The sequence below is a fragment of the Pinus tabuliformis genome, chromosome 9, assembly GCF_031772625.1.
Source record: "Pinus tabuliformis cultivar Carrire ecotype Pingquan chromosome 9, CPIR1, whole genome shotgun sequence".
Lineage (NCBI taxonomy): Eukaryota > Viridiplantae > Streptophyta > Pinopsida > Pinales > Pinaceae > Pinus > Pinus tabuliformis.
This window is the reverse complement of record NC_142307.1, coordinates 405,869,642-406,157,999: the sequence shown is the minus strand read 5'-3', so window position 1 is coordinate 406,157,999 and position 288,358 is coordinate 405,869,642. Positions and strand designations below refer to the sequence as shown.

The following is a 288,358-nucleotide window of genomic DNA, read 5'->3' as shown; positions in this document are numbered from 1 at the left end:
TTATAAAAATATAATATAAAAATTAAAATATAATATTTATTTTATTTTATTTTATTTTGAAAGTAATAATTTTATTATTTTATAATAATAATAAAATTAAAATAAAATATTTAATAATAAAAATTAAAAAAATATATTAAATTTGCTTTGAAATTTTTTATCATATATATGAATAGTGCTTATTTTTGGATTTCAATTTCCATCACCAATATATAACCAGTCTAGATTCATTTTAACTCTGGATCTATCAAATTTTAGAGGATCAAATCTTTTTGAGATGCAAACATCTTTTAGAGTGAAAAAATATTTGATCCCTATAATATATATATAGTTGGCATTGAAACATTTTGTTGAATTAAGGCTTCTGTGATCCATATTAGATTTAAGAGAGATTTATTAGGTTTAAGAGAGATTTTTCGGTGTAAATCACAAAATATTTCATTTGTCAATGCGTTTCGAACCAACAAGTGTGGCTCATCGTCAAGCCAAGTTGAATGAGCAGATCACGCTTAGCATGTTAAATAGATAGAGCAAAAACCCCAATGGCTATGACCAGGTAACGACAATAATGACAACGGCTAGATTTAACAGGATAAGGGGAATAACCAATATTTAAATAAAAATAACTAGGGTAGTTGAATTCTTAAAAGTAAATGGGCCCTTTTTAACCACTTACAAATAATTCTCAAAATTAATCATAACCTAAAATAATTTACATAATTAGTTAGTTAACAAAGTTGATATATCTAAAAACATAGAGTAACTAATAGTTAATTATAAAAATCATTAAATATGAAAACCCATAAATATCTAGATATATAAGTCAAAGGGACTACTCCATCTATTAATAAATATTAAAATAATTATAAACTAAATCAATTTTAATAATAGTTAAAAAAGAAGTTAACCAAATAAAGAGTAATAGGGTAATTTCAAATTATGATATAATATATATATATATATATATATATATATATAAACTAAATTAATTTAAATAAATAGTAAGATATTCAAGTTATTAAATCTAAATATTTAGAGTAGTTAATTATAAAAGTTATACATATTAGGATAATACATAAATAATAAGTTATACTATTAATTACATTTATAATCTTAAAAATAAATAAATTAAAAACAAATTAAAATTAATTCCGAGGTTTAGTTAAATAAAAATTGGAGTAGTTTAGGGTTAAAAAAAAATTTAAAAAAATAATAAAAATAAAAATAAATAAAATAAATAAACAAATTAATTAAAAAGTAAATAAATTAAAAATAAAATAAATAAATAAAATTTTAAACTCAAAATAAAAGGTTAAAATGATCAAGGAATAATTACAAGCTAAAATCTTTATGTTAATAGAATAAAAAGGGGCTTCCACAATACCTCAGATTATATGAACCTCAAGGAACAAAGGCTTAAAAAAAAAATCCTAGAAGATCACAGGAAAAAACAAACCAAAGGGAAGGGAAGGCAGGAAAACCACAACTAGGAGGAGAGGGTTGGGGTCTAGCAACTACTGATCTTCCAACCATCCTCTCTATTAAGATTGTTTGGTTTTTTTTTATCTCAAGCGCTTCCCTAAATTTACGGTGATGGAAATGGAACACACTAGCAATCACACTAGCTTCCTTGATGCAGACATGATGATTGGTTTTCTCCACATGCTCTGCTAAAGCAGAAGACTTGGCCCTTCTATGCTTCCTTGATGCAGACATGATGATTGGTTTTCTCCACATGCTCTGCTAAAGCAGAAGACTTGGCCCTTCTATGCTTGAGGTCAGCTGCGTGCTCACTAATCCTTTGATTGATGGAACGACCTGTCTCACCAATATAGGGAGTCCCACATGAACAAGGAATAATATAAACCCCTTTCATGTCCTTGGGGTCTATAGGATCCTTCACAGATCTGAGGGATTTACAAATGGTGTTGAGAGGTCTAAAGGACGAGGGGACATTATGCTTCTTAAGAATTCTTTATAATTCATGTTCTCCACATTAAAATGTTAAAATATGCCCCCCATATTTTTTATGTATGCATACATTTAATTATTTTTATTATTAATATTTTGTAAAATATTACATATCAAATTCATATTAAGCATCGAAATAATTAAAAATAACCCTCATACATTGAATTAGAGAGCCATTATTAATGGAATAATAATTCTCTCAACCATATATGTTTCATGTTAAAAAAAATCTTCAACATGTGTATTGAAATATTTTATTTATAACCTACGTTAAACTTTTATTTGTTATTGATATTTTTTAAATCTTATATATCAACTCCATATTAGAAATAAAATAAATTACATTAAAAAAATATAAGGAAAATTTTAATTTATTTTATTTTTTATGTAAGGTAGATATAAAATTATGTTATTTAATATAGACATTGAAATATTTTTTGTTATTAATATAGCTTTATTTAAAAAAAACTTAATATAGAATGTAATTACACATCACGTAGTACCATAATACTATTTCTTGTTATCTCTATTTTAAGTTCATTTTTTTTACTCATCTCCATATTAAGTAGTGAAAAAATTACATTTCTTCCTCATACTAAAAGGTAAATTATTACTTTTACTTCAAGTTACTTTATATCTCTATATAAAATTAAATACAATGTGAAATATTTTAATTATAGTGGACATTAATTTCTTTTGTTATTACTATTTTTAATTTATTAATTTAAAATATCATTTTACTATATTTTAAATGTAACTATTATTAATTATATAAAAATATAAATATCTTTCTCACAATGAGTTGCCCAACACCTCAATAATAAATTACAGTTAAAAAAACAAAACACACACATATATATATATATGAAACACCACCATTCTTTTAACATGGTTGAATTCATTATCCAATTTCTTTAGAAAATTTAAACCGAGACACTTCAACTATTAAACCATAGTTTAACAAACTACGGTCAAAGACTTCACAATAGTAAGAGCTTCCTCTCTATGATTTCAATCTATGGCACCAAAGATACTCATATTATTCCTATCGCCAGTCTGCAAACACCCCTGTTCTGTTTGATTATATTAATTAAGTAAGCTGTCCCTTCGTCTTCACGTAGTCCACAGCATCATCGAAGATTTCATCGATCCCAAATTTAAAAGAGAAACCGCTATCCACCAATTTCTTCGACGAAAGGTTTGCTTTTTGGATCGGTGGCACATCCTCGAACCTGGATGTATACACACAAAGTATTCATTATATAAAATATTTAAACAATATCAGTATAATTATATAAAATAATTTAAATTGGATTTAAATTTTTATTTAAAATAAATTTATATTAATTTAAGCTAAAAAAATTAAATTAACTAAATTCATATTAAATCCATATTTAAAAAAATTATCAAAAAAATCCAAATCCAAAATCCAACGGGAAAAGGGTGAATCACTTGAGACTGATACTCACTGCGTGGGGACATTATATTGCGGATAACGTGTGGACAAGTACTGCGCGAGCTGTGGAATAGGGGTGTTAACGGAACAGCAGATGTAACGGCCCACCGCAGAGGGGTTGTCCATTAAGAAAATCTGGGCACTGCAGACGTCGTCTACATGGACCAACGAAGCGAAGCCGTAGACCATTTGAATAACCTTGAAAGCCTCCATGTCTCGGGGAGTGCGGGTGAGGAGGGAAAGGACCACCTCGACCGTCTGTGGAACGTTGGGGTTAATGGCAGACCCAGCCACCAGCACAGGGTTGATCGTCACAACATCCAACCCCTGCTCCTCTCCATATTGCAGTGCTGCTCGCTCTGCAAGCGTCTTCGAAACTGGATATGCCTGCATCATTAAACACACCATCTTTACATTTTCCGGAAAAAGAAATCCCTAATTAAGATGAATCTATACTAATAATTATATATTTAATTAAGATGAATCTATACTAATAATTATATATATTTACCCATGCGAGAGGCTTCTTATCGCGGAGAAAATCCACGTCTGTCCAGCAGGTTTCGTCAATGCACTGATTCTGCTCCTCTGACTCGTTTATGGAAGCCGTGCACGCAGAAGATGTGACCACAACGCGCTTCACAGTTTTGGCCTTTGAGCAAGCCCTCAGAACATTCAGCGTTCCGTTGATTGCTGGCTTCATCACGTCACGCTGCGGATCGAAGCAGCAGTGTTATGTTTCTAAATATTAAGACCCTTAATACCGTTTAGGGAGAAATTGAAGAGACGACTTGTTAGTTACCTCGGGATCGTTGGGGTTGAAGTTGACGGGACTGGCCACATGGAAAACGCCATCACAACGGTCTATGGCAGCATCGAAACTGCCTTCTTCCAGTAGATCCGCACTGAAGATTTTGAGCCTCTCCCTAGCGCCCGGAATGTCCAGGAGATGCCGTACCTTCGCTACGCTCCCTGCGTCGTCACCGTACAATATTCTTATTCTTGTTTATAATATTTATTTATTCTAGTGGTGCGAAGATCTGTGAGACCAAGACCAAATTTCGTCACTTAATTATTGGATCACATTTATAAAAAGAAACTTACAACATCAATTTCGCCAAGAAAGACAAGGAGCCAGACAATTAAAAACTAAGAAAAGAAACCGATAGACTAATTTGATCTCAGTAGACTTTACCCACTATCATCATCATCATCATTTTGTTGGTGCTAAAATTGAACCAAAACAAAACTAAATTTAGCCACTTAGACCATATTTATAATGTTATATAATATATTATTTTCAATATTTATTTATTTTTATAACAGTAAAAGACTACACCATAAGACAATGTAATATACTATTTTCTTCTTAAATAAAAAGAGAAAAATGGAATTACACCATAAGACTATGTAATATATTATTTTCTTTTGAAATAAAAAGAGAAGAATGGAATTACCTGGGTCACGCACAGTAGCGTGGACAGTGTGACCCCGTTGGAGTAAGAGCTTGACCAGCGAGGAGGCCACGAACCCTGTTGCTCCGGTCACACAAAAGGTGGTTTCGCATGTGGGAGATGCAGAGGCCATTTTTATTTCCCCTCATACCTTACCAGGATACAAGCCATAACATCCTCCATTTATTGTGGATTGTCTTCCTACTTTCAGTCTCTCGTATAGATAGAATGACAAAGACACAACAACAAAGGTCACCTCCGGCCAATAATGCAAAGGATAAGATTCCTTCTCTGCTAAAGGATAAGATATGTCCTTATCTCGCAAATTCCCAGAATACAAAGGATAAGATATTTCCTTACTTTGCAAGGATGTGAGGGAATTCAAATTTAATCAGAACTACTACTTTCTTTAGCAGTACAAGCATATATGGGATAACATACCTTTTTGGCCAGGAATGTAAGTATATAAGGCACATTCCATAGGTAAATGTATCACATTTTAAATTCTAAGCATCATGTATCCAGTAAATCAATTACTGGTTCATTATTTTTATTTCTATTGTTTACATTTTACTATCAGAAAATGTAAATGTATCACATTTTACCATCAGACTGATATAGGAATAAGATAGGCCAAATTTTAAGCATCATGTATCCAGTAAATCAATTATTGGTTCATTATTTTTATTGTTTACATTTTACCATCTGAAGGATGTAGGAATAAGATAGGTCAAATTCTAAGCATCATGTATCCGGTAAATCAATTATTGGTTCATTATTTTTATTTTTATTGTTTACCATTTACCATCAGAGGGATATAGGAATAAGATATGTCAAATTTTAAGCATCAGGTATCCAGTAAATCAATTATTAGTTCATCATTTTTATTTTTATTGTTTTATTGGTTAGATGAGGAAAAAGAATATTTAAGAGTAAAAGGAAGTAAGTTAATATTATTGACTTGTTATATTTTTATTTTTTAAATGAGAATAAAATGATATTCAATTTACATAATGAATGAAAAGACAATAAGTTTATAATTGATTTAGTACATTGTACTTAACATTTTTGGTAAAATATTACCTTTTTTATGAATAAATTTTTCACAATAAATTTTTATATACATTTATCACAAAACAAATTATTTTAAATTTTATAAATTTATAGGCTTTAAAAAAATGAAATTCAAAACAATAACCAAAATTATTTTTTAAAACTAGTATAGATTTATCTTGAGTTTGAATCTACTAAGGGCCGAGAGGGATCAAATTTGCAAACATTTTATTATGATTCATGCCCTTCCATTACAATGTCAATACATGATTTCTTATATTCAAAAGTAGAAACCATATATTTATAAGATTATCTCTCTATAATTAATTTTTTTAAATGTTATATGTTGAAGGAATTACAAATTTTTCCTATATCTTGAATTACAAAGCACATAATAATGGAATAAGAATTCTCTCTTTTACTCAATATATATAAGCATTTTTTTAACTTAAATTACTTTATTTTTCTCTTATTTTAAAATATTACATATCAACTAAACATATAATTAGTTACACATCGTGTAATATAAATAATATTATTTTTACATGTCATTTGTCAACTCCATATTAGGAGTAGTGAAGGGATAATATATTTCCAGTATACTAAATAATATTTTTTTTAAACTTCAAATTATTTTAAGTCTCTATATAAAATTAATTTAAAATTAAACTAGAGGATTTTATTTATGGCCAACATTCACTTTTTTGTTATTGTATTTTTTAATTTATTAGTGTAATTTTTTTTTTAAATGTAACTTTATATGACAACATATCCCTCTTATTGAAATATAGAACAACTATGGGAATAAAAGTTTAAATAATAAAATTTTAAATTAATTATTTAAAAAAAATACATTAAAAACAAAGTTTATTTTTAGACCTCATTAATTATAATTTATAATTATATATTTCTTACTCATGATTAAATAGTAATTATAGGTGAAAATGAAATTTAAAAGAAAAAATAATTTATATTTTTAATAAAGTATTATTGTAATTATTAAGTGAAAATGAAATTTAAAAGATAGTTACATCATCATAATCATGATGAACATCCAGTAAGAATTGTTATGATTTATGGGATGTGAACAAGGTAAACTTTGTTATGATTTAATTGAAATTCTTTAATATTGGAAGTTTACATCATCATCATTATCATGATGAATGTCGAGTAAGAATTGTCATTATTTATGGGATGTAAATAAGATAAAAATTGTTAAGATCTAATTGGAATTCTTTAACATTGGAAGTTTTAGTGGAAATTCTTTATCATTAAGAAGAAGAAGTAAAAAAAAAACTAATTTAAACTTTGAATACTTTTTAAAGTTCAAATCTTGAATTTCACAAATATGCTCCCACAACAGACTTTCCAAGAAACGAATTTATTTATGGACGGTTGTCCATGAACTCTTATATAGTGTTGTCATGTTGCAGTATCTTTATGGTAATTATCCATGTAGCCTATTCTAATGGATGATATTTCCATTTGACTAAATATTGTAATAATATTTTCCACTTATCTTTTAAACCATCCTCCTATCCAAAATGTCCTAAATATCCCATTGAATTGTCTAAGCTTGCCCAATATTAGGTGATCTGCCCAATATTAGGTGTATCTGAATACTTCCATACTTTATTTCTCTGGTAAGGATACAAATATGCAATAATGAAAATTAGAGAAATTACACTATCGAGTGGAAATTCAATCTCATATGCATTTAAAATAAAATCCTCCTAAATTTAAAAGTTTCAATTTTCTTTAATTTCGTATTGTTATTTTTCCCTTGGGGAAATAATTTTTTTAGTAGATTAATAACACCAAGTCACTAATTCCAAAACTCATCCATTCTTTTTTAATTCCCTCTCCTTTTCTTGTTGGAAATACTAAGAGGAGCGGTGAATCAATATTTCATTATTTTTAACTAATTCTATATTTTAAAACATTTGATGCACAAATATCATGAAACATAGATATTTACATAAGAAACACTTACACAATTCTTATTTGTAAATATTTTGTAAACTTCCTTGTACAAATTAAAGACCAAGTTACAAATCTCACAGGCACCAAACTACACGAGATTTCATTCCCCTAGCTAAGCACCAACTGAGCAAATGTAAGCACCAACCTATAGGAGATACCAATCTCCCCCAACTGAGCACAAAAACAACAAACTATAAGCACCAACCTGTATATTCGACTTTTTCCTTGGATATGTCATCAATAAATTCTAACTCTCAGTAAATTCTTCAAAGAGTCTTCATCTAACCATGAAACCATCAGGTTTGCGCCTTCAAGCTTGATCAAAACCACTTGTCCAATACACATTAACTTTCTACACTTTAACTAGGTTTCTTGACCTGGATACTTAGATTTGATCTCCTACAGGTTAGTTCTCTGTATTTTATCATAAAGAGATCTTCCTATCTAGCAATTAAACTTCTTCAACTCTTGTTGTTCACTATCAATAGTCGCTTCTTACGCTTATTATATGTTCAAAGAGAAGGATTTCTCACCTGGAATATTGTTTTACTATCTTAAAACTATGCTTCCTATGACCTATCAACCTTTTCACTAAACACTTACCTTATGCAACTCACAAGTCTATCACAAACAATTTACGTGATATTCTGATTCTTACTACACCTCTATCCATAGTAAGGATCAACCCTATCTTCGCCTTAAAATCACAACTACTTCATCTAACATCTTAAAACTACCTTATACAACGACACTTAGAATCTAAAGTTCCTTGTAATAGTTCTCCAATAAAGCTTGTTCACCTCAAAAATTAGACTAGAACTTTGTTTATTACAAGATTACAACTTTGACCACAAACTAGACTTAAACACGAGCTTTAATAAACCAAAAAACCATCCTTCAAACTAGACCTGAATTCAACCTTCAAAACTATAGGACTCAACCTTCAAACACCGTAATTTGGCCCCTAGAATGGAACGAAAACTCAGCTTCAATAAGACCCATTTTTTGTAACTCACCTTCTAGCCAACACCAAAAACCTTACCAAAGAGTGCCAAAAACCCTTCCCACATAAAACCTCTCCAAAAAGACTCCACTTCACTTGGTTCATGAGGTATGATCCTCATAACCACTCATTTGATTTCTTAGATAAACCCAAATTAACTTGAATAGGTGGGTCTTAGGTTCCTCCACATAACGCCTATATATAGTGCATTTGACCCCCAAAAGCAAGACTGACTTGACCACTAGTTGGGTCAACTTGTGGATTGGTTGGGTTGACTCGAAAGATTGTATAATGAATATTCAAAAAAACATTTCTCCTCAAGCATGAGGAGTTAGAGGGAGTACCATATACCATTGGAAAGGTACCAAAATAATATTTCCAACCATATATATTTTTGTCCCAAATGAGATAAATAATTGCAACTAGAATGCATTCAAAGGTAGGGTATCTAAATGGGGCATCAAAAATACAAAATCAATATTTCCATAAGGCATGCCATATATCATTGGAAAGGTCCCGAAATATTTTATTTGACTATATAAATTTATTTTTAATTTGGAGACCCTATGACATCAATAAAAACCATTTTCAACAATCTCCACCTTTTTTATGGAAATACTTCGATATTTTCTTCTTCCAAGAACTGCTCCCCCTATATACATTCTCTTCATACTTCTTGTCAAGTTCTCCCCATATCTGCATTCTATCTCCCTTTGACATCAATAGAAAAGGTTTCTCCCTTTGACTGCATTTTTCGACAATTCCTTATAGATGTTCCTCTTTTCCTGCCAGTGACGACCATCGCCCCTATGTTTGTGCTCCAATCTTGATCTTCATATTTAGGATTTTCAATTAATGTTGAATATGGATGCATTTCTCCATAGCTCATAACATCATATGCATATATACCATGTCCAATATATTTATGCTCCATATAGTCAAGCATTATATGTATCTTCAAAGTGTCTTCAAGATTGGACAGATCTAACTCCACAAAGGCCAAGTGATTAGAATTAGATCATTATATTGATTTTCATCCATCTTGATGCATTTGGAGTGGAAAAAGTGGAGGAATTAGCTCATGGGACTGTTTTTACCAGCGGGACCTAGCTTGTCCAAACGAGGTCTGAAACTTTCCATGATCATTTTGAGGCATCAAACGGAATTTTTTGGGGGTAAAAATTTGTTTCTTTAGCGCCACACCTTTTCATGATATTCTACACACAAATATGTTTCCAATGGCGCAAGAATCGCATCAATCAGAGTTTGTATGCAAAAGTTATGCCACTCAGAAGTTGACCTCCATGTTTTCACACCTATAGTTTGGGATGATGTTGCATCATCCCCCATTATTTATGGAAAAGGGGCTAGCCACACGTTTGTGATGTAAAAGACACTGGAAGAGTTTATATTGTAACTCTAGTTAAGAGTTGATGTAGTCAAAATTAACCACCAGTAGGCTATCGGGTTGTGTTATAACTAGGCCACTAAGAGGAAGAGGCATTCCATTCTTTCGAGAGTATGTTGTTCCATAACTGAGCAAAGATAGCCAACACAAAGAGGTAGAGAACACAAAGAGGATCTATGCACTATAGCAGCACACAGACCACAGGCATTACTTCTTTTTACCGGCAATGATATTTCCAGATAGAGAAAGAGAGTGACACAACCTCACCTTCTAATTGGGTCTTCTCCCGAAAGGGTTTCCTAGATAGAATATCTTGTGTCTTGTGTCTTTTGTGTGTGTGTGCGCTTATTTTTTGGTTCTCTATTTTTCTGCATAATGTTAATTCGCATGAATGCACTAATTATAATTAAATCCACAGATCTTAAAGTTTAATAAACTGTAATAGTGAAGAATTTTCAGATTTTTAATATATTATTATTAGATCTGTTGTGGCGAACTGTCTAGTGGAATATCCACGACAATTTATGGATCACCAAGCCAGGTGTCTCCATGGAGGCTTGCTGAAAAATAGGTTGCTTGATCATGGATAGTTGTATTTTATCTAAATATTCTTCCTCATTGATGAAGCCCTCCTTCTGGGTCTTCAAAGCCTCATTCTCATGGACTTCACGTTCACCATGATCTGTAACCACTAAAATTTCACTCTCAAAAGGAAATTCTTGAGGCACACTACAATAATGTTTTCCTTATAACTCATCCTCATTTCCATTTGGTTGAACCAATTCTTCAAAATCATGAATCAAAGGTTTTTCTTCATACAAATCCTCATACTTTTCGTGTTTATTCTACCCAAGCAAAACTCCAACTAGGCAATCTCAAAGGATGTAAACGATGGAAATGATTTCCAAATGCAGTGAGTACTTGAAAATTTCTAACATCAAGAGAAAGATTAGGGGAGTTAGTATCCATGAGCTAATTCACAAATAGTCGAAAATAAGGTCTAAGATGGAATGCACTTTTTGTTCTTTTGTATTCCATTAAATGAAACACATGGTTACTACAAGAACCTTGTTTAAAATTTGACTTTACTCATTCCTAGACCCATTGCAAAATACTTAACCAACAAAACCACAAGTTTCGAATACATATTAATTAATGTCAAGGAAAGGCCTTGTGTCATTTGTTGGGATGGGAGTGGAAGAGAAACCAACATTGAGATTTCTTAGGCTAAATAGTGTTGGATAGATAGTTCTATCAAGACATGGAAGAAATGGTCAGAAATATCATCTCCCTTTAACATCCCAAATTATTGTAACTATGATATGCAAACAACAGATGTCTTAACTCACTCTAAGAGGATCATAAATATGAGTCCATGTGATAGCCCTTTCGGGTGAATTCCCCCTCTTACAAACATTGTAAATATTTCATGTATTTTGATTATAAGTTAAAAGGCACAAGAATTGGGACACAGATTCCAAAGTTTGACAAAGGAATTTTCTTGGGATTTGAAGGAAGCTTGACTTGTTTCATGATAGCCATTGAAGCCTAAAATGTGTGACTTAAATGGATTGGTTGTACAAATTAATCGAGCAAGAAAGAAGGATAGAAGAACCATGTTTGTCTTGGATAATTCTACAAGACAGAAAGGAGGGGTGCATTGACAGTTGGGGGATAGTTGAAGTCAACCAATAGGAGAGGGGTAGGGAGCTGACATAACAACATCCCCACCACCACTCAAAATTGAGAACCACCATGATCAAGAGGAGAACTCAAGGAAAACAATAATGTCTACCCATGCAACTGAAACGGTTGCAACATGATAGGAAGGATCCTCTCCTCTCTCCGCAGTGGAAGTGAAAGGAAAAGGTATAAATATCTTGGGATTCTCTCCTAGCCAAAGGCCTATGACAAAATCTTACACTCAGATGAAGTCTTCATCCAATGATGCTTAGGTTTCTAAAGGAGATCCCTTTCAACATGATACAAGATCCTACGGTTGCCTCATCATTGAAGAACAAGCATAAGAAGTGACTAATGTCAATGTTGAAGTAGGTGAAGGCGGTCTGAGTAAAGCTTCACAAGTACCATCTAGCACCATAGGAAAGCAAGCTGCTTGACCAGGTCTTCCTTTAGGATTTTCTGCTTCTGTCTTTTCTCTCAGATTTCCATGTTGCACAAACTTTGATGGAAACACCAATAAGCATCCTTTTTGTAGGGTTGAGGCTAATTTTTGTTAGGCCCCATATTTTTGCTTGGTCCATGTCTTCTAATTAGAGTTTTGACTCTATTGATGGTACATCTGGTTTCCCTTTCATGGGCAAATGGACCCTCCTTAGTTCTTCACAGTTTGGTCTTTGTACCTCTCAAACTCCCCCTCGTCTGATAACTAGTCTTCTCAGCTACTCCAAGAATGTAAAATATTTATGGTAATATAATATTTCTTACTTGCTTACAAAAAAAATGACATTGTTTACCAAGGCGACAAATTTTCCTAGATGACAAAAATTCGCTGGAATCTGGAAAAAAAAAATTCTCAAAAAATCTTGCAGTAGGAGTGTTTGAATCATGTTTTTGATGGTGGAAATGGATTCAACACCATCAAAAACCCCTTGGGCACCCAAAATCTTGAAGCTTGATAGTTGTAACTTGGATTTATAGAAAATTTTGCTAGATTTTATCAAAACTCTGTTAGAATTTCCATGGATTTCCAGGAAAATTTGAAGCCTCGTTAGACTACGACAATTTTTTTATATGAATTTATTTATATATAAACAACTAAAGTGTAATATTTCAATAAAATATAAAAACTAAATATATAAAAGAAACATATGTAAATAAAAAATTATTTTTTTTCTTTAACTTTTGTTGTCATTGATTATTTTTCAATATGTGTGTGTGTTAATTTTTTATTTATACTAGACACTTAATATAACTTTATATATTTATAAACATTTATAATAAAAGTGTAATGTGTGTGTGTGTGTTAGCTAATGTGGGTCCTGAGATGAGTGGATGCCTAACTTGTGGCTTGAGTAATCATGATCCAGGGGCATATAAGTCGTCAAAATCACTCGGGGATCGCACCTGGCTTGGGCCACACCAACCCTTAGCATGACTGAATTTTTACCCATGAAGTTTCAAACCAATGACCTTTTCACCTAGTACCTTAACAAAACACCCTGTCACCGTCTATTCTACACCCCGTAAGCAATAAAGTGTAATATTTAAATAAAATATAAAGATTAAATATACATGAGAAATATATGTATATCAAAAAAATATTTTAATATTTAAATTTGGTTGTGATTTATTGTTTTTGAATACACAAAATATTTTAATATTTAAATTTGGTTGTGATTTATTGTTTTTGAATACACACATGTGTGCACGAATATTTTATTTATATCATACATACTTAAATTATATAAATTTATATATTTATAAAGAGTTATAATAGAAGTATAACATTTCAACAATATATACAAGTTAAATATATAAAATAAACAAATGCATACTAAAAAATATTTTAATCTTTAAATTTTGGGCATTGTTTAAACATGCTATGTTTTTTACTTTTTGGCTCGAAATCGACTAAATCTTATTTTTTTTTTGTTTAAAATGAGATTTTGACTGCATATATGGATTCAACACCCTAAAAACCCCTTGGGCACTATGATTGTGGAGAGTTTTCAACTCAAAATTGTGATTCCAAAATATTCTTATGGGATTTTAACCAAAATAACCCAAAAAACCTTTCAAAACGTAGCACAGGTAGACTACGACTAAATTTTGTTGTCATTGCTCCGAGAGGTAAAATTACATAAAAATGAAATAAAAAATAATAATTATAATTATTAATTAAACCGGCCTAGATCCATCTTAACTTTGAATCTACTAAGCGGTGAGAGAGATCAGATCTGAGGTAAAAAACTCTTTTAGAGTGAAAAGAGATTTTATCCCTCTCAGTGCTTTATAGATCCAGAGTTAAGATGGATCTAAGTTCGTTTATTATTTTTAAGGATATACAACACACACACTATGCACACACATATATAAATATACATATATAAAGTTACAACAATTTTTAGCATTATTTCGTCCTCTTCAACCCAATATGGAAGAGATGTAATGGCATATCATGTCATGTCATGTTATGTTGTGTTATGTAAACATTTTACCCTCTCAGTGCTTTGTAGATCCAAAGTTAAGATGGATCTAAGCTCGTTTATTATTTTTAAGGACACATACACACACACTATGCACACACATATATAAATATACATATATAAAGTTACAACAATTTTTAGCATTATTTTGTCCTCTCCAACCCAATATGGAAGAGATGTAATGGCATATCATGTCATGTCATGTTATGTTGTGTTATGTAAACATTTTGAATTAGTAAAATAAATAATAGAACAAATTTAATAATTTATTGTTGGCAACTTTTGGACTCCTGGTTTTGACAACCCATGGATTTTCTATGATGAAGCCTATATAAAGGCTCGAGGAAATCCATTATGGAATGCAAGAGTACTAGCTTAGATCCATATTAAGTCTAGACTTGATCTCTCTCAACACTTAGTAGATATGGATTTAAGATGGATCTAGGTTGGTATATAATATTGAATTTTATTTTCAAAATTTTAACTATCAAATTTTAAAGTTGTTGAACTCGAATACGAATACGAACAATGTGAGTTAGCTAAAAAACATTCACATTTATCTTTTGTATTGAGGAAGAAAGGAGATAAATATTACAAAATATGATTATATTTAATATAAATATAATTTTTTTGAAACGAAATTTCATAGATATTTAATAAAATTTATTTTTAGTAAAAGGTAAACTAAAAACCTCAGATGGGGTGGCACGTGCATGCAAAGTGGGGGTGGGTTGCCACCACCCCACTTGGCGATCATGCAAGAGGCAATGTCAACACACCCCCAATTGAAGTAAATATTGGCCTGTGTGTCCATTAAGCTTACCCTCTGGTTGCAAACGATGAGGCGATGTCTTGGACTGAGTAGAAAACTCAAGGAAGTGAAGAATGTGACTCCCATGGAAATTTAGCTTAATTGTCCGAGGCTTGATGGGAGGTCGCAAGTGCAGGTCTCCATATGGGAAGAAACTTGAAGGATGGGGATTATTATATTCGGTGCATTAGCTTTCAAATTCTCAAGTTAATTGGGGTGAATTATAGAGGCCTTAGTAAGAATTCAGGGCTTGGATAGCTACATAGGTTATTTCTATTTCTTCTCCAACTTTTGGTGTGGTATTTCTCCCCAATTATATGGTATGTTTGTTGTTACTCATTTCAAGCCCTAAGTTCTACCTTCATAGGTGTTGTTTCTATTTTGATTTTAGTTCTAGTGGTGTTCTTTTTCTTTGGATAACAAGCTAATGTTGTATTGGCTCTCTGGTGGTTGATCATCGACCTGAGCCATGGTTTTAGGAATCTATCTGAAAGAGAAATACTTCTAGCTCCCCCTCATACTATGTGCATTGCCTTCTTAACGTGTTTTTCGACTCTTCCCTGCCCGAGACTCCTCTCCTGGTTCTTGGGTGGATTTTTTGATTGAAAGGTGGTTTGTTGAAGCCTTGACAATGGATGTTATTACATAGTCCTTATCTTGGTGCCCACATGACTCTGCTAGGCCCTTGGAGATTTCTTCCTTTGCAAGTTGTGTGGGGGTATCATGCTAACAATTTGGTGCATCGGCGGAGCAAAGAGGCTTAGTGGGTGATCGAGTTTGGTGTTGGTTCGTGTTTCTCTCTCTATTATTATCATGCAGGACTAGTTTCAGTGTTGCATTGTCATAGTGGCTCTGCATTATATAATTCTTATGTTGGTGCACACATGATATGGTGGATTTTTTTATTGAAAGGTGGTTTGTTGAAGCCTTGACAATGGATGTTATTACATAGTCCTTATCTTGGTGCCCACATGACTCTGCTAGGCCCTTGGAGATTTCTTCCTTTGCAAGTTGTGTGGGGGTATCAGGCTAACAATTTGGTGCATCGGCGGAGCAAAGAGGCTTAGTGGGTGATCGAGTTTGGTGTTGGTTCGTGTTTCTCTCTCTATTATTATCATGCAGGACTAGTTTCAGTGTTGCATTGTCATAGTGGCTCTGCATTATATAATTCTTATGTTGGTGCACACATGATATAATTCTGGCATGCACAACTTTTGCGACGGTAAATAGTTCCAATTCGACGTCCATGACCCGAACAGCCACGCAAGCAGATTCAGAAAATATGCAATCGGGATAAAGGGTTCGCCACGTATAAACACTTATATGATATACACATAGAATTTGCAAACATAAGGCTGCGTAGTTTAATGGTTATATTTGATAGAGATGCCAGTTGTGCAAAACCCAGATATAAAACTTGGCTTCCCTAAACAGAAATTGATCTTGCATTCTCAATGCATATGGCGAAGCTTTGTTTAGATGCAATACTGTTACTGTTACACATACACACAAAAGGTGAGCCGGCTATACAATGCGTAGTGTCCTTACTGCAGAAGCCATAACAATCGCTTGTATCTGCAGTGATGCAACTATATTCAGGTCTCTTTTATAAGAAACGGCAGGGTGGTGAATCCGACACATGGATCGCTTGGACATCTGTGTCACGTAGCCTGCCGTTCCACGTGAGAGTTCTACGTCTCATATTGTACCAGTGGAAGCAGCCACGGCCTTCTGCGAGATGCACAGATCAGTGAAGCCAAGGGGTTAAATGAGGGGCCTGTGACATTCGAAACCCAGACGAAAAAAATGAGAACGTCAAACTAGGTTAACTAAAGGGCCTGTGGCATTGAAAACCCAGACGAAAAAGGAAAGAACGTCAAACTATGTAGTAATAAAGTACGTACCAATGAGTCTGGATTAATTTTTAACTATTATACTTTTTAAGAAATTTTGGGTGGAATATGGATAATTTTTTTCTGTAAATCTGGATTTCTGTAGGCTAAATGTATTTAACGAATTTAAATTTATTAAATACTGGATCGTAAAGAATTAACCATTCAAATTTATAATTTCACCAAATCTTTGTTCTATTTAATTTTAAACAAATCTTTGTTCTATTTAATTTTAAAGATAGATTATAATTCATAATTATAATTAGATAGCTCCGGAATTCCTTAAAATATTGTAAAATCTAAAATGAAATCATCCCATTTATTGGGTGATCGTTTTGGAAAATAGTAATCTAACCCGGCCACAATTTTAAATGAAAAATAAGAGAAATTCCCACAAGATTTGGACCATAATCCAACAGAAATTTTGACCATAATCCAACAGAAATTTTGAGAAGTTTGTGTTATAACTATTCAGCTTCAAGATTTTATTTGTCAAAAAATTTCTTTGATAATACTGAATCCATTTTTACTTTAAAAAAAAAATATTAACTACTTTTATAATTAATTTTTTTAAGAAAATTTACCAAATTAAAAAAAAAATAGACCAAATAAAAAACAAAAAAACAAATTATTGTGAACTTCATATACAACACCAGCCCATTGGAGCCACCACTTACACGTTTGGAAGTTGCAAAGGTGCACCGCTCGTTGAGAATCATCCCTTTTAAAGCTAAGGACGGTGCTCCGCTCTCGAGGATTCTCGGCTTTTTAAAGCTGGGACGGTATGAATGTTTATTCTTAAAATGACATTTTGAAATTGACTTTAAAGTTTCCTTAAATATAATTTTGATTAATAATTATTTTTCAAATTAAAAGAGAGTAAACTCATCTTTGTTTATAATTTTGATTAATAATTATTTTTCAAATTAAAAGAGAGTAAACTCATCTTTGTTTATTTGAAGTTATATCTCTATTATTTTAAAATATCCAAATACTTAGATACATCTATTATATAGCCATTATTTTTACTAAGTTTATTATTTACTGAGAAAAAAAAGTATATCCAAAATAAAACTAAACAAGGTGTTGTAAGTAAAATAAGTTTATCAATTATTAAACATCGAATAAAAATATTATTGTGATACATAACAAAGTATCAAGAATCTGATAAAGTCATTGGAGCTGCATCTTGGGCGTTGGACCCTAAAAGGACATAGAAGTTTTAGATAATGTGCTCCTCGACCTCCTTTTAATTTTGTGCTCAATATCAGAAAAGATCATTGAAATTTGATAGCTAGAAGGAGGAGACTAACCTTATATTTATAGTGATTTTGTCTAGACATGAAGGGACACATCTATTTGAAGTGAGGCCAACTTGTGTGCCAAAGTGTAGGTTGAGCCAATAGCTAGAAGGAGGAGACTAACCTTATATTTATAGTGATTTTGTCTAGACATGAAGGGACACGTCTATTTGAAGTGAGGCCAACTTGTGTGCCAAAGTGTAGGTTGGCTCACTGTTAGGTGTAATTTTCTTAATCTTAAAAATTCAATATCTCACAAACTACTAGGAGTTTCGAGACAAATAAGGGCTCATTAGAAAGGAAAAAATATACTCTACAAGACAGTATAGGACCCATGTTGATAGGCTGCCTCCATCGTGCCAAAATTTGTTTTTATTTGTAACTATCCTTGAATTTTTTATGTGCAGAAGGTGATTAGGACAACAAGGCTTTTCTATTGTTTGAGACAACATGGATTCATCATTATTTGGCTCAACAATATCATTATGAGTGACATCATGAATGTATCCAATAATTTCATCATGAGTGTATCCAGCATGAGTGTATCATCCTCTATCCAACTATCCAACAATGTGATCATATACTTGTGCGGTGATAAGTCATAGTGTATCATAAATTTCCCATTACGAGAGCTCCAAGGCAGTCTTCCAATCATGTCATCAAGACCATCATCAATTTCCATCATCAAGTGTGGTCATTCATCAAGTGTAGTCCTTCATATGTCATCAAGGGCTTCTAGATCATCAATCAAGGCATATGATTGACACTTGGCACTTTGCACTTCTTAAGATTTCTTCATTAGTGGTTTGACATATTAATTGATGTCATTCTTATCAAACAAGAGTTATGGCATCATCATCTGGAACCAAGTATCTATTGTCTTCAACCTTATCATCTCATTCTAAGGTTTCATAATATTCATTAGGCATCTCGAGAATATTTTCCATCTCGGCCAATGCCATATTGTCATTAATGACAACCTTGACTAACACACTTTTGTGCATTTTATCATCCTTTTAAAGCCAACACAGTTTCTACTGCATTTATGGAAACAAATCAAAAGCTTCATGGAAACCCAAAGATTATAGTAAGTGACAGAGATCCCAATTTCACTGGAAATTTTTCGAAAAAATTATTTTCTTGTCTTGATACTCAAATAGCTCATAGCTCATCTTATCATCCTCAATCTAATAGGCAAACTGAGATAGTGAACAAATGTTTGGAATGATAGCTTCGTTGTTTTGTATCTGATAAACAAACATAATGGGTCAAGTGGTTACCTCTAGCTGAATGGTGGTATAACACTTCCTTCCATACTGCAACAAAATTAACCCCATTTGCGGGACTTTATGGATATCATCCACCATCCATCGCATCAACTTTAAGAGAAAATTCTAAGGTTCAAGCAGTGGAAGATCACATCGAGCATCAGCAACAAGTTCTCCAACTCTTAAAGGATAACCTCACTCTGGCGCATAATCGAATGTAACAACAGAAAGATCAACATCACAATAAAAGATGTTTTGATTTAGATGACTGGGTATGTTTACAACTACAACCATACAAACAAATGTCTCTCAAGCAAGCTCAGAAGGATAATAAATTATCACCCAAGTACTACAATCCTTACAAGGTGTTGCAAATATTAGTACTATAGCATACGAATTGGAGTTGCATGCATCTTCTCGAGTACACCCATTTTTCCATGTTTCATGCTTAAATAAAGTTATCGGTGACGAGCTTCTAGTTCAAATAGTGTTGCCAGAACTTGACGAAGAAGGAAAATCATATTTGACCCTAAAGCAGTCACAGAAACAAGAACCTGACAACTATGGAATCGATCAATTTCAGAGTATCTAATTAAGTGGAATAACTTACTTGCTGAAGATTCCACATGGGAGGATGAGAATTTTATACAGAAGCATCCATAACTACTCAGAAGGAGAGGGGCATGTTAGGTCCCTATAATATACTAGTGTAGCCCCCTTATTGTTATTGTTGTTCCCCTGTAGCCCCCATATTGTTATTATTGTGCCCCATAGAAGCCCATTATTGTTATTGTTGTGCCCATGTAACCCCCATATTGTTATTATATTGGTGTGGTATTTCTCCCCAATTATATGGTATGTTTGTTGTTACTCATTTCAAGCCCTAAGTTCTACCTTCATAGGTGTTGTTTCTATTTTGATTTTAGTTCTAGTGGTGTTCTTTTTCTTTGGATAACAAGCTAATGATGTATTGGCTCTCTGGTGGTTGATCATCTACCTGAGCCATGGTTTTAGGAATCTATCTGAAAGAGAAATACTTCTAGCTCCCCCTCATACTATGTGCATTGCCTTCTTAACGTGTTTTTCGACTCTTCCCTGCCCGACACTCCTCTCCTGGTTCTTGGGTGGATTTTTTGATTGAAAGGTGGTTTGTTGAAGCCTTGACAATGGATGTTATTACATAGTCCTTATCTTGGTGCCCACATGACTCTGCTAGGCCCTTGGAGATTTCTTCCTTTGCAAGTTGTGTGGGGGTATCAGGCTAACAATTTGGTGCATCGGCGGAGCAAAGAGGCTTGGTGGGTGATCGAGTTTGGTGTTGGTTCGTGTTTCTCTCTCTATTATTATCATGCAGGACTAGTTTCAGTGTTGCATTGTCATAGTGGCTCTGCATTATATAATTCTTATGTTGGTGCACACATGATATGACTGGGCCCTTATAGTTTTCCTCCTTTGCCAATTGTGTGGGTTTATGAGGTAAATTCACATGTCCCTCTATTTGAATTTGGTTTTTGGGTACCTAAGTGGTTCCTCTACTATAATGTTGGTAATTTAAAGCCTCAATGGTGCAAAGAGACTTGGTGGGTTAATCCGTCTGGCGCCGATTCAAGTATCTCTTTCAGATTCTGTTTTGAGGGGTTGGTTTTATGTTTTCCTTTTCATAGTGTCTTTTCACATACTTTATTTTCAAGGGAGATATTTAGGTAATGGTTTGATAAGTGGCCTGGATTAATTTGGTGGAAGACAATGTGGCTACAGGTACTGTGTAATTGGGTTACTAGACTAGTTTTTATTGCATTGTTATCATCCTTCCTGGGCCCTCCAATTTGTCTCTAATCACTAGGTGGGAAATATTACCCTTGGTTTCTTGGTAGCTTGCTTCCTCATGCTGCGTCAATGAGCTTGGGGCTGAAGAGGGGTTGCTTCTTATCGTGAGCGAGTCTACCGTGGGTGAACTCACATGCATCATAGGATTCAAGGCTCTACTTCTCGTTTTCAAGAATTCACCCCTGCCCATGTTTAGGATGAGTCACCGGTATGGAGGAGGAAGCCTCTTCTCATCATTCCTCCCTATTAGACACAAAATTCTTAGCTGAGTGGGCTGACTGAGTCCTGGACATCATCCACAGGAGAGGAAGGTACAATTAGTATATGCATGCAATTAATATATATTGACCAATGCAATTTTTGATGGGTAGGACCATCTTGGATTGCCATGAATCTCATTTATATACCCTCCATTCCCTCAAGCACATGCAAAAACATCTCAATGCTCTAGATAGAAGAATGGAGTGGATTGAGCGCCACCTTAGCATACCCCTCGCAATAAGGCTGACTTCAGTAGACTTGATAGCTCACATTATGGTAATAGGATCTGATTCAAACCCCTCAACATGATGCCTAATGGTTTTGATGTGTGAATGAATAGTTGTACTTACTTTTGTAATTGTCCAATCATGACCAAATATTAGAAGTAGTTTACTTGTTTTTCTAACTTTCAAGTTTAAATGAGCTCTCACTTCATTGAGGAGAGTCCATTTAATTTTTTATAATGTTTTATAATGTGCTCCTTGGCCTCCTTTTAATTCTGTGCTCAATATCAGAAAAGATCATTGAAATTTGATAGCTAGAAGGAGGAGACTAACCTTATATTTATAGTGATTTTGTCTAGACATGAAGGGACATGTCTATTTGAAGTGAGGCCAACTTGTGTGCCAAAGTGTAGGTTGGCTCACTGTTAGGTGTAATTTTCTTAATCTTAAAAATTCAATATCTCACAAACTACTAGGAGTTTCGAGACAAATAAGGGCTCATTAGAAAGGAAAAAATATACTCTACAAGACGGTATAGGACCCATGTTGATAGGCTACCTCCATCATGCCAAAATTTGTTTTTATTTGTAACTATCCTTGAATTTTTTATGTGCAGAAGGTGATTAGGACAACAAGGCTTTTCTATTGTTTGAGACAACATGGATTCATCATTATTTGGCTCAACAATATCATTATGAGTGACATCATGAATGTATCCAATAATTTCATCATGAGTGTATCCAGCATGAGTGTATCATCCTCTATCCAACTATCCAACAATGTCATCATATACTTGTGCGGTGATAAGTCATAGTGTATCATAAATTTCCCATTACGAGAGCTCCAAGGCAGTCTTCCAATCATGTCATCAAGACCATCATCAATTTCCATCATCAAGTGTGGTCATTCATCAAGTGTAGTCCTTCATATGTCATCAAGGGCTTCTAGATCATCAATCAAGGCATATGATTGACACTTGGCACTTTGCACTTCTTAAGATTTCTTCATTAGTGGTTTGACATATTAATTGATGTCATTCTTATCAAACAAGAGTTATGGCATCATCATCTGGAACCAAGTATCTATTGTCTTCAACCTTGTCACCTCATTCTAAGGTTTCATAATATTCATTAGGCATCTCGAGAATATTTTCCATCTCGGCCAATGCCATATTGTCATTAATGACAACCTTGACTAACACACTTTTGTGCATTTTATCATCCTTTTAAAGCCAACACAGTTTCTACTGCATTTATGGAAACAAATCAAAAGCTTCATGGAAACCCAAAGATTATAGTAAGTGACAGAGATCCCATTTTCACTGGAAATTTTTCGAAAAAATTATTTTCTTGTCTTGATAGTCAAATAGCTCATAGCTCATCTTATCATCCTCAATCTAATAGGCAAACTGAGATAGTGAACAAATGTTTGGAATGATAGCTTCGTTGTTTTGTATCTGATAAACAAACATAATGGGTCAAGTGGTTACCTCTAGCTGAATGGTGGTATAACACTTCCTTCCATACTGCAACAAAATTAACCCCATTTGTGGGACTTTATGGATATCATCCACCATCCATCGCATCAACTTTAAGAGAAAATTCTAAGGTTCAAGCAGTGGAAGATCACATCGAGCATCAGCAACAAGTTCTCCAACTCTTAAAGGATAACCTCACTCTGGTGCACAATCGAATGTAACAACAGGAAGATCAACATCACAATAAAATATGTTTTGATTTAGATGACTGGGTATGTTTACAACTACAACCATACAAACAAATGTCTCTCAAGCAAGCTCAGAAGGATAATAAATTATCACCCAAGTACTACAATCCTTACAAGGTGTTGCAAATATTAGTACTATAGCATACGAATTGGAGTTGCATGCATCTTCTCGAGTACACCCATTTTTCCATGTTTCATGCTTAAATAAAGTTATCGGTGACGAGCTTCTAGTTCAAATAGTGTTGCCAGAACTTGACGAAGAAGGAAAAATCATATTTGACCCTAAAGCAGTCACAGAAACAAGAACCTGACAACTATGGAATCGATCAATTTCAAAGTATCTAATTAAGTGGAATAACTTACTTGCTGAAGATTCCACATGGGAGGATGAGAATTTTATACAGAAGCATCCATAACTACTCAGAAGGATAGGGGCATGTTAGGTCCCTATAATATACTAGTGTAGCCCCCTTATTGTTATTGTTGTTCCCCTGTAGCCCCCATATTGTTATTATTGTGCCCCATAGAAGCCCATTATTGTTATTGTTGTGCCCATGTAGCCCCCATATTGTTATTGTTGTGCCTCATAGAAGCCCACCATTATTATTGTTGTACCCTTACATTATTATTGTTATGTAGGCTTTGATTATATTATGACCCCTTAGACTCCTATATATACAAAGGAAGTCTTGTCATTTGTATCATCCAATAATTATTCATTTATGTAATGTAAAGGAGGTTTCCCCCTCGAAGATGATAATTTTTAATATGTTGATCTATCTTTTCTTCTATTTTGTGAGCTGGTTGCATCACAGATTATGCCATTATGTGTTGATAATTTTTTTTAAATCAATCACTATATATGCAATTTCAAGTACTCTCATAACTCCTCACATAATTCTTTAAAGGGTGTTAGCTTAATGGAAGAGCACTTGCCTTATAAGCAAGAGGTTCGTGGTATGATTCCACTATGCCCTAACATGAAATAATCAATGATATTGTAGTTTATTTTTAATTAAATACCTTTACATTGATATATTTCAATGGTGATAGATTTTTTGGATTCATTGTTCTATAATATTTAGAGAGACAAAAGACATATTGTCTTTATAAAGACAATATGTCCTTAATCCACTATTGTCTCTTGAAAGACAGAAATGAAATTCTCTCCTAAGAGATAATAACACTTGTGTTATATATTGTCTTTATAGAGACAATTTTTTAAGACAATAGTTTGAGACACTCATTTAAAGACAATATTTAAGACAATACACAAGTTTTTTTTGTCTCAATTTAAAACAATTTTCCAAAAATTGTCTCAAATATTGCCTTAAAACCCCCCTCTGTGTTGTAGTGCACCCAGCATTTTGTCTATCTTATGTAAACCCTCAATCTACCCCTTGTAATTCTCCCATGTTAAAGTAGTTGATATGGAGTCCTAGTTGAAACTCCACCCATAACTTCCTCAAGAAGTATAGAGGTACCTCCCTATTATTATAAGGATGCTTTTCGAATACCATAGACCACAAATCCATTCAATTGTCTAGAAATGGTTGGTAGGTGCACCAATCCATACAAATGCATTCTTTGTTGATTGGTAAAGATTGTTCATTTCTTGGGTCAACAAACAAAGACAATAAATCTTGTTTATTAATGTTGAGGTTTCTAATTTGGTCTTTATTTACACTGGCTCTATAGTTTTCATACATTTTAACCCTATAATAAGAAATATTAGTTAACTATCCTTAGAAATTGGAGATGGATGATAAAGATGTGTTCATACATTTTAACCCTATAATAAGAAATATTAGTTAACTAGTTTTAGAAATTGTAGATGGATGATAAAGTTGAGCTTAATGACCTTGCAAGAGACACTCATGGTAACTCTTTGATCTTTTGGAGATCATATATCATTGACCTCAATGTAGCTAAGGATACATCAATTTCATTATTTGAATTTATTAGTTCTTGGTTTGGATTTGGTAGTTTTAATTTTTTGTTTTGTGATGATGGGTTTGAGTTCTGATTAGATTAAGTACTAACCAATTTCCCACAATTCAATAAAATAATTGTGTTTAGGGTATTATTTTAGTTGTTTTTTTTTTTAATTTTAAACCAAATTAAAAATAAAAATAAAAATGGTTTGAATGATTAATTGGTCTCCAAAAATGAAGTATTGTGTCGATTTGTGGTCAAAGTTGTTCATGAAGCAACATTTTTTCTTAATGTCTCCTGAAAATACGTAGGGCGATCCCAATATAGGGAAAAATTAGGTTGCACGTACATATTAAGTCTTTTAGACTAGAAACATAACTTTTTATTCAATTATTATTTATGGTTATTTCCAAATTTAAATATAATAATAATCAATGAAGAATAATCTAATTATTTCATTGTTGTTTATGGCTCCTCTAAATTTGGTAAGTAGAAAAATATAATATAAAAAATAAAATATAATTTTTATTTTATTTTATTTTGAAAGTAATAATTTTATTATTTTATAATAATAATAATATTAAAATAAAATATTTAATAATAAAAATTTAAAAAATATATTAATTTTGTATTGAAATTTTTATCTCATATATATGAATAGTATTCATTTTCGGATTTCAATTTCTATCACCAATACATAATTAGTCTAAATTCATCTTAAGTGTGGATCTATCAAGCTTCTAGAGGATCAAATCTCTTTAAGATGTAAACATCTTTTAAAGTGAAAAAATATTTGTGTAACATCAAAACTTTACAAAGAACCGAAATATACATAGTAAAAAAAATTTCTTTATGCTTCGAACTATCCCTAATTTGTTCATTAATAATTTTGCATACACACAATATTTCATATGTTTAATGGCTTGTAATCCCAAGGGATATGCCATCTACCTGTTGTTAGGCCGATAGGCCTTCCTTTGAAACAGACTTTCTTCGTCCTTTTCATTCCCAAGTTGACACGTGGCGTGAAATTTGGGTCCAGCGAAACGCGATTTGCAGAGGAAGGTCGGGCATTATAAAATACTCATCGTCGGTCTTGACCTCGAGATGTGGTGTGCGTCCATAGGGAATTGTCTACGCAGGCACGAAATGCACTGGATGTGTGGAAAACTGCTGAGTCCAGCCGAGGTAGAAGTCGCTAATGATGCACACAGGGCGTGGCTTCTGCTGTTGGATCCACTGCTTGATTGGCTCTGCTAATAATCGAAACGAGTAGACGAGAAGAGGGACGGATTTCCGGGGAATATCTTCTTGTAGTTCGTTTTGATCTGATGGGAGGGGGATGTACAGAGGCCGAATGTCCAGGGACTCTGTTTTTGCTCACTGTAAGAAATGTTGCAGGGGAGGGGAATGAGAACGCGTTGTGAGAATCGTGACAGAGATTCCATGGAATGCCAGTCGATAGGAAAATTCGATCGCTGGAAATTTACACACAACACCGAAATGTGGATTCACTGGATTACAGACATTCCTTTCTTCTATATGTAAATCGAATTTCGTCGTCCTTTTCATTCACAAATTGACTGTAATAGATTTTCAGGTAAGCTTCCATCCAAGATTGCCAAGGTAGGGCTTTTATCTGTTTTCAATGCTAGCACTAATAAATTTTCAGGAAGTATAACAGATGCGCTTTATGGGTTACATAATCTTGATGTATTGGGTTTGCAAGTAAATTTACTTTCTGGTAACATTTCGTCGAGTGTTGGGTCTCTAAAACAGCTTACAAAGCTTAACTTGAAAGGAAATGATATTTCTGGTGAAATAACTATGCAAATGGGTGATCTCCAAAACCTCAAATACCTTGATCTATCCAGCAATCAACTCAAGGGGAAAGTCCCTGCATCTTTAGCCAACCTTACGTTTAGTTTCCTAAATCTATCAAACAATCAACTGTCTGGAACAGTCCCCAATAGCTCCCCCATCCACCCTGTTTGATCGAGCAGTTTATAATGTCCAAACTGACTAGATGGAATTTTCGAGCTTGTTGTGTGCCGGCCCATATGAAACCTGTGATTATTGTATTAAGCTTGTGCAGAACTCCTTGAGGTAAATTGACAATGTGCATCCAGTATATAGGGATGCTATGCAGAACATATTTTACCAGAATAATACGCCCCCAGGGATATCCACCAGTGACACCACATACAGAGTCGTTTTCTGATTTTTCCAACTAGTCCCAGTCTTTGATTTTGTATCCGTTAGGCTTTAGAAAAAAGCCCAAGGAGGTGAAGCCCTCGTCCATTTGTGAGGATTTAACCCCAAAGATGTTAGCAATCTCCATTATCTCTGTGGCTTCAGGATCACTCGAGATAAATAAAGACTTTGACCAGTTCACAAGAAGGCCTGATGCGGTTCCAAAATCTGTAATTATATTGAAGATCACCCGCCATTCTGAAGGATATGATTGGCCTATTGTGAAGAGAGCTTCTGCAAACATTAAATGTGAAAGGGATACCCTGTTTCCATTTCTGCAGCCAGTGATTTGTCCACGATCTCGAGCATTTGTTAATTTTTTGGACAGACCATCAATTGTGATGAGAAATAGAAGAGGAGACAAAGCGCAGCCTTGTCTAAGTCCTCTTGATATTTGGAAGAATTCAGTGCTAGAGAGGCCGTCTTAATGTAAGCTTTAATCCAATTTATCAATAAAGATCCCATGCCAATTTTGTACAGAATCATCCACAATAGTTCCCAGTCAACGCAGTCAAAAGCCCTGGAGAGGTCAATTTTCATGAGGCAGGCGTCAAGGTTGCAGGTTTTGATAGAGTGTATACTTTCATGTGCGGATGCAACAGCGTCATGGATCTGCTGATTCTCAAGGAAGCTTACCTAGCATTGTCACTAAATCTGTGGGGTTGAAACCAACAGTTTCAAATGCATTTAGTACAAAGCCAACGGAGAATGTTGGACTTGGAATACTTACTATGTCATCCCTTCATCCAGTTGGTACTAGGTAATCAAGATTCCCTTACTGATATTACAATATTCAGTTGTAAATATTGCCTTTGCATCTAAATTCATTGTTTTTTGGGAAGATGTTTGATATTGACAGCTTACCAGTGCATCTGCAGCATGAGTAACCAATATGAGAACATCAGCAGAAGAGACGATTCCTCTGCATCTGTTCTCCAACAAAGCTTTTATTTCATCTATCAGATCAAATCCTTCTCTGCATGTTATCTTCGGTGCTATTGATTAGAACAGATTAACTTCATGAACACATGTCTATCACCTGGCATTACAAACTTATCTTCTGTCAGGTGGCGCGGCAGCACTGTTCCTGCAGATTCTTACAGTCTAGATCCACTGCTTCAAATTGGGGCGCCTCAATAACATTACAAGTATTTTATAATTTTAATGTAAATTTTGAAATTTTTTATTACTGAGAAAGACGAGGATGGAGAGAAGCCTAACTCTAAAGTCTACACTTCAACCTCCTCTTCCTGGAAGACAAATTCTAAGAGTATCAGCGTCATTATAAGAACACTCAATATTATGAAAACAGTCCGTCCATACTATGAAAACAATATATGGTGGCTCATCTCTCGTTACCCATAACTATAATATAAAATTAGCACTACAGAAGTAAAAAGATTAACATGGATCATCTTCACCATGGATGAATGAATGAAAAATAAAGTGAATTAACAAAAAGAGATTGTGCTCAACCAGACAAGTAGCATTGGCAAAACGACATAGATGATAATGAACATCACAATATTGTGGGATTCACTGCAATTTATTTCATATGACAATACACATTTCCCTCATGAAAGATATGACAATGGATATCACAATTTTCTGGGATTAATTGCAAGTCATTTCATATGATACAGATTTCTCTACTGGGATTCATTGCAGTTCATTTCAAGTGGTGATGGATATCACAATATTTTGGGATTCAGGGGGCTTTTTTTCATTGTATAGGAACAACATTTCTCTTTCCTTGCCGATGGCTAAGTACTGCAAGGGATTGATTGATTACTTTATGAATTGATGCCCTTCTTTTACAGAGACATAATTGGGATCTATTTCGTTGTAATGAAATATTCTGATGCTCATTTATTTTGGATTTGGTTTTCACATTGTTGTTGTTTTGGGGAGAGTTTTCCCTTATCACATCTTCGCCTTGAACTTGGGGTGAGTCTTTGGGATTTCTACATCTGGGTGGAAACAATATCCCTCTACAATTGGTTTTTTCTACCGAGTTGAACAGTTGTATTTGTAATTTACAAGAAGTTTCATGGTGTTGTTTATGGTTATTTTAATTTTGACTTAAAAATACACGCATATATTTCTTTCCATTTTCTTATGCAAAAAGGCAAATACAACATGTTGGAAAAAAATTATGTGCAAATGTTATTCCAGTGATAATAGCATACAGTTGGGCTCCAAAGAAAATTGTATTCTAGGAGCTTCAATTTCATTTCTTGGAAGTTGGAATCATATTTTGAAAATTTAAATCCAGGAGCTTCAACTTCATATATTGGAACCATATTTTTAGTTGAAGAGCAAATAAGATACAGAAATATGAGAGTAACCCACTAACGTTGAAATGGCCCTTACAGAGTTCATGTTCCATTCCCCAAGGATAGAGTTCCGAACACATTACAAGGATCTATCACACTGAACAATAATAAATATCATAAAGGTAACCTTAACATGACTTGATCAAGAAGGATGTTCAGAGATCACTATCATTATAATTTTATATGGAAGGAAACCATTAATAATTTAAAATTGAAAACTTTAATATTTGGAAATACAGAAGCCCTTACTTTCAACTCCCAGGAGTTTTTTTTAGAAAATTATAAATAGTGATGGATAAGAGAAATTTGTAAAGGACAAATGAATCTTGAAAATACAAATTTGCAACTCCTTGGGATACCTGGTTAACTATGTGGACGAGCCGAAGACAAAAAGAACCATTTGTGTCATGATTTCATACAATATCTTTCAACTTGGATAAAAAAACCAAAATATGGCTTCTATTGTTTACTGGCTTCCCAGTTCCCTTCCTTTTTTTTTGTAACTAGTATAACGTTGCTAGATTGCAATTGTTTTTCAATGTTAATTTTTGGTGTTTTAGTCTGGAAATGCATTTATATAACAACTTTGGGCTTGAAATGTCAAACTATACAATGAAAATGGTGGATATTTGCAAATAGACAGTATCTACCATGAGAACAATTTGTGACAGCACATCTCTCATTATCCATAACCAAACCGTATGAAAACAGTCTGTCTATACTATCAAAACAGCGCATGGTGGCCCATCTTTCATTGTCCATAACTATTAAATTAGAAGTAGGACCGAAGTAAAAAGATTGACATTCTCTCAAAATCAACCATCATAAAACACTAGGAGTATAATGAAAAGATCATCATCAACATGGGTGAATAAATAAAATTTAAATTAAATAGTACTTCGTTTTCACATGGAGAGATTGTGCTGAACAATTAGTGTTGGCAAAATGAAATACATAGTAATGGACACTACAGTATTGTAGGATGCAATTCATTTTATACCACATATGACTCGTATGCTCTCCCAATACATTACTGCTTCTCCAGTTTGGGGCAGCCAGAGCCTTCAACTTTCTCCAACTGCCTCAAGTGTTTAGCACATTCCATTTTAAAGGTTATCCCTTCAACCATCTCCAGTTTGTAGCAGCCAGAGCCTTCAAATTTCTCCAACTGCCTCAAGTGTTCAGCACATTCCATCTTAAAGGTTATCCCTTCAACCACCTGAAGGGTTCAACACAATCCAACCTAGCGCATCCCTGGATCACTATAAGAAATCATGTCTCAAAGATTTAGCAGCAATAGTAGAGATTTTCATCCATATGTCCCTCTTTGTATTTTCCTACGACTCCAAACATCCAAACAGTGAGTAGGGTTTCCACCCACTTGCCCCTATTTTCTATCCTTCTCTTTATGCAACTCCATGGTCAATTTGTAAAAAATTGCATTGAATTCCATTGCACATAGACGTGCCCCATATCAAATTAAATTCCATCTTCAAAAAATATGTGGATGCATATGCAAAGTGGCACATTAAATTCCATTATACTGTATCAAGTTAGATACCATTATCAAAAAATTTGAATCATCTGCAAAGTGGAGTACAACTACTGTGCATAGATCTTGAATTGTGTTAATAAAACAACTCTTTTTCTTCAAAATATTTTACCATTTCATCCAAACCAGTTAGATATTTGTCCACATCCAAATTCCATTATGGATAGATTCGTTCTATATCAAATTAAATTTCATTTTCAAAAATATGGAATCATGAAAATTATGAAATTTCATTATACATAGACTTGCCATATATTAAATTAAATTTCATTGTGAAAGCATTTGGAAGCATCTTCAAACTGGAGGAGAAGTCATGTGTTTGAAGATTCATAAAGTTATTCAAATTGAAGATTCGTCAAGTTCCCAAATTAGAGAACAAATCCATTTCTTGGAGGTTTGTCAAGTATTCAAAACAACAGTCATTAAACTCTTTATGGATTTCAGATACCAATTTCATGTTTGAACAATAATTCATTTCAAGGAACACAGATGACAAAATTCTTCTGGCAATGGGTATACATTGATCTGCACGCACCTCTGACCGATCATTTCGCTGGCATCTCGCATTCAAGATCAAATCTTTTTCGACCCAATGAAGCCTCATCATTTTCATTCATATGCGACACGGATCGATGACAATCCAATCAACCATCCTTATGGATTAGAGCATACCTCCGATTTGTGTCTGTCCAACGAAGATCAAAAGGCTTGAAACATGGCGCTGATAATTCAATCTCCAACTTGAGCACACATTATGATGCAAGTAAAAGAAAATGGCGAGCTGGAGCAGAGGCGCGGCTTCGATAGAACCATTTTCAACTGTTTCACTAGTTAAGTTCTCTAGTCACCCTGTTTTTTATCCATTTATTTTCATATGCAATATCACCTTGTTTTTTTGCATTTCATTTCCTTTTAGCATAAATGCAATGCAAAAGAGAACATACTTCTAGGTAGGCTAATTTGTTTGCATTTTTATTTGCAGGGTTTATTTTGAATTTTGAAATATTTTGGAATAGAAATGATTGAGGTAAAAAACTAATATTTTTTATTTTGGAATGGGGATTGCCAAGAGTTTCGCTGCCACATCTCAGTTCTAACAGCTTTGAAGGAAGCATTTCTAAAGATATCGGCAATGCTAGAAACTTATCTAACCTACAAATTGACTGTAATAGATTTTCAGGCAAGCTTCCATCTGAGATTGCCAAGGTAGGGCTTTTATCTGTTTTCAATGCTAGCAATAATAAATTTTCAGGAAGTATACCAGATGCGCTTTATGGGTTACATAATCTTGATGTATTGGGTTTGCAAGTAAATTTACTTTCTGGTAACATTTCGTCGAGTATTGGGTCTCTGAAACAGCTTACAGAGCTTAACTTGAAAGGAAATGATATTTCTGGTGAAATACCTATGCAAATGGGTGATCTCCAAAACCTCAGATACCTTGATCTATCTAGCAATCAACTCAAGGGGAAAGTCCCTGCATCTTTAGCCAACCTTACATTTATTTTCCTAAATCTATCAAACAATCAACTGTCTAGAACAGTCCCCAGTAGCTTGAGTAAATTCAGAGAGGCATTTATAGGCAATCCCAAACTTTGTGGAGAAGATTTTCAAGATATCAAACCCTGTGTCAAGATATCAAAAATGATTCTACATCAACAAGCAATTCAACATCATTCACTCAAGGCAATTTCAAAGGAAGTAGAATATAAATTAAGGATCCATCTCTGCCTCCTGCAACACCAACGTGAAAGGCAAAAGTAAGTTTGTTTGTTTGGGTAGAAAGGAAAATGGCGAGCTGTACTGCAGGCCAGGTTATCAAATGCAAAGGTAACTACTTCAGTTCAGTGCAAGGAGTCATGGCCACATTCTTTTTATTTCATGTATATCATTTCATGGAAAAATTGATTTTCAGGGCTAAGCTGGATTTATGCAAAGTGTATGTGTGAAATTTATGCTTCTTGAAATCTGATATATTTTGATTTGTACTTTTGTCGCAGCTGCTGTTGCATGGGGTGCAAGGGAGCCTCTTAAGATTGAAGAAGTGGAAGTGGCTCCTCCACAGGCAATGGAAGCGAGAATCAAAGTGCATTATACTGCCTTGTGTCATACAAACCTTTATTTCTGGGAAGCAAAGGTATGCTATGAATAATTATCATTAAACATCAAGTTTCTGGGAAGCAAACATATGCTATGAATAATTATCATTAAACATCAAGAAAATTTGAAGGAAGGATATTAATTACACATCTCCAACTGCACTGTACTGTATAACACATACAAATATTGCTTTTAACAGTGAAATGGAATGACTGATACTGATACTGCTTTGGTTGCAGGGCCAAACTCCTCTCTTTCCCCGCATTTTGGGACATGAAGCAGTTGGGTATGCACTCTGCTCTTTCCCATGAGTTCTATGTATTCAAAAAAATTAGTTAGTCATATTAGTAGGCGTGTGGGATTTCAAAAAAGTTAATTAGTCATACTAGCAGGCATTCAGGATTTCAAAGAAATTAATTAGTCATACTAGCAGGCATGTAGGATTTCAAAGAAATTAATTAGTCATACTAGCAGGCATCATGTAGAATTTCAAAAGGGAAAAGGGACAGTAATTTTCTTGTGATTCATTGGTCACTAACTATAGGTCTGTTGCTTGACACAGAGTTGTTGAGAGTGTTGGAGAAGGGGTGACTGACCTCAAGGAGGGTGACAGTGTGCTTCCCTTATTTACTGGAGAATGTGGAGAATGCAGACACTGCAAGTCAGACAAAAGCAACATGTGTGATCTTCTAAGAATTCACTGGAGAATGTGGAGAATGCAGACACTGCAAGTCAGGCGAAAGCAACATGTGTGATCTTCTAAGAATTAACACTGACAGGGGGGTTATGATAAATGACGGGAAGTCGAGGTTTTCAATCAATGGGAAACCCATTTACCACTTCCTTGGCACATCCACTTTCAGCCAGTATACAGTTGTGCATGTCGGTTGTGTTGCCCAAATTAATCCAGAGGCTCCTCTTAACAAAGTCTGTATTCTCAGTTGTGGGGTTTCAACAGGTAAATCATTTTCTGGACTTTTTGAGGGTAATTTGTTGATGATTGTGAAAAAGAGATCATTAAAAGGATATAATTGACATTGTATACTGTTTTATCCAATTCATAAAGTTATGGTTTCCTGCACTGTTAATAATAAAATCATCCATGATCGTTCCCTTGATTGAAATTCTTATTCACAATTTATTTTGTTGTGGGATCAGTTATAGATCACAAAATTAATTGTATTTTATTAAACATCACATATGAATACAATAAGTATTGGTTTAAGAATATTATAATTTGACTTTCTAATCGCACTATACAATTACGGGGCCTACCTTTTTTCCATCTGGTTATGGTTACCTTCTGGATTTCTATTTCTATGTTTACCTATAAAATAAATAAAAAATAATGTCTTTTAATTCGAAATACACGCAATGGTAAATGTTGACATAATCCAAGTAAATAATGTTGATATTGCGGAATGGTTAATGTTTATATAATCTATTTAAATAATGCTTTTTCAACACTCATGGTTTAAGTAAATAATGTTTTTTCTTATTTGAAATTAACCATTGTTGATCTGACCTTCACTTGAGGGGTTATCATTATTAATTAAGGTGGTTTTATATATGGTATAAGTGGACAACAATTTTAGAAATAATTAATGAGTTTACAAGTTGAAGATAGAAATAGATGGTGGTTTTTTTAAAACATTAAATTACAATGCGGAAAAGCATATTACAATTACTTAATGTTTTAGTCATAGTGTCAACCAGCAATGTAAGTGGTTTGTTTTAATATTTGCAAATCACAAATTTCTCCGCTTTTCATTTATCATGTAAAACAGTGTACTTTATTTTTTATTTAAAAAAATAAAGTGTGTTGCCAATAAGCTATTGAGCTTTTAGTATGAACACGTTTTAAACTTAATATATTGATATGAATGGTTTGGTTTTGGTTTTGTTGTTTTAGTATGAAATCTGCTGGTACGGGATGCTCATGGTAGTTATTGCCTTGGTCACTGCGAGCTTTGTATATGCTTGACTATCTGTAGAGGTTTCTTGCTTTTAATAATCCTATCGACCTCTCTTTGTACCTTTTGGGACAATTGCTAGTACTTATCATTGAATGTAATTAAAGGTTACCACCACGGCAGATCTACGTGCACATGGATTTACACAGGGTCATGCTGTGTTGGCCATGTCTGTGCAGCCACGCGGTTCTTGTACATGTCGAGGGCCTGGACCGAGTTGTGCGCTCGCCATCCGTTGTGATCTCCACCTTCGTTCTAGAGTCCTCGATCCAACGACTGGGATGGGTTTGCGAATTACCCTAACCACTTGTTGGCACCAGCGTTGGCTATCGTCATTGTTTTAGGCTTACTCTGGCTTCGCGCTGCTCTGCAAGGTTTTCGGTTGTGGCTTTTGGCGAAGCTCTGCTAATGGCGCTCTGCTAGGATTAAGGGCAGGGGGGTTTGTCCGTCATACCCAGCAAGGTAACTCTTTCTATACTATCTCGAAAGTCTTGTTTCCTCAAGGTTCACTGCTTGGGAATAATTGATTATAAATAGGAAAGAAATGAGGGTTTGGTTTTTGCCGATGTACAGAGATCACTGGAACGATTCCAAGGATGGACGAAGTGGACAGACCCCCATCTCATCTACCTTTGGTAAGTTGTTAACATCCGATGAATATTTGATTGGTTTCCCTTGTTTCATACCCATTCTAAGGTTTACGCTCCTCCTGGATTGGCCTTCTGGTTGCTAACACAGAGCTCTCATTTCCTTTGCAGGTGGGCGACTTTATCGAAAGCGTGCTTCTATCTCAGGTAAACCTATTTCTATATCTTTTGTTATCTAGGTTATTAGAGATGATCCGCCGGTTTTAACCCTACAGGCCAGCCTAATCTTACCTGTTGTTGGCTTGCAGGTATGCAATACTCTAGCAGTTGCTTTTAAGTAACCAAACTCTTACATTGTGACCTCGGCATTTCAAGTTGGAGCTAGACTCTATCATAAGACTTAAAAAATTCAGTTTTCTTTTTATTCGTGAATGAAGGAGTTGCATGTCTTGTCATGGTCTCTCATGACAATCTGCGTTTTTGGTTGAATGTACTGGTCCGTTTCCGATGCACTATAACTATAAAGAACTTTTAACGGACTTTTGTGTGGTTAATCACGTTAGGGTTCTGTATGTAAAAATGAATTTAAACCCTAAGGGCGTACTAGTTTGAGGTTTATCTCAGTACTCGTTATTGTATTTCCATTCACCGAACCGAATTAATTATATTTATATGAAGTTAGTCTGGTCGCCTGATCTTGCGCATAATTTCTTCTAAATGTGAATAATTGGGTTATACTGTAGCAGTACTACAATGGGGTTTCGTATCTTACTGCTGAATTTTGATCTTTTGATATACATATGTTTAGAACATTCTTGAAATTCATATATGTTACAAAAAATCTTCAACATGTATATTGAAATATTTTATTTATAACCTATGTTAAACTTTTATTTGTTATTGATATTTTTTTAAACTTTATATATCAACTCCATATTAGAAATAAAATTAATTAAGCATTAAGAAAATATAAGGAAATTTTTAATTTTAATTACTTTATTTTTTAATAAAGTATATATAAAATTATGTTATTTAATATGGACATTGAAATATATTTTTGTTATTAATATATCTTTATTTTAAATATCACTGAGGGTAGGATGAATTACACATCATATAATATCATAATACTATTTCTTATTATCTCCATGTTAAGTTGTCAAGAAATTACGTTTCTTCTTCATAGTAAAAAATAAATTATTATTTTTACTCATCTCCATATTAAGTAGTGAAAAAATTACATTTCTTTTTCCTATTAAAAAATATTTTTTTTTACTTCAAATTACTTTGTATCTCTGTATAAAATTAAAATATTTTAATTATAACCGAAATTAATTTTTTTATTATTACTATTTTTAATTTATTACTTTAAATTATTATTTCACTATATTTTAAATGTAAAATGGCCCCTATCGTTCTCACAATAAGTTATCTAGCACCTCTCTTCACAATCATTATTCACTCTCGGCTTTTAATGAGCGTCACCAAATTCCAAATTCTTACGGTGAGTAACTAATCGTTTTCAAATTTAATATAAATTACTTAAGCGCAATTCAATATTAAATTACAGTTAAAAAAACTAAACGCACATATATATATGAAACACCACCATTTTTTAACATGGTTAAATTCATTATCCAATTTCTTTAGAAAATTTAAACCGAGACACTTCAACTATTAAACCATAGTTTAACAAACTACGGTCAAAGACTTCACAATAGTAAGAGCTTCCTCTCTGTGATTTCAATCTATGGCACCAAAGATACTCATAATTACGCCGTAAGGCGTTCCCTCTGAAATCAATTGCCCTCTTGTCTTACCTGTCTTGCTATCATCCATCCGATCTGATGTTAGACGATTAAACTATTTGAGACCGTCGATCAAAAATAGAGTTATAACTAAAAAAATAACAGTTGCAGCGAACCCTCGAAACTTAATATATGTCGCTGGCTATTCCAAGGGTTAGCGAAGCGGAGGGGCTGGGGGTTGAACCGTAGTTGCCCTCTGTTTCGCTCCTCCCTTCAACAGTGCGACCTAGGTTCTCTTATTTTGCTGAGCCACCGGAGTAGTTTTTGCACGGTGTTTTAGAGCAAGGAACATGAAATAAATGAGAATGAACAGGAATCCTGGTATCGATCAAGTTCCCTTTGTTTCGCTCCTCCCTTCAACAGTGCAACCTAGGTTCTCTTATTTTGCTGAGCCACCGGAGTAGTTTTTGCGCGGTGTTTTAGAGCAATGAACATGAAATAAATGAGAATGAACAGGAATCCTTGTATCGGTCAATGGATGAGTGGGAGGAAAGTTCTGATAATTTCTATGTTGATTCTGATTTTAGTTACACTGTGGGGAGCACAGTAAAAAACTGGGACCTCAAGAGACAAAAATGGTTGCAGGCCCGTCCTCATATAAAGAACTATACAGAAGGAGGGAGGCCTAGTATCTTGGTATTGACAGGCTCACAACCTTATCCCTGCAAGAACCCAATTGGGGATCATCTGCTTCTGAGGTGATTCAAGAAAAAGCAGGATTACTGCAGAATCCATGGCTTGGACATGTTTTACAACACAATCCTCCTTAATCAGAAAATGTTCACTTTCTGGGCCAAAATTCCTTTGATTAGGGCAGCCATGGTGGCTCACCCTGAAGCTGAGTGGATATGGTGGATGGACTCAGATGCTGTGAGCACAGACATGGAATTTGTGCACCCATTGGACAAGTACAAGGACTACAATTTAATAGTCCATGGATGGGAGAAAAATGTTTATAAGAAGAGGAGCTAGTTGGGAATCAATGCAGGGGTTTTTCTTAAGCGAAACTGTGAATGGTCCATGGATTTCATGGAGAGGTGGGCTGTGATGGGCCCTCAGAGTCCTCTGTATGAGTCCTTTGCTAAGATTTTAACTAATGTGCTGCCTGACAGAGCTCTAACTGAATCTGATGGCTACTCTGCACTTACTTATCTTATGATCAAAGAGAAAAAGAAATGGACCAGCATGATTTATATTGAGACTAGCTATTTTTTTCAGTATTATTGGTTGGACATTGTTGGGAATTTTGAGAATGTAAGTAAGATATATGATGCCATGCATGCCAAACATCCAGAGCGGAGGCGCAGATATGCTGAGAAAAGTGCCAGACTGTAATATGTATGCAGAGAAGCGAGAGCATTATTTGAAGGAAATTTGGGCTGGGCTTTTAGAGAGGAGGCCATTTCTGACTCACTTCACTGGGTGTCAGCCCTACAGTGGGAACCATAACCCCATATGCAAGGCAGAATATTGTTGGAATGGTAAGGGTTTGCAGTTGATAAGGTGCTCAGCATTTATGGATTTCGGAGGCCTTAACATCAATCTGTAGCTGTTAGTCTGATTCAATTCGATTAATAGACCTATAGTCCAATTCATTTCGATTCATAAAATTCCTCTCTGTAGTAGTAAACTATGGCATCTATTCATTTTAGATTAGATTTTAGCTACTTTTTAGCATAAATAACTCCATAAAGATGCTAGAGAGAGGGAATCCTGGTATCGGTCAAGTTCCCTCTGTTTCGCTCCTCCCTTCAACAGTGCGACCTAGGTTCTCTTATTTTGCTGAGCCACCGGAGTAGTTTTTGCGCGGTGTTTCAGAGCAATGAACATGAAATAAATGAGAATGAACAGGAATCCTTGTATCGGTCAATGGATGAGTGAGAGGAAAGTTCTGATAATTTCTATGTTGATTCTGACTTTAGTTACACTGTGGGGAGCACAGTAAAAAACTGGGACCTCAAGAGACAAAAATGGTTGTAGGCCCGTCCTCATATAAAGAACTATACAGAAGGAGGGAGGCCTCGTATCTTGGTATTGACAGGCTCACAGCCTTATCCCTGCAAGAACCCAATTGGGGATCATCTGCTTCTGAGGTGATTCAAGAAAAAGCAGGATTACTGCAGAATCCATGGCTTGGACATGTTTTACAACACAATCCTCCTTAATCAGAAAATGTTCACTTTCTGGGCCAAAATTCCTTTGATTAGGGCAGCCATGGTGGCTCACCCTGAAGCTGAGTGGATATGGTGGATGGACTCAGATGCTGTGAGCACAGACATGGAATTTGAGCACCCATTGGACAAGTACAAGGACTACAATTTAATAGTCCATGGATGGGAGAAAAATGTTTATAAGAAGAGGAGCTAGTTGGGAATCAATGCAGGGGTTTTTCTTAAGCGAAACTGTGAATGGTCCATGGATTTCATGGAGAGGTGGGTTGTGATGGGCCCTCAGAGTCCTCTATATGAGTCCTTTGCTAAGATTTTAACTAATGTGCTGCCTGACAGAGCTCTAACTGAATCTGATGGCTACTCTGCACTTATTTATCTTATGATCAAAGAGAAAAAGAAATGGACCAGCATGATTTATATTGAGACTGGCTATTTTTTTCAGTATTATTGGTTGGACATCGTTGGGAATTTTGAGAATGTAAGTAAGATATATGATGCCATGCATGCCAAACATCCAGAGCGGAGGCGCAGATATGCTGAGAAAAGTGCTAGACTGTAATATGTATGCAGAGAAGCGAGAGCATTATTTGAAGGAAATTTGGGCTGGGCTTTTAGAGAGGAGGCCATTTCTGACTCACTTCATTGGGTGTCAGCCCTACAGTGGGAACCATAACCCCATATGCAAGGCAGAATATTGTTGGAATGGTAAGGGTTTGCAGTTGATAAGGTGCTCAGCATTTATGGATTTCGGAGGCCTTAACATCAATCTGTAGCTGTTAGTCCGATTCAATTCGATTAATAGACCTATAGTCCAATTCATTTCGATTCATAAAATTCCTCTCTGTAGTAGTAAACTATGGCATCTATTCATTTTAGATTAGATTTTAGCTACTTTTTAGCATAAATAACTCCATAAAGATACTAGAGAGAGGCCCATTTTATTATGGATAGAATGAGTATTTAATCGCCCTGCAAAACCAAATCCTCATTAATCAGAAAATGTTCACGTTCTGGGCCAAAATTCCTTTGATTAGGGCAGCCATGGTGGCTCACCCTGAAGTTGAGTGGATATGGTGGATGGACTCCGATGCTGTGATCACAGACATGGAATTTGAGCACCCATTGGACAAGTACAAGGACTACAATTTAATAGTCCATGGATGGGAGCAAAATGTTTATAAGAAAAGGAGCTGGTTGGATATCAATGCAAGGGTTTTTCTTATGCGAAACTGTGAATGGTCCATGGATTTCATGGAGAGGTGGGCTGTGATGGTTCCTCATTGTCCTCTGTATGAGTCCTTTGCTAAGATTTTAACTGATGTGCTGCCTGACAGGGCTTTAACTAAATCTGATGACAGGTCTGCACTTATTTATCTTATGATCAAAGAGAAAAAGAAATGGACCAGCGTTTATCTTATGATCAAAGAGAAGAAGAAATGGACCAGCGTTTATCTTATGATCAAAGAGAAGAAGAAATGGACCAGCATTTATCTTATGATCAAAGAGAAGAAGAAATGGACCAGCATGATTTATATTGAGAATGACTATTTTTTTCAGTTTTATTGGTTGGACATTGTTGGGAATTTCGAGAATGTAAGATATATGATGCCATGGATGCCAAACATCTAGAGCTCAGGCGTAGATATGCTGAGAAAAGTGCCAGACTGTATGCAGAGAAGCGAGTGCGTTATTTGAAGGAAATGTGGGCTGGGCTTTTAGAGAGGAGGCCATTTGTGACTCACTTCACTGGGTGTCAGCCCTACAGTGGGAACCATAACCCCATATACAAGGCAGAAGATTGTTGGAATGGTATGGAGAGATCTCTAGATTTTGCAGTTGATAAGGTGCTCAGGATTTATGGATTTCGGAGGCCTCAACATCAATCTGTAGCTGTTAGTCCGATTCAATTCGATTAATAGATTTATAGTCCAATTCATTTCGATTCATAAAATTCCTCTCTGTAGTAGTAAACTATGGCATCTATTCATTTTAGATTAGATTTTAGCTACTTTTTAGCATAAATAACTCCATAAAGTTACTAGAGAGAGGCCCATTTTATTATGGATAGAATGAGTATTTAATCGCCCTGCAAAACCAAATCCTCATTAATCAGAAAATGTTCATGTTCTGGGCCAAAATTCCTTTGATTAGGGCAGCCATGGTGGCTCACCCTGAAGCTGAGTGGATATGGTGGATGGACTCCAATGCTGTGATCACAGACATGGAATTTGACCACCCATTGGACAAGTACAAGGACTACAATTTAATAGTCCATGGATGGGAACAAAATGTTTATAAGAAAAGGAGCTGGTTGGATATCAATGCGGGGGTTTTTCTTATGCGAAACTGTGAATGGTCCATGGATTTCATGGAGAGGTGGGTTGTGATGGGGCCTCAGAGTCCTCTGTATGAGTCCTTTGCTAAGATTTTAACTGATGTGCTGCCTGACAGAGCTCTAACTAAATCTGATGACAGGTCTGCACTTATTTATCTTATGATCAAAGAGAAGAAGAAATGGACCAGCATTTATCTTATGATCAAAGAGAAGAAGAAATGGACCAGCATGATTTATATTGATAATGACTATTTTTTTTAGTTTTATTGGTTGGACATTGTTGGGAATTTTGAGAATGTAAGATATATGATGCCATGGATGCCAAACATCTAGAGCTGAGGTGTAGATATGCTGAGAAAAATGCCAGACAGTATGCAGAGAAGTGAGTCCGTTATTTGAAGGAAATTTGGGCTGGGCTTTTAGAGAGGAGGCCATGAGTCCTTTACTAAGATTTTAACTGATGTGCTGCCTGACGGAGCTCTAACTAAATCTGATGACTAGTCTGCACTTATTTATCTTATGATCAAAGAGAAGAAGAAATGACCAGCATTTATCTTATGATCAAAGAGAAGAAGAAATGACCAGCATTTATCTTATGATCAAAGAGAAGAAGAAATGGACCAACATGATTTATATTGAGAATGACTATTTTTTTCAGTTTTATTGGTTGGACATTGTTGGGATTTTTGAGAATGTAAGATATATGATGCCATGGATGCCAAACATACAGAGCTGAGGCGCAAATATGCTGAGAAAAGTGCCAGACTGTATGCAGAGAAGCAAGAGCATTATTTGAAGGAAATTTGGGCTGGGCTTTTAGAGAGGAGGCCATTTGTGACTCACTTCACTGGGTGTCAACCCTGCAGTGGGAACCATAACCCCATATACAAGGCATAAGATTGTTGGAATGGTGTGGAGAGATCTCTGGATTTTGCAGATGATCAGGTGGTCAGGATTTATGTATTTCGGAGGCCTCGGCATCAATCTGTAGCTGTTAGTCCAATTCAATTCGATTAATAGATTTATAGTCCAATCCATTTCGATTCATAAAATTTCTCTCTGTAGTAGTAAATGATGGCATCTATTCATTTTAGATTAGATTTTAGCTACTATTTAGCATAAATAACTCCATAAAGATACTAGAGAGAGGCCCAGTTTATCATGGATAGAATGAGTATTTAATCGCCCTGTAAAACCAAATCCTCCTTAATCAGAAAATGTTCACGTTCTGGGCCAAAATTCCTTTGATTAGGGAAGCCATGGTGGCTCACCCTGAAGCTGAGTGGATATGGCGGATGGACTCAGATGTTGTGATCATGGACATGGAATTTGAGCACCCATTGGACAAGTACAAGGATTACAATTTAATAGTCCATGGATGGGAGCAAAATGTTTATAAGAAAAGGAGTTAGTTGGGAATCAATGCAGGGGTTTTTCTTGTGCGAAACTGTGAATGGTCCATGGATTTCATGGAGAGGTGGGCTGTGATGGGGACTCAGAGTCCTCTGTATGAGTCATTTGCTAAGATTTTAACTGAGGCCCATTTTGTTATGGATAGAATGAGTATTTAATCACCCTGTAAAACCAAATTCATTATTCAGTGCAATTTATTTTCTCATATATTTCATAATACTCAGACCGTCGTTCTGTAACCAATAGTAGTTGCAGATGCTGAGGGATAAACAAAGCGTGGATTATCGGGCATGTATTCTAGCTGAAAAAATTAATAGAAGTAGGAAGTCCAATTGGCCAATTTGGTTTGCCAACCATAAAGCTTCCAAAATCACATGTATTACTTTGTTTAGGTTCCAAATACCTTTCCAGGAAAATTAATAAACATTGAGCGAGTCATTAAATTTAGGTGATTTGTAGAAGCACAAATGAAGCTACTATCAAATGGCTTAAACGAAGCAATGAGAAGGCTACAAAGGCCTCTCTAAACTATTATCAATAGTTATGGAGTTTTGAAGATTTTGTTGCTGTCTACAGAAGCTCAAAGTCATAGTTATGTGAGAGATCAAATCAAGAGGAAAGTGGTGGAACTCGAACCAAATGCAACCCCAAAAAGATCAAGTCTTTAAAGAAGCAACAACCCAAAAATAATTCCATGAAACCTCCATCCAAAGGGTTAAAAGAGACCAGCAAACTCAGAAGGTTATACAATGGCATCTCTACTAGCAGAGAAACATCAGATCATGGCATTAGTTCCAGTAAAGGCTCAAGCACACTTTCTGGCAGAGGATCTCACAGATCAGACTCATTCAGAGAAGACCCGAAGATCATCAAGGGAGATGAAAGATACCAATATAGCTTTCTCGTAAACTTTTACACTGCCTTCTCTTTACATGGTCCCTAAAAGGACCTTCCGTTTGAGAATAACGGTCCTGAAACTGAGATTTGTGGGCATTTGGTTGAATTGCAAAAACTTGCCCTGTTTTTCATTGATGGTAGATATTTTGTAGTCCTTCAATGATTACGGAAGGGCCTTTTTGTTTCCTAAAATTTGCTTCTCATATGGATGACTTTGATAATCGTTTTACCTTTGGTTAATCAGGTAGCCTTCACTAGACACTGCGACAGTTGAATCACAAGTAACTCTCCAGGATGCATTTTAGATTAGATTTTAGCTACTTTTTAGCATAAAGAACTCCATAAAGATACTAGAGAGAGGCCCATTTTATTATGGATAGAATGAGTATTTAATCGCCCTGTAAAACCAAATCCTCGTTAATCAGAAAATGTTCACGTTCTGGGCCAAAATTCCTTTGATTAGGGCAGCCATGGTGGCTCACCCTGAAGCTGAGTGGATATGGTGGATGGACTCCGATGTTGTGATCACAGACATGGAATTTGAGCACCCATTGGACAAGTACAAGGACTACAATTTAATAGTCCATGGATGGGAGCAAAATGTTTATAAGAAAAGGAGCTGGTTGGATATCAATGCAGGGGTTTTTCTTATGCGAAACTGTGAATGGTCCATGGATTTCATGGAGAGGTGGGCTGTGATGGGGCCTCAGAGTCCTCTGTATGAGTCCTTTGCTAAGATTTTAACTGATGTGTTGCCTGACAGAGCTCTAACTAAATCTGATGACAGGTCTGCACTTATTTATCTTATGATCAAAGAGAAGAAGAAATGGACCAGCATGATTTATATTGAGAATGACTATTTTTTCCAGTTTTATTGGTTGGACATTGTTGGGAATTTGGAGAATGTAAGATATATGATGCCATGGATGCCAAACATCTAGAGCTGAGGCGTAGATACGCTGAGAAAAGTGCCAGACTGTATGCAGAGAAGCGAGTGCGTTATTTGAAGGAAATTTGGGCTGGGCTTTTAGAGAGGAGGCCATTTGTGACTCACTTCACTAGGTGTCAGCCCTATAGTGGGAACCATAACCCCATATACAAGGCAGAAGATTGTTGGAATGGTATGGAGAGGTCTCTAGATTTTGCAGTTGATAAGGTGCTCAGGATTTATGGATTTCGGAGGCCTCAACATCAATTTGTAGCTGTTAGTCCGATTCAATTCGATTAATAGATTTATAGTCCAATTCATTTCGATTCATAAAATTCCTCTCTGTAGTAGTAAACTATGGCATCTATTCATTTTAGATTAGATTTTAGCTACTTTTTAGCATGCTGTGATCACAGACATGGAATTTGAGCACCCATTGGACAAGTACAAGGACTACAATTTAATAGTCCATGGATGGGAGCAAAATGTTTATAAGAAAAGGAGTTGGTTGGATATCAATGCAGGGGTTTTTATTATGCGAAACTGTGAATGGTCCATGGATTTCATGGAGAGGTGGGCTGTGATGGGACCTCAGAGTCCTCTGTATGAGTCCTTTGCTAAGATTTTAACTAATGTGCTACCTGACAGAGCTCTAAATAAATCTGATGACTAGTTTGCACGTATTTATCTTATGATCAAAGAGAAGAAGAGATGACCAGCATTTATCTTATGATCAAAGAGAAGAAGAAATAGACTAGCATGATTTATATTGAGAATGACTATTTTTTTCAGTTTTATTGGTTGGACATTGTTGGGAATTTTGAGAATGTAAGATATATGATGCCATGGATGCCAAACATGCAGAGCTGAGGCGTAGATATGCTGAGAAAAGTGCCAGACTGTATGCAAAGAAGCAAGAGAATTATTTGAAGGAAATTTGGGCTGGGCTTTTAGAGAGGAGGCCATTTGTGACTCACTTCACTGGGTGTCAACCCTGCAGTGGGAACCATAACCCCATATACAAGGCATAAGATTGTTGGAATGGTATGGAGAGATCTCTGGATTTTGCAGATGATCAGGTGGTCAGGATTTACGGATTTCGGAGGCCTCAGCATCAATCTGTAGCTGTTAGTCCAATTCAATTCGATTAATAGATTTATAGTCCAATTCATTTCGATTCATAAAATTTCTCTCTGTAGTAGTAAATGATGGAATCTGTTCATTTTAGATTAGATTTTAGCTACTATTTAGCATAAATAACTCCATAAAGATACTAGAGAGAGGCCCAGTTTATCATGGATAGAATGAGTATTTAATCGCCCTGTAAACCCAAATCCTCCTTAATCAGAAAATGTTCACGTTCTGGGCCAAAATTCCTTTGATTAGGGCAGCCATGGTGGCTCACCCTGAAGCTGAGTGGATATGGCGGATGGACTCAGATGTTGTGATCATGGACATGGAATTTGAGCACCCATTGGACAAGTACAAGGACTACAATTTAATAGTCCATGGATGGGAGCAAAATGTTTATAAGAAAAGGAGTTAGTTGGGAATCAATGCAGGGGTTTTTCTTATGCGAAACTGTGAATGGTCCATGGATTTCATGGAGAGGTGGGCTGTGATGAGGACTCAGAGTCCTCTGTATGAGTCATTTGCTAAGATTTTAACTGAGGCCCATTTTATTATGGATAGAATGAGTATTTAATCGCCCTGTAAAACCAAATTCATTATTCAGTGCAATTTATTTTCTCATATATTTCATAATACTCAGACCATCGTTCTATAACCAACAGTAGTTGCAGATGCTGAGGGATAAACAAAGCGTGGATTATCGGGCATGTATTCTAGCTGAAAAAATTAGTAGAAGTAGGAAGTCCAATTGGCCAATTTGGTTTGCCAACCATAAAGCTTCCAAAATCACATATATTACTTTGTTTAGGTTCCAAATGCCTTTCCAGGAAAATTAATAAACATTGAGCGAGTCATTAAATTTAGGTGATTTGCAGAAGCACAAATGAAGCTACTATCAAATGGCTTAAACGAAGCAATGAGAAGGCTACAAAGGCCTCTCTAAACTATTATTAATAGTTATGGAGTTTTGAAGATTTTGTTGCTGTCTACAGAAGCTCAAAGTCATATTTATGTGAGAGATCAAATCAAGAGGAAAGTGGTGGAACTCGAACCAAATGCAACCCCAGAAAGATCAAGTCTTTAAAGAAGCAGCAACCCAAAAATAATTCCATGAAACCTCCATCCAAAGGGTTAAAAGAGACCAGCAAACTCAGAAGGTTATACAATGGCATCTCTACTAGCAGAGAAACATTAGATCATGGCATTAGTTCCAGTAAAGGCTCAAGCACACTTTCTGGCAGAGGATCTCACAGATCAGACTCATTCATAGAAGACCCGAAGATCATCAAGGGAGATGAAAGATACCAATATAGCTTTCTCGTAAACTTTTAAACTGCCTTCTCTTTACATGGTCCCTAAACGGACCTTCCGTTTGAGAATAACGGTCCTAAAACTGAGATTTGTGGGCATTTGGTTGAATTGCAAAAACTTGCCCTGTCTTTCATTGATGGTAGATATTTTGTAGTCCTTCAATGATTACGGAAGGGCCTTTTTGTTTCCTAAAATTTGCTTCTCATATGGATGACTTTGATATTCGTCTTACCTTTGGTTAATCAGGTAGCCTTCACTGGACACTGCGATAGTTGAATCACAAGTAACTCGCCAGGATGCAGAGGAGGGCACCCAGCGAAAAATTGGTCTAAGGCAACATCTGAAAGAATACAGGTACTAGTTATCCATAAATTCAGATGAAGAGCATGCTCTGGTCCTCAATGCTTGTTATCAACTTTTGTCTAATTTCTATTTGTCGATATGTGGGAAACATGACTTCTGAGATAACAACCAAAACAGAGCAAGGGCCCAAGTGTTCTAGAGTCTCACAAAGCTCCAAACACCACGGTATATCTTGATCGACACCTTTATCTGGATTCTGCAGTATAGAGATACATATCATGGGTATATATTATTGTAATCCAGACAAAGAAGTAATGTTTGAATGTGATACAATAAGATGTCCCATAGTCAGAAGTTGGACGTTGGCGCAGTGTGCCCACTATAGATATGATATATGTTTAGTAAGGTGCCTCAGGCAGGGTTTAATTATCTGGATTAATGATCCACTTCCTGTACACGAAAAATAGGTCTTGAAGAATATGATGTGGCATCAAGTTGTAATTATCTTGCTTCCAAAGGTGATTTTGTTATGTACTACATATGAATGGGATGAATTTTATAGCTTGCATTGTTCAGCATGATTTTCAATTTGATAAATCATGATGTGTAATTTAAATATTGAGATAAATGAATGGCAAAGGGGAACACATTCTATAACGTATTTCAGACTACAAGATAGGATTAAAGATGCTTCTGGCTTGCAATCTATTTTGCTTGGTTTCAATTGATTGAAAAAGTTGTCACAGAGGAGAACATGTAGAGAGGGCCTAATGATGACCATATCGAGTTCAAAACTCCCCATCATCTCCCAGGTCTTGAAATAAGTGCACCTTAAAATGTTTACTCAATACAATTCAAAATGCTCATGCTCCATGAGAGTGTCGATTATATACACAGAAGAAAACAAAAGAAAGATCCATAAGGGTCACAACGGACATCGCTGAATATTTGAGTATCCTCCCATTAACAAGGATAGGTCATATGCCCTCTTATCTACCAATATCTGTGTTTTCTGAAGACTATATACACAGAATAAAACAAAAGAAAGATTCATAAGGGTCACAACGGACATGGCTGTATATTTGAGTATCCTACCATTAACAAGGATAGGTCATATGCCCTCTTATCTACCAATATCTGTATTTGCTGAAGACAATATACACAGAGGAAAACAAAAGAAAGATCCATAAGGGTCACAACGGACATGGCTGTATATTTGAGTATCCTCCCATTAACAAGGATAGGTCATATGCCCTCTTATCTACCAATATTTGTATTTGGTAGAAGACTAGATTTCATGCAAACCAACTAAGTTCTGATGATTATCTCAAATCAAGAAGTTAGATTTTTATGAATTGAAATCCAAGTGTATTAGTAAGATACAAAACGGTTGTCATAAGCCTTGGAAATTGCTTTGGCACAAACTTGTGTAAAATCCTAACAAATATGCAAATGTCATTGGAAATACTTACGGCGTTTCCTTTGCATCGTCTGGTGCAAATGCTAGTTATTCCTATGGCCAATTTGCAAACACCCCATTCTGTTTGATTATATTAATTAAGTAAGCTGTACCTTCGTCTTCACGTAGTCCACAGAATCATCGAAGATTTCATCGATCCCAAAGTCCACAGAATCATCGAAGATTTCATCGATCCCAAATTTAAAAGAGAAACCGCTATCCACCAATTTCTTCGACGAAAGGTTTGCTTTTTGGATGGGTGGCACATCCTCGAACCTGGATGTATACACACAAATATTCATTAAATATAAGGATACTAGTATGAAAAACTTGTTCGTTATAATGGAATCAGGTGAATCACTTGAGACTGATACTTGAGAAAATCCAAATCCAAAATCCAAAGGGAAAAGGGTGAATCACTTGAGACTGATACTTGAGACTGGTACTCACTGCGTGGGGACATTATATTGCGGATAACGTGTGGACAAGTACTGCGCGAGCTGTGGAATAGGGGAGTTAACGGAACAGCAGATGTAACGGCCCACTGCAGAGGGGTTGTCCATCAAGAAAATCTGGGCACTGCAGACGTCGTCCACATGGACCAAGGAAGCGAAGCCCCAGACCATCTGAATAACTTTGAAAGCCTCCATGTCTCGGGGAGTGCGGGTGAGGAGGGAAAGGGCCACCTCGACCGTCTGTGGAACGTTGGGGTTAATGGCAGACCCAGCCACCAGCACAGGGTTGATCGTCACCACATCCAACCCCTGCTCCTCTCCATATTGCAGTGCTGCTCGCTCTGCAAGCGTCTTCGAAACCGGATATGCCTGCATCATTAAACACACAATCTTTCCGGAATAATATAATCCCTAATTAAGATGAATCTATACTAATAATTATATATTTACCCATGCAAGAGGCTTCTTAGGGCGGAGAAAATCCACGTCTGTCCAGCAAGTTTCGTCAATGCACTGATTCTGCTCCTCTGACTCGTTTATGGAAGCCGTGCACGCAGACGATGTGAGCACATCGCGGATATTTACCCATGCAAGAGGCTTCTTAGGGCGGAGAAAATCCACGTCTGTCCAGCAAGTTTCGTCAATGCACTGATTCTGCTCCTCTGACTCGTTTATGGAAGCCGTGCACGCAGACGATGTGAGCACATCGCGCTTTACAGTTTTGGCCTTTGAGCAAGCCCTCAGAACATTCAGCGTTCCGTTGATTGCTGGCTTCATCACGTCACGCTGCGGATCGAAGCAGCAGTGTTATGTTTCTAAATATTATGACCCTTAATACCGTTTGGGAGAAATATTTGAAGGGACGACTTGTTAGTTACCTCGGGATCGTTGGGGTTGAAGTTGACGGGACTGGCCACATGGAAAACGCCATCACAACGGTCTATGGCAGCATCGAAACTGCCTTCTTCCACCAGATCCGCACTGAAGATTTTGAGCCTCTCCCCAGCGCCCGGAATGTCCAGGAGATGCCGCACCTTCGCTACGTTCCCTGCGTCGTCACCGTACAATATTCTTATTCTTTTTTATTGAAGAATCTTCTGCGAAAATTACATAGGAAAACTTATGTCGAGTTTTGGCTATTGTACAATATTCTTATTTTTTTTATTGAAGAATTTTCGGCAAAAATTATATAGAAAAACTTATGTGGATTCATTTGGTCGTCAGCACAAGTTGAATGAGCAGATCACATTTAGCACAAATAATTCTTATTCTTGTTTATAATATTTATTTATTCTAGTGGTGCGAAAATTGGACCAGAAGATCTGTAATACCAACACCAAATTTGGCCACTTAATTATTGGACCACATTTATAAAACTGTATAATATTTATTTATTCTATTGGTACTAAGATTAGACCAAAAAAAATAAGATCAAAACTAAATTTAACCACTTAAACCACATTTATAATGTCATATAATATATTATTTTCAATATTTATTTATTTATTTTATTTTTGTAACAGTAAAAGACTACACCATAAGACTATAATATACTATTTTCTTTTTAAATAAAAAGAGAAGAATGGAATTACCTGGGTCACGCACAGTAGCGTGGACAGTGTGACCCCGTTGGAGTAAGAGCTTGACCAGCGAGGAGGCCACGAACCCTGTTGCTCCGGTCACACAAAAGGTGGTTTTGCATGTGGGAGTTGCAGAGGCCATTTTTCTTTCCCCTAATACCTTACCATGATACAAGCCCTAACATCCTCCATTTATTGTGGATTGTCTTCTTACTTTCAGTTTCTCGTATATGTAGAATGACAGAGACACAGCAAGGTTAGTCACCTCCGGCCAATAATGCAAAGGCTAAGGTTCTTTTTCTGCTCAACATCTTGGGCCAATAATGCAAAGGCTAAAATTCCTTTTCTGTTCAAGGATAAAATATTTCCTTATAAAATTGTTTTTAAAAAGATTTTTTGGAAACTTTTTCGATGGATTTTTCTGTTTAGGCTAAAGACAACACCTTTTCTATCTCACAGAATACAAAGGATAAAATATTTCCTTACCCTGCAAGGATGTGAGGGAAATCCAAATTCGGACGAGATTCCTTTTCTGCTCAAGGATAAGATATGACTTTATCTCGCAAATTGCCAGAATACAAAGGATAAGATCTTTCCTTACCCTGCAAGGATGTGAGGGAAATTCAAATTTAATCAGAACTCTACTTTCTTCAGCAGTACAAGGATATATGGGATAACATACCTTTTTGGCCAGGAATGTAAGCATATAATGCACATTCCATATGTAAATGTATCACATTTCACCATCAGATGGATATAGGAATAAGATAGGTCAAATTCTAAGCATCATGTATCCAGTAAATCCATTATTAGTTTATTATTTTTATTTTTATTGTTTTATTTGTTAGATGAGGAAAAAAATACTCCATAATAAAAAGGAAATAAGTTAATATTATTGACTCACTATATTTTTATCTTTTATTTTTTTATTTTTTAAATGAGAATAAAATTATATTTAATTGATATAATGAATGAAAAGACAATAAGTTAAAACTTGATTTAGTACATTGTGTTTAACATTTTTAGTAAAATATTATTTTTTCTGTGAATAAAGTTTTCACAATAAATCTTCATATACATTTATCACAAAAAAATTTAAAAATAACAAAACAAACTATTTTAAATTTTATAAATTTATAAGCTTTAAAAAAAATGAAATTCAAAACAATAACCAAATTTATCTTTTAAAATCAGTATAGATTCATCTTGAGTTTGAATCTTCCAAGGACGGAGAGGGATCAAATCTCTTAAAATGGTTAAAACTTGAGAAAAGGTTTGCAAATTTGATCATCTCTGCTCTTGGTAGATCAAGAGTTAAGATGGATTTATGTCATTTTTGAGAAACCCACATGTTTTAACTATAAGAAATTTTCATTCTAACTTGTTTTATTTAATATATACATAGTTGACATTCAAATGTTTTATTATGATTCACACCCTTCGATTACAATGTCAATACATGATTTCTTATATTCAAAAGTAGAAAACATATATTTATAGGATTATCTCTCTATAATTAATTTTTTAATTAATTTTTTTAAATGTTATATGTTGAAGGAATTACAAATTTTTCCTATGTCTTGAATTACAAAGCACATAATAATGGATTAAGAATTCTCTCTTTTACCCAATATATATAAGCATTTTTTTAACTTAAATTATTTTATTTTTCTCTTATTTTAAAATATTACATATCAACTAAACATATAGCTAGTTACACATCATGTAATATAAATAATATTATGTTTACATGTCATTTGTCAACTCCATATTAGGAGTAATGAAGAGATAATATATTTATAGTATATTAAATAGTAATTTTTCTTTAACTTCAAATTAATTTAAGTCTCTATATAAAATTAATTTAAAATTAAACTAGAGGATTTTATTTAGGCCAACATTTATTTTTTTGTTATTGTATTTTTTATTTGTTAGTGTAAAATATATATTTTTTTTTAATGTAACTTTATATGACAACATATCCCTCTTATCCCTCTTATTGAAATATAGAACTGCTATGGGGCAATAAAATTTTAAATTAATTATTTAAAAATATATATTAAAAAACAAAGTTTATTTTTACACCTCGTTAATTATAATTTATAATTATATATTTCTGCACCTTTTTTAATGAACAGGGCATTAAAATCTGCTTCTTGTTTTAGCTTTTTCTTTCCTCTAATGTTTATGCAATTTTTACTCATCAATTCAAAAGTAAAGGCCTACTTCTTCTTTTAGCTCTTTCTTTCTTCTAATTTTTATGTAATTTTTACATATCAATTGAAAAACAAATACCTAGTTCTTGTTTTAGCTCTTCCTTTATTTTAAGTTTTATGTAACTTTTTACTTATCAATTGAAAAATAAAGACCTACTTCTTGTTTTATCTCTTCTTATCAATTGTTTTAGCTCTTCCTTTCTTTAATCAATTGCAATCACTTAACCTAGCTTGGGGAACCTTCAACCACCCCTCCCAAATTGCCCCTGAACATTGAAATTTTATTTGGAAGAAGGCATTCATTTTCTCCCTCATATCATTTTTTTCATTGTGACAGTCCACCAACACCCGTGCCAGCATATGTTTGACAATCCATCTCATCTACTGCTACCTCATAGACACTCTTAACTCTTGTGTCTCTAGTCTCAATGAGGAAGAGGCAGAAAGGGCCTTATTGGACCTCTTATTAGCCCACAATATGTTTAGCTTCTTCATTGTATTTACACTCCTCTAGTCATCTTGCAGCTTCATAATGGAAGAGCTTAAACACAGTCTCATGATGTGCATTCAGGGAGGCATAATTCAGCCTTTCTTTGCATCAACTTTCCCCCCTAGCATTCCCTTTGCCTTTACATGAAGGCACATATTTTCCTTGTGGAGTATTGTTAAGCTTCTCACCCCCATTCTTCCTCTTGATCCTTTTTCATTGCTACATCCCCTTCACAACAAGTTCCATCTCCCTCTCCTACCAACATGAAACTGATAAGCTAAATTTAACCAATCTAACTATATCTGAGATAAACAACCCATCCAACTGAGTAGATTGAGTTGAAACTCTTTTAGAAACTAAATCCCTCCCTCCATAATGATATGGCCCTCTCTAATAACATCATCTTGTTGTCTTTGGGATCTATCATTCCCTGGATCACCATACATTTTCCCAATCCTTCACTTGCATCTTTGATAATGTCATCATTCAGATCACTTATACTTTTTGTATTGCTACTTGTGTTATGATTTCCTTTAATGTTAATATCTACCCAATGGGTACGAGTACCCAAAGTCAAGTGCTTAATTATCTCTAGTGTTAACATACTTAATTTTCAGTTTGACATGTTTTGTTTCAAATTCTAGTGTTGTTGGTTTACTGGTTGACTATTAGCATTCACCAAGTGGTTATTGATGATCATAGTTTATTTTCGAGTGAATTTTTGACTTTGCCTTAAAAACCAAGCCCCAAGAATCTACAACTATCATGGATCATTTCATAGCTCAAGTTTTTCTACAAAATAATACATTGTTTTCATTCATCAAGAAAAGTTATATGAGAAAGAACCAAGTGGTTATGATTTTCAACATGTTCACATACATTTCCTATCTGTCGTTTTCTTATCGAAATATGGGAAACTTAGTTTTTTGGGACTATCAAATTAAAGTTATGCTCCGGTGGTGTTCATCTGGCATTTTGGTATCCTTCTAAATTCGTGTTTGGTATGTGCAAAACAAGCATTGGTGCGGCTTTTAGCGGTGCAATTTTGACATATATGCAAATTATATATTGATTTAAGACATGCAATGTTAGATATCTAAATGATACATTTTCTTAACAAAAATTCATAAATTTGAAATTTGTAACAAGTAGACATTTACTAATTAATTATTATATTTATTATTACAAAATTGAAGATGTTGCTAGCGAAAATTATTTATCGTTTATATTGCACAGGCTCCCTGAAACATTCTGTAATTAAAATATATTAAATGAATGTTCTATAAAATGATTATAGGAAACATGTTTCATAATTTTGTTTGGAACAAAGGTTGCATTCTTTTAGCTTTTGTTGAAAATCATAGAAAATAAGCGTCTTCATTGTGTCACCTTATTGCGTGCTTGGTTACAAAAGAAGACTAGTGAAACAATTTTTCATATTGAGCGCCACTTATTTTGAATGCACACTGGTGTTTGTTAATTGCATATTCGATCCGTTGGAAAGAGATTTTGTTTCCTCACATTTTCCTTGCCTATAATTACTTGATTGGGGTGTTTACAAGCTTTTGAGATTTGAATTTCTTAAAATTATAATATTTTAATTATAATCTAATTTTCATCATATTGTTTTGTTTCTCAAAGATGATCGACCAACATTGAGTCATAAATAATTGTTTAGAAAACCATTGAGAAAAGAAACACATGCATGGAGACTCATTGTAGATCTCCGACTTTTAGGTTTGTTTTGACTAGGGATTGTGATTTGTTTAATGCACATTAGGGAAAATAGCACATATGCATTGGACACTCATCCTAGGCTTCCATATTTTAGGGTATCCCCATGATGTTGGTTGTTGTTTTCATTGTACATGTCATGTATTTGGAGGTAACATGGTTCACATCCTATATAGTGTAACACAAAAACTTTGAATATGTACTAAAATTTTGAAGGCTCATAATTACTCTCACTTGATGGTGGATATTGTTAACCTATAGTGTGCCTGAAAACCATCCAATGACTAATATAAAGTCCCAAAAATTCTCTTTTGCCGACATATTTATTCCTACAACTGAAATAAGTGTAGTTAGTACCATGAGCTCTGCATGGTCGTTGGTTCCTCTTCCTAGGCCTTCCTTGAATCTCATCTTCATTATTATCTGTAGTTGTATCCATCCACCTATCCATTTTTTATTTTTTATTTTTTATTTTATTTATTTTATTTTATTTATTTTATTTTTTATTTTTTTTTCCAGGTTGATCTAACGCTTGCTTTAAGTCTGTGATATACTCCTAAGATGTGCTTTTCTTCTCTTTGCATATTTCCCTCATTTCTATATAACCAGATTGACAATAGAACATGAATATTGAAATGGCTAAAACCTTCTCCAAAATTCCTACAAACTAACAAGTTAATGGTTCATCTAGGGATGCCCCTTTAAAATGGTATTTCAAGTTTGAGGTGAAATTTTTTTATATGAAATATGCAATCTAGCTTGTGTAGACTCAATGCTGATTTCTTTTGTTAATTGGATTTCAAAAATAATCATTTTAGGTCTTTTCCTTGCTTTACCAAGTTGCAGAAAATCTCTTTGCTTATTTATTTTCCATATTTAACCAATGGTGTGGCCAAAGAGGAACTAGACAAAGAGATCACTTTTCTTTGTATGACAAGATTAATTTTTTTGTATATTATTGTGTATTATTAGTTTGTTGTGCATGTCTTGCTACATGGGTGTGACATTGAGCTAACTCCATTGAGTTATTTTTTATTTTGTTAAAAATAGGGCTGCGTGATCATATATTTTACAAAGATTATGTTAGGTCCCTATAATACTAGTGTAGCCCTCTTATTGTTATCGTTGTGCCCATGTAGCCCCCATATTGTTATTTTGGTGCCCCATAAAAGCCCACTATTGTTATTGTTGTGCCCTTACATTATTATTGTTATGTAGGCTATGATTATATTGTGACCCCTTAGACTCCTATATATACAAAGGAGGTATTTTCATTTGTATCATCCAAGAATTATTCATTTATGTAATGTAAAGGAGATTTCCCCCTCGAATATGATAATTTTGAAGTCATTGAACTATCTTTTCTTCTATTTTGTGACCTTGTTCCATAACAGATTATGCCATTACATGTTGAGGAAATGTGCCAAGCACTAGTCTTAGCTATGCCAGACTTCCCAAAAACTTTTATTGTTGAATGTGATGCCTCAATGAATGGAATTGGTATTGTTTTAATGCAAGAAAGAATACCCATTGCTTTTGAAAGTCGTCCAATCAAAGGAAAGTATTTACACAAACCTATTTATGAGAAGGAAATGTTAGAAATACTACATGCACTAAAGAAATGGCTACCTTACCTAATGGGAAGACACTTCAAGGTAAAAACAAATAATGATTGTCTTAAATAATTTTTGGAACAAATATTATCTTCAGAAGAGCAGCAAAAATGGGTGACAAAGATGTTGGGTTATGACTTTGAAATCATCTACAAAAAAGGGAAGCAAAATGTTGTTGTAGATGCACTCTCAAGAAAGGATGAGGATGTGGAAGCATTGCTTTATGCCATTTCTATTATCCAACCTGAGTGGATAACTGAAGCAAGGGATGAATGGAAGAATGATGTAGAGGTGTGGTTACTCTTTCAAAAGTTGTAGCAAGATCCCAGTACATCTGATACATTTAGCTGGAAAAATGATTCATTATGTTACAAAGATCGCTTATATATTTGTAAGAATTCCCAACTCAAACAAAATATTCTTTTGGAATTGCACACCTCTCCCTTAGGAGGGCACTCAGGATTTTTAAATACTTACCATAGGTTCAAGAAGGAATTTTTTTCGAATGGCCTTAAATCTGATATTCAGAAGTTTGTGGAAGAATGTTTGGTTTTCCAACAAAATAAACTTGAGGCTATTAAGACCCCAATTTTGTTACAAACTTTAGTCATTCCAATTCAGCGTTGGGAGGAGGTCGCAATGGATTTTATCACAGGTTTACCCAAATCTGAAGGAAAGAGTGTCACCATGGTGGTAGTTGATAGACTTACCAAGAATGCACACTTTGTTGGAAATATTGAGAGGGGTGTGAATCAGTATTTCTTTTCAATTGCTATTTTTACGAGTCATATCACTTATAATCAAAACAAAACAAAAAAGAATAAATACTTTTATTAATCTCAATAAATCAAGTACAATATTTGTGTAGAGATCCAACCCTAGATGAAGACACCAATCTTCAATCTCCAGGCTCCAACATGTATTTTTCCAAGCACCGACTTGGACTTCTCAAGGCTCCAACCTTGTCACTTTGAGGCACCAACCTCTAGGAATGAACCCTATCTATGGCACAGGGACCAACCTGGTCTTTTGAGGACTCCTATCCTCTAAGGCTCCCACTCTATCTTCCAAGGCACCAACCTTGTCTCTTTGAGGATCTAACCTCTATGGCTCCAACCCTATCTTCCAAGGCACCAACCTTGTCTCTTTGAGGTTCCAACCTCTTGGGCTCCAACCCTTAGGTTTACTTCATCAAGATATGTTTGGTTATACTTCATGGCTCCTAATGTCTTCTTCAACGAGTCTTGTCAATATTTAGCTATGCCTTCACTTAGTATCCACGTCACATCATCAATGACTACCTTGTTCTTCACATGAAGGTGTCACCACTGCTCTTCATGTCACCCAAACAAAATTCTCCAAGGTTATTCCATGAGGTCTTCAATCATGCATCAAGGTCTTCACTAATGCCTCCAAGTCAGCTTCTAAAAATGTCTTCAAACATAGTTGCCTTAATAATGATTTAACACTACTACTACACAAGTTATTTAATGAGGTTTCTTCTAAGTCTTCAATGAATTGTTCAACTAAATCTTCTTCAACAAGTCTTCAATGCTTAAGGTGTCTTTAATAGGCTGCCCCAAGATATTCTCCAAGGTTTTGAAATTCTCTTCAAATGTCACTCCAAGATATTCTCAATAGACTTGCACATCACTCTTACAATGTTCTTCAACAAGACTTGAAGGGTACTTCAATTCTGCTTCAATGTCTGATTCAAAATCAAGCCTCAAATTATGCTTCAAGTGGCATTCAATGATGGGCCAGGCAATAATCTAGGAATACAAATAAATGCTTCACAGGTTGGTCCAGAAATATGGCTAATGAAGATCTTCTAGAACAGGCACAAAAGGCTACTTCAAATCCGCTATAACAATATTTAAAGTTCTACCCAACACTACTTCAAATTCCACTTAAAGATTACTTCAGAAATCTACAAGGAAGCCCTCAATAGTAGACTTCTCTGGATTGAATAGGTCTTGTTTAAATATTAGTCTTCAAAAGGAATTAAACTCCTTTCCATAATGGTTGCAACAACTCTAAACCTTCAATGCTAGGCCCAAGGTCCACCACCATAGGACTGCAATTCAACTAGTCAAAAATCCAAGATTCTTGTTCAACCTTGAGTGATAACCCAACCCAAATAACCACAGATATGAAACTGTAATTCTTCCATAGGACTAAAATCCAAGCTTTCATGCAGGCTATCATAAATCCAAAGTCTGCTGCAATGTAGTCTCTCCACGAATCCAAAATACCATAAAGGTATTCCTCCTCGGCCTCCTTAAAAAATTTGCCCAAACAATGTTTTATAATGTGCTCCTCGGCCTCCTTTTAATTCTGTGCTCAATATCATAAAAGATCATCGAACTTTGATAGCTAGAATGAGGAGACTAACCTTATATTTATAGTGATTTTGTCTAGACATGAAGGGACGCGTCTATTTGAAGTGAGGCCAACTTGTGTGCCAAAGTGTAGGTTGGCTCATTGTTAGGTGTAATTTTCTTAATCTTAAAAATTCAATATCTCACAAACTACTGGGAGTTTTGAGACAAATAAGGGCTCATTAGAAAGGAAAAAATATACTCCACAAGATGGTATAGGACCCATGTTGATAGGCTGCCTCCATCATGCCAAAATTTATTTTTATTTGTAATTGTCCTTGAATTTTTTATGTGCAGAAGGTGATTAGGACAACAAGGCATTTCTATTGTTTGGGACAACATGGATTCGTCATTATTTGGCTCAACAATATCATTATGAGTGACATCATGAGTGTATCCAATAATTTCATCATGAGTGTATCATCCTCTATCCAACTATCCAACAATGTCATCATATACTTGTGTAGTTATAAGTCATAGCGTATCATAAATTTCCCATTACGAGAGCTCCAAGGTAGTCTTCCAATCATGTCATCAAGACCATCATCAATTTCCATCATCAAGTGTAGTCCTTCATATGTCATCAAGGGCTTCTAGATCATCAAGCAAGGCATATGATTGACACTTGGCACTTCTTAAGACTTCTTCATTAGTGGCTTGACATATTAATTGATGTCATTATTATCAAACAAGAGTTATGGCATCATCTTCTGGAACCAAGTATCTATTGTCTTCAACCTTATCATCTCATTCTAAGGTTTCATAATATTCATTAAGCATCTCTAGAATATTTTCCATCTCGGCCAATGCCATATTGCCATCAATGACAACCTTGACTAACACACTTTTGTGCATTATATCATCCTTTTAAAGCCAGCACAATTTCTACTGCATTTATGGAAACAAATCAAAAGCTTCATGGAAACCCAAAGATTATAGTAAGTGACATTGATCCCATTTTCACTGGAAATTTTTGGACAAAATTATTTTCTTTCCTTGGTACTCAAATAGCTCATAGCTCATCTTATCATCCTCAATATTATGAGCAAACTGAGATAGTGACCAAATGTTTGGAATGATAGCTTTGTTGTTTTGTATGTGATAAACAAACACAATGGGTCAAGTGGTTACCTCTAGCTGAATGGTGGTATAACACTTCCTTCCATACTGCAACAAAAAGACCCTATTTATGGGACTTTATGGATATCATCCACCATCCATCACATCATCTTTAAGAGAAAATTCTAAGGTTCAAGCAGTGGAAGATCACATTGAGCATCAACAACAAGTTCTCTAGCTCTTAAAAGATAACCTCACTCTAGCACATAATCGAATGTAACAATAGAAAGATCAACATCGCAGTGAAAGATGTTTTGATGTAGATGACTGGGTATTTTTACGACTACAACCATACAAACAAATGTCTCTCAAGCAAGCTAAGAAGGATAATAAATTATCACCCAAGTACTACTGTCCTTATAAGGTGTTGCAAAATATTGGTACTATAGCATACAAATTGGAGTTGCATGCATCTTCCCGAGTACACCATTTTTCCATGTTTCATGCTTAAATAAAGTTATCAGTGACAAGCTTCTAGTTCAAACAGTGTTGCTAGAACTTGACGAAGAAGGAAAAATCATATTTGAGCCTAAAGCAGTCATAGAAACAAGAACCTGACAACTATGGAATTGATCAATTTCATAGTATCTAATTAAGTGGAAGAACTTACTCGCTGAAGATTCCACATGGGAGGATGAGAATTTTATACAGAAGCATCCATAACTACTCAAAAGGAGAGGGGCATGTTAGGTCCCTATAATACTAGTGTAGCCCCATTATTATTATTGTTGTTCCCATGTAGACCCCATATTGTTATTGTTGTGCCCCATAGAAGCCCATTATTGTTATTGTTGTGCCCATGTAGCCCCCATATTGTTATTGTTGTGCCCCATAGAAGCCCACTATTATTATTGTTGTGCCCTTACATTATTATTGTTATATAGGCTTTGATTATATTGTGACCCCTTAGACTCCTATATATACAAAGGAAGTCTTGTCATTTGTATCATCCAAGAATTATTCATTTATGTAATGTAAAGGAGGTTTCCCCCTCGAAGATGATAATTTTCAAGACATTGATCTATCTTTTCTTCTATTTTGTGAGCTGGTTGCATAACAGATTATGCCATTATGTGTTGAGATTTTTTTTTTTTAATCAATCACTATATATGCAATTTCAAGGACTCTCATAACTCCTCACATAATTCTTTAAAGGGTGTTGGCTTAATGGAAGAGCACTTGCCTTATAAACAAGAGGTTCGTGATCTGATTCCACTGTGCCCTAACATGAAATAATCAATGATATTGTAGTTTATTTTTAATTAAATACTTTTACATTGATTTATTTCAATGGTGATATATATTTTTTGGATTCATTGTTCTATAATATTTAGAGAGACAAAAGACATATTGTCTTTATAAAGACAATATGTCCTTAATCCACTATTGTCTCTGGAGAGACAAAAATGAAATTCTCTCGTAAGAGACAATAACACTTGTGTTATATATTGTCTTTATAGAGACAATTTTTTAAGACAATAATTTGAGACACTCACTTAAAGACAATATTTAAGACAATACACAAGTTTTTTTTGTCTCAATTTAAAACAATTTTCCAAAAAATTGTCTCAAATATTGCCTTAAAACCCCCCTCTGTGTTGTAGTGCACCCAACATTTTGTCTATCTTATGTAAACCCTCAATCCACCCCTTATAATTCTCCCCTGTTAAAGTAGTTGATATGGAGTCCTAGTTGAAACTCCACCCATAACTTCCTCAAGAAGTACAGAGGTATCTCCCTATTATTATAAGGAGGCTTTTCAAATACCATAGACCACCAATCCATTCAATTGTCTAGAAATGGTTGGTAGGTGCACCAATCCATACAAATGCATTCTTTGTTGATTGGTAAAGGTTGTTCATTTCCTAGGTCAACAAACAAAGACAATAAATCTTGTTTATTAATGTTGAGGTTTCTAATTTGGTCTTTATTTAGAGTGCCTCTATAGTTTTCATACATTTTAACCCTATAATAAGAAATATTAGTTAACTATCCTTAGAAATTGGAGATGAATGATAAAGTTGTGTTCATAAATTTTAACCCTATAATGAGAAATATTAGTTAACTAGCTTTAGAAATTGGAGATGGATGATAAAGTTGAGCTTAATGACCTTGCAAGAGACACTCATGATAACTCTTTGATCTTATGGAGATCATATATCATTGACCTCAATGTAACTAAAGATACATCAATTTCATCATTTGAATTTATTAATTCTTGGTTTGGATTTGGTAGTTCTAATTTTTTGTTTTGTGAGAATGGGTTTGAGTTCTGATTAGATTAAGTATTAACCAATTTTCCACAACTCAATAAAATAAAGTATTATTTTAGTTGTTGTTGTTTTTTTTTTTTAAACCAAATTAAAAATAAAAATTGTTTGAAGTATTGTGTTGATTTGTGGTCAAAGTTGTTCATGAAGCAACATTTTTTCTTAATGTCTCCGGAAAATACGTAGCGGGATCCCAATATAGGACAAAATTAGGTTGCAGGTACATATTAAAAGTCTAAAAGACTCATGCAGAATTATGGTTATTATTTAGAGAAACATAACTTTTTATTCCATTATTATTTATGATTATTTCCAAATTTAAATATAATAATAATCCATGAAGAATAATCTAATTATTTCATTGTTGTTTAGGGCTCTTCTAAATTTAGAAAAATATAATATAAAGATTAAAATATAATATTTATTTTATTTTATTTTATTTTATGTTGAAAGTAATAATTTTATTATTTTATAATAATAATAAAAAAATTAAAATTAAATATTTAATAATAAAAATTTAAAAAATATATTAATTTTTTATTGAAATTCTTTTATTATGAATAGTGTTTATTTTCGGATTTCAATTTCTATCACTATTATATAACTAGTGTAGATTCATTTTAATTGTGGATTTATCAAGCTTCCATAGGATCAAATCTCTTTGAGATGCAAACATCTTTTAGAGTGAAAAAATATTTGATCCCTATAATATATATGTAGTTGACATTGAAACATTTTATTTATAATTCATGTTCTCCACATTAAAATGTTAAAATATGCCCCCCATATTTTTTATGTATGCATACATTTAATTATTTTTATTATTAATATTTTGTGAAATATTACATATCAAATTCATATTAAGCATTGAAATAATTAAAAATAACCCTCATACATTGAATTAGAGAGCCATTATTAATGGAATAATAATTCTCTCAACCATATATGTTTCATGTTAAAAAAAATCTTCAACATGCGTATTGAAATATTTTATTTGTTATTGATATTTTTTAAATCTTATATATCAACTCTATATTAGAAATAAAATAAATTACATTAAAAAATATAAGGAAATTTTTAATTTTAATTATTTTATTTTTTATGTAATGTAGATATGAAATTATGTTATTTAATATAGACATTGAAATATTTTTTTGTTATTAATATAGCTTTATTTAAAAAAAACTTAATATAAAATGTAATTACACATCACGTAATACCATAATACTATTTCTTGTTATCTCTATTTTAAGTTCATTTTTTTACTCATCTCCATATTAAATAGTGAAAAAATCACATTTCTTTCTCATACTAAAAGATAAATTATTACTTTTACTTCAAGTTACTTTATATCTCTATATAAAATTAAATACAATGTGAAATATTTTAATTATAATACACTGTTATTACTATTTTTAATTTATTAATTTAAATTATTATTTTACTATATTTTAAATATAACCATTATTAATTATATGAAAATATCAATATCTTTCTCACAATGAGTTGCCCAACACCTCAAGTTAAAAAAACAAAACACATATATATATATGAAACACCACCATTCTTTTAACATGGTTGAATTCATTATCCAATTTCATTAGAAAATTTAAACCGAGACACTTCAACTATTAAACCATAGTTTAACAAACTACGGTCAAAGACTTCACAATAGTAAGAGCTTCCTCTCTATGATTTCAATCTATGGCACCAAAGATACTCATATTATTCCTATCGCCAGTCTGCAAACACCCCTGTTCTGTTTGATTATATTAATTAAGTAAGCTGTCCCTTCGTCTTCACGTAGTCCACAGCATCATCGAAGATTTCATCGATCCCAAATTTAAAAGAGAAACCGCTATCCACCAATTTCTTCGACGAAAGGTTTGCTTTTTGGATCGGTGGCACATCCTCGAACCTGGATGTATACACACAAAGTATTCATTATATAAAATATTTAAACAATATCAGTATAATTATATAAAATAATTTAAATTGGATTTAAATTTTTATTTAAAATAAATTTATATTAATTTAAGCTAAAAAAATTAAATTAACTAAATTCATATTAAATCCATATTTAAAAAAATTATCAAAAAAATCCAAATCCAAAATCCAACGGGAAAAGGGTGAATCACTTGAGACTGATACTCACTGCGTGGGGACATTATATTGCGGATAACGTGTGGACAAGTACTGCGCGAGCTGTGGAATAGGGGTGTTAACGGAACAGCAGATGTAACGGCCCACCGCAGAGGGGTTGTCCATTAAGAAAATCTGGGCACTGCAGACGTCGTCTACATGGACCAACGAAGCGAAGCCGTAGACCATTTGAATAACCTTGAAAGCCTCCATGTCTCGGGGAGTGCGGGTGAGGAGGGAAAGGACCACCTCGACCGTCTGTGGAACGTTGGGGTTAATGGCAGACCCAGCCACCAGCACAGGGTTGATCGTCACAACATCCAACCCCTGCTCCTCTCCATATTGCAGTGCTGCTCGCTCTGCAAGCGTCTTCGAAACTGGATATGCCTGCATCATTAAACACACCATCTTTACATTTTCCGGAAAAAGAAATCCCTAATTAAGATGAATCTATACTAATAATTATATATTTAATTAAGATGAATCTATACTAATAATTATATATATTTACCCATGCGAGAGGCTTCTTATCGCGGAGAAAATCCACGTCTGTCCAGCAGGTTTCGTCAATGCACTGATTCTGCTCCTCTGACTCGTTTATGGAAGCCGTGCACGCAGAAGATGTGACCACAACGCGCTTCACAGTTTTGGCCTTTGAGCAAGCCCTCAGAACATTCAGCGTTCCGTTGATTGCTGGCTTCATCACGTCACGCTGCGGATCGAAGCAGCAGTGTTATGTTTCTAAATATTAAGACCCTTAATACCGTTTAGGGAGAAATTGAAGAGACGACTTGTTAGTTACCTCGGGATCGTTGGGGTTGAAGTTGACGGGACTGGCCACATGGAAAACGCCATCACAACGGTCTATGGCAGCATCGAAACTGCCTTCTTCCAGTAGATCCGCACTGAAGATTTTGAGCCTCTCCCTAGCGCCCGGAATGTCCAGGAGATGCCGTACCTTCGCTACGCTCCCTGCGTCGTCACCGTACAATATTCTTATTCTTGTTTATAATATTTATTTATTCTAGTGGTGCGAAGATCTGTGAGACCAAGACCAAATTTCGTCACTTAATTATTGGATCACATTTATAAAAAGAAACTTACAACATCAATTTCGCCAAGAAAGACAAGGAGCCAGACAATTAAAAACTAAGAAAAGAAACCGATAGACTAATTTGATCTCAGTAGACTTTACCCACTATCATCATCATCATCATTTTGTTGGTGCTAAAATTGAACCAAAACAAAACTAAATTTAGCCACTTAGACCATATTTATAATGTTATATAATATATTATTTTCAATATTTATTTATTTTTATAACAGTAAAAGACTACACCATAAGACAATGTAATATACTATTTTCTTCTTAAATAAAAAGAGAAAAATGGAATTACACCATAAGACTATGTAATATATTATTTTCTTTTGAAATAAAAAGAGAAGAATGGAATTACCTGGGTCACGCACAGTAGCGTGGACAGTGTGACCCCGTTGGAGTAAGAGCTTGACCAGCGAGGAGGCCACGAACCCTGTTGCTCCGGTCACACAAAAGGTGGTTTTGCATGTGGGAGATGCAGAGGCCATTTTTCTTTCCCCTCATACCTTACCAGGATACAAGCCATAACATCCTCCATTTATTGTGGATTGTCTTCCTACTTTCAGTCTCTCGTATAGGTAGAATGACAAAGACACAACAACAAAGGTCACCTCCGGCCAATAATGCAAAGGATAAGATTCCTTCTCTGCTAAAGGATAAGATATGTCCTTATCTCGCAAATTCCCAGAATACAAAGGATAAGATATTTCCTTACTTTGCAAGGATGTGAGGGAATTCAAATTTAATCAGAACTACTACTTTCTTTACTGGTTCATCATGTATCCAGTAAATCAATTACTGGTTCATTATTTTTATTTCTATTGTTTACATTTTACTATCAGAAAATGTAAATGTATCACATTTTACCATCAGACTGATATAGGAATAAGATATGTCAAATTTTAAGCATCATGTATCCAGTAAATCAATTATTGGTTCATTATTTTTATTGTTTACATTTTACTATCTGAAGGATGTAGGAATAAGATAGGTCAAATTCTAAGCATCATGTATCCGGTAAATCAATTATTGGTTCATTATTTTTATTTTTATTGTTTACCATTTACCATCAGAGGGATATAGGAATAAGATATGTCAAATTTTAAGCATCACGTATCCAGTAAATCAATTATTAGTTCATCATTTTTATTTTTATTGTTTTATTGGTTAGATGAGGAAAAAGAATATTTAAGAGTAAAAGGAAGTAAGTTAATATTATTGATTTGTTATATTTTTATTTTTTATTTTTTATTTTTTAAATGAGAATAAAATGATATTCAATTTACATAATGAATGAAAAGACAATAAGTTTATAATTGATTTAGTACATTGTACTTAACATTTTTGGTAAAATATTACCTTTTTTATGAATAAATTTTTCACAATAAATTTTTATATACATTTATCACAAAACAAATTATTTTAAATTTTATAAATTTATAGGCTTTAAAAAAATGAAATTCAAAACAATAACCAAAATTATTTTTTAAAACTAGTATAGATTTATCTTGAGTTTGAATCTACTAAGGGCCGAGAGGGATCAAATCTCTTAAAATGGTTAAAACTTGAGAAAATGTTTGCAAATTTGATCATCTCGGCTCTTGGTAGATCGAGACTTAAGATGGGTCTATGTCGTTTTTGAGAAACCCACATGTTTTAACTATAAGAAAATTTCATTCTGACTTGTTTTATTTAATATATACATAGTTGACATTGAAATGTTTTATTATGATTCATGCCCTTCCATTACAATGTCAATACATGATTTCTTATATTCAAAAGTAGAAACCATATATTTATAAGATTATCTCTCTATAATTAATTTTTTAAAATGTTATACGTTGAAGGAATTACAAATTTTTCCTATATCTTGAATTACAAAGCACATAATAATGGAATAAGAATTCTCTCTTTTACTCAATATATATAAGCATTTTTTTAACTTAAATTACTTTATTTTTCTCTTATTTTAAAATATTACATATCAACTAAACATATAATTAGTTACACATCGTGTAATATAAATAATATTATTTTTACATGTCATTTGTCAACTCCATATTAGGAGTAGTGAAGGGATAATATATTTCCAGTATACTAAATAATATTTTTTTTAAACTTCAAATTATTTTAAGTCTCTATATAAAATTAATTTAAAATTAAACTAGAGGATTTTATTTATGGCCAACATTCACTTTTTTGTTATTGTATTTTTTAATTTATTAGTGTAATTTTTTTTTAAATGTAACTTTATATGACAACATATCCCTCTTATTGAAATATAGAACAACTATGGGAATAAAAGTTTAAATAATAAAATTTTAAATTAATTATTTAAAAAAAATACATTAAAAACAAAGTTTATTTTTAGACCTCATTAATTATAATTTATAATTATATATTTCTTACTCATGATTAAATAGTAATTATAGGTGAAAATGAAATTTAAAAGAAAAAATAATTTATATTTTTAATAAAGTATTATTGTAATTATTAAGTGAAAATGAAATTTAAAAGATAGTTACATCATCATAATCATGATGAACATCCAGTAAGAATTGTTATGATTTATGGGATGTGAACAAGGTAAACTTTGTTATGATTTAATTGAAATTCTTTAATATTGGAAGTTTACATCATCATCATTATCATGATGAATGTCGAGTAAGAATTGTCATTATTTATGGGATGTAAATAAGATAAAAATTGTTAAGATCTAATTGGAATTCTTTAACATTGGAAGTTTTAGTGGAAATTCTTTATCATTAAGAAGAAGAAGTAAAAAAAAAAACTAATTTAAACTTTGAATACTTTTTAAAGTTCAAATTCTGAATTTCACAAATATGCTCCCACAACAGACTTTCCAAGAAACGAATTTATTTATGGACGGTTGTCCATGAACTCTTATATAGTGTTGTCATGTTGCAGTATCTTTATGGTAATTATCCATGTAGCCTATTCTAATGGATGATATTTCCATTTGACTAAATATTGTAATAATATTTTCCACTTATCTTTTAAACCATCCTCCTATCCAAAATGTCCTAAATATCCCATTGAATTGTCTAAGCTTGCCCAATATTAGGTGATCTGCCCAATATTAGGTGTATCTGAATACTTCCATACTTTATTTCTCTGGTAAGGATACAAATATGCAATAATGAAAATTAGAGAAATTACACTATCGAGTGGAAATTCAATCTCATATGCATTTAAAATAAAATCCTCCTAAATTTAAAAGTTTCAATTTTCTTTAATTTCGTATTGTTATTTTTCCCTTGGGGAAATAATTTTTTTAGTAGATTAATAACACCAAGTCACTAATTCCAAAACTCATCCATTCTTTTTTAATTCCCTCTCCTTTTCTTGTTGGAAATACTAAGAGGAGCAGTGAATCAATATTTCATTATTTTTAACTAATTCTATATTTTAAAACATTTGATGCACAAATATCATGAAACATAGATATTTACATAAGAAACACTTACACAATTCTTATTTGTAAATATTTTGTAAACTTCCTTGTACAAATTAAAGACCAAGTTACAAATCTCACAGGCACCAAACTACACGAGATTTCATTCCCCTAGCTAAGCACCAACTGAGCAAATGTAAGCACCAACCTATAGGAGATACCAATCTCCCCCAACTGAGCACAAAAACAACAAACTATAAGCACCAACCTGTATATTCGACTTTTTCCTTGGATATGTCATCAATAAATTCTAACTCTCAGTAAATTCTTCAAAGAGTCTTCATCTAACCATGAAACCATCAGGTTTGCGCCTTCAAGCTTGATCAAAACCACTTGTCCAATACACATTAACTTTCTACACTTTAACTAGGTTTCTTGACCTGGATACTTAGATTTGATCTCCTACAGGTTAGTTCTCTGTATTTTATCATAAAGAGATCTTCCTATCTAGCAATTAAACTTCTTCAACTCTTGTTGTTCACTATCAATAGTCGCTTCTTACGCTTATTATATGTTCAAAGAGAAGGATTTCTCACCTGGAATATTGTTTTACTATCTTAAAACTATGCTTCCTATGACCTATCAACCTTTTCACTAAACACTTACCTTATGCAACTCACAAGTCTATCACAAACAATTTACGTGATATTCTGATTCTTACTACACCTCTATCCATAGTAAGGATCAACCCTATCTTCGCCTTAAAATCACAACTACTTCATCTAACATCTTAAAACTACCTTATACAACGACACTTAGAATCTAAAGTTCCTTGTAATAGTTCTCCAATAAAGCTTGTTCACCTCAAAAATTAGACTAGAACTTTGTTTATTACAAGATTACAACTTTGACCACAAACTAGACTTAAACACGAGCTTTAATAAACCAAAAAACCATCCTTCAAACTAGACCTGAATTCAACCTTCAAAACTATAGGACTCAACCTTCAAACACCGTAATTTGGCCCCTAGAATGGAACGAAAACTCAGCTTCAATAAGACCCATTTTTTGTAACTCACCTTCTAGCCAACACCAAAAACCTTACCAAAGAGTGCCAAAAACCCTTCCCACATAAAACCTCTCCAAAAAGACTCCACTTCACTTGGTTCATGAGGTATGATCCTCATAACCACTCATTTGATTTCTTAGATAAACCCAAATTAACTTGAATAGGTGGGTCTTAGGTTCCTCCACATAACGCCTATATATAGTGCATTTGACCCCCAAAAGCAAGACTGACTTGACCACTAGTTGGGTCAACTTGTGGATTGGTTGGGTTGACTCGAAAGATTGTATAATGAATATTCAAAAAAACATTTCTCCTCAAGCATGAGGAGTTAGAGGGAGTACCATATACCATTGGAAAGGTACCAAAATAATATTTCCAACCATATATATTTTTGTCCCAAATGAGATAAATAATTGCAACTAGAATGCATTCAAAGGTAGGGTATCTAAATGGGGCATCAAAAATACAAAATCAATATTTCCATAAGGCATGCCATATATCATTGGAAAGGTCCCGAAATATTTTATTTGACTATATAAATTTATTTTTAATTTGGAGACCCTATGACATCAATAAAAACCATTTTCAACAATCTCCACCTTTTTTATGGAAATACTTCGATATTTTCTTCTTCCAAGAACTGCTCCCCCTATATACATTCTCTTCATACTTCTTGTCAAGTTCTCCCCATATCTGCATTCTATCTCCCTTTGACATCAATAGAAAAGGTTTCTCCCTTTGACTGCATTTTTTGACAATTCCTTATAGATGTTCCTCTTTTCCTGCCAGTGACGACCATCGCCCCTATGTTTGTGCTCCAATCTTGATCTTCATATTTAGGATTTTCAATTAATGTTGAATATGGATGCATTTCTCCATAGCTCATAACATCATATGCATATATACCATGTCCAATATATTTATGCTCCATATAGTCAAGCATTATATGTATCTTCAAAGTGTCTTCAAGATTGGACAGATCTAACTCCACAAAGGCCAAGTGATTAGAATTAGATCATTATATTGATTTTCATCCATCTTGATGCATTTGGAGTGGAAAAAGTGGAGGAATTAGCTCATGGGACTGTTTTTACCAGCGGGACCTAGCTTGTCCAAACGAGGTCTGAAACTTTCCATGATCATTTTGAGGCATCAAACGGAATTTTTTGGGGGTAAAAATTTGTTTCTTTAGCGCCACACCTTTTCATGATATTCTACACACAAATATGTTTCCAATGGCGCAAGAATCGCATCAATCAGAGTTTGTATGCAAAAGTTATGCCACTCAGAAGTTGACCTCCATGTTTTCACACCTATAGTTTGGGATGATGTTGCATCATCCCCCATTATTTATGGAAAAGGGGCTAGCCACACGTTTGTGATGTAAAAGACACTGGAAGAGTTTATATTGTAACTCTAGTTAAGAGTTGATGTAGTCAAAATTAACCACCAGTAGGCTATCGGGTTGTGTTATAACTAGGCCACTAAGAGGAAGAGGCATTCCATTCTTTCGAGAGTATGTTGTTCCATAACTGAGCAAAGATAGCCAACACAAAGAGGTAGAGAACACAAAGAGGATCTATGCACTATAGCAGCACACAGACCACAGGCATTACTTCTTTTTACCGGCAATGATATTTCCAGATAGAGAAAGAGAGTGACACAACCTCACCTTCTAATTGGGTCTTCTCCCGAAAGGGTTTCCTAGATAGAATATCTTGTGTCTTGTGTCTTTTGTGTGTGTGTGCGCTTATTTTTTGGTTCTCTATTTTTCTGCATAATGTTAATTCGCATGAATGCACTAATTATAATTAAATCCACAGATCTTAAAGTTTAATAAACTGTAATAGTGAAGAATTTTCAGATTTTTAATATATTATTATTAGATCTGTTGTGGCGAACTGTCTAGTGGAATATCCACGACAATTTATGGATCACCAAGCCAGGTGTCTCCATGGAGGCTTGCTGAAAAATAGGTTGCTTGATCATGGATAGTTGTATTTTATCTAAATATTCTTCCTCATTGATGAAGCCCTCCTTCTGGGTCTTCAAAGCCTCATTCTCATGGACTTCACGTTCACCATGATCTGTAACCACTAAAATTTCACTCTCAAAAGGAAATTCTTGAGGCACACTACAATAATGTTTTCCTTATAACTCATCCTCATTTCCATTTGGTTGAACCAATTCTTCAAAATCATGAATCAAAGGTTTTTCTTCATACAAATCCTCATACTTTTCGTGTTTATTCTACCCAAGCAAAACTCCAACTAGGCAATCTCAAAGGATGTAAACGATGGAAATGATTTCCAAATGCAGTGAGTACTTGAAAATTTCTAACATCAAGAGAAAGATTAGGGGAGTTAGTATCCATGAGCTAATTCACAAATAGTCGAAAATAAGGTCTAAGATGGAATGCACTTTTTGTTCTTTTGTATTCCATTAAATGAAACACATGGTTACTACAAGAACCTTGTTTAAAATTTGACTTTACTCATTCCTAGACCCATTGCAAAATACTTAACCAACAAAACCACAAGTTTCGAATACATATTAATTAATGTCAAGGAAAGGCCTTGTGTCATTTGTTGGGATGGGAGTGGAAGAGAAACCAACATTGAGATTTCTTAGGCTAAATAGTGTTGGATAGATAGTTCTATCAAGACATGGAAGAAATGGTCAGAAATATCATCTCCCTTTAACATCCCAAATTATTGTAACTATGATATGCAAACAACAGATGTCTTAACTCACTCTAAGAGGATCATAAATATGATTCCATGTGATAGCCCTTTCGGGTGAATTCCCCCTCTTACAAACATTGTAAATATTTCATGTATTTTGATTATAAGTTAAAAGGCACAAGAATTGGGACACAGATTCCAAAGTTTGACAAAGGAATTTTTTTGGGATTTGAAGGAAGCTTGACTTGTTTCATGATAGCCATTGAAGCCTAAAATGTGTGACTTAAATGGATTGGTTGTACAAATTAATCGAGCAAGAAAGAAGGATAGAAGAACCATGTTTGTCTTGGATAATTCTACAAGACAGAAAGGAGGGGTGCATTGACAGTTGGGGGATAGTTGAAGTCAACCAATAGGAGAGGGGTAGGGAGCTGACATAACAACATCCCCACCACCACTCAAAATTGAGAACCACCATGATCAAGAGGAGAACTCAAGGGAAACAATAATGTCTACCCATGCAACTGAAACGGTTGCAACATGATAGGAAGGATCCTCTCCTCTCTTCGCAGTGGAAGTGAAAGGAAAAGGTATAAATATCTTGGGATTCTCTCCTAGCCAAAGGCCTATGACAAAATCTTACACTCAGATGAAGTCTTCATCCAATGATGCTTAGGTTTCTAAAGGAGATCCCTTTCAACATGATACAAGATCCTACGGTTGCCTCATCATTGAAGAACAAGCATAAGAAGTGACTAATGTCAATTTTGAAGTAGGTGAAGGCGGTCTGAGTAAAGCTTCACAAGTACCATCTAGCACCATAGGAAAGCAAGCTGCTTGACCAGGTCTTCCTTTAGGATTTTCTGCTTCTGTCTTTTCTCTCAGATTTCCATGTTGCACAAACTTTGATGGAAACACCAATAAGCATCCTTTTTGTAGGGTTGAGGCTAATTTTTGTTAGGCCCCATATTTTTGCTTGGTCCATGTCTTCTAATTAGAGTTTTGACTCTATTGATGGTACATCTGGTTTCCCTTTCATGGGCAAATGGACCCTCCTTAGTTCTTCACAGTTTGGTCTTTGTACCTCTCAAACTCCCCCTCGTCTGATAACTAGTCTTCTCAGCTACTCCAAGAATGTAAAATATTTATGGTAATATAATATTTCTTACTTGCTTACAAAAAAAATGACATTGTTTACCAAGGCGACAAATTTTCCTAGATGACAAAAATTCGCTGGAATCTGGAAACAAAAATTTCTCAAAAAATCTTGCAGTAGGAGTGTTTGAATCATGTTTTTGATGGTGGAAATGGATTCAACACCATCAAAAACCCCTTGGGCACCCAAAATCTTGAAGCTTGATAGTTGTAACTTGGATTTATAGAAAATTTTGCTAGATTTTATCAAAACTCTGTTAGAATTTCCATGAATTTCCAGGAAAATTTGAAGCCTCGTTAGACTACGACAATTTTTTTATATGAATTTATTTATATATAAACAACTAAAGTGTAATATTTCAATAAAATATAAAAACTAAATATATAAAAGAAACATATGTAAATAAAAAATTATTTTTTTTCTTTAACTTTTGTTGTCATTGATTATTTTTCAATATGTGTGTGTGTTAATTTTTTATTTATACTAGACACTTAATATAACTTTATATATTTATAAACATTTATAATAAAAGTGTAATGTGTGTGTGTGTTAGCTAATGTGGTTCCTGAGATGAGTGGCATGCCTAACTTATGGCTTGAGTAATCATGATCGAGGGGCATATAAGTCGTCAAAATCACTCGGGGATCGCACCTGGCTTGGGCCACACCAACCCTTAGCATGACTGAATTTTTACCCATGAAGTTTCAAACCAATGACCTTTTCACCTAGTACCTTAACAAAACACCCTGTCACCGTCTATTCTACACCCCGTAAGCAATAGAAGTGTAATATTTAAATAAAATATAAAGATTAAATATACATGAGAAATATATGTATATCAAAAAAATATTTTAATATTTAAATTTGGTTGTGATTTATTGTTTTTGAATACACACATGTGTGCACGAATATTTTATTTATATCATACATACTTAAATTATATAAATTTATATATTTATAAAGAGTTATAATAGAAGTATAACATTTCAACAATATATACAAGTTAAATATATAAAATAAACAAATGCATACTAAAAAATATTTTAATCTTTAAATTTTGGGCATTGTTTAAACATGCTATGTTTTTTACTTTTTGGCTCGAAATCGACTAAATCTTATTTTTTTTGTTTATAATGAGATTTTGACTGCATATATGGATTCAACACCCTAAAAACCCCTTGGGCACTATGATTGTGGAGAGTTTTCAACTCAAAATTGTGATTCCAAAATATTCTTATGGGATTTTATCCAAAATAACCCAAAAAACCTTTCAAAACCTAGCACAGGTAGACTACGACTAAATTTTGTTATCATTGCTTCGAGAGGTAAAATTACATAAAAATGAAATAAAAAATAATAATTATAATTATTAATTAAACCGGCCTAGATCCATCTTAACTTTGAATCTACTAAGCGGTGAGAGAGATCAGATCTGAGGTAAAAAACTCTTTTAGAGTGAAAAGAGATTTTATCCCTCTCAGTGCTTTATAGATCCAGAGTTAAGATGGATCTAAGTTCGTTTATTATTTTTAAGGATATACAACACACACACTATGCACACACATATATAAATATACATATATAAAGTTACAACAATTTTTAGCATTATTTCGTCCTCTTCAACCCAATATGGAAGAGATGTAATGGCATATCATGTCATGTCATGTTATGTTGTGTTATGTAAACATTTTACCCTCTCAGTGCTTTGTAGATCCAAGGTTAAGATGGATCTAAGCTCGTTTATTATTTTTAAGGACACACACACACACACTATGCACACACATATATAAATATACATATATAAAGTTACAACAATTTTTAGCATTATTTCGTCCTCTCCAACCCAATATGGAAGAGATGTAATGGCATATCATGTCATGTCATGTTATGTTGTGTTATGTAAACATTTTGAATTAGTAAAATAAATAATAGAACAAATTTAATAATTTATTGTTGGCAACTTTTGGACTCCTGGTTTTGACAACCCATGGATTTTCTATGATGAAGCCTATATAAAGGCTCGAGGAAATCCATTATGGAATGCAAGAGTACTAGCTTAGATCCATATTAAGTCTAGACTTGATCTCTCTCAACACTTAGTAGATATGGATTTAAGATGGATCTAGGTTGGTATATAATATTGAATTTTATTTTCAAAATTTTAACTATCAAATTTTAAAGTTGTTGAACTCGAATACGAATACGAACAATGTGAGTTAGCTAAAAAACATTCACATTTATCTTTTGTATTGAGGAAGAAAGGAGATAAATATTACAAAATATGATTATATTTAATATAAATATAATTTTTTTGAAACGAAATTTCATAGATATTTAATAAAATTTATTTTTAGTAAAAGGTAAACTAAAAACCTCAGATGGGGTGGCACGTGCATGCAAAGTGGGGGTGGGTTGCCACCACCCCACTTGGCGATCATGCAAGAGGCAATGTCAACACACCCCCAATTGAAGTAAATATTGGCCTGTGTGTCCATTAAGCTTACCCTCTGGTTGCAAACGATGAGGCGATGTCTTGGACTGAGTAGAAAACTCAAGGAAGTGAAGAATGTGACTCCCATGGAAATTTAGCTTAATTGTCCGAGGCTTGATGGGAGGTCGCAAGTGCAGGTCTCCATATGGGAAGAAACTTGAAGGATGGGGATTATTATATTCGGTGCATTAGCTTTCAAATTCTCAAGTTAATTGGGGTGAATTATAGAGGCCTTAGTAAGAATTCAGGGCTTGGATAGCTACATAGGTTATTTCTATTTCTTCTCCAACTTTTGGTGTGGTATTTCTCCCCAATTATATGGTATGTTTGTTGTTACTCATTTCAAGCCCTAAGTTCTACCTTCATAGGTGTTGTTTCTATTTTGATTTTAGTTCTAGTGGTGTTCTTTTTCTTTGGATAACAAGCTAATGTTGTATTGGCTCTCTGGTGGTTGATCATCGACCTGAGCCATGGTTTTAGGAATCTATCTGAAAGAGAAATACTTCTAGCTCCCCCTCATACTATGTGCATTGCCTTCTTAACGTGTTTTTCGACTCTTCCCTGCCCGAGACTCCTCTCCTGGTTCTTGGGTGGATTTTTTGATTGAAAGGTGGTTTGTTGAAGCCTTGACAATGGATGTTATTACATAGTCCTTATCTTGGTGCCCACATGACTCTGCTAGGCCCTTGGAGATTTCTTCCTTTGCAAGTTGTGTGGGGGTATCATGCTAACAATTTGGTGCATCGGCGGAGCAAAGAGGCTTAGTGGGTGATCGAGTTTGGTGTTGGTTCGTGTTTCTCTCTCTATTATTATCATGCAGGACTAGTTTCAGTGTTGCATTGTCATAGTGGCTCTGCATTATATAATTCTTATGTTGGTGCACACATGATATAATTCTGGCATGCACAACTTTTGCGACGGTAAATAGTTCCAATTCGACGTCCATGACCCGAACAGCCACGCAAGCAGATTCAGAAAATATGCAATCGGGATAAAGGGTTCGCCACGTATAAACACTTATATGATATACACATAGAATTTGCAAACATAAGGCTGCGTAGTTTAATTGTTATATTTGATAGAGATGCCAGTTGTGCAAAACCCAGATATAAAACTTGGCTTCCCTAAACAGAAATTGATCTTGCATTCTCAATGCATATGGCGAAGCTTTGTTTAGATGCAATACTGTTACTGTTACACATACACACAAATGGTGAGCCGGCTATACAATGCGTAGTGTCCTTACTGCAGAAGCCATAACAATCGCTTGTATCTGCAGTAATGCAACTATATTCACGTCTCTTTTATAAGAAACGGCAGGGTGGTGAATCCGACACATGGATCGCTTGGACATCTGTGTCACGTAGCCTGCCGTTCCACGTGAGAGTTCGACGTCTCATATTGTACCAGTGGAAAGCAGCCACGGCCTTCTGCGAGAAGCACAGATCAGTGAAGCCAAGGGGTTAAATGAGGGGCCTGTGACATTGGAAACCCAGACGGAAAAAATGAGAACGTCAAACTAGGTTAACTAAAGGGCCTGTGGCATTGAAAACCCGGACGAAAAAGGAAAGAACGTCAAACTATGTAGTAATAAAGTACGTACCAATGAGTCTGGATTAATTTTTAACTATTATACTTTTTAAGAAATTTTGGGTGGAATATGGATAATTTTTTCTGTAAATCTGGATTTCTGTAGGCTAAATGTATTTAACGAATTTAAATTTATTAAATACTGGATCGTAAAGAATTAACCATTCAAATTTATAATTTCAACAAATCTTTGTTCTATTTAATTTTAAACAAATCTGTGTTCTATTTAATTTTAAAGATAGATTATAATTCATAATTATAATTAGATAGCTCCGGAATTCCTTAAAATTTCTTTGATAATACTGAATCCATTTTTACTTTAAAAAAAAAATATTAACCACTTTTATAATTAATTTTTTTTTAAGAAAATTTACCAAATTAAAAAAAAATAGACCAAATAAAAAACAAAAAAAACAAATTATTGTGAACTTCATATACAACACCAGCCCATTGGAGCCACCACTTACACGTTTGGAAGTTGCAAAGGTGCACCGCTCGTTGAGAATCATCCCTTCTAAAGCTAAGGACGGTGCTCCGCTCTCGAGGATTCTCGGCTTTTTAAAGCTGGGACGGTATGAATGTTTATTCTTAAAATGACATTTTGAAATTGACTTTAAAGTTTCCTTAAATATAATTTTGATTAATAATTATTTTTCAAATTAAAAGAGAGTAAACTCATCTTTGTTTATAATTTTGATTAATAATTATTTTTCAAATTAAAAGAGAGTAAACTCATCTTTGTTTATTTGAAGTTATATCTCTATTATTTTAAAATATCCAAATACTTAGATACATCTATTATATAGCCATTATTTTTACTAAGTTTATTATTTAGTAAGAAAAAAAAGTATATCCAAAATAAAACTAAACAGGGTGTTGTAAGTAAATAAGTTTATCAATTATTAAACATCGAATAAAAATATTATTGTGATACATAACAAAGTATCAAGAATCTGATAAAGTCATTGGAGCTGCATCTTGGGCGTTGGACCCTAAAAGGACATAGAAGTTTTAGATAATGTGCTCCTCGGCCTCCTTTTAATTTTGTGCTCAATATCAGAAAAGATCATTGAAATTTGATAGCTAGAAGGAGGAGACTAACCTTATATTTATAGTGATTTTGTCTAGACATGAAGGGACACGTCTATTTGAAGTGAGGCCAACTTGTGTGCCAAAGTGTAGGTTGAGCCAATAGCTAGAAGGAGGAGACTAACCTTATATTTATAGTGATTTTGTCTAGACATGAAGGGACACGTCTATTTGAAGTGAGGCCAACTTGTGTGCCAAAGTGTAGGTTGGCTCACTGTTAGGTGTAATTTTCTTAATCTTAAAAATTCAATATCTCACAAACTACTAGGAGTTTCGAGACAAATAAGGGCTCATTAGAAAGGAAAAAATATACTCTACAAGACGGTATAGGACCCATGTTGATAGGCTGCCTCCATCTTGCCAAAATTTGTTTTTATTTGTAACTATCCTTGAATTTTTTATGTGCAGAAGGTGATTAGGACAACAAGGCTTTTCTATTGTTTGAGACAACATGGATTCATCATTATTTGGCTCAACAATATCATTATGAGTGACATCATGAATGTATCCAATAATTTCATCATGAGTGTATCCAGCATGAGTGTATCATCCTCTATCCAACTATCCAACAATGTCATCATATACTTGTGCGGTGATAAGTCATAGTGTATCATAAATTTCCCATTACGAGAGCTCCAAGGCAGTCTTCCAATCATGTCATCAAGACCATCATCAATTTCCATCATCAAGTGTGGTCATTCATCAAGTGTAGTCCTTCATATGTCATCAAGGGCTTCTAGATCATCAATCAAGGCATATGATTGACACTTGGCACTTTGCACTTCTTAAGATTTCTTCATTAGTGGTTTGACATATTAATTGATGTCATTCTTATCAAACAAGAGTTATGGCATCATCATCTGGAACCAAGTATCTATTGTCTTCAACCTTATCATCTCATTCTAAGGTTTCATAATATTCATTAGGCATCTCGAGAATATTTTCCATCTCGGCCAATGCCATATTGTCATTAATGACAACCTTGACTAACACACTTTTGTGCATTTTATCATCCTTTTAAAGCCAACACAGTTTCTACTGCATTTATGGAAACAAATCAAAAGCCTCATGGAAACCCAAACATTATAGTAAGTGACAGAGATCCCAATTTCACTGGAAATTTTTCGAAAAAATTATTTTCTTGTCTTGATACTCAAATAGCTCATAGCTCATCTTATCATCCTCAATCTAATAGGCAAACTGAGATAGTGAACAAATGTTTGGAATGATAGCTTCGTTGTTTTGTATCTGATAAACAAACATAATGGGTCAAGTGGTTACCTCTAGCTGAATGGTGGTATAACACTTCCTTCCATACTGCAACAAAATTAACCCCATTTGCGGGACTTTATGGATATCATCCACCATCCATCGCATCAACTTTAAGAGAAAATTCTAAGGTTCAAGCAGTGGAAGATCACATCGAGCATCAGCAACAAGTTCTCCAACTCTTAAAGGATAACCTCACTCTGGCGCATAATCGAATGTAACAACAGGAAGATCAACATCACAATAAAAGATGTTTTGATTTAGATGACTGGGTATGTTTACAACTACAACCATACAAACAAATGTCTCTCAAGCAAGCTCAGAAGGATAATAAATTATCACCCAAGTACTACAATCCTTACAAGGTGTTGCAAATATTAGTATTATAGCATACGAATTGGAGTTGCATGCATCTTCTCGAGTACACCCATTTTTCCATGTTTCATGCTTAAATAAAGTTATCGGTGACGAGCTTCTAGTTCAAATAGTGTTGCCAGAACTTGACGAAGAAGGAAAAATCATATTTGACCCTAAAGCAGTCACAGAAACAAGAACCTGACAACTATGGAATCGATCAATTTCAGAGTATCTAATTAAGTGGAATAACTTACTTGCTGAAGATTCCACATGGGAGGATGAGAATTTTATACAGAAGCATCCATAACTACTCAGAAGGAGAGGGGCATGTTAGGTCCCTATAATATACTAGTGTAGCCCCCTTATTGTTATTGTTGTTCCCCTGTAGCCCCCATATTGTTATTATTGTGCCCCATAGAAGCCCATTATTGTTATTGTTGTGCCCATGTAACCCCCATATTGTTATTATATTGGTGTGGTATTTCTCCCCAATTATATGGTATGTTTGTTGTTACTCATTTCAAGCCCTAAGTTCTACCTTCATAGGTGTTGTTTCTATTTTGATTTTAGTTCTAGTGGTGTTCTTTTTCTTTGGATAACAAGCTAATGATGTATTGGCTCTCTGGTGGTTGATCATCTACCTGAGCCATGGTTTTAGGAATCTATCTGAAAGAGAAATACTTCTAGCTCCCCCTCATACTATGTGCATTGCCTTCTTAACGTGTTTTTTGACTCTTCCCTGCCCGAGACTCCTCTCCTGGTTCTTGGGTGGATTTTTTGATTGAAAGGTGGTTTGTTGAAGCCTTGACAATGGATGTTATTACATAGTCCTTATCTTGGTGCCCACATGACTCTGCTAGGCCCTTGGAGATTTCTTCCTTTGCAAGTTGTGTGGGGTATCATGCTAACAATTTGGTGCATCGGCGGAGCAAAGAGGCTTAGTGGGTGATCGAGTTTGGTGTTGGTTCGTGTTTCTCTCTCTATTATTATCATGCAGGACTAGTTTCAGTGTTGCATTGTCATAGTGGCTCTGCATTATATAATTCTTATGTTGGTGCACACATGATATGACTGGGCCCTTATAGTTTTCCTCCTTTGCCAATTGTGTGGGTTTATGAGGTAAATTCACATGTCCCTCTATTTGAATTTGGTTTTTGGGTACCTAAGTGGTTCCTCTACTATAATGTTGGTAATTTAAAGCCTCAATGGTGCAAAGAGACTTGGTGGGTTAATCCGTCTGGCGCCGATTCAAGTATCTCTTTCAGATTCTGTTTTGAGGGGTTGGTTTTATGTTTTCCTTTTCATAGTGTCTTTTCACATACTTTATTTTCAAGGGAGATATTTAGGTAATGGTTTGATAAGTGGCCTGGATTAATTTGGTGGAAGACAATGTGGCTACAGGTACTGTGTAATTGGGTTACTAGATTAGTTTTTATTGCATTGTTATCATCCTTCCTAGGCCCTCCAATTTGTCTCTAATCACTAGGTGGGAAATATTACCCTTGGTTTCTTGGTAGCTTGCTTCCTCATGCTGCGTCGATGAGCTTGGGGCTGAAGAGGGGTTGCTTCTTATCGTGAGCGAATCTACCGTGGGTGAACTCACATGCATCATAGGATTCAAGGCTCTACTTCTCGTTTTCAAGAATTCACCCCTGCCCATGTTTAGGATGAGTCACCGGTATGGAGGAGGAAGCCTCTTCTCATCATTCCTCCCTATTAGACACAAAATTCTTAGCTGAGTGGGCTGACTGAGTCCTGGACATCATCCACAGGAGAGGAAGGTACAATTAGTATATGCATGCAATTAATATATATTGACCAATGCAATTTTTGATGGGTAGGACCATCTTGGATTGCCATGAATCTCATTTATATACCCTCCATTCCCTCAAGCACATGCAAAAACATCTCAACGCTCTAGATAGAAGAATGGAGTGGATTGAGCGCCACCTTAGCATACCCCTCGCAATAAGGCTGACTTCAGTAGACTTGATAGCTCACATTATGGTAATAGGATCTGATTCAAACCCCTCAACATGATGCCTAATGGTTTTGATGTGTGAATGAATAGTTGTACTTACTTTTGTAATTGTCCAATCATGACCAAATATTAGAAGTAGTTTACTTGTTTTTCTAACTTTCAAGTTTAAATGAGCTCTCACTTCATTGAGGAGAGTCCATTTAATTTTTTATAATGTTTTATAATGTGCTCCTTGGCCTCCTTTTAATTCTGTGCTCAATATCAGAAAAGATCATTGAAATTTGATAGCTAGAAAGAGGAGACTAACCTTATATTTATAGTGATTTTGTCTAGACATGAAGGGACACGTCTATTTGAAGTGAGGCCAACTTGTGTGCCAAAGTGTAGGTTGGCTCACTGTTAGGTGTAATTTTCTTAATCTTAAAAATTCAATATCTCACAAACTACTAGGAGTTTCGAGACAAATAAGGGCTCATTAGAAAGGAAAAAATATACTCTACAAGACGGTATAGGACCCATGTTGATAGGCTACCTCCATCATGCCAAAATTTGTTTTTATTTGTAACTATCCTTGAATTTTTTATGTGCAGAAGGTGATTAGGACAACAAGGCTTTTCTATTGTTTGAGACAACATGGATTCATCATTATTTGGCTCAACAATATCATTATGAGTGACATCATGAATGTATCCAATAATTTCATCATGAGTGTATCCAGCATGAGTGTATCATCCTCTATCCAACTATCCAACAATGTCATCATATACTTGTGCGGTGATAAGTCATAGTGTATCATAAATTTCCCATTACGAGAGCTCCAAGGCAGTCTTCCAATCATGTCATCAAGACCATCATCAATTTCCATCATCAAGTGTGGTCATTCATCAAGTGTAGTCCTTCATATGTCATCAAGGGCTTCTAGATCATCAATCAAGGCATATGATTGACACTTGGCACTTTGCACTTCTTAAGATTTCTTCATTAGTGGTTTGACATATTAATTGATGTCATTCTTATCAAACAAGAGTTATGGCATCATCATCTGGAACCAAGTATCTATTGTCTTCAACCTTATCATCTCATTCTAAGGTTTCATAATATTCATTAGGCATCTCGAGAATATTTTCCATCTCGGCCAATGCCATATTGTCATTAATGACAACCTTGACTAACACACTTTTGTGCATTTTATCATCCTTTTAAAGCCAACACAGTTTCTACTGCATTTATGGAAACAAATCAAAAGCTTCATGGAAACCCAAAGATTATAGTAAGTGACAGAGATCCCATTTTCACTGGAAATTTTTCGAAAAAATTATTTTCTTGTCTTGATACTCAAATAGCTCATAGCTCATCTTATCATCCTCAATCTAATAGGCAAACTGAGATAGTGAACAAATGTTTGGAATGATAGCTTCGTTGTTTTGTATCTGATAAACAAACATAATGGGTCAAGTGGTTACCTCTAGCTGAATGGTGGTATAACACTTCCTTCCATACTACAACAAAATTAACCCCATTTGCGGGACTTTATGGATATCATCCACCATCCATCGCATCAACTTTAAGAGAAAATTCTAAGGTTCAAGCAGTGGAAGATCACATCGAGCATCAGCAACAAGTTCTCCAACTCTTAAAGGATAACCTCGCTCTGGTGCACAATCGAATGTAACAACAGGAAGATCAACATCACAATAAAATATGTTTTGATTTAGATGACTGGGTATGTTTACAACTACAACCATACAAACAAATGTCTCTCAAGCAAGCTCAGAAGGATAATAAATTATCACCCAAGTACTACAATCCTTACAAGGTGTTGCAAATATTAGTACTATAGCATACGAATTGGAGTTGCATGCATCTTCTCGAGTACACCCATTTTTCCATGTTTCATGCTTAAATAAAGTTATCGGTGACGAGCTTCTAGTTCAAATAGTGTTGCCAGAACTTGACGAAGAAGGAAAAATCATATTTGACCCTAAAGCAGTCACAGAAACAAGAACCTGACAACTATGGAATCGATCAATTTCAAAGTATCTAATTAAGTGGAATAACTTACTTGCTGAAGATTCCACATGGGAGGATGAGAATTTTATACAGAAGCATCCATAACTACTCAGAAGGAGAGGGGCATGTTAGGTCCCTATAATATACTAGTGTAGCCCCCTTATTGTTATTGTTGTTCCCCTGTAGCCCCCATATTGTTATTATTGTGCCCCATAGAAGCCCATTATTGTTATTGTTGTGCCCATGTAGCCCCCATATTGTTATTGTTGTGCCTCATAGAAGCCCACCATTATTATTGTTGTACCCTTACATTATTATTGTTATGTAGGCTTTGATTATATTATGACCCCTTAGACTCCTATATATACAAAGGAAGTCTTGTCATTTGTATCATCCAATAATTATTCATTTATGTAATGTAAAGGAGGTTTCCCCCTTGAAGATGATAATTTTTAAGATGTTGATCTATCTTTTCTTCTATTTTGTGAGCTGGTTGCATCACAGATTATGCCATTATGTGTTGATAATTTTTTTTAAATCAATCACTATATATGCAATTTCAAGTACTCTCATAACTCCTCACATAATTCTTTAAAGGGTGTTAGCTTAATGGAAGAGCACTTGCCTTATAAGCAAGAGGTTCGTGGTATGATTCCACTATGCCCTAACATGAAATAATCAATGATATTGTAGTTTATTTTTAATTAAATACCTTTACATTGATATATTTCAATGGTGATAGATTTTTTGGATTCATTGTTCTATAATATTTAGAGAGACAAAAGACATATTGTCTTTATAAAGACAATATGTCCTTAATCCACTATTGTCTCTGGAAAGACAGAAATGAAATTCTCTCCTAAGAGATAATAACACTTGTGTTATATATTGTCTTTATAGAGACAATTTTTTAAGACAATAGTTTGAGACACTCATTTAAAGACAATATTTAAGACAATACACAAGTTTTTTTTGTCTCAATTTAAAACAATTTTCCAAAAATTGTCTCAAATATTGCCTTAAAACCCCCCTCTGTGTTGTAGTGCACCCAGCATTTTGTCTATCTTATGTAAACCCTCAATCTACCCCTTGTAATTCTCCCATGTTAAAGTAGTTGATATGGAGTCCTAGTTGAAACTCCACCCATAACTTCCTCAAGAAGTATAGAGGTACCTCCCTATTATTATAAGGATGCTTTTCGAATACCATAGACCACAAATCCATTCAATTGTCTAGAAATGGTTGGTAGGTGCACCAATCCATACAAATGCATTCTTTGTTGATTGGTAAAGATTGTTCATTTCTTGGGTCAACAAACAAAGACAATAAATCTTATTTATTAATGTTGAGGTTTCTAATTTGGTCTTTATTTACACTGGCTCTATAGTTTTCATACATTTTAACCCTATAATAAGAAATATTAGTTAACTATCCTTAGAAATTGGAGATGGATGATAAAGATGTGTTCATACATTTTAACCCTATAATAAGAAATATTAGTTAACTAGTTTTAGAAATTGTAGATGGATGATAAAGTTGAGCTTAATGACCTTGCAAGAGACCTTACGTTTAGTTTCCTAAAATCAAACAATCAACTGTCTGGAACAGTCCCCAATAGCTCCCCCATCCACCCTGTTTGATCGAGCAGTTTATAATGTCCAAACTGACTAGATGGAATTTTCGAGCTTGTTGTGTGCCGGCCCATATGAAACCTGTGATTATTGTATTAAGCTTGTGCAGAACTCTTTGAGGTAAATTGACAATGTGCATCCAGTATATAGGGATGCTATGCAGAACATATTTTACCAGAATAATACGCCCCCAGGGATATCCACCAGTGACACCACATACAGAGTCGTTTTCTGATTTTTCCAACTAGTCCCAGTCTTTGATTTTGTATCCGTTAGGCTTTAGAAAAAAGCCCAAGGAGGTGAAGCCCTCGTCCATTTGTGAGGACTTAACCCCAAAGATGTTAGCAATCTCCATTATCTCTGTGGCTTCAGGATCACTCGAGATAAATAAAGACTTTGACCAGTTCACAAGAAGGCCTGATGCGGTTCCAAAATCTGTAATTATATTGAAGATCACCCGCCATTCTGAAGGATATGATTGGCCTATTGTGAAGAGAGCTTCTGCAAACATTAAATGTGAAAGGGATACCCTGTTTCCATTTCTGCAGCCAGTGATTTGTCCACGATCTCGAGAATTTGTTAATTTTTTGGACAGACCATCAATTGTGATGAAATAGAAGAGGAGACAAAGCGCAGAATTGTCTAAGTCCTCTAGATATTTGGAAGAATTCAGTGCTAGAGAGGCCGTCTTAATGTAAGCTTTAATCCAATTTATCAACAAAGATCCCATGCCAATTTTGTACAGAATCATCCACAATAGTTCCCAGTCAACGCAGTCAAAAGCCCTGGAGAGGTCAATTTTCATGAGGCAGGCGTCAAGGTTGCAGGTTTTGATAGAGTGTATACTTTCATGTGCGGATGCAACAGCGTCATGGATCTGCTGATTCTCCAGGAAGCTTACCTAGCATTGTCACTAAATCTGTGGGGTTGAAACCAACTGTTTCAAATGCATTTAGTACAAAGCCAACGGAGAATGTTGGACTTGGAATACTTACTATGTCATCCCTTCATCCAGTTGGTACTAGGTAATCAAGATCCCCTGACTGATATTACAATCTCCAGTTGTAAATATTGCCTTTGCATCTAAATTCATTGTTTTTTAGGAAGATGTTTGATATTGACAGCTTACCAGTGCAACTGCAGCATGAGTAGCCAATATGAGAACATCAGCAGAGGAGACGATTCCTCTGCATCTGTTCTCCAACAAAGCTTTTATTTCATCTATCAGATCAAATCCTTCTCTGCATGTTATCTTCGGTGCTATTGATCAGAACAGATTAACTTCATGAACACATGTCTATCACCTGGCATTACAAACTTATCTTCTGTCAGGTGGCGCGGCAGCACTGTTCCTGCAGATTCTTACAGTCTAGATCCACTGCTTCAAATTGGGGCTCCTCAATAACATTACAAGTATTTTATAATTTTAATGTAAATTTTGAAATTTTTTCTTACTGAGAAAGACGAGGATGGAGAGAAGCCTAACTCTAAAGTCTACACTTCAACCTCCTCTTCCTGGAAGACAAATTCTAAGAGTATCAGCGTCATTATAAGAACACTCAATATTATGAAAACAGTCCGTCCATACTATGAAAACAATATATGGTGGCTCATCTCTCGTTACCCATAACTATAATATAAAATTAGCACTACAGAAGTAAAAAGATTAACATGGATCATCTTCACCATGGATGAATGAACGAAAAATAAACTGAATTAACAAAAAGTGATTGTCCTCAACCAGACAAGTAGCATTGGCAAAACGACATAGATGATAATGAACATCACAATATTGTGGGATTCACTGCAATTTAATTCATATGACAATACACATTTCCCTCATGAAAGATATGACAATGGATATCACAATTTTCTGGGATTAATTGCAAGTCATTTCATATGATACAGATTTCTCTACTGGGATTCATTGCAGTTCATTGATTTCCCTACTGGGATTCATTGCAGTTCATTTCAAGTGGTGATGGATATCACAATATTTTGGGATTCAGGGGGCTTTTTTTCATTGTATAGGAACAACATTTCTCTTTCCTTGCCGATGGCTAAGTACTGCAAGGGATTGATTGATTACTTTATGAATTGATGCCCTTCTTTTACATAGACATAATTGGGATCTATTTCGTTGTAATGAAATAATCTGATGCTCATTTAATTTGGATTTGGTTTTCACATTGTTGTTGTTTGGGGGAGAGTTTTCCCTTATCACATCTTCACCTTGAACTTGGGGTGAGTCTTTGGGATTTCTACATCTGGGTGGAAACAATATCCCTCTACAATTGGTTTTTTCTACCGAGATATAGATAAGAGATATGTTATCTATTGAACAATTGTATTTGTAATTTACAAGAAGTTTCATTGTGTTGTTTATGGTTATTTTAATTTTGACTTAAAAATACACGCATATATTTCCTTCCATTTTCTTATGCAAAAAGGCAAATACAACATGTTGGAAAAAAATTATGTGCGAATGTTATTCCAGTGATAGTAGCATGCAGTTGGGCTCCAAAGAAAATTGTATTCTAGGAGCTTCAATTTCATTTCTTGGAAGTTGGAATCATATTTTGAAAATTTAAATCCAGGAGCTTCAACTTCATATATTGGAACCATATTTTTAGTTGAAGAGCAAATAAGATACAAAAATTTGAGAGTAACCCACTAAAGTTGAAATGGCCCTTACAGAGTTCATGTTCCATTCCCCAAGGATAGAGTTCCGAACACATTACAAGGATCTATCAAACTGAACTTTAATAAATATCATAAAGGTAACCTTAACATGACTTGATCAAGAAGGATGTTCAGAGATCACTATCATTATAATTTTATATGGAAGGAAACCATTAATAATTTAAAATTGAAAACTTTAATATTTGGAAATACAGAAGCCCTTACTTTCAACTCCCAAGAGTTTTTTTTAGAAAATTGTAAATAGCGATGGATAAGAGAAATTTGTAAAGGACAAATGAATCTGGAAAATACAAATTTGCAACTCCATGGGATACCTGGTTAACTATGTGGACGAGCCGAAGACAAAAAGAACCATGTGTGTCATGATTTCATACAATATCTTTCAACTTGGATAAAAAAACCAAAATATGGCTTCTATTGTTTACTGGCTTCCCAGTTCCCTTCCTTTTTCTTTGTAACTAGTATAACGTTGCTAGATTGCAATTGTTTTTCAATGTTAATTTTTGGTGTTTTAGTCTGGAAATGCATTTATGTAACAACTTTGGGCTTGAAATGTCAAACTATACAATGAAAATGGTGGATATTTGCAAATAGACAGTATCTACCATGAGAACAATTTGTGGCAGCACATCTCTCATTATCCATAACCAAACCGTATGAAAACAGTCTGTCTATACTATCAAAACAGCGCATGGTGGCCCATCTTTCATTGTCCATAACTATTAAATTAGAAGTAGGACCGAAGTAAAAAGATTGACATTCTCTCAAAATCAACCATCATAAAACACTAGGAGTATAATGAAAAGATCATCATCAACATGGGTGAATAAATAAAATTTAAATTAAATAGTACTTCGTTTTCACATGGAGAGATTGTGCTGAACAATTAGTGTTGGCAAAATGAAATACATAGTAATGGACATTACAGTATTGTAGGATGCAATTCATTTTATACCACATATGACTCGTATGCTCTCCCAATACATTACTGCTTCTCCAGTTTGGGGCAGCCAGAGCCTTCAACTTTCTCCAACTGCCTCAAGTGTTCAGCACATTCCATTTTAAAGGTTATCCCTTCAACCATCTCCAGTTTGTAGCAGCCAGAGCCTTCAACTTTCTCCAACTGCCTCAAGTGTTCAGCACATTCCATCTTAAAGGTTATCCCTTCAACCACCTGAAGGGTTCAACACAATCCAACCTAGCGCATCCCTGGATCACCATAAGAAATCATGTCTCAAAGAGTTAGCAGCAATAGTAGAGATTTTCATCCATATGTCCCTCTTTGTATTTTCCTACGACTCCAAACATCCAAACAGTGAGTAGGGTTTCCACCCACATGCCCCTATTTTCTATCCTTCTCTTTATGCAACTCCATGGTCAATTTGTAAAAAATTGCATTGAATTCCATTGCACATAGACGTGCCCCATATCAAATTAAATTCCATCTTCAAAAAATATGTGGATGCATCTGCAAAGTGGCACATTAAATTCCATTATACTGTATCAAGTTAGATACCATTATCAAAAAATTTGAATCATCTGCAAAGTGGAGTACAACTACTGTGCATAGATCTTGAATTGTGTTAATAAAACAACTCTGTTTCTTCAAAATCTTTTACCTTTTCATCCAAACCAGTTAGATATTTGTCCACATCCAAATTCCATTATGGATAGATTCGTTCTATATCAAATTAAATTTCATTTTCAAAAATATGGAATCATGAAAATTATGAAATTTCATTATACATAGACTTGCCATATATTAAATTAAATTTCATTGTGAAAGCATTTGGAAGCATCTTCAAACTAGAGGAGAAGTCATGTGTTTGAAAATTCATAAAGTTATTCAAATTGAAGATTTGTCAAGTTCCCAAATTAGAGAACAATTTCATTTCTTGGAGGTTTGTCAAGTATTCAAAACAACAGTCATTAAACTCTTTATGGATTTCAGATACCAATTTCATGTTTGAACAATAATTCATTTCAAGGAACACAGATGACAAAATTCTTCTGGCAATGGGTATACATTGATCTGCACGCACCTCTGACCGATCATTTCGCTGGCATCTCGCATTCAAGATCAAATATTTTTCGACCCAATGAAGCCTCATCATTTTCATTCATATGCGACATGGATCGATGACAATCCAATCAACCATCCTTATGGATTAGAGCATACCTCCGATTTGTGTCTGTCCAACGAAGATCAAAAGGCTTGAAACATGGCGCTGATAATTCAATCTCCAACTTGAGCACACATTATGATGCAAGTAAAAGAAAATGGCGAGCTGGAGCAGAGGCGCGGCTTCGATAGAACCATTTTCAACTGTTTCACTAGTTAAGTTCTCTAGTCACCCTGTTTTTTATCCATTTATTTTCATATGCAATATCACCCTGTTTTTTTGCATTTCATTTCCTTTTAGCATAAATGCAATGCAAAAGAGAACATACTTCTAGGTAGGCTAATTTGTTTGCATTTTTATTTGCAGGGTTTATTTTGATTTCTGAAATATTTTGGAATAGAAATGATTGAGGTAAAAAACTGATATTTTTTATTTTGGAATGGGGATTGCCAAGAGTTTCGCTGCTACATCTCAGTTCTAACAGCTTTGAAGGAAGCATTTCTAAAGATATTGGCAATGCTAGAAATTTATCTAACCTACAAATTGACTGTAATAGATTTTCAGGTAAGCTTCCATCTGAGATTGCCAAGGTAGGGCTTTTATCTGTTTTCAATGCTAGCAATAATAAATTTTCAGGAAGTATACCAGATGCGCTTTATGGGTTACATAATCTTGATGTATTGGGTTTGCAAGTAAATTTACTTTCTGGTAACATTTTGTCGAGTATTGGGTCTCTGAAACAGCTTACAGAGCTTAACTTGAAAGGAAATGATATTTCTGGTGAAATACCTATGCAAATGGGTGATCTCCAAAACCTCAGATACCTTGATCTATCTAGCAATCAACTCAAGGGGAAAGTCCCTGCATCTTTAGCCAACCTTACGTTTAGTTTCCTAAATCTATCAAACAATCAACTGTCTGGAACAGTCCCCAGTAGCTTGAGTAAATTCAGAGAGGCATTTATAGGCAATCCCAAACTTTGTGGAGAAGATTTTCAAGATATCAAACCCTGTGTCAAGATATCAAAAGCGATTCTACATCAACAAGCAATTCAACATCATTCACTCAAGGCAATTTCAAAGGAAGTAGAATATAAATTAAGGATCCATCTCTGCCTCCTGCAACACCAACGGGAAAGGCAAAAGTAAGTTTATTTGTTTGGGTAGAAAGGAAAATGGTGAGTTGTACTGCAGGCCAGGTTATCAAATGCAAAGGTAACTACTTCAATTCACTTCAGTTCAGTGCAAGGAGTCATGGCCACATTCTTTTTATTTCATGTATATCATTTCATGGCAAAATTGATTTTCAGGGTTAAGCTGGATTTATGCAAACTGTATGTGTGCAATTTATGCTTCTTGAAATCTGATATATTTTGATTTGTACTTTTGTTACAGCTGTTGTTGCATGGGGTGCAGGGGAGCCTCTTAAGATTGAAGAAGTGGAAGTGGCTCCTCCACAGGCAATGGAAGTGAGAATCAAAGTGCATTATACTGCCTTGTGTCATACAGACCTTTATTTCTGGGAAGCAAAGGTATGCTATGAATAATTATCATTAAACATCAAGTTTCTGGGAAGCAAACATATGCTATGAATAATTATCATTAAACATCAAGAAAATTTGAAGGAAGGATATTAATTACACATCTCCAACTGCACTGTACTGTATAACACATACAAATATTGCTTTTAACAGTGAAATGGAATGACTGATACTGATACTGCTTTGGTTGCAGGGCCAAACTCCTCTCTTTCCCCGCATTTTGGGACATGAAGCAGCTGGGTATGCACTCTGCTCTTGCCCATGAGTTCTATGTATTCAAAAAAATTAGTTAGTCATATTAGTAGGCGTGTGGGATTTCAAAAAAGTTAATTAGTCATACTAGCAGGCATTCAGGATTTCAAAGAAATTAATTAGTCATACTAGCAGGCATGTAGGATTTCAAAGAAATTAATTAGTCATACTAGCAGGCATCATGTAGAATTTCAAAAGGGAAAAGGGACAGTGATTTTCTTGTGATTCATTAGTCACTAACTATATGTCTGTTGCTTGACACAGAGTTGTTGAGAGTGTTGGAGAAGGGGTGACTGACCTCAAGGAGGGTGACAGTGTGCTTCCCTTATTTACTGGAGAATGTGGAGAATGCAGACACTGCAAGTCAGACGAAAGCAACATGTGTGATCTTCTAAGAATTTACTGGAGAATGTGGAGAATGCAGACACTGCAAGTCAGACGAAAGCAACATGTGTGATCTTCTAAGAATTAATACTGACAGGGGGGTTATGATAAATGACGGGAAGTCGAGGTTTTCAATCAATGGGAAACCCATTTACCACTTCCTTGGCACATCCACTTTCAGCCAGTATACAGTTGTGCATGTCGGTTGTGTTGCCCAAATTAATCCAGAGGCTCCTCTTAACAAAGTCTGTATTCTCAGTTGTGGGGTTTCAACAGGTAAATCATTTTCTGGACTTTTTGAGGGTAATTTGTTGATGATTGTGAAAAAGAGATCATTAAAAGGATATAATTGACATTGTATATTGTTTTATCCAATTCCTAAAGTTATGGTTTCCTGCACTGTTAATAATAAAGTCATCCATGATCGTTCCCTTGATTGAAATTCTTATTCACAATTTATTTTGTTCTGGGATCACTTATAGATCACAAAATTAATTGTATTTTATTAAACATCACATATGAATACAATAAGTATTGGTTTAAGAATATTATAATTTGACTTTCTAATCACACTATACAATTACGGGGCCTACCGTTACCTTCCGGATTTCTATTTCTATGTTTACCTATAAAATAAATAAAAAATAATGTCTTTTAATTCGAAATACACGCAATGGTAAATGTTGACATAATCCAAGTAAATAATGTTGATATTGTGAAATGGTTAATGTTTATATAATCTATTTAAATAATGCTTTTTCAACACTCATGGTTTAAGTAAATAATGTTTTTTCTTATTTGAAATTAACCATTGTTGATCTGACCTTCACTTGAGGGGTTATCATTATTAATTAATGTGGTTTTATATATGGTATAAGTGGACAACAATTTTAGAAATAATTAATGAGTTTACAAGTTGAAGATAGAAATAGATTAGATAACGCGTGGTTATTTTAAAATATTAAATTACAATGTGGAAAAGCATATTACAATTACTTAATGTTTTAGTCGTAGTGTCAACCAGCAATGTAAGTGGTTTGTTTTAATATTTGCAAATCACAAATTTCTCGGCTTTTCATTTATCATGTAAAATGGTGTAATTTATTTTTTATTTTAAAAAAATGAAGTGTGTTGCCAATAAGCTATTGAGATTTTAGTATGAACGCGTTTTAAACTTAATATATTGATATGAATGGTTTGGTTTTGGTTTTGTTGTTTTAGTATGAAATCTGCTGGTACAGGATGCTCATGGTAGTTATTGCGTTGGTCACTAGCGAGCTTTGTATATGCTTGACTATCTGTAGAGGTTTCTTGCTTTTAATAATCCTATCGACCTCTCTTTGTACCTTTTGGGACAATTGCTAGTACTTATCATTGAATGTAATTAAAGGTTACCACCACAACAGATCTACGTGCACATGGATTTACACACAGTCATGTTGTGTTGGCCATGGTCTGTGCAGCCATGCCGTTCTTGTACATGCCTAGGGCCTGGACCGAGTTGTGCGCCCGCCATCTGTTGTGATCTCCACCTTCATTCTACAGTCCTCGATCCAACGACCGGGATGGGTTTGCGAATTACCCTAACCACTTGCCGGCACCAGCGTTGGCTCTCCTCATTGTTTCACGCTTACTCTGGCTTTGCGCTGCTCTGCAAGGTTTTCGGTTGTGGCTTTTGGCGAAGCTCTGCCAATGGCGCTCTGCTAGGATTAAGGGCAGGAGGGTTTGTCCGTCATACCCAGCAAGGTAACTCTTTCTCTACTGTCTCGAAAGTCTTGTTTGCTCAAGGTTCACTGCTTGGGAATAATTGATTATAAATAGGAAAGAAATGAGGGTTTGGTTTTTGCCGCTGTACAGAGATGACTAGAACGATTCCAAGGATGGACGAAGTCGACAGACCCCCCATCTCATCTGCCTTTGGTAAGTTGTTAACATCCGGTGAATGTTTGATTGGTTTCCCTCGTTTCATACCCATTCTAAGGTTTACGCTCCTCCTGGATTGGCCTTCTGGTTGCTAACACAGAGCTCTCATTTCCTTTGCAGGTGGGCGACTTTATCGAAAGCGTGCTTCTATCTTAGGTAAACCTCTTTCTATATCTTTTGTTATCTAGGTTATTAGAGATGATCCGCCAGTTTTAACCCTACAGGCCAGCCTAATCTTACCTGTTGTTGGCTTGCAGGTATGCAATACTCTAGCAGTTGCTTTTAAGTAACCAGACTCTTACATTGTGACCTCGGCATTTCAAGTTGGAGCTAGACTCTATCATAAGACTTAAAAAAGTCAGTTTTCTTTTTATTCGTGAATGAAGGAGTTGCATGTCTGGTCATGGTCTCTCATGACAATCTGCGTTTTTGGTTGAATGTACTGGTCCGTTTTCGATGGACTATAACTATAAAGAACTTTTAACGGACTTTTGTGTGGTTAATCACATTAGGGTTCTGTATGTAAAAATGAATTTAAACCCTAAGGGCGTACTAGTTTGAGGTTTATCTCAGTACTCGTTATTGTATTTTCATTCACCGAACCGAATTAATTATATTTATATGAAGTTAGTCTGGTCGCCTGATCTTGCGCATAATTTCTTCTAAATGTGAATAATTGGGTTATACTGTAGCAGTACTACAATGGGGTTTCGTATCTTACTGCTGATTTTTGATCTTTTGATATACATATGTTTAGAACATTCTTGAAATTCATATATGTTACAAAAAATCTTCAACATGTGTATTGAAATATTTTATTTATAACCTACGTTAAACTTTTATTTGTTATTGATATTTTTTAAACCTTATATATCAACCCCATATTAGAAATAAAATTAATTAAGCATTAAGAAAATATAAGGAAAATTTTAATTTTAATTACTTTATTTTTTAATAAGGTATATATAAAATTATGTTATTTAATATGGACATTGAAATATATTTTTGTTTTTAATATATCTTTATTTTAAATATCACTGAGGGTAGGATGAATTACACATCATATAATATCATAATACTATTTCTTATTATCTCTATGTTAAGTTGTCAAGAAATTACATTTCTTTCTCATATTAATTTTTTTTTTTTTTTTTTTACTTCAAATTACTTTGTATCTCTATATAAAATTAAAATAATTTAATTATAACCGAAATTATTTTTTTTGTTACTACTATTTTTAATTTATTAATTATTTCACTATATTTTAAATGTAAAATGCCCCTATCTTTCTCACAATAAGTTATCTAGCACCTCTCTTCACCATCATTATTCACTCTCGGCTTTAATGAGTGTCACCAAATTCTTACCACGAGTAACTAAATGTTTTCAATTTTAATAAAAATTACTTGCCCGCAATTCAATATTAAATTACAGTTAAAAAAAACAAAACGCACACATATATATATGAAACACCAACATTCTTTTAACATGGTTGAATTCATTATCCAATTTCTTTAGAAAATTTAAACCGAGACACTTCAACTATTAAACCATAGTTTAACAATAGTAAGAGCTTCCTCTCTGTGATCTCACTATCTTAAAACATAATTAATAAAAAAAAAAATTATAAGGTGGGTTCACTTATGACCACACCCCCTGACTATATATTTACCTTTATGTAAATCCCCTCCAGACCTCCACACAACACCTACAGGTGTACCTTAATTAATACTATACCCATCGAATATGGATTTCCACTCTCTGCAAGGTTGATGTCATATAAGTTTATGTGTTGGCCATGAGCTGTCTTACCACTGTGATATAAATGTTAAGTGCCAAATGGAAGTACGAAGGAACCAGCTCACCCTTTTCCGTGGCCAGATGGCTCAACTTCACGTGCTGTCATGTGACTCGTGGAGGGTTGACCTGCTCTGGGGTTCGCGCCAAGCCTCCCGCCTAAATCAACGATGGTGATCACTCACTATCATCGGACGGCTCAGCTTCGCTTAGGGTTTGACAATCCATATTTAACCACCGGGATCGTCGGACTGGGGTCATTTGCACCCATTGCTGCAGCTGAGCTTCCTTACTTATTCGACAGGTTCCTCTGCAACTCCTCCGGTTCACATCCTCCGGCCAGGTAAAGGTTCGATCCGCTGTCTATCTGATGTTTTAGACTCACAGTTATCTATTCAGTTTTGTTTATAATCTTGGAACCCTCATCATGCCCTGACTGTGTCCATTATTGTATTGCGGTTGTGCACAGGTAAGATACTGTCCATGGCTTGTTTCCACAGCATGCCGGAGGATTTGACTACCACGGCAGTTACAGGTATGCCTACTCCACTACACTTTGTCTTTGATAGCTGTTTTACTGAGTTGTTGTGCGATGACTCTGGCTGAGACAGGGCTTGTGTTTTATGCCTAATGTCTCAGGTCCGACACCATATTCCAAACTCTTGTGCGCTTAACAGGCGGCCTCTTTATGCCGGTCTGTTCCGCATGAGACCTTAGGGTTATGGCGTTTACGCCCTTTACTTATACGTCTATATATTTGGACAACTAGGGTCTCAGGTTCGACTGTTAATGTCTGTATATTTGGAAGCTCTTCTGAACTATTTGACAGATATGCAAATATATATGAAGTTATGTTATTTACATTAGTTGTGTCACTTGCGGCTTTCCGCGTTCAACGCTGTCAAGACCTCTCACGACTACAGGAATGATTCCGCAGTTTCTTAATGAATACAGTTTCGATTTACATAATATATCAATAGTTGCTAAATGTCATTTTGTTCTTGCGGTTCGATGCAATAGGGGTTACTATGATTTACTCATTGAGGGTTTCACATGCATTAGTTTTCTTGTATATATGTTCGCATCTTGATATATTAAATGCGACTTTGGATAAGCCCTGCACTCGTTATATGAGTGCAGAGGCTGCCTTTCCGCGAACAACTGTTACAGTAACCCCAACCGCCGGGTTGGTACATAGTTAATATTCCATTGTATTTTTGCTGCACAGTTATTAGTTTTTACACGATATTTCATGTAGTTGCTGGTATTATATGATATCTCCTGCTCATGCAGCGTTGGCTCATACTTTATTGTTTATATACACAGCATCTCGTTCACATCATTTTGTTTTGCTTTACACGGTGTTTATTATGATGAATATTTCTTATACAGTTTAATTCGCAAGTATAACATGGGTTTGTATATTGATGTTGCTTACTTGCAAGCACCGAGTCTGTGCTAGTTTACCGTGGTTAACTAGCTTGTTTTCTTTCCAGCATTTCCAGACCCTTTCCCTCCGGGTCTGTGTATTCTTAAGGTTTTCTGTTTAGTTTGATACTCTGGTTTCCTTACTGTTAATTGACACAACAGCTCTCAGATTGACCCTATTCTGAGCGCAAAGTAACTGTGCAACCCTTAAATAGTTACAGTTACAGAAATAACCACAGTCACACATTTCATTCACAATGTCTTAAATAAATACAGTTTGCAGAGGTGACCGCAGTCACACATTTCATTCATAATGTTTTGAAGACTGTAAACATTATCCTAGTTACCCCATCACAATAACCAAGGAAAATAATACAACTTCTGTTTCTACCTGTACGCTTCAATACCTGTACTTGTTCATTATGTATCTTTCTGTACACTTAACACTTATTCTTAATCAATAATTAGATTAGAAGATGCGTACCTGGTTATTCCCGCTACTGATGTTCTTATTTTCAGAAGTCACCTGCAATGTTTTTGCTCTTAACCTCCCAACCTTGAGATCCACTTCGTTGGATTCTCCCCCCGAGCCGTCTTGCAGGCCTGCAGCCCTCAACAAGACTCTTGCACCTCTGTGCTAGGTTATCTGGTCATTACCAGACTTAACCTTTTTTTCTTTCCAGGTTATCTGATCATTACCAGACTTAACCTCTTTTCTTTCTCTGCTCTCTCATGGAATTCCTCTCTCTGCTTGTTCCTCAACAACCCAGAGACTTTTCCTTCCCAGGACATTTTCCTTGGGTGAGAAGCAGTTGCATCAGTTTTATAACTGATTCACTAAAAATAGAAATCCTCCTTCACGAGGCTGCCAGCATTTTCAAGAACACACACATGTAACATAATTCAATAATCAATTTTTCATTAATAATGTCATTCAAACAATGAGTAACCACTTCACAATTTTTTACCACAGTAATTATCCAGATTTACAAGTTACCAGGGTCATTACATCTTCCCCCCCTGAGATTGGACATCGTCCCGATGTCTTCTCTCATTAAATAAATGTGGGTAAGTTTTTCTAATGAGTTCCTCGTCTTCCCATGTAGCCTCCTCAGGCCCATAGTGCTGCCACAGCACTCTAACTTGGGTAATAACCCGTTTCCGCAGCCGCACTTCTCTCCGGTCGAGAATGCTCTGCGGTTCGACCAGGACCTCGCCTTCCGGTTCGACCTGCAAACCACCAATACCTTTAATCAGTTTCTTACAAAATATAGCTGCTTAATCAAACACCCGGATTAATTCTTACTCGCACATCTTGCCATCGAATAACATGTTTAGAGTCATATACATATTTCTTTAGGACAGACACATGGAACACATTGTGAATCCTAATGTGACTTGGCATGGCAAGTTGGTAGGCCACTGGCCCCACTCTAGCCAAGATCTGGAAAGGTCCAAAGTATCGTGGAGCCAGCTTGGCGCACCCACTCCACTGCAGTGTGCTCCTCCTAGCTTGAATCCTCACAAACACATGGTCACCAACCTTATACTCTGTGAATCTTCTTTTTCTGTCCGCAAAACTTTTCTGCCGGTCTTGGGCAACTTTTAGATTAGCACGCACTCTTTTCACCATGTCTTCCATTTCTTTAAGCATTTTTGGTCCCAAACTCAACTTGTCCTCAGGTCCACCCCAACTTGAGGGTGTGCGACATTTTCGTCCATACAGGACCTCAAAGGGACTTAGCTGAGTCGAAGTGTGATATCCATTATTATACGCAAATTCGACCAGATGAAGATACTCTTCCCATTGACCTGGTTTCAGCATTACATACGCCCTCAGCATATCTTCCAGCACCTGATTCACTCGCTCAGTTTGACCATCGGTCTGCGGGTGATAAGCTGTGCTAAAGTTCAGCTGAGTACCCAACTTGGCAAACAATGTCCTCCAAAAAGTAGAGGTGAATTTCACATCGCGATCTGATATAATTACCTTTGGTAATCCATGCAAGCGAAACACATTTTGCATGAAGAGGTGAGCAATCTGCACCGCCTTGTAAGTGGACTGCACAGGAATAAAGTGCGCTGCTTTACTTAACTTATCCACCACTACCATGATAGAGTCGTTGCCCTTCTTTGTTCGGGGCAACCCAGTTATGAAATCCATGGATATGGTTTCCCATTTCCATTCCGGAATAGGCAAAGGCTGTAGCAGTCCGGCTGGATGCTGATGCTCTGCCTTAATTTGCTGGCATTCCAAACACCGTGCCAAGTACTCAACTACTTGTTTCTTCATTCCTGGCCAATAGTATTCCTTCTTAAGCGCAGTGATCATCTTTTGGTACCCCGGATGACCAGTGTAGTGGCTGACATGAAACTCATCCAGAATCAGCCTTCTAAGGTTATTTGCATCAGGTACATACATTTTCTTATTAAAACACAACATTCCAGCACTATTCAGTGTATATCCTTGCTGTAATTTTTCCTTATCAGATTGTTGTACTTGCTGTCTTAAGTGCTGGTATTCAGAATCAAGACCAGCTGCTGTTTTTATTTGCTCAATTAGTGAAGTCTGCCATTTGCTGACCGAAAGTTCACATAAACAATGAACCTTCTGACTTAATGCATCCGCCACTCGGTTTTCCTTGCCCTTTAAATGCTTTATGTCGAAATCAAATCCACTTAGAAAATCTGCCCAACGACCTTGTCTTGCATTCAAGGTAGGTTGGCTGAAATAATGTGTCAAGCTGTGATGATCTGTTAACAGCAGGAATTTCCTCCCTAAGAGGTAGTGCCGCCACATTTTCAGCGCATGAATAACAGCTGTTAATTCCAGATCGTAAGCAGAGTACCTCTGTTCATGCTCCTTCAGCTTCCTTGATTCATACGCTATTACCTTTCCTTCCTGCATTAATACTCCTCCCACACCCTCCTTGCTCGCATCGGTGCATACCACATAATCCTTATTAGGATCAGCGATACTCAAAATGGGTGCAGTGGTAAGTAGGTGCTTCAGGCGGTCAAAACTCTGCTGACATTCTGATGTCCACCTAAATACCTTCCCCTTTTTCTGTAAGGAGGTAATAGGATAGGCTATCCTAGAGAAACCTTCCACAAACCTCCGGTAATATCCAGCTAATCCCATAAAGGATCTGATATCAGCAACATCCTTGGGTATGGGCCATTCCATAATGGTTTTTATCTTCTCCGGGTCCACAGCAATTCCTTCCTTAGTAATCACGTGTCCCAAATACTGAATTTCCTCCTTGAAGAAATCGCATTTGCTGAACTTAGCGTATAGCTGATGTTCTCGAAGGGTCTGCAACACCAACCTAAGGTGCTCTTCGTGTTCCTGCTGGGAGCGAGAGTATATCAGAATATTGTCAATAAATATCAGCACAAATTTGTCTAAAAACCGATGAAACACGTTGTTCATCATACACATGAAGGTGGCAGGTGCATTGGTCAAACCAAAAGGTAGCACTACAAATTCGTAGTGCCCATAGCGTGTCTGGAAAGCAGTTTTGGCAATGTCCTCATCTTTAATCCTGATCTGATGATAACCAGATCGCAGATCAATCTTGGAAAACACTTTTGCCCCTTTCACTTGATCAAAGAGTTCATCTATCCTGGGTAAGGGGTACTTGTTTTTGACCGTGAGCTTATTCAGCTGCTGGTAATCTATGCACATGCGAAGGGTCCCATCCTTCTTCTTCACAAATAATACCGGAGCTCCCCAGGGTGATACACTGGGACGTATGTACTGTTTATCCAACAACTCTTGGAGCTGCATTTTCAACTCTGTTAACTCTGGTACGCTCATTCGGTAGGGTGCCCGCGATACGGGTGCTGCCCCCGGTATCAGCTCTATAGTGAAGTCTATGTCCCTCTTTGGAGGCAGCCCCGGTACCTCTTCAGGAAAAACATCTGTAAATTCCTGTACCACTGGAATATCGTCTAATGCAGACATCTTATCTTTCTGGTTTGCATAGCCAACTTGTATGGCATAGATCTGACATTTCTTTCTAATACATTTAGCTAACTGAGTTGCAGTGATAGGTCGAATCTGAACAGGATGTTTAATTCCCTGCAATTCCTGCTGCTGCCCCAAATCATCCTTGTAGTATATGGTCTTGGTTTTGCAATTCACCAATGACCAGTGCTTTTCCAGCCAATCCATACCAATAAGAATGTCATAAGAGCCTAATGGAAGTACATTCAGGTCTGCTGTTACAGGTTGTCCAGCTATACTGAAAGAACAGTTATTAACTTTAGCTAAAACCCGCCTTTTGGCTCCCGTAGCTAACTGGACCAACCATGGGTTTTTGAACTTTTCCGGTGGTAGCTTACAATGTTCCACTACTTTTGGACTAACATAACTTAAAGTAGCTCCTGGATCAATAAGTACAGCTACAGAAAGGTTTGAAATCTTACCTTCGAATTCCACCATGGAAGGTTGGTATTCCGCTTGCCGGTCCTCTAAGGCTGCATTAATTCTTGGTACGCTGCGCGCCACATCCCCAACAGTTGAGGCTTCATGGATTTGAGATATTTGATCAGCTCCTTTACGCTGTGGACAATTCCTAGCGTAGTGCGGTCCTTCACACACCCAGCACTGAACTGGAGGTCTGGTTCCCTCAATCTCTGATCTAGCAGGTGGTTCGCTGATCCTGCTCTCGCTTGGCTTAGCCCGGAAGGTGCCCTTATTTGTGTTTCTGTTAAACTGCCCCTTTCCAGCTCCTTTACCGCCATTTCCACGGCTGCCTTTGTTGTTTCCAGCAACTCTGTTGCCTTTTCTTTCATTCCATCTCTTGTTTGGAATGTCTCCTTTTTGTTTGTTCTGCTGGTAACAAATTCTAGCCTTCCGAATTGCCTCATCCATGGTTCGGGGATTGTCAAACTCAATCCGTTCCCTTATATAAGCTGGTAGGCTGCTCACGAACCTCTGAACCTTGGCCTTCTCCTCCTTGATGTATGGCACATAGCGAAGCAGGGAAGTGAAGCGATTTATGAATTCATCCATGGACTGCTGTCCCAGTCGTAAGTCATGGAATTCCCGTGCCTTCTCATCATAGAAGCGCTCAGTTAAATACCTCTCCTTAAAGTATTTCTGAAATTTTTCCCAGGTTATGCTTTGTTCACTTACTCCCTTCACAATTTTAATTTCTTCCCACCACAAGGTAGCTTTGCCTTGTAGCTGGAAAATGGCCAGCCGTGCCTTCAGATTTTGGTCATATTCGTATAGTTGGAAATACTTGTTAATATTAATTAACCAAGCCTCCGCTGCTTCTTCCTGTTCTCCATCGAACAGTGGAGGTTTGATTTTCCAGAATTCTCCCTGTAATTCCATTTTCTGTCTCTTTGAGGTTTGCTGCTCTTGCACATTATCAGAATGGTCTTCCTGTTCTTCTGAAAGCTCAGGTGCGTAATCCCGTTCTTCAGTTCCCCTTTGCTGTTCCGCACTGGGGTTGGCTAAGGGTGGATTTTGTTTATCTGACAAGCTTTTCAATATCCTTTCTTGCTCCATTGTTAATCGCGCATTGTCCTCTCGCAGACGCGCCATCTCACCTTTCAACTCTTGCACAGTTTGCAGTATTGCCAAATTGGTGCTGCGGGTCTCAGCGCCAAGCTGTACCCACAGCTCAGCATTTTCTTGAGGGATGCCACCAGCTCCCGGCATTTCCTCCATCTTGCTTATTAGCTGTTAGCAGCTGGCTGTCTCTGTATGGATCTCCTAATTGATACACAAGAAAGTCAATTAGCTGCATCGTCTTTATATGTACATTATAAAATAATCTTTGCTGTTCCAGAGGCCACAGTTTTGAAACCTCTGCTCTGATACCACGTTGTCACGATCTCACTATCTTAAAACATAATTAATAAAAAAAAAAATTATAAGGTGGGTTCACCTATGACCACACCCCCTGACTATATATTTACCTTTATGTAAATCCCCGCCAGACCTCCACACAACACCTACAGGTGTACCTTAATTAATACTATACCCATCGAATATGGATTTCCACTCTCTGCAAGGTTGATGTCATATAAGTTTATGTGTTGGCCATGAGTTGTCTTACCACTGTGATATAAATGTTAAGTGCCAAATGGAAGTACGAAGGAACCAGCTCACCCTTTTCCGTGGCCAGATGGCTCAACTTCACGTGCTGTCACGTGACTCGTGGAGGGTTGACCTGCTCTGGGGTTCGCGCCAAGCCTCCCGCCTAAATCAACGATGGTGATCACTCACTATCATCGGACGGCTCAGCTTCGCTTAGGGTTTGACAATCCATATTTAACCACCGGGATCGTCGGACTGGGGTCATTTGCACCCATTGCTGCAGCTGAGCTTCCTTACTTATTCGACAGGTTCCTCTGCAACTCCTCCGGTTCACATCCTCCGGCCAGGTAAAGGTTCGATCCGCTGTCTATCTGATGTTTTAGACTCACAGTTATCTATTCAGTTTTGTTTATAATCTTGGAACCCTCATCATGCCCTGACTGTGTCCATTATTGTATTGCGGTTGTGCACAGGTAAGATACTGTCCATGGCTTGTTTCCACAGCATGCCGGAGGATTTGACTACCACGGCAGTTACAGGTATGCCTACTCCACTACACTTTGTCTTTGATAGCTGTTTTACTGAGTTGTTGTGTGATGACTACTGGCTGAGACAGGGCTTGTGTTTTATGCCTAATGTCTCAGGTCCGACACCATATTCCAAACTCTTGTGCGCTTAACAGGCGGCCTCTTTATGACGGTCTGTTCCGCATGAGACCTTAGGGTTATGGCGTTTACGCCCTTTACTTATACGTCTATATATTTGGACAACTAGGGTCTCAGGTTCGACTGTTAATGTCTGTATATTTGGAAGCTCTTCTGAACTATTTGACAGATATGCAAATATATATGAAGTTATGTTATTTACATTAGTTGTGTCACTTGCGGCTTTCCGCGTTCAACGTTGTCAAGACCTCTCACGACTACAGGAATGATTCCGCAGTTTCTTAATGAATACAGTTTCGATTTACATAATATATCAATAGTTGCTAAATGTCATTTTGTTCTTGCGGTTCGATGCAATAGGGGTTACTATGATTTACTCATTGAGGGTTTCACATGCATTAGTTTTCTTGTATATCTGTTCGCATCTTGATATATTAAATGCGACTTTGGATAAGCCCTGCACTCGTTATATGAGTGCAGAGGCTGCCTTTCCGCGAACAACTGTTACAGTAACCCCAACCGCCGGGTTAGTACATAGTTAATATTCCATTGTATTTTCGCTGCACAGTTATTAGTTTTTACACGATATTTCATGTAGTTGCTGGTATTATATGATATCTCCTGCTCATGCAGCGTTGGCTCATACTTTATTGTTTATATACACAGCATCTCGTTCACATCATTTCGTTTTCCTTTACACGGTGTTTATTATGATGAATATTTCTTATACAGTTTAATTCGCAAGTATAACATGGGTTTGTATATTGATGTTGCTTACTTGCAAGCACCGAGTCTGTGCTAGTTTACCGTGGTTAACTAGCTTGTTTTCTTTCCAGCATTTCCAGACCCTTTCCCTCCGGGTCTGTGTATTCTTAAGGTTTTCTGTTTAGTTTGATACTCTGGTTTCCTTACTGTTAATTGACACAACAGCTCTCAGATTGACCCTATTCTGAGCGCAAAGTAACTGTGCATCCCTTAAATAGTTACAGTTACAGAAATAACCACAGTCACACATTTCATTCACAATGTCTTAAATAAATACAGTTTGCAGAGGTGACCGCAGTCACACATTTCATTCATAATGTTTTGAAGACTGTAAACATTATCCTAGTTACCCCATCACAATAACCAAGGAAAATAATACAACTTCTGTTTCTACTTGTACGCTTCAATACCTGTACTTGTTCATTATGTATCTTTCTGTACACTTAACACTTATTCTTAATCAATAATTAGATTAGAAGATGCGTACCTGGTTATTCCCGCTACTGATGTTCTTATTTCCAGAAGTCACCTGCAATGTTTTTGCTCTTAACCTCCCAACCTTGAGATCCACTTCGTTGGATTCTCCCCCCGAGCCGTCTTGCAGGCCTGCAGCCCTCAACAAGACTCTTGCACCTCTGTGCTAGGTTATCTGGTCATTACCAGACTTAACCTTTTTTTCTTTCCAGGTTATCTGATCATTACCAGACTTAACCTCTTTTCTTTCTCTGCTCTCTCATGGAATTCCTCTCTCTGCTTGTTCCTCAACAACCCAGAGACTTTTCCTTCCCAGGACATTTTCCTTGGGTGAGAAGCAGTTGCATCAGTTTTATAACTGATTCACTAAAAATAGAAATCCTCCTTCACGAGGCTGCCAGCATTTTCAAGAACACACACATGTAACATAATTCAATAATCAACTTTTCATTAATAATGTCATTCAAACAATGAGTAACCACTTCACAGTTTTTTACCACAGTAATTATCCAGATTTACAAGTTACCAGGGTCATTACAGAAAACGCCATCACAACCGTCTATGGCGGCATCAAAACTGCCTTCTTCCAGCAGATCCGCACTGAAGATTTTAAGCCTCTCCCCAGCGCCCGGAATGTCCAGGAGATGCCGTACCTTCGCTACCTTCCCTGCGTCGTAAACGTACAATATTCTTATTTTTTTAATTGAAGAATTTTTGGCGAAAATTACATAGGAAAACTTATGTCGAGTTTCTTATTTTTTTATTGAAGAATTTTTGGCGAAAATTATATAGAAAAACTTATGTCGATCCATTTGGTCGTCAGCACAAGTTGAATGAGCAGATCACATTTAGCACAAATAATTCTTATTCTTGTTTATAATATTTATTTATTCTAGTGGTGCGAAAATTGGACCAGAAGATCTGTGAGACCAACACCAAATTTGGCCACTTAATTATTGGACCACATTTATAAAACGATATAATATTTATTTATTCTATTGGTACTAAGATTGGACCAGAAAAGTAAGATCAAAATTAAATTTAACCACTTAAACCACATTTTTAATGTCATATAATATATTATTTTCCATATTTATTTATTTATTTATTTTATTTTTGTAACAGTAAAAGACTACACCATAAGACTATAATATACTATTTTCTTTTTAAATAAAAAGAGAAGAATGGAATTACCTGGGTCACGCACAGTAGCGTGGACAGTGTGACCCCGTTGGAGTAAGAGCTTGACCAGCGAGGAGGCCACGAACCCTGTTGCTCCGGTCACACAAAAGGTGGTTTTGCATGTGGGAGTTGCAGAGGCCATTTTTCTTTCCCCTAATACCTTACCATGATACAAACCCTAACATCCTCCATTTATTGTGGATTGTCTTCTTACTTTCAGTTTCTCGGATATGTAAAATGACAAAGACACAGGAAGGTTAGTCACCTCCGGCCAATAATGCAACGGATAAGATTCCTTTTCTGCTCAAAGATAAGATATTTCTTTATCTTTAGAGAGATTTTTTGGAAGCTTTTTTTGTAAGTTTTTCGGATTGCGCTAAAGACAACTCCTTTCTTTATCTTGCAGAATACAAAGGATAAGATATTTCCTTACCCTGCAAGGATGTGAGGGAAATCCAAATTCAGACAAGATTCCTTTTCTGCTCAAGGATAAGATATGTCTTTATCTCGCAAATTTCCAGAATACAAAGGATAAGATATTTCCTTACCCTGCAAGGATGTGAGGGAAATTCAAATTTAATCAGAACTCTGCTTTCTTCAGATGGGATAACATACAGAGTTCTTCAGATGGGATAACATACCTTTTTGGCCAGGAATGTAAGCATATAATGCACATTCCATATGTAAATGTATCACATTTCACCATTAGATGGATATAGGAATAAGATAGGTCAAATTCTAAGCATCATGTATCCAGTAAATCCATTATTAGTTTATTATTTTTATTTTTAGTGTTTTATTTGTTAGATGAGGAAAAAAATATTCAATAATAAAAAGGAAATAAGTTAATATTATTGACTCATTATATTTTTATTTTTTTAAACGAGAATAAAATTATATTTAATTGATATAATGAATGAAAAGACAATAAGTTAAAACTTGATTTAGTACATTGTGCTTAACATTTTTAGTAAAATATTATCTTTTCTGTGAATAAAGTTTTCACAATAAATCTTCATATACATTTATCACAAAAAAATTTAAAAATAACAAAACAAACTATTTTAAATTTTATAAATTTATAAGCTTTAAAAAAATGAAATTCAAAACAATAACCAAATTTATTTTTTAAAATCAGTATAGATTCATCTTGAGTTTGAATCTTCCAAGAACGGAGAGGGATCAAATCTCTTAAAATGGTTAAAACTTGAGAAAAGGTTTGCAAATTTGATCATCTCGGCTCTTGGTAGATCAAGGGTTAAGATGGATTTATGTCATTTCTGAGAAACCCACATGTTTTAACTATAAGAAATTTTCATTCTAACTTGTTTTATTTAATATATACATAGTTGACATTCAAATGTTTTATTATGATTCACGCCCTTCGATTACAATGTCAATACATGATTTCTTATATTGAAAAGTAGAAAACATATATTTATAGTATTATCTCTCTATAATTAATTTTTTAATTAATTTTTTTAAATGTTATATGTTGAAGGAATTACAAATTTTTCCTATGTCTTGAATTACAAAGCACATAATAATGGATTAAGAATTCTCTCTTTTACCCAATATATAAGCATTTTTTTAACTTAAATTATTTTATTTTTCTCTTATTTTAAAATATTACATATCAACTAAACATATAGCTAGTTACACATCATGTAATATAAATAATATTATGTTTACATGTCATTTGTCAACTCCATATTAGGAGTAATGAAGAGATAATATATTTATAGTATATTAAATAGTAATTTTTCTTTAACTTCAAATTAATTTAAGTCTCTATATAAAATTAATTTAAAATTAAACTAGAGGATTTTATTTAAGGCCAACATTTATTTTTTTGTTATTATATTTTTTTATTTGTTAGTGTAAAATATTTTTTTTTTAAATGTAACTTTATATGACAACATATCCCTCTTATCCCTCTTATTGAAATATAGAACTGCTATGGGGCAATAAAATTTTAAATTAATTATTTAAAAATATATATTAAAAAACAAAGTTTATTTTTACACCCCGTTAATTATAATTTATAATTATATATTTCTTACTCATGATTAAAATTAAAAATAATTTATATTTTTAGTTAACAATTATTGTAATTATAGGTGAAAAAGAAATTTAAAAGAAAAAACAATTTACATTTTTAATTAAGTATTATTGTAATTATTAAGTGAAAATGAAATTTAAAAGACAGTTACATCATCATCATGAATGTGCAGTAAGAATTTTTATGATTTATGGGATGTGAACAAGGTAAAATTTGTTATGATCTAATTGAAATTCTTTAACATTGGAAGTTTATATCATCATCATTATGATGATGAATGTCCAGTAAGAATTGTCATTATTTACGGGATGTGAATAAGATAAAAATTGTTATGATCTAATTGGAATTCTTTAACATTGGAAGTTTTAATGGACATTCTTTATCATTAAAAAGAAGAAGAAAAAAAAACTAATTTAAACTTTGAATACCTTTTAGATGTCAAATCCTGAATTTCAAGAATATTCTCCTACAATAAACTTTCCAAGAAACGAATTTATTCATGGACAGTTGTCCATGAACTCTTATATAGTGTTGTCATGGTGCAGTATATTTATGGTAATCATCCATGTAGCTTATTCTAATGGATGATATTTCCATTTGACTGAATATTGTAATAATATTTTCCACTTATCTTTTAAACCATCCTCCTATCCAAAATTTCCTAAATATCCCATTGAATTGTCTGAGCTTGCCCAATATTAGGTGATCTTGCCCAATATTAGGTGCATCTGAATACTTCCATACTTACTTCCATACTTTATTTCTCGTGTAAGGATACAACTAGCATTTGCACCAGATGCTCCAAAGGAAATGCCGTAAGTCGGTAGCGTATATGGAAGAAGAACATAAATGAAAAAAATGTGATATGTTAGGTGATCTAACTATAGCCAAATTTGAATGAAAAAATAAATCTAAATGTTAAATGTAATACAATCAAACAATCTACTCAAACCAAAGGCATGCACTTCCTTAGAATAAGATAAGTTTATCATTATATTTCAGGTTAAAGATACAGTGCTAAAGTTAGATCAGGCAGTTTTGTTTCATTTTTCGCGTCTTTCTTTCATTTTTCGCGTCTTTCTGAATTCATTTTTTATCAATCAGATAGAGTGCAGATCCATATATCTAAGCAATATATATATTTTTATGAACCCTATGTGTCACTTATAAAAGAGAGTGAGAGTATCACTTCCCTTCGATGCTTAGCTAGGGATGGAGTTTGTCTCTCAGCACAATATAATAAGAGGTATAGAACATGTTGTATAGTGTAAAAATTTCTTTCCACATAAAACATGCATTTCTGCATTTTAAGTGTCAACTTGTTGAAAAAAATATATAAATTCAAATGTAAAATTCTTGATACTTAAAAAAATGTCAATTACCCTCCTGTGAGGATGATACCATGTAAAAAAATATAATATAAGAATCTAAATGTAACATGCACCTATATAAATCACACAATAAACTCAATTACAAGTCTAAATGTAAGATGCACCTATAACATAAAACTATGAATGTATGATGCACCTGTATAAATGACACAGGAAACTCAATCAAAAAATGATCCATATGAGAACCACATCAAAGCAACATTAAAATGAAGCCCAACACATGCCAGACATGAAAAAGATTTTTCTGGAACTTCCAAATGGCCTTGCAATCCTAATTGAGATTACGAGGCACTGAAGATAATATACATGACAAGTCACAACGCTAGTCCTTAAATTTAGTTCTCTAAGATACAGAACTAATGCTAACACTTCTTTCCTTGTTGTGAATTTGAGGGCATCATACTTCTTGCATTCAAACCAGTAAGCATTTTCAGGATGCCCGTTGAGTAGGGAACTATGCAGCACCTAAATCTAAACTGGTTAAAACATTTGTATGTCAATTCTGATGTCACATAAATATAATTTTGTCTCTGGCACTCTTAATGTAAAAGTGGCCAAACCACATTCCTCTTCGTAACTGAAATCTATCTGGGTAGAATCCACATAGACGGCTTGTGGCCTCACAGAACAATATGCTCCAAAATCCCCGCAACCTTGAACCTTCAAATACACTGTTGAGGTGTTTGGATCGAACTCATATGCACTAATAGCTCCTCGGGAGTTGAACATTTTGATCAGTCCAATGGGAGCAAAAGAGATCTTTCCACATAAAACATGCATTTCTGCATTTAAGTGTCAACTTGTTGAAAAAATATATATAAATTCAAATGTAAAACTCTTGATACTTAAAAAAATGTCAATTACCCTCCTATGAGGATGATACCATGTAAAAAAAATATAATATAAGAATCTAAATGTAACATGCACCTATATAAATCACACAATAAACTCAATTACAAGTCTAAATGTAAGATGCACCTATAACATAAAAGTCTGAATGTATGATGCACCTGTATAAATGACATAGCAAAACTCAATCACAAAATGATCCATATGAGAACCACATCAAAGCAACATTAAAATGAAGCCCAACACATGCCAAACATGAAAAATATTTTTCTGGAACTTCCAAATGGCCTTGCAATCCTAATTGAGATTAGGAGGCACTGAAGATAATATACATGACAAGTCACAACGTTAGTCCTTAAATTTAGTTCTCTAAGATACAAAACTAATGCTAACACTTCTTTCCTTATTGTGAATTTGAGGGCATCATACTTCTTGCATTCAAACCAGTAAACATTTTCAGGATGCCCATTGAGTAGGGAACTATGCAGCACCTAAATCTAAACTGGTTAAAACATTTATATGTCAATTCTGATGTCACATAAATATAATTCTGTTTCTGGCACTCTCAATGTGAAAGTGGCTAGACCACATTCCTCTTCATAACTGAATTCTATCTGGGTAGAATCCACATAGACAGCTTGTGACCTCACAGAACAATATGCTCCAAAATCCCCGCAACCTCAAACCTTCAAATACATTGTTGAGATGTTTGGATTGAACTCATATGCACTAATAGCTCCTCCGGAGTTGAACATTTTGATCAGTCTAATGGGAGCAAAAGAGATCTCGTTAGCTAACCCCTGCATCAGATGAAACAATTTAGTGACTCTACAATAAGTGGTTCAAGATTCAATCCATGCTTGATATGAATAAATTCCATTTGAATGGAAGTAAAAATCTTGACAAGAGTTAATATATGATTATAGAACATAAAATGGGGGCTGGAAAAATAATAAACCTTACTAAACCTTGTTTTACACCCTCAACAGTGACATCTGTGTAAAATGTGTCCCCCAAACCAATTGAGTATATCAGATAACTGCAAGAGAAATATCCAAATCATAAGACTACAGAGAACCAGTGAGAACTTATAATGACTTAGTAAAACAATACAAGAATATGTGTCATTCTCAATTCAAATTCAAGGCGAGCTAAACTTTTTAGCACACAAAACACATTCAAACACCAATAAAGAGCCAAACTTCAATTCCATGAGAAATTACCGTCTTTCTTTCATGATGGGCAAAGGTTTTAGAATGCCTCTCAACAGCCCTGCATTATCAATAATTGATTCTAATCATATAACATTGATACTGAAATCTGAGAAGTTCCAAAAGAGAGGAAATTAAATATGAAAGTTGAAACATGGAAAGGGTTCTCACTTTACTGCACTAGTAATCACTTCATACGGATCCGTTCCAGCACCAACAAAAACTGAATAAACTCCTTGAGATGTCTGAACAGCGGGATCTCCTGGAATGCCAAATACAAAGTAAATTCAAGAGAAAATCAAAATGCCTATTTTACTCCTGGGAATTGATAACCAACTTGACCCTTTAGGGCCAGGCAACAAACTAAGGATGGGATTCGTTGTCCCTTTTGAAGATCCTTCCAATGTAAATCACGTGGCTTCTTTAAGTTGTTGGAGAAGATATTCTGCTAAACCATTCACTTCGTCCAAGAGAAAATACAAACACTCATTTCCATTCACTGAAACAGCTTCGAATCTTTCGAAAATGTCTGGAATCACAAGAAGCCCTGCAGATCATATTTACAAATTCACAACGCTATCAGAAGAAAGTGAAATGTAACACATTTAATTGATTAAGAAATTAAGACTTGACTGACCTTTTAATATGAGTAATTTTTCTAAGAAAAGAGGGAATATATCCTATTTCGCCTGGTCAAACAAATTAACAATATATCAATGCTTTTTCACATGATAGAATTTTGATCTACAGTTTTCTCCACGGTGGATTGAAGTTGAAAAAAAAAAAGCATCAGTACAGTATGTTTGTACGAAAACTACACCCAGGAGTGAGGGGCATATTATATGGGTAACTAAGACAAATGGGGTGGAGGGCATATTATATTATTCGGGAAAAATCATTGTCATTGGAATCAGATGAAGGAAAAAATACAGAGAAGGCATAGATTCGTAGATCCAAACAATTTTTCAAGGTTTTTTTGTCACTTCAAAGGCCCTGAAAATACCTAGAGCCTGTCCCCAGAAAAGCTCATTGTCCCCACAATCCAATTAAGTAAAGATAATTCACGGATGGCGTAGATTCAAGCCGTTTCAGGAAATTGTAAGGTTCTGAATCATTTCAAAAGCCTCGGAAACCAGTAGAGCATGGAGGAACTATGCCGTAGGAACTTTGACAGGTGAACCCATACCAGGCATCTCAAATTTCTATCCCATGTTTTGCCTTGAGCTTGACCAGAAAATAGGTGGTTTTGAATCATTTTTATCATACACAGAACTGGCATATTATATTCAAAACAACCTAGAAAATTTCATTGTGGTCGGTGGTGGGCTCCAATATTGTAGCAATAATGCTACAACTCTTGGAGCTTCCTTCTTTAGTTTTATCAACCCGGTAGTTCGTAACAAACTTGGAAGCGACGGTGCTGTATGCACAAGTACTAGCTCTTGCCGCAGCTATCACCTGGTCAGCTGGCACAAGTCCGCTAGGGGCTCAAGCCAACTTCTATGAGTTCTCAGAAGAAGATTTTTAACTGATGGACGAAGGCTAAATCAAAGGAAGCTAATCTATTTGCAAAAAGGAACTGAAAGCCAACAAGAAACGCAAACCCTAGCAAACCCTAATTCTACCAACTAGTATTACTGATGCAGAGATGGGGGTGCAAACTACGGAAAGAAATGCCATTACTTCTATGAAGGTGAAATGCATGTGTCTAGACTACCTCTATCTGAAGAAAACATCTTTTTGTATTTTTGTTTCAATTATTAGAATTATCATGCATGTGCTTTTAACTAGCTTTTTACTGTGCAGAGATGGATCAAGGAGGAGGAAGGCTTGAAGAAGGTTGGGAAAGTTCAGAGAGGGTCTAAGGGGTCCCTAACACCCTTCCAGAGAGTTTCAAGAAGTTTGGCCACCAAGGGACCGCGTTTATGAGCTTCTACACGAAGTCTGCAGGGGTTCTACAGGATGTTTCAGAACTTCTACAGGATGTTCAATATTTCCTACAGGATGTTCTATAATCGGATTTTTGGGTGATGGGTGAGTGGAAGAGGCTGCATGGGTGGATAGGTAGGTAGGAGAGGGGTTTGTAATGACTTAGTGACAGAGAGATGAGATGATGAGGGGATGTGCTAAGCTAGCTTGTCTAAAGGAGGGTAGAGGGAATGGAAGGCCGAAAAGGTGGGATAACGTGGGTAGTAGAGTAGCTGAAAGACAAGAGGTCTAGTTGGGGGATGAGTAATTGGCCTAAGCAAGGCTTAGAAGGATGAGAGAGTGAGGGAGTAGCACTGCACAGTGAAAACTGAATCAAATTCTTCCACGTCCTGCATATAATCAAAACATTCCTAACTGTTTAATGGAACCAATGAACAGCAACGTTATTCTTAAGGAAAACCATGTATAGTACTGAAGCAAGGAGATATTCCAAGAGGTATGAACGCATGGACAACTTCTACAAACAAAAATATTGCACCACAAATTGCATGTACTCGTAAACCAGTGTTTTTGGTGGGTAGCACTGTCTGCAATTCCAGCCCCTAGAAAGAGGTGAAAATGAGTGTGCAAGCAACCCTTTTCTGGAACTTTTATCAACTCCAATCTCTTCAATTTATTCTAAACAGCTAAAGCAACTCTATCTTCTACCAATGACCTACTTAACCACACCAAGAAATCTAACTCAACAAACTGTGTTTCAAATGCATGTAAATAAAAACCATAATGCTGAAAGAAAGGATAACAATACAGAAGAAGGAGGCCTTAGGCTCTCAGGTTGGGCCCAACCCCGAGAGCTATGGCTCCTTTAAAAGCTCAGAACTGAGATCAAATCCGACTGCTTTCCATTAAAAAATAATAATCATAAGTCAAATAGCATGCCAATAATGGCTACAAAAGAGCAAAACTAAGCTAGCAGCTCGTAGTGCAGGATGTGAAACAATGTTTCAAAAGTCCTTTTCGAAGGGTAAATCCCTATCATTTATACATCTCGAGGCCCCAAGCTGGCCTCCTAAATCAGTGGGGCTTGGCTGACCAAACTAGGAGTGAACTGCTGCTTTCTCAAAATCCGTTTGGTTGTCTTTAAATCCGGTTGTGGTGGCTGCTGGAGCTCGGAGTTGGGGGTGAAGATCCCGAGGAAGGTCATTTAATGCTGTGGACAACCCTCCTACGAATCCTCAACCCCATCTTGGCTGTCTTCTGTCCTTATCTGCTCAGTTTTGTTCCAATCATGTGTCAAAAACCCTGAAATGAACACGTGTTAGCCACCTAGGAATAGTGACTGCCCTTATTCGTACAAATGACATAAACATACTAAAAAATGATGCATAAGTTATGAAAAATGAAGGATTGAGCAAAGGTAGTTAGGCCAAATGAGCCCAAAATGTTACCAAATTTGGGGCTCATCATCACCCCCCAGCTAAAATGATTGCTCATCCCTGAGCAACTAATCTAGCTCTTCGTCCTTCATTGCTTTCACCGCCACCCTCGCATCCCAGGCCTCTGAAGTGGTCTCCTCCTCACTGGCATGGAACCCAGCCTTCCTTTCCACCTCTTCCCACTGCTTATGCTCTTCTTTTTCTGTGTTGCCTTCCATCAATCCTAACAGCAGAGGTGGGCTTAGCTTGAGGCCAATCCAGTTGGCTTGGAGGTTCTGTATGGCCTTCTTGTAGAGGGGCACCCGTGCTAGAGCTTCCCTCATTTGAGTTGGAGTATGATATTCTCTGATTTTAAGGCTGTGGGACATTGTGTTCCATCGGCGTGTGCAAGCATGAACACAGTTTTCCCCTAATAGTCGCTCCATATCCTCGAAATGTGCTATGGCATGTGCCGGCTGATCCATGTATTTCAATAAAGTTTGAGGGTTGGTGGCTAAGTGTTGGTGGGCCGATATCAACGCAGTGGGATCCCCTGGCTCTGCTCTGATCAACAGTGGCTCATGTAATTCTCGGTCCATGACCTCTTTGACTTCCGCTGCCCTCTTTTCCTCATGGTTCAACCATGAGGCAAATGCCATCAACTGCATATCCCCTACAACTGTGTTGGGATCCCATGTAGTCACGTTAGGAAGGGCCAAATTATGGAGATAGAACTCTGAGAGTTTGGCCTTATCCTCTGATGAACTGCTATTGCATAACGCTGTGAACTGTTGGGGGTCTTAGAGTTGGGAGATACCCCTCTGTGCCAATGCATTAATCTGATATTGAAGCCACTGGTCTCGTAGGTACAGGCCATAGGATTTGGCCGACTGTCTGCATTGGAGAGCATCCATGGCCCAACTGGTCATGCAAGCCAGTTGCGCCTCTTTTTGCTGCAACTGCTGTTTGAGAGCTTGTATCTCGATTTGTGCTTGTAGTTCCCCTTCCTATAGATGCGAGGTTGGCTCCCCAAGACCAACTTGCAGTCCTTCTCTGCCTTGATGTTCTGCTGTAGTGTCCCCTGAGGATGTGCCCTTTTCCTTCTTCAGTTCCTGTAGCTGCAGTCTAAGTTTCTCGTTTTCTTCCTGTAGGAATACCCGCTGGCAGTTTGCCACGTGTTTAGCCATAGCTAATTCCTTTCTTGCCTCCTTGAGTTGTTCCTCCAAGGGGCCTATATCTGCCACACCTTTTGATTTTGCTATTTTCATCCACGTGTGGGTTCTCACCCTTTCTTCCTCCAATGCAAAGAAAAGCGGCACTGTGAATTTTTGTGGGATAATTTTCCCAGCCTCCAAAAAGTTATAGTACGAGCTCAAGCTTGGCTGGGGACTTGGTTCTGGAATATGCTCTTTCTCTTCTTCCCTTGGTGGCTCTACTTCGTCCATTTGGTCCATTTGGAATGCTGAGCTTGTTTTCTGAGGGTAGGTCCATTTGGTGCCTCAATTCTGTGAGTAGCCGGAAATGGTACCCATATACAATGCTAAACCGTCCTTCGCATGTGATGTATTTCATAATTTGGAGGCTGACCTCACTCCAAAGTGGCTGTAAGCTAGCTCTGCGAACCCCGTTCTTATCCTCCGAGAATTGCTCCTCTGGTGGGAAGAACTCCTTTTTAGCCTTTTGGCCTAATTTCCTCTCCTCCTTGTCCCACGGTACCCCCATTGGGAGGTCCGTGACTCTGCTGATGAGCTGTGGGGTGAGTCTGAGATTCAAACCCCTGAAATTAACAATGGTCGGCGTTTTTGATTTTGGCTTCAAAGCTCGCAGGAACTCCTCTGCCACCTCATCATCATAGCCTTGAAGTTTGTTGCAGAACGACATCCATCGCGCCCGAGTGAACAATTCTACCACCTCCGGGTTCTCCCGTAGTTTCTTGGAGTTTGTCGGTTCCTTTCTGATGAATCCGCCCGGCATGGTGAAAGCCTACTATGTCAGCCGGAGGTGGCGGGTGCGTATCAAAAGATGGTCTTTCGGATTTCTCTGGGATAGAGCGTAGAACTACGCCTCTGTCACGCACACAATTCGTGAATTCTGGGCTATCTACAGATGAGCCTTGACAGGGGCTCGATTACAAACCACATCCTGTAGAAAACCCCGCATATACTTCGACGACAATTTTTCATGCAAAAGGAAGACTGTAGTTTTACATTTTTGAGGACGTCGACTTCGCCACCCTTCAAACCAATTGCATGGGAGGAACAGGTTCAGGCTTACCTTTTTCAATTCGCCACCTTTGACGTGAATAGACCAATTTTCTCTGTAGCGGCGAGCTTCCTGTAGCGCAGCTTCCTGTAGAAGTCGCGCACAGGTTCCGGAGAGCACGTCAGTGGTTCTGCTCCTTCTGTGCCACCACCAGACGTCTGAACGAGCCGAGGACTTGGAGTAACGAGCTTCAGAGAAATTCGGACGCTACTCGACTGCAAAACGGCTGGTGATAAATGAGTGGAGTGACGATCTAGGCGGTGGATTTGAATCCCGGCTGAACTCCTGGCGCGGGGGTGAGCTGTCCCTGCCAGACCATTGGACGACGTCACCTACTCATTTCACTGCAAATCTCCCTGACTGCCACATCATTCCCCGCAGATCTGCAACCACCATTTCCGTTAAATCGCCACTTCTCCCCGACTGGACGCTTCTCACGTGTCCATTACCCGCTTTGCTTGCCACGACTACCACTTCCCAAATCTGACTGGACCATCTGACTGGTCGTGGTGGCCAGTGGAATGGCTACCCGACTGCTCAACCCGTTCATTTCCACACTTGCAAACATTCTAGAGTATTATTCATGTAATTTGACGAAAGAAAGGGCGAGGCACTTACCTGAGCGGCCGCGACGTTGTTTCCAGGTTTCGGGACGAGGGTGATTGGATTTGCTTGCTGCTGCTATTTGCACAGGTCCGGGGGTCCTTCCTTGCAGACTTCCACTGATGACGAAGCTTGTGACTCGACTGCGGGTGGTGCATGTGCCCGCTCTATGTGTTGCAGGCGCTTTGATGGTGTACACTCTAGCTGGATGAACTGCTACGGGATTCCTGTAGGATGTCCTGTAGCAGTTTTTCCTCCTCGGGTGCATGCTGAGACAGTGGAGACGGTGGCATCACAGTCACGATCACAGGACCCTCGGATGGCTTTGATAAGTAGTGCATGGTGTCTCTGCAACTTTTATTTATTTATTTGAGAAGCGCTTCCTCTGATAATTCAATGTGTTGTTTTGACTGTGCAGGTATTTCCATTGCATGGCAACTGGGGTGGTAGAAGGAGGTGACAGCAGTGCGTGATGGAGAAAATATTAGCTTGCATGCCTCCGTGTCGGACCTCAGGCATTAGATCTCCCCACACAATTGGTTTTGGGCCGTCCAAAACTTCTACAGGAAGTTTCCTGTAGAAATACAGAACTTCCTGTAGAAAGTCCTGTAGCTTCCTGTAGAAGGCTAAACTGTGATCAAATCGTGCCCAGACCTTGGAGAAGATGAGTGTTTCTGGAGGGGGTGCTAGTGAGGTCACCTGGTAGCATAGTAAGGACCCTTGTCTTTGAGTTGAGGGGCCTCTTTTCCTTCATAGAATACCTGCAACCTGCATGCATTGCCACATTGTGAACTTGTTTAACCTGTTTTTTTTTTTTTTTTTTTTTTGAAAGACAGCAGGGGCGCCTCCATGAGGTTTTCACCCTTACCATCTGCCTTGAGTGCCTCAAAGAGGTTTTCACTCAAGGGTCTTTTTTCAAACATTTTCAGAAAGATAGTAGGTACGCCTCAATGAGGTTTTCACCCCTACCATCTGCCTTGGGAGCCTCAGAAAGGTTTTCACCCAAGGATCTTTATTATTATTATTATTATTTTTATTTTTTTTTTAAATCTTCAAGGTATGCCCAAAACAGAGGCAGAACCCTGATCTATGACCAGCACTGATTTTTCCACAGTTTTGATGAATTCTTGTCTTGAGAGAGGTTTCCTGTAGATCTTTAGTCGATGCCCATTGACAAGCATAGGGATGGCCTCCTCATCAATGGTCCGAATAAGAACAGATCCATTGTCATTACATTTTTCCACTGCATATGGTCCCAGCCATCTGGTTCTCAGCTTCCCCTTGAAATCCTTATGCCTAGAATCATACAACAGCGCCCAATCTCCCGGCTGAAATTGCTTGTCATTTAGGTGCGGGTCATGCCACACCTTCCTCTGAAGTTGAACCACTTCTGAGTGGAGAAGGGCCTGCATTCGGTGCTCATCCAATCCATTCAGCTGCAATAGCCTTTCTTGTTGGGCATGGCTGAGATCCAGGTCCAGCTGAGTTGCCATCCTCAAGGTGTTGTATTCAAACTCAATTGACAGCAAAGCTTTCTTCCCATAGACCAGCTCATAAGGTGTGAAGCCGGTTGTGGTCTTCCAAGTGGTGTTGTAAGCCCATGTGGCCTCAACCAGGCGATCTGCCCAATCTTTCCTGCTGCTGCTCACCACCTTAGTCAAGATCCCTTCCAATGCTCTATTGGTGACTTCCACTTGCCCATTTGCTTGAGGGTGATAGGGGGTGGAAGTCCTATGCTTGATTTTGTGATGAGCGAGTAGGCCTTCAATTAAGTTGGAGGTGAACTGGCTTCCTTGATCGGTGACTAACTCTCTTGGGTAGCCAAATTTGTAGAAGATGTTTTCTCTTAAGAACTCGGCCACCTTTTCTTCTGTCGCTGCTTTGATTGCCTTGGTTTCTGCCCACTTTGTCATGTAGTTTGTGCACACAATGATGTAAGACCTTTGCCTCGAAGGAGGATTGATCGGACCCACAAAATCCATACCCCACTTCTCAAATGGCTCAAGAGTCACTTGAGGTTGGAGAGGCATTTCGTCCCTTGGAGTCGGTTTCCCCATCCTTTGGCATCGGTCACATTGGCTGATATACCTTCTGACATCTTGATGAAGCGTGGGCCAATAGTAGCCTGCCTGCAGGATTTTGAAGGCAGTCCTTTTGGCTGCAAAATGTCCTCCACAAGGCCCGTCATGACAGGTTAGGAGGATATCAAAGACTTCCTCCTCCCTTACACAACGCCTTAAGATCTGATCAGGGCCAAGCTTGAACAGGTTGCCCCCGATCCAAGTAAATGAGGCACTCTTCCGTATGATCCTGCTCTTCTCTCTTGAGGATAGGTGCGGAGGAAACTGTGCTGAGACAAGGTAGTTTGTTATATCAACAAACCATGGAGAGAGTATTGAGATAGCAAACAGATGTTCATCTGGCATCTGGTCATCCATTGTTCCATCCTCTCCTGCAGGTAAATCCAATCTAGACAAAAAGTCAGCAACAACATTTTCTTTACCTGGCTTGTCAACAATAGTCAAATCAAACTGCTGTAACAAAAGTAACCATCTAATAATACGAGCATTCACATCCAGTTTATTCATTAAATATCTAATTGCAGTATGATCAGTATGTACAAATGTTTGATATCCAGTGATATAATGTCGAAATTTGTTCAGTGCATGGACCACGGCCAAGAATTCTTTCTCAGTTACAGTGTAATTCAGTTCTGCCTTGGATAAGTTTTTGCTGACAAAGTAGATGGCATATGGAAGTTTTTGTTCAACTTGTCCTAAGGCTGCCCCTATGGCTTTGTTCAAGGCATCAGTATGGATGTGGAAAGGTAGGGCCCAGTTTGGACCTCTCAAGATTGGGGCAGACACTAACTTGTCCTTTAATTCATTCAGAGCCTTCTAACAATCGTCAGTCCATTTAAACTCAACATCTTTTGCCAAGAGGCTAAACAATGGCGAGGCTAGCTTGCTGAAGTCTTTAATGAATCTCCTATAATATCTCGCTAATCCTAAGAAACTTCGAACATCCCTTACTTTCTGAGGAGGTGGAACCTTCTTGATGAGAGCAATTTTGTTGGGATCCACCTGTAATCCTTGGCGAGAAATGGTATGGCCTAGCACGGTCCCTTCAGTCATCAAGAATTCACACTTTTCAGGACTAAGGGACAGGTTCATCTCAATGCACTTGGTTAGGACTTTTCCCAGATTGGACAATGCTTCCTGGAAGTTGGACCCATAAGGAGTGAAGTCATCCATATAGATTTCCACCGAATCATGGACCAGCTCAGAAAAGATGCTCAAGACGACTCTCTGGAAGGTGGCAGGAGCATTGCATAGTCCAAAGGGAAGAACTTGGTAAGCAAAGGTACCCCAAGGACAAGTGAAGGTGGTCTTATCTTGGTCTTCCGGGCTGATTTGGATCTGGTTATACCCGCTAAACCCATCCAGGAAAAAGAAAAACTTCTTCCCTGCCAGGCCATCCAACACTTGATCTATGAAGGGTAGAGGAAAATGGTCTTTCTTGGTGGCCTTGTTCAGTTCTCGGTAGTCCACACAGATTCTCCACTTCCCGTTTTTCTTGGGAACCAACACCAAAGGGGACACCCATTCGCTATCCGAGATGGGGTAAATGAATCCGGCATCCAACAGTTTTTGTAATTCCTCCTTGACGATGTCCTTAAGGGCTGGATTCATTCTCCTTTGCGGTTGCCTAACCGGTTTACAGTTTTCTTTGATGTAGATGTGATGGGTACAGCCCGAAGGATGAACTCATTTCATCTCCTTATAGTTCCAAGAAAAAGCATCTAGATGACTGGCCAACAGACTACACAGCTCCTTTTCCTGGGAAGGAGATAGGGAGGAGCTGATCTTTAACGTTCTCTCAGGACCGAACTCCACATTTTTGACTCTGGGAGTGACAGGGTCGGTCACACAAAGGTCCACTAAGGTGCTGGCTTGGGCATCCTCCACCAATTCCTCTAAGGACAATGCACTGGGAGGTGGAGTCTGGATCAAGGTCTCAATCAAATCATCCTCCGTTGGGAGGCCTCCCCTAGTGGTGTCTAGGATGCACAAAGGTGCTGAGTACACCTCATCCTCTTCTCCTTCCTCCAACCAAAGTGGTAAGTCATGCTCTAATAAGGGTTGGGCAGGAGGGTACAGGACTAGCTGCTTGGACATAGGACCACTTTTGATGGTCATGTTTCCTGCACGGCAGCTTATGTAAACATCTGCAGTGGCTAACCAAGGCCTTCCCAGAATGAGAGGGTATCCAGTAAGCTTTGCCTTTGGTTGCAGAACCAAGAAGTCTGCACGGTACTCCCAAGAGTCAACAGAGACCAAGACATCCTCTACAATCCCTTCGAGAGTCACGGTGGAGCGATCTGCTAATTGTAGGACTGTCGAGGTCTTTCTCAGGGAACCCTGAAGGTTGAGTTTGAGCATGGTATCCCTGGTCATCACATTAATGGCAGCCCCCAGATCAATCAATGTGTGAGGTATGATGGTGCCATTGATGTGTACATCCACTACAGGACTCCCAGGATCCAGATACTTTGGGCAGATAGCCTGCCCCAACATAAGATCAGACAGTTGTCCTATGACATTGATGGTTGAAGCATCTCTTTTTCGCCTGCCTGGGTGTCTAAAACACTTTTCCTTAACCAGCTTGTTGTATATCGGTACATCTTTGATGGCTTGGAGAAGTGGTATTCTCACACACAACTGTTTAAGTTCTCCCAGAAGCTCATCCTCCTCTGGGTTGGGTTGTGTGGTGGCCGTTAGTCTCTCAGGAAAGGGTGGAATGGCCTTTGGTTCACTTTCATGTTTATCTTCCTCATCCTCTGGGGGAGGAGGTTGGCGATCCGGAAGAGTCTTTCCAGATCGCAGATTGATCTCCTGGATCTCCACAGCATAGGTAGGGCATGATGTTTCCCCAGTATATACCTGTTGGGCTTGTCTGTTGTTGGGGTTCGGGTTCGGTTGAGCAGGCATTTGGGGTTGCCTTGGAGGAGCAGGAGGTAATGGTTGTGGTTGAGCCGGTGGTGGAGGCAAAATGGCAGGAGGAGTATTGTACTGGGGCCTCCAACCCGGTTGAGGTGCATTCCACTGAGGCTGTGGCTGGGCATGTGAGTGAAACGAAGGAGTAGTGGGCTGAGTATGGTACTGAGGTGAGTAAGACCATGGAGGAGGTATAGACCAGGAAGGATGAACAGGGGGTCCCTAGGAAGGCATAGGAGCAGATTGGTTGGGGCTGTAATAGGTTTGGGGTGTCCCTTGCATCCCCTGTTGGTAAGGTCTAGGTCCATGTGGCCTTCTTTGGTTGAGGAAATAGAGAGGTTCAGTGGGCGCTTCTGTCCCTTGATACATGGCTTTAAGCCCAGGTAAAGTTGGACATTGGTTTGTGGGGTGGTCCTCCTCACAGACAAAACATACCTCAACCGAATGTAATGGGCACTCATTCTTAGGGTGTTTCCTTGTACACCTAGGGCAGAAAATAGCCAAAGCCCTCTCAACTTCCTCTTTCTTCTGCTGGATTCGGAATGTATCAAGTTGCATGGCGATGGTCTGTCTCACCTCACTCTTGAGGTCCTCTAATTGATTTGCAAACTCATGTTTGGAGAAAGGAATACCAGCTGAGAGGGGGTTTCCTCTACCTCTTTTCCGGGCTGCCCTAGAGTGGTTTCTAAACACAGTCTTTATGTCCTCATAAGGCAGTTGGTAAATATCTCCCCCAGCTAGCATGTGAAGGGTATCTGAGAGGTCTTCTGGGACTCCTCGGAGCAAGACCAACTTAAAAGATTCAGGGTCAAGTGTGCACCTGGCCCGTTTATAGCTAAGTTGGAACCTTTCCTCGTAATCTTCTAAAGACTCATCATTCCCCATGGTCATCCGAAAGATTTCTCCCTTGGTTTCCTTGGACCTACAGTAGTCCCGGTATTTGGTATTGAAGGCTTGCTGCATCTGGGCCCAAGTGGTGATACTATTCCCAGGTAAGCCCATGAACCAGCGTAATGCTGCATCCTTAAGGGTAGAGGGGAAGAGTTTCAATTTTTGCTCATCTTCAGTATAGTCATAGGTTCAGCACAGGACGGTAAACTCAAATAGGAAGGTGTCAGGGTCTTCAGTAGCCAGTCCATGGAAGTGAGGTAAAGCGAAGGGGCTGATGTTCTTCATTTTCATGTCTCCATTGGTCTCTCGGATGGGGAAGGCACCTTCAATTCTCTCATCTTCTCCCCTATTGTCAGCCATAGCTTCAGATGGAGTGGTCTCTAACTCTTCTTCTGCTATAGGATCTTCGTATATCTCAGGAGGTTCACCTATAGGTTCTTATGGATCACTGTCACCGAAGAAGAGAGAAGGGTGACTCAGTGATGTGGTGGGGGTGTTGGGTAAGAATTTGCCTGTTTTATCGCGGTTTCTACAAGGCATGAAATGAAAAGACTTCTGATTGCTTTTGTTTTTTCTGGTACCTGCAAAACTAAAACAGATTGAACTGCAACTAACTATCTTGCTGAAATGGAAATGCGGAATTGAAATGAAAGCATGAAAGAACTAATCTATTTTGCTCAAATGAAATTGCAGGAATGAAATGCTAAGCTATGCTTTTGCAGAATTGAAATGCTAATCTACGCTTGCAGGAATGAAATTGCGGAATTGAAATGTTAATCTATGAAAGCAAGAAATGTCTATGCTACTTTTGCAGAAAGGAAATTGCAGAATGGAAATGAAATACTACTTAGCAGAAGGCGAGAGTAGGAAAGTAGAAGAAAAGCAACAATCACCAATACTCTGACGCTTCCCCGGCAACGACGCCAAAAAGATGGTGGACTCCAGAATTGTAGCAATAATGCTACAACTCCTGGAGCTTCCTTCTTTAGTTTTATCAACCCGGTAGTTCGTAACAAACTTGGAAGCGACGGTGCTGTATGCACAAGTACTAGCTCTTGCCGCAGCTGTCACCTGGTCAGCTGGCACAAGTCCGCTAGGGGCTCAAGCCAACTTCTATGAGTTCTCAGAAGAAGCTTTTTAACTGATGGACGAAGGCTAACTCAAAGGAAGCTAATCTATTTGCAAAAAGGAACTGAAAGCCAACAAGAAACGCAAACCCTAGCAAACCCTAATTCTACCAACTAGTATTACTGATGCAGAGATGGGGGTGCAAACTTTGGAAAGAAATGCCATTACTTCTATGAAGGTGAAATGCATGTGTCTAGACTACCTCTATCTGAAGAAAACATCTTTTTGTATTTTTGTTTCAATTATTAGAATTATCATGCATGTGCTTTTAACTAGCTTTTTACTGTGCAGAGATGGATCAAGGAGGAGGAAGGCTTGAAGAAGGTTGGGAAAGTTCAGAGAGGGTCTAAGGGGTCCCTAACACCCTTCTAGAGAGTTTCAAGAAGTTTGGCCACCAAGGGACCGCGTTTATGAGCTTCTACAGGAAGTCTGCAGGGGTTCTACAGGATGTTTCAGAACTTCTACAGGATGTTCAGTAATTCCTACAGGATGTTCTATAATCGGATTTTTGGGTGATGGGTGAGTGGAAGAGGCTGCATGGGTGGATAGGGAGGTAGGAGAGGGGTTTGTAATGACTTAGTGACAGAGAGATGAGATGATGAGGGGATGTGCTAAGCTAGCTTGTCTAAAGGAGGGTAGAGGGAATGGAAGGCCGAAAAGGTGGGATAACGTGGGTAGTAGAGTAGCTGAAAGACAAGAGGTCTAGTTGGGGGATGAGTAGTTGGCCTGAGCAAGGCTTAGAAGGATGAGAGAGTGAGGGAGTAGCACTGCACAGTGCAAACTGAATCAAATTCTTCCACGTCCTGCATATAATCAAAACATTCCTAACTGTTTAATGGAACCAATGAACAACAACGTTATTCTTAAGGAAAACCATGTATAGTACTGAAGCAAGGAGATATTCCAAGAGGTCTGAACGCATGGACAACTTTTACAAACAAAAATATTGCACCACAAATTGCATGTACTCGTAAACCAGTGTTTTTGGTGGGTAGCACTGTCTGCAATTCCAGCCCCTAGAAAGAGGTGAAAATGAGTGTGCAAGCAACCCTTTTCTGGAACTTTTATCAACTCCAATCTCTTCAATTTATTCTAAACATCTAAAGCAACTCTATCTTCTACCAATGACCTACTTAACCACACCAAGAAATCTAACTCAACAAACTGTGTTTCAAATTTATGTAAATAAAAACCATAATGCTGAAAGAAAGGATAACAATACAGAAGAAGGAGGCCTTAGGCTCTCAGGTTGGGCCCAACCCCGAGAGCTATGGCTCCTTTAAAAGCTCAGAACTGAGATCAAATCCGACTGCTTTCCATTAAAAAATAATAATCATAAGTCAAATAGCATGCCAATAAGGGCTACAAAAGAGCAAAACTAAGCTAGCAGCTCGTAGTGCAGGATGTGCAACAATGTTTCAAAAGTCCTTTTCGAAGGCTAAAGCCCTATCATTTATACATCTCGAGGCCCCAAGCTGGCCTCCTAAATCAGTGGGGCTTGGCTGACCAAACTAGGAGTGAACTGTTGCTTTCTCAAAATCCGTTTGGCTGTCTTTAAATCCGGTTGTGGTGGCTGCTGGAGCTCGGAGTTGGGGGTGAAGATCCCGAGGAAGGTCAGTTAATGCTGTGGACAACCCTCCTACGAATCCTCAACCCCATCTTGGTTGTCTTCTATCCTTATCTGCTCAGTTTTGTTCCAATCATGTGTCAAAAAACCTGAAATGAACACGTGTTAGCCACCTAGGAATAGTGACTGCCCTTATTCGTACAAATGACATAAAAATACTAAAAAATGATGCATAAGTTATGAAAAATGAAGGATTGAGCAAAGGTAGTTAGGCCAAATGAGCCCAAAATGTTACCAAATTTGGGGCTCATCAGTCGGAACCTAGACAAGTAAAAAAATTCACAAAAGCCATACATATAGACCATTCAAACATTTTTGAAGATACTGGGTCGTTTTAGAAACCAAAAACCCTGGAAAACTCCAGCACTTGGAAAATTAAACCCTTTGAACTCTGAAATGTAGATCTATACAATTATTACTAAGATATTGGAAATTTTCATTGTGACCATAACTTGGTAAAGTAAAAAAATTCACAGAAGCCATTCGGGAGTCTGATATCATACACCATGTCGGAAGTATATGAATCGTCATCTTTTACCAAATTAGAACCCGCAAGCGAATTTATTTGGCACCTTGTAGAGAAATCAGTTGATTTCTGAGTATCATTATTATTTCTCACTCTTCTTGTGAAATCAATTGATTTCTGAGTATCATTACTATTTCTTGCTCTTCTTGTCACTTTGGAGTATTTGTCTGATTGTTGTTGATTAGAGGATGAAGAACTATACCTTTGCCTGGCCGGAGTCGATCCACTGACCTGCTGTGAGCGGGACGACCTCGCATCATCGACATCGATGTTGTTAACCCTACTGTACGGCATCGTGCTCCGAACGGAGAGCTTCCCATCGAAAGCGAGGCTTTCCGGTCCATCTTTCTCGGTCCAGAGATCGATTCCCCCGGGCTTCTAAAACCTGTCGGCCAAGGCTTGGAGCTGCTTGTCAGCCGTAACGGCGAACAAAGTAGGGGCTTTGGTGGACTTTTCCTAAGGCTTTTCAAGATTGGCTGTGGCTGCTCTGAGCTCTGCTCGCTTCTGCATTTCGTAAAGTTGGCGTTCTCTCAGGAGGCGGGCTTTGAGGAGCTGCTTGGATTTCTACTCTTGCATTCTCTTCCACTGCCATTTGGTCACTCCGCCAGGAAACGTGCGAGGACTGCCTCCCATCATTCTGACTTGTCTCCATGCCGATGGAAGGCTATGGTTTGGAAGTTGGGGTTTTAGGAACATTGGGGTAAGCAGCTGACCCTTCCAGGAATCCAATGGTGAAACGACCAGGCCTGCCATTACAGAGAGAGTAGCAATATTTCGTCTTTACCTATGCAAATCGAATACCTACCTACCTGCAATGAATTCGTAACTACTTTTTGTGATCGAACGGTTCAGCGTTCTCAATCATCTAACATATCATATAAGGGTATCTAAGGGTGACAGGTAGACAAGAAGGGGAGATGATTTCAGAGGGAAACGCCTTATGGCGTAAATATGCAATAATGAAAATTAGAGAAATTACACTATCAAGTGGAAATTCAATCTCATATGCATTTAAAAAAAAATCCTCGTAATTTGAAAAGTTCCAATTTTCTTTAATTTCATATTGTTATTTTTCCTTTGGGAAATAACTTTTTTCATAGATTGATAACACCGAGTCACTAATTTCAAAACTCAAATCTATTTTTTTTTAATTCTCTCTCTATTTTTCTCGTTGGAAATACTAAGAGGATTCATGAATCAATATTTCATTATTTTTAACTAATTCTATCTTTTTAAACATTTGATGCACAAATATCATGAAACATAGATATTTACATAAGAAACGCTTACACGATTCTTATTTGTAAATATTTTGTAAACTTCCTTGTACATATTAAAGACCAAGTTACAAATCTCACAGGCACCAAACTACACGAGATTCCATTCCCCTAGCTAAGTACCAACCTATAGGAGATACCAATCTCCCCCAACTAAGCACAAAAACAACAAACTATAAGCACCAACCTATGTATTCAACTTTTTCCTTGGGTATGTCATCAATAGATTCTAACTCTCAGTAAATTCTTCAAAGAGTCTTCATCTAACCATGAAACCATCAGGTTTGCGCCTTCAAGCTTGATCAAAACCACTTGTCTGATACACATTAACTTTCTACTCTTTAACTAGGTTTCTTGACCTAGATATTTAGATTTGATCTCCTACATGTTAGTTCTTTGTATTTTATCATAAAGAGATCTTCCTATCTAGCAGTTAAACTTCTTCAACTCTTGTTCTTCACTATCAATAGTCGCTTCTTACACTTATTATATGTTCAAAGAGAAGGATTTCCCACCTGGAATATTGTTTTACTATCTTAAAATTATTCTTCCTATAACCTATCAACCTTTTCACTAAACACTTACCTTATGCAACTCACAGGTCTATCACAAACAATTTACGTGATAGTCTGATTCTTATTACACCTCTATCCATAGTAAGGATCAACCCTATTATCGCCTTAAAATCACAAATACTTCATCTAACATCTCCCTTAAAACTACCTTATCCAACCACACTTAGCCTCTAAAGATCTCTGCAATAGTTCTCCAATAAAGCTTGTTCGCCTCGACAATTAGACTAGAACTTTGTTTATTACAAGATTACAACTTTGACCACAAACCAGACTTAAACATGGACTTTAATACACCAAAAAACCATCCTTCAAACTCGACCTGAATTCAACCCTCAAAACTCTAGGACTCAACCTTCAAACATTGGAATTTGGCACCCCTAGAATGGAACTAAAACTCAGCTTCAATAAGACCCATTTTTTGTAACTCGCCTTCTAACCAACACCAAAAACCTTCCCAAAGAGTGCCAAAAACCCTTCCCACATAAAACCTCTCCAAAAAGACTCCACTTCACTTGGTTCATGAGGTATGATCCTCATAACCACTCATTTGATTTCTTAGATAAACCCAAATTAACTTGAATAGGTGGTTCTTAGGTTCCTCCACATAACACCTATATATAGTGCATTTGACCCCCAAAAGCAACACTGACTTGACCACTAGTTGGGTCAACCTGTGGATTGGTTGGATTGACTCGGAAGATTGTATAATGAATATTCAAAAAAAAATTCTCCTCAAGCATGAGGAGTTAGATGGAGTACCATATACCATTGGAAAGGTACCAAAATAATATTTCCAACCATATATATTTTTGTCCCAAATGAGATAAATAATTGCAACTAGAATGCATTCAAAGGTAGGGTATCTAAATGGGGCATCAAAAATATAAAATCGATATTTCCATAATGCATGCCATATATCATTGGAAAGGTCTCGAAATATGTTATTTGACTATATAAATTTATTTTTAATTTGGAGACCCTATGACATCAATAAAAACCATTTTCAACAATCTCCACTTTTATTATGGAAATACTTTGATATTTTATTTTTTTGAGAACTGCTCCCCCTATATACATTCTCTTCATACTTCTTGTCAAGTTCTCCCAATATCTGCATTCTATCTCCCTTTGACATCAATAGAAAAGGTTTCTCCCTCTGACTGCATTTTTCAACAATTCCTTATAGATGTTCCTACTTTCCTACCAGTGACAATCATTGCCCCTATGTTTGTGCTCCAATCTTTATCTTCATATTTATGATTTTCAATTAATGTTGAATATGGATGCATTTCTCCATAGCTCATAACATCATATGCATATATATCATGTCCAATATATTTATGCTTCATATAGTCAAGCATTATATGTATCTTCAATGTGTCTTCAAGATTGGACAGATCTAACTCCACAAAGGCCAAGTGATTAGAATTGGATCATTATATTGTTTTTCATCAATCTTGATGCATCTGGAGTGGAAAAAGTGGAGGAATTATCTCATGGGACCGTTTTTACCAGCGGGACCCAGTTTGTCCAAACGAGGTCTGAAACTTTCCAAGATCATTTTGAGGCATCAAACAACATTTTTTGGGGGTAAAATTTGTCTCTTTAGCACCACACCTTTTCATGCTATTCTAAACACAAATATGTTTCCAAAGAAGCAAAGAAGCGCATCAATCAAAGTTTGTATGCAAAAGTTATGCCACTCAGAAGTTGACCTTCGTGTTTTCACACCTGTAGTTTGGGAGGATGTTGCGTCATCCCCCATTATTTATGGAAAAGAGGCTAGCCACACGTTTGTGATGTAAAAGACACTAGAAGATTCTATATTGTAACTCTAGTTAAGAGTTGATGTAGTCAAAATTAACCACTAGTAGGCTATCGGGTTGTGTTATAACTAGGCCACTAGGAGGAAGAGGCATTCCATTCTTTCGAGAGTATTTTGTTCCATAACTGAGCAAAGATAGCCAAGAGAAATAAGAGGTAGAGAACACAAAGAGGATTTATGCACTATAGCAGCCCACAGACCACATGCATTACTTATTTTTACCTGCAACGATATTTCCAGATAGAGAAAGAGAGTGACGCAACCTCACCTTCCAGTTGGGTTTTCTCCCAAAAGGGTTTCCCAGATAGAATATCTTGTGTCTTGTGTGTGTGTGTGTGTGTGTGCTTGTTTTTTCGTTCTCTATTTTTCTGCATAATTTCCATTCGCATGAATGCACTAATTATAGTTAAATCCGCAGATCTTAAAGTTTAATAAACTATAATAGTGTAGAATTTTCAGAGTTTTATTATATTATTATTAGATCTGTTGTGGTGAAATGTCTAGTGGAATATCCATGAGAATTTATGGATCACCAAGCTAGGTGTTTCCATGGAGGCTTGCTGAAAAATAGGTTGCTTGATCATGGGTAGTTGTATTTTATCTAAATATTCTTCCTCATTGATGAAGCCCTCCTTCTGGGTCTTCAAAGCCTCATTCGCATGGAATTCACGTTCACCATGATCTGTAACCACTAAAATTTCACTCTCAAAAGGAAATTCTTAAGGCACACTACAATAATGTTTTCCTAATAACTCATCCTCATTTCCATCTGGTTGAACCGGTTCTTCAAAATCATGAATCAAAGGTTTTTCTTCATACAAATCCTCATACTTTTCGTCTTTATTCTACCCAAGCAAAACTCCAACCAAGCAGTCTCAAACGCTGTAAACGATGGAAATAATTTCCAAATGCAGTGAGTACTTGAAAATTTCTAACATCAAGAGAAAGATCAGGGGAGTTAGTATCCATGAGCTAGTTCACAAATAGTCGAAAATAAGGTCTAAGATGGAATACAATTTTTGTTCTTTTGTATTCCATTAAATGAAACACATGGTTACTACATAACCTCGTTTAAAATTTGACTTTACTCATTCCTAGACCCATTGCACAATACTTAACCAACAAAACCACAAGTTTTGAATACATATTAATTAATGTTAAGGAAAGGCCTTGTGTCATTTGTTGGGATGGGAGTGGAAGAGAAACCAACATCGAGATTTCTTAGGCTAAATAGTGTTGGATAGATAGTTCTATCAAGACACAGAAGAAATGGTCAGAAATATCATCTCCCTTTAACATCCCAAATTATTATAACTATGATATGTAAACAACATATGATTTAACTCACTCTAGGAGGATCATAAATATGAGTCCATGTGATAGCCCCTTCGGGTGAATTCCCCCTCTTACAAACATTGTAAATATTTCATATATTTTATTATAAGTTAAAAGGCATGAGAATTGGGGGACAGATTCCAAAGTTTGACGAAGGAATTTTCTTGGGATTTGAAGGAAGCTTGACTTGTTTCATGATAGCCATTGAAGCCTAAAATGTGTGCCTTAAATGTTGGTTGTACAAATTAATGGAGCAGGAAAGAAGGACAGAAGAACCATGTCTGTCTTGGATAATTCTACAAGACAGAAAGGAGGGGTGCATAGACAGTTGGGGGACAGTTGAAGCCAACCAATAGGAGAGGGGTAGGGAGCTGACACAACAACATCCCCACCACCACTCAAAATTGAGAACCACCATGATCAAGAGGAGAACTCAAGGGCAACAATAATGTTTACCCATGCAACCGAAACGGTTGCAACATGATAGGAAGGACCCATGGAGAAGGAACTCAAGGGAGGTACTAAGAATGACACTATAGGGGAGGAAGGAATTCATGAAGAGAGCATCCGTATGTAGTGTGGGGAGACTATCTTAGATAAGGAGGAGAACAATAGAGAACAAAAGGAAGTAGAGAAATAAGATCTGTGGAATAAGACAAAGGAAAGAATGCCCTAAGGAGAGGATCACATAAGCATTGGTTGCACTGCATAGGAGGAAATAAAGCATAACAAAAGAGGAAAAGAGCACAAAGCTCTATGTCACTACCACAAAGAGAGTAGAGAAAACATTCGATTAAGCATTGGGAGGTGGAATAATATCTTCCAGGTGAGGACAATAGTCATTGGATTCCCTATAAGACTTAAGGGTGGAGATTGTTTTCTCTGGATTCCCTTGAAAAATTGGGTGGAATCATATTCCTTTGATTCCAGTAAGGAGGTTTATTTATCCGCCTCTACTTGTTTTTTTGGCTTTTATAGTGGATTCTAGATTGCATGGATTGGGTGGAAGCATTATGCAAAGGAATTGGTGAGGGTGGGGGTGTTAAGCCTCTGGATTCCCTTATTCAATTTAGGATGGAGGTGGTAAGCCTTTGGATTCCCTTTTTCACCCTGTATTGGAAGAGCCACAATTCTTATTAGAGTAGCTGAAGGATAGAGGTGGTGGACCTCTAAATTCCTTGTGAGATAGTGACTACATGAAGTACCTAGTGAGTGGAGGTGGATAGTTCTCTGAAGTCCCTTTTTAACTAGAAAAAATTGTTTAATACCTTAAGCACTCATCCTCAAGCTCTGGATTCTGGCTCGGGGGTGAAAACTACAAGAAAGGCTTGGATGCAGTATGTTTAAGATTAGGCGGCGAGTTGAATTCTCAAACTCAGTTGCCTAATTCCAATTGAGATGAGTGTCTCTCATGTTTGATTTGTATAATGAATTTCATGTTTATGCTATTTGAACTCAAATTATGCCACTGAGGTATTAGGCATGACCTATGACTTGGTTTTTTATATGTTTGATTGGTATGATTGTCCACATTGTCTTAATAATGCTTGAATAGTGTACGAAGTTCATGTGTGAGAAGCTTTTTACATATATGGTACTCAACATTTAGTTATTTTGATGAATATTTTCACTTAACATGAAATGTTGGAATGGTCATAGCTTAGAATGAATTGATTGACACACATAAGTATATATCCCTGCACAATCGAAAGAACACAATGTAAACTGGTGGACTAAAACCATGAATTTTATGTGCATATGGATTATTGAGTTTAGTTAATCTTAACGATTATGTGTGGCTATGGCACTATCCAAGATGGGAATGTTTGCATTAATATATCCCTATGTGGTAGAAGGGAATGATGAATTTAATAGCTCATATCTCTACCTAACAAGTATGTTCTTATGTGAACTCTTATTTGTTGAGGTTACTCTACTAAAAGTATAGTAATCATGACCATGAAGTAACTCTAGATGTATATGCCATGAATGCATCATAGTCATTGAAGGGATAATTGTGTCCCCATATCTAATTCTTAGATTGTAAGGGTAGCAATGTGTATAAGCCTATTTATTTTATTATTGATTCCTAAAGGCTGATAAATTAATGCTTGCTCATATCTTTGTACTTATCGTTATTTATTAGCAACATGTATGATAATTGTTTAAATTAGTAGTTAGTAGTGGGTTACTCCTATATTCATCATGAGTCTTTAAATTGGTATGAATGGCTGAGTATAGAGGAGATAAAGAAATATATGATAATCAAATGAATGCTTGCATTAAAATGACTTGGTTATTAGGTTGATGTTTACCCACAATCTCAGGATGAATGTGTGTATATGTCTATATCTATATATATATATATATATGGGTTGGGCCAAAACCCTTATAAGTTCAAGAGGGTTGGAGTTAATGCCAAATGTATGCATACATTCAAAGCTCAGGAGGGATAGATCTAAGAGCTTTATGACCATATGATTATACATATATGGAATGAGCGGGGGATGAGTTGTGATACATTAAGCCTGATCTTCATGTCATAATAGTCCCATGTGATGGGGTATTATGACCAAGCTCCGAGGTTGGAAAATCCCACTGTGTGTGTCTATATATATATATGTGTGTGTGTGTGTGTGTGTGTGTGTGTGTGTGTGTGTGGGACTGGAAGGTTAGGGCTAAAAGGAGTGTAGATATCTATGCCTATATGAAATATGTTTGAGAGCCATGTCCATGGGTGCAAATGGAAGAGATATTAGCCATCAGATGTCGTGACTGTTATCACCATCCACGTGTCCTAGAGGATTTGATGGGGGCCTTGCGAAATCTCGTCGAGATTAAAACACCAAGAAATTTTCCCAATCCTTCACTTGCATCTTTGATAATGTCATCATTCAGATCACTTATACTTTTTGTATTGCTACTTGTGTTATGATTTCCTTTAACGGTAATATCTCCCTAGTGGGTACAAGTACCCAGACTCAAGTTCTTAATTAAATCTAGTGTTAACATACTTAATTTTCAGTTTGACATGTTCTGTTTCAAATTTTAGTGTTGTTGGGTTACTGGTTGACTATTAGCATTCACCGAGTGGTTATTGATGATCATAGTTTAGTTTAGAGTGAATTTTAGACTTTGCCTTAAAAACCAAGCCCCAAGAATCTACAATTATCATGGATCATTTCATAGCTCATGTTTTTCTACAAAAGAATACATTGTTTTCATTCATCAAGAAAAGTTATATGAGAAAGAACCAAGTGGTTATGATTTTCAACATTTTCACTTACATTTCCTATCTGCTATTTTCTTATCGAAATATGGGAAACTTAGTTTTTTGGGACTTTCAAATTAAAGTTATACTCCAGTGGTGTTCATCTGGCATTTTGGTCTCCTTCTAAACTCATGTTTAGTATGTGAAAAGCGAGCATTGGTACAACTTTTAGTGGTGCAATTTTTACATATATGCAAATTCTATACTGATTTAAGACATGCAATGTTTGATATCTGAATGATACATTTTCTTAACATAAAATTCATAAATTTGAAATTTGTAACAAATATAAATTTTACTAATTAATTATTATATTGATTATTACAAAATTGAAGAGGTTGCTAGTGAAAATTATTTATCATTTATATTGCACAGGCTCCCTGATACATTATGGAATTAAAATATATTAAATGAATGTTCTATAAAATGATTATAGGAAACATGTTTCATAAATTTTTTTGGAACAAAGGTTGCATTCTTTTACCTTTTGTTTAAAATCATAGAAAATAAGCGTCATCAATGTGTCACCTTGTTGCGTACGTGGTTACAAAAGAAGACTAGTGAAACAATTTTTCATATTGAGCGCCATTTATTTTGAATGCACACTAGTGTTTGTTGATTGCATATTCGATTCGTTGGAAAGAGATTTTGTTTCCTCACATTGACCTTGCCTATAATTACTTGATTGGGGTGTTTACAGGCTTTTGAGATCTGAATTTCTTAAAATTATAATATTTAAATTATAATCTAATTTTCATCATATTGTTTTGATGTCTATCGAGTGTTTCTCAAAGATGATCGACCAACATTGAGTCATAAATAATTGTTTAGAAAACCATTGAGAAAACCAACACATGCATGGACACTCGTTATAGATCTCCGAATTTCAACTTTGTTTTGACTGGGGATTATGATTTGTTTAATGCAAATTAGGGAAAATAGCACATATGCATTGGACACCAATCCTAGGCTTCCATATTTTAGGGTATCCCCATGATGTTGGTTGTTGTTTGCATTGTACATGTCATGTATTTGGAGGGAACATGGTTCACATCCTATATAGTGTAACACAAAAACTTTAAATATGTACTAAAATTTTGAAGGCTCATAATTACTCTCACTTGATGGTGAATATTGTTAACCTATAGTGTGACTGAAAACCATCCAAAAACTAATATAAAGTCCCAAAAATTCTCTTTTCCACCATATTTATTCCTACGACTGAAATAAGTGTAGTTAGTACCATGAACTCTACATGGTTGTTGGTTCCTCTTCCTAGGCATTCCTTGAATCTCATCTTCATTATTATATTGTAGTTGTATCCATCCACCTATCCACTCATTGTATTTTTGTTTGTTGCCCCATTGAGCCTTCTTCTCTTTTGGTTTTTCTCAAGTTGATCTAATGCTTGCTTTAAGTCTGTGATATACCAGATTTAAACTCCTCCCACCAACTTGGATCCCCTACTCTCTCCGCAGTGGAAGTGAAAGGAAAAGGTACAAATATCTTGGGATTCTCTCCTAGCCAAAGGCCTCTGACAAAATCTTACACTCAGATGAAGTCTTCATCCAATGATGCTTAGGTTTCTAAAGGAGATCCCTCTCAACATGATACAAGCTCCTACGGTTGCCTCATCATTGAAGAACAAGCATAAGAAGTGACTAATGTCAATGTTGAAGTAGATGAAGGCTGTCTGAGTAAAGCTTCACAAGAACCGTCTAGCACCATAGGCAAGCAAGCTACTTGACCAGGTCTTCCTTTAGGCTTTTCTACTTCTGTCTTTTCTCTTAGATGTCCATGTTGTACAAACTTTGATGGAAACACCAATAAGCATCATTTTTGTAGGGTTGAGGCTAATTTTTGTTAGGCCCCATATTTTTGCTTGGTCCATGCCTTTTAATTAGAGTTTTGACTATACTGATGGTACATCTGGTTTCCCTTTCACGGGCAAATGGACCCTCCTTAGTTCTTCACAGTTTGGTCTTTATACCTCTCAAACTCCCCCTCGTCTGATAACTAGTCTTCTTAGCTACCCCAAGAATGTAAAATATGTAAAATATTTATGGTAATATAATATTTCTTACTTGCTTACAAAAAAAATGACATTGTTTATCGAGGCGACAAATTTGCCTGGATGACAAAAATTCGCTGGAATCTGGAAATTATTTTTTCTCAAAAAATCTTGCAGTAGGAGTGTTTAAATCATGTTTTTGGTGGTGGAAATGGATTCAACGCCATCAAAAACCCCTTGGGCACCCAAAATCTTGAAGCTTGATAGTTGTAACTTGGATTTACAGAAAATTTTGCTAGATTTTATCAAAACTCTATTAGAATTTCCATGGTTTTCTGGGAAAATTTGAAGCCTCGTTAGACTACGACAAATTTTTTTATATGAATTTATTTATTTATAAACAATTAAAGTGTAATATTTCAATAAAATATAAAAATTAAATATATAAAAGAAACGTATGTAAATAAAAATTTATATTTTTTCTTTAAATTTTGTTGCCATTGATTATTTTTCAATATATATGTGTGTGTGTGTGTTAATTTTTTATTTATACCAGACATTTAAATTATATAACTTTATATATTTACAAACAATTATAATAGAAGTGTAATGTGTGTGTGTGTGTTATGTGGGTCCTAAGATGAGTGGCATGTCTAACTTATGGCTTGAGTAATTGCGATCCAGGGGCATCTAAGTCGTCAAAATCACTCGGGGATCGCACCTGGCTTTGTCCACACCAACCCTTAGCATGACTGAATTTTTACCCATGGAGTTTCAAACCGGTGATCTTTTCACCATAGTACCTTAACAAAACACCCTGCCACCGTCTATTCTACACCCCGTAGGCAGTAGAAGTGTAATATTTCAATAAAATATAAAGATTAAATATGCATGAGAAATATATGTATATCAAAAAAATATTTTAATCTTTAAATTTGGTTGTGATTTATTGTTTTTGAATACACAAATGTGTCCACGAATATTTTAGTTATATCATACATACTTAAATTATATAAATTTATATATTTATAAAGAGTTATAATAGAAGTATAACATTTCAACAATATATACAAGTTAAATATATAAAATAAACATATGCATACTAAAAAATATTTTAATCTTTAAATTTTGGGCATTGTTTAAATATGCTACGTTTTGGACTTTTTGGCTGGAAACCGACTAAATCTTATCTTTTTTTGTTTAAAATGAGATTTTGACTGCATATATGGATTCAACACCCTAAAAACCCCTTGGGCACTATGATTGTGGCGAGTTTTCAACTCAAAATTGTGATTCCAAAATATTCCTATGGGATTTTAACCAAAATAGCCCAGAAAACCTTCCAAAACGTAGTACAGGTAGACTACGACTAAATTTTGTTGTCATTGCGCCGAGAGGTAAAATTACATAAAAATGAAATAAAAATAATATTTATAATTATTAATTAAACCAGCATAGATCCATCTTAACTTTGAATCTACTAAGCGGTGAGAGAGATCAGATCTAAGGTAAAAAAACTCTTTTAGAGTGAAAAGAGATTTTATCCCTCTTGGCGCTTTGTAGATACAGAGTTAAGATGGATCTAAGCTCGTTTATTATTTTTTAGGATACACACACACACACACTATGCACACACATATCTAAATATACATATATAAAGTTACAACAATTTTTAGCATTATTTTGTCCTCTCCAACCCAATATGGAAGAGATGTAATGGCATATCATGTCATGTCATGTTATATTATGTTATGTAAACATTTTCAATTAGTCAAATAAATAATAAAATAAATTTAATAATTTATTGTTGGCAGCTTTTGGGCTCCTGGTTTTGACAACCCATGGATTTGTTATGATGAAGCCTATTTAAAGGCTCGAGGAAATCCATTATGGAATGCAAGAGTACTAGCTTAGATCCATATTAAGTCTAGACTTGATATCTCTCAACACTTAGTAGATATGGATTTAAGATGGATCTAGGTTGGTATATAATATTGAATTTTATATGTATACATATAAATATTAGCATTAAAAAAGCATGATCCCATTAGACAACAACATAGATACATACATATATACATATAAACATTAGCATAAAAACAATCACGATCCATGATGACCCTGTCATACATGACATACATCCATACATACATGTACACATATATAGACATCAACATAATCATGATCACAACATAATTACAAGATATCATAAGACCAAGGTTAAGAGAATTTCCTTTATCCATGCACATCATGCACAACATTGAGAACAATTGTTCCCAACATAGCCAAGGCACCTGACACCTCAAATCTATTTACTTTACCTTTCCTAATTACTTTTCTCATGACTGTCCTGCCATCGTCCATTTACACCAATGGACCCAACCAGTCCAACTGGTTGATATACTCTTGCCTTCAACTGCCCTTATACATGCACCGAGCTTCATCCAAGTCTCACCTTACCTGTCGGGTACCACACAACTCTCCCCAAACTCCATTAACTTTAATTTTTCCGAAACTAATTCCTAAGGCCCTCAAGAAATAAAAGGTAAGAAAAAACGCAAACAAGAAGAAAACCATGAAAACCAATAACAATATGACACCGCAAACAAAGTGGTATGGCCATACAATAGACATAAACAAAGCTGCAATTCAAGTGCAAACAAAACACAAAGAATCAAAATCACAAGACTCTCAACGGACACCATGACTCAATCCCTATGGTTCCCAGTGCTTCCAAAGGAAAGCTCAACCTGAACCTTCTTCAGAATTTCATGGTAGCCTCTTTCCATGCAATCCCCCTACATCATACTTCCATAAACACATAATTGTCAGTGCATAAATAAACATAACAATACATTGGTTACCTTACCTTGTTGTGCCAAGCATGTTGTCTTGCAACTGAACACATCCACGCCATCTCTCAAGGGACTCCAATTCCTTTGAAAAATCTAGCTATAACTAGACACCACATGTTATACATGTCAAATACATGTCCATGAATATAGCACATACCACATAATGTCAGAAAAATTAAGGTTAAGAAGACTTCTGGTATGCAAAGCACTCATTCATTTGGAATTAGGGTTTCCAAGCATAGCCAAAGGAATTATTGCCCAATTCTTTTCTTTTACCTTTTTACCTTGTTTCAATCAAGGCTTACTATGTATTGTCACATCAACCAGCTGTTAGTTATATAAACACATCAATTGTTACCTTGTCACGCAAATACCAAGCATGTTTCGTGCAATTGTTTACACATGCCAACCACATGTTCCAAATATCAAGACAATCATATCTATCAATTTGAAATCAACCTTTACCAAGACTAACAATCATGTCATAATCCATAGCCAACTCATAGGCATTAGACATAATGCTACAATTGTCACCTACTACACTTGAGTACATATCAACTGTCTCAACACATATGTGTTAGTACAATCATCTTAAATCGAGATCATTTCGACAATAAATCTTTTAGACACATACTCATATAATGTGATTAATAAAAAATTCAACAACATATAGACGATATAATAGACACCAACACTTAAACACCAAATAGATGACATAATCAAACATTTAAGCACAAAGTAAACGACGTAAGCAAACTCATACCTTAACGTATCTCAAAGGAGGCTATCTTGTCTGCACGATCAATCTAGTTAGCACAATATAACTTTACAACACATCAACTCAAACACAAATAAGATCATGATATCCATAACATTAACTAACTAACATGTTCACATCATAAACTCGTAAACACATATCATTCATACATAATAATCACATTTGCACAGTAAGTCTAGATTAATATGACATAATATCACAACATATTAACTCATACATGAATGTCATAACCCTAACCATTTGCATAGACCAATCCAAATTAGTATGATACATATAACATCAAGATCTTGATGTAATAACCCTAATCATCAAGTTACTAGCATATAACAACAAGAAGTTAACATGTAGCATACTCATCAACACATATAACATAATCATCAAGTTATCTAACATAAAACATGAATAACAATGCATACAACCACAGGTTACTATCATTTATGACTATTTGACATGCACATATGACTACACTAATCAACTAGCATCTATCATGTATGTAACCATAACATCAATAGAATGAAAGGCATACACCTATCCATAATGCATATAACAATCCTTAACCTACATACCTGCATGCCCAACATACAGATCTGCATGACGACATGCTCTTGCCTCGAGGTCCAATGTTGCAACTTCACTTTGATGATAGCATCTCTTGCTTTACCTCATTCAACACATCAACATCATAACATCCAACAACATTATGATGACCTAAAATGCATACAATGACTTCACAATGCATGTTTGACCTACTATACATGCATAACTATAATCATGACAATGCATGCATAATAACATATGGATATTGACATGCATAACAAATTCATATACAACCATACACTCATGACAACACATTCCACAACAACACCATTGACTTTCACATGGTGACGTCACTACAACCATGATCAACACCATGCAAATGCAATAAGCACATGGACTACAAGCATGAGGAACACATATGCAACTGACATGAATGCATGACAACCACACCACCCATCCAGTCAGAGGGGTGAAACATGCTCCGATACCACTCTGTAACACCCTCCTCTCACATCTACCCAAGTAACCGGCCAACCAGGGTAAACATGTGACGAGAAGTTACTATGATATGATTCGACCTTGTAATTCACCTTAAAGAAGTGGAATTGATGGAAACACACCATACAAACCTTCCACATCAGCAACAAGACTCCCAGGAACCATCCTAACCTCTCAAATAACTAGCCCCTAGGTCCCACTAATTTTTTAGACCAATTAACCTCGAACTCTCCCATGATATGGGCATGCATGTGTCTAGAAGGCTTTGGACTCTCCCACAACATGGTATGTCAGTGTCCAGGGACTTTTCTGCTCAGTGTTGTGCCAATGTTCCTGGGATTTGAGCCACTTTTTTAGGCCCAGAGCCCATGTCACTGCCCAAAACTAAATGACACCTTTGGCATAGAAAGATAACAATGGAATGATGATACAAATGCAATTACTTAATCAAGGGCTTAATTGGACCCCTACTAGCCATGACAGGCATTTCGTCAAACATATCACAAATATGTAATCTACAGGTGTAAACAACATATTTAAGCATAAGGGTCTCATACTTATCTGAGAATCACTAAGAAGCATTGTTCCCTTATATCATTAGCTGCATTATCATCTATTAGGTCATAGATACGTTGTTCATTCATTTACAAATCAAAACATGACGAGAGGCATTCATCATCACTGTCATAATACATGCTTATAATCAACATAATACCAACAAAAATATCAAGGATACATCAACCATATAATCCACATATAAACCAATACATTTATGCATAAGATATCAAGGAACGAACTTCTTATTAAGGAATGCAAAAGCCAACCCAGGATGGGACTACCACGTTCTTCCTGACCATAGAATGGTTGAGCCAATTCTCTCTTCATTCATTCACCCCTGCACCATATTCCAAGCATGAATGTGGGACTCAAACCAAAAGAACCAATGTTAGGGTCCCACCCTAACCCCCTTATTTATGTAATGGGATCACGTCATAGTCAAGAGTCAATAAAGCCCATATTAATAATTGTAAGTGGTTAATCCGCAATTAATGACGGGACCACAGTTAGTTGCAAATGGGCCGTAGTATTAGATAGATGGTATTACTAAAACCCACAGTATTGGTCTGTGGTATTGCATGTATGAGTCATATATAAAGGATAGAGACTCCCTACGAGGAGCATCGTGTCTTATTTTGTAATCGAGCTCTGCTCTATTGGAGGTTGCCCCCTCGAAGAGGCAAGTGAACATTACTCTCTGAATAATAAAATCATTGCTATTCTGTGTTCTGGGTATCTTTTCTTCGCATATTCTGTATTTGGGTATCATTTTGCAGGTTAAGAGCATAACAAGTGGTATCAAAGCACTTTCCAGGGCCGGTGGGATCTCCATTTCTTAGCAAATTTTTTTTTGGCTAGAGACGTGTTCCGGCGTCTTTAAACCATGGGATCTGTCGTTGAGCGCATAAACCTGCAGATTTGGGGAGGCATGCACGCAGGAAATACAAGAGGTGGTCACGTCTGTTGGACTCCCTTATAACCCCTGTGGGTACCCCTTCGAGTAGTAGTGCATTAGACAGAACCGCGCACGGACTGTCTTCCACGTACCCTTTGGGTATATCGGAAGCCCCCTAGGCTCCCTTGAAACCTCGCCATAGATAAACCATCGGTCGTCTTGCGGCTACAGTACACCGAGAACAGCACTCGGAGAGATTACTCGCCCGTACGATAGGGTAGTCGGGTTGTACGGCTAAGGGTATGGTCGATCCTCCTTAGTTAGAGCCCTGAAACATTGGGTCGAGTACTACTACCAGACCCTTATGTATATTGTGATCTGTAGCACCTGACACTCCTCAAGACCATAGTTCCCTTTTCTATCGGGGGATCACACATCATCTCTTCCAGATCCGCTTGTGCAAAGGGGTGCAGCAGCAACAGACATCAGTCCCGCAGTCTCAAGTTCGCAGATCAGCCATTCCGATCTATTAGATCCATCAAATCCGCAGAAGCAATCTGTTCCGCCACCCAGAGCTATCAGATCCGCCATTCAGATCTCTCATATCCACCAGATCGGAGTCGTTGTGAAGGGTTCCTATACCGGGGTATAATTTTCGCAGGACTTTTGGCTGCATTGACATTTTGAGGATTTGGCGACTGCAGTATTGATAAGGAAGGAGTAAAACTCCATTAGGAGTTTTCAAAAAAAAAAAAAAAAAAAAAAAAAAAATTATGAGATCTTTCAGGGCGCTTATTGGTGATCTAGCCCAGCAGAATCAGGACAACGAGCTGAGCACGGTGGTACCATTCACTTCTTAGTGAAAAAAAATTTTAGGCGGTCCCAATTTTAAAAAAATCAGGTTGGTGTATGGTAGAAACTAGAGCTCAAGCGATGGCCAATGAAAGGATGGACAAACTTGAAGAATCGGTGCAAACCCTCCACATTCAGCTTAGCGGACTATGTAGCATGGTCGAGAAAATAATCCCGAAGGGCAAGGAGCAAGCCCATGAGGAGGCGTATAATGGCAATGGACACAATGAGGGTGAGTCTAGCCACTCTCCTCACGTCTGGCACACCCACCAACAACCCAGTCAGCGACCTCCCAAGTTGGATATGCATAAATTTGACGGTTCTCACCCGTCGGCATGGATAGCACAAATGGAGCAGTATTTCAAACTGAATCACATCTTAGATGATGAGACTCAGCTTATGTTGGGGAGCATGTACTTGGACAATGAAAGGTGGCAATGGTGGGAATGGCATCAACGTTGCACTGGACCTTTTAGGACTTGGACCAAATTCACCAAAGCTCTTCAAGACCGCTTTGACCAGGAATCATCTTTTTTGGGTCGTCTTACTAAGCTCCGACAGACTGGTACAGTGGATGAATATATTACAGCTTTTGAAGCCTTAGCCTTCCGCGCTTGGGGTCTCTTAGATGTGTTCTACACGGAATGTTTTATCAGCAGTCTTAAAGAAGCCATCAAAGCTCAAGTCCTACTGCACCACCCTCCCACATGGACGGAGGCTTGCAAGGTAGCTCGTAACGTGGAACATGCATTAGAAGCCCAATACAGTCACCCAAATTTCTTCGCTAAAGGTCGCCCCCCACAGGCTCACAACACGACTCAAACACTTAAGATCCAAAAGGTGTCACCTGCGGAAATGGCCGACAGAAGAAAAAAAGGACTATGTTACTACTGTGATGAAAAATACTCCCTGGGTCATAAATGCAAGGAGCCCAAATTTTTTCAAATAGATGCCACTGACTACAGCTCAACAGAGGAAGTGTTCAGTCAATTTAGTGTTATCTAAATTGCTAGTATTTATTGTCAACCCGGGGCTCGTAAGCTGATGAAGCGAAGGTGTACTATATGTACATAAGTAACCTCTTAGAGTTTTTCTTATCGTTGGGGGTGTTGTTGTGGTTAATTATGTTCCTAAGATGAAGTGATAATTTATAAACAAGTGAGTGATGGTGTGTGTAGAGTGAATCCTAAATGAGTGAAAGTGTGTGTTTAGTGATCTCTAACTACTTGCTGAAAGGAAATGCTTGAAAGGAATAAGTGAACTGAAATGACTTGAAATAAAATTGAAAGCAAATGACCACTTCTAATGGCACTAGACACCGTTCAAGCTTCTGCTAATAAAAGAAAAGAAAGTCACTTTTAAAACCCAAAAATAAAGATTATCTCTCTCTAACTCGATGCTTCAAAGCACATGTACTGTGTAAAGCACGGATAGAAAGTAGCTTAAGTTGAATTAGAAAAGTGAGAAAAATCTGCTTGAAAGACTAATGATAATGGTTTGCTCTTTCTAATTCTCTACTTCAGCCATATGTACTATGCAAAGTATGATTAGAAAGTAGTGAAAGAATAGTCTAAGAAGCACTTAAAATCAAAACTCTACTTTAAAGACTAGTGGTAATATTTTGCTCTTTCTAACTCTCTACTTCAGCCATATGTACTATGCAAAGTATGGTTAGAAAGTAGTGAAAGAACAGTCTAAAAAGCACTCAAAACTAACTGCAAATTAGTGATATTCTGATCTTAAAAGATAACAGTTTATGATGAAGATCATTCATGTGTTAGCAGCTCTTTGAGAAATAAGATTAAAAATCAGCTATAAAAACAAAGGCAGCACTTGAATTTGTCAACTTCAAATACCATTAGTTTGTAAAGCAAACACACACACATAAAAATAAATCCCGGGCTAAAAGAAACCTGCAAAGAAATAACACTGATCAGCTTGAAAGAAAGGAAAACAAGTAAATGAAACTATACATGCTTAAGGAAATGAATAAGAAAATAAAGAAATACTGCACATAAAATACTTTACAGAGGCTGAAATGAGCAGGGGCCCTCTATTCATTCAGCCACAAGAAAACTCAAAGATCTGGAAACTTCAAAACAGTGCTATGTCTATTCCTCCATTTGCAAAAAGTGTACAAAACAGAGTGCTAGGATAGCACTAAAAAAACAGAGTTCACAACGCTCTTAAATTTTACACAAGTTCAGAAATTACCACTAATAAAAGTCTGATGAGCGTACGCAGACGCAGCTATTTATAGAGGTTTCTAAGATAGCCTACTCGTACAGCTAATTAACTGAAAAACAACAAAGAGTCATGCGTATTTATGGTCCCTTGACACATCATACGGCTGCGTGGATGAGTTTAATGCTTCTGTCGTCATGGGTAATGAATCCCATGTTGGATCATGTCCCCTGCCACCTGTAGAACGTGGACAAGTCACCGTTTAAGATGACGTGACCAAGCAGCTCACAATCACCGTTAAACAGCCTTGAGTTGACCGTAACTTGACCAGCTTTGACCATGGGTAAAGATGACGTGGATGGCTGGAAAAATGGGACAGGAACCTCGAGCACGTTGATACCTAAGTGCCCATGTGGCTCATCTAGCAAACTGACACGTGGAACATTGCGTTTAACAAAAAGGCTGCAGGATCTTCAGATAGCTGCAGGATCGTCAGATAGCTGCGGGATTCCTGCAAGTAAGTCAAAATCTAAACAAATAGTCATTCATTAGCAAAACTTGCTTGATCATGCTTAATGACACCTAATGTAATGATCTGGGTGGTTTTATGGTGAAAATGAGGCAAAAGTGAAGGAAAGATAAGGAAAAACTGAGGAAAATGGTAGACAAGTAGGTGTAGAATAGAGGCTCTACACGAAGATCCACCACTTGAGGAACATGAGGTACTAGAAGACGACAACCAAAAGGACAATGTCTCTGACGAACCAGTTATTTCGCTGCATGCGTTGGCAGGGATTTCTTCCCCTCAAACTCTCAAAATCAGAGGTTTTCTTAAACATCGCCCAGTAGTAGTCTTGATCGATAGTGGAAGTACACATAATTTCATCCATCAAAAAGTCGCAGAAGCAGTGCATTGTTTTGTACGAGCAATTTCTAACTTCCAAGTTCAAATTGCTGATGGAGGCACAATGAAATGTAAAGGCCGCTGTGAAAATGTCAAACTTCAAATGGGGGATTATCAGTTGAAAACCCACATGTTTGCCATACACATGGGAGGTTGCGACATTGTCCTCGGCGCTGAATGGCTCCGCACTCTTGGGCCAATCACAATGGATTTCCAGGAGTTATATATGATTTTTAAGCAGAACAACTACACACATACCCTCCGTGGACTCCAAGCGGGAGCCCCCTCTATCATTAGCTCGCATAGGATGGAAAAATTGTTAAAAAAGGGCAATCATGGAGTTGTAGCTCAATTTAATGCCATCCAGGCAGTCGAAACCAAGCCTCTGCCAATTCATCCTGAGATGCAACAGATTTTAAATAACCATCTGCTGGTCTTTGACAAGCCTCATGAGCTTCCACCCTCGCGAGGGGAACATGATCATAGCATCACCTTGGTTCCAGGGGCCCAACCCCCAAATGTGCGCCCATACAGATATCCGTTCACCCAAAAGAATGAAATAGAAAAAATAATCACGGAACTTTTGGAAGCAGGTGTCATTCGTCCCAGCATTAGTCCTTATTCATCCCCAGTGGTCATGGTGCTCAAGAAAGATGGGGAGTGCCGGATGTGTCCCGACTTCAGGGCCCTCAATAAGTTGACAGTCAAAGATAAATTTCCCATCCCGTTGGTTGACGATTTGCTGGATGAACTCAATGGGGCTTAATTCTTCACTAAGCTGGATCTTCGCTCAGGCTACCACCAAATTCGCATGAAGGAAGTCGACATTCCCAAGACTGCTTTCAGAATTCATGAAGGCCATTATGAATTCCTGGTCATGCCATTTTGTCTTTGTAATGCCCCCTCTACTTTTCAGAGCCTTATGAACCACATTCTCAAACCATATCTCACGAAATTTGTCCTTGTCTTCTTCGATGACATCCTCATCTATAGTGGCACTTGGGCCGCACATCTTCAGCATGTAGATCTACTCTTGCAACTGCTCCACAAGCATAAATTATTTGTCAAGATGTCCAAGTGTTCGTTTGGCATGGCAGAAGTAGAGTATTTGGGCCACATTGTGGGGCGTGAAGGTGTCAAGGTGGACCCCAAAAGGATCCAGGCAATGCAGGAATGGCCTCAACCTAAGACCTTGAAGAGCTTGAGAGGATTTTTGGGTCTCACAAGCTATTATCGTAAATTTGTCCGCAACTATGGTCACATAGCGAAGCCCCTCACCCAACTCCTAAAGAAAAATTCATTCTTCTGGAATGAGGAAGCACAACAGGCCTTTACAGCTCTAAAAAATGCCATGTATTCCACTCCAGTCTTAGCACTACCTGACTTCACCAAATCTTTTGTCATTGAATGTGATGCTTCGGGTACAGGTATTGGGGCGGTCTTAATGCAGGAAGGACGACCTTTGGCCTTCACAAGCCAACAACTAAGTGGGAGGAATCTGGGCCAATCTACCTACGAGAAGGAAATGATGGCCATCTTACATGCAGTCGAGACCTGGCGACCTTACTTATTGGGGCGACGTTTCCAAATCCGCACAGATCATCACAGTCTTAAATATTTTTTGGAGCAACGCCTATCCTCCCCACAACAAAATAAATGGCTAGCCAAAATGCTGGGATATGATTATGAGATCATTTACAAGAAAGGGAAAGACAATAGTGTAGCAGATGCATTATCTCGCCAATTTGAGGAGGAAAGTACTCTACTAGCAATTTCCCTCCCCATTCCAGAATGGATTGAAGAGGCTCACAGGGAATGGTTTTCACACCCCGGGCTCTCCCAACTCATTTATCAATTGCAGGTAGATCCAAATTCCACCAAGGGCTACTCATGGCAGGATGATATTCTTCGCTACAAGGACAGAGTCGTAATATCACCAACCTCCACCCTCAAAAGTCGCATTTTGGCAGAATTGCACTCATCTCCCATTGCAGGACATTTGGGCTTTCAGAAGACGTATGCTCGCACCAGAAGATCATTTTTTTGGACAGGCATGAAAAAGGACATCCTTACTTTCGTAGCAGAATGCGATGTCTGTCAACGCCATAAAGGGGAAACCGTCAACACACCAGGCACATTACAACCATTGCCCATTTCGGCATCAATTTGGACGGAGGTTTCTATGAATTTCATTACAGGTCTTCCAAAGTCAGGGAACAAGTCATTCATCATGGTGGTTGTGGACCGACTGTCAAAGTATGCTCATTTCTGCGCCCTACCCCACCCGTTTACACCAACTTTGGTCGCTCAACCTTTCATGGATCAGATCTTCAAATTGCATGGCATGCCCACTTCTATTGTGTCCGACCGCGACCCGATCTTCACCAGTAATTTTTGGCAGGAACTCTTCAGGATACAAGGCACTCAACTAAAACTCAGTACTTCCTATCATCCACAAACAGATGGTCAAACGAAGCCGTCAACAAATATCTAGAAACCTACCTTAGGTGTTTCACTTCAGAAAAGCAACACCTTTGGGTACAGTGGTTACCTCTGGCTGAATGGTGGTATAACACCAACTATCATGCCACCACCAAAATGACTCCCTATGAAGCAGTATATGGTCAACTCCTGCCTTCACCTACTTCGTATCTCAAGGGGTGCTCAAAAGTACAAGCAGTGGATCAACTCCTACAACAACGTGCAACCATGCTCGCCCATCTTCGAGAGAATCTTCATCAAGCTCAGAACCGCATGAAGCAACAGGTAGACCAGCATCGTTCAGAGCGCCAATTTCAAGAAGGGGATCAGGTCTTTTTACGGCTACAACCATATAAGCAAACATCACTCAAAGACAAGGGGTGTCAGGAACTATCTCCCAAATTCTACGGACCATATCAAGTACTTCAGCGCATTGGAGAAGTGGCTTACAAGTTGGCCTTGCCACCTACTGCAAAAATCCATCCAATTTTCCATGTCTCATGCCTCAAGAAAGTGATTGGGAACAATTGCAGAATTCAAACCAGTCTACCTGAATTAGACGAAGAAGGGTCCATTTGGCTTCAACCCGAACAGGTCCTAGACACACAAGACAAGCACCTGCGCGGCCGCATGATTAAGGAAGTCCTCGTCAAATGGAAAGACACCTCTCCGGAAGATGCAACTTGGGAATCAGCCACTATTCTTCGGCAGTTTCCGTAGCTTCAACTTTGAGGACAAGGCTAGTCTTAAGGGGGAGGGCATGTTAGGGTCCCACCCTAACCCCCTTATTTATGTAATGGGATCACGTCATAGTCAAGAGTCAATAAAGCCCATATTAATAATTGTAAGTGGTTAATCCGCAATTAATGACGGGACCACAGTTAGTTGCAAATGGGCCGTAGTATTAGATAGATGGTATTAATAAAACCCATGGTATTGGTCCGTGGTATTGCATGTATGAGTCATATATAAAGGATAGAGACTCCCTTCGAGGAGCATCGTGTCTTATTTTGTAATCGAGCTCTGCTCTATTGGAGGTTGCCCCCTCGAAGAGGCAAGTGAACATTACTCTCTGAATAATAAAATCATTGCTATTCTGTGTTCTGGGTATCTTTTCTTCGCATATTCTGTATTTGGGTATCATTTTGTAGGTTAAGAGCATAACAACCAACCAGGGCATCTCGAGGCTAAGCCACCTCACCCTCATCAATATAAATTAGGCTTTACCGTAATCCATCCTAGATCACTAGGCCAACACAATAAACATGTAATAACAGGCTTTACCATGATATCCACTAGATCACTTGGCCAAAACAAGCATGGATGCCACCTGATTTCTCCACCTACACAATGAGGAATTTTCTTGTCTCATAATCTCTCAGGCTTTACCATAATCCACAATTTGATCTAGAGATCAATAGGCCCTAAATGAAGACTCCACCCTCTAGGCTTTACCATATATCCTTCCATTCACCAGCAAGGATTCCTAGGCCTTATCAAGGGCAACCACCTCTAGGCTTTATTATATATCATGTCATTCACCGGTCGAGGATTCCTAGGCCCACCAAGGCAACATAAAATTTGGCTTTACCGCAGCCCACAATCCAGTTCAAAGGTTACTAGGCCATGTGTTCTATTATTTAGAGATCCACCTCACTCAGCTTCGAATCCATCCGACAATCCAGCTCAACCAAAACATGAGAACCCCATCACACCATGGCTATCTAGAAATGGCAAGGTTGGGCTGAAAAACACTGTCATGCCTGGAAAAACCCATGCCATAACAAGAAAGAACCACATGCAATGCAATGCATGCCAAATCTAGGAAGGAAATCACACATGCAAATCGATACTTGCAAAGAATATTGTTATAGTTGCTTGATCCCGCTCTTCCTCGCTTGCTCCTTCCTTCCTCTTGCCTTCTTTGCCTTTCTTGATCCAATGTTGAGAAAAAACTTTCCAATTGATCCCCATAAACCTTTTTATTAACGAGCCCTCTATTTTCTTCAATTTCCATTATTTTCATTCATTTTCCTCCTCACATGCAACCTATAACATTTCACCTTCCTTTTCTCCTAATTTCCATTATTTTCATAAATAAATGTGCCAAAAATGCCATTTGCCTTTTCAAACCCTTTGCCAATTTCCTTTAGCCGTAATAACCGAAATGAACACCCACACTAGGATGTTTTGCCCTCCATTCAATTTGGAATACGTATCCCATGACCATGGTCTTATATATTTTTACATGAAATTTTAAGCAAGGATGTTACAAGCATTAATGACAACAATGACATCTCAACAAAAGGATTTCCTTCTTTTTTATTCTAGATCAATGATGTATTCCCGATGGTTATTTGGCCCATTTTTAGAAGTGCTTTGATTAAGGGAAACCTTTAGTTTGTCTTCAATCTCAACCGAGGGTGTTGTATCTCGAGCCCTTTTTTGTTTTTCCCACTTTGAGATAACTGCTTTGGATGATTTTAAGTTCCTTTACAATTGGATTAAACTCTGGAGAGGTGGGGGAGAAGAGTTACAAGGCCTACATGATAGTGTGATGTAGGGAGGGATCTTCAAACCTATGAAAGTTTAACTTGAAGGGTTTGAGTGGCTTTGGGGAAGAGGATACAAATTCAAGGACGATGGGATTGTAATCATATTCACCACCTATAGTGACCCATTGGTGCATTTTGAGGTTGAGATAAAGGAAAGCTTCAAAAATCAAGAAATGATCCAAATGTTTTGAGACTTTAACCATCCTAACTTGATTATTTGTCCAAGTAGGTTGTAGTTTATAGGGGATGATGTCAATGAGACCAACGTTATCAAGAGTTTAATGAGAAATGCCAATAGGGTGTTAGGAGTGGCTGGGGGACCCCAAATCACAGACATCACCAAGGTGAAATTGAGGTCACCACACACAATGGTGTATTGAGGCACAACAAGGTGTAGCTTGAAGAAGTTCTCCCAATAGGATTTCCTATGGGAGTAAGGTCCACAAGTATTGCAACAGATGAAGGACATATCGAGATTGAATGAGAAAAGTTAGAGCTAGGCTTGAGCAAATAGACCATACTGATTTTAGCCTTAAACAAAGAGTATTCTAGTATTTTGTGAATGTTTTTTAGTTGAATATCATTTCCTAGGACTAAAATGGGTTGCTCCATTTTTCACTTTATGTATTTCCAGTTGTGTTTTTTAGTCTAACTGCTAACTAGTGCCATGAGGGGGAAGGTATGGGGGAGTTACCAAAGTCACTAAACATCGTATGCATTAATAAATTGCTAAGAAAACCAGGTTGTGGAGAATATGGTGAGAACTAGGGGAGGAAAACTAGGTGGAAGTTTGAGGAGGAAATAATGGTAAAATTATAGTCAATGTCCAACAGTGATTGGGATGAGTGATCGATTGTGGAGGTTTGAGGTGTAAAATAAGGAGGAGGGAAGACACATTCAGGGGAGGTGGACGAGATACTGATGGATGGGTTGCCAAGAAATGAAGGGTCACCAGACATGATAGGACCTTGCCAACACTCCAGTCTTAGACTTTGCAAGTGTGTTGTTAGGTGGACAGGGGGGAGCCTAACAAGACAATCTCGTTAAGTTAGTTGACAAGGAGGATGGCGACTACATAAGGGTCCAAGTGGGGGAGACAACCATATTTTTGCGCCTTCCAACAGATCTAAGGAGTAATTAACTAACTCATCGTCCATGGCCCATATCATAATAACAATTATTATGTAATATTAATTATTAAAGTAGATAAGATCACTTTGAAATTTATATTATGATGATTTAACCAATATCATTAATTTAAAAATTATTATCTATTACATAATATATAAAATATTTATTATTATACAGTATTGTTAATTAAGATAGATAATATTAATCTAAAATTTATATTATGAGAAATTTTATTAATCTTATTAACTAAAATTGAGTAAATACTTTTGCTTTTATATTAATATTATTTTAAACTATCTTAGTACACACAAAAATTTAAAAAGCAAAAGATCCCTATTGCATAAGATGAATTGTTGGTTGAGGTTTTTGCCTCTACGCTGCAAATTTTAGGGTTTCTTCTGCACAATCATCTATGATTGGATCTATGAGAGGGGGTTTTGCGCCCTCCTCTAACTAGATTGTTTCAAGAGTTTATGATGAGTATAAATCTACTGGTATTACCCGATAATATCCTCATCTTCAACATACTTTTCATAGAGTAGCTGGACGAAGTGGGGTATATGGGTTCACAACAAACCCTCCACTGGGTGCATCACGACAAGCTAAAAATACAGGGCTTTTCTTGCCAAATAAATGCAAGATCCAAAATATGCAATTAAAACTAGTAATATCGAAGAATATATCCAATATATACATGATCATGCTCTGATCTGCAAATTTATTGGATTGTGTGGCACTCTAAAAAGGATTTGATTGAGTGGATCCGAAATAAATGAAACCCCCAGGGTTAAATAGAATTGGAGTTAGGGCCCAAGGGTTTTTTTACAATCATTTTCTTTATATTAGAAGATAGATCGAGGGTTTTTGAAGGAGGGCCATATTTTTTCAACAATGCAGGGCTCTTCATGCGATTATGGAAGGAGAAGTATAATCCAGAGAAGGATGATTTCCTTGCAGCCCCAATGTGGGTCTATCTCTTTTCTCTCCCCAAAGAATATTGGGAGGAGGAAACCATTGAAGGCATTGGTAATGCCATCGACAACTTTGTCAAAGTATCGAAGGCTACCAAGAGAGGGAGGTACACTTTATATGCATGGATTTGTGTTTATATAAATATCTCCCAATCTCTTCCAACCTCCATAGATATTTACTATCAGGATAATGTTTGGAAGCAGTCTCTAGATTATGACCAAATCCCCTTTAGATGCAAACACTATCATCAATATGCCCATCTTATTAGGGATTGCCTGATGAATACCAAGGAAATGTTTGAAAAAACCCTTCTCGGAAAGAGCTAGTTGATTTAGGAAAAATCCCCCAAAGAAGAAGAAATTTGAGTCCCCACGATACCTCAAATCCTGATCAGATCTCTAGATCATAAAATAGGTTAGTCTCTCTCCCCTTTGAAGGAGTCTCCAGAGCAAGTCAACATTCAATCAAGTATGCAATCAACAAAAGGTAAATCCCATAACCCTACAAATGTGCCTTGGTGCTCTAAAAATATGGGAGAAGGGGAGATCTCCTGTTGTAATTGAAACTAAAGTTGTCATACCCCAACGATACTCTACCCGAGGGGATTCCATGAGATGGATTTTTACCTAGCAAGCTCAAAGCACCAGTCTAGGGTAGCTGTGTAACAACCCTAGGTCAAAAGTTCATGTAATAAAAGTTAATAAAGGCAAAATAAGACCAAGGTCAAGAGACACTTATTCCAAACTGAATGTTTGGCAAAACATCCTAGTGGGTGTTCATTTGGTTTATTATGACTAAGAGGAAATTGGCAAAGACTTTGAAAATGCAAAAAGGCATTATTGGCATTTTATTTAATGGAAATTAGGAGAAAAGGGAGGCGAAAGGTCACTGGTTGCATGTGAAGAGAAAAATGAAGGAAAGTAATGGAAAATCGGAGAAAATAGAGGCATCAATGATAAAAAGGATTTTGAGGATCAGTTCACAGCCTTTTGGCAGTTCTGTTTCATAATTAGTTTTTAGAGAGGAGAAGAGCAACAAGTGGAGAAGAAATGCAAGCAAGCAAAATAAGGACAAGGAAAGCAAGGATCAAGCAAATAAAGGTTGGATCAAGCAGCTTCAGCGAGAATATTTGTAGGTAACATGTTGCATGTATGATATCCTAGCTAGTTTTGCCATGCATGGCATATGCATGTGTGTACTTTTATTATTAGTGGCATGGATTTTTTTGGGTTTCAACAGTTGTTTTAGCCTTGCCTTGTCATTTCCGGATAGCCATGGTCTGATGGGATTTTTTCTTAGTTGAGCTTTGGATTGTCGAAAGGTTTTGGATCTAGGTGAGGTGGTCTCAGGAAAATCTCAAAGGTTGGGGGTGGAGATGGTTTTCTCCGGGAAGCCCTCAAAGGGTGGGTCGATACAGGGGAAATCCCCAAGGGATGGTGAAGGAATTATGAGGCATCCAAGCTCGGTTTAGTTTTGTGATCTCAGAACCGGTTTAGGTGAGATCACAATATGGTGGGGGTGGAGATGGTTTAACCCATGGATTCCCTTGGTTGTTTATGGATTGGTTTATCCCATGAGATACCACATTCATGCTTGGAATAAGGCATGGGGGTGATTGGATGAAAGAAATATTTGGTTCAGCCTAATCTATGGTCGAGTGGTACGTGGAAGTCCCTGACTTGGTTGGCTTTTTCATATGGTTAATAAGAGCTAAGTTCATCTTGCTTTTGATGATTAAATGTACTTGTTATTATGTGGCTTTAATGGTTGTTCTATCATTTTTATTTATCTGGTTATATGTTGGTTATAAGCATGGTTAATTGGTAGATCTAAGTATGGCTCTTATCACATTCCATTAATGAATGTATGGTTAATGAATGCATGACCTAATTGTTATGGCAACTATTGTAAGAAGACATTGTTCCTTCTCATTTACCCTCAAATAAGTTTTCAGATCCATATGTTCAGTTATTCATTCATGACCTGTAGGTTGCATGTTCATCATGTGTTTGACAAAATGTCTGTCATGGCTAGGCCTTGTTAGGTCAAATTCTTTTCTAAGACTTGTATGAAAGGCTTTGTCCTTGTGTAATTTGTGGTTCTGGAAAGTGTCATTAAGTTTTGGGCAGAGGTCTGGATCCTAGCATGAAAAAGTGGCTTAAATCCCACAGTCGTAGACACAGAACTAGGTGAAAAAGAATGTAGTCACTCCCTTGTAAGCATCATGCGTGTGACTAGAGGGTTTCAGTCAAAATATGGCAGTGTTGTGCCTATGTCGGGGAGATTAGGGCACTGAGAAGAGAGGTTTAATTCAAGGTCTGGGCACTTGGAAGGGTGGTTTATCCCTTGGGGGTCTTATAACACCTAATAGGGAAGTCATTAAGGGTTTTGGTTTGTCGATTCCACTTCCTTAAGGCGATCTAGGAGGTTGAACCATATCATAGTAACCCTCAACTCATGTTTACCATGGGCAAGCCAGTGAAAGTGGGTAAATGTGGGAGGAGGTGTTATAAGCTGCCTCTGCAAAGTGGAGTTAGTGAGGGTGAGTTTGGGCTAACCATGTGACCAATGTCAATGATATTTTGATTTGCTTAGTTTGCATGACCACTTATACGCCTATTTCCATTCCTTCTTAGCAAGGGGAGCTCCTACCAATTCACCCCAAAGTCGCAAAGGAGATGATCAAGATTCATTATTGATGCAATCCAAAATTTGCTTACTTTTTCCAAATGCATGCCTTAGATGGCATCTTATTTCAGTTCAAACTGTTATATGCTAGAAAACTAAAGTGTAGGGAGCTTAGGGGAAAAATCCCACACCAGCCATACCTTCCAACTTCATAACATTTCATTATCAACCTGCCCATGAAGATGATGCAAAGCTGCCAAATTGTGTTAGGTCCCTATAATACTAGTGTATCCCCTTATTATTATTGTCATTGTAGCCCCTTATTGTTATTGTTGTGCCCATGTTGTCCACATATTGTTATTATTGTGCCCCATAGAAGCCCACTATTGTTATTGTTGTGCCCTTACATTATTATTGTTATGTCGGTTCTGATTATATTGTGACCCCTTAGACGCCTATATATAGGAAGGAAGTCTTGTCATCTGTATCATCCAATAATTGTTCATTTGTGTAATGTAAAGGAGGTTGCCCCCTCAAAGAGGCTACTTTTGAAGTCGTTGATCTATCTCATTCTTCTATTTTGTGAGATGGTTACATAATAAATTGGAAATGCGTTTGGGACTATGACTGCCAAGCATTGCGTCATTCTGTTATTACTCTTGATGTGAACTTGCAGTGTGGGCAATGGGGGGCAATCGAATATTATCCCACATTGGGCAAACTTTCAACTCCCATCTCCATACATTAATGATTTGTTAATCTGTGTAATGTAAAGCCACCTGAATGTGGAGGGAATTGGGATATGCTCTGTATTTTTGATTTGTCTCATGCTTGGTGTTACTATAACAACCCTGGGTTAAAAACATGTAATAAAGTTAATAAAGGCAATATAAGACCAAGGTCATGGGACAATTATTCCAATATGAATGTTGAGCAAAACATCCTAATGTCGGTGTTCATTTGGTTTATTGTGGCTAAGGAAATTGACAAAGGCTTTAGAAAGGCAAAGAGGCATTAGTTGACATTTTATTTATGAAAATAAAGGAAATTAGGAGGAAAGGAAGGTGAAGAGTCACAGGTTGCATGCAAGGAGGAAAATGAAGGAAAATAATGGAAATTGAAGAAAATAGAGGCCTCATTGATAAAAAGGCTTTTGATGATCAATTCACAACCTTTGGTTAGTTCAGTTTTGGGTCTCTCTCTCTATTCTCTCTCTCTCATACTCTCTCACACTAGTATTATCGGATCACTCTAGCATTGGAGGAAGGAAGGAAAAGTAAGGACATGAAAGTAAAATGGAAGCAAAGATGAAGTAAGGAAGAGCGGGATTAAGAGGCCACAACAAGATTACTTGCAGGTATCGAGTTGCATGTATGATTTCCTTACTAGTTTTGGCATGCATGGTACATGCATATGTGTTTTTCGTCTCTTGTTATCATTGACATGGGTTTTGTCAGGTGTGACAATGGTTTTAATCTTTGCCTTGCCATTTCTGGATAACCATGGTGTGATGGGGTTTCTCTTGCTTGGTTGAGCTGGATTTCCGAATGGTTTCGAAACTGAGTGGGGTGGTCTTAGGAAAAATCACAAGGCCTAGGAATCCCTTACCCGGTAATGGCGAGATACACAGTAAAGCTTGGTTATGAATACGCTCGTTGGGCCTAGGAACCCCTTGACCGATAATGACATGATACATGGTAAAGCCTATAGGTGAAAACCCTCGTTGGGCCTAAGAATCCCTTGACCAGTAATGGTGGGATACACGATAAAGACTAGAGCCTGGTGGAGACAGACAAAGTCTTCATGGGTTAGGTGGAGAGATCCAAAGGCAACCATCCTTGTTTAGGGCCTGGTGATCCCTTTACCAGTATATGGTGGGATTGCGGTAAAGTCTGTAGTGTATGTTTATTGTTTGGGCCTAGGAATCCCTTAGCGGGATACACGGTAAAGCCTGAGGAAGCCTTGATTGGTTTTGTTGTTAGTCCCACATTCATGCTTAGAATATGCCACGGGGGTGATTGACTAAAAGAAAGATTTGGTTCAACCTAATCTATGGTTGGGTGGTATGTGGAAGTCCCTGACTTGGTTGGCTTTTTCATATGTTAATAAGAGCTCTTTACTCTTGTGTTTTTTGTGTAGATGTACTTGTTATTATATGGCTTTAATGATTGTTCTATTATTGTTATTCCGCTGGTTATAAACATGATATTATGACAGATCTTAGTCATGTCTCTCACAATGTTTTGATTAGTAAATGAATGAATAATGAATATATGACTTAATATATGATAATGCAACTATTATGATAGGGCATCTGTTGGGTCCCTATAATACTAGTGATTACCCCATTACTATTGTAGTTATACCCCTTATTTATATTGTTGTGCCCCTATTACCCCCATATTGTTATTTCTGTGCCCCTTAGAATCCCTCTATTGTTATTTTTGTGGCTTTATATTATTATTGTTAGGTCGGCTGGATTATATTGTGACTCCCTAGACTCCTATATATAGAAAGGAGGTTTTGTCATTTGTATCATCCAAGAATTGTTCATTTATGTAATGTAAAGGAGGTTGCCCCCTCGAAGAGGCTGAATTCTAAGGCGTTGATCTATCTTTTCTATCTTTTCTTGAGCTGGTTTCATAACATTTGGTATCAGAGCTTTGGATTCTAGGGTTTCGCTGCTCCAAACAGGTCATCGTGGCATTTTCGCTATAACTTTTTTTCTGTGACGTTTCAGAAGTCGCAAAAAAAAACCCATTTGAGAAGAAATCGCGCTGAACCTTGGGTCCGAATTTCAGAGCTTTTTGCGCGATATTTTCGGAGATATGATCTGAGGAAGTTGGTCTTTTTGCAGACTCCTTAATTACATTCAAAACAGTTGACCTGGGGAAAATCGTCATAACTTTCTCTCTGGGGATTGGATTGAAATTTCATAAGAAGGTACAAAAATAGTACGGACTGTAGTTTCTTTTGTGTGTGTTTCAGATTCAAAGGTTGAAACAGTGACTTGTGGCACGTCGTACAAGTTCGCTCTACTGAACCAGTCTAAAAACAAGTCACTGTGGGAGATTTCACATAACTCTTCCTTGGAGAATCCAATTTGGCTCAGAATTGTGGCATTGGAAAGAGGACGCAGAAGGCTACTACAGGTAGCAATTTCAGAATTGGATGATCCAAAATTACAGAGATACATCAGATTCAATATCAGGCTTCTATAAAGTGAAAAAAGGTGTGTAGTTTTTTTTTTTTTTTTTTTTTTAAATTTTTGTGTAAGCTTGGTTTAACGGAATTCAAAGGGCATAGTAAAGCATTATTATCGGTAACTGATGCCCCGAGGAAAGAAAATGCAAACACCTAGTAAGGAACCTGAAAGCTCTAGCATGACCCATGAAGAAGAGGAAGAAATGCTACATGATATATCAAAATTACAAGAACAAGTGCAACATGTCACGCTCACAAAAGCTAACAGAAGCTAAGATAAGTGGCGTGGAATCTAAGATAAATGGCGTGGAATCTAAGATAAAGGGCATGGAAGCTAAGATGGATGATTCGAAGACAAATTTGAAGAGAGACATGGCAGATTTGAAGATAGATATGAAGACAGACATGGAAGAATTGAAGAAGTTGCTACAAGAAAGGGTCACTAATGGTGAAAAGGTAGTAAAGGAAACTCATGATGAGAACAAAAGAAATGTTAATCATGATTCCATAGATGCTAATGTTGGATCGAAGAATCACCATATTCCAAAAATCGATATGAGGAAGTTTGATGGCAAGGATCCCGCCACATGGATATTACAGATGGAGCAATTCTTCGATCTCAATAATGTGCAAAACACACAAAAGGTACGTATGGCAACTGTATATTTGGAACCAAATCAGTTTGTATGGTATCAATGGCTTTGCTCTCGTAAACAATTTATCACTTGGGCAATTTTTACGGAAGAATTGATAGCACATTATGAAGATACAAAAAGCAACACTTTTTTTAGCCAATTGATAAGTCTCAAACAAAAAGGTTCAGTAATGGAGCACATTGAGGAGTTCCAAAAATTGAACATAAGGGTAAAAGATATTCCAGAGGAGCATAGGATTGATGTGTTCATAGGGTCTTTAAAGGATAATATCCAACATGATGTTCGCCTTTGGGAACCTGATTCATTAGAGAAGGCATTCAGGTTAGCAAGAAAAATGGAAAGCAAAATTATGGCAACCAGGAAGCATACCACTCACAACTATAAAGACGGAAGTGTTGTTGCCCCTAGTCTTCCACAACCTATAAGGTTGACACCACAACAATTGGAAGAAAAAAGAGCAAAAGGGCTTTGTTACAGTTGTGATAGCAAATACACTAAAGGTCATAAGTGTGCTGAGAAGAAATTATTCTACATAGATTGTGAAGAGGAAGAAGAAAAGGAGCAAGAAAGGTCAAAAGAAGAAGATATACTTCAGGAACAAAGCCTAGATGAAGAACAAATAAATCCGACCATATCTTGTAATGCATTGGCGGGAATTACCACTCCTCAAACCATCAAGATAGAAGGACAAATCAAGAAGAAAAAGGTAATAGTGTTGATTGATTCAGGAAGCACCCACAATTTTATTCATTGTAGGGTAGCAAAAGAATTGAATTGCTTCCTATATCCAGCACCAGAGTGTCAAGTGATGATTGCAAATGGAGGAACAATAAATTGCTCTGGAAAGTGCCATAATATCAAGCTATCCATGGGAGAATATGTATTGACTAGCCCAATGCTTTCCATTCCAATGGGAGGTGCTGATGTTGTACTAGGAGTCCAATGGCTACAATCCTTGGGTACAATAGCTTTTAATTTTCAAGAACTTTTCATCAAATTTTCTACGGAAGGAAAGGAAGTTGAATTAAGGGGTATTGCAGGGAAACCAGGAAAGATAATCAGCTCTAATGGTATGACAAAGCTTCTAAAAAAGGAGCAAAGAGGTGTAATTGCACAATTATGTTCGCTAGATGTTTCCACATTGGAATCATCTATTTCTCCAGATCTCCAAAAAGTCCTGGACAATCATTCCAAGGTATTTGAGACTCCCAAGGGTCTCCCACCTATGCGTGATCATGATCATGCTATTCATCTGATTCCAGGAAGTGTTCCTCCAAACATCAGGCCGTACAGATATCCCTATGTCCAAAAAAGTGAAATTGAACGTATGGTTGCAGAAATGCTAGAGGCTGGTATAATTCAACCGAGTCAAAGTTCTTTCTCAGCTCCAGTAGTATTGGTGCACAAGAAGGATGGATCATGGCGCATGTGTCCGGATTATAGGGAGCTCAACAAGCTCACTATTAAAGATAAGTTCCCCATTCCTGTTATTGATGAATTACTGGATGAATTGCATGGATCAATTTACTTCACCAAGTTGGATCTTCGTTCGGGATATCATCAAATCAGAATGAAGATTGAAGACATTCCGAAAACGGCATTTAGAACTCATGAGGGTCATTATGAATTTTTGGTCATGCCTTTTGGCCTTACCAATGCACCTTCAACATTTCAAGGTTTGATGAATTCAATTTTCAAACCATTCCTTAGAAAATTTGTGTTAGTATTTTTTGATGATATACTAATCTACAACAAGTCTTGGAAGGATCATGTTGAACATGTTGACAGGGTGCTACAACTATTGGAGGAGAAACAATTATATGCAAAAAGATCCAAATGTTTCTTTGGAGTCCAGGAGGTGGAATATTTGGGTCATATTGTATCTCATGAAGGAGTTAAGGTAGACCCTAGCAAAATTAAAGCCATTAAGGAATGGAAAATCCCCACATCCATAAAGCATCTGCGAGGATTTCTTGGGTTGACAGGGTATTATCGCAAGTTTGTTAAGAATTATGGGAGAATAGCAGCACCTCTAACAACATTATTGAAGAAAGATTCATTTTCATGGACTCCGGAAGCAACAAAGGCCTTTGAACATCTTAAAGAGGCAATGTGCCAAGCACCGGTCTTAGCTACACCGGACTTCACAAAAACCTTTATTGTGGAATGTGATGCTTCAGGAAATGGAATTGGTGCTGTTCTAATGCAAGATGAAAGACCCATTGCTTTTGAAAGTCGTCCAATCAAGGGAAAGTTTTTAAACAAAGCTATTTATGAGAAGGAAATGTTGGCAATACTCCATGCACTTAAGAAATGGCGACCCTACCTAATGGGAAGACACTTCAAGGTAAAAACGGATCATGATAGCCTTAAATACTTTTTAGAACAAAGATTATCCTCTGAAGAGCAACAAAAGTGGGTCACAAAGATGTTGGGTTATGACTTTGAAATCATCTACAAAAAAGGGAAGCAAAATGTGGTGGCAGATGCACTCTCAAGAAAGGATGAGGATGTGGAAGCATTGTTGTGTGCCATTTCTATTATCCAACCAGATTGGATAAACGAAGCAAGGGAGGAATGGAAGAATGACGAAGAAGTGTGGGCACTTATTCGAAAGCTACAACAAGATTCCAGTACTTCTGATACATTTAGCTGGCAAAATGATTCGTTATGGTACAAAGATCGCTTATACCTCTGTAAGAATTCCCAGCTAAAACAAAAGATTCTTATGGAATTGCACACTTCTCCCTTAGGAGGGCACTCAGGATTTTTAAAAACTTACCACAGGGTTAAGAAGGAATTTTTTTGGGATGGCCTTAAATCAGATATTCAAAAGTTTGTGGCGGAATGTTTGGTTTGCCAACAAAATAAAGTTGAAACAATTAAGACACCGGGTCTATTACAACCTTTATCCATTCCAAGCCAACGTTGGGAGGAGGTTTCAATGGATTTTATCACAGGTTTACCCAAGTCTGAGGGAAAGAGTGTCATCATGGTGGTAGTTGACAGACTTACCAAGTATGCACACTTTTGTGCATTATCACATCCATTTAAAGCCAGTACAGTTTCTACTGCATTTATGGAAACAGTTCAAAAGCTACATGGAAACCCAAAGATTATTGTAAGTGACAGAGATCCCATTTTCACTGGAAATTTTTGGACAAAATTATTTTCTTGTCTTGGTACTCAGTTAGCTCATAGCTCATCTTATCATCCTCAATCTGATGGGCAAACTGAGATAGTAAACAAATGTTTGGAAGGATATCTTCGTTGCTTTGTATCTGATAAACAGACACAATGGGTCAAATGGTTGCCTCTGGCTGAATGGTGGTATAACACTTCCTTCCATACAGCAACAAAAATGACCCCATTTATGGCACTTTATGGGTATCAACCACCATCCATCACATCATATTTAAGAGAAAATTCTAAGGTTCAGGCAGTGGAACATCACATCGAACATCAACAACAAGTCCTCCAACTCTTAAAGGATAACCTCGTGTTGGCACAAAATAGAATGAAACAACAGGCAGATCAACATCGCAGTGAAAGAAGTTTTGATGTAGGTGATTGGGTATTCCTACGGCTACAACCATATAAGCAAATGTCCCTAAAGCAAGCTAAGAAGGATAATAAATTATCACCAAAGTATTATGGTCCGTACAAGGTGTTGCAAAAGATTGGTACTATGGCATACAAATTGGAGCTTCCTGCAGCTTCTCGATTGCACCCAGTTTTCCATGTTTCATGTTTAAAGAAGGTTATAGGTGACAAGCTCCCAATTCAAACAATATTGCCAGAACTTGACGAGGAAGGAAAAATTATATTGGAACCAGAAGCAGTCATAGAAACAAGAACTCGACAGCTACGAAATCGATCAATTTCAGAGTATCTTATCAAGTGGAAGAACTTATCCGCTGAAGATTCCACATGGGAGGATGAGAATTTTATGCAGAAGTATCCAGAACTACTCAAGCGTTGAGGACAACACTTTTTTGAAGGAGAGGGGCATGTTGGGTCCCTATAATACTAGTGATTACCCCATTACTATTGTAGTTATACCCCTTATTTATATTGTTGTGCCCCTATTACCCCCATATTGTTATTTCTGTGCCCCTTAGAATCCCTATATTGTTATTTTTGTGGCTTTATATTATTATTGTTAGGTCGGCTGGATTATATTGTGACTCCCTAGACTCCTATATATAGAAAGGAGGTTTTGTCATTTGTATCATCCAAGAATTGTTCATTTATGTAATGTAAAGGAGGTTGCCCCCTCGAAGAGGCTGAATTCTAAGGCGTTGATCTATCTTTTCTATCTTTTCTTGAGCTGGTTTCATAACAGCATCAAACCTTCTTGATGAATCTCAACTAAGTATGAGGTCCCTATGTTTAGATGTGTATTTATGACATGTACATTACATGTTTACGATATGTTTGACAACAAGCCTATCATGGTTGATAGGGGTCGGGTCAAGTCCTTTTTCAAGTTTTGCATTAGAGGCCTTGTTAGTTGATTATCATTTTTTAGAGTTTCATCAAGTTTTGTGTAGAGGCTTGAGTCCTAGCCCTAAAAAAGTGGCTCAGAATTCGGGGTCACTGGCACATAATTGTCTGAAAAAGGCCATAGTCACACGAATGCCTTGTTGTGAGAGCGACTAGAGGGTCCCAGTCGCATGGAAGGCTTGTCATGGGAGCAACTGGGGGTCTAGTTCAGTTAAGAAGCAAGTTCTTTTAGGGGTGGGACCCCTGGAGGGGTTGGTTGGCTCTTGAAGGTTCTGTAGTTCCCGAGGAAGGTCGGTTTGGTTTTGGTTTGTCGATTCCACTGTAGAAAATCCTGTTGATTCACAAGCTCATGTAATCTACTAAAATAAGAGACATGAATCTATTTCTACTCTTTACAACGGAAGCACATAAAGATCAAGAAAAACAATAATCTTGTAGATTCACAAGCTCATGTAATCTACTAAAACAAGAGACACGAATCTACTGCTACTTTTTACAATGGAAGCCCATAAACATCGAGCAAACAATATTCAATAGATGAAGAGAATCAAAGGCACATAGCATAATAAATATCTGTGGAAAGCCACAACTCAAAACTCCACTATTTGTATTGCATTAATTAGAAATCCAAGATGATAATACAATGCTTGTTCTTACAAGAACAATCCCAACACTTAGTAAAATCAATCTCCCAGCTCACAAGCAAGCTCAAGCAAAATCCAAGCTTCTTCTCTGCTCTCCAAGCCTCCTATTTCTTTGTGCTCTTTGTTGAAAATAGCAACAAGAAATGCTAAAAATAGAAATTCTAAAAATAACATTGCTATAAATAACATTTCAGGATATACTCCAACTCTGTTGGAAATAACAAAAAATAGAAATGTTAGAAATAGCATTGCTATAAACAACATTTTGGGCTATATGAATCAAAATTGAGAATTAAAATTCGAATTTAGTCACAAGTTGTTTGAAAAATAATTAATTAATTCATCTTGAGTTAATTAGTTGGAGAAAATCAAACATGAAGTCTTTGTGAAGACATGCAACAGTTATTCCTTTGATTGAGGAATTTATCCCTTAATTAATGAGATAAGGATGAGTTGTATTTGAGTTGTAATTAGTTAGCTCAGTTAACTGAGTTAAGTCCAGTTAGATTAGTTCCAAATGGTTTGTGGAACTGATTATGAGTTCAGTTAGTTAATGCATGCATGCATGCAACTGGTGTTCTCCAGATAACTGAATATTCTCTTATAAATAACTCATGCATGTGAGTAACATGAAGTCTTTGTGAAGACATGCAACAGTTATTCCTTTGATTGAGGAATTTATCCCTTAATTAATGAGATAAGGATGAGTTGTATTTGAGTTGTAATTAGTTAGCTCAGTTAACTAAGTTAAGTCCAGTTAGATTAGTTCCAAATGGTTTGTGGAACTGATTATGAGTTCAGTTAGTTAATGCATGCATGCATGCAACTGGTGTTCTCCAGATAACTGAATATTCTCTTATAAATAACTCATGCATGTGAGTGCAGACAGAGACTCAGTAGAAATTAAAGCAATAGACAGTATACTATCAGTTAAAGAAAACTTCCTATAAAAAAAACTCATCCATGCAGAAAAAATTCCCCATACTTTGCTACCTTTGTTTTTTTGAGAACCATATAACACCCCATCCTACCACCCCTAAATAAATAAATAAATTCTAACACCATAAAGCTTACAATTTCAACCCATCATTACTGAAATTATCCCATTAATGGAATTTAAGATCATTAAATTATATAATAAAAAATGGTTATCCCATTAATGGAATTTAGGATCATTGGCAGTCTATTGATACCAATTCCCTCCTTCCTCGGTAAGGAAAGAGGATACCTCATGATTTCCCCTTTTTCAGCTAAAAGCTTCTTTCGTACACCCTACGATGAACGATGCCGGAAGCTTCGCGTGCAAGCAAAAAACTAACGAAGGGACTATATCAATGAAGTATGTATGGTTTCAAAGGGTAGTCGAAAGGTGGTTGGCGGTGTTTCTCCATTTATGAATTTTACCTACCTTGAATTCGACTGGGCACGGCTGGCGCCGCAGCGAGGGGATATCTACTCAGGAGAGCGAAGTCTCCAGGCAAATTACGACACCTTTCTTCTTCAGACGACAAAATTGGTTTTCTAGCTTTCAATTTTCCTTTTTACATTCGTTGAATTTATGTTTTGCCTTGCTTGAGCTATACAGTTTTTGGGAAGTTCTCTTGAATGTTCACTTTATTGGTAGACATGGCTTTTGTTTCGTCCCTGTAACCCAAAAATGCTAGTTGCAAGACGTTCATTATAAGGGTTTCTGTGAGTTTGCAAACAATGTGTGTGTAATTTTGGTCGAGAATTGCAGTGAATATTAATTCAAGTATTCACAAAATATAATGTCTACTGGGCATGTGCCGTAATGGTGAATTGATCTGCTCTGAGATTGGAGCTTGAGGGTTTGGGCCGATGTATATTCAGTTTGTTTGCATTTTGGTGATTCTGGATCTGCTGCATGTGGATTACCCTATGGACATTTTCCTTGTAATGCTTTCATCTCAGCCTATTTTTGTAGCTTTTTATACCTACAATAGAAGTGGTGCAACTGATCGCTCATGGCGTCTCTGTTGTGCATTAGTATGATTGTTGACATGCTAACTAATTACGGTTGGATTCTTAATCACAGACAGTTGTTGATGATTTTCTGATTGCTTACTACTCTTTCCATCAGTGCACTCTGTCTTTTTATAGTTTCATCTGCAACCACTCAGTTTAATCACCACCAACGCTTCCGCCCTCGTTGTGTACTTCTAAGCTCCCATTCATTGATTGTTGCTTAGAACAGTTACCTCTGTTGCTTTGATCCTATCCCCAATGGTTCGACCCTTAGCAAACACGGTCGAAGTTGTGCAATAACTCAATAGGTCTCCCAAAGACTTGAGCAGAGCACAACTCTGGGGTCTATTCCTATCCATATACCCAGACAATATTAGATCTGAATTGGTAGATGAGATTAGATTTTAATTGGTTAGTGCTCGAGTGATCTTCATAATTGCTAGACCTGTTGTATTTCAAGTTTTATGGTCTCAACTCTCGTATATGCATGTGAGGGGTTGACAAAGCCATCCAAAGGACGAACACAACATGCCTAACAATAAGGGCAACGTGTATCCATATTCCATAACAAAATCAGTTCATCATACATGGATGAAAGGATTGAGATTTAGAGTCAAGCATGCTGGCAGGGAATACAAAATACAGACTAATGACTCTCTGAAATGATTGTATATAACCTTTGCAATAATAAGGTTGCTGCCTCATCATCTTCATCTTTAATTACTCGTGTAATGGTTTTGTAAGTTACGATGCCCTTATGTTATTGTAAAAGACCATGATCTGCATCTATATAGTTTTTTCAGGTGTGAAATAAGTACATATCTCTAAGTGCATAGGTGTAATGGTTGAGTGAAGGTGTAGTGAGCACATAAGAAGGACCTAAAATTCCCATGTTCTTCATTTTATTGTAATTAACTCTATGCAATGAAATTGTCCACCATACAAACTTCTATCTATTTGACTCTTATTATATTGTTACGTGGTTAGTTTTCTAGAATTCCAATTTAATTGAGTTGTATAAGTATCCACTAGCTCTACTGATGCTATGCTCTTATCGTTTAGATGAGTTGTATAATTATATACTTGTGTGCCTTGTATGTGTGAATAAAACATGAATAGCATAATAGGTACATAATTATAATTAGATATGCCTATTTTGTAGCATCTTGGAACATGGCTTCTACAATTGCAAAATCTCATTCCTAAGGAAGGAAAGGAATTGAGAATGCCAGTTGATTCATCCTTTATAAAGGTTAATTTTATTGAGCCTTCAAAGGACATAGGAAGCTTCTTTTATAAGCAAATGAAATTAAGGGATTACAAAAAAGAATAGGATTTTAAAGAATGATCAAGGGTGGTGGATTGTATTTCTCGATTTGTGTATTTTTGATCTTGAATACAACTAGGAACAAGGTGGTTTGTAGGTAGTGAAGTGTGTGCTAGATAGTGAATCACTTGGTAAATCCCATCCTCTTTCTTCACAGAATGGAAATGAGGGTTTCTAACCCTTTAAATTGTATGGATTTTGGTTTTCCCTTTCCTTTCCTTGGCTATAATTTTTTGCTTGTTTAGTGACAAAACTTGTCTTGGTGAAAAACATGATGAGCTTGGAGAACAAGATTTTGATTTGGACTCTACAAGAAATCGGCAAAATCTTATGAAAAACTCGAATAATGTAAATTTATAAAATGACAATGATTTCATTTGGGTAAAACCTAGAAACACTTGGAAAAAGACTCATTTGACTTGTGAGTCAAGGTCATATTGTTATAGGTAGTTTTGTGGTTTAATTAACTTGGATTGTTTTTATTGGTTGAGTAAAAGCTTGACTCATGATCACAAGTCAAACCTAACGAGTTTGGTAACACTCATACTTCATACTTGAAGCATTTTGTTATTGTGTAAATTGTTGAAACTTCTTACAGTGGCCCTCTATTTTTGGTGGTTATACCTTCCACAATTAGTTCTTCCTTTTGATCTTGCGTTTGAGTAGCAAGGAAATAATAGAGGTTGCTATTGAAAATGGTACCAAGAAGGTGTTTCCTAGTGCTTTTTGCCCGAGCTTAGGAAAACAAGTGAACCCACCTTTTTAGCATGACTTTATGAGATTATTAAAGTCATGTGACTTTTTAGTCACTTTATGAGGTCTTAAAAGTACATTATACTTTATAATATTAAAGTGACTTTATGAGACAAAAAGGGGCTCATTAATGAAGGGGGAGACATGAGAGGGTGTCAATGGGAGATTAGATCTCCACCCTTGATCAAGAGAAGATGAGATCTAATCTCAGCCCTTGATCTTAGGGATAGGGCTTCTCATCATTATGGATAATAAAAAGGGGAAAGGCAAGAGGAGAACTCATTCTTCATGTGTAGAGTTGGAGAAGAGAAGAGGAGAAGCTAAGAGAAGAAACTTAGATAGAATTTTGCTGAAGGAGAGACTGATTTGCAGCAAGGAGAAGACAAACAGTGGCTTGAATCCCAAGGCTAGATAATGGCATGCATACCTAGAAACTACATGCAGGTACAACATTATTTCCAATGTAGATATCAAGGAGATAAGTTTTCAAGAGAGAATCAGAGCATTAATTATGGTTTGACAGTCTTGAATTTTAAGGAGAAAAAGTAGGGTTAGAGGGTGTAGATATGTGGCCTGATTTTCAAGGGGTTAGAGTGTTGATTGTGGCACAAATTCGAAGGTTTAGAAAATCTAAACAATAACATGATTTTCAAAGCAGATAAGGTTGACTATGGCATGAGTTTCAAGAACAATAGAACTAGTTTTCAAGGAAGCTGGCCCGAGATTCGAGGAGGGGGATAAGTACTTCTTGTGTATTTAATGCTATAAATTCTTTGAGATAATTCTTCAATGTCCAATATTTTTGTGTATGCTTGTGAAATTATCAGTTGATGTGAAAAAATAGTGTTAATTCCAAATGTTTTAATTGCAATTTTATATTCATGTTTAAATCAACAATGAACATGGGGTTTGGGCATTAACATGACGAGAAAAACAAATTGAAACTGGGTGGGGCTACAAGACCTAAAATTTCTACATGTTATCAGAGTACAAGTGAACCTACGATTGGTAAAGTGCGACTAGCAAGCATAAAGCAGCCTGTATACCTAGAGATTTGTGGTTGATAGGGAGAGTGGTTGCTCATTTTCAACGTTTAGAAGTTGTGTTGGTTGAAAGGGCCAAATAGCTACTAGTTTGAGGGTGGAGGACAGGTTGAGTGGGGCTGAAAATTTTGGTCCCTGGAAGGAGAGGATAGTCTTGTTGCTTGAGGAGTTGAGTTGTGGGATAGTGTCGAGAGTGCAGTTGTTCCACCAACTGATCCTATTCAATTGGAAAAATTCAACAAGCCAATGTGAAGGCTAAGAGGATCCTTTTAGATGTAATTAAAGACCACCTTACACCTCATGTGTCACGGAAGAAGTTTGCCTATGAGATGTGGGAGTCCTTGATAACACTTTGCTAAAGCACCAAAGATAATAGGAAGATGGTGTTTCGTCAGAAACTAAGAAACACCAAGATGACCAAGATTGACACAGTGACCTCATATCTTACCAAAATCACACAGGTGAGAGATGAGTTGGTTGCAGTGGAAGAGGCTATCCTTGATGACAAGTTGGCTAGGATGACATGGACTCATTGATGGCATTGTTGCTAAAGAGCATCTTCCAAATTGGAGGAGGATGTGGGATGATTTCATCTAGGAGGAGACTAGGAGGAGTGCCCATTGTCGAGAATGGCAACCAACATGGTGGGATTGATGAGGAGGAGAATATTGCCCTTGCAGCTAAGGGCAAGAAGAAACTCAAGAAGGGGTCCTCGAGTGGGGCCAAGCAACCAAAGGGGAAACAAAAAGTAAGAGAAGGACATAAGCAAAGTGAGATGATTTGCTTGCTAGAAGATGGGTTACTATGCCTTTCAGTGTCCCAATAAGAAGGGAAAGAAGAAGGGTGTTGCAAAATCAGCTGAGGTGGATGAGTTTGCCACCAAATTTGACTCAGAGTTTGCTTTAGTGGTGAGTCTTGCCACTAGTGTTACATCCTCTAGTGTTTAGTTTGTAGACAATGGAGCTTCTTGTCATATGATCGGAGTTAGAGAGCACTTTACAGATCTTACAAAGACTGATATAGATTTGAAGGTGGTGCTTGGAGATAACTCTAAGGTTAGAGCAACATGTGTAGGGATTGTACCCTTTCAGGAGTCACAACCTGCCTTGAAAGTGACGAAGGTCCTATATGTTCTAGGGCTGAAGAATGATTTGATTTTGGTTTCTAGTATCGAGGACATGGGGTATGTGGTGATGTTCCGAGATAGGCAAGTGGTCATGTATCCTAGGGGATCCAATTTCTCTTTTGCTAGAGTGATTGGAGTCTGCCTTGGGACACTCTACAGGTTCATGTTTCAACCTGCTAGAGCCTTAGTGTCGATGACCAACAACAATGATTTGTGCGAGTTATGGCACAGAAAGATGGCCCACTTGCACCATGGAGCATTTAGGGTATTGAGGGAGATAGTCACAGGCTTACCATATTTCAGTATTGAGCAGTGACAACAAGGTAGCAGGTATCCTTGATTTGATCCACTCTGATGTATGTGGTCCTATGTCTTCCATCTCCTTGAGTGGATTTTCTTATTATGTCACTTTCATCGATGACTACTCCAGGAAGACCTGGATTTTCTTTATGAAGACCAAGGATCAGGTCTTCAAGAGGTTCCAAGAGTTTAAGGCTCTTGTGGAGAACCAAACAAGGAAGAAAATCAAGGTTCGGAGCACAGACAATGGGGGCGAGTATACCTCCAATGAGATGAAGGAGTTATGTATGAGAGTGGGCATCAAGAGAGAGTTCATAGTGCCATATAACCCCCAACAGAATGGGGTGGCAGAGAGGAAGAACAGGGCCATAGTAGGGGCAACGAGAGCCATGTTACATGATCAGAGGCTACCTTTATTTTTATGGGTTGAGGCTTGTAACACTGCAATATATTTGCAGAATATGAGTCCACATAGAGTGTTGGGGAGTAAGACTCCTGAGGAGGCTTTTTTTGGGAAGAAGCCTGAGATTAGGCACATTAGGATTTTTGGGTGCCTTACTTATTCACACGTCCCTGAGGAGAAGTGGACAAAGATGGAACCCACCCTAGAGAAAGGCGTACTTGTGGGTTACAATGAGACCTCCAAGGCCTATCGCATATATATCCTTGCCAAGAGGAAAGTTCAGGAGGCTACTTCAGGGAAGAGGAAGTCACGATGGCTTTATGAGACCCTGAAGGAAGCACAGGAGTCAGGGGAAGACCCAAGTGGTCAGTTAGGGAGAGGAGACCACTAGAGTGATTGGGTGGCCAGTGTTTTGGAGACTGAGCCAACTGGCTACCAGGGGCTGCAAGTCAACAAATCTGGAGAGGGATGCCATGATGGAGGAGTATGCTTCCATCATAAAGAATGATGTTTGGGAGATAGTGTTGAATCCTAGGGGAAGTTAGTGGTGGCTTCTAGGTGGCTTTACAAGATCAAACATGTTGTGAATGGTAGTGTGGAGAAGTTTAAAGCTCGATTTGTGGCACGAGGGTTCTCACAAGTCGAGGGAGTTAATTGTGAGTAGACCTTCGCACCAGTGTCTCGATACAGCTCGATTAGATCAGTGATCTCCATTGCAATAGAGATGGGGTGGAAGATTCACCAGATGGATGTGAAGGCTAGCTTTCTTAATGGGGTCAAACAAGAGGAGGTTTACATTGAGTAGACACAGGGCTTTGCGGTGCATGGGAGAGAGTCTCATGTATGTAGGCTTAACAAAGCCCTATATGGTCTGAAGCAAGCATCAAGAGCATGGTATGAGAGGATTGATTTCTACATGCAACATATGCCTTTTCAGAAGAGTCATGCTAATCTAAACCTATATTACATTGTGGTTGGCAAGGATCCACTCATTTGTACTGTATGTGGATGATTTATTTATTACAAAAGATGAGACTCATAGAGCACTGCAAGAGAGATCTTGCTTCAGAGTTTGAGATGATTGATATAGGACCGATGCGCTATTTTCTGGGGTTGGAGGTTTGGCAAGAGGATGAGTATATCTTCTTGGGCCAGGGCAGGTATGTAGGGGACATACTGAGGAAATTTCGTATGGAGGACTACAGGTCTATGGCCACTTCGATGATATTATCAATTGGAAGAAGCTGCATGACTTTGATTTTGAGTTGGTAGACCCCACTTTATATCATCTGTGATTGGGTCATTGATGTATCTGGTCAACACTAGACCAAATATCTGTTTTGTAGTCAACACATTGAGTCAATTTATGATGGAGCTCATGAGGGTGCACTGGGTGGCTGTGATACATGTGTTACAATACCTACAAAGCCCAATGGATTATGGATTGGATTATATCCAGGGGGATGGAGTCAGGTTGTACAAACTCATATTAGGGAGGTAGTGCTAGTGACAGGAAGAGTACATTTGGATGTTGTTTCATGTTGGGTTCGACAATGGTGTCGTGGTTTAGCAGGAAACAAAGATCAATGGCACTGAGTTCCGCAAAGGCTGAGTACATTGCAACTAGTCAGGCCAGTTACGGGGCTATTTGGCTTCACAAGATGTTTTGTGGCTTATTTGGTTAGAAGCTGAGACCTACTATGATATACAATGATAATCCATTATATTAAAATAATGGAGAATCCAATTTTTCATGACAGGTCAAATCATATTGAGATCAAGTACCACTTCATCTGGGATTGTATTCAAAGAGGGGCAAAGAGGGGCTAGAGTACATATCCACTGATGAACAAGTTGCAGACATTCTCACCAAGTCCTTGCTAAGGGGCAAGCATGTCTACTTCAGTAATAAGATGGGAGTGGTGAGAAACACCATTCTTGGTAAGAGGGAGTGATGAAAATGGTACCAAGGAGGTGTTTCCTAGTGCTTTTTGCCTAAGTCTAAGAAAACAAGTGAACCCACCTTTTTAGTGTGACTTTATGAGATTAAGTAATGTGACTTTTTAGTTGCTTTATGAGGTCATAAAAGTACATTGTACTTTATAATATTAAAGGTGACTTTATGAGGCAAAAAGGTACATGGTACAAAAATTTATTAAAGTGACTAAAGGGGCTCATTAATGAAGGGGGAGACATGAGGGGGGGTCAATGGGAGATTAGATCATCACCCTTGATCAAGAGAAGTTGAGGTCTAATCTCAGTCCTTCATCTTAGGGATAGGGTTTGTCATCATTATGGAGACTAAAAGGGGGGGAAGTCGGGTCAGAGGGTGCATAAATCAAGGGGTTGAAGTGCTTACAGAGGCACGAATTTCCAGGAGTAAATATCAGTCTGATAGGCACACAGATTGAGGAGAAATTGCAAGTCTGTCAATGCAAATTTTGAGAACTTTGCAAATCTGTGGCACGATTTTCAAGGGGTCAGAGTGCTGACTGTGGCACGAGTTTCAAGGACAGTAGCACGAGTTTCTAGGAAGCCGACCTGAGCTTCAAGGAGGGAGATACGTATTCCTTGTGTATTTAATGCTGTAAATTCGCTGAGATAAAAGAAAATAAAAAACCTCTTCAAACTAGTTTTCCCTTCGGGGTTTTTGCAAGGTTGTGTTGACCAAAATCAGTGTGCAAAATTTTTGTGTATGCTTGTGAAATTATCGACTGATGTGAAAAAGTAGTGCTAGTTCCAAGTGTTTTAATTGCAATTTTATATTCATGTTTAAATCAACAATGAACATGGGATTTGGGCATTAAACATGATGAGAAAAACAAATTGAAACTGGGTGGGGTTATAGGACCTAAAATTTCTACAGTTGCTTCAATGGTATCACAGAATCATTTACTTCAGGGGCACATCATATCTTTGTCTTGTGGAGCTCCCTAGTACTCATCTAGGCATTTATTTCATATCCATTGATTAGCTCTTTGAGAATGACAAGTCTTTTAAAAAGAAGCCTTTTACAAACAAAAAATAACAATTATATTACAAGGATTTTAGCTAAATCATTAACAAAAAATTATTGCCATTGCAATCACGCTAAGATTATTTGGATTCTACTTAGAGACCTCCTCTCCTCTCCATCATTCTATCTTGATCGCTACTTTATTACTCTAAAACTATCCATAAACCCTAATAAACCTATTAAGATTTAACTATACCTCGAGTATAATGATATTACTACGAACTACAGATTGTATCCTAACAACTATAGAACCATCATGATTGCACATACTTGCACCAAGCTCTATGTTATTGTGTTTAACATTTGGCTTTCTGATCAGTTTGAGAGGAAAAATCTTATAGCTAAGGGGTATGTTGGTTTTAGGAGAGAATATCAAGCTATTGATTGTACGTTCACTCTTTGAGCTATTAGTGAAGAAGTGAGATATCACTGTTTGAAAGGCTTATATTTCTTTGTTAACTTAAGGAAAGCCTTTGTATCCATTCTTACGGAGTTGCTATTCTAGAGGTTTCATGAAATTGGTATTTCAAAGACTGTTATTCCTTCTATCATGAGACTTTATGAGTTGTTAATTGGTTAATTTCACGCTTCTCATGGCCTCTACAATTTTATTTGGAGCACCACAGGGGTTAAGTAGGGTTTCCTTGTCTCTTCATCACTATTTGGGAAATATGTTAATGAGCTTGAGTTTCTCCTTAGAGAACACATATGTGCGGGGGATGAATGTCTTTCTACACCATGTCTTGATTGCTGTTGTTCCTTAGGTTGTTCTAACAAATAGAACAAGGCCAAGGCCCTCTATGGAGGAAAATGTCCTCATTGCTTTAGACTAGCTGAAAGGTTTTAGTAGCTAGAAGGGGTAACCTTCAGAAGTGTTGATAAACTTCTCCAAGTAAATTGAAGAAATTCAGTTGTTTCAAGTACAAGTCTTGAAATGATTGATTGATGAAATTGAAGGAAAAGATAAGCTTAGAAAATATGAACTCAAACTTGCATTCACATTCCTAGAGGGTGTCATAGTCTTGTTAAATTAACTTCAAGGATGATAAATGAATAAAATGAAGACAAAAGAAAACACAACTTCCAATGGAAGCTTTTTTTCTTAGGCAATATATGCTCTGTAAAAATGTGATTTACTGGAACATAAGATGGAACTTATTCTTGAAAATAAGAAAACAAAACTTACAAGAAAAATTGTATACTGAAATCATAATTTTCTCAATTCCAACACGCTTCAATAATAAATAATTTATTTTTTCCTATGTGGTTCGTGGACCCCAAAGATCAGTGACCACTACGTCCATGGAATATTTGTACCAGGCAGATCCACCTAAAGGGATCACTTCATGCAGGCTCAACCATGGAATCTGACCTCGAGGGTGTCGAGAGAATTGAACCTTTAGTGATGGGGTCTTGACCAATTGAGCTAACCTTCACGGCTAAGCTTCAATAATAAATACTGTGAACATGGAAGTGAAATAGAGAGATTATAGGCCACAAAAAATATAACATCAGAGAGTAAATGTAAAGTCAACAGGTGAAGAAATTCACAAGTCTATACTAGTGTATTAGAAGCTTTGAATAATTACAAAGAGTTATTTGAGAACAAATCTCAAATTTTTTTCTTGTTACACTTTCTAAAGTCTTTCATAAACAAATAAAATTACATGTGTTGATAAAATAAGGAATGAATCCTCTGAAGAAAACAAAACATCAATAATTTAGAAAATTTCTGAAAGCTCATATGATCGAGATGACTATATAAGCAAGTTTTCTATTCATTCAAGAAAGGATACCCTTTTCTTTCTTGCTTTCTTTTATCTCCTCTCTTCCAATTACCTTCTTGTTAATATATAACAGTTTCTAAATTTAGACAATAGTGGAAGCTAAATTTAGTTAAAAAAATGTTACTTTCCAGTTGTGCTTTACTGGTTGGGATGTGGATATTTGACTATATGTTCTTATTTTTATTTGGCTTTGGTGTTGGTGTTGATGTAGAAGTCAACAATATGGGTGCTAACGTGGACGTTGTTAGATGATCCAAAAATAAAATATTATCATAGGTTATAAAGTTGGAATAAAATAATTGTTAATTTAAGATATTAAATTAATAATTATTATTCTAGAATGTTTAATTATTTAATGAAGACATTTAGAATTAGTATATTGTTGTAACAAGATATGACTCTCCAAATGTGTCGTATCTTAGGCTCTATTTTAGGAGATTTGTTAGCTAGTTGTTTTGAATAGCATTTATTGTAAATGGACACTTGTTATTTAATAAGTGATCCATAATTAGAGGTAGTGAGGACATTGAGCTTATAAATAGCTCATTGCAAGAGTGTTTTGTTGTTCGGGGGTAAACTCTTGCAAAATCAAATATGTAGTTGTTTTTTTTTCTGATTAATAAAATTACGTGTTTGAGGACACTTCTGTCATTATTGTGGTATCGGAGCTCCAATAATGCTGCAGTGGATGTGAGGAGAAGATTCTAGCTCTACAAGTTTTTGGAAAATTCCATTGAATTGATCATCGAATGATTGGTATGAAATTGTCCAATTTTGTGTTCAACAAAAAAAAAATAAATTCTTACTGATTTTAGAGTTTTAATCTGCAAACTGATTCTATTAATTCTTTGATGTTGGAACATACGCCCTTGTTGGAATTTAATGCAAAGTTGGATGGTATTTTTTTTTATTGAGTGTAATAATGAAAGCGTTGTTGGTCAAAATTCATTAATGTTGACAATCAGCATCAAGTTGTTTCAGACGCAGTTGCTTCTTTTTCAGTATAGGCAAACACAACAAAAATAAGCCTATCAAATCAAGAGATCTGGTATGAGGGCAGCCACCATGAAAAAAACACCTGCGCAGCATGGTTTTGCAGTTATGTTTACAAAGAATTATACAACGCTCAACTGGCTTTAATATGGAGGTCTACGCTGGTGATGCTGCGTTGGAATCTCGTTGGTAATCACATCCGATGTTAAGGTTATCGATGCATATTGGTACATGCCAAATGAGCCGAGAAACCCACTGCAGGAATTTCAAAATGCACATTAGAAGTGAAGAATGGTGATGTGCTTAAATTAATTTGTTTCAATCAATCTTCCTCACCTTGGATTTCAACTTCGATTTGAGCTTTGGTTGCAGCAAGTGCAGGTCATACTGTTGCTCCTGATCTACGCGTTAATGTGGATCTGCGTTTTGTTTGTTTAACTTGTGTTGATGGAAAATTATACGCACTTGATGGAAGGTGGCCTTCTCCTACATGCCATGGACCCAGTTCTCCTGAAACCTTATTGAAGGATGCTGTCGGAGTCATTCAAAATGTTAGCAAGAAAATTCCTGATTCAGTGAATTTTAGTGTCATAGCCCTTTCAAAGAAAACCTGAGCCTGTACCATATTAATTGTTATTCTAGAGTGTTCTTTTGGCTCTTAATGGCGGGGCTCTTCTGGGGATAGCTTCATCTTTTGAGAAATGTTCAAATGTTGTGGTTGGGAGATCATAAAATTTAAATTGAGATACAAAATCAAGAATTCTTTCAGCTACTGAAACATAATGCCAGTGCTGTTTGTAGTGTGATTTGGGTATCTGCGGGATATTTTTTTTTGCAGTTTGTTTTTTTTTTTTTTTGCAGTGAAACCAGTCAGTGTGAGCCAGCTTGCCAGCAAGAAGCCAGCGTGAGCCAGCCTGCCAGCAAGAAGCCAGCAGAAGCCAACCTAAGCCAGCAAGAAGCTAGCCAGAGCTAGCTAGCAGCCAGCGTGGAGGACAGCCTAAAACAAAAAAGTTCAGCGTCTTAAAGAGTTTTTTATTTGAAAGGTTATAGTTGAATTGAAGCTTGAAGAAGCGAAGAAATAAGAAATATTTTTTAATTTTATAATGTTAATGGAGTGATAAGGGTTTTTTTCTGTTGTTTGTAATTTTCTGAATTTTGTGGAGAAATAAGGAATATTGTATTTTGGAGTAATAAGGGGATTTCAATTGTAATTTTTTGAAGGGATAAGTGTAACTCAAAGTAATTTTACTTTGAGAGGGGGTAACTTTACTTTACCAAGTTTTGCAAGAGCATCGTTGTAAAAGTCAAATTTTGAAAGTTACCTTGTAATTTTTGAGAAATTGACTAGAGCCAAGTGCAAAGCTCAGTCATTTTTCTTCTGCTTAAACGAATATATGAGGGTCAAGGCCAAGCCCCGATAGATCGTGTTTTTTGCGTGGTGTGTTGCATGTTGTGTTGCCCATCTTGACTTTTTTTGTTCTGATTCTTGGTGCGAAGCTTCAACACTACACTGTCCAAGTTAATTAAATTTTTCTTTGATTCTGACAAACTTGAAGGTACAAAATCCTATAAAACATGGCATCGCCTCATCAAAAGCACTCTCATTTACAATGAATTATGGTAGGGTATATGTGATGGTGATATTAAGCCGAATAAACCCATAGATGCAGCTGCACTAGCAAAATGGGAAGTTAAGAATGCCAAAGCCTTAGCTCTTATTAAATCTTCTGTCAATGATGAAATGTATGTCCACATAGAAAATGCGACATATGCATGGTCTGCTTTGAAAACTTTTAAAGACCTCTTTGATACTCAACTTGAATCAAAGAAAGTTGATCTACAATTAAAATTGTTGCAACAAAAATTGACTGAAGGAGGTGATGTTCTTGAATATATCTCAAGACTTAAGAATATTAGGCAGGAAATCATTAATGCTGGTTTTCCAGCAATAGATGATAGTTTTATGGTAACAATTGTAATTGCTGGACTTCCTTCTTCCTACACGCATTTTTTTGGGACTCTACAATTAACTAGGAAATTAGAGAAACTAAAGTTTGATGCGCTGTGCGAAATGTTGACCCAACATGATAAAACCTTTGGGAAGAAGAAGAAAGTTGGTGAAGATATTTTTTTCATAGAGGCCAGCACTAGTAAATCATCGGCAGAACGTTCTCGAGGTAGAGGCAAAGGGAATTTCAATCAGAATCAAGCAGCACATAATGTACAAAGTCGAGGTTGAAGCCAAAGCAGAGGAAACAACTTTAATAGAGGCAACAGTTCAGGAAGGAGTAATTTTCAAGGTAGAGGAAACAACCAAGGAAGAGGCAATTTTCAAGGACATGGAAATAATAATCAAGGTAGAGGACAATTTCAACATAGAAGTCAAAGCAGAGGCAGAGGACAATCTTCAGGGAGAGGAAGAGACTTAAGTCAAATTGTGTGTCGAAGATGTAATAAAGTTGGACATTATGCTGAAGATTGTCGAACATCTCTCAATAAAATTCCCAAGTTTCAGCAGCACTCAGCACAATTTGCAAATGATCAAGATGATGATAACTCAGAATATGTTTTTACTTCCTCGCCAGCATCACAACTTTCATCCCATCTTAGAAGTGATTATGAAGATGCCTGGATCTTAGATTCAGGGGCAACTCAACACATGACTTGTTGACGTGATTTTTTTTGGAATTTTCAAGATTGCCAACTTGATTCCATTTTTCTTGCAGACGATACAAAACATACTCCTTATGGAAAAGGAGTAGTTAAATTTTTTCTCCCTGGCATTGGAGAAAAAATGATTTCCAATGTATGGTATCTACCAACTTTTAAGAAAAATTTGCTCTCTTTAGTCACGATTCAACAAGCAGGATATCAGGTGATTATGGAAGATGGTTTAGTCAAGATTAATTCAGTCAAACAGAGCTTGAAAACTGTCATGACAGGTTATGAAGATGGAAAACTGTTAAGGATGAAAGGGACAATTATTCCAAGGCATTCTGATTTTGTAGGGGCAGTAATTACAGATATTTCACCTGTAAGGCTATGGCATCTAAGATATGGACATTTAAATTTTGAGAGTCTTTCTCAATTGCAGAAACAAGGAATGGTTAAAGGACTTCCCACTTTCAAAAGGGCAAATGGAAAATGCAAAATGTGAAGCTTGCATTTATGGCAAACAAAGTCGAGAAAGTTTTCCAACAAGTTCATGGCATGCAAACAGGCGGCTACAACTAGTTCACATTGATGTTTGTGGACCACTACAAACTTCCTTTGGTGGTTGTAAATATTTCTTACTATTCATTGATGATTTCAGTAGAATGACTTGGGTTTACTTCTTGAAGGACAAGTCATGGGTTTTCTTCTTGAAGAACAAGTCAGAAGCATTTGAGAAGTTTAAAATTTTTCGCCAACTTGTTGAAAATGAAGTCAAAGAAAAGATAGGTACTCTCAGGATAGATAATGGGGGAGAATTCACTTCAAATGAATTCAAAACTTATTGCAGTGAAAATGGCATAAGACGACATCTTACTAATGTTTACACTCCACAGCAAAATGGAGTAGTCAAAAGAATGAATCGCACCTTGTTAGGAATGGCGAGATCCATGTTAACTTTCAAGAGGTTAAGTCCAACATATTGGGCAGAAGCAATACATACAACTGTCTACTTAAGAAATAGATCTCCAACTGCTTCTTTAGACGGAATCACACCTTATGAAGCTTGGTTTGGTTACAAACCTCGAGTTAAACATATTCGAGTTTTTGGATCAGTATGTTTTGCCTTAGTTCTGAAAGAAAAATGAACTAAGCTTGACTCAAGAAGTTTGAAATGCACAATGATTGGCTATTCTGACGAGAAGAAAGGGTATCGTCTTTTGACTAATGGAAAATTCATTGTGAGCAGGGATGTCATTTTTGATGAAACAGAGAGTAAGAGTGCTGAAGAAATCGAAAGTCTTCTTCAAAAGTTAGAAACTAAGGGCAGTAAAAGAAAAGGAAAAATGCAAAGTCAACCAACTTCACCAAATTGGTATGAACTTGATTTTCCTTCCTCTGAAGATGAGTCATCCAGTCCATCTACTTCAACAACATCATCTGGGTCTTCTAGCAGTTCATTCGCATCTCCAAGCAGCAGCAGTTCTTCTGACAGTGATTCTCCAGACTCTTCACCTGAGCGAAGAACATCAGTTTATATTAATCCTCTCTGCAATGATGGAGACTTTTCAGAATCGCAAACAAGTGAGAACCAACTACCAAAATGGGCAGTTCAACTTTTGAAAGATGTAAAGCCTGATGAGCAGAATAAAACGGGCACCAGAAGGGCACATAGAAGTGAAGGCAATTTTGCCTTGATAGCAAATGATTTTACTGAACCTTCCACATACAAAGAAGCAGTAAAACATAAAGAATGGCAACAGGCTATGGTTGAAGAATATCAAGCAGTAATTGATAACAACACTTGGAAACTTGTTGATTGTCCATCAAATGTTAAACCCATAGGATGCAAATGGGTTTACAGAATTAAGTATAATCAAAAGGGAGAACTTGAAAAGTATAAAGCACGACTTGTCACAAAAGGTTTTGCGCAGCAGGAAGGCATTGATTATGAGGAAACTTTTGCTCCTACAGCTAAGTGGAACACCATCCGATTAACACTTGCATTGGCCGCTCAGAAAGGATGGAAAGTTCATCAAATGGATGTGAAAAGTGCTTTTCTCAACGGGGATTTATAGGAAGAAGTGTATATGACACAACCACCAGGTTTTGAAATTGAAGGGCAAGAACATAAAGTCTGCAAATTGATTAAGGCTTTATATGGATTAAAACAAGCTCCCCGAGCTTGGTATGCAAAGATGGATGAATACCTTAAGAAAGTTGGTTTTCAACGAAGTGAATCTGATGATACTTTGTATGTGCGACAATAGGGAAAATATCTGGTAATTCTTGTTATGTATGTAGATGATTTGATCATTACTGGCAACCATGATGATCATATTGCATAGGTGAAAAAGGAGTTACATGCAGGTTTTAAGATGACAGATTTGGGATTACTTCACTACTATCTTGGAGTTGAAGTCTTCCAACGTCCACATCATATTTTCATTTCTCAGAGTAAGTATGCAGCAGAGGTTCTTTAGCGATTTGGCATGCAGGATTGCAAGCCCATTCTCACCGCCATGGAGCAAAACTTGAAACTTTCAAAATTTGAAGGGGGGGAAAGGTGGACAGTACTACTTACAAACAGTTGATTGGCAGCTTGATTTATTTGACAAATACTCGCCCTGATCTATCTTATGCAATCAAACTTGCCAAGAACCTATTTTTCATTCAAAGACAAAGCATGTGGACACTAAGTATCATCATATCAGATCTCTCATTGCCAAAGATGTCCTCAAGCCAGTTTATTGTCCTTCTGAAGATTAGATCTCCGACATTTTCACAAAACCACTTGGCAGAATAAAATTTACTAAGTTCAGGGATAAACTTGGTATTTGCTGTAATGCATGTTTGGATCATAGGGGGGAATGTTAGATCCAAAAATAAAATATTATCATAGGTTATAAAGTTGGAATAAAATAATTATTAATTTAAGATATTAAATTAATAATTATTATTCTAGAATGTTTAATTATTTAATGAAGACATTTAGAATTAGTATATTGTTGTAAGAAGATATGACTCTCCAAAGGTGTCGTATCTTAGGTTCTATTTTAGGAGATTTGTTAGCTAGTTGTTTTGAATAGCATTTATTGTAAATGGACACTTGTTATTTAATAAGTGATCCATAATTAGAGGTAGTTAGGACATTGAGCTTATAAATAGCTCATTGCAAGAGTGTTTTGTTGTTCGGGTGTAAACTCTTGCAAAATCAAATATGTAATTGTTTTTGTCTGATTAATAAAATTACGTGTCTGAGGACACTTCTGCCATTAGACGTTGACAATGGAATCTTATTTCCTAACTTAGAAATTAGCTGCCAATAATTTCCTTCTGGTATTCTACAATCTGCCATTTTTTAGCAGCAATATCCAATTTTATATATTAATCATATGACACTGGTGGCAAACTTTGCTGCCGACGGGTAATGGTGCACAATAACATGAAATCTTTAAATAGCTTTTCATTGATCACAATACCTCTAATTGGTCCATTGACACCATTGGATTGCTCATGGCTACTTCTTTTCTTCTCAATATATTCCTCATATTTCTCAATCCGAAAATACCATCTATCTTCATTTCACAGAAGTGGGAATTCAAGCTCAAATGCTTCTGCAAATTTATTTCTAAACTGATTCCTAATTAAAGTACAACATTACACTTACTATGATTTGTCATAAAACTTTCTTTGACAAGAACTATATTTGCTTGCATTATAACTATAGGTCTGAGGTCTGTCTTTAATTCCCAAAAGTTCCAAATCAGCTTAAATTCTATCATCTAAGAATTTTATAGCTTCATCAGCTATTTGAACTTTATCTCCTAAACGTTCCCAATCTTTATTAACTTCGTGCTTCATTTGTCTCTCAAGCATTTGTCTCCTATAGCATATTGAAATGAATTCTAAACTTTTGGTCAATCAACTTAATCTGATCCGAAATAAAATTCTTTTCTCCAATTAAATGTTTCCTAGTAGAAATTTTCTTTTTAAATTCTTCCTGCATTTTTTGAAACTCAACAATCTTTTGATTAGCCTCACATATGATCTTATCCTTTTCAGCCTTACTGGCATGATATTCTTCCATGAGAGCGGTTCTTTTAATAATTTGTGCTTGTAACCTGTGATCTTTGAAGATTTTTATTGAACACTGGTTTTAATGGTTTCCAAATCCTTTTGTAGTATTGGTAATTGAGTTTTGAGCTTTTGAATTTACTTGTCTGCTGAGCCTTCTTTAGTAATTTCAACATTAGGATTTTTGGCTTTACAAGCTAAACTCTCTGCCAGGGTAGCTTCTTTTTCCTTATGTTGCATTGACTTTCAGGATGGGGGAATGACGAGGATTGGGGGGCATGCCCTCAGGATGGCTACAATCACTCTCAATTATATTAGGGGAAGGTGGTTTGGTGATGGCAATAACACACACATATATATATAATTTACTATCAAAATGTATAGTGGCTTCATGCTTGTAAGCATAACAAGCTATACTATATAGTATTATGCATAGTCCTTAAACTTGCTTCAACAATTTTGAAAAATCTTGAGCAATTTAAAAAGAAGGCCAAGTGACATTCCATTTTTAGTTACTAGACATGAGCAAAATGCAGTTTAGCTTTAGGAAACTTAAATGTAACTATTTTCAAACTGCAATAAGGTCATTGAAGGGTCTATGAGACAAAAAATTCTCTCTATGGCCACTTTTCTTCCTCGTATATTTATTTTTAATGATGATTGTGTTAAAACATAAAAGAGATTCCCTTCTCAATAGGCTTTGTAGACTTTTATAGGTGTGTTGAAAACCACTATAAATATTTTGGTTATATAAAGAGATCAGATTCATTTTTCGGATTAAGAAGGTGGTTGAATAGGAATTTATTCAAGCATTTAGCACCCAATTCAAGTCACTACTATTTGATTGTTTTCACAATGCTCGAGGTTGGGATGGTGGAAGCAATGGACTTGAATTACTTCTGGAAACCGATGTACAATATGTAAAATTTGAAATGTTCTGAAAAATGAGAAGAACGAGAGCAATAAGCACAAGGATAAGCCCTTTGAATGTTACATTTCCTGTTTTCTTGACATGGAGGCTTTGCTTTATTTTGTTGCCAAAAATACAATCTTTAAATCACCAGGAACTGAAATTGAAACCCAGATACAAAACCCATGTTTTGAGCTGCAACTGGTACAATAGATTTAGATTTACTGCAATACAGAAATAATGGATGGCAAAAATGATCATATTGTCCATTCATGAATGTCCATGATTGTCAAAATTGAAGATAGATGCTTGGATTATCAAAGTAATCTGCTTGGAAAAACCCTAAAATCTGTGTGGAACATCCTTGAAATGTCCCCGAATCCTTGATATGAATCCTTGAAATGTGCTTGAAACAAAAGTCTATATTTGATTCAACTTGAAGGAACTGTTGCAGGTAAAAGGAAATGTTATCGATCTAAATTGCTGAAAGCAGAATTCAAAATGCAAGGAAAGCATAAACACTCACAACAAGAACTTAAAGGAAGACTACCCAGATCCTAATTCCCCTTTGGTTGAATCTTATTGCTTGATGCTATTAGTGTTGCTGTAGACAGAATGTGCGTTGTTGTGGAGAAATATGCTAAAAAGAGTTCTGCACTGTTTTACAAGAACAATTGTAGAGCTACAGATAAACTTTGCGCTGCAATAGAATACTTGCCCAAATAGTTAAAGAAAGTTGTAAACAGAGATGAAATCACTTGATGCTCATGAAAACTACTTGATTAACCTAAGACAAGTCCTAACAATCATATCTGTGCTCAAGAAAGGAGTTATATTATGAAATTTATCTTTCTACAGAAAAGTAAATAAATGCAAATATGGAAATTTTGTAACAACAATTTATAAGCAGATTATAACATAGGAAAGAGGGTTAAGAAACTAAAGCACAAAAGTTTCTTGGAGTCCTTTGGGTGGGTCCTCCCTCAGGTAGTCAAGAAACTAAGAAAATCACCACAGTAAACCGAACAGAACTTTCTTCATTCACATGACAAAACTGGATACATGCTTTCAAAGTCTGGAATTGTCTGAGATTGGAACCAACTTATACAGCAGAAAAATCAACTAACTACTGTGAGGTTCGAGTTCTCAATTTATACATGCAAAAAGGAACAATCCCCTAGATAGGTGGGGCTGATTTCCTCCAAAAATCTTGAAATTGGGGGGAGTTTGTCTTTCAGTGTTAATTGCATTTGCAGATTCAGTCTTCAATTGGTGATGTGTCCTTGGGTAAGTTGAGTACTTTTAGTTTAAGTGCTAGCAATATCAGGAGCAGGATCCCTATTTTCTTGCAGGGTTGCCGATGAAAGGTCCTTTGAAGAGTCCTGCCATATCCAATGCACTACTTGTACCAAAAACAACAAAAACATAAGCATGATCATACTAATTGAGCATCCTACTTGACTTCATGATTTATCATGTAAAATATTAAAATACATATTAAAAAGGTCAAAAATATATGTTTTAGGTAAAAATGGCACTGTAGATGGGTCCTCAAAGTACTCATTGCAAAGGTTTATCATTGCCTTTAGATTGTATTGCTATCTTTTTATTTAATATGTCAACCTTTTTTTCTAAAACCAGAACTTCTCTTAAAGCTTCTCCTCCTAGAACTACTTTACTTGTCACCTTGTGAGTTGAGTCCTTTGATGCTGCAATTTGAGTTATTCAAACGATTTTATTTTTCAATCATAGGTCTTTTCACTGAGCTAAGTGCAACAGAAATTTGCTTCCTATTGAACTATGCTATCATCGCTGATCCCAATGAAAGCAGCACCTTGAGGTGCTCTTCTTATTTGCTGCACTACTTGCCCAATTTGAGTTGGAATACCCCTGCAACTTCACTTCACCATCTCCAAGATATCTCCAGACCATGCTCCTTAGTGCCACTCTAATATTTATTTGAGCACTTGTTTTGCTGCTAACCAATGCTCCTACCTTGGCTCCCCCATGTATTGACTCAAGGTTGTCGCTACAAAATATATATCTAGCATGGTGTTGACCAAATACATTGAGGAACCTATTAGCTACTGAAATATCATGGGATCCACCAACTTTGAATACGAAGCTGTCACCTTCTTTAGATTAGTGATTGTGGGTGTGGCCATAGGTTTGCAGTCTGTTTAAGGATGTAACTAGGTTCGGTCTTCATAACTGTATTTGAGTCATAATGAAATGTATTTATCAAAAGAAAGAAAAATAATTTATTATTATTATTATTATGACTTATTAAAGCATGGGTTTCATGCTTGGGTCATCTTGTTTTAGGTCAAAGTCCCCATTGAGGACTTCTAGGTTTTATATTAAGTCATTAGAGTCATTGTCCATTTAATGAGACCCTTCTTGGATTTTTGAATCATGTAAAAAGGATTATTATAGAGTCAAATGAGTCATTTGTTATCTCCACACCAAGTCGGTCCTTACCTAATCAAGTTGACCTACATAAGGGTAATTCAAACTCCAAAAGAGGCTATAAATAAGTGCAGTTCGATTCATTTGGAAGAACACATTCACAAATTTGATATTCAAGAGAGAGAAGCAGAAGAATACGAAATTGCAGAAGAAATAGAAGGAGGTTTGCTGGAGAAGGAAGATTGAAGTTTCTGGGTCATCTCTCTTACACGTGAAATTACTGGGCTACTATTGGGGTCGAAATTCTGTAGGTCGCAGTTTTGTTGCTGGGTCGAAATTTTGCTGTTGGGTCGAAGTTTTGCTACTGGGTCGAAGTTCTGTTGTTGGGGAGGTCGAAACTCTGCTGCTGCAAGATCAAAGTTGTTGTTGGAAGGGCATCATCTGTAGAAGAAAGGAATGGCTGACTTGGTGATTGGAGGAAGTCTATGTCTAGGTCAAGGTATCTTGGATCATCTTGTGAAACTATTAAAGGAAGAGTTGTCAACTGGGTTTTCCCCTAGATAGGGGTTTTTCCCTGGCTGTCAGCCTACATTTGGTGTCTTTGATCTTCATGTTGTGGTTTTGGTAAAAGGAAGAGTGGTGGAGCCTCCTTCAAATGCACCCGTTGCTACAAAAACAAAGTACAATGACAGGATTCCGGGTTTTAATGAATTATTGGCCAGATGCACTCAAGAAGAAATAAGGATGATGGAAAGAGATAAACCCTCAAATGGAAATAATCCTAACACTTTCTCCGCTCATGCTAAAAGGAAGAACAATGTTGGTCCAAGAAGACAAGGTCAAGGATTTACGCCGGGATTCAAAGAAGGAAGTAAAGGAAGATGCTTCAATTGCAACAGGTTTGGCCCCTATCCTAGAGAGTGTCCTCACAAGAAGGATACTCCAAGGGATGATGACAACAACAACCACAACAACTTCAAAGGCAATGGCAATCAAAGGAACAACAAGTTCAACAACAAAGGAAAGAGGAATGCTCCCGCTGCTCGATATGGAAATGGTTGTCCTCCCAAAAGATCGAGAAACTCTAGGTATGAAGAAACTAATGTTGTAGATAAGCAAAAAGAATTTTATCTTATTTCTGCCCTCACCACTGCCTCTCCTTTGGATACATTGGATAATTGGTTGATTGATAGTGGTGCCTCAAGGCACTTCACTGGGTACAAGGAGGCCCTCTCAAATTTGGTTGAAAAGAAGACAAATTTGGAGATCATACTTGGGGACAATGCCACCTACCCTGTGAAAGGGATTGGGATTGTCACTCTTCACTTGAATCAAGGTCAAATCCTTCATCTACAAGAAGTATTGTATCTACCTAATTTGAAAAAGAACTTGGTATCTTTTTCTGCAATGGAAGATAAAGGCTTCAAGGTAACATTCATTGATGGGAAGGTACGTGTTTGGCAAAGGAACCCAATAAATGCATTTACGCTTGGATTTAGGGTTGAAGGTCTCTATTAGGTTGGAGGAAGTCCTTTGGGAGCTATGACTTGCGATACTTCTCTTCAATCTGAATTATGGCACCGAAGATTTGCTCACCTTCATTACAAAGCCTTACCTGATGTAAGGAAGATGGTCACAGGTATGCTCGAATTCAACATAGATCATGAAGGAGTTTGTCAGGGTTGTGTAGCTGGAAAACATATAAGGGGACCATTCCCTTCAAGTGAAAGTCAAAACTACAGATATTTTTCAATTGGTCCATTCTGATCTATCAGGTATGTTGCTTGTAACATCTTTAGGGGGATACTTGTACCATGCAATTTTTGTGGATGACTTCTCTCGCAAAACATGGGTCTATTTCTTGAAGAAGAAGGACGAAGTGTTTAAATGGTTTCGCTCTTTCATAGCCTTGGTCGAAAATCAAATAGGGAAGAAGATCAAAATATTAAGGACCGATAATGGAACCGAATATGAGTCAAATGAATTCAAAGGCCATTGTAGAGAAGCTGGCATTAAGAGGGAGACCACTACTGTATATACTCCTAAGAAAAATGGAGTTGCTGAAAGGTAGAATCGAACAATCATAGAAGTTACTTGTTCTATGCTTCATGACCAAGGCCTACGAAAGTTCTGGGGAGAAGCTGCCAACACCGCTGTATATGTTCAAAATAGGTGCCCGCATCAAGCATTGGACTTGAAGACACCCGAAGAAGTTTTCATTGGTAAGAAACCTGATCTTTCTCATTTTAGAATTTTTGGTTGTCCCGTATATTTTCATGTGCCGAAAGAGAAAAGAAACAAGCTAGATGCATTTGATAAGAGAAGTGGAAATAAGTCATGATGTCATGTTTGATGAAGATTTTGCTCTTGGGAAAGTTAGAGATCTTCTTATCCCAAGGAAGGAGAATGATGATGATGCAGGAAAGAAGGATGAATCTTCAACAAATGATCCAATGCTCAATGGATCCCATTGATCCACCTCTTGGTGAGCCCTCTACTTAAAGGAAAAGACCTTTGTGGCTCAAAGATACTCTCGGAAGTTCTGAAAGACATGTTGCACCAAGGTGGACATTTCGTGAAAGTAAGAAGCCGAACATGTACCAAGGGTACTTAGCTGCGATGAGTACCATTGTTTAATCTAAGCTATGTACGTTTGAAGAAGCCATGAAGCACCAAGTATGGAAGGATGCGATGAATGAGGGATATGAATCAATCATGAAGAATGATGTCTGGGATGTGGTTCCTAGATCCAAAGACAAGTCAGTGGTCACTTCAAAATGGCTTTACAAAATCAAACGTGGAGCTAATGGGAGTGCTGAAAAGTTCAAGGCTAGGTTCGTTGCTCAAGGCTTCTCTCAAAAGGAAGGAGTGGACTGATGAGATATTTGCACTGGTTACCCGATACACCACTATTCGATCCATCATTGCTGTCGCTGCCTCTCAAGGATGGAGCCTACACCAAATGGATGTCAAAACTGCTTTCTTGCATGGCTCATTTAAGGAGGAAGTCTATGTAGAGCAACCTGAGGGGTGCGAAGTTCAAGACCGAAAGACACATGTATGCAGGTTGAAGAAAGCCCTCTATGGGTTGAAGCAAGCCGTTGGGGATTGATAGCTATCTTATGAAGCTGGGCTTTACAAGGAGTGACGCTGACTCGAACCTATACTTCAAGGTTGAAAAGAACAAGACTCTCATTCTGGTTCTTTATGTCGATGATCTTTTTTTGACAGTTACAAACCCTCTCATTTATCAATGTAAGAGGGAGTTGGCTTCTGAATTCGAGATGAAGGACCTAGGTTTGATGCACTACTTCCTAGGCTTGGAGGTCTAGCAAAAGCCAGGTGAGATTTTCCTTTCTCAAGGGAAATACATTGTGAAGCTACGAGAGATGTGGGATAGTGGAATGCAACTCTGTGTCTACTTCGATGGAACTCAACTTCAAGAAGCTATGTGGAAGTGCTGCTGGGCCTGCATTAACAAATCCTTCCGAGTATCGACAACTTGTGGGGGCCTTGATGTTCTTGGTAGACTCCTGTTCGGACATATGCTTCATTGTGAATGCATTGAGTCAATTTATGGTTGAGCCTTATCACATACATTGGATTTCTGCCAAAAATCTCTTGAGATATCTCCGTGGCACATTCAACTATGGTTTGATATACACTACTGGGAATTTGACGCTATATGGATGAGCAGGAAGCAAAAATCAGTTGCTTTAAGCACCACTGAGGTCGAATACATTGTTGCTCGTATGGCCTGTTGTGAAGCTGTTTGGTTGAGGAAGCTCTTCAGTGAGCTATTTGAGCATGTGTTGGATACCATCGTGATATTTTGCGACAACCAAAGTGGGATTCGCCTTTCAGAGAATCCCGTGTTCCATGACCGCTCCAAGCACATTGATATCAGGTACCACTTTATTTGAGATATGGTACAATAGGGAGCAATAAGGCTCCAACACATCAGGATGGATGAGCAGGTCGCAGACATTCTCATGAAGCCCTTAGGGAAGGTAAAATTCTTAGCCTTCTGTGAGAGACTTGGAGTCGTGGAAAGACCCTCATATGAGGGTCCTGCATGAGCTGGACACTGAGCTGTGGGAGCTCCTAGGGGCTTGGGGTACTTCTTGGAGCTATGAGAAACCATAGGGTGAGTGGTTCTCCTTCCCCTAGTGGTGCGCTATGTATAGGTTGAGTGGTTCACCTTCCCCTGTGATACCCCATTATGGTTGACATGTGTGTAGGGTGAGTGGTTCACCTTCCCCTACGATTGCAGACACTTGTATGTAGGGTGAGTGGTTCACCTTCCCCTACGATTGCAGACACATGTATGTAGGGTGAGTGGTTCACCTTCTCCTGCTGATGCCCTAGCATGCACTTACCCATGGAGTCCGGGACTCATGGGAGGTACCTATCATCTGGCCAATGAGTTGGGAAAAGTGGTTAGTGACCATAGCATTATTGATGGACACATTGTGTATTACCGTACTCCATATGTCTAAAATGCATGGTGTTCAACAACTTGATCTGGGATCATTTGAGGTTCTACCTCTAGACTGACTTTTGTCAGTGGAGAGTGGTAAGGTCTTGTGACTCACTCTCGATCAATTCTTCTTCATTATTACTTCATGGTTCAACAGAGCAGAGTAGAGCAGAGATGACAAAGATGGTACATGACGACAAGATGGCATGATGATGACAGATGGATTGGCAGGTGGAATTCTCCCTAGTTGAGAGGGAGTGTTAAAATTGGCAACTAGGGCCAAATTCCACCTTGGGACAACTCATTTGATGGAGATGATGATTGCATTAGATTCCTCATTTTGAGAGGTCCAAGAGTGATATAAAGATCATCTCATTCGGACAAGCAAAAGTGTGATTTTGAATTTGTTCCCTCACATGTGCAAATTGTTCAGGTCTTCTCCATCATTATGTAGGCTCGTGAATCCCAATGGATGTGTCTCTTCACCCACAACGAAGTGTATAAATAGAAGAGAACTCTCACCTCATTTGGACATCGATCACTCACACATTCTTCTCACTCTCTTCATCAGATTGGTTCGTATAACTTGGGAAGCCTCTCTCTCTCTCTCTCTCTCACATGTGCGGCTAGGAGGATTGGATTTCTGGGCTGAATCACATAATTGAAATTGCAGAATTTCAAACAGTTTGACTAGCGTTGAAAGTTTTGACCAGTTTTGACTGCGGTTTTTGGGGCAGAATTTCAGTTTCCTTAGGCCACATTGATTGGCATATAAATCGAGGTTTTCTAGGCTATTTGACTTGCGTTGACTGCAAGCCTGTTTGATCGCAGAGTTGACTGAGTTTGACCAGATTTTTGTGACTGTTTTGGGTTGGCTTTGACAATTGCTAGAGGCTGAATTTGACTGCCTTTGACCGAGCTTCTAAGGAGGTGTTTTATAGCAGTTTTGACCAACATTGACTTTTTGGTTAGGGCTGAAGCTTGACTATAGTTGATTGCAGAATTTGACAGGGTTGATTTGACTTTGTATTGGGCTAGTCTATTTGACTTTTGTACTCTCTCTTTGCTGAACTATTGAATAATAATAAGAAGAATTGATCAAAGGGTTTTCCCCACATTGGGGATCTTCCCTGGCATTTGCCAAATCCAGTGTTCTCTTCTCTTGGCTTGTCTTCTGCATTTTGTTTTATGTTCTATCTGCATTTACTATCAATGTGATTAATGGTTAATGTGATTGCTATTGGAAATAATTGGAAATTGTTATTGGGTTGCTTAAGGAACATTGAAGTAAATTGTGCTAAGCATAGAACATACCATTGTTATCTAAAATTAACACAAGTTTAATATGTCACAAGCCAACCTAGAAGATAACTCTCAAAATGATAAAACAAAAGAAAATGCCTCCTTTTTCTCCACCCTTATGGGAGAAAAGTGTCTCCAAGCATGATATCATCCTCCAAAGGTGAGTATCTCAATTAAGCAATGTGCTAGAAGTGGTCCAAAGAGTGCTCCTCACTCCAACTCATCTCATCAACATGTCAGGGTGCATCCTCAACTCACAACTCCTCAACCACACGTCATCATCAATAAGCCCATGTCATCACCCTAGGGCACACAAGGGTGACGTTGCAGTATTAGGGCTTGATGTCGTCATCAAGGAGTATTCTACTCCTCTAAAAGGTAACAAGTCATCATCCTCAACAAGGTGTTGGATAAAAGAAACGCCCATCAACAAGGTGCAAGGCAGTGGGGGGGGGGCAGGGGGGAGGTTCTGGAGTACATCATTAATCTTGACAACCTCCTAGCTTCCTTGTGTAGTGTTTCAACTTTTGGAGGTGTGTTAGGTGTCATACATAAGTGATGGCCCCCCCCCCTAATGGCCAATGCTCATCATAGTATGGTCAATGTTGTGGCTTCGAGATCCATAAGTGCTCTCACGCTAGGCGGGACGTCCTTATCAAGGTGCTGGAGAAGCGTCAAGCTATCCCTCAAGGGACATCGAATGTACTTGGGAAGAAAAACCTAAGACCTACCCTCAAAATCAAGTGAGATCATCATTATTAGGTAAAGAAACCGTAAAAGTATCATAGTGAAACATACCTAATGCTAAAGGCACAAAAGTACTTCATGCAAACGTCTTTCTAGTTGATGATTTGTAAACAAGTTACCACTCCTAGTATGGGAGGGCTATCCTAAGGTCCTATTAGGTGCTTCCAACCTTGGTGAGGAACAATTCCTAGATCGACCCATCAATCAATAGGTGCATGTGAGTACAGTGGACATATAAGGGATGGACTTCATGGAAGATGCAACTGTCTTGATACCATCTAAGGGAGGTTTAATATCATGAGTGTAATGATGTGAAGAGGGAGCAAAGGTGGGATCCGAGTTACCCCTTCCCTCGACCTATTTTTACCACCCCTCTGGTACATTTGTTTCTTCAATGATTCTTTTTCTTTCTTTCTTCTTGCATAGCTTGGGTTACTAGCGTGCTTGATGTATCCCAACACCCCTTTAAGATATAGTGGTTTCTTTCTCATCAGGGTTGGGACATTCGTTAGTTCCTTTGATTTAGATAGACCATGATATGCCAGAAATTGGGTGAGGGCTAATGAGGGGGGTAGATCTTAGTTTAGTCTTTTGATCATGCATTGCCAATTGTCCTAGCCACTTGTGCATTTTACATTTTCTTTCTTTTGTGGCTATATATGCTTTCAAAATTCTTTTAGCTGCATCAAACTCTTAAGGGCAAAGTTTTGAGGCCCTTACTCAAACATTGACTAACGATAGGCAGAGTCTTAGTTTGCAGCAAATGGGAGAATGGTGAGACCTTGAGGTTCTTCTCAACCCTCCCTAGTTTGAGATAGACAAGTACATTCGAGACTAGCCCGCAGACGACATACCATGCTTCAATCGACCTACCCTCATAGAGTCAGAGGGAATGACTCGAGGCAGAGACATCGCATTATGCCTACCGCCCGCTAGACCTCCTCCCAGGCGCAACACAATAGACAGGGAATGATTAACAACTTCCTTTTTGCCTCAGATGTTAGTAGCAGCAACTCATCTACTTCGCCTAGGGTCACGCAGTTGGATTCCCTGATGTTTTTGGGGGACCCAAACAGGGACAGTTTCCTTGCTCGCCTACCTTGCCATCGGCCATGAGATTTAGGAGAAGCTGATCCCATTAACTTAATCTTCAACCTCTCCTCTTCCTTCTGTGGCGTTGCACAGTCCAACAATAGACATACTTCACATTTCTCATTTTTGGTCATCTCATATGACTTTATACATTCTCTATTTGTACTTCTATTTCATGTTGGCACTATTTTAGTCATATCTTAGTCTTATTAGCTTTGGAGTCACAATGGAGTTGCATTTATACTCCCACATGTCTTGCATTTATATTGGATGTATTTTTTTAGTCCCATTAACCTAATTTTGTGGTCACCCGAGGACTTGAATAAATCTTTCTTTCTTTTTCAAACTTTTTCAAAGATGGGGATAAAGGGCGCCAGTGCCAGTGACAAACGACTATCAACCCAAAGAATGGAGGTGGATAAAGGGACAGATGGAAGGTGATAAGCATGGATTACTATGGGAATGCTACATCAATCAATGCCTCCTAGTTGTGCCCCTGTTGGACAGTGGAAAGAAAGTCTCAGGGAAGTTCACTTTGGACCAGAGGCAAGGGATAACCACCAAGGAACAAGGATACAATCAAGAGCGGTCAATCATCCAACTCAACTTGTGATTCATACTAGAATGCCTTTAACCTTAAATGAGTGCACATGATTACAAAAATGATTAGTTTACCTTGTAATAGATGACACCACTGTCCTTCAAGAAGTACGCTAGATGATTGAAAGCATTGACCAGGGCATATTGGAGAACTATGAGGCCTAGCTATCAGTAGACTGTTATGGCTGCTGGCTAGCAAGTTGAGCAAATAGGGGAAAAATTCTCCTAGTGACTACCCACTTGGTGGGTAACAGGGAGTATAACACTTCTTCTCGCAACTAGTTGTGCTAAACCCAGTTGACACAATGTGGATCGTTATCAAGGCATCTATCAAAAGTAAAAGTCACTTCATCACGATTACTTCTTATTAACATGATTTTCTGCTTGATATGCCATTTTTCCCTTGTTTCCTTTTTCCTCAAATTAGAATTAGAATTAAAGGATAAATCATTCGATACGTTATTTTTTCAATGGTCTGGTTAAACATGTTTACAACTATACATTCACTAATTGGCAGACCTGTAGCTATATGAGCTAACTTATCTGCCCAGTGTGCTTCTATCCTGCTTCTATCCAAAATGACACTTGCACTGCAATTACAGAAATAATTGAATTAATGAAATTCAAAAGAACAAAATTAAAGAGAGAAAAACACAAAATTAGTTGGGGAACTTGCTCACCCGAGCACAATCCACCTGTAAAATTGAACATGAGAAGAGCACTCTAATGGAAACTTTGTTGATTAGTTTGTTCGTAAAAGTTACAAAAGATATGGGGGGGTGGTGGTGGTGGGTGGATGGGTGGAAACTTGATTTACACAAAAGAGAGAAAACCTAACTTAAGTTACTGAAATAGTAATCAGTAATGAGGTCTGCCACCGCGAAATCTAGTAGCCCAGTGGAAAGCTTCACTATGCACTCTAGGTTAAGTGAAACAATGACATCAGCCACCGTTATCACCGTAGTGGTTGTTCCCTTGTTCTAGGGGTGGACGTTCTCCCCACAAGGGAGGCTTCCCTAATAGGCCTCAGAGATAAGTAACCAAGGATTCCCAGATTAAATACCCTCTAAGGACTTCGTTAGTTTAGACACCCTGAAATAATATTCAATGAAGTAGGGCTGTAGCTGAAATGAAGTAGTGAGTTCAAAGAACATATGCCTAGAGGGCTAAGACAAGTCCTGGAGATGCTCAAATAGATTCCAAACATATGCTACCTTACAGTTAAGGATTGCTGTTACAAATTAGGGCCAAAAATAACAATTTTCAACATGCAAAAATTATGACAACAATAGAAAAAAAGCCCAAACAAGGGAAAGATTACAACTTTTCAATCGCTGAAAATGCACAAAATAATTATTAAAACCTAGACATCAATCCTAGAATTATGGCTTAAAAATGCATAAAAATGATATTTTTCTTTTTTTCAAGTTAAGAGATGGAAAGTATAACACTAGGATTGTGATATTTAAGGTAGTTTATGCTATTTAATGTATATTTTTCCATAATGGAACCCTATTTTACCATAAAAAGGAAGAAAAAGTTTTTTTTTTTTTGAAGATTGACACTCAAGGACTAATGCAATCTTGGGTTTATGGAGTAAAACAAAAAGCGAGGTCAAAGGTGGAAGACCCTTGGTTGGAATGAGTAAGAGAGAAATCGTATCAATCAAGCCCTAGTGATCTTCAATCAGTTGGATATTTAAGGTCAAGGAACATTATTCTAAGTTTCCTTGATGGATTCCGGGTGACAAATCATGCAAGGATGTTTTAGAACCATAAAATATTCAACATATCATGGAAACTTCATAGAAACTCTAACTCTACAAAATTGCAAAATCAAAGAAGCTACTCACGATAAAATTATACAATTCACCATAGTGTCATTTCATCAATCCAAGAGAAAATTTTCCAAGCAATTTTATCTTCATGAAGACAATTCACTATCCTTTAGTGATCTATTACATCCAAGAGACAAGAGAAACTAGTGCGCACTCTCTCAAAAGAGAAATAACGAGTGTGTGTGACAATGATCATTGAGCTCCCTCTCTATTGATATGAGGCAAGCCAATCTGATTTGGGCCAAAATTAGGCTGAAAGCCCTAAAAATAATATTTTAAGTGTTACAAGTTAAGTAGGTCACAAGCCAACCTAAAAAGATAGTTATCTCAATGATATAAATTATAATAGATTGCCTCCTTTTAGCTTACACGTATGAGCAAGAGGCTCTCCAAAGGTGATGTCATCCTCAAATGGTGAAGATCTCTATCAAGAAGGTGCTAAGGATGGGTCAAAAGAGTGGTTCTCACTCCAAGCCATCTCCTCATCAACAAATGTGCATCATCAAGCAAAATCCCTCCACATCATCATGATATCATCAATCAAGCCACACATCATCACTCCAGGCATCATGAGGGTAATGTCATACACCTAGGGCACGATGTCATCATCCAGAAAGGTGTACATTGTCATCTAACTCATCTAGGAATAATGCGTTTTCCATCAAGAAGGTGCAATGCAAGCTTAGGGGTTCCCTGTCATCTATGGGGTATATCTTCATCTTAGGCAATGTCTTGGCCTCAATGATCAATGTTTTAGGCTTTGGAGGGAAAGGAGGTGGTCATCATCAATGGTAGATCCATCCCAAGGTCAATGTTCTTCTCTAAGTGGTCAACATCCTGGTTACATTGCTCTGAATTGTCATCAAGTGGGTTTGGGCATCCTCTCTGAAGTGTTGGAGAAGTTTCAATCAATCCCTCATGGGACAGTAGTTGTACTTGGGAGAAAACATGTAAAACGTACCCTCAAAATCAAGTGAGATCATCATCATAGGTAAAGTAACCATAAGAGTATCGCAGTGAACCATATTTAATGCCAAAGACACAAGAGCACTTCACATAAGCATCATGTTCAAATGTCTTTCTAGCTTATGGTTTGTAAACAAGTTACCATGCTTAGATATGGGAGGGTTATCCAGAGGCCCTATTAGGTGCTTCCAATTTTAAGGGGAGGAACAATTCTCAGGCTGACACATCAATCAACAGGTGCAAATGGGTAGTGAGATGGTGGGGGTTTTACCTCATAGAAGATGCCACTATCTGTGTGTTGGCTATAAAATACCATCATTCTTGAGCATTATACTGTAAAGAGGGAGCGATCATGGGACATGAGTTACCCCTTTCCTTGGCCTATTTTTTACCACTCCTCTTGTGTGCCTTTTTCCTTACTGATTTTCTTTTCTTGCATAGCTTGGGTCACAAGTTTTAATTTATGCATCAATTACCCCTTAAAGATGAAACGGTTTCTTGCTCATCATTGTTGGGATATCAAAGTTCCTTTCATTTTGATTTGCTCATGCATTAGCCAAGAACTAGGTGAGGTCTAATGAGGGGGGTCGAGCTCAGGCCAGGCTTTTGTCCATGTACTTTATTATATCCCAACCATTTTTTTTGCATTTTATCATAGTGGGTCATGATCTTTTTGTTTTGTTTTTGTTTTCTTCTATTTGTTTGTTGTATCAACCTCCTAGGGCAAAGTTTCCAGGCCCCTACTTAAGAATGAGGAAAACAAGGATCTAATACTAGTGACAGAAGGCAGTCATGTTTTGTCTTTTGCATCAACCTCTTAGGCCCCTACTCGAGAATGAGGAAAACAAGGAGTCAATACTAGTGACAGATGGCAATCAACTTGGAGATTGGGATGTGGACACAGGGGACAAATGGAGAGTGTAAATCATGGACTACCATGGACAGGGAACATCAATCAGTGCCTCCTATTTGTGCCCCTCTTGGACAGTGGAAAGAAAGGCTTCAAAGGTGGTCACACAGGACTAGGGGCTGGGGATAGCCACCAAGGTGAAGCATGGGAACAAGAATACAACCAAAAGAGGTCAATCATCCAACTCAATTTGTGATCCATACCGATATGCTCTTAAACATTAAATGAAAGTACTTGATTACAAAATGGTTAATCTACCTTATGATGTATGACCCACATAGAGTTCAATTATATTAAAAATGTTGTGTTTAGGAGAAAGACACATCTATTCTTTTGCCAAATACTTCACACTAAGCATACACTAAAAGTAGTGGACACCAAGAAAACTAAAAACAAGTTTTAGATTTGTGGAACATCTAATTTGTCTACATATTTAATCCATTGGATAAATTAGTTTAGTTTGCCTCATTGATTCCTTTTGCTGACATGTTTGACCCTTAAGGCCAGTCTCCCCGCTCTCCCCCAAGGGTTTTATTTTTCAAGCAGAAAGCTGCTATGGTTGTTAAGTTGGTATTGGAGTTCACACACCATAATTGCAACATGTTGTCCCAACTCTTCGTAGGTGGTGGATGCTTGACAGTGAAGGTATTTGGAAGCATTTTGTTTGACTTCCTAAATAAATAACAACTATAAAGTACAAGCAGTGTGTAGCCTCAACAATGAAAATTTTAAATGAGATTTGAAAATTGCAACTCTTACCTTTCAAATCCAAGTTTTTATTGCCTATTTCTACTTAACAAATTTCCCATGTTGTGATCAAGTGTTCAAAACTTTAATACAATAATTATGATACTAGTCATACTAACATTCATACTGTTGCCGCCTAAATCCACAACTGGGCTAATGTGAAATAAATCTTTAATCCACTTGGTGTGGCCTTGGGGTCAAGTCTTGAGTTGAGCAGTTGTCACTTAATTCTCAGCTCCTCTGTCTAGGCTAACTCCTAGTGAAGCTATGGTAGAAAGTTTTTTTTTTTTTAGTCTTTTGACCAGTCTCTCATACTTGTCATCTTATGTAGCTACATTTGATTTTGAGTAAGGTTGAATGCTCTTCAAGTAGGCTTTTTAATTAGCCGAGCTTCACAAAACAACCAAATAATGTTGATACTGTGAATATCTATATTGCATCGAGTTTTGGGTGAGGAAATACTAGAAGGTGAGGTGATGGGTTTCAGGGATGGCTGGAAGGTGGCCCCAAATTTCAATGGGATGTGCAGATGGAGTTGTATTTTTTAAATATAAAAGCATAGATTCAAGATCATAAGACTATAATACAGCTCAATAAAAGTAGCAAGTCTTATGTAATAGTTCTGTAGGGCCTTGTCTATGTGGATATCAAGTTAATGCCCCCAATCCCCCACCCCACGAAAAGGTAGAAATTGGGTACAATAACCGCACAAAAATGGGAGTCAAAACTGTTGTTATGGCTGTCTCCCATCACAAAAATATATCACATTGTATTTTGTTAAATGCTGCATATATTATATTTGTCATGATCTGAATGTTAAACAATTGAGCAAATTTTGTTTTGAAGAACTGGTGTCACATGGGCATTGGTTTGGATAGGCGTCTTCCTGACACCCTCGGAGCCATAAACTAGACTTGTTTGTTTTTTGCGGGAAACTGGGGGCACAGGGGAAGCCCCTCACATCATTGGGGATGCCAGGTTCTACTTAGCGACTTTGCCCTCTAGTCCCCAAGCTGCTAGGGATGGGCTCTGATGCAGCTTTGGTGAAATTATCCGCCATATTTTGAGTTCAAGCATCTAAGCAGAGAGATGATGTGATCATTAACATTCAAAGAAGGTTCTCTGGAATTTACTTTGGTAATTAGAGATGTATTTTTGCATTACGTAGTGCAAAAAGTATAATTATGGAGACATGCTAAGTATCCTTGTGTGGAACCAGGGGTTGACAATTACGCCTGGCCTGAACTTTCTTCACCTCTTTATTGCAGAAAGAAAGTTTTTAGTTATGGCAAATGTTTTTTTTGGACAGTTGTGCCATTTGTGCATCCAGTTTGCTGGCTTTGATTCTAGGTTGTATTAGAAATAATTTGCAAGGTTCTTTTTTTGTTTATTAATTTAAATTGTTACACTGGAACGAGAATTTCTGGAGAATCGGTAACTTCGAAAGATTGGCTGCCACTGTTAGACCAGGTACAATTATTTCATAAATACCACAAATGGGCCAGTTAGAGCATGTCTCCGGAGACTTGAACCCACGTAGCTGGGGAAACAGATTGTTCATCAAACCACTCAAGCTAAGATCCTTTGACTGAAATACTTTTCAAGTTATCCATCATAATAAAAATGGAATTTTTATGCAGCATTCTCTTCACAGTCATGGATATTCTTTTTCTATTTCTAGTTTGTTATGGGTAATGGATAGAGCATATATAGCAAATATACTTTTCCTATGTTTACTAGTTGAAGTAATTCACACTAATGACATCGGGTTTAGTTGCCTTTGCAATTAAAGAAACAAAAAGAATGGATACAATCTGAAAACCAAAGTGCTTAACACTGTCCACATGACATCATAAACTGTTTTGTTGCCAGAGATAGAGAGTTCCAACTATTTGTTTGCAGATTCAAACTACATGCTACATATTGTACTTGTCATTCTGATTAAAAATTGATATTCATGTCCCAAATTGAACAATGTGCTACAAATTGTACTTGCCAGTCTGATTAAAAGCTGATACTTGTGCCCCGAATTTAGTGGCAATCTCTTCAGAGTCGTGGATATTCTTTTTCCATATCTAGATTGGTATGGGTAATGTATATAGCACATATAGCAAACATACTAATTTCTTAATGTTTAGTAGCTGAAGTAATCCACATTAATGAGATTGGTTTAGTTGCACTTGTGATTAAACAATGAAAAATAATTGATTTCTTTATTTGTGTGAGATATCTGTTTACAAACTGAAACCCAAAATGTTTAACACTATTGCCAAGACAACATGAGTGTTTTGTTGCTAGAGAGAGAGTTCCAACAATATGTTTCAAGATTTGAACCACGTGCTAGAAAGTATTCTTGTCAGTCTGATTAAGAAGTTGATACTCATGCTGCAGTGGTTTTTACCTGCTGGTTATTTACCCTCCTGTTAGTCCCTTTGTCGATCTTCATTTAGTACCTTTCATCATTTAGTACTGGGACATGTTCCCAACAGTCTTGTATTTGTCCTTATATGAGGGGGAGCATATTTATGCTTATTGATTTATTGAGTATTTTCTAATTGTCATATTTGTTGCAGCATATTGTAGTCTCATATTTACTTCTTCACACACAATGTTGATGTTTTGGTATTCATAAGCTATCATCCCCAACGTCAAAGTTTTAAGTGACCATCAAAGAGTGCATAGTTAGCTCATGATTTATATTGAGGGTATTTTGTATCACTCCTGAAAGCCAGAGACCAGGATATCATGTATAATCTAGGAGTTTGTTGTGTAACAGGTCCATTAGAGGTCAAGATGTGGTCACATTCTTCAGTTGCAGAAGGCAACAGGGGTTCTATTGTTGCTTTAGAGGGCTTGCTGAGGGAAGTTTTGTCAAATATCAGTCCTTTGGAGGAGGACCGTGTGAAAAGATTGAACATTATCACAAGGTTCAAAAGTATTGTTCAAGGTCTGGAGAATTTAAAAGGTAATCTAGTATCATCCGATAAGTAAATACTTGCCAATAGAATCATTCTCAGACAGTCTGGTACTATAGCATAGGATTTGTTTAGGTTTTGCTTTATCAACTTAAGTTCTATGGAAAATGTCCAGTTCAATATATTGCAGGCCTGATTATTTCATTCAGTTATTATTTTTGCTTAGCATAATTTATATTCATGTACACTTTTTGTATTGCCTGGGTTGCTTTTTTAGCATTTGCTGCAGGTTTCTTATGCTAGTATGCTTTAATTTTTCATCAAATTTTTTGCTCTATTTCCCTCTGGAACACTCAAATTTAGCTATTGACAGCCATGATAAATATTTTATTAATAAATGAATAGATGATGTTTACATTTTGTGAGAGGCCCTGGCTATATACTGCCTTGGGTGCCTCTTGGTGAACGGGCATGCCCTTTGCCTAATAACTTGTAAACTAACTAATTTTTCTATATAACATTGCCTTCCTCTCAAAAGAATGCTTTGTCCTCAAAGCATACGTAACGACGGATGTTGCTGATGAAACTCTTCAGTGTCCCAAGAAGCGTCTTCTTTTGGTAAGTCCTTCCACTTGATCAAGTATTCTTTGATTGCATGAGATCGAAGCTTCCTTTCTCTGGTAGATAAGATGCCTTCTGGTTCTAAAATGACCCTTCCTTCATCATCTAGGGATGGAAGCGTTGTTTGCGCTGATTGATGGCCGCCCAGTGCCCTTTTAAGGCAGGAGACATGGAAGACGTTGTGAACACGACTTTTCTCTTGAAGGCTTAAACTATATGCAACTTGGCTGATCTTTTTATTAATCTGATATGGTCCATAGAACTTCAGTGCCAATTTATTTTTTCCTTTTTGTTTCAAGGACCACTGTTTGTATGGCTAGAGCTTGACAAATACCCATTCTTCGACTTCATATTCTCTTTCGGTTTTGTTTTGGTCCGCTTGTTGCTTCATGCAGTTCCTTGCATTATTCAAGTTTTCTTTTAGGGTTTGGACGATTTTTTGGGTTTCTTCTAGTTGGTTTTTAATAGCAGGTAGATTTTTCTGGACGGTAGCTAGATGCTTCCATTTCGGAGGTTCGTACCCATACAAAGCTTGGAATGGAGTCATTTTTGCTGACGTATGATAAGTAAAATTATACCACCATTTAACAAGATGCAACCACTGAGCCCACTTATTTTGTTTTTTTGTAGCATAACAACGTAGGTATGCTTCCAAACATTTATTGACAACCTTTGTTTGTCCATCTGTTTGAGGGTGAGAAGCGGAACTCATATTTAGATAGGTTCCTATGTGGTTGAACAATTCCTTCCAGAAATTACCCTCGAATTTGGCATCTATATCACTCACAATGACTTTCGGAAAACGTGTAATTTCTATATATTTTTGCAAAATATTTCAGTGATTTGTTTACCTGAGTCTGATTTCTTTATTGCCATAAAGTGAGCATATTTGGTGAGTCTGTTGACCACTACGAAAATCTTGTCCTTGCTTTTAGATACGGGTAATCCATCAATAAAGTCCATTGATATTTTTTCCCATTTCTGTTTCGGAATGTTTAAGGGGTGAAGTAATCCAGGTGTCATAATATTTTCACTTTTATTTCTTTGACATGTCTCACATTCTGCTACACAGTTCTGAATATTGCGACTCATCCCCTTCCAAAAGAATGATTGACGTGCATTGTAGTAATCTTTAAAGAATCCTACATGTCTGACTGACAGTGAATCATGTGACTCCTTGAGTATCTTGGATTTAAACTTGGAGTTTGCAGTCAGATAGATTCTTCCTTTGTAACATAGAATATCGTTCTTCCATTCAAATTTTGAGTTGTCTGGAAGGTTATTGATTATCGCAGTTATTTCTGGATCCTTGGCATACTCACTTCGAATCTCATTAAGCTATCCAGGAACAACAACCGAGACTGTAAGTAGTGTTGGTTCTTCGTCTGGGCATCTGCTACTACATTGTCTTTTCCCCTTTTATGTAGTATCTCCATGTCAAAGGCGACAATTTTTTCAATCCATTTTTGTTGTTCTTCGGAAAGTTTTTTTTGTTGAAGGAGGTGCTAGAGACTGTTATGGTCCATTCGAATGGAAAACTTACTTCCCAAAATATATTGTCTCCACTTATCCAGTGCGTGCATAATAGCGAGCATTTCCTTGTTGTATGTGGACTTGAGACATTCTTTTTATTGAGCTTCCTGTGTACAAAAGCTATTGGATGCCCTTCTTGCATTAACATTGCGCCTATATTGAATCAGGAAGCATCACACTCAATGATAAATGGTTTAGAGAAATCTGGAGTTGCCAATATTGAGGCATTAGACATAACTTTCTTTAGTTCTTCAAAACACCTTCCTGCTTCCTCGTCCCATTGAAATGAATTCTTCTTTAAAAGGTTTGTCAGAGGTGCAGTTATATGTGCATAGTTTTTAATATATCTTTGGTAATATCCAGTCAATCCTAAGAACCCTTTTAGCTTGGATACATTAACCGGTTTGGTCCATTCCTCTATAGCTTTGATTTTATTAGGGTCCACTTTTACGCCTTCATGGGATATAATGTGTCTGAGGTATTCTACTTCTTCCTTTCCAAAGGTGCATTTGGATTTTTTTTTGCGTAGAACTGATGCTCTTTCAGTAGTGTAAGAAATTTATCCAGATGTTCTAAGTGCTTCTTCCAAGTTTTATTGTAAATTAAAATATCATGAAAGAATACTAATACAAACTTCCTAAGATATGGACGAAATAGTTCGTCCATAGTGGCTTGGAACGTTGCTGGTGCATTGGTTAACCCATATGGCATTACTTTAAATGTATAGTGACCTTTGTGTGTTCGGAATGCCGTTTTTGGTAGGTCTTCCAACCTGATTCTGATTTGGTAATAGCTTGACCTTAAGTCCAATTTTGAGAAGTATTTTGGGCCATGTAGTTCATCCAACATTTCATCAATAAAGTGAATTGGGAATTTGTTTTTAATCGTTATTTTGTTTAATCCTCTATAGTTAATGCATAGCCTGAATGAACCATCCTTCTTCCTTACCAATACCACTAGAGCAGCATACAAACTTTTACTTTTCGAGATGATCCCACACTTTAAAAGGTCTTGGATTAATCTCTCAATTTCCGTCTTTTGGTGATGTGGATATTGATATGGCTTGATGTTGACGGGGTCTCACCCTGCTTTGACTTCTATTGTATGCTCAATTTTCCTGTTAGGAGGCATTTTCATAGGCATGTCTTGAAATACCTTTTCATGCTTCTAAATTAGATCTTGTACCTCTGGTGACTCTTCGCTGATCATATTTGCAGATAACATTTCTAATTGGTGACATTGTACTACATAAGCTGGTGCTCCTTTTCGAATCATCTTCATCATCTGAGATGACGATACGATTTGATTCTCTGGTGCTTGGAATCCGTATAATTTGTACCTCTGCCCTCCCCAGTTAAATCTTATGAACTGTACTTGATGGTTGGCAGCATAAGTGCCTAGAGTTCGTAGCCATTGGATACCTAAGACCACATCTACTCCACCTAATGGTACATTGAAGAACGGGGATTCTAAATTAAAGTCTTGAATCTGCAATTTGACCTTATGGCATTTCCCTACCTTTTCAATCTTCTTACCGTCAGCTACCATCACCTTCATGTTTGGTAAGGGAAATGAGAAAATGTTGAGTCTCTTTGCCACGGTTGCATCTAAAAAATTGTGGGTGCTACCAGAGTCGATGAGAACCACTACATTGTTCTTCTTTATATGTCCTTTCAATTTTAGAGTCTGAGGTTGTGATATACCTGTCATAGCTGATAGTGACACTTGCGGAATACTTTTGTCATCTAAATTGGGAGAGAATTCTCGGGCATCTTCTATTTCTTCTATGTTGGAATCATCACTGTTTGAATCATTAGTTGCTTCACAATTATACAGGTTCTTTGATTCTTTTCCTTTTGCACACCTATGTTTAGGGTCCCACTTCTCGCCACAGCGTTTGCATTTGCCTTCTTTTATCCTTTGTATTTCTACGTTAGATTTTTCACCTTCACGACGATGTGGTGGAACATATCTTGTATTATTCGTATCCACAGATTGGGGAATTCTTCGTCTCAAATATACTTTTTCTGGTTTTGACCATAGTATCTGTTCAAATTTCTTTTCAACAGTTTTTGCTTTTTGTCTTACTACTTCTATTGACGTAATGTCATGAAGCTCAAGTTCTACTTGTAGATGAGTTTTAAGTCTGGAGATGTATGATTGAATTAGATGAGATTCTGATAACCCAGGTACTCGTGTTGCTAAGGTCTCCCATTCTCGAGTGTACTCATCCACACTTCTTTTTTGTCGTAATCTGATGAGTGTTGAAAATAACTCTTCTTCCCTTACACCTTGGAACCTTTTAAAGAATGCATCCTTAAATTTTTTCCAACTGATGGCGATTGTCGACTTCTTCCACCACATGTACCAATTATATGCTTCTCCTTCCATTTTCATGGAAGCGTGCCTAATCTTTTCGTCATCATTGTCTATGTCATAAATCTCGAAGTATTCTTCTGCTTTATTCAACCACGCAATGCTGCATTTTTCGTTCCCATCGAATTTGGGCAACTTGATTTTTACCTTTTGCTGATATGTTGCTAACGGTGGAGCGAAAAGAGGGTGTTGATTGGTGAATGTATACCAGAGTTGCTTATTTGAAAAAGTCGCGTTACTATTTCCTTGATGGTGCGTGGATGATTTTTTTGGAGATTTCGCTTTCTCATGAGAATCTGTTGAATTTGTTGAATCTGATGAATTGTGTTGTTGATTACCTCCATCATCTTGGAGTAGTTGTTCGGGTGTAACCTTCGGTCTTCCACACAAAGTGTTCAACAACGCTATTGTCTGTTTATGATTCATTTCTGATTGGATTTGGTTTTGCCCGAGCTGTAGTTCTATCCGATTTGTCGTATCATGAAGCTTTTTGATATCGTCGGAATGCTTGATAACCTTACTCTCGAGATCGACTAATTTTTTGTTGAAATCGTCGGAGTGGCTAGTAATCCTATTCTCCAAGTCAATCAATTCTTTGTTGAAATCAGCCATTGACATCGATGACATTGAACGAGTTTGTGGGGGTGTATATTTGTACGCCATTTTTTTCATTTTTTAAAAATATATATATATTTTTTTAATTAATTAATTATTTTTTAAATTAGTATAGTTATAAACTATATAATAATTAATCAAATTATGTAGTCATAAGCTATATACTAATTAATTAAAATTTAATTTATTGAACTATGGATATAAACTATATATTCCGTACGAATATTAAGTGATGCAGAACGATGGAGTTCTAGGCGGAAGGTATTCGAAAGCGAAATGACAGCGGAGAGCTGAAACCTGGGTGGTTTTACAACGGAGGAAAAGAGCGGGGAGGTAAAAACAACGGATGAAAATGGGTTTGTGATTTCCTGCAGCGGAGGTACAGAAACAAAGACGGCAAGGGAAATCGATGGCAGCAGAAGAAACAGGGAAACAGATGACAACGGATGAGTAGACAGATAAAAATAACACTGGAAAAATCGGTGACCTGGACGGCAACGGATGAGCAGAGAAAAATAGCACTGGAAAAATCGGTGATCTCTTCAGCAATGAGGAGCGACCTCCTCTGATACCAGATGGAACACTCGAATTTAGCTATTGACAGCCATGATAAATATTTTATTAATAAATGAATAGATGATGTTTACATTTTGTGAGAGGCCTTGGCTATATACTGCCTTGGGTGCCTCTTGGTGAACGGGCATGATCTTTGATCATGCCCTTTGCCTAATAACTTATAAACTAACTAATTTTTTTATATAATACCCTCAAAGCTTGGATTTAATGTATACTATATTTTAATTATGTTGCATTTCTTTGAGAATGTTTTCAACAATTGCTAGTCATGGGGGATGAAAGTGGTTTGTCCGATAATGTATGCCCACCACTAACTGCAGATTTTGTTTATTCTCTTTGGCTGATCAATCTACATATAATCCATAAGAACATCGAGCTTTCTCAACAAAGTAGATGTGAGGGTGTTGATTTCTTAGCAATCTTAATGTTATTTTCTATGTCACAAATATGTGGTCAATATTTATTAAATGATATAAGTTGTGTACCACATGTTACCAGGTCTAGATGGCAACTAAGGCGTGGTTGTAGAGCCTTGCACAAGAAGTTTTCCCTTAGCGAATCTCCTACTAGCAACATCTTGCAAAGATGCATAGAATTTTAAGTTTTGCAGGACTCAAACCTATCCCAGGTTGACCATTTGGACTAGTGCATACCTACACACCTGTTTTAGTTTTCCAGTGAGATGGGTGTTCACCCTAGTGTATGAGCCATTTTGAATGTTATTGCTTTCACTACATCTCAGTTTGTACAAACCACCCCCAGAGTTTTGCCAAGAATTTCCACATATTGCCATAAAGGAGAGCATTGATCTTTATTGCTATTTTTTCCCTCACTTTGCTCATTGTGTGACGATTCCATGTTTATCACACTGCATTTATAATCAAATATAAATTATAAGTTATAATTTATAATTATAACACATAATGGATGATTGTAGTTACAAGTAAAATCAAAATAGTAAAACACTAAAATTGTAAAAGGTTGCAATGTAAAATAACATTCTAAAAGAACTATAAATAATCTAGAGAAGCGAGCAAATGATTTAAAAGCTTATTTAATATTGATGAATTATTATTATTTTCTTTGTAAATTTAATATGCTTGTTTTAACTGGAAAACATGATTACATGGCTATTTGAGTTGGCCTTCTGCTAGGGAAACCAAACCAATGTCGGAACATCAAAGTCTTTGTCCAAAAAATAATGTGGAGATACTTGAGCAAGCCATAAAATTGTGAGCAGAATAATGTCCAAAAAAATATGAAAATAGATTGACAAAATAGTAATCACAGTGGGAGGACTGCCACAAAAGACTGATAACATATTGATATAAAGATCGAGAGTAGAAGCAAAAACTGTTAAACAAAGAGCCATGCAAATAACTCAAGATGAGGTGGAAACCTCAATTGGATCAGTTGGGGTCCCAGGAGAGGCTGGGCCTTTGCCCCTATGAAGAAGATCCCTTATCCTTGCCAGATATAGAGACATGTCCCTTTGCTCTAACTCCATATCCTTCTGCTCCAGTTGGAGTTCATCAAGCCGCATCATAATTTCCCTCTTGGCTTCATTATGTTCCAAAAGGACTTTGTTGAGCAAGGATTTAGTGTTCAAGTACAGTGCAATTGGGCATAGGTACTGATTTTGATGCCCCTAGGTGTGACTTGGATCCGACACCCATTTAGCAACTGATACAAGCACTTCAACATCTGTGAATTTTTCATGATCAACATGAACTTCTACATTTGCATTGTCTATTTCCTATTGGATTGCTTGAAGAGTTTGGGTGTGAAATCTCTTAGCAGTGTTGTGGGGATGGCTGTGAGTGGGAGCGCTCCCTCATTCCACCCATTTGATAGCACCTCTGCCACTAGGGCCCCTTTGACATACCGTTATCAAAGAAGTAGGAGAGAGGAAAAATGCAATGAGGGAGAGAACAAGAGTCGAATATGTGCCCGGAGAAAACTATTGAGAAGAGATGGACGTTGGATTGAGTGCAGTGAGAGTTGCAGGGGATGTTGAAGAGGTAGACTGAGCAAAAGTGTGTGATAGAGAAGGGAGTACAGGGAGACAATAAAAAGAGTAGCAAGCGCCCAAGGGAAAAATTCCAACACAAGCAAATCTTAGAAATCAAGCTGCGAAGGCTATGTAACCGGAAATGAAAATTGATCAAAAAGAAATTCGAGGTTTTTGTTGGGGGATGGCCCTAGCATCAGACTAGTTTTCAGACTACCAACCCCAATTTAATAAGAGCTTATACAATAGGAATAGAGTCAATAGACAAATAATATGCAAAGGAATACCACCATGCAACCATAACGAAGTATGCGTGGGAGTAGAATAAGTAGCAAAGAGAATTAGCTGCACCCCATTACTTTGAAACTCATTTCCTTGTTGAGGTGAGAATTGAGACGAATTGCCTTTGAGCGAACTCGTGCAGTGGGAGACTCTACTTGCAAGGGTGACTTTGCTAGACGTTTGGGAGGAGCTCTCGATGGTCTCAATTAGCCAACATTTGTTAATAGAGATCTCTCTAAGCCAAGGCTTTGAAATAGGACGACAAAAAACATCACTGTGAGGAAGAGGAGGGAGGGAAGGGCCAGGTTTGGAGGACTTGGTCTAACCCTTGAATATAGGAAGGAAATAAGTATAGAACGGTTGGAATTACGCCAGGAGGGGGTGATTTGCTTATTCCGAGTGCACAAAGGTGGATTGGCTAAGGCAACAATTAGAATCTAGAGCTAAAGGGGGAGGATGAAGGTTAAATTATGAGCCATGGAATGATCTCGAAGGGTATGTTGCGGTAATGAATGCTAAATCATGTCATAGGCTTCACTTATTATCACGAGAGTAGAAGTTTTAGTTACTAGGGATGGATGGCCATGCCTCCCCCTCTATTGAGTGGGGTGACAACGATGTAGCCATCCCATCACCCTCTCTAACTTGTGCGTCCACCTTATGAATTGTTCCTTGTCTTTAAGGATGAGAGAGCGACATTCTAAGAGTATTTGGGAAGGATGGATGTCAAACCAGTGAGGAGAGAGGAAGAGACTGTCCTAGGAGCAACCTAGGTTGGCTAGGCAATCAACTGGTTTGTTTCCTATTTGCTTGATGTGAGTTGGGAGAATGATAGGAGTAGAGGGGAGAAAGGAAGCGATTTTGGAGAGGAAATTTTCCAAGTCTCTAACAATTAGAGAGCTTCTCAATTCCAGTACCATTTAAGAGTTTCTTAAGAATGTTGATGACCAATTGGGAGTCGCCTTCCAGCATGAGTTTGTCGAAACCCAAGTTCTTTGCTACTTGTAGACCAGATTCAAGGGCAAAAAAATCTGCTGCATTGTTGTTGGTGTTTCACATGGTCCCTGCTATTAGGAAGATTGGTGGCCCATAACATCTTTGAATAACCCTCCATATCATGCTAGACCGAGGTTAATATTGATGAATTAATTATTTTATAAATAATATATATATATATATATATATATATATATATATATATATATATATATGTATGTATGTATGTGTATGTATGTATATAATATAATTTATCAACATATTTATATTCATGAATTGTTATTTTATATATATATGTATATACTTTATTTTAAAAAGTCAAACATAAAAATATATTATTAAAGCTAAACTTAAACATTAAAAGCTTAAATCACTTGCAATCCTTGACCACGATTTCAGACTAGATGACTAGGAGCGCTTGACCATGATTTTTGACCAACCGACTAGTGGTGCTTGACGACGATTTTTGACAATGGATTTCCCAACCATGCCCATGATTTCTAACTAGATTTCATTGTTGCTGACTCACGATCATGATTTCCTCTCTTTGATGCGCATTCCTTTGCTGATATGATCAAATTGTCGTTGTCCTTTGTTGATCACCTGCCAAATCTCGCTACGGATTTTTGGACTTGCCACACTTTTACATAGCTTACAAAACCTTATTGTCAAATTTTATAATGGAGGAAGAATGCGTGGGATTCGGAAGTTGCCAAATTGCCACAAAATTTACCTTAAACGAGCTTGTAAAAACACCATAAATATTGCCCTAAACGAAACCATGACAAGGAAAAAAGCTTGGGTCAAACAACTAACTATGGGTCCATTAGTGTCATGGGGTTTGCTTGTTGGTTCTGCCTCAAAAACCACCGGATCCACTGTTGAATAATATAAATTGTCTCTAACATAATAGATGCTGTGTCATCTCATCCATAATTGTTTACCCTAGCGGATCCTACACAAATCCATGTGGATTTGTATCCGTATAGAGGGATACACGGTTCTTTGCGTATCTGGTAACTTAGTACTACACAAGTGAAGACTTTTGTTATAACATGTTTATATAAGTGAGAGGATGGTTAAAGTGTCATGGAGGATATTTTATGTGTCATAAAGGATCTTATGGTCATGATTTAGGTCTCCAAACCTCTAAATTTGGAAACATTTCAACAAACCTTGTTAGGGTTCTTGACAATTTGTTATGCTTAATTGTTAAGTAGAAGTGAAAGTGTTGATATTATTATTTTATGTCACATATTTATTGTGAGTTCAATATTATGATATATGTGTATATTACACAAGTGGAGACTTTTGTTATCACATATCATAAAAGCGAGAGGATGATTAAAATGTCATGGAGATTATTGTACGTGTCCTAAAGGATCTTATGGTTATAATTAAAGTTTCTTTATGCATATCAAAATTTTAGGATGGTTAAATTTGAAAAAAAATTGCTAGTTAAGAGTTGTGATATAATTTGCCATTGAGTTTGGAAAAGAGTATTAGGCATTTTTTTTGCAACTTCATATATTCAAGTGAAAAGAAATAGGCTTGTACTTCAAATTGACTTGAAAATGTCAGTCTAAATGTCTTGACTTATTCCAACTCCTCTTCTAGCTCTTTCCCCCTTGAGTGCACAATAATAGGGGGTTTTGTATCTCGGGCCAACTCTTGCAATAACATCTACCACTGGCTGATAGAAGGGAGACTTTGCAATGTTAAATGAGAGGTTGTTATGGTAACAAAATTGTTAAGAATTGAGCACAAGCAAGACAAGACAAATATTGGCCGAAAAGGCTTAAGCCATTCATTGCACATTCATACACACACACACACATATATCTATCTATCTATCTATCTATATATATATATATATGAGAATTTCATATTACCATTCATCTTTTAGAATCCAGAGTATATCTAAAAGTACTGGCAGTCTACTATCATTATTCATAATTCATATGGTTGTTCAAAACTTAAAAGTTTAAAAGTTAAGATACCATCATAAATTACTTTTACATATCATCAAATATGTCATCATTCATGTCACTAAGTCATCATTCTGTCATGAAACTGCTTTAAATGTTGAGTACTACTCAAAAATCGGTTTATTGTTTTACCGGAGATATTACTCGAATACATATCATATGTTGTTGGGGTGTGTCATTTTATTTGGAGGGGATTGATGTCTTTCATTTTGAGTGGATAATGATGAGAGCCATAGGGGATTGAGTGTTGCAGAGGGACTATGATGCCCAGTTGAAAAGAATGATTGGAAAAGAGGAACCTTGTTCTTCTTTGTAGAGATGCTTAATATTGTTATACTTGCTGCTGCTGTTGAAACTTGAAATGTGGGTTCGTTAAAGGGTTGATGATGCTGAGGTGAGAATGTCTGCAATTTCACAATCAACATCCTCAAGTTTCTCTGGCTTGAAAATCTGCTGATGTTAAAATACCAATAACATTAGTAATTACTAATATCCAATCCAATGTCCCCTTAGTCACAAGACGGATATATATTTAACTCTGTATATAGAACAGATAACAACATAAGAACATTTTCCATCTGCATTCGAACTTTAAGTCACAAAGAAAATGTGACCACAATTTCTTTAATTTACTGTTGTTAAGTAGGGACTTCATTGTTAGGGGTAGGTAAAAATGATGACGTTGTATTTAGGAGTTAGATGTTTCAAAGCTCAAGCTGTAATGTCGAACGGTAGTCTAGATACAACTTGAGCTATCCAGATTTCCCGAAATGGTCCAAAAACTACAAAGAAAACCCAAAACGCGGGAGAAAACAGGCTTTGAGTTTCTGACATTTCAAAAACGGCATCAATACATTTTCCGTATGTATCCATACCGTTTCGTACCAGAATCTGTTTCAGATTCGGCGAATGGTGTTTCCAGTGACCTGCCTAGGTGTTTCTGGCAACTAAGCTTGGAACTGGAAGATGAAAACCAAGGGTCATACAAAATGTAATTTTATACATATTTTGTGAATAATATGCATCACATGCTTTATGATCTGTGTGTATTTTTGTGTGTACTCTGACAGTGGTATCAGAGCACAGTTGGTCCTACTCAGAAATGTGACTCTCCTGAATGTGTCAGACCTGCCCTCAAGTTTAGTGCTCTTCAGCTCTGTGTAGCTATTTTTCTGAGATGTCAGAACTGTATTTTCTGTAACCTGTAACTTCCTGCAGCGATAGTTCTGGCCTGACATAACGTTCCTCTGCGCCATCCCTGTCAAGTAGAAATGGCTCTCAGATTTATGGCTGTGCGTATGTCATATCTGAACTCTAACACTCGACCTTTTGCACACTGAATAATGTGCGTCTGCCTACGTTTAGAAGAAGTTATTCCATGATTAAATTTTCCCCATTTATGCGTCCTCTTGTCTTGAAGCATACCTGCTTGATTTTGTTTCCATGGTTTTATGGCCCTGAACCTTGGCGTTCTCACCATTCTTGAGCCAATCTTCATGCCCATTCTATTCATAGCTCTGCTCCTGCACCTGTTTCTCTGTCCACCATAGATTTGACCAGCAGCAATATAAATATGAGTATTCTTATCAAAGCCTAAAGCCTTCAAAACCAGTGCAGTCTCCACTGGTGTGATCTGGCACAGACCTTCCAACCTTATGTGAGGAGTAAATTTTAAAGCATCATAATTAACTTGACACCACAGCTTCTATAGCTCCACGGGAAGGCCATTATTTTCTAAACGTGCATCTGTCTTGTTAAAATGGACAACCTTATGTTTGCAAAACAAAGGTATTTGACCAGCTTACACGCGACACCACAAATCGTTTGCTCCGTGCCTTGTGATTAAATTTCTTTGGGAGCTCCTTTAGGATGTGCATTTCATCTCTCAAGTAAGTGATGAAGTGTCTCGTATTAAATATGTCACCAAATTCACTGGTGTAGACCTAACCAGGAAAGAGAGGAGAGAAAGATTGCTTGATGGGTTCTTAAAGAATTCTCCCCATCTGGATGCCTAATGCATTGTGGGGTTACCATCAATGCTAGCCAGGCAGGAACACAATTCGAGCACTGTTTACTTCAGGGCCAAAAATTAGAGGTCTTTTTGTCCAACTTTTAGCTACTCGACTTCTGCATTGCTGTTCATCAAGATTGGAAGCTAGGGTCTGCTACCGATTTGCAGCGACAGCATATAAAGCTCGAAGTTGTCTAGAATCTTTGCAAGTTCTAGCTCAAAAACATTGTATTTCACGGAGTTAGATATGGAGGCAATGAGACTGGATTTCCTTGTTCCTTGGGCCTCTAATTTTTCTGTTCATGGTGACTAGAGAAAGTTTCAGGGCATCCATGCCATTTCTTTGCTGAGCAACTGGTTGATTTTGGAACCAAAGATGAATTCTTGCAAAAATACTGTGGGAATGAAATTGGTGCGGTGAGCATGGACTCTCCACAGAGAAAAGGAAATATATCATGAACCTTCTCCGCTCAGATTTATCTCTTCTTCAGAATCAATCTTTGTGATATTTCTGCTTAATTACAGAATGTTTCCCAGCTCGTTTACCAATAAATTCGTCAGCATTTGTAGATTTAATCAGCTTTACATTTTGCAGTTTTTAAAATAGAATTATTGCAAATTAGCATTTAAAAATAAAGGCCATATCACTGGCCCTTTAGGAAGGTTGTTTGAAACTTGTCTGCAAGATTTGTTTTGCCATGTGGGCCATTCAGTGCCTTGCTGAATATCTCTGTCCAGATTTTGTATGATTTGCTTCAAGGATTATGCCTCTCTACCTGCTGCATCAATTGTGCGTTATAGATCAACGCAGAGGTATGCAGTAATTTTATCAGTTTGAAGAGCCACATCTTAGTGAGATTTACTCATGAAGCGTGGGAGGGTCAAATAATGATTTATGTTCATAAAAAATTCATGCACATAATTAATTTTTCCATCCTTCATTTGCTGAGCTTGAGCTGTTAAAATAATGGCTAGAGTTGATGATTTATTAGAGTTATTGAGCACTCTAATTCTGTCTACTGTTGACAACACAGTCAAAATTGGGAAAGCCACTCTCGCTGATGTTAAAATCTGTTACAAGATGCACAGGAAAAGATTGAGCTTCTTCAATTCGTGTCACAGCTCCGTCGAGATGAATTATAGCAAAAGAGTCAACATTCTGAGGTTTTTGTTCAGAACAATTCTCTTTTGGGTTATCTTAGTGAGATTTACTCATGAAGCATGGGAGGGTCAAATAGTGATTTATGTTCATAAAAAATTCGTGCACATAATTAATTTTTCCATCCTTCATTTGCTGAGCTTGAGCTGTTAAAATTAAAGCCACTCTCGCTGATGTTAAATTCTGTTTACAAGATGCACAGGAAAAGATTGAGCTTCTTCAATTTGTGTCACAGCTCCGTTGAGATGAATTATAGCAAAAGAGTCAACATTCCGAACTGGTTTTTGTTCAGAACAATTCTCTTTTTGAGTTATCTTAGTGAGATTTACTCATGAAGCATGGGAGGGTCAAATAGTGATTTATGTTCATAAAAAATTCATGCACATAATTAATTTTGCCATCCTTCATTTGCTGAGCTTGAGCTGTTAAAATAATGGCTAGTGTTGATGATTTATTAGAGTTATTGAGCACTCTAATTCTGTCTACTGTTGACAACACCGTCAAAATTGGTAAAGCCACTCTCGCTGATGTTAAAATCTGTTTACAAGATGCACAGGAAAAGATTGAGCTTCTTCAATTTGTGTCACAGCTCCATCGAGATGAATTATAGCAAAAGAGTCAACATTCTGAACTATTTTTTGTTCAGAAAAATTCTCTTTTTGAGCTTGAGAAAGACTCTTATAGACAGTCAGCACATGATCAGACTAATGATGCCATTTCAGCAGCAGATTTACATGAAGATGCAGAGGTTCCACTTGCACTTCCCAAGCCCATCATCAGACCTTTGGGAAGAAGTTATCAATAATAAGCATAGAACAGTTCTTCGATATGAAAAAGAAGTGTCCTTTCACATTCTAGACTACTTTAAACCAATCCAGTTTCAGAGTGTGGGGTTTCTTCAAGACAACTCATCTTCACCTGTTCCACTTCCACATTCACTTCAGATTATCAAATGCCAACATTGTGATTGAGTTGGCCACATGAAAGATTAATGTTTTGATTCTCACCCTTGTGAGCATTGTTGAAAACATACTCATCATTCAGAAAGATGTTCTAGACACCAGACTCATGTAAGAGCGAAGATTCACCTTGGATGGATCACTTCTTGGCAATGGTCTTCCACATCCAAGAAGATCTATAGGTCATGTTACCACAAAATCTAGTAGGCCTTGGACATGGAAACCCTACAAGGCAAGAGCTAGACAAAATGCTAACAAGGGGGTAGAGGCCCAATGTCACCTCAGCCAAAACCCATGCTCTTTATGGATTTTCACCAATGGGGGGAGTCTTGGTAAAGGAGGAATCACTTAAAATGGATATGCTAAAGATAAGGTACAAAGTGACTCTACTAAAACTCATTCAAATAGAGACACACTAAAGGTACAAGGCTTCAAAGAAGCAATATGCTCTCAAAGAAAAGCCCTCGAAAAGAAGGTTGAAGACCTAGGGTTTGAGATTTTTCTATGGTGATAGGTATTCACAAGGTTAAGGCCCGAGGGAAAGGGTTTCTTACAATGATATTCAACTAAGCCAAGGCTCATGAAACCCTCAAGAAAAACCTCAAGTTGAGGGGAAAGAAACTAAGGTTTCCCTCTTAGAGCAACACCTAGGGCGAGAGATTTTATGGATGAAATTTGAGTGAATGCCCACCAAATTGATAGGTTAGGTAGCCTAGACCTGTCTCTTGATGTTTAGGTTCTCAAATCACCAAAAAACCTCCCTATAATTTTGCTCCAAGCCCTATATTTTCGCCCTAGCCTTAAAATGACCAAATTTGAGAAGACAAAATTATGGAGAATATTTAAGGTTGATCATCAAGTGATTGGATCAATGCCTTGGCCTATGGGGATATAGAATCAAGGATGTGCTAGATAAACCTAATTCCCTTCCAAGGAGGTCGAAATTTGTTGCCCTAGCTATCAAAATTTCAAAAATTACACAATGGAATAATGGATTTTTATGGAGAATAACAAGATGTACTCCACTAAGAACATTCATTACATGTTATACAATGAGTAACATATGCGATACTCAACTAGATGGCCTTTAGAATGTATTTTCAACAAATTAGGGCACAATCAAGCATAATCTAGAAGCAACAAGTCCATACATTTGACAATTTAAAATAATAATATTCAACAACATACACTTACAAGATAACATATAGTCTATCCATCCATTAGACCAAGAAATAGCTCCAAAGAATGTCAAAATCAGCGTCCATACATCAAAATGCATTAAAATATCTCCAAAATCACTCATAGGAAGCAAGTGCAAATTCTCTAAGAGGTTCGAAATTCACAAGTTTGATGATGAGAGAGATCAAATGAGGTCTCTATAATTTATGTGTTCAATAATATCTAATTTTAGCCTAAAAGCCCCTCAAGTCATAAAATCATGGGCAAATACTAAGTGAGGTTACAAGCCAACCTCATAGCCAATATAAAAACATGACAATTAACCCGCAGAGGTTGAAATGTTGACATCATGCATGCATAGGCCCTTCTAGGGCATGCATTGGGCTCCTCCAGTGCCAAAGAGAGTGTAGAGGGCTCTAGAGTTGGCCCCTAAATCTCCATGCAAATCATCTTGTGGACCCTAGTTTTGTGTTTGGGGCACAAAATGGGTCTCATTGGTCTCCTAGGGATAGACTAGCCTGATTTTGCTCCAACATTGAGGGATTTGAGGATGGTGCTAGTCCTCCCATGTCTAAAGGGGTGAGACAAACCTCATTTGGGCCTCAAATCAACTTCCAGACCATGTGATCATATTGCTAAGCTAGCTAGGGCACACTGGTCCAAGTGCATCATCTCATGAATAATGTGGGTCAAAACATAGACTGCTAGGGTGTTGTAGGTTCCCATGGAAATGCAATGATGCTCTGGAAGTGGTAGGAGTCCCATAGCTCTCAACGCTTCACCTATAGTGTGTCATAATGCTCCTCTAGTGGACAAGTTGCCCAACTCATGCTGAAAACCACCTGCAAATCACACACAATGTCTAGTGCTGCATCTTCACCATTAGGTACAATAATCATTAGTGCATCTAAGTGGACCAAGCTTGTTAGTCAAGTGAAATTCGACGCCTCATACGAGGCTTCCCTTCCAAGTTTGGGGCTATGATCATGTAATAGTGTTACCTCCCTAGATAGGAGTGGCTATTAGACGACCTTGTTAGGTGTTCCTAGCCCCTAAGGAGAAAGACAGGTTCGTGGGACGTCCTTCAATCAATAGGTGGCATATGAATAATGATGGAACAGGGAAGGGGGGGAGCGGTCTCAGGGCCAAATGCCATGGTCAAAGGGGTAGCAATGATGAATAAATCCACGTTATGGGCATATTGATATGAGGAGGGAGCAATCATGCATGCATGAGTTAACCCGAGTTTTGTTTTTCCACCCCTCTTATTGCCTTTTGCCTTTTCTTGATTTTTCGTTATATTATTGCTCAAAGCTCTAGGAAATGAGAGCATGCTGTGAATGATGTGTAGTAGTGGTTACCCCCTTAAAGGTGGGGCAGTTCATCGCCCACCAGGGGTTGAGACATGCAAGGGTTATTTTTATGGGGGCAAGGAAAAATTGGCCCTAGGAACTGGGTGATGGCCATAATGATAATGGGTAGAGCTCATGCTTGGCTTTTGCCCACGTGCTAATCTTAATGGCCCGTACATATTTTGCATTTTATAATTTTCTTTCTTTTGTTTCTTGTTTGTGGCCATGATATGGTTTTTACTTTTCTTTTAGCTGCATCAAGCTTTGAGGCAATGTTTCCAGACCCGACCAGATATGTGGACAAGGGGGGGGGTGTGCTAGAATCCAATGGATCCATGGTCATGTGGACCTAGAGAAGGGAGATGGAGTATAAGGCTCGTAATATATGGAAGATAATAGTTATTAGTTCTCGCCCATTACGCAATCTCCGACCTATAACCTCCGGGTAGTCCCAACTTATACGTCTGCCAAAGCTGAGTTTGCCGAACGCTTTACTTTTCCTAGTCACTTAGACTTGGGCTCAAATGAATCTTATGGGCTAGCCCTTTCGGGATGATTTGGCCTGGCTCCTCCTTTCTGGTTATGTAGACTTGGGGTTCCTAATCAGTCCTTCCGGCGTATGACTTCCGGTGGTCCCCACTCGCCACGTCCACTTGATGATGAGTCAGCGTGGCACTCCCTCTTTGGGGTTCCAAACAATTCCTCCAGGCTATTATCTTCGAGATGATGTAACTAAAGGTGTGGCCCCAACTCCACTTTCCTTGGCCCACACGCCTCATTTGCCCGATGCTTAGTCGACCTGATAGTGCCTTATTCACTCTTCCTTTGCCTTCCGGGATTAAGACCTCTAGTTCGACACTATCAAATAATGGCACTCCTTCACTGTTCTATCTCCTGACGCTGTTAAGTGACGAACTTCCTCCAGCACTAAATTTGTCCAAGTGTTGGCTGTCCCTTTGTGTCCTTTCTGCTTCTCTCTTTGGCCCTGTAACATGGTGCCGCTTGTACTACTCTGATTGCACTCATCTTTTGGCTCTCTGTTCTTCTTGTTAATGGATCGTTGATCCTCCGTCGATCAATGATCAACGTCTATCTCTCTTGAGCTTTGATTTGGGAAATCAGTCTAGTTCTCGTCCTTCCTTCCACACGGTTCCTTTGTTTCTCTATTCAATTCAGCTCTATTAGCCGCTCGCTTGGTGCGCTCTTCCCCTATACTCCCCGCACTTCTTAATTAACGAACATGCTTCCACTGCGCCCTTCCTTGTAAGGTGGCAAATCCTTCTTGATCTTGGATCATATATATATATGACTTCAGGATCGAATTGATCTAAGATCAAGAAGGATTTTCCATATAAATAAAATTCAACACAGAAACAAACAATAATTCCAAGCACTCGGAATACTCAACAAAGTGCTACTTTATTCAACGAACCAACAAATTTACAAAGGCCCTCTCTCAGCATATGGCCTTCTTGGTCTTCGAATCATCTTGGATCTCCTCTACTCACACTTCTCCCTTCTCTATTTGCCTCATTACATTTTTATGCAAAATAGGATACTAAACAACTTCTGGTCTAGATCCACAATTCCTTCAACAAATCCCTATTCTTGGACTCTAGTTCCACTAAATCCTATCATAAATCCAACTAATTCTCAACTCTCCAAAATACTCTCGAGATCTCTCCTTTTAGAGAAGATATGATTACATCAATTCTTCACTTTACTCATTTATGTACGATATGTTCAAAAATTTAGGAAAATACAATAATTTAAATAATTCCACACTTAGGGAACAAGATCTTATAAAATGCAATGGACGCCGAAATTGAATGCAAAAGATAGGATTTTATTTATATATCAGAAGTGTATATAGATATGGACTCGATTACAAGACAGAGTTTTCCTTCTCAGATTGACTGCTGCAGCATTTAACATATATGTCTTAGCCGAAGCATAAGAGATTTGTAGGCTACCTGGCATGCAAGCAGGCTGAGACCAGAAAACAAACTGACAGACTTAAAGATCAAACTACGTGATGCAAGCAGATCGAGAAGATTTCTCGCAGATGCAGAGCAGGGAATTCAAGCTTAGACCCACAGACTCTAGACCTCTAGACCTCTCTCCTCTCTCCTGAATGAGCCTTACCTTGTTGTTCTTTCTTACTTATAGAACTCAAGGGGGACAAACATTCATGAAACATCAAAAGTAGAAATGTACAAACTAGATTCGGGCATGAGCGGACTACTCATGTTATCTCGTCCCTTTTCCTTTCGAAAAGCCAACTGGCATATGGGGACCGAATCTCGGACATAGATTAAACTTAAAGTAAAGCAGAGAATCAATTCATATGATCTCAAATTACTTTTATTATTGTACTCTAGATTTTACACAGTGGAGGTTCATTGACGAGTGAACCCACGAAAGCTCGTCCAACACCAAAGTCGGTTGGAAAGACAACACAATCAAATCACATAATGTCTGATCTGAGGATGAGAATAGTGCTGATATCAGAATCTTTCGATTAGGTGATTTGAGAAGTACTGGACCCTCACTTCTTTCTCAGATTTCCATACTTGTGATGGATGGCTGTCCGGTGGTTCTAAAAAGTTGATATTCTCAAAAGGATTTGATTCTAGACTTATCTGATCATGGAAATCTTCATAATTGATACTATCATTGATTGTTCTTGCTTTGTAGTGGTTTGTGACAAACCATCTGACATGACCGCATCTTCTCACTCTGTTCAAGAAATGAGTGTCTTCAATGTCGGCAATATTTTCTACAGATTTGTACAAGATTCCTGACTGATGGGCTGCAGGCTCACTGAATCCGTAGATCTTTAGCAGGTGTAGAGAATATGGCTTTATCACTAAAGCAGATAACCCATAGATTTTCCACCATTCGTGAAACCACTCTGGAATAGGATCTTCATCTTCCATTGCTTCAACTGACCATCCTTCGTACATGAAAGTAAACTGCAAAGAGTAAAACAGATTAGAGGAGTAGTTTTGTAGATTCATACCTGAGTAGAATGCTTCTCTTTGCCGGTCTTCATCAAAATTGTTTCTGTGGAGATGGTTATTGAACTTTCTGAATGCAATATGGCAGCTTTCTATGAGATCATCATCTTCACTTCTATCTAAGATAAATGTGATGCTTCCGATATGCACCAGATAGTCGAGAGCTTCAAGGGCTTCTCTATTCATCTCATCCTGCATTCTTTATGTCCAGAGACATGGGATTCCCATTCTGTACCTTATTTTTACAGGGAACCTGTTTGAATCATGTACTAACAAAGGAGTATTTAATTCATAGCTGACCCATCCAGTAGGCGTTTCAATTTGTACTGAATCTTCATTCCGTCTTATAAAATTGCAAGATAACGCAAGGATAGAATGTTTAGACAAAAATTCTCTGCTTAGCATATCAACAAAACTATTTTTATCACCAGAGACAAATTTTATATCGAAGATGTATTGAATCAATTGCATCACCCATCTTACCATTGTTGCATCTTCGAAGTTGCATTTGTGGATTGCGTATTTTAAGGCCTGGCAGTTTGTTCTAACTGTGAATTTTGTATAAATAACAAAGTCTTTGAACTTTGCAATTCCAAGGCAGACCGCTCTCAACTCCTTCTTTAAGCTGGACTAGTTTAGCTAGTTCTTGGCCAGAGACCTGATGCGTATTGGCATATTTCTATCTCTTTCTTACTGTCAGGGTTCTCTCGACATAACACTGCTCCCCAATTGGCTTGGCTGGCATCGATCATTATAATCTTACTCCATTCTTCTCTTATAGGAGACAGAAGCTGGATATTTTTGACTCTGTCTTTTATTCCTCTGACTGCCTGAGTGCAGCCTTTATTCTAGGGTATTGGTACCTTCTGGAGTCTCTAATTTAACAATTTCCTTTCTTGGGCACAATGTTTCAAGAATTCAGAAATGTAGTTTAAACTCCCAAGAGATCTCTGCAACTGATTTTTATCAGTTATTTCATCCGGGAAGTGATCTACAAAATTTAAACTTCTCTAGATGGCACTGTATAAACCAAACTGGATGTTATACCCCAGAAAATCTATCATAGTTTTGAAGAGTTTCATTTTGGATGCCGACAGGACAATTCCCATTTCTTTAACTCTTCTTAAGAAAATCTTCAGATGTTTAATGTGATCTGGGATGTTATCGGAATGGATTAGCAGATCATCAATATATTTCTTCAGAAAATCATCCATACCTTCAAACATTTCATCCATGATTCTCCGGAATGCAGAGGGTGCATTGATAAAGTCGAAAGGCATGATGTTCCACTCATAATGACCCTCTGGTACCGAAAAGGCTGTCTTCCATTTATCAACCTCCTTTATCCCAACCTGCCAAAAACCTGATTTGAGATCAAATTTTGAGAAAATCTTTGATTTGGATATTTGAGCCAAAATAGTAGATGGTTTCGGCAGTGGATAGGCATCATAATCAAGAATGCTATTTAGAGGCTTATAGTTGACAACTAGCCTGGGTTTGCCTCTAGCAATCTCAGAGTGTTTGTTAACATAAAAGACAAAGCATGCAATGGGGCTCTTGCTCTTCCTTATCAGACCTTTCTTTAAAAGATCTCTGATTTCTTCCTTGCACATCTTTAGCTGTTCTTGATTCATGGTTATCGCCTTAGATCTTTTGAGTTTTCCACTGAAGTCTGTTTTTAATGGTAGTTCGACTTCATGCTTGTGAATATCTGAGCAGCGTTCTTTAAACTTAGCAGTGATATCTGCTATCTCCTTGGCATATTTCCCATTATCTAGAAGCTCTTTTGTTTTTAGAGATTCTTTCTTTAATTCCATTTTTGCCAATAGACCTTCCAACCTTTCTATTCTCTTTAGCCTATTGGGTGAATTTGAATTTATAAATGGAAAAAATATCTTTTTATTGTTTAAGCTGACAAAATAAGCATACCTCTGAGTAGTAGTGTCTAGCTTGGCTCCATGTCTGTCAAAATTATGGAAAAAAGGTGTTCCAAGATACATAGCACAATCCATTCCTGGAACTATTGGGCATACAAGTCGTACTCCAATATCTTCAGTCAGAAAGACATCTATTTCTGCTTCTGTTCTTGTAATAATGTCTCCACTGGCCGTGGTGACCCTGGGACAGGCAGTTGGTCTCCTCAAATGTGCACTGACCACTGTGTCGTTCACAATATTCAATCTGGAACCAGTCTCCATCAGCACTTTCCAATCTTCATACTAGTTTCCAATCTTGACTTTCATCTTAATGCAATACATAACATCTCTGTTCACAATATTGCATCTTAATTCTGTCCTATCAGATTCTTCTTCTTCATGTGATTGCTCAATTATTGGATTTTGATGGAACATCCAATTTTCTAGTTTACCAGAAAGGGGAGGGTTCTTTGATGTCGAGGCTTCTTGAGAGTTCATCAACCTGACAGACAGGTCTCTGTGATTTTCTATGCATAACCTCTTATTTTCTTTCACTGTTTTTCTCAGTTCTTTTATAGCCTGATGTATACTTGGGAGTGTCTAATGCAGATCTTCTCCAAAGTCTTCATTTTTAAACTGTCTTGTCAAGGCTTCAACTGAGAATAATGATGCAGGAGGAACATACCCTTTATGTGGCAAGTTCTTCGAACTTGAGGGTACTTGTCTGAGATGATCCATTAGTAATGATTTGTACATTTCTTTTAGTTGAGGATCTGTCACTGCCATCATTTGTGTGAAAGATTTGTACTGGTTTCTTCATGATCTGTTTTCATCATCCTGACAGTGTTGCAATTACATACATCTGGATCACTGCAACTGCAATCTTTACAGTCTAAGCAATGTGGATGAATACATATTTCTTCGTCAGATGATGAGGAATAGTCAGAGTATAAGAGATTTATATTATCTTCTGAATCAGACTCAGAAGATAGCATTTCATCACAACTGCTCGGAAGATCAAAGAAGTTGATCTTTCCTCTCTTGTTTCTGTATGTTATCTTCTTCTTTGAAGATTCTTTTTTCTTCTCAGGACATTTATTTGCTGTATGTCCTTTCTTGTTGCAGTTGTAGCATATTATTTCTTTTTCTTTTGAAAACATTTCAGTATGTTTATGCGGCTTCTTCTTGAAATGTTTTTTGGATGTGCTCTTGGAAGGCTCGAAATTCTTCTTTGGATGTTTGTGCCTTCTCCTTCGCCCCTCAAAATTGCCAGCTTTTCCAAGGTGCCATTGTTTGCAGAGCTGTTGGTATCCATGTGGCTTCTTTGGGTTGGTTGCGGCGCAGGCGATTTTCATCTGAGAGCAAAGCTCAACAATAACAGCTTTGACTGCTTGCCTGATGACTCCAAATTTATAATCTCCAACTTTTCCTGGAAGTTTATTTACAATTGCCGATGAAACCCATTGAGGAAGAGAAGCAACAAAGATCTCTTTCCATTTAGGTTCAAGAATCAAATCTGGAGATAGAGTATGCAACCTGTGGAGGAACTCATTAAAATATTCATCAAAATGTTGCATGTTGTGCAACTTCATGGCTAGCAGAGTAATTGTAGTGATTTCATTGGTTATTTGAGGAAATCCAATGAAATTTACTGTAATACCATAGAGCAGATGTCCTATCATGTTGTTTACAGGAAGATGGGTAACAGGATCCATGTAAGTGGTTCCATCTTCATTTAACATTACACACTGTTCCCAAGAAGGAAGGAGATTTGGCTCCTTTAAAGTTTCAGCTTTCAACCAGGAATCAAGAGTGCCTTCAAACCCGCCAATTATCCTTCGACAGGCATTTACAGGACCAATGTCATCAGCAAGATACGTCCTGTAACAAACTAGCATTGAATGCAAAACTGACATGACTTCTGCTTCTGTGCAATTATCAATATTCCACGAATAAGTGGAATTTGCAGACCAGTCCTTATGATATTCAGACTTCATTAAGTCTCGACGGTCTGGAGCTGGATTCGAAGTAGTGTTCCACTTGGACCTAGATGAAGTGGCATTAATTTGATTTTCTAATTTTTTTTTTAGAGTCTAGAATGCCAAACTGTTCTTTGTCTTGTGCAGCAAAACTATTAATACAACTTTGAGATCTTCAAGTTCTGGGGTGAGTTCAATTTTATGAAGACTTGTATCTGGATCATCCTTTTCTTTAGAAGGTTCACCAAATGAGAATTCAGAAACACTCCCTTTGAATTCTGGGAATTTTTCTTGAGAAGGTTTCTCAGTTGAAGCCTTGACAAGACAGTTTAAAAATGAAGACTTTGGAGAAGATCTGCCTCAGACACTCCCGAGTATACATCAGGGTATAAAAGAACTGAGAAAAACAGTGAAAGAAAATAAGAGGTTATGCATAGAAAATCACAGAGACCTGTCTGTCAGGTTGATGAAATCTCAAGAAGCCTCGACATCAAAGAACCCTCCCCTTTCTGGTAAACTAGAAAATTGGATGTTCCATCAAAATCCAATAATTGAACAATCACATGAAGAAGAAGAATCTGATAGGACAGAATTAAGATGCAATATTGTGAACAGAGATGTTATGTATTGCATTAAGATGAAAGTCAAGATTGGAAACCAATATGAAGATTGGAAACCGCTGATGGATACTGGTTCCAGATTGAATATTGTGAACGACACAATGGTCAGTGCACATTTGAGGAGACCAACTGTCTATCCCAGGGTCACCACGGCGAGTGGAGACATTATTACAAGAACAGAAGCAGAAATAGATGTCTTTCTGACTGAAGATATTGGAGTACGACTTGTATGCCCAATAGTTCCAGGAATGGATTGTGCTATGTATCTTGGAACACCTTTTTTCCATAATTTTGACAGAGATGGAGCCAAGCTAGACACTACTACTCAGAGGTATGCTTATTTTGTCAGCTTAAACAAAAAAGAGATATTTTTTCCATTTATAAATTCAAATTCACCTAATAGGCTAAAGAGAATAGAAACGCTGGAAGGTCTATTGGCAAAAAAGGAATCTCTAAAAACAGAAGAGCTCCTAGTTAATGGGAAATATGCCAAGGAGATAGCAGATATCACTGCTAAGTTTAAAGAATGCTGCTTAGATATTCACAAGCATGAAGTCGAACTGCCATTAAAAACAGACTTCAGTGGAAAACTCAAAAGATCTAAGGCGATAACCATGAATCAAGAACATCTAAAGATGTGTAAGGAAGAAATCAGAGATCTTTTAAAGAAAGGTCTGATAAGGAAGAGCAAGAGCTCGATTGCATGCTTTGTCTTTTATTTTAACAAACACTCTGAGATTGCTAGAGGCAAACCTAGTCTAGTTGTCAACTATAAGCTTCTAAATAGCATTCTTGATTATGATGCCTATCCACTGCCGAAACCATCTTACTATTTTGGCTCAAATATCCAAATCAAAGATTTTCTCCAAATTTGATCTCAAATCAGGTTTTTCGCAGGTTGGGATAAAAGAGGCTGATAAATGGAAGACAACCTTTTCGGTACCAGAGGGTCATTATGAGTGGAACATCGTGCCTTTCGGCTTGATCAATGCACCCTCTGCATTCCAGAGAATCATGGATGAAACGTTTGAAGGTATGGATGATTTTCTGAGGAAATATATTGATGATCTGCTAATCCATTCTGATAACATTCCAGATCACATTAAACATCTGAAGATTTTCTTAAGAAGAGTTAAAGAAATGGGAATTGTCCTGTCAGCATCCAAAATGAAACTCTTCAAAACTATGATAGATTTTCTGGGGTATAACATCCAGTTTGGTTCATACAGTGTCATCCAGAGAAGTTTAAATTTTGTAGATCACTTCTCGGATGAAATAACTGATAAAAATCAGTTGCAGAGATTTCTTGGGAGTTTAAACTACATTTCTAAATTCTTGAAACATTGTGCCCAAGAAAGGAAATTGTTAAATCAGAGACTCCAGAAGGTACCAATACCCTAGAATGAAGACTGCACTCAGGCAGTCAGAAGAATAAAAGACAGAGTCAAAAATATCCAGCCTCTGTCTCCTATAAGAGAAGCATGGAGTAAGATTATAATGACCGATGCCAGCCAAGCCGGTTGGGGAGCAGTGTTATGTCAAGAGAACCCTGACAGTGAGAGAGATAGAAATATGCCAATACACATCAGGTCTTTGGTCCAAGAACCAGCTAAACTGGTCCAGCTTAAAGAAGGAATTGAGAGCAGTCTGCCTTGGAATTGCAAAGTTCAAAGACTTTGTTATTTATACAAAATTCACAGTTAGAACAGACTGCCAAGCCTTAAAATATGCAATCCACAAATGCGACTTCGAAGATGCAGCAATGGTAAGATGGGTGATGCAGTTGAGTCAATACATCTTCGATATAGAATTTGTTTCTGGTGATAAAAATAGTTTTGCTGATATGCTGAGCAGAGAATTTTTGTCTGGACATTCTATCCTTGCGTTATCTTGCAATTTTATAAGACGGAATGAAGATTCAGTACAAATTGAAACGCATGCTGGATGGGTCAGCTATGAATTAAATACTCCTTTGTTAGTACATGATTCAAACTGGTTCCTTGTAAAAGAAATAAGGTACAGAATTGAAATCCCATGTCTCTGGACATAAAGAATGCAGGATGAGATGAATAGAGAAGCCCTTGAAGCTCTCGACTATTTGGTGCATATCGGAAGCATCACATTTATCTTAGATAGAAGTGAAGATGATGATCTCATAGAACGCTGCCATATTGCATTCAGAAAGTTCAATAACCATCTCCACAGAAACAATTTTGATGAAGACCGGCAAAGAGAAGCATTCTACTCATGTATGAATCTACAAAACTACTCCTCTAACCTGTTTTACTCTTTGTAGTTTACTTTCATGTACGAAGGATGGTCAGTTGACGCAATGGAAGACGAAGATCCTATTCTAGAGTGGTTTCACGAATGGTGGAAAATCTATGGGTTATCTGCTTTAGTGATAAAACCATATTCTCTACACCTGCTAAAGATCTACGGATTCAGTGAGCCTACAGCCCATCAGTCAGGAATCTTGTACAAATCTGTAGAAAATATTGCCGACATTGAAGACACTCATTTCCTTAACGGAGTGAGAAGATGCGGTCATGTCAGAGGGTTTGTCACAAACCACTACAAAGCAAGAACAATCAATGACAGTATCAATTATGAAGATTTCCATGATCAGATAAGTCCGGAATCAAATCCTTTTGAGAATATCAACTTTTTAGAACCACCGGATAGCCATCCATCACAAGTATGGGAATCTGAGAAAGAAGTGAGGGTCCAGTACTTCTCAAATCACCTAATCGAAAGATTCTGATATCAACACTATTCTCATCCTTAGATCAGACATTGTGTGATTTGATTGTGTTGTCTTTCCAACAGACTTTGTTGTTGGACGAGCTTTCGTGGTTTCACTCGTCAATGAACCTCCACTGTGTAAAATCTAGAGTACAATAATAAAAGTAATTTGAGATCATATGAATTGATTCTCTGCTTTACTTTAAGTCTAATCTATGTCCTAGATTCGGTCCCCATAAGCCAGTTGGCTTTCTGAAAGGAAAAGGGACGAGATAACATGAGTAGTCCGCTCATGCCCGAATCTAGTTTGTACATTTCTACTTTCGGTTTTTCACGAATGTTTGCCCCCCTTGAGTTATATAAGTAAGAAAGAACAACAAGGTAAGGCTCATTCAGGAGAGAGGAGAGAGGTCTAGAGGTCTAGAGTTTGTGAGTCTAAGCTTGAAACTCCCTTGGTAAATGGAAGATCCCTTTGCTTAGTCAAAATACATTTTGACTTGGGGTAAAATGCTCCTACATCGTACTCCCAAGGTTCAAAAGTTTCATGGTCTCCTGACCATGTGTATGTTGATGAACTCCCCCTAGATCCCAAACCATAGTTTGTAGTTGATCTTTCTTCTTGTTGTGCTGCTACTGTGTTGTTGTTTCTTGTTCTCCTGATTTCCAGATCTTATGTCGTTGCTGCCCACTAGCTTTGCTAATGGACTACTTTTCATTTAGTTGCACCTCTTTACTGATTATCCACCTCTTTTTGATGTATCTCCTCTTGGATGTTTTCTCCATTGGCATCCTCATTTCTTCTATCACTTCAACAACCTGTGCCTTTAGTTGAATTCCTCTGCTATCATTGTCCTCAGGTTGCTGCATATCCTCCTCTTTCTCTAGAGTTATAAAACTCTTCTTCAGCTCTGACTTAATTCCTTCCTTTTCAGTCTGCTATCCACATTTTGCAGATTGTTCCTCGTTGTTTCTGAACACGATTTCCTCTTCCTCTAATTTTTCTTTTGCAATTTGAATTTGCAGTTTTTGGGTCTCTATTGTTTGTTCCAAGAAATCTAATTCTTTCAACAATTCAAAATTACTTTGAATTGTTTCCATATCCTCCATGCTTAAATATTTTGCCAGCCATTCCTCTTCAACTTTACTTGTGTCTTCTTCCTTAGGCATGAGACTTGAAATCACTTCGAGCATATCTTCATAAAATAATTCCTCATCCTAAATGGGTGCTTCATCTTCTATTCCTGCATATCATTCTTGCTTCATCCTCCAAGAAGTAAATGATGTAATCTCATCCTCCTCTAGATCAGAAATTAAGGATAGTTTTTCCTCAATTTCCCTTAGCATAGCAGCTTCTTGATTGACTTTGACCTCTTCAAAGTCATTGAATATATGCTTACACAACCTTTCCATCTCAATCACCCCCTCCAAAAATCTCATCTCCTACATAAACCCATCAACTAGTGATGATCATCATCTTCCAAACTTGCAAAAACACAAGTTATTAGTTTTAAAAATATAAGCCTCTTCCATCAAGGCTTCAACTATCTCTTCTTCCTCTTGCAGACTGTCTATGAATGCCTCTTCAATTTCTTTGGCCTCTTCTGTACCAAAGAAACTTCTCTTTCCAACTCAGTCACCCTGATTTCCTTCTTCAGTTTGTAGTACTTCCTCTTTTTTAACTTCCTCTGCAAAGAAGGCCTTCTTACCTACTCCTTCCTCATTCTCCAGCCATAACATCCCCACTCTGCAAGCTGTTGCTTTAGCTTATCCAAATTTGTCCTCAACTCAACCATTTGTCTCTCTCTCTTCTTCACTCAGTCTGCTCTTCATGCCAGTTGCTTCGGCATTCCCTCGTCTTCCCTTTTGACTTCCTCTTGAACCCTGTATATGACTATCGATAGCCATTTTCAATTTTTCACCTCTTCTCGTTGTGAATTCTTCTTGTCCACTTGTAAGCTGCAAGAAGCCTATCTTTCTCTTGTAACAAGTCTGCTACTTACTACCAAAACCAAGCTCTCCTCTTGGTCTCTTCTCTTCCTCTAGACAATTCTTCCCACACTCACTGTGGAATTGCCTGTCAACTTCTACCCAACCTCTTTCTCTGTTGGAAGTTGTCTCCTTCTCCTGGTTCCTTGCAGTAGAACCTTTCCTCTTATTCTAAATCATGTCTACTTCTCATCTTCCTAAGCTGTTTGGTTTCTGCATCTTCATCTGCTCACTCCTCTCAAGAACTCCGTTGTCCTCTTTTCAACAATCTCACCTGTTACTATTGAGTCTTGTCACAATTCTTGCTTGAATTCTTTGGTTGCTACCTCTTTCTTCTCATCATAACTCTATTGCTATGATGACTACATCTCCTTTCTGTCACTGCTCCTTGCTGTATGGCTAGATAATGCCTCTTCAATTTCTCTGGCCTCTTCTGTACCAAAGAAACTTCTCTTTCGAACTCAGTCGCTCTGAGTTCCTTCTTCAGTTTGTAGTACTTCCTCTTTCTTAACTTCCTCTGCAAAGAAGGCCTTCTTACCTCCTCCTTCCTCATTCTCCAGCCATATCATCCCCACTCTGCAAGTTGGTGCTTTAGCTTATCCAAATTTGTCCTCAACTCAAGCATTTCTCTCTTTCTCTTTTCTTCACTCATTTTGTTCTTCATGCCAGCTGCTTTGGCATTCCCTCGTCTTCCCTTTTGACTTCCTCTTGAACCTTGTATATGACTATCGATAGCCATTTTTACCTCTCCCCCTTGTTAATTCTTCCCATTCACTTCTGAGCTACAAGAAGCCTATCTTTCTCTTGTAACAAGTCTGCTACTTACTACCAAAACCAAGCTCTCCTCTTGGTCTCTTCTCTTCCTTTGGACAATTCTTCCCACACTAAATGTGGAATTGCCTGTCAACTTCTACCCAACCTCTTTCTTTGTTGGAAGTTGTCTCCTTCTCCTAGCTCCTTGCAGTGGAAACTTTCCTCTTATTTTAGAGCACGTCTACTTCTCATCTTCCTAAGCTGTCTGGCTTCTGCACCTTCATCTGCTCACTCCTCTCTCAAGAACTATGTTGTTCTCTTTTCAACGATCTCACCTGCTGCTATTGGGTCGTGTCACAATTCTTGCTTGAATTCTTTGGCTGCTACCTCTTTCTTCTCATCATAGCTGTATTGCTATAATGACTACATCTCCTTTCTGTCACTGCTCCTTGCTGTATGGCTGTCACTCTTGCAAACATACTTAACAAAAGCATTATATACACTGTACATGATCTATGACAAGATCTCATATCCAAAGTCTCCTTTTTTGGTCCACTCCTTTGAACCAATTCTTATTGCAAGCACTTCTGCTCTGTGTTAAGCCCTCCTCAAGAGTACACTGGCTCTTCCATTTTCCTTCCTTTTCTTTTACCAAATGGTTGTAAGCTTCCCAAGAACTATCTTTCCCAACAAAATCACTTGCAGTAGTCCTTTCATGTCCTTTGCCACAAAACATTCTATTGCACCATCTCCTCAATCTCCAGTGCTTTCCTCAAACATCCTCCTCTGGTCATCAGTCTTCAAACACCATATATGTTGTAAAATAAAGCAGCTTACCTTATTGGCTCCTTCAAATTTGATCTTGTGAGCACACCTCGCTCCATTATTTAACCAATCTTTCTCAACAATTTCCATTCAGAGCATAATGCTTTGATACCACTTGATGCAAATCCGGCCTCGTATTCGAGTGCAGGTTCGCTTAGAACCCATTGGCCCCATCCTCTGTGTCTGCAATAGCCCCCGAAGTCAAGATTTGTTTGTTATAAGTATGGATGCCTTATGGGATTCAAAATCCCTGCTACCAAATCCCTTAATATTTTTCCTCCGGGCTAGTATCTTTGGGATGACGTAACTAAAGGTGCGGCCCCAACTCCACTTGCCTTGTTCGTATTGCCTTTCTGTTCTTGACTTGGCCCACTTGCCACATTTACTCGACACTTCCTTATTCACTCTTCATTTCCCTTTCGGGATTAAGACCGTTTTGTGCTCTACAACAACCCCCCATTTCATATCATTTTTATTTATAAAGGTTAACATATGGAATGGGTACCTTTAAAGTTTAATTGGTATCAATACCTTTATTGTTCAAAAGAGGTCCGATAATCAAATGAATTCATTCTATAAAACCCTTTTTGAAAAAACCATTTAAAAAATAAGGCAAATCTTTGTCATTGCGATAAAGCGATCGCAAGATCGCATATCGCAATGACATAAGAAATATAAATAAGCGGCACATTGATTACCCCCGATGCGATATCGCTATCGGCGATCGGCAGTACTCCATACACATCTTAAAAACGCACATAACATAAGCTCCGACGCGACGCGATATCGGCGATCGGCTATCGGCGATACTTCGTATGCGGTCAAAGCCATCTTAAGTCATTTACCCCGATCCGATGCAATTGCGCAATCGGCAGTCGGCAACATCCCGTGCACATCATTAAGGCACCCAGGTCTTACCCCCGATGCGATGCGATATCGGCGATCGGGGAATCGACAATTCACTCTAAATGCACCTTGTTATATTTCTTCACACTAATCCGATGCGACATCGCAATCGGCGTTCGGGAGGATCCTATGCTTATGGTTATATAATACCTATTCTCCTAAAGCGATGCGATATCGCTATCGGCGATCGGAATTTCAAAAGGCATAGCTTGAAGATCTAAAGTATTATTGATATCCGATCGATAGAGTGCGGATTTCGAAAAAGCCGTTAAATGCAGGGATAAGGTGATGTATTCGTATTTAAAGTTTTTGCCCCTTCGATTAACGATCACCTGCGCTCAACCGCCAAAATATCCATTGCACGCTTAAGGGAGTCATTCAGCCGGATAACGGTGTAATAAGCATTTAAGGAGTAGCAGGTTTTAAACGGCCAATCAATGAAATCATAATTCTTAAAATCTTTCCATGGATTGTGTCCGCGCCCATTTTTAAAGGCTAATCCCTTATCACGCACCTATGCTTATGTTCTCATCACTTGCAAATTTTCATTGCTGTCTCTGTATTACGCACATTTGTCTCTCTGTGCAGAATCCATCCGAAAGAGAAAACTCAAACAAGATGGGGAAGAAATCAAAGAAGACCGCAGACACCTCCACTACATCAGTTACAGGACAAGCTGCCACAGATAAAAAGAAGGGCTTAATATCAGATACTACATGCACGGGTCTTACCAGAGCTACATGGCAAGGCACGTACAATTTGATTGAAGTCGAACAACCAGAAAAGACAGTGACAGAGGCTACTGCGGATCCTACTCGCAAGTCTGATTGCACTCTCAAAGATTTAGCCGACTCTTTCCTTCACAGGATAGCGGCCAGAGAAAAGATTCTCCCCTACACAGACGTTGTGCGATGGGCAATTGAGGAAATTCCAATCCTCGACAGAACTTTTAGCACCAGAGATGGGAGGATTTTTGGATCGTTCAAGCCAGAGCATCTAAGGCAAATGTATCATTTGCCTGAGCCAGAGAAAGTGTATAACAAGACGTTCCTGGAGAAATTTGCAAGTGATAATGAAGTGGAATCCGAACCCATCCGGGATTGGAGGCAGAATCCAGCCAAACACAAGCACGAGTCTTCCGGTAAGTACTGAGTCGATTCTTTGGCTTCCCCCTATTGTTATGCGGGGATAATGATGTGTAGGCTATGGGGATTACATGACTCTGCTAACTTTACCATAGAGATGGTTCCTCTAATGGAAGCAGCAGTAAACAACATAATTATGGATTGGGCTACTATTCTCTCTGATAAGCTAGCCGTAGCTGTTCGTGATTTTAGAAAAAATTCTGTTGTCACTGAAAGGAAAATTCCCCCGTTTTATTACAGTGCATATATTTTAGATACATTATGTTTCAATTCTGAGTTTCCCGTCCTCGGTTGGAGGTGGACTGTCCAAGACCCCTCACCCATTCATATATACCACCATAAATTGTGGAAATCTTCTTACAAGCACCATTTGTACCAAATTTGCAATGGCTTTATGGTTCCCATTCATTATTCTATTTTTGATAAGCCCATTCCCAAAATCTCCTATCTAGCTTCCTTTGATTTACCGGCGGTAGCGAGTTGGTTTGGAGAAGAGAGATTTATCTACATTAGGGTTTTCGGCAGCCAAGCCAATCCGCATGTTCTCCCTTTGTATATTCCAGATAAACTGCTAGCAAGAGAAATCGCCTATCAAATTATGGCAGAGAGTACTACACAGACTCTCAAGAAAGAAAAGAAGAGGGGCTGGCCCTCTTTTCCCTTGAGAATTGGTGTTTATACTCTGCATGATCTCAAACATGCAGAAAAGGAAGCCACAAAGATTCAGTCCTTAACCCTGGCCACTATCCCAAATAGGCTATATGATCCAAAGCAAACTGCCTATGCTGCATTGGAACAGGTCAAATTAACAAAATTTGACCATCAAGAGGATTGGTTTGACGACCTATTCGTTTCAGTCGAAACAATAGGTCAAGCTAAAGAACTCGCTCGACTGAAATATAATGATGAAGGGTTAACTGAGTTCAATAAACTTAGAGAGCAGAGGTTGCAAACTCTGCCTCTAGATTTACTGGCAACAACCCCAGCGACATCTTCAAGCGAGCCTGGTCGGCAGCAGTCAAGCCAGCCTCCTGTTATAACAAAAGATCAGAAGAAGCAACAGGAGGAAAGGCAAAAGAAAGAACAAGTAGAAAAACAGCAGAGAGCACAAATGGAACAAGAGGAGAAACAGAAAAAAGAACTGGCAGATAGGCAGAAAAGGGAACAAGAAGAAAAACAGAGGAGAGAGCAAGAGGAGCAGCAGAGGAAAGAATAGGAAAAAGAGCGGAGCGAGTCCCAAGCCGAAAAGGAGAAACAGACCACCACCGATGTCAATATGGACACCACCATAGACCCCAAATTATTCCAGGAATGGCAGCAGTTTCATTCCATCATCAGTGGATTGGAATGTTCAAAAGATACGGACACCTCCAAAACAAATGACACACAGGACATCACTTCTCCTCAGGTTCTAAGCGGAACCAGCGGCCCACCCACTTCTAAGGATGTTGAGGTAATTCCTAAAGACCCTTCCGATCAAATCGTTCTCCAGGTGGAAGATATTCCTCCCTTGGATGTTTTCTACAGCCCAAGGCATAGAGCAGTTGTAAAGCGATCAAGGAAAAGACGAAGGACTGATCAACCTTCTATCTTTCCAGAGCAAACAGTCACGGGTAATGTAGTATGGAAGGAGGAATTGGACCCCTCCGATGACCTAACAAAGCTGTCACAGTATGCAGGTGCCTATTCTGCAGCGACTATTGATAAGGCATCAGAGGTAAGTCTTCTACTGAAGACTAAGGATCAAGAAATTTTTGCACTACAGGCAGAAGTGACCGAGGCAAAACAAAGGGCAGCACAAGCAGAAGAGCAGTTGCTGGCACAACAACAAACGAACAATTCATTAACCCAACAATTGCAAACAGAGAGGCAGAGGATCGACCAAAGCGTGATCCAGAAACAAAAGGAATTGTCGGAAGCATTGGCACAATTGAGGACAGCAAACGAACTGATGATGAAAACAAAGGATGAGAAAATCGCTCAATTATCATCGCAACTTGAAATCATCAAAGGCGCTCCACAGGTGGATGAGTTCAGAAAGGAAGCATCACTAATAAACAATGCACTGATATCACAAATTAGGCTCCTTTGTCAACAACTCACTGAAGCAGAGCCATTGTGTGAGTTAACTACATCCATTAATCAGCAGGTAGAGAAGGCCAGGAATGAGTTAGACCAGGCCGATGAGATCATAAGTGGATATCTTGACTGGCAAGATTCTGATCAAGGGAGAGAAGCAAATTTGCCCAAGATTTCAGAAACATATAAGGACATACTTTTTACAGAATGGCACACACAGGTAATGAAAGCAGAAAGGGCAGCTTCAAGGTGTAAATCAACCTCCAGCAACCTAGTTGATCTGGTTAACAACACTCTCTACTTGGCAAATATGATCTCCCAATGTACGCCTGGAAAGATAACAACAACAAACCTGCTGGAGCAAACGTGTTATCCCGACTTGGAGGAAAAGGGGAGATTGATCGCTGGGGTTAACAGTTTGACCTTCGATGCATATTGGCTTTTCCTGATTAAGCCACACACACAGAGAGCCGCCCTTAAGTGTTTAACATATGCAATCGGGTGTATAATTCCCGACATTCAGGATGCCACCTATGCTGCCCAGCTCAGTTCGCTTCTCAACAAACCACCTGAAGTAGAGCCAATGCTTGCGACAAGTCAGCTCAGGTTTAAAGGCAAGCAGCCTACCTGATGAATCATGTCGCCGATTGCCAGATCGCTCCAGGAAATACGATCAATATTTATTGATGCCAATTATGTAGGATTTCTGTTTATTAGATATTTAGATTAGTTTAGTATTTATAGACCCTTTCATTGTTTTGGAAAGGGTCGTAAAATTTTGTAATAGACTTAAAGACTGAAGTTTGCACTACTGTGCTTCAGCCTATATTCTTTTATGAAACTCGACCAATCGTTCTTAATTTGACAAGGAAGTTTCTTTATGCAATTGCGCACTACTGTCTTTTGTTGGGGATGTTTTCTGAGTCGAAAGAAGAACTGCGACATAGCGATTGATATTTAGGAGTGTCATGCAGCTCATATGGTATTTCTATCTATGTCTGAATTCATTCCTTTTATATGAATTGTTATGTGATTATTTTTGCTATTGTTGATTATATGCATGCGCTGTAACAGCAGATCCTTATTCATTCCACTATTGGATGTTTTATGAGGTGCCTTTCCTTTCAATCATGCATGTGACAATGATATAAATGATAAAGTGTGGTAATTTGTTTTAATCGCTTTGTTTAACTATTTAGACACAACAATCTTGAATGAATTAACATCTATGCCTTAAAGGTGGAGTCATCTATATGCCTGTCTTTAGACACAGACCACCTAACGCCACGCTTTAGAGCTCAATAAGTTCCCGGGATAGATCACAATTATTATATTCTTGCTGATAGTTTTAGTTATTCGCTCGTCACTAGCGTAGTTTATAATCATCCATCCATCCCATTTATCCACTTCTGGGAAACTGGTCCCATTATCCCCAGTCGGAGCCACTATTCCAAACGGAAAAGGAGCTGTACTAAGGTCCGGATCGGGTGGTTATCCCCGATGTTGTTGCAGCGATTTTCGAGGCATCAACAGACCGCCAGCTCGACACTGTCAAATGACAACACTCCACTGTTATGTCTCTTGGCACTGGTAAGTGACAAAATTCCTCCAACACTAAATTCGTCTGAGTGTTGGCCGTCCCTCTTTGTCCTTCCCGCCTCTCTCTCCGACCCTATAACATGGTTTCGCTGTGCTACTCTTCAGGCTTTCGATTCTTTTTGTAAATGGATCGTTGATCTTTCGTTGATCATTGGTCAACATCTATCTCTCCTGAGCTTTGATTTGGGAAATCTGTCGAGTTCTCGTCCTTCCTACCACATGGTTCCTCTGTTTCTCTATTCAATTTGCCTCTATCCCCTCCCTTGGTCCCCTTCTTTCTTGTAAGGTGGCGAATCCCTCCTAAGCTTGGATCAATTCGATCTATTTCTGTCGCTGTTATTCTCTGATCGCCGTACTAGCCATATTTACCACCAACTCGTGGATAGGTAGGTGACGACCTTTCAAGTTTCAAGGTCTTGTCCGTACGCTCTGGGAAATAGGAAAAAAAATTGATATATATATATATATCTATATATATATATATAATATATATTTATTATATATTTATTATATATTAAAAAAAACGTGTTAATCTCCTTCTAACGATTGTTTTTTTGTCACTTTGATATTCAACTAAAGTAAAAGTTTTGTGACATTTTTCGCAAACGACATTTTGATCTTTAAATGACTCTTGACAATTATAATATCCTTTTGAACAAAAAGGACATTTTGAAAAGAATCCATGGTTCCTTATCGAATGCATCCTTTTGCTTTTTCTTGACTTCTTAGTTGGAGGATAAAACAATTAATGATGACAATTGAGCGACAACATGCAGATATTAATAAAGGATTGAAGAAAATAGAATCCAACTTGCAAGTTGAACACCAAACACCACTCCTACAAGACAATGTAATCTAGTGTACTGAGAAATTGCAGTTTGAAGATTAAGAAAATTTACATATTAAAAATTTAGAAGACAAAACGACCACAAACTTTAGCAAAACAAGTATAGAAAAGGACAAGGAAATTTCGTGCCTCGGAAATTACAACGAATAATTACTTGCAAAGTTAAGAAGGCTAAGGTCACAGAGAAAAAACTCAAGCAGCACCTATCAGCACAAGAAGAGGAAAATTTATGCTTAAAGAATCTTAATCGATCTTAGAACAAATCAAAAGTTAAAAAAATGAAGAGAAAGACATTAAGAATATAGTCAACAATCTGGAGAACAAAGAACTTTTACGTCTAAAGAATCATAATCAAAATCTACTTACACAAATAAAGAAGCTTAAAAATGATAAGAAGTCACTAAAAGACAAGTTAGAACAACTTATTCAAGAAGAAACATCAAAATCTTCAGATGTGCAAATTCAAGTTGAAGAAAAGGGAACAAACACTGATCTAAATAATACCACTAACTCAAGAAGATCCCAATCCAATTGAAGTGAAGACGTATTCAGATGTTGCAATTCAAATGACAAGAATTTCAAATGAAGATCCAACAATTAAGCAAGCGACTTCTATACCTGAAGGAAATCATATACCTTTAGTAAACCAAGAAATTGCCACAAATAGGTTAAGGGGAAATCAGATCACAAGAACTCCTTATTGACACCCAAATCATAAAAGTAGACATCTCAACCAGTTTGCATATCCTTATCACTCAAACCAGAAACAAGTGACTTATGTTCCCAAGAATGTCGATGTCACCATAATCCAGTCTTATGATAACAATTCATCACAAGTTTCCAGTAATCGCAAGATTCCACAAAAAATTAATTTGGGATGGTTAGATAATTTCACAGTACGACAATTCTGAACCGCACTCAAAAATTCATATCGTTTGGTATCATTGAGGATGACTGTTCCAAGAAATGAGAAAGACGAGAAGACATTACGAGATAGAAAATATATCAAGCCTTTTCATTAATAAGCTTTGAGGACAAAACTTTTCTAAAGGGGAAGGCAATGTTATGAATGTAAATAATTAATTATTTGCAGTTAAACAATGATTACTGTACTAAGGAGGCATGTCTCAAAATATATGACTGTTCATGAAGGGGCACCTGCCTAGGTATAGAGGCGGGCCCTTATTTTTAACCACAATATCATATCTTCTGTACATTCAACATTTCTACTTGTCCTGCAATGGATATTTACATATTTCAGATCTTTAGAGTATTCTGCTGCATATATGAACTTTGTTCGTAACAACCTACTGTTGCACCATCATACACAACCATTGAAATTATTTATCTTTGTTAATGTAAATTTGAATGCACAATTAGTTCTCGAATCCAAATACCTCCAAGGCTATTCGAAGTCCATACTACATAGAGAGATGGATTGAATTATTATAGTAAACTATTATACAACATCAGGATTCATGAACTCCATTCCAATTCACACATAAGCAAAGTTGCAAACATAGCTTAAATTTAGAATTATAAACAATAATTCAATGTAGAGATGAAACACTTATCTTTGAACAATTTGGTCCAAGTAAGCTAGCTACCACTGAGCAATATTCCACCCAGCTTCAGGAAATCATGTGTGGATGCCACTCCCAAGCTGATCTATGAGGCCACAAGGGCAAAGGAAATAGGCTATGTTAAGTTGTTCAACAAAGAACTCTCTATGCAACCTACTGGCCAGCCCAGTCATGGCACAACTTTCTACTCTGCCCCACATAACATTGGGAATATATCTTTCCTTTACTAAATAATGCCTTAGGCCCAGCTATATGGCCTTTCCTTTCTCTGTTGGATGGTCCCTGAGGAAACCCTTTTCCATTTGTAGTGGCAGTGTGTGAAGAAGTCCAATCTGTGGTCTTGAATGAATGAATGGTATCCCCCCTGAAATGGTAGTAATAAATTCAAACTTGCATTGTAAGAGGGCACAGGAAAAGAGATTGTTCAAATTCCGATGAGGATGGAGTCTTTTACAACTTTCATCACTTGTACTCAACTCTCTTAGGTCTCATAACTATGGAAGTTGGACTTCCCCACAACGTACCGCCTGCTTTCAATCATTATTGGTTGGGCTTTTGATAAGGTACATGGTGAAAAGATGAAAGCTAGGTGAGTTAGTCAACTTAGGAAACTCAGGATTATTTGTCATCCCCTTGGGCCCCCATTCCACTTCCCCTCTAGTGGACTTGTAGCCCTTCTTGTGCTCTCAGCAGCCAACCTTGGATGCTTATATTAAATTTGGAAATAATATTTACATTTCTTGAGAATACCATGGCAAGCCTACCTCATGGTATATTGAAAGCATATTCATTGAAATACATGACCATTCACTAGTTGGGTCTTCATTCAAATAACTTTACTGCTGTCATTATATCCACTTATTTACAATTCGATGCAACACATCCTAGGGGTCAAAACCAGGATATTACAGCTTCGGGATTTATGAGATTGGAAGGAAACACAAATGTTCTCTCAACTACATCTTGTTATGAGGATTACAAGGATCAAAAGATGTAATACCAATGTACTTGTTAATTTGTCACTTAAGAAATTGATACCAAGGGGTCTGAGTGGACAGTTTAGACTTGCTATTCCTGTCACTAACAGCAAGACTCTTACCTGAGAACTGGTGCATGCTAGTTCCAGAAGGGTGTTCCTGAAGTGATTAGTTGATTCAACCTTCAATTAACAATAAACTTTAAAGTCATCTTGAATTGACAAGAAAAACTGAAGATCTGATTTTGGATTCTTCAAAATTATCAGAACATCCTCTCTCTAATTAGTACTCGCTGATCTGCAACAAAAACTTAAAATGCATGCAAAATTAAGATTAGGCATGTTTAGTCTTTGGTTGGAAAATGACAATTATATTCAAAACAAAATCACTGATCTTATGCCTGAAATATGCCTTGAGGTAGCGCACGACTAAAGAACAATTTCTTGGAATGTGTTCCACAAATAATCCTTGAAATCTGCATCCAAGATCTAGATACAGGCAACCTTATCTACTAGTTAAGCAACCTTTGGAGTGTTACAAATAGACATGCCTTTGACCATCTTTTACCTCTGTGAAATTCCCAATTAAACCAAGTCAAAGGCTATTCATCCTCTATCTAAGAACATGGTCTACACACTGATTTGAACTCACACACTCACTGCCTCTATAAGTAGCAATCTACTTGCCAAAAAATAGAAAGTTACTATAAATAGTAAAGCATGGAAGTAAACATTACTAAAATGATAATTATTTAAAGTCCTTTGAATGAATAAATATAGTAATATACACAATGGTGAGACTTGTTAGTAATAGTATTTATATAGCTATAAATTCTTGTGACTATAAATGAGCATGTCCAAAAATAGATGTATGCTAGAAATAATATTGCATGCCCCTGGAAGTATTTGGCACCATGCATTCTGTAAGTGGTGCATGCAACTGATTATTGCATTCACTAGAATTGAAATTAAAAATCTAATGAAATTACCCTCATTCCATTCGTTTCAAAGAAATCTGTACTTAAATCATGATGAACTTTTTCAAAATTTCAGAAAAGTTTATAACCCAAACATAGATTCTTTTTATTTATATACGGTGATAAGTGTGAAGGAGCGATATCTTCATGGTGGGTCAATTTCTCTTCAGGAATATGTGCGTTAGATCAGTGTGCAGCCAACCGGAAAGCTGCAAGCTTATGGATTACTGTAAAGGTTATCAAAAGTTGTTTGAAAATGCTTTTTTCGTTTCATAAGAACGAATTTGTGTTTTGATTGATACTTTTTATTTATTAATATTGTATAGATTCAAAGAATTCTATAAACCCTGAAGGATCATAAACTGTAACCTTTTCCAGAATTTAACAGATCAAAGGATTGAAATTTTACTTCATTGCGTGTGTTCTTCATTTCCACTCTGCAAAAGCATACCTTCATCCATTCCCGACGGCATTAGATTCAATCTATTCTATTAGGCCCTTTAAGCGAAGTCGTGGGTTCAAACCCGATCGAATGATACAAATTGGATACTGTTTGGTGTAGAATTCTGATTGATTTCGTGCGGTGGAGGTTCACTGAACGGAAGCAGCAATGGGACGCCCCCTTTCTTAACGAAGACATATGATATGGTGGACGACCCGACCACATTTTCTATGTTGTCATGGAGCCCCAGAAGCAACTATTTTATTGTGTGGAATCCCATTGAATTCTCCCGTGTTCTTCTCCCCACTTACTTTAAGCACAACTTCTCTAGGTTCGTCAGGTAGTTGAATACATATTTAAGTAAGACTGTATATGAATGTTAAAATGCTCTGGAAGAGTAAATTGATTGTTGGGAGCTGAAAACACCGCTGCTACGTTCCCCGATCATAGTCACCAACGTGCCAGAAACGTGCCCCCGTTCTTGTTGTCATCCCCCATGAAAAAGGATCGTTTCGCTCCCGTTGGAATGGGTTCCCTAGATGCTGGGAGCAGTTCCCTTGTAACTAAGCACTGAACTTATTGGAGTGGTATGAGAGGCAACAGGGCTTTGAATCGGCAATTTTACATGAGAATTTTTGCTACGTTCATTTTCGATTTTAAGATGATGAATGCATATTACTTTCTTGTTGAGTTTGTAGGATTATATTACTTATTTAAGGCCTTTGTTCCATAAGAGTTATTTTGATGGTGTTATTAGGTTTGTAGAAATTGTTTTAATCTAGATTAGAAAAGTAGATTGATGACATATTTATTATATTACTTATTTAAGGCCTTTGTTCCATAAGAGTTATTTTGATGGTGTTATTAGGTTTGTAGAAATTGTTTTAATCTAGATTAGAAAAGTAGACTGATGACATATTTGTGTGCAGAAGACAAACTCATTGATGATCAGAAAAAGATATATTTATTATTAATGAATGAACATATGATTTACAATTTGTGGGAGGCCCCTGGCTTTATACTGGCTTAGGTGCCTCTTGGTGAATGGGCATGATCTGTGATCATGCTTTTTTGCCTATTTAACTAATTGTTATAGCTACTAATTAATTTACATAACATTGCCTCCCTCCAGAAAAGATGCTTTGTTATCAAAGCATATGTAACGATGGATGTTGTTGAAGAAATGCTTCAGACTCCCAATAAGCTTCTTCTTCTGGTAAGTCCTTCCACTTGATTAGGTATTCTTTGATTACTCGAGATCGCAATTTCTTTTCCCTGATGGAGATGATGACTTCTGGTTTGAGAATGACCCTTCCTTCATCATCTAACAATGAAAGGGTTGTTTGTGCTGATTGAGGTTCACCAAGTGCTTTTTTAAGGCAAGATACATGGAAAACGTTGTGAACATGACTTTTATCAGGAAGGTTTAGATGGTAAGCTACTTGACTGATCTTTTTGTTGATTTGGTATGGCCCCTAAAACTTTGGTGCTTGTTTGTTTTTTCCTTTTTGTTTTAAGGATAACTGCTTGTACGGTTGGAGTTTAACAAATACCTAATCTCCAACTTCAAATTCTCTCTCGGTTCTATTTCGGTTAGCTCCCTACTTCATACGATTTTATTGAATTATTTAAATTTTCTTTTAGAGTTTGGACGACCTTTTGGGTTTCTTATAGTTGGTTTTTAACAACTGGTAGTTTTGTCTGGATGATCGCTAGGTCCTTCAATTTTGGGGGTTCGTTCCCGTACAAAGCTTGAAATGGAGTCATTTTTGTTGATGTGTGGTAAGTAGAATTATACCACCATTCAATGAGATGTAAACACTGAACCCACTTTTTTTTTGTCTGTGGCGTAACAACGTAGGTAAGCTTCCAAATATTTATTGACAACCTTTTTTGGCCATCTGTTTGAGGATGGTAAGCAGAACTCATGTTGAGGTAGGTTCCTATATGATTGAATAATTCCGTCCAAAAATTACCCTTAAATTTGGCATCTCTATCGCTCACAATGACCTTTTGGAAATCTGTGTAATTTGTAAATATTTTGCAAAATATCTCAGCGATTTGTTTTGTTGAGTCTGAGCTCTTCATTAAACTGAGCATACTTGGTGAGTCTGTCGACTACTACAAGAATCTTATCCTTACCATCGGATATAGGTTACCCTTCAATAAAGTCCATTGATATTTCTTCCCATTTCTAATTTGGAATGTTTAAGGGATGAAGTAGTCCAGGTGTCATAAAATTTTCATTTTTATTTTCTCTGGCATTTATGCATTCGGCTACATATTTTTGAATATCATTGCTCATTCCCTTCCTAAAGAATGACTGACGTGCGTTGTAGTAGGTTTTAAAGTATCCTACATGTTCGACTGATAGTGAATCATGCGACTCTTTGCGAACCTTGGCTTTAAATTTGGAATCTGCATTCAGATAAATTCTTCCCTTATACCATAGGATATCGTTCTTCCATTCAAAATTTGAATTTTAAGGAAGATTATTGATTATAGCACTTGTTTTTGGATTTTTTGTGTATTCACTTCGAATCTCATTAAGCCATTCGGGAACAACCACCACTGACACTGCGAGTAATGATGGTTCTTCATCTTTCCTCGACAAGGCATCAACTACTACATTATCTTTTCCTTTCTTGTGTAATATATCCATGTCAAAGGTAGTGATTTTTTCTATCCATTTTTGTTGTTTTGTAGATAGTGTTTTCTGTTGGAGGAGATGCTGAAGACTATTATGATTCGTTCGTATTAAGAACTTACTTTCTAAGAGATATTGTCTCCATTTGTGTTAAAATTGGCAAATAGGGGCAAACTCCATGTGGGTCTACTTATTCATTGCAGTTGATATTTTTCTTGGATTCCTCTTGTCGAGAGGTGTAGGATTGATCTAAAGATTATCCGATTCCAACATGTATTCATGGAGATATGAATCTATTTGTGTTATGGGACAATTCGTCAAGGTCGGCCAACAAACAAATTGCCTCCACTTGTGCTCAACGTTTTAATATAAAAAGAGGTGTCTTGCTAGTCATTTGAACACACACTCTTGTGATCTCTCTTCATTCTGTTTTGGTGCTCAACGTTTTAGTATAAAAAGAGGTGTCTTGCTAGTCATTTGAACACACTCTTGTGATCTCTCTTCATTCTGTTTTGGGTTTGATGAAGATGAGATCTAGAGAGAGTGCCCTAGGTGATACACTGCCCTATGGAGAAGCCTTATCACAACCTATGAAGGAGTCTAATACGCTGCCCTATGGAGAAGCCTTAACAACCTATGAAGAAGTCTAATACGCTGCCCTATGGAGAAGCCTTAACAGCCTATGAAGAAGTCTAATACACTGACCTATGGAGAAACCTTATCACAACCTATGAAGAAGTCTAATACGCTGTCCTGTTTGGGTCATAGCCGCAGTCCAAAAGGGAGACCCTAACCGCAGTCATGAAGGAGACTTGGCGAGACTCCTTCACTGTCCAAAAAGGGCTTTTATAAAGCAGTCAAGCTAGAGAATAGGACGCAGTAAAACAAGGTCTTCTATGCTGGTTGAAATAAGCCCTAAACGTTGTCATCCGAATGCTAAACGTTGTCATGAAGTCTTGATGCTAAATGCTGTCATACTAATGTTAAATGCTATCATGAACTCTTGATGCTAAACAATGTCATCCTAATGCTAAACGCTGTCATGAAGTCTTATGCTAAACACTGTCATGAAGTCTTGATGCTAAATGCTGTCATCCTACCCTAACCGCAGTAAGGAAGTAATCTCAGTCACCTAGCCACAACACTTAAGGCAGCAAGAAGGGACACTTATATATGCAACCATTATATGCTGTCCTTAAGCATCATGAAGAGTGTAACCATAGCCTAGCTACTCTGCTAGGTTGCAAGCCATAGTAAGCAGCTAAGGCTAGTAAGTTACAATATTGCATGGGCAACATGGTGCAGTAAGGTGCATGGGCAGCATGGTCCATGAAGCAGCATGGTGCAGTAAGGTGCAATAAGGTGCATGAAGCAGCATGATGAATGGTGCAACATAGTGCACAATAATAGTGGTGCATCACAGTGATGAATAGTGCAACATGATGACGAAGAACATGTTGGGTACAACATGATGAGGTACTGCTTAGTGATGGTGCAACAAAGTGATGATGGACATGGTGATGGTGCAACATGGTGCAGTGCAATTATGATGGACATGGTATGATGGTGCAACACAGTGATAGGTACAACAAGGTGACAGAATCACCCGTGTTCAGATCAACTACCTCATGTGACATCTTCTTAGAGAAGATCTTTGCTCTTATTTTGACAAGTCAAAGTGTTGACTTCTGATGTATATGTACTATCTTTCTCTCTCTGTTGAACTATTGAAGAACATAAGAAGAATTGATCAAGGGTTTCCCCACATTGGGGTTTGTCCCTGGCTGGCGCCACATCTTGTGTCCTCTTATCTTGGCTTGTTTTTTGCGATTTATGTTTATGTTCTATTTGCATTTTACTATCATGCTAAATGTGATTGCTAATCTGAAATTGATATGGAAAATTGAAGTAAATTTGCTCTCACCATTGAACATACATAAAATTAACATGGTATCAGAGGTGAGGTGAAGATAAAGCCCAAGAAAGAGTGAAAGAGAAATCACTGAAGACAGTTGGAAAGGACAAAAGGCTCAATGGGTTCCTCATCCCATTTCAAATTCACTAAGGGTGAAGTCGAAGCAGAGAATATTATCTGAGTGGCGCAATGGAAGCATATGGTGGCCTACCTAAAGGTCACTTCAATAGGAAGTTTGGATCTAAGGGTGGAAGGAAAGGCAGATGCCTTGCTTGCAATAAGTTTGGCCATTATGTGAAGGAGTGTCTGAATAGAAGGGACACATCACTTGATGATGATAACAATCATTCCAGGGGCATCTTCAATGATCGGAGGAATGACAGGTACAATGGTAAAGGAAAAGGGAATGCAGGTCATCAAGGAAATGGCCGACTCTTCAAAGAAAGCAAGGAACTCCAGGTTTGAAGAATCAAATGTTGTTTCTGATAAGCTAAAGGAGTATTATCTTATATTGGCCCTCTCCACTACTTCTCCTCCAGAGTCTTTGGGAATCTGGCTTATTGATAGTAGTGCTTCAAGGCACTTCATCGGATGGAAGGAAGCTGTCTCTAATTTGGTAGAGATGGAAACAATCGTGGGGATTATACGTGGAGTCAATGCCACCTATCTCGAAAAGGGTGTAGGGAATGCTACCCCTCAATTGAATGAGGGTAACACGATTCATTTACAAGAAGTTCTTTATGTACCTGATCTCAAGAAGAACTTGGTGTCCATTTCGGCAATGGAAGTCAAAGGTTTCAAGGTGGCATTCATCAATGGAAAGGTACGTGTTTGAAAATGGAATTTTCAAAGATGCTTTTACTCATGGGTTCAGGGCTGGCAATTTGTATAAAGATGCAGGAATTCTATTGGGACCATGTCATGTGACACATCTCTTCAATGGCACCGAAGGTTTGCCCATCTTCATTATAAGTCCCTACCCGATGTGAGTCAGATGGTGAAAGGGATGCTTGAGTTCAAGAAGAGCATGGAGGTACATGTCCGAGATGTACCAAAGGAAAATCTTACAAGGGGACCATTCCCCTCATATAGCAAGTCCACAGGTTTGGAACAACCTGACGGGTTTGAGATTCATGATTAGGAATCTCATGTATGCAGATTGAAGAAAGATCTCTATGATTTAGAAGCTAACACCCTGAGTTTGGTGTGAGAGGATTGACAACTATCTGATGAAGTTGAGATTCACTAGGAGTGAAGCTGATCCAAACCATTGCTTTAAGGTTGTGGATGATAGACCTCTCATACTGGTACCTTATGAGGACGACCTCTTTTTGACAGGTGTAGACCCTCTCATTTGCAAAAATGAGAGGGAGATGGATTCAGGATTTGGAATGGTGAACTGCAAGCCAGTCACTACCTCGATGAAGCGTAACTTTAAGAAGTTATGCGGTAGTGATGCTGGACCTAATTTGGGAAATGCCTCTGAGTTTCATAAACTCATACTAGCATTGATGTTCTTGGTGAACTCTCGTCCAGATATATGTTTTTCAATTAGCATCCTGAGCTCATATATGGATGAGCTTCACTGGGTTGGTGCCAAGAATCTTTTAAGATATCGTCAGAGTACAATATCTCATAAGATTGAGATACACTGTCGAAAAAGTGAAGCTAGATGATTACTCTGATGCTGATTGGGCAGGTAGTGTGGAGGATTGTAAGAGCACTTCTAGGTGCTGGTTCTCTTTGGGTTTTGCTTTGATATCCTGGATGAGCAGGAAGCAGAAGCCAGTTTCTTTGAGCACCGATGAGGCTAGATACATAGCAGTCAGTATGGCCTCCTGTGACGCTGTCTAGTTGTGGAAGCTCTTCAGTGGGCTGTTTGGACACGTGCTGGATACCCTCGTGATCTTCTGTGACAACTAGAGGGGGATTCGATTATTGAGGAATCCCGTGCTCTATGATCGCTCCAAGCATATAGACATCAGGTACCACATTATCTGGGATATGGTACATTGAGGAGCAAGAAGGCTCCATCACATTGGGATTGATGTGCAGGTCGCCGATATTCTGTCGAAGCCCCTGGGAAAGGTCAAATTTTTGACTTTCCGAGAACGACTAGGAGTCATGGAGAGACTCTCTCCTAAGGGTCCTGTATGATATGGACATTGAGCTCTGGGAGCTTCGGGGGGCTTGGGGGTACATCGTGGAGCGATGAGCAACCATAGGGTGAGTGGTTCAACCTTCCCCTAGTGGTCTGCTATATAGGTAGGATGAGTGGTTCATCCTTCTCCTGCTGAGACACAGTGATAGGGTGAGTGGTTTAGCCTTCTAGTGATTTGCTGTGTACAGGGTGAATGGTTCAACCTTCCCCTGGGATACCCCTGGCGACATGTGGCAGGATGGGTGGTTCATCTTTCTCTTGCTAAGACATCCTACCGATGCAGTCTGGGACTCATGGGAAGTACCTTTCATCTGGCTAATGAGTAGGGAAACGTGGATAGGGACCATAGTAGTACCAATGGACGCATCGTGTTACTACCATACTCCCTATGCTAGAGATGATATTAATTTGGGATCAGTTGGCCAATCAGTAGGGAAATGTGGATAGGGACCATAGTAGTAACGATGGACGCATCGTGTTACTACCGTACTCCCTCTGCTAGAGATATTAATTTGAGATCAATTGGAACTGACTTCGGGTCAGTAAGAGTGATTTAACTCTCTCTTTTGGAACTGATTTCAAATTAGTAAGACTGGTATGATACACTCTCTTTATTTGGAACTAATTTCGGATTAGTAAGAGTGGTATGAGACACTCTTTTATATGGGATTGACTTCGGGTCAGTAGAGGATGGTATGATACATTCTCGATCACTTATTCTTCATAGTACAGTAGAGCAGAGCGGAGCAGTGCAGTGTAGGGCACTGATGGCAAAGATAGTACAGTTTGGTAAGATGGATTAGCAGATGGAGTTCTCCCTAGTTGAGAGGGAGTGTTAAAATTGGCAACTAGGCCCAAACTCCATGTGGGTCTACTTGTTCATGGCAGCTGATATTTATCTTGGATTCCTCTCGTCGAGAGGTGTAGGATTGATCTAAAGATCATCCGATTTCGACGTGTATTCATGGAGACATGAATTTAATTGTGTTATGGGACAATTCGTCAAGGTCGGCCAACAAACAAATTGCCCCCACTTGTGCTCAACGTTTTAGTATAAAAAGAGGTGGCTTGTTAGTCATTTGGACACACACACTCTTGTGATTTCTCTTCATTCTGTTTTGGGTTTGATGAAGATGAGATCTAGAGAGAGTGCCCTAGGTGATACGCTGCCCTATGGAGAAGCCTTATCACAACCTATGAAGAAGTCTAATACGTTGCCCTATGGAGAAGCCTTATCACAACCTATGAAGAAGTCTAATACACTTCCCTATGGAGAAGCCTTATCACAACCTATGAAGATGTCTAATACGCTGCCCTATGGAGCAATGTTGCATTAATCGTTATCGGGATAATATCGGCGCGAGGAAAAAATCGGGAAAAAATCGTTTGGTACAAAAATATTCATTTTTTTTTTTCAATTTTTTTAATATCTAAACCATCTACAACATAAAATAAATACATTGACACATAAATATGATAAAAGAACTAATATATAAGATGTTTAATATCATTTCTAGTGCTAAAATCACACATAACATTGAATCATGCCCTGGATAGTAAGTTCTAACTCCTGAGTTCCAACTTAGCCTCAAAATATCAACAAAAAATATAATAATGTATCTCATCATGTCATAATGTCATATACAATAAAATGAAGAAAATAACTAAAGTCTAATCCTATTGATTTCCTCTGCCCCTCTTGTGAGAAAATGCCAGAGCTTTCCCTTTCTCTCTAGATGTAGATGCTGGTGCTGGTGGAGTTGGTAGTGGAGTTTGCTATGCTCTAGAAGCTGAAGAACTAGAAGTAGGAGCTATAGGAGGTAGACCACGTCCTCTACTGGTGGCAGGGGTAGCCCGGGCAGGTGGTGTCACTTGGAAACATTACAATCTCCCAATCCTGAAATCTTGAAAAACTGATAAGTCTGCTGCATTTTGAATGAAATCTAAAATTCTACTCTCCATATGAAATCCAATGAGGCCGGAACCACTCTCAAACATCCCGAGTCATTTCATGGTAATGTTAAAAATTTAAGTAAAAGGATGAAAATGAAGATTAAGGAAAATGTCACTTTTACTTTAAGAATTTAACATTACCATGAATAACATATCAATACTAGGGCCTAGACTTGATCATTAAGCTGCCCCACTAAAAAATTATTTGTTTCTTTAAAAAAAATGCATTTCAAACATTTAGCATCCCCTTATAAAACCTCGCTGCCCTGACTACCCTCGATAATTTCTGATTTTATTGCGATTTTTTGGAAAAAATCGCGATAATTTGAAAAACTCGCGATAATTTCCAAAAAATCGGGCAAAAAAAAAAATACCGGTGATAATTTCGAATAAAACTCGCGATATTTTCGTTCTGCTGAAAAACTTGCGATAAAACGATAAAATCACGATAATATCGCGATTTTCACAACACTGCTATGGAGAAGCCTTATCATAGCCTATGAAGAAGTCTAATGCACTGCCCTATGGAGAAGCCTTATCACAGCCTATGAAGAAGTCTAATACACTGTCTTGTTTGGGTCATAGCTACAGTCCAAAAGGGAGACCCTAATTGTAGTCATGAGGGAGACCCTAATTACAAATGGTTTTGATAAGTCTGGAGTTACTAATACAGGGGCATTAGACATAACTTCTTTCAAGTCTTCAAAACACTTTCCTGCTTCATGATTCCAACGAAATGAGTTCTTCTTTAGAAGGCTTGGCTTTATAAGGGTGCGGTTATATGGGCGTAGTTTTAATAAATCTTCGATAATATCCGGTCAACCGTAAGAATCCTCTTAGCTTGGAGATATTAGCTGGTTCGGGCCACTCCTTTATAGCCTTGATCTTGTTAGGATCCACTTTTACTCCTTCATGGGATGTTATGTGTCCGAGATATTCTACTTCTTCCTTCCCAAAGGTGCATTTGGGCTTCTTGGCATAGAATTGATGCTGTTCCAATAGCATAAGAACTTTCTCCAAATGTTGTAGGTGCTCCTTCCAAGTTTTAATGTAAATTAAAATGTCATCAAAGAACACTAAAATGAACTTTCTTAGATATGGACGAAATAAATCGTTCATAGTAGCTTGGAATGTTGCTGGTGCATTGGTTAACCCAAAAGGAATTACTTTAAATTCGTAGTGACCTTCATGTGCTTAGAACGCAATTTTTGGCATGTCTTCCAACCTTATTATGATTCCAAGTCCAATTTTGAGAAATATTTAGTGCCATGTAGTTCATTCAACATTTCATTGATGAAGGGAATTGGCAACTTGTTTTTAATTGTTATTTTGTTTAGTCCTCGATAATTGATGCATAACCTTAACAATCCATCTTTTTTCTTCACTAATACAACTGGAGCAACATACCGACTTTTACTTTTTGAGATGATGCCACACTTTAAAAGATCTTGGATTAATCTCTTAATTTCCATTTTTTGATGATGGGGATATCGATATGGTTTGATGTTGATGGGGCTTGAACCTGCTTTGACTTCTATTGTATGCTCGATTTCTCTATTAGGAGGCATTTTCATGGGCAGGTCTTGGAATACTTTTTCGTGCTTCTGAATTAGCTCTTGTACTTCTGGTGCTTCTTCACTGATCAATTTTGAAGTTAACATTTCTAATTGGTGACATTATACTACATAGGTTGGTGCTCCTCTTCGAATCATTTTCATTATTTGGGATGATGATACAATTTGATTTTCAGGTGCTTGGAATCCATATAACTTGTATTTTTTCCCTTCCCATTTAAATTTTATAAATTGCTTTTGATGGTTGGCAGAGTAAGTACTGAGGGTTTGTAACCATTGGATACCTAAGACCACATCTACTCCTCCTAATGGTACAATGTAGAATGGAGATTCTAAATTAAAGTCTTGAATCTGCAATTTGACTTTATGGCATTTCCCTACCTTTTCAATCTTCTTACTGTCGGCTACCATCACCTTCATGTTGGGCATGGGAAATGTGAAAATGTTGAGTCTCTTCGCCATGGTTGAGTCCAAAAAATTGTGGGTGCTACCAGTGTCGATGAGAACCATTACATTGTTCTTCTTGATATGTCCTTTTAATTTTAATGTTTGGGGTTGTGATATACCTGTCATAGTCAATAGTGACACTTGCGGAATGCTTTCGTTGTCTAGTTTTGGAGAGAATTCTGGGGCATCTTCGATTTCTTCTACGTCTGATTCATCACTGTCTGAATCATTAGTTGCTTCACAGTTATACAGATTCTTGGTCTCTTTTCTTTTAGCACACCTATGTTTAGGGTCCCACTTTTCGCCACAACGTTTGCACTTGCCCTCTTTCATCCTTTGCATTTCCACGTTAGATTTTTCTCCTTCACGAAGATGTGGTGGAACATATTTTGTGTTATCTGTATTCGCAGACTAGGGAAATCTTCGTCTCGAATATACTTTTTTAGCCTTTGACCACAACATCTTTTCAAATTTCTTTTCAGTAGCTTTTGTTTTTTTGTCTTGCTACTTCTATCGATGTAATGTCATGAAGCTCAAGTTTTGGTAAAATCCAGGTACTCCTGTTGCTAAAGTCTCTCATTCTCGAGTGTATTCATCCACATCTCTTTTCTGTCGCAATCTGGTGAGTGTTGAAAATAATAACTCTTCTTCCTTGACACCTTGGAACCTTTTAAAGAATGCATTCTTAAATTTTCTCCAACTGATAGCAAGTGTCGTCTTCTTCCACCACATATACCAATTATATGCTTCACCTTCCATTTTCGTGGAAGCATGCCTAAGATTTTCGCTGTCATTGGCAATATCGTAAATCTCGAAATATTCTTCTGCTTTATTGAGCCAAGCAACGCTGAATTTATTGTTACCGTCGAATTTGCGTAGCTCGATTTTTGGTCTTCGTTGATATGTCACTAACTGTGGAGCGAAAAAGGGGTATTGATTTGAAAACGACATATTGGTGAATGGATTCCAGAGCTGCTTATTTTGAAAGTTCGTGTTACTATTTTCTTGATTAACCCTGGAAGATGTCTTCGGGGACTCGTGTTTCTCATGTGCGTCTAATGATTTTGACGAATCTAGAAAATTGAGATGTTGAGTTGCTTCATTATTCTGGGGTATTTGATCGGGTCGTAAATCTCGAAATAAGCTTTATGAGCCAAGCAAAATATTGTTACCGTCGAACATCGACCATATGCTTGATCCACTTTGATTTGACATAGGTGAATGGATTCCAGAGCTGCTTATTTTGAAAGTTCGTGTTCTATTTTCTTGATTCCCTGGAAGATGTCTTGACTCTTTCATGTGCGTCTAATGATTTGACGAATCTAGAAAATTGAGATGTTGAGTTGCTTCATTATTCGTATTTTCGGGTGTCAGGATGGTTACACCCCAACATCACCATAGCTTGATCCACTTTCACTGACAGGTTTTTGATCTTTTTTAAATTCATTCTTGATTGACATTAATGCAACCATTGTGTTTGCAATGTCTCGGTCACCAGTTCCGTCACCTTAGCCTCAAGTTCTATCAATTTTTTTAATTAATTAATTGATTAATATATATATATATATAATTATATATATATATATATATATATGTGTTTGTAAATTAAATAATTTATTTTTTTATAATATAATTATTATAAAGTTATAGATTAACCAATCATCCAAACGACTTACTCGACCACCGATGACCACTGTGGCAAGACGTTTTCCGCTCTCGTGGCTATAACAACCTAAATATACTACAGACACGGGGGATTGGTGACTGGGAGCAGATAGCGGCTCAAACGTGGGGGTTAAAATATATATATATATATATATATATATATATATATATATATATATATATATATATATATATATATATGTTTGTAAATTAAATAATTTATTTTTTTATAATATAATTATTATAAAGTTATAGATTAACCAATCATCCAAACGACTTACTCGACCACCGATGACCACGTTGGTTGATTGGTCACGTTCATTGACTGTGGCAAGACGTTTTCCGCTCTTGTGGCTATAACAACCTAAATATACTACAGACGCGGGGGATTGGTGACTGGGAGCCGATAGCGTCTCAGACGCAGGGGAATGGTGACTGGGAGCTGATAGCGGCTCAGACACGGGGGAATGGTGACTGGGAACCGATAGCGGCTTAGACGCGGGGGAGTAGACACGAGAGTGGTGGAACAGTGTTGCGGAAGAGCACGGGGCTGATGTGAGACGATGGACGGAGGTAGTGGAAAAGCATTGTACCTATGAGAATCCACAGGCGGGCAGGTCAAATGCTCTGATACCAAATGTAGAAGACGAACTCATCAATTATCAGAAAAAGATATCTTTATTATTAATGAATGAACAAATGATTTACAATTTGTGGAAGGCCCCTAGATTTAAACTGCCTTGGGTGCCTCTTGGTGAATGGGCATGATTTGTGATCATGCCCTTTTGCCTATTTTTTTTTTTTTTTTTTTGTAAGCGTAGGTGGCAGTGTTGCGGGGGAGCGCCCCCCCCCCCTCGAACCCGCTCCCGAAGCGCGCTCCGGGCCGGAGCGGCTCGGGAGCGGGTCGGGAGCGCGCTCCCTTAAAAAAATTTACGCTCCCTGCTCTGATAGGGAGCGTTTCAGGGAGCGATCGCTCCCGAGCTCCCGGAGCGCTTTTTAATGCCCGGGAGCGATCGGGGAGCGATCGCTCCCTGATCGCTCCCGGGCATTAAAAAACGCTCCGGGAGCGGTTCGGCGGAAAAAAATTCCGCCGGACCCGAAAAATCAAAAAAATTTAACTAATTTTTTTTTGTTTATAAGCCCAATGGGCCAAAAAAAACTCATTTCAACTTCATTGAGCTTGAGATTGAGAGCTGAGCAAGAGCAAAGGAGCAAGGAGCAAGAGCTGAGGAGCAAGGAGCCAGAGCTGAGGAGCGAGGAGCAAGTGCCAAGGAGCGAGGAGGAAGCTTGCAGAGGTAAGTAACTTAATCATTTAGTTAGTTTAGTTGGTTAGGTAGTTAATTTGGTTAGTTTCATTTACCTGTTTGAGTTTAAAGATCATTAATTTAAATTAAATTAATAAATTAAATGAATTAATCCCAATAAACTAAATTAATTTGCAGATTCAAGTCTCAAACCCTACAAACATCAAACACGATGGACCTGAGCATTTTTATTGGCATTTTCCTCTTCCTGGTCCCCTTTCTGGTTATTATGGTGGTGGAGAGTAGGAAACGGAGGGGGCCTGAAACTGAAGAGGTGGATGAAGAAGCCGGAGGAAGTCAAATGGGTGAAAACCCCAGTGAGGAGGATGTGGAGGAGGGTGAACATGAGGGTCAAAAAACTAAGCAAGACCAAACTCCATTGTGGAAATATGTTCACAGGGCTGAAACAGGGAGAGGGGGTGGAACCACTAAATTTCATTGCCCCCATTGCAACACTGACTACACAGGCTCATACACCCGTGCTAGAAGACACCTCTGCGGGAAAAGGCCATGGGATGGAGAGAAACAAATAGGAATCAAAACTTGTGACAAGGTGTCAACAGCAGATAGAGCCAAATACATAAAGGAAGAGGAGGACGCCCAATACAGAGCAAAAATATCAAGGGGTTTCTTTGAACCAAGCTCACAAAGAACTCCTTCAACGTCCTCCCAAGGCAGTGGATATAGACATGGAGGCACAGGGTCATCATCTTTACGCCGTAGAACCATATCAGATTTCCTTGATGAGGGGTGTAGGAATGATGTGGATTCAAAAGTTTACAGGTTCCTCTATGCATGTGGGATACCATTCAATGTTCTATGCTCACCTTATTGGCACAAAATGGTTTCTGCCATAAATGATGCCCCTAAAGGATACAAGAGCCCTGGGTATGACAAGGCAAGAACTGTTGGCCTTGATCATGAAAAAGCAAAAATATCACATTCTTTGAATAAAATGACAAGTTCTTGGACTGACAATGGGGTGTCCATTGTATCTGATGGATGGACAAATGTAAAAGGCAAGCCATTGATAAGTGTTCTTGCTGTGTCTGTTAGTGGTCCCATCTTTCTAGCTGCACATGATTACTCAGACAAGTTCAAGACCGCTATCAACATTGCAGAAGCATTGCTTGAAACAATTGAGCGTATTGGCCCATACAATGTCATCCAAGTCATCACTGATAATGCTCCTAATTGTAAGGCAGCGGGAGCAATTATTGAGGATAAATACCCGAACATATTTTGGTCTGGATGTTTGGTTCACACATTGAACCTTCTGTTGCATGATATTGTCAAAAACAAAAATGAACAATACCAATGGATTGGTGATTTGTACAAGAAAGGAAAAAAAATGATAAAATTTATTACAAATCATAGCAATACCCATGGCCTTTTCCGCAGTCACTCGAGATTGGAGTTGCTGAAGATTGCGAGGACTAGATTTGGTAGCTATTACCTCACCTTCAGGCGCCTTTTGAAGGTAAGAGAGGCATTAGCTAGCATGGTATCAAGTCCACATTGGCAGGTGTTAAAGGAAAGGGCTACAAATGTCGCTGACATTGCAGGTTTTGAAACGGTGGAGGAGGCCGCTCTTGATGGGCAGTTTTGGACAACTGTGAGATAGGTATTGGATTTCACCAAGCCAATTTATAACATGATTCGGTTTGCAGATACAGACAAACCAGTGATTGGCGAGGTGTATGAGCAAATGGATACCATGTTGGGGGAAATAAAAGACATTGTTCATAACAAAGATCCCGACTTGTACAAACTGATTCACGATTGTGTGTGTGAACGGTGGAATAGGCTTAACCTTCCACTACATTGCTTGGCGTATATCCTTACGCCAAAATACTACTCAGATTCTTGGTTGGGCAAACCTGCAGCAGGGGGTGGTGTTAGGACCAAACCCCATTTAGATCGAGAGGTAACTAGAGGATATCTGGAAGCATTAGAAAAGTTGGTGCCTGACAGGGAGGAATGTGCAGCTGTGCGCCTTGAAATAGGCAGATACTTCACTGGCAGTGGTTTGTATGGTAACTTCCATGCAATGGATGACAAAGATAAATTTGATTCTCTCACATGGTGGGAAACATATGGCGGCCACGGACTTTTGCGAAAATTGGCAATAAAAGTTCTTTCACAGGTTGTAAATTCTTCTTCTGCAGAGAGGTGTTGGAGCACCTACAGTTATATACATAATGTGAAAAGAAACAGGCTCAACGAAAACCGAGCAGAAAGCTTGGTTTATGTGCACTACAACTTGAGGTTGTTGAGCCATTACTGTGATCGGGCTAATGAAGATCCCACATATAAAATTTGGGACAATCACCCTGAGGACGACAATTTGGTGGATGGCATTGTACATATGGAAGAACTAGAAGAGGAGCTTGTACGGGATGAAGCTGAAGCAGCTGCAGCAGCCATGGCACCTCCACCTCCACCATCCAGTAGCAGTTCTCGGGGCCCGAGTCTTGTTCCATTGCTGTCGCCACCTCCATCGGCACCCTTGCGTGGAGGCTCTAGTTCTGGGCGTCGATCTGGGCGGGAGACTCCTAGAAGACCACCACGACCTACTTATACTCCTGGAGACTCTCATGGCAAGGGCCACTTGTAGATTTACAGTTTACTTGTCTTTTTTAGTTTCTATTAGACTTGTCACTTTAGTTTTCATAACTGTTCAGTGTTGAGTTTTGAGTCCTTGACTCTTGACTCTTGACTCTTTCATATCATTATGACATTATGATATTTTTTGTAAACATTATATCACTGTGACAATGAAAATTTGAAGTTTGAAGTTGGGCCTTGGCAATTATAACTCATTGGTAATGATTGTGAATTATGAATATGATGCTTTGTGAAAGACTAGTCACTAAAGTTGTTTCATTTCATCTCATTATTCATGTTTCATTTTATAAATTTTTAACATTTCATATCATGTTAACAGTTAGAAGTTAGGAGTCAGGACTTAGAAATATCTTCGATATTACTTCTTGTAATGGTTAAACTTGGCTTACAAGTACAACTTGTTACTTTGGTGATCAATGATGATAAATGTTATTGAATTTTCAATTCTGAAAGCTTGAAGTTGAAACTTTAATATTGAATTTGATGAATCATGATTTATAAGACTCAATATGTTGCAGTTGTAATATGTATTTTAATTTTACTAAGGTTGATGACGATTATAATTTCTAGATGATTGATGTGATATGGTTCAATGATCAATTTATGTTTTTTTATGTTTTTTATGTCTATTTCATCATTCTACATGTTTTTGTTGACATATATGTATCAAAAATTAAAAAATATAAAAAATATATATATTTTTAAAAAATCGCTCCGGGATTCGCTCCCAAACCGGGAGCTTCTGAAAATGGTCGCTCCCGCTCCCGCTTCCGCTCCCGCTCCCCGCTTCCGCTCCCCGCTTCCGCTCCCGCTCCCAAGTAACATTGGTAGGTGGTACCTTCCTTTTCTATTTATAATATTTCATGAAACCAAATACATCGTTTTGGTGGCCTCAACTTGCCCAGAAGGGAAACCAAGTCTGTTTGCCACCTGAATTTGCTATAAGTAGTCCAAAAACAAAATTTCACCAGTATTTCCATCCAGGCTATATGCACTAAGCAACTAAAAGTACTTAACAAGCTAAGAACTACCATCTAAACTTCTGAAAAAAGAGTTGTCCGCTAAAAACGGGAGAAGCGTAGAAGGGTTATTCCTTCCGGTCATCATTACTCAAATCGGTGTTGGCAGGGGTTGCCATGGGTTCCGTGGGAGCTTGGGTCAGCTGAGCCAGCCTCTGTTGGATCTCTTCCAACTTGTTATCCTGCATAATCATAACCACCTGCAAATTCTTCATTTCCTTTTTGAGGTTTGGCATTCCTTGGGCAATTTTGGCCACTTCTCCTGCCACCTGCTCCAGCGCCTTCGCAAGAAGTCGTTTTAAAACCCAGTAGACATGAAGAGCTTGTCTGTAGAGTGTCATCCGTCCACGAGTGTTGCCAGGGTCTTGGATTACGTCTGCCCATTCCTCTACCTCCAGGTTTGATTGCTCTTCCATCACATTCTCCTCCATTTCTTGTAATAGCTGGCGGATGTCATCGGTCATACCCTCTCTATAGGCTCTTGCAGCTTCTTGGACAGCAATCTGCATTGATCTCCTCCCCCTCCGTTGGCTAGCAGGCAGTGCAGTTGACGGGTTAACTCTATTTTGCAGGCTTGGACGTCCTCTGCCTCCACGCTCCCTTCCTCTGCTCAGGCATGCCATCTTTCATTTTACTGTTGCCTATTTACAATTTTCATCAACAGAAGTTAGATTTCAAGGATTTACAACCTTGCCCTCCTCCTTAACATCCTGATCTCTTATCCCACCTCCTCTTCTCCATTCATCTTCATTTGTCTGAGGTTTCCAAAGGTTTTCTTCTCTCGGATGTAGGAAGGTAAGTAAACCTTCTGTCATATTAACCAACGCTTGAGCTAAGTGTAGAGTTTTCATGTCTTGCCTCTCTACATTCCTCTTACCATTCGTCATGGGGTGAGCAGTCTGGTCTTCCTTATTTCCCCCTAGACTATCTTTAGGACCACCCCTCCTCCACCCTTCTTGTACCATTCCCTGCTTAAACCCCACTTCTTCTATACATTGCATGGCAAAGTAAAAGTCAACCCCGTGCTTACTCTCTTCCTCCCAGGAGGTAGCCATCATCCCTCTTTCTTCCATCATACTATTCATTACAGAGAGAAAAGTAGAAGGTCCAGAGATGACATACCCGAAATCGCAATTTTCCGTCAAGGCTCTCACTGGTTGCATTGCTCCCTGCTCCTCTTCCTCTCGACGCGGCTTACCTATTCTTCTCCCCTTCGCCACCTTCAAATAATACATCCCACCTGTCTCACTTCCTATCCCACTACCGTTGCCAATTCTGTGATTCTCTCTCATCCCACTCTCTCCACTCCTATTTTTCAAAATTCGCGCTGACATGCAGTACTCTACCGTGGCATGATGGGCGGTGCTACGGACAGGAGGTGGACTCTCTGTCCTGCCGCTCTCATGATTTTTCCTACTGCCCTCCCCTGATCTCCTCCTCACCTCGATCGGGGGCCACCTGTATCTATTATCTTTAGATCATGTCTTCATTGTAATCTTGAGTTAATATCATCTTAAGCAGTTCTAATTCTGGCTTCTCTAAATATGTTGTCCAGATATTGCCCAACTTTCCTCCTTGTTCCTTACTTCCCCAATTTGCGAGAAAATCCGCTGCTCTGTTGCCTTTTCTTCTTACATGCTTAATGATCATGTACTCGAATCTCTTTAAGATAATTTCCAGATCTTGGATCAAGCTGGCCATCCTCCAACTTTGGGACACTTTGTCCCATGGAGTCCCATTAATAAGTTTTTTAATTATATTTGTGACCATTTGGGAATCTCCTTCCACTTCCAGATTGGTGTATCCATTTCTGATTGCTATTTTTAGTCCTTGATGTACTGCCATCAATTCGGCTTCATTGTTACTCATCATGCCACCATTATCTGAGTAAATCCATCTTGTTTTGCCTTGGTCGTCTCGGAAGAGGCCGCCAATCCCCACCAGGCCTGGGTTACCTTTGGAAGCTCCATCAAAATTTAGCTTTATAAATCCAGCCGAAGGGTGAGAGGAGTGAAGATGGCTGTGGCATCCTGTACTGGGTTGTTTCCACATTTGCGGAGCCACCATTCCTTGTTGCAGATTCAGCTTGCTAAGAATTTGATATTCTTCCGGAGACGTTTTCCAATCCTCTGTGCTCCAAGGTTCCACTAAGATAGTCTCGCGAATATGACTTAGCATTTTCTCCCAGACTTGCTCCTGAGACATCTCTTTATTTAGAAAGATTTCCCTGTTTCGTTCTTTCCAAATCATCCACATATTCATGCCTACTGCTAGACTCTAGGCTCATCTAACCACTGGGATCGTGAATTGGCCTCGTCCCCATTGTTTAATTGTTTCCCTGATGTTCTGTTGATTTCTGTTTGTCCTTCCAAATAGTCTCCTTACTTCTTCCCATTGCTGTTGAGCTCCATTACAGGAATTCAGGAGATGTTCTTGCATTTCCCGATCTTGTTTGCATAGACAACATTTAGGAGGCCCCTGAATCCCGTGTTTTTGAAGTTGGTCGCAGGTCAGGATGTGGCCTTTACATACCAGCCATAGGAAGTGAGTCACTTTCGGCCACCAGTTGCTCCTCCAAATTTGATTCCATATAACTGCCATATCATCTTGTTCTTGCTGGGTGGAGAGATGGTATGCTCCTTTAATCGTGAAGTTTCCCTTCATTGTATAACCCCATCTCAATATGTTTGGTCCTGTTCTTACAGGTATTTTCCTTGTCTGCATTTCTTTTATATATATCTCTCCTTGCTCCCTATCAATAGGACCATTCCATTCTTCGGGTTTTTTCCAGATTCTCCACGATTCTTCTTGGCTCCCTTCATTCCAGAAATCCCTTACATAATTCATCCCTTCCTTATTTGCCTTTTGATATATGTCACTTAAAGCTTGAACCCCATTCAGTCTTTCTCTTTGTTGCCAGGGTTCTTCCCAGAACTTGGCCGAACTTCCATTCCTGATTTCCTAGAAAGCATGTTTGGTTATTATCTCCCTGTTTTGACTGGCGAGATTCCAAATTGTAGAACCTTTCGGGGTTTCCCTTATTCTTAAGATTTCCTTGGGACTTGTTGGCATATTATATTTTTTTATCCATATTCTTTTCCATAGGTCATCTCCTCCCTTCATCCATCTCCACCAGAGCTTAGCCCCCATTACTTGGTTCAAGGAGTAAGGATCTCTGAGGCCTAGTCCACCATCAATTTTACTTTTCACCAGGTCCTTCCAGGATACCAATGCCCATTTTCTTTGTTGCTTTGGTTCGACCCAAATGAATTTTTAAAAATCTCCACCATTTTGGCACACGCACCTTTAGGTGCGGCCATTGTCGAGAGTTGATAGAATGGGATCGATTGTAGGACTGCCTTGACCAAAACTGCTCTGCCTTCTATATTCAGTGTTCTGAAGGACCGGTTGGCTAGTTTGCTTGCTATTTTCTCAATGGTTTGTTGCCAGTTCGTCATTCTAAGCAGATTCAGGGCTAACGGAGTGCCTAGATTTTTTGTGGGTAGCTCCCCTGAGCGAAAACCCAATAATCTTGTTAAATAATTTCTTATATTTCCTGCTGTATTAAAGAAATAGGTATGGGACTTTTCCTTATTAATTTGCATACCAGAAGCTTCCATAAAGAGGTCTAAGATTTCTTTTATTCTTCTAGCTTCTCTGAGAGACACTGCACAAAATAGCATGATATCATCAACGAATTGCTGGTGAGTAATCGGTATGTTGCTGCCCCATATCTGAATTCCTCTAATCTTTCTTTCCCTCAAATTCTTTTTTGATGTATCTTCCTAAACCCTCCGCTGCAATGATGAACAGGAAGGGAGACAGGGGGTCTCCTTGATGGAGTCCTCTGGAGTCTTTAAAAGTTTTAGAAGGAGCTCCATTCAATGGGATGGAGAAATTGGGCGATGAGATCATGGCAGAGACTCATTTGATCCAGCTATTACAAAAACCAAAGGCCCTTAAAACCGATTTCCTAGAAAGCATGTTTGGTTATTATCTCCCTGTTTTGACCGGCAAGATTCCAAATTGTAGAACCTTTCGGGGTTTCCCTTATTCTTAAGATTTCCTCGGGACTTGTTGGCATATTATATTTTTTTATCCATATTCTTTTCCATAGGTCATCTCCTCCCTTCATCCATCTCCACCAGAGCTTAGCCCCCATTACTTGGTTCAAGGAGTAAGGATCTCTGAGGCCTAGTCCACCATCAATTTTACTTTTCACCAGGTCCTTCCAGGATACCAGCGCCCATTTTCTTTGTTGCTTTGGTCCGCCCCAAATGAATTTTTAAAAATCTCCACCATTTTGGCACACACACCTTTAGGTGCGGCCATTGTCGAGAGTTGATAGAATGGGATCGATTGTAGGACTGCCTTGACCAAAATTGCTCTGCCTTCTATATTCAGTGTTCTGAAGGACCGGTTGGCTAGTTTGCTTGCTATTTTCTCAATGGTTTGTTGCCAGTTCGTCATTCTAAGCAGATTTAGGGCTAACGGAGTGCCTAGATATTTTGTGGGTAGCTCCCCTGAGCGAAAACCCAATAATCTTGTTAAATAATTTCTTATATTTCCTGCTGTATTAAAGAAATAGGTACAGGACTTTTCCTTATTAATTTGCGTACCAGAAGCTTCCATAAAGAGGTCTAAGATTTCTTTTATTCTTCTAGCTTCTCTGAGAGACACTGCACAAAATAGCATGATATCATCAACGAATTGCTGGTGAGTGATCGGTATGTTGCTGCCCCATATCTGAATTCCTCTAATCTTTCTTTCCCTCAAATTCTTTTTTGATGTATCTTCCTAAACCCTCCGCTGCAATGATGAACAGGAAGGGAGACAGGGGGTCTCCTTGATGGAGTTCTCTGGAGTCTTTAAAAGTTTTAGAAGGAGCTCCATTCAATGGGATGGAGAAATTGGGCGATGAGATCATGGCAGAGACTCATTTGATCCAGCTATTACAAAAACCAAAGGCCCTTAAAACCGATTTCAAGAATTCCCAATTCAAGCGGTCATAAGCCTTGGAGAGGTCCAGCTTAATCATCATACCTGCTTCCTTTTTTGTTTTTAGAGAGTGCACTACTTCTTGAGATACAACAAGACCATCTAGAATTTGGCAACCTTCCACAAAACCTGTTTGTTCAGGGGAGATAATTCTAGAGAGAATAGGCTTAAGTCTTTTAGCCATTAGCGTAGCTACAATTTTATAAATAACATTGCACAGAGCAATGGGTCTAAAGCCCTGGGGCTCCTCCGACTTAGCATTTTTAGGAATAAGAGATAAGAGAGTTGAGTTTAAGCCTGTACTAACCTTCTGATTCCTTCTTGATTCTTCCACCCCGTCCAGGATATCCTGTCCCAAAAATTTCCATCCTGCTTGGTAGAATTCCACTGTAAACCCGTCTGGTCCAGGGGCTTTGTTTTTCTTCATCCCTTTCACAATCTCTTCTACTTCTTCCAGAGTAGCCGCCCTCATGAGAGCTAGATTTTGATCCCTGGTAATCATGCTTGGGATCTCATGACATATTCTCTCGGTGGCTTCTCTTCGGTCTACATTGGATTCCGTGAGGAGTTCTTTGAAGTGGTTTATCAGAATTTGTTTCATTTCTTCATGCTGAGTTACTCGTAGTCCTCCTTCATTCTTTATGGAGAAGATTCTATCTCTCTGTCTTCGTTGGATCATTCCCTGATGGAAGAACTTTGTATTCCTTTCCCCTTCTCAAGCCAGTTTACTCTAGATTTTTGTCTCCATAGAATCTCTTCTTGTTTCCTTCTTTCTTCCATTTGTCCTATCAGGATCCCTTCTTCTCTAGCTAGATCCTCACTTCTGCCTGCTATTATGATTTCTTGTTGGATTTTCTTCATCTTTTGATCTAGAAGCTGCTGGTCCTTAAAGATGTTTCCAGATTCTTCTTTGTTCCATTTTTTAATGTTTTCCTTTAGTTCCTTTAATTTTAGCTGGAAGGTCTGCATCCTGTTTCTTCCTCTGTGTTGACTTTGTTTCCACCAGTCTTCTACTTTCATCATAAAAGTCGGATCCCTGAGCCAGAAGGCTTCGAACTTGAAGGGCTTTTTTTTTGGTGTTGGCTTTGATGTCTAATTCTATTTTGATCGGCCAGTGGTCCGATCCCATTCTTGGAAGAATCGTTGCTTCAATGAAAATGTCCCAATTTATAATCTGTTATGACAGTAGAAATCTATCTAATTTGGAGGCAATTTGGTGTCTAACTCCCCTTCTGTTGTTCCATGTGTAGATCCCATTATTGTCTGAATGTCTACTAGCCTTTGTTCTACTATCATTATCTCCAAATGCTTCCATATCTACGTCTGTTCTTCTGAGGCCTCCCCTTTTCTCCTTTAGGGATGTAATCATATTAAAATCTCCTCCAACAATCCATGGAAAGGCTGGAAACATGGAACATATAATTTCCAGGTTCTGAAGAAACTTCTGTGTTCGCCCGATATATGAGGACCATATACATTGGATAAGAGAATCCATTCTTGGGATCCTATATTCCTGAATCTTCTTGAAAGAATTCGAGGTATACTAATCTAGTCTTCAAATGAATCTCCTCTGGGTTCCAGAGGATTGCCACACCACCCGCGCTACCTATAGCATCCTAACCCATTATCTCATAATGTGAATGGTCTCGCTCATAGGTCTTCTTCCTCCTTTCCTTCCTCCTTTCCCTGTAGTACCCACTTCTGTGCTTTGTCCTCCTTGCGTCCCTAGTTGTTATGGCTGATTTATTATTATTGTACCTCATTTTTCCTTGTATCTTTGGAACATCTCCTTATATAGTTGTTTTGGTGTTTGGGTATGAATCTTTCATCCAAATACCGCCATTCTTGCAGAGGTCTCTTCATAACCTGTTCTTCTCCTCCTCCTTTGTCCTGTTGTGGGTCTATTTCCATTTGGTTCTGTTCATGAGGTCTATCTGTTTTCGCCCCCTCCTTTTCTATCTCCATATTGCTTGGCATCTTATTTTTCCCTTTGCTTTCTTTTATATGATCCATTGTTTCATCTTCGCCATCTTCACCTTCCGCTTCCATTTCTTCTTCTTGTAATACTTCGAACTGGTTTTGACTTTTCTGAATGCCTTCTGGAGAGGGTTGGTTCTGTCTAGTTTTTTCTCTTTGGGGTTTTCTTCGCCTCAACACTTCTGTAAACCCTTCATTGTCTCCTCCGCTTTTCCTTTCCTCCTGTTCATTATTCTCCTTTCTTCCCCCCAAATCTATTGGTATTTCCTTGGCAATCATCGGACAAGATTTATACAGATGTCCGTATTCATGGCATCGTCTACATCGAAATGGAATATGTTCATAATCCACTGGTTGCTGCCATACCTCATCGTGGTATTCCACTTCAATATACTCCAGAAGCGGTTCTGTGATGTTCATGTAGACACAGATCCTAGCATATGACGTGTATATGCCTCGTTTGGTAGTTCCTGCCACCTTGACGAAGGTCCCTATTGAATTCCCAATCCCCTCTAGAATCTCTGGATCCTAGAACTCTATTGGGAGCCCAAACAGTCTAACCCATATTGGTGCTGCTAGCATTTTCTCTTTATCTAGATTATAACATTCTTCCCATTGCCTCATAAAAAGTCCTGCATTATTAAAGAAGTATGGTCCCTCTTCGAAGATCCGCTCCTTATCCTCTAGGTTTGAAAATATTACCGTGAAGAATCCTTTTGCCCCTAGTTTTAGGTCAATATGTCCCTTGGGCTTCCATCTCTGATGTATCCATCTAGTCAGGTCTTTCTCAGACGGCCATGTGCCTACAAACTTACAAATTAGAGCATGATCTTTCATATATCCTCTGTACTCCTCAAGTTTATTGTTTGGAATAACAAACCTGGGTTTTTAAGTTGCTCTTGGCAGACATTTGTTCCCCGTCCTTGCTTGCCATATTGCCCCCATGACCGGCGTATCCTTGCTATGTCTCCCTGTGCTGCCGCTTGATCCTTTCTAGCTTGTTTCTCCTGCTGCTACATTTTTGTAGGAGGGGATCTCTCCCCCCTGGTCTGGTTCTGTCATTTCTTTTTGCAGTCCTGTCTATTTTCAGGGTTTCTTCCTCCAATCGACCTGGGGTAGCTTGGTCTAAACTTATGTAGGTGGGTTCAAGTTCCCCTACACCCTGACCAGGGACAGGTCTGCCAGAGGCAGCCCATTCCAAAAACCCTAACCCTCTGCGTTCATCTCCATTTTCGGCTTCAGCGCTCCTCCGATGCTCCCCCTGCCTCGCCCTTTTGCCTATTTAACTAATTGTTACAGCTACTAATTAATTTACATAGCATTGCGATTTTGTGAACTTACTTTATATAAATGATTTATCACTTAAAAAGAGAGTGGACAATATGTGCATGTAAAGTTCTTAAAGACGTCCTAATTTGTTTGTTTAAAAAAGGAAAAAAAATGTACTAACTTATATTCTGATTAGCCCTGCGTTAAAATAATATATTACAACTAAGTAATCTTTAGTCAAAGTGTTGACTACAAAGATTAAAAACAACATACATTGTCAAGAAAAAGGGATTTTATTAGGGATCATATTACTCCGAACCTTATTTCATCATCATTCTTTACCTTTTTGATTTTCATTTGATGATGCTTCGAATTTTGTGTTTTTCTTTTATGTGTTACCATGTATTCTAAATTTTTGTGTACTCTCTGTACCTTTTTGCGTAGACTGCTTTATTTTTGCTGTACTTTGATGTGTAGGACTTGTTTGTCTAATGTAATTTTTGGCTATTGTTCAGATCATATTTTTATGGAAGAATTTTATTGTTGAGTTTGGCAAGATTGGTTAATAGTAAATACATCTTAGCTTCTCTGTTGTAAAGTTTATAAAGATTGAATTCAAGAGGAAATTTAAAATGTATTGCAAAGTAATATATCTGAGTCGCGGCTTCTCAAATGCTGATAGGTGTTTCTGTGACACCATTTGGATCCTTTTTATCTGACCTCTACACGCGATGGGGTGATCTGGATATTTCCATTGATTTGCCTGCTGCTTCTCAAAGTTCTTCAACTCTTGGGAAAAACAAGAAGCGGAAAATCCTATCTGATCTGAAACAGGCTCTACTGAGGGGAGGTGAGATCTAAGTAACCCACTGTATTTTAACAAAATCCACTGACCAGCTTCTGCTTGTTCTAAAATGAAAGATTTTCTTCTGTACAATTTCATTTGGTATGTTGTAAAATTACATTTTACATTATAAGATGATATTATCTATGGAAAAATGGATGATGACAAATGTTGGGTATGCCTAGAGATGATTATTCTAAATTTGGATAATGCTAGTACTCAACTTTATATTATTTGTTCTGCAGTAGAGAGAATTGTTACTGCACTATCATTTTGCTGGGTAGAAGAGTTATATTATCTATCATCTTTGACAAGGATATCTGGATTAAATGATACTACAAATGCCTGTAAACCAGCAATACGTTCAGCATAATTCATCTGCCTAATTTATATTTGACATCATAGGCAGCTTTTTCACATTTGGAATGATAGTATCCACATTCCGAAATTATTAATGATGAAATAAGCAAGAGAAATTGTCTTATGTAGAGTGAAAAATGTTAGAAGATGTATCTCGAGGACTGGACATACCCGGAGATCATTTCGTAAAATTATAATAATAACCTAAACCCTATAAGAGCAGACATGCCTAGAGATCATTTTCCAAAATTGAATTCTGGTATATTATTGAATTGGTGACAAATTCCTATCCTTTTAATGGTAGAATACAAAGTTTTCGAGATGTTTAATTTATTTCCTGTTATCCTTGCCATATCTTTCTCATGATGAATGTTCTTTATTTATTTTGGCTTCCCCCTCTATTTAATAGTGGTGCAATAACATGGTTTTTATGTGAAGCAGTGATGATTTCATTTTAGATTGGTCAATACAGATATAGTTGAGCACAATATTGACTGTCTAACTTGGTGTATCTGTGATGGGACTCTAAAGACTTAAGGCCTAGGTACAAGATTTACAAGTGTGAATAACCTAACTGTTCTGGTTACTACTACGTTGTCTGTGAATGATTCAAGTACGTAACTAGAGTTGTGCATGTAAAAAACAGTAGCCATTAGAATATAGCTTTCTATGAGAGGGGAAGCTCTCATTTTAGAAAATCCTCTCATTATTTTCCTCATCACATATAGTAAGACTAATTTTTCCTACCTACCTTGAAATAAACAAAGCTTTGAAATCTCTGCTTGCTCATCGGATGCTAAAATTCCCATCTTCCTTGCCTTAACTAGCTGTTGGCAGATGCAGGTCTTGGTTTTATCTTAGTGGTTGGCTTTCTGTTGATGCAACGAAAGGTCTCCAGGGATGGGAGCTACATATGAAGGCTGGAAATGTAATCAGTTTTTAGGCTATATGCTTGTTTGGTAGTGAAACAAGTTCCTTAACCTTGATTTTTCCTTGCCATACTTTTAGAACAGTAGTCAAGCTCTAATATTTAGTATATCAATAGTAAATACCTTCATATCATATCGTCTTCTGTTTCTGTCATTTCATTCTTAGCAATTGTTTGATGTGAAGTTAGATTTAAAGCTTGTTGGCATATTTCATTCAGTGACAAATTGAGTCAGGGTGATGAATTGCTCTTGTTTTCATCAGCTGTAGTTTTCATCTTTTTTAATGTTAAAACTTGTTAAGTGCAGGTGCGGCTAGATTTGTGCAGTTTATTCCAAATGCAAGAGTTCCTCTGCTCATTTTTGAGGATCCTTACTCTCAGATTTCCTGTGATATCTCGATTAATAATGGTTTAGGCATGCTGAAGTCTAAATTTCTCTACTGGATAAGTCAAATAGACACAAGGTTCAGAGAGTTGGTTTTCCTGGTAGGTTTCTGTATGTTTCAAGTCTAGTGCTGTTTATGGAGTAACTGTGGTTGTCTGCGATAAGTTGATAACTACCATATGTTGTTAATGCAGATAAAGTACTGGGCGAAGGCGCATAATATAAATGATCCAAAGTCAGGGACACTGAATTCATTTTCCCTTAGCTTACTAATAATTTTCCATTTACAAGTCAGTCAATTTTCTGAGTTCTCAGTACCATTTCCTTGTTTTGGATTTATACATCTATGTTCCATTTTCATAATTTCGAACATATACTTTAGAATTTGGTATGTTACAATGATTCCAATTTATCTTTACAGATGCAGTCTCCTCCAATTCTCCCCCCTTTCAAGGATATATACAATGGAGATGTTGCCCGTGAACTAGCAGGTACCTATGCAATTTTTGGCTGAGCTTTACTTTGTTTCTCTATGCATCAGTCTTTTTGCGTCACCTGGTGGATGTTATACTCATGTCTTAATTTCATAATTCATTAAATGGACGAGGCTTATATCATAGTAACAGAATTCATTATGCCCCAGGGGTTAGCTTGATTGGTAGATGCTCTTGTGCTAAGTCCACATAGGTCTTTGATCAAATCTCATTGGGTCTTTTGGGGTAACCAACCACCTATGCGGCTGGTGGTCAATTTGTCTTGCATCTGGGAATTCCAGGAAAGAAGGGGGGAGCTCCTGTGCAAGATATGGCCTGGTATCAGCACCCCCATTCTTTGTTTAGTATGTGATGGTGTGGTGATATTATCTCCTTATTAAAGAAGTAGCAGAATTTACCAGAATCAGTGCTTTCTGCGTGGAAATTCTGCCATGAATTCGATTCAGCCAGATTTCCCCTAAATTTGGATTCCATTTGTACAGAAACCCCTAGCAGGACAAAAAATATATTTCCAAATAAAAATTTGACTCTCCTCATAAACTACAAATACAAACTGCAATAGATTTCTTTAGGGACCATACTTTATGGGATTAATATTTTAGAGAAGTAGCATGTGATTTTCTAAAAGTTTTGAATATTTTGTATGCTTTTATGTTTTTTCCATATGCAATTGATGCATATTCCATCCCCCCAAACACACACAGACACATGTTTTTTTGAATTGGATTTTTCTAATGTTTTGTTTTTTTAGTATTTATTTATCTGAAATGCCCTGAATCCTATTTGAATTTTGCAAGTGGTAACTATGGTGTATATATTTATATATGTCTGATTTTTATAGAAGCCATAAATGTTTGGCCTTGTTGAATACTTGTGTAGGTGGAAGAAACAAAGATGAAAGACAGATTGAGCAGGAGTGCAAATTAAATGTTGAGAAATTTAAACGTCAAGGATTTGGAAGAGACAATAAGAGCACTATATCTGAACTTTTCGTTTCTTTCTTTGCGCAGGTAGTTGTCAATGACTAGCTAGATTCTTGAACTTTTTCTCAGATCTAATCATCTAGATTTACCATTAACTTACAACAAAGATAGATAGATTTTTGAGAATATGCTCATTCTAGATTTGAGAGTATGCTTGTTCTATTTTTAGAGTGTATGTTTGTCCTGTATGCTACAATATCCTTTCCTTCTCCTTCCTGGATAACCCTAGATGTATATTGGATTGCAGTTATTGTTGCATCCTGGATCCTTCATGGATCTGTGTTAGGGAGGGATACACCATAGATCTTTATTGGGTCCATTCTGATTGCATCTGGGATCCACTCGTGGATACTGACAATGAAAGTCAAATTGCTCGATTTATGAGTCAATCTGGGGTCATCTTCTATTTCCTGGTCTTCTAGTACCTTTCACTGATAGAAGGCTTCATGTGGATCCCATGTAGATATTGCATTTGGTCTATTTAATTATGTAAGATAATTTGCTGAAATAGTAGTTCTTCTGAAAGATCTTCCCATACATTTTAGGATGTGGCAATCGTTATGCCATGGATTTTGCCCACAGACATAACTTATTAGCAAAAATTGTTACTATTTTCATCCCTCTTTGGAAGCAATCTATTTTGCTAAACAATACTTCTTATGGCAGGCTGCCTCTTTCAGAAAGTTTTCTATATTTACTCAGGTCTGTGTGCTTGTTATAAAAAACATACTTCATTGCTCTTCATTTCTATTTCTCAGTTGAGAGTTGCCTTTATGCCAGCTGAAGTGGTTTTTGTTAATTCAATTATACAATTTCTCTATTGTTTGAATTCTACAAAGAAGCTTCCTTGTTGGTCAGTTAAGTATTTCACTCCAGTAATTTAAGGCTGCTTTTAGGAGTCATCTGCATAATTGTATTTGGCTCCTTTTTTTCAGGTTCCTCAACTTTTGGTGCTATGTTTCTTCCAAGACTGTCTTGATCTCTATGCTTTCTCGGTTATAGTTTCATCATGTCTCAAGTTCAGAAGGTTTTTGTGCATGATTTATGGTTAATAAGTTTGTGCAGTTTAACAAAAAATGTTGCTTGCTCTTTGTGCATGATTCATGGTTAAGAAGTTTGTGCAATTTAACAAAGAATATTGCTTGCTCGTTGTGCATGATTCATGGTTAATAAGTTTGTGCAAATGGAATTGTGCTTGCTCATTTGTTAAAGATTTGACTTCAATAGTCTAAAGCTGTTTTTAAGTGTCACATGCACAATTCCATTTGGCCCTTGTTTCTAGGTTCCTCAACTTTTGCTATGTTTCATCCAAGACTGTCTAAATCTTTACAGTTTGTCGGTTATAGTTTCATCTTGTCTTATTTTGATAAGGCTTTTTTGTTCATGATTCATGGGTAAGAAGTTTTGTGCAGCAGGTGTACTTTGCTCTGCAAGGCACCATTTATTTCTATTGTGTGTATGCATTATCGAGGCATTTTATTCCACGAGTGTTGTAACTATTTTTTGAATAACTTATATGTACACTTTCTTTGCACCTATAACTCCGTGTGAATCGTCTTTCTATCAAGCAGTATACAAAAGTCGCAGCTTTTTGGTCACAAGGCTCGACAGTATGCACATTCACTGGCAAATGGGGAAATGCATTCAGTAATGGTTCTCGGATGAAGAAAACCTATGCAATGACGGTAAGATTTTGGAGTGTTTTATTTATCCTCAATGATTCGAAATCTATATATTTATGGAGAGTGAGAGTTCTCTCGTTAATAACTCCTCTTTCGTCACTGTGTAGATTGAGGATCCTTTTGACCATGTCGAAAATTGTGCAAGATCTGTGACTGAGTCAACTTTAAGGAAAATATGTGATGCATTCTTGGAGACCGAGCAATCTCTTCACAGGCTTCCAGTGCCTTTAGAGATGCATTCTTTACGCGAAAGTTTATTTGGATCCTCTCAAGGAGGTCCTAAACCAAGAGTTATACCTACCCGTGTAAATTCAGTGAATTCATCGAGGAAACTTGATGCAGACAATCCAAACAAGCGGGGTTCTTTACAAGGTCGTGAGATGACATTTAGTAATAGATCGGTTGAGCGAAAACCAAATGCTGTAACCTCTCGTGTAATTTCAGCAAATGTACCCTCTCGTGTAATTTCAGCAAATGTACCCTCTCAAGTAATTTCAGCAAATGTACCCTCTCAAGTAATTTCAGCAAATGCATCTAGGAAATCTGCTGGAAGTAATAGATATAAGGGAGTATTTTTACAACAACTTGGTAACACATCTTCCAATATACCAACTAAAAGTGAGCCACCTAATTCTCTGGCAGCAACCTTTAGCCGAAGTTGTTCCTTGTCTGAAAGTATGCGTTACCAGCCAGAAGTTGCTTCCACGTCACACCCTCAGTTTCAATACACAAATGCTAGCAAACATTATCGACAACAACAGCAGACTTCGGAATGGAGGCAACCCATCTCAACAGCAATGGATTCCAGGTACTACAGCCCACAGCAAACATTGTGGAAGCCGAAGAATGGGTAATCCTGAAATTTGTTGCCTGCCAGTTTCATCATTACTAATCTACAGTTTGGTGCGAATTTGATACAAGTTAGTAGATTGCGGTAGCAATCAAATGGCTAGTTGGTTCAATCCCACGTCTAATTGCCGGTTTTGGATCTGGTTGGGCAAAAGCTTCAAGTGGCACATGCATTTAGGATTCTATGCTGCGAAATGCTATAAATTCCTTGGCTTTCATTTCGTACAACGTTGTGCTTTCCCAAGCGTATGTAGAATTTCATATGTATATTTTGATGCTTGTTCTCTAGATCATATTTATGAAGTGGTGAGGTGAGAAATGCAAGTTGCTATAATATTTTCCCACCTACAGCTTTTGGCAAGAAAAGAAATGTTGTCATAAGATAAGAAATGTTGCCTTTCAAGTGTCATGGTTTTAAGTATGCCTCGTATTTTTGTGCTTTTGCTTATAATGTTAACTAATCCAATATATTATTCTAACATGCACATCACCCCCAGAGATAAAGCAGCACAATGCACTGGACAAGTGATCACGAAAATGTCGCCTTTAATTGCCACTATTCTAAGCTATGCTTAATATTTTTGTGCTTTTGCCTATAATGTAATATATGTCAATATATTAGTCTAATATACACATTGATTGTCACATTCACAGATAAAGGATTACAATGCGATGGAAAAAATGATCTATGATATGTTGCAAATCTTTAATTAAACTTTAATTTTGGAACAAAGAATGAATATATGAAAGGTCAGTTTCCCTCTTGGAGGTCACAGGTTTGAGTCAGGAGGGTTAGGGTATCTTCCATGGATAAATAATCAAATTATTCCGCAGAGAGTTCCTTTGTCACATATAAAAAGGATCCCATATTTCGCATTGGCATCTGGCAGGGCTGAGATCTTAAATTATTATATATTGAAAATATTAATAAACTTTTCAAAATTAACTTCATACCAATTCATTTTAACTCTTAATGATGTATGGCCGTTCTCTTATTTGGTATAGTCTCGTGAACATGTCTACAACTGTATCGCAAATGACTTGGCTAGTCTATTATTTATTTTTAATTATCATCCAGGTCTATGGCATAATCCTACAGGTCGTGATTTATGAGGCCAATTAAATTTGGTTTCTTGCAAGGCTTATAGTATGATATCATTTAACGGACTTCATGATAACAGTGATGAAATTACCTGTGGTTAACATCTAGGCATACTGTTATATTTTTGTTAAGTGTTTTATGAGGCCAATTAAAATTTGGTTTCTTGCAAGGCTTATAGTATGTTATCATTTAACGGACTTTATGATAACAGAGATGAAATTACCTGTGGTTAACATTAGGCATACTGTTATATTTTTGGTAACCTTTGGATATTAAAGAATTGCCATTTTGTCTTACGAGAGAGTATTGGCGACAGTCAAGTGCACGGTGAGAATTTGTTGATACTCCACAAGGCACCATTTATTGCAGTAATGACTTTCTTTTATTTGATAAATTAGAAGATACAGAAAATGGTAAGAAGTTTATTTTGTAGGGTGTAGCTATTTTAGAAAGTGTTTTTTTTATATAGGTGGTGGTGAAATGCCAAGGCGGTATTCGAGCTTATAATAGAAAAAAATGCACAATGCAATTGGATATTACAATATTGGCTAAGTTAAAGGCCAACTGTGGTGTTATAGTCTTATCCTATTTTTATTTTTATTTTTGTTTTCGTTTTTATATTATTGAATGCAGTTATTATTTGCTATTATAAAATGTTTAATATAGGAGTTGTCTATAATGCGACTTTTTGAGATTCCGGTGACAGAATCCGGCGGAAGAAATTGAGATGAAATCATGATTTGTTGCAGTTAAAATGGTTTTTTAACTGCATATTCGGATTCAGCACCCTGAAAAACCCTTAGGACGCTTTCATTGTGCAGAAACTAGTTATCAAACTTCGATTTCAATAAATCACTTCCGGATTTTCACCGGAAAAAATCGCCTGAAAGGCTTTCAAAAAGTCGCGTTAAAGACTACGGCTTTAATATATTTTCATGGTGTATAAAATTATTAAAAAAACCATTATATACCCAAAAATAAGTATCTAAAATAAGTATCTAAAATGGAGGAGTTTAATATATTTTCATGGTGTATAAAATTATTAAAACAACCGCATGTACCAAAAATAAATATCTAAAATGGAGGCGTTTAATATATTTTCATGCTCTATAAAATTATTAAAAAAACCATTATATACCAAAAATAAGTATTATTTAATAAAATTTTTAAAGATTAAATTTCAGTGTATGAATTAATTTTCTATAATTTTGCCGGGATAAAAATATTTTACTTTTAAAATAATTAAAATTATATATCTTTAATAAATTTGAATATTTGTACAAAAATATTGTTAAATATAATATTTTATTTTTAAAATAATTAAAGATTATATATGAATTATATATCTTTAATAAATTTGAATATTTTTACAAAAATATTACTAAATATTTATTGATTAGCATTTGAGAATGAAATTTACCATAGTTTTTACACATGAAAAATGATCATAAATAAAATCCACGTTCTTATTTGGATGTTTTGTTTTTTTTTTAAATATTTAATATGGTATTATTATAAGAAAATAAACACTAACATGGAGACATTGAAAATGACATTTCTTCAATACTTTGGGATTTTTGGAAGAACAATAATAGTGTTCGAAAGTGTCTCAAGGGTTTTTCAATTAGTGATAAAAAAGGTATTTGCATTAAAAAATATTTTAATGTTTTTGTTTTCTTCTTTGGTAATGAGAATGATATTATTTGGGTTTAATGTTGTAATGAATTATATGCCCAATGTTCAGACTCTATTAATATACTCTACCAAGTAAATAAGGGAATATTAAATTATTGTTGAACATATTTGTAAATATGTGATTTATAGCATACACATCATCAATACAGGTGTTGTGTAGAATTATTATTATTATTATTAATCTATTGGGTTGAATATAAACATTTGCTTTCCCTTAACAAACGTGCACAAAATGATGATATTATTTTAGGTTGGATCACTATATGGTTTCCTTGCTTGTAGTATCTAAGTTGGCGCCAAACAATGATCACTGGGATGCTCATGCATGTAAAGGAGAGGGGTGTTAGGTGGCAACTCTAGGATGTCTCTAGGACATCTTAGACATGTTTGGAACCCAAGTGAAAGGACAAAGGTTCAATACATGATTGCCTATGGGGGTGAAAGGATGAAGAGCATTAATCTTGGATTTGTTCATTTGGATAGTAGTTGGAAACATTATGTGGGCACATTAATGATATTATTGACAATTATGCAAAAGATAGGGCTGCAACGCTGTAAAACCAGGCCCATTTCCAGAAATGGAAACTCTGTGGTTATGGAAGGATACTAGGAATTAGGCAATGGTGTTAGCTTAAAGTTTAGGCGTAACACTCTCGATTTGATTCAAATTCCAATGGCCAATGTCTTGAGTTACCCTTCACAATTTGTTTTTGGTTTTCCTTGGGTTTTTAAAATACGTTGGTATCAAAGGAATGAGGGCTTTAAGTTAACAAAAGTAGTGGAGGATTCTCATCACCCTATTCAATTTCCTTGCACAAGCTTTGTGCACCTCTCCAAACCTATCCTCATACAAGGGGATTATGATTTCCTGAACTCATAACTCCTTGCCATATTTGGATTCTAGTTTTTGATGACACCTTTATTAATGTAGATTATAGTCTTCTAATTTCTTAAAATTACTAACCATAGAGCTCATGGCTTATCATTCTAATCTTATTCTACTTTTGGATTCTACACCCTTATGGTTTTTGTGGGGATTCCCATACCTTATTTGAAGGCCTACTTAATGGTTTCGTTGGTAAATCCCAAGACTTTTGAAAGATCCTCCATCCATAAAGTGGCCCTTGATTTATCCTACTTGGTACAACCTTCAAACCATGAAACCTAGAAGCTAAGAATCATTACTTAAAAGCAATGAATGATGGGCTTGCTAGAGGGGCTACAACTGTAATCAAGCATCCTTTGTGTGCCCAGACACCTTAGCACATGACAAGATCCCAAATAGAGGTTGTGAAAGTAGTTGAGGAATCTCTTTGTTAGTGGCCCTTGATTTATCCTACTTGGTACAACCTTCAAACCATGAAACCTAGAAGCTAAGAATCAATACTTAAAAGCAATGAATGATGGGCTTGCTAGAGGGACTACAACTGTAATCAAGCATCCTTTGTGTGCCCAGACACCTTAGCGCATGACAAGATCCCAAATAGAGGTTGTGAAGGTAGTTGAGGACTTTCTTTGTTGCTTCTTAGCAAAAACCAAAGAAGAGATGGCAAGTATGGAAAGAGGCATCAACGAAAAGGGAAAAATTTGTCCAAAGAACAAGTGGAAGTTGAGTACGAGGATGGATCGTTAACCTAATGCACACTAGAAGCTATGATACAAATATTATTAAGTTCATTAAGTTGTATGGGTTGAATAAAGTCTTCATCGCCTTGGTGTTGGAGGATAAAGGTTGCTAGCAAGGAGTTATTTTGCACAAACTAAATGCCGTGGAGAAAAAAACAATGCCCTTTGTAGAAAAGTTTTGAACATTGAGATTGCAGTGCACAATGAGAACAATATAGAGGGAAATGATCATGCCCTAAAATTTGAAGGGACCCCATTGAATCCCATTCCATTGGATGAAGAAAATGAAGTCTAGATGGACTAGTAACCATGGTATGCTTGGGGATATGGACTAGTGGGTTAAATCACACTACTTTACTTGGTTTCAAAGAAAATATGTTGTAAGACTCACTTCAACATCATGTTATGTCTTCTTTTATTTTCAATAGCTTATAAAAGCACACATGTAAGATCTTAGACTACATGGTATACTTTCAAGCATATAATGTACAAAACAAACAATTTTTTTGATTGGTAGCGGCCCCTGTTTTTGAAGTAGCGGGGCATTGACAGGGTTGATTGTACTATTTTTTGTACTATATTAATATAAATATTATCTAGATTACAACCAACATAGCAAACTATGGGAAAAGAAAAAATTGGGCTGTCATTTTCCAATGTGTTGCCACAACACTTTCATTTGGTTTAAATTGACATAGAGAAATCTGTTATGTACTAAATGTGCAATCACAAAAATTTAAAACTTTTTTGCACCACCTTTGTCAAGTAACCTTGTAGTAGTAGTAATAATAATAATAGTAATAGTTAATGAAGAGACACATAAAAGGACATGTCTCTATGAAAAGACACGACTCTTTATGAAAGGTCACTCCCTCTTAGCTATATATATAGGGTCCTCATTGTATTCAAACAATATCAATTCATTCATACAATATTTGATATATATATTTATTTATCCTAAATGGATTACTTAATATTTCAGGGTTTTTGGATTATCTAATTTGTATGTCAAATTTGGCTATCACATTTGGTATTAGAGCCTCGTTTTCTGATTCTAGCTTTTGGTCATTCATCTCTTGTCAAAGTTTTTTTCCATCACAACTTAACTTGAGGTTTTTAAATTAGCCACACCTTTTTTGGGGTTTTCAATTTCGAGGTAAATTAAACCACTCTAAATTAAAAAAAAGGAAAAGAAAAGGTCATCTTGTAAATTTGCTTAAAAAAATACTTCAAAATTCTATTAAAAATTCAAAAATAAAAAAGTTCATACATAAATTATTTAATTAAAAAATTAAAAAATGTCAAAAAAGTACTCTACGTGCTCCATTGGTGTCACCGCTTGACTCCTAGTTACCTACTGAGTCTTTCTATCGCCACTTGACTCCGTATCATTGCTTGCGACTTGTCAGTGCTCGAGTCCCATCACCACTGGATTCCTTGCCACCACCCAAGCTCCACCATCATCGCCAACCCTATTGTCACCAATTCCTTGCCACCAACACTCGACTCCCTATTGCTGCTCGAGCCTTGCCACCATTGAGTACCTTGCTGCCGCTGATTTTGTGTCTCCTTGCCGTCAACCCTATTGCTGAACCTGCCTACATCCTATGGTTGACCCTATCCGTCTACAATATATGCTATACGTTGCCGTCCATGCGCTACCATCAATGACTCATTTGTACACTGTTGCAATTCAACATTGGTTCAACCATTTGTTGTTGTGATGTGCTGCTATATGAACAAAAAATGTATCTGTATGGTATCATATAATTGCCACCCATGTTTTGGTACCATTTCATCGTATTTAAAAAAAAAAAGTATTTACAAAAGAAAAGAATTATCATAAAACAGAGGTATATATATATATATATATATATATATATATATATATATATATATATATATATATCTAAACTTTTTATTAAAGAGCCTATATATATAATAAAGTAGAAATAAAAAGAGT

At 37.4% G+C, this 288,358-nt stretch overlaps 4 protein-coding genes and 6 pseudogenes across 8 annotated transcripts; 6 read left to right on the top strand and 4 right to left on the bottom strand.

Annotated features, from left to right (window-relative positions):
• Positions 1–2,837: 2,837 nt before the first annotated feature.
• Positions 2,838–5,020, bottom strand: LOC149148880 (putative anthocyanidin reductase). The gene is made up of 5 exons (XM_089440318.1): positions 4,885–5,020; positions 4,230–4,399; positions 3,939–4,139; positions 3,441–3,814; positions 2,838–3,203 (listed from the first exon to the last, which is right to left on the bottom strand). Exons 1-5 carry the CDS (start codon positions 5,012–5,014, stop codon positions 3,062–3,064), a joined length of 1,017 nt encoding a protein of 338 aa, XP_089296444.1. The 5' UTR covers positions 5,015–5,020; the 3' UTR covers positions 2,838–3,061.
• A 33,297-nt stretch (positions 5,021–38,317) lies between these two features.
• Positions 38,318–39,886, top strand: LOC149148879 (galactomannan galactosyltransferase 1 pseudogene; annotated as a pseudogene).
• A 177-nt stretch (positions 39,887–40,063) lies between these two features.
• Positions 40,064–41,585, top strand: LOC149148878 (galactomannan galactosyltransferase 1 pseudogene; annotated as a pseudogene).
• On the top strand, positions 41,378–42,609 carry LOC149148877 (galactomannan galactosyltransferase 1-like; annotated as a pseudogene).
• On the top strand, positions 42,495–43,753 carry LOC149148876 (galactomannan galactosyltransferase 1-like; annotated as a pseudogene).
• A 1,823-nt stretch (positions 43,754–45,576) lies between these two features.
• LOC149148875 (galactomannan galactosyltransferase 1-like) lies at positions 45,577–47,193 on the top strand (annotated as a pseudogene).
• Positions 47,194–50,381: 3,188 nt separating this feature from the next.
• On the bottom strand, positions 50,382–52,549 carry LOC149148874 (putative anthocyanidin reductase). Of its 2 annotated transcripts, XM_089440826.1 has the most exons (5): positions 52,346–52,549; positions 51,632–51,801; positions 51,204–51,539; positions 50,749–51,122; positions 50,382–50,574 (listed from the first exon to the last, which is right to left on the bottom strand). In XM_089440826.1, the coding sequence occupies exons 1-5, from the start codon at positions 52,473–52,475 to the stop codon at positions 50,397–50,399; spliced, it is 1,188 nt and encodes a 395-aa protein (XP_089296952.1). In that variant the 5' UTR covers positions 52,476–52,549; the 3' UTR covers positions 50,382–50,396. The 2 variants fall into 2 exon arrangements, with proteins under 2 accessions (XP_089296952.1, XP_089296953.1); XM_089440827.1 differs by lacking the exon at positions 50,382–50,574 and having other exon boundaries at positions 50,745–51,122.
• Positions 52,550–65,743: 13,194 nt separating this feature from the next.
• LOC149148873 (putative anthocyanidin reductase) lies at positions 65,744–67,919 on the bottom strand. Its single transcript, XM_089440202.1, has 5 exons — positions 67,756–67,919; positions 67,101–67,270; positions 66,810–67,010; positions 66,312–66,685; positions 65,744–66,074 (listed from the first exon to the last, which is right to left on the bottom strand). The coding sequence occupies exons 1-5, from the start codon at positions 67,883–67,885 to the stop codon at positions 65,933–65,935; spliced, it is 1,017 nt and encodes a 338-aa protein (XP_089296328.1). The 5' UTR covers positions 67,886–67,919; the 3' UTR covers positions 65,744–65,932.
• Positions 67,920–108,766: 40,847 nt separating this feature from the next.
• LOC149148872 (putative anthocyanidin reductase pseudogene) lies at positions 108,767–109,616 on the bottom strand (annotated as a pseudogene). Its single transcript, XR_016263205.1, has 2 exons — positions 109,446–109,616; positions 108,767–108,918 (listed from the first exon to the last, which is right to left on the bottom strand). The product of XR_016263205.1 is annotated as a putative anthocyanidin reductase pseudogene (transcript).
• A 61,062-nt stretch (positions 109,617–170,678) lies between these two features.
• Positions 170,679–282,393, top strand: HESO1 (Nucleotidyltransferase family protein). Of its 3 annotated transcripts, none has more exons than XM_089438591.1 (9): positions 170,682–170,933; positions 207,696–207,884; positions 276,130–276,297; positions 277,887–278,065; positions 278,159–278,254; positions 278,386–278,455; positions 279,338–279,468; positions 281,013–281,126; positions 281,231–282,393. In XM_089438591.1, the coding sequence occupies exons 2-9, from the start codon at positions 207,713–207,715 to the stop codon at positions 281,975–281,977; spliced, it is 1,677 nt and encodes a 558-aa protein (XP_089294717.1). In that variant the 5' UTR covers positions 170,682–170,933; positions 207,696–207,712; the 3' UTR covers positions 281,978–282,393. The 3 variants fall into 3 exon arrangements, with proteins under 3 accessions (XP_089294719.1, XP_089294717.1, XP_089294718.1); XM_089438592.1 differs by lacking the exon at positions 170,682–170,933 and adding an exon at positions 171,122–171,370; XM_089438593.1 differs by lacking the exon at positions 276,130–276,297 and having other exon boundaries at positions 170,679–170,933.
• Positions 282,394–288,358: the final 5,965 nt, after the last annotated feature.

What these genes read in the sequence shown, in the direction of transcription:
- LOC149148880 (XM_089440318.1), bottom strand. Translation starts at nt 5,014, where the DNA reads ATGGCCTCTGCATCTCCCACATGCGAAACCACCTTTTGTGTGACCGGA. An exon ending in CGCTACTGTGCGTGACCCAG is followed by an intron (nt 4,400 to 4,884) that starts GTAATTCCATTC and finishes GTGACGACGCAG; the next exon opens with GGAGCGTAGCGAAGGTACGG. An exon ending in CAATATAATGTCCCCACGCA is followed by an intron (nt 3,204 to 3,440) that starts GTGAGTATCAGT and finishes GTATACATCCAG; the next exon opens with GTTCGAGGATGTGCCACCGA.
- LOC149148873 (XM_089440202.1), bottom strand. Translation starts at nt 67,885, where the DNA reads ATGGCCTCTGCATCTCCCACATGCAAAACCACCTTTTGTGTGACCGGA. An exon ending in TCAACCCCAACGATCCCGAG is followed by an intron (nt 67,011 to 67,100) that starts GTAACTAACAAG and finishes TTCGATCCGCAG; the next exon opens with CGTGACGTGATGAAGCCAGC. An exon ending in ATAAGAAGCCTCTCGCATGG is followed by an intron (nt 66,686 to 66,809) that starts GTAAATATATAT and finishes TTAATGATGCAG; the next exon opens with GCATATCCAGTTTCGAAGAC.
- HESO1 (XM_089438591.1), top strand. Translation starts at nt 207,713, where the DNA reads ATGTGGTCACATTCTTCAGTTGCAGAAGGCAACAGGGGTTCTATTGTT. An exon ending in TAATAATTTTCCATTTACAA is followed by an intron (nt 278,255 to 278,385) that starts GTCAGTCAATTT and finishes TTATCTTTACAG; the next exon opens with ATGCAGTCTCCTCCAATTCT. An exon ending in TCGTTTCTTTCTTTGCGCAG is followed by an intron (nt 279,469 to 281,012) that starts GTAGTTGTCAAT and finishes TCTATCAAGCAG; the next exon opens with TATACAAAAGTCGCAGCTTT.
- LOC149148874 (XM_089440826.1), bottom strand. Translation starts at nt 52,475, where the DNA reads ATGGCCTCTGCAACTCCCACATGCAAAACCACCTTTTGTGTGACCGGA. An exon ending in TCAACCCCAACGATCCCGAG is followed by an intron (nt 51,540 to 51,631) that starts GTAACTAACAAG and finishes TTCGATCCGCAG; the next exon opens with CGTGACGTGATGAAGCCAGC. An exon ending in CAATATAATGTCCCCACGCA is followed by an intron (nt 50,575 to 50,748) that starts GTGAGTACCAGT and finishes GTATACATCCAG; the next exon opens with GTTCGAGGATGTGCCACCCA.